The 234,207-nt window shown below is 37.7% G+C and overlaps 2 protein-coding genes across 2 annotated transcripts; one reads left to right on the top strand and one right to left on the bottom strand.

Annotated features, from left to right (window-relative positions):
• The first annotated feature begins 18,651 nt into the window (after positions 1-18,651).
• GREM2 (gremlin 2, DAN family BMP antagonist) lies at positions 18,652-19,158 on the top strand. The gene has a single exon (XM_074169047.1). It carries the CDS (start codon positions 18,652-18,654, stop codon positions 19,156-19,158), a length of 507 nt encoding a protein of 168 aa, XP_074025148.1.
• Positions 19,159-26,945: 7,787 nt separating this feature from the next.
• Positions 26,946-190,971, bottom strand: FMN2 (formin 2). Its single transcript, XM_074161579.1, has 20 exons — positions 189,411-190,971; positions 170,535-170,701; positions 154,854-155,001; positions 149,105-149,166; positions 132,746-133,322; positions 132,625-132,652; positions 131,461-132,489; positions 130,272-130,416; positions 119,101-119,188; positions 97,614-97,675; positions 89,842-89,933; positions 89,562-89,691; positions 88,463-88,609; positions 86,533-86,592; positions 86,231-86,351; positions 76,237-76,329; positions 59,727-59,778; positions 42,657-42,806; positions 28,419-28,500; positions 26,946-26,972 (listed from the first exon to the last, which is right to left on the bottom strand). Exons 1-20 carry the CDS (start codon positions 190,969-190,971, stop codon positions 26,946-26,948), a joined length of 4,821 nt encoding a protein of 1,606 aa, XP_074017680.1.
• Between the last annotated feature and the right edge of the window lie 43,236 nt (positions 190,972-234,207).

Raw genomic sequence — 234,207 nt, 5'->3', positions numbered from 1 at the left:
TCGTTCAGTAACAAGGGAGAATCTTAATGCACAGGTTCTGAGAGTAAGCCTGTGCCCTTTGGATGGCTGTTCACTGTGGTATTTGTACCCTTTGGCTGGGTGGCAGAGATTTGAGCTGGTGCTCTTTGGCATTGAAGGCTTCACCTTAGACCCTGACAGGTCAGATGCTGTTTCAGCCTTCTGCTGAATGAATGCTCCTGGATAACTTGTCTCCTGTTTTTCTCATTCATGTATTAGGATCATCGCTCCATTTCTTACCATGTCATGTACATGCAAAACTTGTGCTTTTGCCTACTGCGGGCCAAAATCCATGTGAATAGAAAACAGACAGAACAAGTGAACAACTTTTGTTATGGTTCTGGTGCTCCATTCTGGTAGGGATCTTGGACAAATGTTTGCATTCAAATTGTGTTATAACTTCTCTTAGATTTCTTTTTTCAGGTTATTAACCAGCAGATTGATTCTGTCTCATGAGCATTTTTGTCCCATCTGTTACCTGGAAAGACAGTGGAAAACTATTTCCCTCCAACTTCTTTCACCAAACCACATTACTTGTTTGTTTGTTTGCCCTTAAATTCAGGTTTTCTTAATTTTGCAGTGCACGAATTAGTGTACTGCTTTAGTGGGAGGTGTCCCTGCCCATGGCAGGGGGGTTGGAACTAGATGATCTTTACGGTCCCTTCCAACTATAACCATTCCATGATTCTAATTGCATGGGTATGCAGCATCTTCACAAAAAGGAATAAGAGCCACCTTGCCACAGTCTTCAATGCCAGATTCAGATATGGAGAATCCAGCAAGGGTAGGTGTTAGGGCAGGGAGGGTGAGAGGGGCATATGACTAATGGAGAAAGATTGAAGGATAAGGCATCAGTGCCTCAAATATCATGTAGATTATTCCTATGCAGTCTAACCAATGGTTTTATTAAATCACTTAAAACCCCAGGCCTTGGCAGAAGAAACCTTTGAAATTACAAGACAAGACACTCAAAAGTCAAACAGTAGGATTGCAGCAGTTAGACTGTATTTTCATACTTCCTTTTCCATCTTTAATATTTTGTTTTGCACTCCAGTTGCAAAGTACGTTTTCAAGATAAGATAAAAGATCCTCAATTTAAGTACCCCATATCCATTCAGGACTTGAGATAAATGGTGCATACCTCTTTTGGAAATCTAGTTTAAGAGCTGCAATATTTAAGACACTTGCAAAGATCGATGCCTGTTTGAATATCCCACATCTCTCGCCAGGCTTGCAGCTGCCACTGTGGAGGAGTATGCATCTCCCATAGGGTCTGTCTCTGATATGCCAGCCTGTACAAACATCTTGGATGCCCTTGGCCATCTGAAATGGTACTACTCATCATATTCTATTATTATTATTATTATTCCTCGCACTGCTGTGGTACAGTCTGTAGTCCTAGCAGCAAGCTGTTTAGATACAAGGACCATGCATCTCATCTAGGAAGCAAAAGCATGCAGTCCTGTCAGTCAGCGCCGCCTTTATCAGCCACACCCTTCCAGTTACATTAGCCTCCTCCACCCTGAAACAGGTAAGTTGGGTGACAGCGTTCCCAGGCCCCAGTTTGGAAGGAGTATCAGGGTGCGGCTTCTCAGCTGGCTGCAGGCAGCCTGCCCGTAGGCTGGCACTGGCAGGGCAGAGCTGCCCAGCGCTGGCATGGAGGCCCCGGCGGCGCTACTGATCCTGCAGGCAGCTGGAAAGTTGGCCAGCAAAAGAAAAAAAAAAAACTAAAACAAAAACAACAAAAAAAAAAGCTTTTCAGCTGGATCAGAAAACTGGTCTTGCTGACTGTGTGGCTGCATGGTTGTTAGTACTGGCACAGGGTGACCGAGGAGTGAGTGTGCGCGTGTGTGTGTGTGTGTACACATGCTGGTGTGCTGGGTGCAGGAAAGGTGGTGCCAGTGGGGACCAGGAGCTATGAGACTATGGCTCATCGTTTAAATGAATCAAATTGCACCCTGCACTGGGTGAGAGCGAGAGATGATTTAAACTTTAGTTCAGAGGGGCATGGGTTGCAATCAGAAATATATCCAGCTGACATTAATTGCTGGTTTGGTTATTTCTCAAGGTCAGGTACAGGGTTTTCTCTCTGCCATTACTTTACCTGAAAGTGAAATTGCACTATTCTAGAGTAAATATATATAACCGGAATACACGTCCTGCAGTATTATTATCAGAATGTAAATTTGAGAGAAAAAGGCACAGGTTTTAATTCTTTTGGTCTGTGATTATTTTTGCTTGATTCAAAAACCTAGGACAAATGACCTTCTTAATGTGTTGGGGAGAATGACAAAATTCAGGGAGTTTAAATCGGGACCTCACTGTCCACAGCACAAAGCCCAAGGACAGAAAAATAATGTTGGCTATGGTATTATAATTCCCTTTAGGTCCAGGAATTTTATGTTTATTCCCTATCTAATAACTCAGCTTTAACAGAAAGTACGGCTAATGCCTCTTTGTACTTTCCTTTTTCCTGCTACTCCTTTCTGCAGATTTTAGTAGGGTTTTTTCAGTGTGGGAAATGTGAATTCTCTCCAATTCATGTGGGTACTGAAACTCTAAGCTTATGTTCATCAATGGGGAAGATCTTGCTTAAGCTGGTTGTGAGAAAGGTAAGTAGTGTGCCCCATTGGCTAAATTTTTGGATGACTGGTAGTAGTTAATGCTGTTCATATTCTACTTAGTGGTGTTGGTTGGGTTTGTGTGAAACAGACAAAGCAGGACAGTCAGCAAGCTGCTGAGTGGCTCCCAAGCTTTTCCTGCCTTCCATGTGAATGGCAGCAGACGGCAATTCCACCTACCCAGTTGCACATCTGGGCGCCCTGCAGAGGTACTGGTATATAAACACATAAGCAATGTTGCAGTCCAAAATGACACTGGAGGCTTTGTAGGTGTGGGAACAGGAATTTTCTGGATTGCTTACATTGATTCATGTGTGTCCTTGTCACGTATTTCTAAAGCATCTCTAAATCTCATCTCTGGTTTCTGTTAGATGCTTTGCCATGGATTTGGCAAGCAGCTTTAAACAAATAATATTTTTTTTGAGATGGGTGGAGAATAGTCATAGAGAGGACCTTGTTAAACCATGGTATCTAGATGAGCTCTTTATGTCTTTTGTACATTTATGCTGTAAATCCACTCAGTAGCTTGCCTCCTTATGTCTGTTTCTATTAATTCAAATGTGCCTCTCTTGCACCCGTTCCTGTTCAAGTCTTCAGTGCTATTGCATATTCTGCTTAAACCATACAGTTTAATCATTTAATTCTCACTCCTTTTTTTCTTTTTAGATAAGCTTGAGTCCTCCCCTTCAGCCTTATAACAAATATGTAGATATGAAATTGTGCACTTGCTCTGATGTAGCCTTTTATGTCATTCATATTGTAAGACAAGACTTTGATTTTGGGGGCAGGAAGGAAGGAAAAAAAACCACAAATGCGCCCTGTGTTTTTAATGAGCAGAGTTTTGCCAAGTGGCAATTAGTATTCCTCAGTCTTTGTGCTAATTTGGAGCTTCTTAGGGTCCTCTAAGGAAGATCAACTTTGCCAGATTAGCAGATTTCAGACAGGTGAGCTACTTTTAGCTTTGCCTTTGTTAGGTGCGTTTTTAGTAATGTTTTCTCTAATTGCAATTCCATTTCTCTTTGATGCTCTGACATTGTCCATGTTCTTATGTTGTCCGAATCACTGCTCTGATCTTTATGGAGCTTCTCTACAATTAAGTGCTGGAGAAAAGCTATGGAAGCTGAAATAATCACTCAAAGCAGAAGTTGTTGTTCTGAAACTAAGGGAAGAGAGGAAGTGTAGTCTTGTTTTGCTAAGCCAAATTCTTTACTGAGCCTCCTTTCAAAATACAAGCATAAAAAAATCGCATGAGGCTGTGGCTATCCTTGACCCATCAAGGACTGTCATGTTACATGAATTGTGGTACCTGACCCCAAGGGTTCAGAGTTGAAACTTTTTTTTTTCTGTCTCTCCACACAGTGGGAGTGAAAGTTTTCAGGTGACATGTTGATCAAAACTCTTTTTTCGAATTTGCTTTATCACAGGAAAAGATATCGGCATCTTCAGACTGAAAACACTTGAAGGTCCTAGTTAAATTTGTGTGTATTTTTTAGGGCTTTTCCATTACTGAGACAAAAAAGATATTTCATGGTAACTGTATGGATTTTGAGGGTTTAATAATTTTACATTGAAAGTATCTTAAATCAATTTTTGCTCACTTCACGTCCTTCTTCAAAATGAAAATAAGAACAAATTCAGAATGTAATAGTTTAGGTGCTCTGAAGTGAAAATGTAGGCCAATGCTCAGGACTTAATTTTTCTTCCAATTTGGAGATGAGGCTTTCAATATGTCTAGATCTCATAGTGCCAGAAAATATTTTCCATCTAGCCTTATTTGAGATTCCAGTCCTCTTAACCCCATATTATGCCTAAGTTCTTTAAAAAGTCTACTGTTTAATGAAGACGGAGAAAAAAATCTATAAAGAGCCGCTTTCATGAGTGCTTAATATTGTTTGTATCTGAGGTCTAAATCACTCATAAATGAGTGTGTGATTTGTGTGTATGATCACTGATTATGAACCAAAGCAAACCTATGGATCAGAGCATTTTCCTTGGAATGATCTTATTTGGTCTAATCAACTACAGTGGGCCTTAGCAAGAGGTGCAGATGGCATTCAGTTGCTGAGCCAACTGAATGGCTAATAGGGTGGTATATACAATTTAAACTACTTGTACTAGCACCAACACAAAGCAAACACAAGTAGTTTGCCAAACATTTCACCTGATTGATCTCTCTTGCTGCTTAAGCAAGAGTTATCAGTTGGATTTGATGATCTTAAAGGTCTCTTCCAACCAAAACAATTCTATGATTCTATATAAATGCTTGAAACAGTACTAAGTGGTAGGATTAGTGAAGTGGTGTAAACTGTAGTGCAAAACATGTTCTCTCACTACTTTGAAATAAAAATAAAAAACCCAACAAACTCAAACCCTGAATGAGCAAGCTTTCTGATCACTTGTTCCCCCTTTTCACAATCCATCTTGCATTTACGGGTCAGATATGGAAATGTCAGCTAGTATCCAACATTGTAGTCGTGTCAAAAGGGAAGCTGTGTTGGCCACTTCAGTTGGACAATTCATTACTCTCAATCAAATCAAGCACAGACATGAAATGGAGTCTCAGTATCTTTGTCCTTCTATGTAGTAACATGAGCTCATCAAAGATTACCAAAAGTGTCATCTCTCTCCTCTAGATTCAAGGAAGTGCTGCCTAAGCTAGAGCTGGGGAAGAGGCCTTGAATAGACTTGGAAGAGAAATGGAGTTTGCCATCTCACACTGAAATTTATAGCTAGATACGGCTAACTCTTTCCGAGATACCTCCCTGATGTTTCTGAGAATAGCTTTCTGAAAGAGCCAAAGAGAAAAATCTTTAGATTTCCTTTTACTTATTGCCTACTTCTACTGAGCTTGAAAGCATGAGTAATGGAAAAATATTCAAACCTTAACTGTGGTGACACAGTATGAATGGCTTATGGCCAAGTACTGTAAAAAAAGAAGGTCACATTAAGTTAATAAAGAACTTCTAGGTGCTGTTTATCTTCTGCTTGTGTTTATGTAAAGAGGGTCCCCAGTTACTATCAGCCAAAAAAAATCCCTGAGCCAGTAAAGTCCCAAAGTCGGAATCCTTCCCCTCTTTAGTGCTGCAAAACGATAAATGCAAAGGCTAGAAATGATGCTGAAATTGCCTACAACAAGGGGAGCTCTGGCACTTTTTTATGGGTTTGTGCGCAGAAGAGGTTGGTGATGGCCTCTTTAGGCTTCTTGCCTTCTTTTTCTTCTTCTGTCATAGGGAAAGATCTTCCCTGACATTATTAAGAAATGTGTGGACTCATTCCACTCCACAGTGCACCAATACGATGTGTGATTCCTTGTCACTTTTCTTGCTGGGTATTAAAACTGGATCTGCCCACCATACTCAGAAGGCTGAACTTTCAAATCCAAGTTGGTTCATCTGTTTATCACGCATCACCCCATTTCCCAAGTCTGACTGGTGGCTCAGCTCCGAGACTCTGTTCAGCTCTGCAGTTTCAATCATTGTCAAAACTGCCAAATGAAGGTCTCACCTCCCAAATAGTGAGGAGTTACTTCTTTAACTCCCATTACTAGCCTTGCCTATGATTTACTAGTCCAGTGGCACACTACTGAAAGTGAAGTGAGTCTGAAGAAACCAGCTTGTGTGTGTTTTTAATTACATGTTTGTTCAGCCCTCTGAGGATGTCAAGAGCTGTGAACAGTAAATGCCAAGTGATTGCCAGGAAGAAAGCTGCTGACTGCAGTGCATCATAGGCAGAACCTTTCTGTGTAACTGCCACTGCCTTGCCATGCACATACCGACGATATCTGATTTTGATTATAGTCTCTCCTCTGATGATAGTGCTGTCTCGGCTTCTGGAGACAAAGTCTTGGTCAAGTGAAAACATAAGCAATGGTGTAGTCAAGGACAAAGTCAGTCTCCCCCGGATTCCTCTCCATTGACTCTTCTTTCTTCCTCATTTGGAGTGAACTGAAAGGCTAACGATCCTCCTTTAAATGAGCATAACTTGCAGTATTATGTTAGTCTAGACAAAGGAAATCAAATTAATTAGCAGCAAGACTGCAAATGTGCTGTGTAGGAGGACCTGTCATTAGAGTACCTCATCCAGACTCCTGTGGCTTGGTGTGTATTCAGAATAATAGCTCTGGTCTTCCTCTCAGCAGAAGAGAAATAGAATAATGTTAGGCTTCAATTAGAGGCAGAACTATAATTCAGTCAGGGGCAAAGAAAGGGGGAGGTGAGTAGGAAGATGACTGCTCTGCAAAGCCTAAGTCATAAAACATAAAATCCCAGTTTATGCATGGCAACAGATCCTTCTATGATTGAATTACAGCCTTCATATTCAATAATGGGCCAACTCTGTAAACCAGAATATAGACAGAACAAATATTTACATTCCTCGGGCAATGACGGAGGGAGAATCACTGAGCAGAGCATGAATCAAAGCCACAAGAACATAGATGTGGGACAACCACGTGTTGCCATCAGTGTGAAGTGGGAGGGATGGAGTAAGTTTCCAGTATTTGGATGTGAAAGTTCCTGTAGTACAGGTCATCCTGCAGCATTTCACTTAAAATTAATCTTTTGGTGGTGACACACACTGCCAATATCAGTGAGTAATTTGTAGTTTGTCCATTCATTCTGTGTACTATACATTTTCCCGTATATCTAGAAAGTGATATTGAAATGTTTAGGTATTTACCAATGTTTATGTTGATATTGCATATCTAATTATAATTTTATTTGTATTCTTGACTTTATAGCACCTCATAAGTTCTGTACTTTTGACAGTTGTTGAGGATCAGCTGCTGTGATTTATTTTGGTCCAGCTGACAGCTATGACAGTCATAAACATTACTGTCAATTTGGAAATACCGATAGACATGTAGCGAAATAAATGAAAATTCCTTTTGTTATCTTAAAAAACAACTTGAAAATAAGGGTCAGAATAGTTCTAAACAGAAGAGCTTGCATCAAGACATCAATTGATGCATGTACTGGGGTAGCCAAAAAGCCATATAGCTCTGAAGGTTTTGAACTCCAAATGTCATCTTTGTTTATAGGCTTCCAAATGCATGTATGCAAACAACCATCAGAGCATGCGGTTGCTGTGCTTCTCAGCTCTCACAGATTTGAATTGCATTTCGGTTGCATAGCTGTCTTCTCGTATGAGACCTTGAGTGAACAGGCTTCTTTCAGAGCAAAGCCCACAACTGATTAAACATTTGAAACAAAAGTAATAAAATGGGGATTCTGACGGACCATTACTTAATCCACAAAAAGTGATGGCAAAAGTAAGCCAAGCAAAAACCTGGTGTTCTTAGGAAAAGAAGCAAGCATCTTGTAACTTTCTAAGTAAGTTTGTGAACAAAAGGGAATACAAAATATTACAGGATCAACCCAAGGGTAATACTGTGTATGGTGAGTAGCAGTGACTCATTACTGCCTGGCTTCTGTCTACACGTAGTGCAAATAAGTTTTTCTTAGCTGTTGGGCCAGCTTACACCCTGAGCAAGAGAATGTGTTAAAAACTTTGAGGTCACCCACTGTTGTTTCAAGGTGTCGTGTATTACACGCAAGCATTAGAACTCATGAACTCTGGTTTTTCTATGGATGTATTCAGTGTGCCGGTCCGCCACAGTAACCCTAAAAGTCCTCTTTACTACTTACGCCTCCTGTGATAGCAAACTGTGATATCCTTGACTTGTCCCCCCCTCCCCTCCCCCTTCCCTGAAATACTTTTCATACCTTCCTAGATACCCTAGCAGAAAACACACTAAGTGTAATGCAACAGGAGTTTCAAAATTGCCGTGCTGTCCAACTTGTTTGAAATTTGGTTGGTGGTTTAAAAAAATGTAATTATGAGGAACTGTCAGATGTGTTATTGCGTGTTGCTTATTAACCAAAGAAAAGGCAAAAAGGATGAGAGAATTCCCTAGATCTAGCCTCGCTGAGGAGAAAAATGGTCTTCTGCGAAACTAATAATTCTGGTAAGGTGCTTAATTCCATGTTTGCGTGGCATAGACGTGGTTGTGACTAACAAGCTGAATTAGCTTAATACTTGTTTTGTTTGTTCATTAGCGTAGGTCTTCTGCAGTCTGTCCCCAAAACTACTGTAGGTTTCAGTCAGGAGGACTGATGCTTTGTCAGTCAAATTTAAGTAGAAACAAAATGTAAATTAAAAACACTTGAAGCAATAAATCTATGCCATTTTTAGGACAACTTCATGAAAATACAGCTGCAATGGTTCTTGCAAGTGGCGTATTGGAAAGTAGTGGGATACATAGCTGAAATTTTGTCTGTATGGGAATTTGCATGCTACCTAATAGAAAGACTAGCCTGTAGGATATTGAGATAAGAGCAATTCTTACTTGAACCATCTGTGTTTCAGCTTTATAAATAGGACGTTGGCTTACAAAAATTCATAATATAAACACTAGACTATAAATAACTTCTTAAATTTTTCAAACAGGCTACTTAAGACTCATAATGTAGTAAATGAGGATAGTGTCTTGAATAGAGACCCTGAAAGAATACAAGTATCTGAATCTACCAGAAAATCTGGAAAATTTAAATGTTACTTCTCTGTCGATTAATCTCGTGTTTCTCATATACAAGATTACATGCCACCTTTTGATTTTTAGAAGTAATTGCATTCTTTTGACCATTAAGAGAAGCAAGCAGAAATTCTTTGGAGCACTTTTATGATGCTTTAATGTACAGGCCTCAGTTTTCTTGTAGAACAGATCTCATCCAAGTGTCCTCTTCTGGGAATAGTGCAAGTACAGTAATGCACATATATTGAAGACTAATCTTCTCCCTTATTGTGAGCTAGAAAAAGAGCCATGTGCTCTGGAAGTAGTGCTTTGTTTGAAGCTACAAAGCAATAAAGCTCCTAAATCCATCTCTGTCCTATCAAAACTCAGGGAAACTGTATTGGAAATTTTCATACAGAACCATTTTCATATACAAAAGTGTAACATTTTAAAAGAAAAGCTTGCCTAAGTGTAACAAATCTGGATTGATCAGCAAAAACAAGAGCATTGCTGCCATGCGGTGCAATTGAAAGATGTTGGAAAAGGTCCATTCTCAGTTAATTTGTGACCTCCAGTAACTCACTTCCCCTCTGTGCTCAGTTCTGGTCCCACCATATGTTGCTCACCAAGTTAGTCTACAAATATTTGAAGTTCTATTGCTTAGTCAGGCACTGGTCTTGGATGAGATTTCTATGTTCTGTTGTAATGCAAACAACAAAAATATAATGGAGACCGCTCGTTGCAAAATAGTCTTTTGTAGTATCGATTCTCCAGTGAGGAAGCAATGAAATGAGCTATTGTATTTAAATGCTGAACTTTCCCCATTCTTGTGTTGACTATCTTCCTTTCCAACAGGCTGAGGGATGGTCACAAATGAAGACATTTGCTCAAGCCACCGCTTCCCTTCTGATTTAGTTTTTAGTTTCCCAAGGGCAGAAGTCTGCTGTTTTCTCCTGAACGAAATGCTGCCAAATGGGAGTATACCAGCTGCCTTCTGCATAGAAGAATAAAGTTAAATGCAGGCTTTTACTGCTCGATGGCCAAAGTGTTCATATGCAAACAGAACTGACTTGCCTATTTGGATCTCTTTATCACATGCTGAAAAGCTGAGGAGCACTGAGAAGGCAAACAAGTATCTTTTCAACCTGATTCACTCTTGTAAAGAGATGTTTTTTAGATCCCTAGGAGAGCTAGCTTTCAGTCCTTTCCAAAAAGCTATTCTCCTTGTATCCAAGGAGTTTTCTTTTATTAATTCCTCCCACCCCCTGACTGTAGCATTCTCCAAAACCAGGTTGGGAGAAAGAAAATCAACCTCATGGACGGCTAGCAGAAATCTGTTTTTATTTTGTGGGTTTTTCCCTCCTCCTACTCCCCCTTTTTTCCCCAGTGTTGCATGTGCTGCCAGTACTGATGACTACCCAGACACTTCTGAGTAGGACATCTCACTCTGCTTGGGACAATTCACATGTGCTCACCAGGCAGACATTTGTCTGTGGTTGGCTCTAAAACCACAAGTTCCTGAAGCTGAAATTGCAACAAAATTTAGTTTTAATCATAACAATATTCGAAAAGACTTTGTCCAGTTACCTGTTAGTATGCAATCTGAGTTCTGTGTATTCATGTTCCCCTAAAAATGGCATTGCTACCATCTGAGCTACTGTAGGATGACTTAGGTTTTACATTTGTTGCAGCTTTTCTTCCTCTTTATTTTACCTTTCCTGTGTTAAAATGATAAGTGCTGACATAGTTGTGGAATCAAATCTTTGCTGCTGATAAATACAGAGCAGTATGAAGTTGATAGTGTTTTGCTTCACTGTATTACCTGGCTAACATTTAGCCTTAAAAAAACCAAACTTGCAGCATGGTTTCTTCCACTATTTTCTTCTACTTGAGTGATTGCCTTAGTAATTGCATTTATTATATGTGTATGTGTTTTTTGGGATGCATTGGTATATGTCATGAATATAAGTGTTATTGAATGTATCTCAAAGAAAAATACTGGGGGTTGGCTTCACTAACACTTCCCCCCTCCTCCCTCCAGACTTCTGGAACTCTAGTTCATGTCTTGGATATAATAGGTAAAAACTGATATCTCAGCTAATGAAATCTTGAGTGACTCTCCTCACAAACTCCTTGTCCTGGCTTTGAAAAATGAGAAACTTCTCTCGATGCCTCCAATACTAATACTACTTAAAAAAAATAAGGTGAAGCACAGGTTTAGAAGCTATGCAAGATAAGAAGGATTCAGCCTGTGGAGAATCTAATACCGTATATCAGTAATACAGTATTTAAATCAATATAGTTCCTGGCAGGATGTCAGTGCAAAAAGGAGCACTGGAGTAATGTGATCTCTTAACTCTGATGAAGTGGGCAGCTGCATTCAAACCTGTTTCAAATGAGCTTGTCTGAAGTTCCTGAGAGAAGGAATGGTTCAATGGTTATAAACATTCAGTTCTGGAGGCAGTAAAGGTAGATTAAAAAGAAGGAGGACAAAATGTGAAGGAAAAACCCAACATTTGAGCTGGTTAGGTTTAGTGCCAAGGGTGAGTTCAAAACCTTCAAGTTTTCTTCATAATTGTTCCTGTCCTAAAAAGAACATATCTGACACATTACACATTGCTGAATATGGCAGGAGTAATTGGCTGAGTCCTTGATTCTTCTTATATTTTTGTGCATGGACCAAGAATTCTTCTAAACTCCCAGCCTCTTCAGGGAAAGTTTCAGATAAAGCTCTCGGTTGTAGAAAATCTATAGTGAGAGCTGAAATTAGTAGGAAGCAACATCCTCTGAGTTGCTTTCAACTAGCTTTATCTTGGGATAGACTGTCCCCACCAGTATCTTTGTCCTATGTACTTTGGTTTTCTGGATGATGTACTCTATTTTTCAATATTTTCAATTCAGTGTCTTCAGGAACTCTTTTGATAAGGAGAATTTCTAAGTTCTGGCATTATGGTGGAAATACTGTCCTCTCCTGAAGAACATGGGCTGGCATCAGTGAAATCCAACCCCATCTTGCCCTTTCAAAAACAGAACAAGAGCCTGGACAGGACAATATGGTTCCTGTGTGTCCCGGTTTGAAGTAAAACCGAACCAATTTTCTGTTCTGTAACTTTACATCCTAGCTAGGCCTCCTCTAACTCTCTGAAATTAACGGCATATTGTGGAGAAAACTGCTCGTTCTCAGAATGACAAGACCAATGTTTGTGCTCCATGCCAAAGAATGGTACGCAGAGAGGCCCTTGCTTATAGTTATTGCCATAACAACCAAGGTCAGCCAATTTCGTTATTTGCCCCCTTAGAGGGTCGGAAACGGAAAAAACGTAGAGGGGTCACATCGGTGGGGAGGAGTGGACAGGACAGGTGACCCAAACCTGACCAACTGGGGTATTCCATCCCATCTGCCCCATGCTCAGTATAAAAGCTGAGGGATCAAAGGGTCAGCCGGCTTCCTGCGATGGCCGACGTCCAGAGAGGACTCTGTCTGTTCATCTGCCTTTGATCCCGATCCGTGTGTTCCTGACTCCAGAGCTGAATCCAGTTCCCATTCGTCACTGAGTCCAGTCTGGGACTTCCCTAGTGCCTGCTGGTGATGTGACTGTCATCCTGGGAGCTTGATACGGTTTTGTATATATTGTATCTATTTCATTATTTTCTTCTTTATTTTTATTTTAATATTAATTCTTCATTAAAGTAGTTTAGTTCATTCTAAACTTCTGAATCTCCTTATCTCTTTCTCCTCCTCTCTCCTCTTTTTGGGGGGGGAGAAGGGGGGGGAAGGGCCATCTGTCGGTCCAGTTTTGGTAAATTTGGCCGAAACCACGACACTGTGGCATCCAGACTGCAGGGAGACCTTTCCTGTTTCCTTCAAAGCTTTGTGGTGTTCCCTGGGGGCTTGCTTTGTCCTCTCTCGGGGAGAGGTGTTGGTGCAAGGGAGAGAGAAGGATGGATCTCCTTGGTGGGAGAGAGAGGGAAGGATGAAGAGGGGGAAGGATCTCCATCCAAGGCAGTCAGTGAGGGTACAAACACTTTATGAAGTCTGAAAGAAGTGTTTTCTTCCTCTACCACCTACTGCTAGGGCTGTGATGCAACAAAACAGCTTTCTCTCAAATCACTATAGAAGGTTCTTAGAGGGCAAGAATGCAAAAACTTCTGCTTGTAGTGGCATTACTTATTGTTTTTCAAACAATTACTCCCTTTGGTGTTGCATGCAGTGGTTTTAAAAAGTGATGCTTAGTATTCCTGGTCCATGGTAACTCTTCTTTACTGCTGAAATGCAGAGATTTTTGTATCTGAATAACACATTCTAGCTCCAGTACTAGGTTTTCTGAGGTTTTTTTTTTAAGTTTGGCTCCCCCACCCCCCAGCCTGCTACATTCCTTCTTGTTGTGGCTGACCTCAGTCTTGGCAATTTAATAATGAGAATCTATTAATGATGGAATAATTTACTAAGAGACCCATGGCTCTGTGAAAAGAAGATACAGTACAGTGTTCAGTTATTGCTGACATTGTTGAGACACAGGAGCAATAGTTTCCAAATGATACTTAAAAGGGAGAAGTTAGCACCAAACGCCTCCCTTGCACAAAGATGCCTGATTTGTATAGATTTTATGCAAATGTTGTACCATTAGAATCATGCCTAACTATTAATAAATTAAATAAATAGCATTTTTGGCTTCCTGGTAGAGAATCTGATATTTCCTGGCTTCCCACATCTGTTGCTAAAGCCAAGTTTTAGTTCTTTGAAAAGTTATTGCCTGGCTTGTCTTCAAGGAACACTTCTTGTGTCCCATCGTAAATGCTGAGAACTGACCATGTACACCATGTTCTTACATTAATATATGTAAGGCTGGTTTATACGGAATAGGTCTAGTACGAAAGTAAGTGGGCAGTAGAAAACATTTTGGTGACAGGGATTCCCACAGTCAGCCGAACAGCTGATCCTGAAGGAGAGCTCTCGTGTCTCTGAAGTTTGCAGGATGGAAACTGGAAAAGAGTGATGCAGGTGGTCAAATGTGACTGTGTATGTACTGTGCCACACAATTGTACCTGATTTAATATAACCTATAATGCCTGTCTTTTGCTGGTAGTTGAAGAGAAACTATTTTCCAAGGCAAACTCTTCAGCTGTTAATTAAATTCAAAATTTTCAAAAAGTAAAGTATCTCTGAATGTGTTCATCATCTTCCAAGTCACTGGCTCTTATGGTGCTTTTGATCTGTGTAAGATAGGTCTATAGTACTAAGTCTTCTTCCATGTGCATTTACAGGCTGAATCCATCCTGTGGCTAAGCTACACAGGTAGGCTCTCAAGTAAGACAGGTTTTGCAGATTTCTTTTTTTTTAAACCATTGGCTGTGGCAATCTTCCAGTTACATCTCTCTCTTTCTGTCCACCTGCAACCCTGAAGTGAGCTGATCTATGAAACAGGAATTCCAAGCCAGAAACTGCATCCTGAGCTGAGAAACCGATCATACCGTTGAAAACCAGTGGAAACAGTGGAGCAGTCACTCCACACAGATGGGCACCAGCACTACCTCCTGCCCTGTCTTTCAGACCATAGCACCCACTTCTGCGCTGGGGGACTTCTCCAAAAATGATGCACTTGAATTCTGAGGTCAAATCCAATACTACAATTCCCAGAGAAGTGCACTAACTGCAAAACTATAGGCTATTTTGGGGGTTACACTACTGCCTGTCCTGCTCCAGAGCTGGATTGCTTTCAAGAATGCATGAGTTATAGGGCCAGAAGGTCAGTATGCAAGAGGGAGCCTGCCTTGGTAGATATTTTATGTTACACAGTAATTGGATACAAAGAAGAAATAAAGCTAAGGGCACACATGGGGATCCTAGGTCTTCCCCTCCCAGCTGAGTGCCCTGACCTCTCCGGTTTATAGAGCTGGATCTTGGCGTTCTTGCCTCCTTGGCCAAGGACTTTTTACACTCCTGAGTACCTGAGAGCCCAGCTCCAGCACAGGTTTGATGAGTTTATGAACTCAGACTTGATGCTGATTTCCTTATCTCAAAGAGACAAAAACTTAGCATGTGAAATGTGAAGGTAGCTGGGCCTTGTTTGGTGTCTGGGCTAAGGTTAAGTTATTTTCTGTGGCAGCTCACGTGCTGGAAAAAAGAGGTGGGGGGAACTGGCAGCAGCTGGCAATGACACCTGAAGAAGCTGAAAACTGTCACATGGGAGCTTCTATTGGCTCTGCCATGGGAGCCCCCAGTACAGCGGGAATGGTGAGCCCAGGCTGGCATTTGTGCAAGATTTAGAGGTGTTGGTCTCTTGAGACAGTTCTCACTTGCTTGGTCTCAGCCACGTGCTGTCACATTCTGTGACATCTAAATAGGACAGAACTGCCCCGTTCTTGCCAGACACCAGATTCTTCTCCAGTAGGTTTTGTGTTTCTTCTTATCCCACTTTGCCCGCAGGCAGACAGCATTCACCATTTTGCTTTGCATTCAGACTGAGTTTACCAAAATGATCTCTGAGAATACTGAGGTTTCTCTTCACTTTGCTTGTGAGTACTGAAAATATATGTAGTCCTTGGCATGTTGCTGGCACCAGGTGACCTTGTTTGCACCCTTACTTGCTTGAATAGGGGGTTTGTGTGCCAGGGCTTAGAAAGGGGTGATTTGCAGGCTAGTAAGGGGCAACCCTGTAATTAGAAATTCCACGATCTGACAGGATGCACATTTGACCTGCTAGTGTAAAATAGATTATTATTCTATTATGTAAACATTTTAAGATCCAGGTTTGATAAGGATCAATGGCAGAAATAGAGGGTGCATTCCTACCTGTCTGTAGAATTACTTGCTAACATGTACTGCAGCGGTTGATTTATAACCTTACAATAGTGGCTTTGATTAATAATGCTTTATTAGTTATAAACAAAGACTTACTGAATAAATCCTACTTACTCTGTTGAATGGCTCTCCATGCCTACATAAAACTATTTCAGTAATTAGAAAGCTACTATAATATTTCTCTATATTGTAGACTTTGCGTCGCTAGCTCTCTGTCAACTTTCCTGAATTCCTCCATAGGCTTTCTACTTGACCCCATCCTTGACACGAGAGGGAGATGGGTTCTTCTTACATTTTGTGATGAGAAAGGGCGGATGTGGTAAGACAGGGTTTCCCATAGAAAACAGGAAGGAATGGAGGAAATAGTGTGTCTCTCATCCTGATGTACTTCTGAACCTGTACCGTCCTCTTCCCTTCTCAGAGAAATGAGACTGGAGAGGAGATATCCCTGCTGAAAAGGACCAAACTCGCTCCCTGAAGGACAGTAGAGTTATCACAACTGCTTTGTGGGCTTGCGTTTCAAGAGAACAGTAGAAAAGTACTCCTGAGGAGTGTTAGTGTAAGGCATCTTGTGGAGGGCTCACCTTTTTCTTTTTCTTGAAGATGTAGGCTTGTAGCTCCTAGTTTTTTTCTTCCCCTTTCTATACAAAACACAAAACGGGGGATCAGTTGTTTTATCTACTACTGAAATGTAGCCATCAGTGCCGAATAACATGGAAACAGTTTGAAAGGAAGCGTGGAACACTATATTCAACTGAAACTAATTACCTGATTAGGTTTTGGCCTAGCTGCGTGGGTTGACATCCAATGGTCTTGGCGACAATACCTCTGAGCAAAGCCAAGTCTAGTCTTGCTTCATTTAAAGACTCTGGACAAAACTTCTGGACTTGTGTGCTGAATGCTAAGCAGTGTGAAAATAGGCCACTGATTAAAGTACCCATGGCTACAATCGGTGTCAGTGGGCAGCTGGCACAGTTGCAGATGAATGAGCCAATTCGGGTTTTAGAAATACTTTTTTACATTTAAAGGTGGTTCTGTTTCAATCTGGTGAAATTTAACTGCATCAGAACATCCTCCGTTCACAGCTATAGGATTAGCACTTTCCTTCAGCACTTCAAACTTCTCTCCTTAGAAATTTAGTCAAAGTCTGACACTGAGATCTCATAAACTTAGAAAATCACCTAAAGGGATGTTACCTCACCTAGTCTGAGTCTGTTACAGTAGTTCCTTCTCTTTATCTCCATAGGGGTTAAATGCGTTAGAAGTATTTGTTGTTGTTGTTGTCTTCTCTTGCACCTTTGTCACAAACACTTTTTTGATCTGTTGGTGTCTTTGGAAAATGGCATGGTCTCATGTTAGCAGTACCTATGCAGCATCTCAAGTGTCTATAGTGGTCAGACATATCTATATTTACTAGTGTGATGGTAATATTTTGTCTTGGCATCACTCTAAAGGGCAAAAAAAAATCATTACTTGGAAGGATTTGAGGCTTTACTGGGAAGAGACAGTTGAGTCTTTGATCTATATATAAAAATACAGTCCATTAAGAACAAAGGTGAGCAGAGCACTTTTAGAAAGACTTGACGTGTCCTTGCCTCTGAACGGGAAGCTTCTGGGCTGCACTCACTTCTGGCACCCCAGAGAGCCTCTGTTCTCCCTTGCCAGGGAGAACAACGTGAAATGAAGTGTCAAATGAGTCGTGGCAGTTTACTGGTGAGCACTGACTTTATGAGGAAATTTAGTATGTCTACTCTGATATCCTGGAAGCACATTGAGACACATTACTAAACTGAATTGGACAAGTGGTTGATGAAAATCCAAGATCTGGTAAGAGATGCTCCACAGAACAAGAAATCCTAATAGACAACCATAGGAAAAAAAATTTTTGCCAACTGGCTGACTATTTTTACTTAGCAACTGCCTTATGCTCTACCGTATTCCTTAACATCTAAAATAAATATTGAATTCTCTCCTGTTTGAAAACCTTCATAAACCATTTGCCTAAGAGGTGTTGCAGTAATGAAGTCTTCAAAGTTGTGTTTAAGCATTTCCTCTTACTGCAAGAATAAATCCATCAAGTTTTCGGCCTCCCACAAAGAGAACAAATGCAAGACTGTAGGTGCCATAAAAGCCCCAAGAAACTTCAGAAACAATTTAAAATAATAAAAATACGCTTTTGGACATCTCTCTGTACTTCTACGTGGAACGAGGCTGGGCAGGGACTTGGGGGCTGGAGAAGCAGATAGGAGTTCACCTTGTATAACCTGGTTATTCCCTTCCCTTCTCCACCACCGTCCCCAAATCAGCTGCCACAGTATTGGCAGGAGTGTCCTGAGCCTTCACTAGCCAGGCATTTGCCCAGCTATTTGGCCCAGGATTTCACAGAGAAGGAGGAAACCTTTCTGACTGAAGCTTCTGTAAAAATCACTACTTCAGTGATCAAAGCAGCAGTGTCCCCATGGGGGAAAAGAGAGTAGTTGGAGAGCTTGGGGAGGGCGGGGGAAGAGCGATGTGACTTTCCACAGGGCCTGGCCTCTTCATCACCCTAGAGTAGAGCTAATCTCCTGGGAAAAGTGGTGGGATTACAAAGGCAGTAAGATCTCCACTTGTTTAAAAGCAGGCATAAAGTTCAACTCCATTACAATTTTGTGGTTTGAAAACGTGTCTCTCCTAACAGCTACTTGTGTTGCTGTTGCAGGATGATTTGGAAATTTGCCTTGTCCGTTTTTCTGATGGCAGCGCTGGTTCGAGTAACAGACACCAGGAAAAATCGTCCTGCAGGCGCCATTCCCTCGCCTTACAAAGACAGCAGCAGCAACCACTCGGAGCGGAGGCAGCAGCTGAATAAGGAGGTGCTGGCCTCCAGCCAGGAGGCCCTGGTGGTCACCGAAAGGAAGTACCTCAAGAGCGATTGGTGCAAGACGCAGCCCCTGCGGCAGACTGTCAGTGAGGAAGGCTGCATTAGCCGCACCATCATCAACCGCTTTTGCTATGGGCAGTGCAACTCCTTCTACATACCACGGCACGTGAAAAAGGAGGAGGAGTCCTTCCAGTCCTGTGCTTTCTGCAAGCCGCACAAGGTCACCTCTTCGACTGTGCAGCTGGATTGCCCTGAGCTGGACCCACCTTTCCGACTCAAGAAAATTCAGAAGGTCAAGCAGTGTCGGTGCATGTCTGTGAATCTCAACAACTCAGGCAAACTGTGAGAGCAGGAGTGTAGCAACTGCTTGGTGTTGCCCCTATCAGATTTACTGCTGCCTCTGCTCCCACTGAGCAGACTGTCCATTTTGTTGTTTTTTTTCCCTTTTTTTTTTTTTTTTTTTTTTTTTTTTTTTTTTTGTGTTTTGTTCTTTTTCAGGAGGCATCCCTCCAGCAAGGAAAGGCTCCTTGTCGCTTGCCTACTGGAATAATGCTTTTTAATGGGCTGTTAGGCACTTCACCATAAAGTTTCATTGTATTTCCAATATCATCTGGCGCTTGAATCTTCTGGAGAGGAGCAGGCTCCCAGACGTTGGGATTGATCATCTAAGTGACCAGTTGGCTAAATCCAGCATTAAATGTTTCCACTGTGTGGAGTAAAGCCCTCTGCCCTACACTCCAGTTCGCTCCACAAGATGAGAACGCCTTCCCCGTGCTTTGGTCCAGAGCTTGCCGCTCCCATTTGGAAATGCTGGGGTGCTGCCAAGGACTTGGGGACGCAGATGAGGGAGAATAACGAGGAGTAATGTGCGAAAAGCAAGTGAGACTCTCTGATGAGGCTCATCTCCTTAAGACAACTTTAATTGTGCAATGACAAACAGTTCCGGGCTCGTTGTCTGAATGGCAGATGAGAAGCGAGGGGGAGTGGGCGAGGCGCTGGGTCAGCCCCCGTGACCACAGAGCAGACTGAGGGTGGGTTCGGATGCTGTTGTGGCTAGAGCATATTGAACACGTGGTCTCTGCAGCAGTGTTTATTTTGTAACCTAGCTATAGTAAACAGCTGTTTAAAGTATTATAGACCTAGCCATGTATATTTTTCTTGTGGCAGAATATGCCAGAGATTAAAACGTGTTGAGTAAGAGACTTGGTTGCTAAGTCAGCTGCCTGGCTTGAAATGGACATGGTTTAACTAGGCTTTTGGTAGATTTTTGTGTGTTAGATATGTGTGTGTTTCTTACTCCAAAAAGGACAACATCCATTTATGACCTTATATTTAAGCCTGCTTAGACCGGGAGAGGAGCTGAGAACAATTAAGGGAACGATGTTTCACTTAAGGTATAAAAGCACTGTCACAGAAAGGACAAAATTTGGTCATTGCTGGACTGAATACAAAAGCTGCATCAGTGTCATCAGGTTTTGGGAGTGGTGTGTTTCCCATGATCGGAAACCATGTTAATGTGTTAGTGTTAAAGGACAAACCCATCAGTCAGTGCTGCTGGAATGGGACACAGCTGTAAGCACAGGGAGAGAGTAAGTTGTAATTGCTACAGTACTGGTGGTCCACTCAATTTTTGAGTCCTACATAGTCAGCGTTGATGAACACTTGCAGTTCATTTTAAATCATACTGTGTTGTTATTCAGTTGATGGAGTTTAGCATGTCCTGTATATCCCGTTTGTTCCAGTTCTGGTCTGTATTAGTCCCAGCTGCATTAAAATCCTATGTCTCAAAACAAACCAGCCCCTTCCCCCAAACCAAAGCCCGTGCGTGCTCAATTGTCTGAAGCTTACAAATTAAAAATGACACGCCGACTCCCTGATGCATGTCTCACAGCTCAGCATCTGCATTTAGTGAAACCAGCTTGCTGTGGGAGCCCTTTCCTGCCAGCCTCTTCGCTTGCAGCCACTTCAAGGGGTTAATGTGTTCAGCACTCTCTCCAGCCAGGGCTTCAGTGCCACAGGTCTCTATTATGTGAGGCAGGCTGCTCTAAGAGGCTTTCAGGACTGAGCTCCAGGAGAGCTCACCAAGCGGTTTACGGGGATTGGCACGGGAAGGATGAGGTTGGTTGGGTCCGTTAGCCCTATTACGTGAATGGCCATGGCTTTTCTGCTGTGATCTGTCAGCGTGTCAGAGGTGCAGAGGGAGACTCCTCGGACAGGGATTCCTCGGAGGCTGCCAGCACCGTGCCAGCCACCAAACGGGCACCGTTCAGTCTGGGCTTGAGAGTGTTGATGTGGGGTGGGGGTGGGGGAGGGGCGGGGGAGGAGTGGCAATAGCTATAGTCTACTAAGACTCCAGGGATCTCGGTCTCCACTTGAAAGAAATGGACTGAAAAAGTCAGGCATTTTGGACTAGGGAAAGAAAAGCACCCTAGCAACCTCAGTTAAGAAAAAAGTGCAAGAATCTTTAAGCTATGCCCTGCCTGGGTTTTTCACCAGTTTGCAATATGAATATGCTGCAGCTTAAAGCTCCTTCTAGGAGCTGTGTTTATGTAAAAACTGAGTTGAGCTTGTAATGGTTAAAACTGTATTTAATTCTTGTTTTATAAATGAAAACAAAAATGAAGAAATGCTTTAAGTATAATGTAATTATTTTATAGGTCTACTATTAAATTATAGATTAAATAATAAAGCTACTTTAGGGTTATATGGCATCCAGGTGTACGGGCTTTGCTTCAACACCTTGTGTCCAGCTGCTCTCTAATCAGTATATTCTCTGGCTTCCTTTTGACCCTACCAGATGCAGGTAAATGATGGCTCACCCTGACAGCTTGGGAAAGCCTAGCTACTTCGTTCCTTGTCGCCCACCCCCTCCAAAAGTACCTGCAAGGCAAGGGGTGTGAGGACCCGGGGAAAAAAAAAAAATGCACTAATCCTAGATTCTGAAGTTGATTCTGAATGCACAAATTCTGTCCTTTTGGGCAACTGACAAGATGACAACCAAAGCTCCAATGACTGAACTGCTGGGATCGTTTGAGGTCAGAGAAGTAACTATGACCCTGACCTAAGTGGTTTTGCTTAACATATGGCTAGATCCTTATGTCATAGGCGCCAAACTACTCGCTTAAAAATATAAAAAAAGATTATATCTTAAGATATAGGTGAGCTTTAATTGTTGCTATCAGCTCTTGAATGAGTACACTGTATGTCTCTCAAGAGGTAAGGTAGCGTTTTGTTGGGTGTTTTCTTTTTTCTTCCCAACCCAGAGAAAAGATGGTCGCTAAACAATCTTGAAGGAAAACTTTAGTGAGGAAAGAGAGTTCTTACACTGGAGAATGAACGTCCACATAACCAGAAGAGATGCCTGTCGTGAGTCTTGAAAGAAGCAGGAGCAACTAAACCACAAGTAGCAAGAGAGGGCTATGTCTCTTATGGCGCTACAGCCTGGAGGTGGTCTCTTCCCTATCTCTTGCCCAAAACCTCTTATAGTTCAGCAATTTAATGACTTTGGGGATTATATATATATATATATATATATATATATATATATATTTTTTTTTTAGTAGCTGTTGGTTTTGAGAATTACTGTTTCACTGTGCTTTAACTACCTAAGCATGGTCAGGGCCCTCTGCTCAGAACTTGCAAGTGCCTCTGTCAGCTGAATCAAAAGGAGTTCCGGCAACCATCTCACAGAATCATAGGATCATTCAGGTTGGAAAAGACCCTTGGGATCATTGAGTCCAACCATCAACCCTACTCCACAAAGTTCTCCCCTACACCATATCCCCCAACACTGCATCTAAACGACTCTTAAACACCTTCAGGGATGGTGACTCAACCACCTCCCTGGGCAGCCTATTCCAGTGTCTGACCACTGTCCCCTCCAACACCCCTTTCGCATTCCCGCCTGTCTCTTAGCCACTCTCCTGCTTTGCAGGTAGTATCATCACCCAGCACCCACCTGAACCTCTACTCTTTGTGGTACAGCCTAGACTCCAGCTCTCCCAGCCTCTTGCTGCCCAACTGCTGAACCAAGGTGCCAGAGGCATATGCTGTAATCCAAAAATCTCCTCCTTATGGGAGCAATCCAAGGGTAGATGAAAAAATCTTCAGGTCAGATAGATCCAGTATTTTTTAAGGTAGAGTGGTGTGGTGGGACAGGGGAAGGAGGGGGACAGTAAATGTTAAGCTCTACCTCCATGGAACTGCCAAGTTGGCAGGGCCCCTATTTGGGGTGAGTGACAAATGAAGATTCCCAGTTTCTAACAGCTTAAATTTGAGCTGCAGCTGGGAATAAATGAAAAAACAGTGCTGACTCAACGGGGATCCTTTACCTTCAGTAAGACACCATCTATTTGAGGCAATGGACTTACCACTGGATGCTTCCACAAGCAGGCTAGATGAATGTCAGGTACAGCACAGGTACAGGTGGGACTGTCATAAGCAAGAGAATGGCCTGGAAAACCTGTTCTGTAATGTGACTCTCATTTGATTGATGGGTAGCAGACATGAATGGTGCTGGGCATCATTTTCTCACTTCTCCCTTTGCTGTTGTTTACACTATCTTCAGAAAAACTCAGCTCAATCAGTTTCCACTTATTCTGTCCATACCATCTTAAAATTGGTGTAGCTTAAATAACTGATATAATGAACTTGGCATACACTCAGCTCTGCTTATTAACCTAGAGTATGCAACAAAATAATTGCAATGCAAAGACTTGCTCTATCTTATCTCAGTAAAATTAATAACTGCTTCCAACTTCTTAAGCTGATCACTGAAAAATCAGGCAAGAAAAAATAAATGTCAACCTATGGAAGATACTACACTCCCACTGCCCCTGTTGGTTAATACTTAACTGACTTTTGGAAGTGCTTTGGGATGATGAAAGGTACTACAAAAAAGCTAACCAATACGTCATTACACATGACAAAGTACCATGTGTCTGAAAGGCTTCAATTTGCAAGTGAAACACCATGAATTGTCCTAGCTCCTTATAAAAAACAGATTGTTATTCTCAGTAAGTCACGTCTGCTGCTCAGGTATGAAAGTCCTTATTTAGCTGCTGCATTTATTTAAGTAACCGTGAGCAATATGGGGTCTTTGTGATCAAAAAAGACTCAATTTTCTCTGTGAGAACTCTTGTAGGACTACAAGCCAACTCTAAATGTAGTATGCCTGATGTTGCAGTAAATGGAGGAGGGGGGAACAACAGAGCGTTCAAGTGTCTTTAAAACACACACAAACAAACAAGCAAAATAACATTAGTCTAGAATTCTGTAAAAAGCCGAGTGTGCCACTGAAAAAAAGAGCAGTGGTGAAATTTATGCTGGGAATCCACTCTGGGAGCTAGCTTTGGTGCTACACATATTGGGCTGCTTTACTTTGTATGGACGTTTAAAGACAGGCTGGAGAGAAGCTATGTGAGAGGGACATGTTCAATCAAGTAGGTTAGGCCTGAGTAAAAGGAAGGAGGAAAAATCTATGTAGCAGCTTGCATCTTAAGATCATAACATTGTACCACCAGCTGCAGTCAGCCTTTGATGCTGTTCTTCAGAGAGGTTTGCAAATAACTTTCAGCATCCATTCTGCAGATCCAGTGAAAAGGGTAGTATGTATGTTTGTGACAGCCCTACCAGGTTGCTGGACAACACTTTCATCATGTAAAATATATATATATATAAAAAGACATTATTATATGCAGATAATAGTTTTTAATGCATGTTTTTGTCCTAATAGCAGTTTCTTGAGACTGTTACGTAGGCAGTGTTAGTAGGAAGAGGTTGCAGTAAGGCATGCACAAGCCGCAGAAGTGAGTGGTACATAGTCTGATTGGGTAAAGGACTGCGAAGCTCCTTCCTACCACCACCTTGGGGAAGAGGTAATGTATCCACATAACTGGAAATTACTGTCACTGTGCTTCCAAAAGGCAAGGAAAGAGAAGGCCTCTTTCCACCAATCCCTTCACAAAGGTTTTTCCTGGATCACAGGAGCCTGAACGGGATGTGGTGCTTTGGGATCAAACGGTTGCTAGCAAATTACAGCACAGCCTGACAGTGAAGAGAGAAGGCAGTTATTTAATTATTATTCCATTTATTTTCATATAAATTAACATTCTAAAAAAATTGAAATAGAAACACTAAATACAGTATTGCACATAGTGATCTTTGTTAGATGATCTATTATTTCATTTAGTATAGTAATATACATACTGTAGGTACTGAAGGGAACAGGAAGGCTACAAATGAAAACATGCTACTGTATCCTCGCACTTAGGAGCAAAGTTAAGAGGAAAAGACTATTGTTTACATAAATACAAACATGGATTTGAATCAGTGCCATTAAAATAGCTTTATTTTTTAAAGTTTTTTCTATAAGTTAGTTGTAACAGCAAATAATGTCTTCTTTTCACTTCCCCAAATAGTAATGTTACTCCCATCAAAACAAAATTTTAGAACTCCATTCTTGGTAATTTATATCCCTGCCAGAAATTATTACGAGTACAGATTTTCACATAGGTTTGTCAGCAACAGGAGACTTGCTTTTCACATAGTGAAAAAAACATCTTTTCTAGTGCTTGGTATATGTGAAGAATAACAGATTCCTGAGGTCATATTTCGCACTCCCTTTTACGACACCCTGTATATTAGCCTCTGGACAGCTAGGAATGTCTCTTGATGTGCTAGATTAGGCAGGGAATAACCCAACTGAACAGGTTAGAGCTCATTTGCCTTACCCCAGTGTCTTTCAGGCTCCAAGGTTGTGAGCGCGTGTGTCCAATTCAGTTGCACACACTGCTTTCAGGAAAAGAGCGCTTTGAAAGAAAAATGTTATCAATCGGGCTCATTGGTTTGGGGCTCTTTAATTAGGACTGGAGGAAGGGGGTGTTATTGGTTGAGCAGATCAAAACTGATATAGTAAATTCTGGATTGCATATAGGAATTAAGCCTGTGGTCTAAAATGGAAGCCCTAAGTCATAGGTTTAAATCATTAACCTCTGAGTCAGGGACACTGAAAGCCTGGACGAAAAGTCTGCAGTTGTGTTAAGTGTGAAATTTATGTCAACTAGTTGGTAGTCTATGTTCTGACACTAGAATTGGCTACTGTTTTCCATAAATGTTAATCCCCCTGTGCATCTTTTAATGGCTCTCTAAAGGAGTTTTAAATTAACTGTAAAGCTAATTCCAAAAGGGAAGTCACGTACATGTGGCCAAATGCCTGTCTGACCTAAGTGATCAGCAGTTAAAACTATACTATACCTTCTAGAGTTCATGTAAAAGTATTAGCTGCTTTATATATTAACAAACTATAATAGCCAAATCTCTCACATACTCTTTATCATAGTTCTGTGCTTTTCTGTGTTTTCCTGCATTTCACGTACTCTTTTTCTTTTTTTTTTTTTAATGCTGGATTTTTGACCCCCATACCACCTGGCATTCACTATCTGGCAAAAGATGAAGTAAAAGTATGCTGCCTTATCGATTTTAAAGATAGTTACAGTAAACATCTTGTTCCACAAATATTTAGTCATGGAGGGCAACCAAACAAGTTGGGAAAGCATTGATTATACTGTATAAACAGCACTTAACGATTCAAAATACAAACTACAAATGCCAACATGAAACGGATACAAACAATTCACTAGGAGTAACATTTCTTTCCCTAATCTAAGTGCAGTGCCATGAAGTATTTGTGTTAGACAGATGTTGCCAGTAGGAATGGAAATGTTTTACTGTATCAAGTAGCATTCTTATGAAGTTCAACTTAATGCAATTTTCAGCATGTTCAAAACTGATGCAGATGCCGCTTTTTACGCATGCTGACTTGGCCTATTTTTAATATACCATACACTTTACAAATATATCATTTTTGAGTGGCAAAGGAGATACAGAGTACAGGGAAGGTGTTTCAAGTCCATACCTAGTCTATTGCTGGGCACTCCATTAAAGTGATTACATTCGTGAATGAATGTACAATAACACATCAATTGGTGGAAAACTCTAGAGAACAAAAAGCGAATTCAAAAAGGTCAAGAAAGCAAATGATCAGGATGATGTAGTTTCCTTCCCCCTCACTCCTCACCCACAGGCATGTTGCATTTTGGTAACCAGGTAACAATGGCTTTTGCTTTTCTTCTCTCAGATTTTCATACTTATCTTTGCTTTCTGAAAAATAAAATAAATTAAAAAAAAAGCACAAAATTGAGTATATATAAAACCACATCACACAAATATGAAAAGTGCAAGCTACATAGGCTAATGTTCAATTATACTTACTGTAGAATTGACTGCACAAATAAATTTCCTTTGAAGCTAGAACTGAGCTAGAATATAGCTAACACTGCTTGTGAAATATTTTTGTTTACTTTCCTTTTCACTCTATCAATTTTTCGGTAACACTGAAAGTCCCAGTTTTAGTACAAATGATAATGATTCAGGAATAATTAAACCTATAGTTATTTCTTAAAAAAAAAGTAAAATCTCCCAGTGTCTTTACATATGGCAAGATATAGGTGAGATGGAGAAGTCCAAATCAATGTTGGTGTTTTGGTTTTTTGGTTTTGGGGTTTTTTTTGTTTGGTTTGTTGTTTTTTTTTTCATTTTAAATAACATCTTGATCTGGTTTCAAATAAAAATTGATAAAATAAAATATAGTTTATAATTCCTAATTAAACTGTTACTCCATTTACATTTCTTGTTGCACTAACCATGGCCAACTCTCCCTAAACGTTCAGAATGAGAAAAACAATAAATGCAACATTATTTCTTCCCGTGTCAGATTATGTTAATTAGAATATAGTAAAGTACCACCTGCTTCATTTCAAGGGTGTGTCACAATAACAGCCATAACTACAAAGCACAAAAGACATAAATCGTGTCTGGAAGGGGACGGGCAGGGACACGGACACACGAAAAAAATCTTCTGTTATAATATTTTACAAATAATATTTAATGACCAGTAGCTACAGGTATAATTTTAATGTGAGGTGCCAGATTAATTTTTCTATAGAGGAATATTTATTTTCTGTAAATCAGTCATGATCCTGGCAATGTTTAGGTAATTGTAGTGGAAAAGTTTCACTGAATGACTAGAATTACTTTTCTACTAACATCATTTATCTGTTTTCAGAAGAATGGTCAGAGCACAGTATTATCTTTTTCTAGGGTTGTTATTCCAAACAAATCCAGCTCAGTGGAACAGAAGCCACTAGTATTTGATACAGGTATCCAACTTGAAAAAATGTGTGCCTATCACAATTCTTCCTTATATTTTGTAACTGTAGAAAAGAGACCGAATACAGACTGAATAATCTTGAAGACTGAAACTGCCTTTCTGCGTTCTAGGTGCATCCCACACCAAGAACGGGATACAGTCAGACTGGCAGGGTGAGGCAATAATACGCTGCTCTTGCTTGTGCTACATCTATTATGTGGAGTAACATTCACAATCAGCATTCAAGTTTGTTAATCTGATACCTTTTATGAAAATGTTAATCACTAGGGAAAAAAAAATAGAACAAAGTACTTCAAGAATAACATATCTATAAAATGCAAAGAGAAAAAGGTAGAAGGAGGGATGGGAACAAAAGTATAGCTACAATTGTTACTTACAATTCCAGAGTCATGTTTTGGTCTTATATTGTATAGCGACTTCCCCTTTTTCTGCCTGCAGACTTCCTCTGCTTCTTTAACTCTGAAGTGAGACATAAATTATAAATATTCCTCTAGACCAAAACCATTTCCAAAGACAGTGCAGTATATAACTTACAAATTTAGGCCTGAGGACACAAGTGGATAACTTTATTCCCCATATTTTCATTAGCGCAATCTGCAAAATAAGACTTGCACTCCATAGGTGTTGCCATACCATCAGACTCTGGCAGTTACAAGGACAGGCATAATCAATGGTATAATTGAGCCTAGTTACAAAAGCAACCAGTATTTACTATGGTTGAAGATTCAAATATATCAGGATTTAAAATACACTAGATGACATGAAGATTACCTTTCAGAGCATTCATATCAAACACTGCAAAGAAAACTCCTTTTCTTTTTATGACTGTTTAAAAAATGTTCTTCATCCGTTTCCAACTGCAGTACTTGCAACTAGAGTTTAAACAAAGGTTCCTAATTTTGTTTGTGTCTAAAATGGCAAAAACAGCTTAAACTAAATTTACAGTCTTCACTCTCTAACTTGAAATAAAAATGGAAAATTGCAGAATCGTTATTAAAGAACATGACTTTTACAAGCAAGGTGGTGCACATCACTATGCACATCTCTTTCTTTCCAAAGCTTAGGGTGAGCAGCAAGGCTTACATCACCCCTGGAGATGAAAACACTTTGAGTACTTGGATGTAAAGAGAGGGGCAGATTCCCAGAAGTTAGGGGACACTTCTTAGTGCTTCCTGACTTGGCAAATGGTACCAAATTAGGGCCATGGGAAATACCACCAAATGCCACATTTTTGATGGGATAAATGTCCTTTTTGTCATGCAGATAGGGAACAAACTGTGAAAGGCAGAAGGCTATACTCGGACTAGGATTCTGCCAGAATCAGTCTGGTGGGTTCAATGGCACGCTGTAAAGTGTTTCTTACCATTTTCAATCATTTTGTAATTCAACCTTACAAACACACATGGTTACTGAAACACTGATTATACAGATTAAAGTTACAAATTCTCTGAGCTTCAAAGACTTTCTGTATGATGGCATTAAATGGTGTGAGATGTGTAATTTTTTTTTTATGAGACAAGAATATTATTTATAAGTAAGAAAGTACAAAATAAAAATGTAAATCCTATATTGGCTTGCTATCGCAAGATTTTAGATGGCACTGACTCTGCCTTTTCATCATTATCCAACAGTGAAAAAAAGGAAACAACAGTAAAATGATATTAAAGAAATGATAGATCCTTGGCTGGTTCATCTCCAGACCACTTGCATGTCTACTGTTTCACTGAGGCTACACAGGGCAGTGTGAGAATCAGACTTTATGTTAGTATTATTTTTAAATATTTTTTGTGTGTGTGGTAAGGGCCAGATTTTGAAAATATAACTCCAGCTGGGTCTGCTAAGCACATTAAAAAAACTGCCTTTGCATTCATCTCTCCTTTATCCAACTTCACCAGACACACCTCGTTCTTTTCATAAGTTTCAAATTTATACTTTCAAAAATTAATTTAAATGTCAGATCTTTTCCAGCACTTCCAACAAGCTGCTCTCTTCATTTGCTGGCCTTATATTTTATTAATGTAGGAAGACCTTTAGGTGCACAGGTGGGCGAAAAAAGGCTTTGAAACCTATTATTTTCAAGCTATAACACTTTCTATATGACTGCAAATCAGATAGATTGCTGCAGCATAATATAGAACAAAAATGTCAAACTGCCAAGTAATTCACCTTTAAAACATATTTAAATAGATTCAGTAAAAGTGGCAGCCAAAACGTGGTGATAGCTTTAAATAGAAACTTATGGGAATGATACAGAATGCAGTAAAATTCAAAGACATTTTCTTTTTCCTAAAACGCCACTTTTTCTTCTGCTTCATGTCCTACTTACATACAAAGGAGGAAAAGTATCTGTGACATTGATCTTCCCATGATCTTTTCCAAACAGTCAGACACATTCCAACCCATCAAAAGCCACTCTTACTAAGTCAGGTTTAAAAAAGCCCATCTATCATACAATTTTCTCTTTTTCAAATACAACTATAGCTGGCTCTCTTCATTGGTAGACATCATTTAAATAAGAAAATGAAATGTTACTTTGGAATAAATTAGTATCAAATCCTGGGGACTGTACAAGTACTACTGAGGTTATCGAAATAACTGTTTTATAGAAGCTATGTAATATATGCAGGTATTCAGACTACTCGTCATGCAAATGACAGCATATGTAACATACAAAAATATTTACCAAACCAGTTCACACAGATCTAGATGTTATTCTCAGGAAATGTCAGGGAATCTTTAGTTCCAGTCTTTGTCCCATCTAAATATTGCCCTTCCAGGACAAATTGCCCACTGCTTGCCTAACATACCAGGTCATGAGATAGCAGAGCTCTCTGTGGGTCCCACGTTAATTCAAAACAAAAATCCTCATACGGAATGGAACCATTGATAATGCAGTGATAGAGGTTATTTTCTAAAAAGCAGGTCCCGTTCAGTGTCACTGTCAGCGTAATACGTCTAAATGTTCTGCTTCTGTTAGAGAAATAGCTATTTGGAGAAAGGCTCTCTCCACTTGAAACAGCAAAATGCTGTTTTTTAACAGCAATAGCAATGCCACTCTTTGAGCGAGGAAGTCAAAACTACTCCGTCCCTTAGGTTGTGCTTGAAAAAATGATCCACAAGCTCTAGACTGAAAAATGACAACCTTAAGCTTGTGCTACCCATTTTTCCAGGATTATGTAAGAAGTTCTGGTCTCACTAATATGGTTGTGGTCCTCAAGTTTTTGGGAGCTTTTGTGAAATTCCTTGGAGTTTGAGCCTGTTTATTCATAGCAACAGGAATGCAGAAGATGAGAAGCATTACTCTCTAATGCACTTAAGACAAAGCTGAGAGCTAGCAGCCGCTCAGTTCCAGTTCCAACCATATCACTGACTCACTGTGTGGGTTTGGGACAGCTCGCTGTCTCTTGGCCCCCATCCTGCTCTCTGTGCAGGAAGGTTCAAGCAGTTGGATACAGCCTCACTGAAGCCAATACGACCTATATGTATGCTTCTTCAGCAAGAAACGTCCTTAGAAATGTAAAGATAGCACACCAAAGGCTCATTGTTAGGAGGCTTAGTTTATGACCATGTTAAACCTGGAAGCATGGAGAACTGTGTAAATCTACAGCTGTATCTATAAAAGAAAAGTTGGCAGACTGCTGAAACATAGAGACAAAGGCCTTTAGCTTTCCACAGCGCTAAACCATAAACCAGCGGAAGTTGTATCAATTTCTGTATTGTGCAAGTATATTTTCCGAAGACTGATCATTCAACTACATTAGGATCTTATTAAATGTAAAATTAAAATAACCTAAACCTTCTGGAAGAGCAAAAGGATGTATTTTGATATGAACATCAGTACCATTTAAACTGCAAGATCTAGAAAAGCAGATAAAAGGTTAACTTTGAAGTAAGGGCAATAGTCTTAATTCAGTTGGAAAATAACTTTTAATTGCCACTGGCAACTTTTTGTCAGCTTCTTAGGTTTCTTCACTGGCCCTGAATGATTCTTCATCTCCCCATCCATGAAACTAACAAGATTTAGGCAAAACCACTTTTTTTCTGTCAACTCATGCCTGGTTCAAGTCATATTTCTCACCATGGCAAATTCCTGCATACCTTCCTCTTGCTCAAGCTTTTCCTACACTACTTTCCATTGACTTTGGTGACACCCTGTAAGTGGGTGTAAGATGATAACCTAAGAACAAAATGGTGCAAATATTGTACGAACACTAGTGGTTATATCAAGAAGACTGGGTTAAGTATTCAACTATGGTGGTGGTTAGAGATTCATGAAGAAATTAATGGATCTAATTCAATACTGGGAGGAGCGAAGAGGATATTTGGAGAAAACAACATAAGAACTATGAATCTGTGAGCCTCCCAACAGTCACAAAAGGGGAAGCAATTGCAGACAATGACATACTTCCAGGCTCCAGGCCAAAGTGACATTGCTGCTCTGCCAATACAGAGCACAAAGAACTCAAAGAGCATGAAACAGTTAAAAAGACATTCCTAGGAAAGGAGTGGGGATTCAATTGCCAGGCCCTATGTGGAAAGATAGGCTGCCACAGGGGGAGGCTGTGGAAAAAGAGTCTGAGGAAGGTGGGTGTTCCCTGGTTCCTGAGAATTATGACCCTTAGGCAAAGGCAGGCATGTGTATAGATTGATTTATTGTTCTGAAGATCTGTTTTTACTTAAACTATTTAGTTCTACGCTACTAATACTTTCTGTTGTAGAAGCTCTTCAGTCCCTTTATACAGAGCTATTGCTCTCAAGTGCAACCAAGTACTCAGAAGCAGGACAGATGCTCAAGGCATGATCTGAGAGTAGGCAAGTAAGATGGAGGTGACAAGGAACATGGTGAGTTTCTGAAGAAGCCAGGTGGTACAGTTAACTTGGTAAGTGTGATGGGAATAATTTGCAAGCTTACAGTGTGCTAAGCTTCTTTACTGGACTGATGCTCAAACTATCTCACTTCATACTTTTCAACTTCTCAAATTCACTTTCTTTGAGTAAACTGACTTTGGTTCATTTACTATCAATCCCTGTCCCACCTCATGTCAATTCTGGCTTAAAAGTCAGAGTATTGGTTTGATAGGAAAGATAACATCAGCTGCATTAATTTTAGCAATTTTTGCCAGTTACTTCTTTTCCCAAATAATTTCTTTTCCCAAATGTATCTTCACGAGAACATAATCCTACAAAAACTAGCCTTCTCAGCCTAGACAACCAGAGAGTTGCCTAACTCTCACTGTAGTAATCTGAAGGGCAAAGGTGTTAACAGCAGTGGACCCCAACATCAGCCCCAGGGTGGATTCTATAAATACTTAATAAGAGTCTTCATAACTCCAACCTGGACACGTATATCTCCTTAAATATTAAATTTAGCTAATGCATTGCTTGCTTTATTTCAGAAGGGATATACTTCCAAACAGCCCCAACAATGAGAGAGCATGTAGAGAATGTACAACAGTGGGCGATCCATGGATCGGTTAAAAAAAAAAATAAAATCTGCAAGTGAAGGAACAGTCAGTCCTTACAGAGCGCAAGAATTAAGGTCTCAAAACCTGATACTTAATAAAGAGAGCCTAATAATTGTCACCCGTAACAAAGGAAGGAGTTTCTTATTTCCATCACAATAAAAACCCTTCCGCAGCACTCTCACCTCGTTCTACCTCGTATTTATTGTGAGACAAATGTATACAAACTATGATTAAGTTTAAAGACAGTCTCTAAGATGAATAAGCAAGCTACACTTTGGCATGCATGCAGGAAAAAGAAACCAGACATCCTTACAAACCCAAAAGACAGAGTATCTTTATCTACCTTCTAGACCAAAAGCCAGCCTGGCCACAACCTTATCAAGGCTTAGAGACTTTCTGTCATCATTCAATCCATTGAGGGGGGAGCCACTTTCCTGCCACTAAACATTAATAATTTTGTCTGAAGAATCTGTGGCAGACAGATTCATTTCCTACTGGCTCCATCTAGGCTTGGTAGCCTTACACTTCACTAGCAAGCACTACGGCATGACAAATGTAAGCACAGAGAGAAAGCTGGGAGGTTATGTGTCTTAGATAGTAGAGCTGCTCACAAAAACTTTCACAGTAAACTCAGACAGACATTACTTACTTACTTACACAGTTTGACAGTACAGTTCATTAAACCCAAAAGACATTTTTCTGCAGATATTCTGTATTTTTTAACCTAAAACAAAGGTGAGCCCAATACTCTTTATACTACTAAGTGCTTATTATCAGATAAATAGAAGGGTTGTTGCCAAAATATTTTAGGTAGGTTTGTCTGGGTTGGAGATAACTTGTTTATAATAATAAGAGTACCTTTACAAATAAAAACAAATAAAAAAAATCCTCAACAAAAATATCAGGAGCCAGATGTCTTTAAGACTTCAAGGGCAGAAAAAGATAAAACTCTTTCTTTGAAAACTATTCCAGGGCAATGTGCCTATATTTTATTCTTTGACTAGTTGCTAGAATATTGAAATGATTTTTTGCTAAGGAGTTTTTCTTTAGTGGAAAAAAAAAAACCCAAAAAGGAAAATTACAATTCCCAACATAAAAGTAAAAAATGTAGAGCTTTTACTTTTACACCAATAGGGTTGAAGTGATGACACAGGTATGATTCAGTAACTGACTGCAAAGACTTTATACAGATAAGAAGCACATTGTAATGTACCTGGTCCCATCAAACTGACAGATGAAACCTAACCTCTGCCTACCAACAAAGAGATTATGTATTAGACTATCTTGACATCCCTGCCAGCTCCTTGCATGGTTACTTCAAGGACCAAGAGGCAGACAATGGCTGGCTGAAAGACACAGTGATTAATCATACTTTGTCTCAGAGGACCAAGGACAAATAGATTAAAATGTTTTAATCTGGCCACTTAACACAGAAACTAACCTGTAGCAGGACCCTGTATAAGAACCCTCCTCTGTCAACAGTGTAGAGTAGACTTTGGGGAATACATTTCAGATATTCTTCAGTGTGCATCATGTCAAATGGGCCTTAAATAAGGCTTTAAGGCAAACTGAAATTGAGGCCAACTAAAATGAAAATGAGACCTTCCCTTTTGCAGAGTCTTACTGTAATCCACAACACACTTAAAAATACTCTGAAAGAATTTCAATTCCGAAGTATTCGGTTTCACTGTCTGACAAAGAGGATCTTGGTGATATAGGGATTCTGTTCCTATCTGTGCAGAGATACACAGATGTATGAAAATACAAAAAAAAGGATACTATATTGAAATATGTTTTAAAGATGACAACTTCACCTTGAAAATGTAATGATATAAAAAAATAAACTGTTAAGGATGACGATGATTCTAATAAAATGCAAATACACATATACTCACTTAAATACATTTCCTGACTTCTGACATCAAATGAATATTTTTCTTTCTTATAAAAGTGGACAATATTTCAGACTATACCTGGCTACCTTCAGGCGACATGGAAATCACTTTCCTACAGACTTTGCACATGAAAATTGAAGCTGTTCTAAGAAAAGATAGTCATCACCTTCCATTGATTTTCTTGGAACTGAAGCCAGATTGCTCTCGAAGCTGGCTGCATTCTGGGCTATTTGGTTAGGAAATTCAACAGAAAATGATAAGGGAAGGGAACAAGACTGGAGGTGAGGTAAAACTCGTTACATAATCGGCAAGCAAAAGAAAGGAAACTCATGAGTGAACAGAAATGTGAAGCTATGTGTTTTCTGTAAAACATTTTTAAGCAGCAGATGCAGTAAAAGAAGGAAAAAATGTGATGGGTAAAAATGAATGATGTGGTGAAGAAACTACATGGAGAAGGAGACTATCTTAAAGAGGACGTGGAGACATACCCTGGACAGATGAGTTGCTACATTGGGTGTACTGGGGCTACTACGCTGGAAAATTGAAAGCTACAAGACTGGCAATACAAGTAAAGATAACAATTGAGTGAACAAAAGAGATCACTGGAAAGAAAAGAAAAAAAGTAGTCAGCTGGAGAGCCACAGAATTAGAGATCTCCAGTGAAGGAGATGGAAAAATAAGAGGCCTCCAACTTTGCAGCATCAGGTGAAAATAATTATTTCAAAAGGTGCCCATTCATAATTATGTAATGACTCAAAATGAATGCAGACACAGTGGGGCTTTTCCCAAAAATATAAAAAAATCCCCCTAATGTTAGAGTATCCTCTGTACTCATGCTGTAGAACACGTACACACAGACATGCACTTACACTTAATTTATGTTGTCATTATTATGCCAACTCCATGCACTCATTTGGCAAACTCTCAGTAACTAAGGAATCTAACATCTTCAGCAGCTCAGGATCAGTCTGGGTTACAGAAGATTTTAAGTCTTTGTGAGAGTCTCAAGCTTTTGGGGACTAATTTTAATAAGGAAATGCTGCTCATTTGTAAAATATTGCAATATTTTATTGCAGCTCAAATGCCAATGTAATCACTTTGCCTGGGAATGAAAACACTTCTCAAATATAGAAAGTGTAGCACCTCTTGTCAAAAACTCTGTTTAAAATTTTAAGTGGTATAATATTTTTCACTGATATGCAAATATCTATTGAGCATGTTGGGCTGATTTTTCTCTTAGGCAAATATTCTTTTTTCAAGAAGTGGTGAACACAAAAGGGTTAAAAAACCTGGAAAGATCAATATATGGTAGGAACCATCGTATCCCATCTCACTGTACCCTAAACTGTCACACCCAGTCTGACATTACAGCCATGAAAACAGGCTGCAAACTTCATTATGAGATGATGATTGGTATCTATCTCCTTTTAAGCACAACATACACCACCATCACCAGGTAAATAAAGAAGAAAATCCCTTCTGCTGTTTATGTGGTGGCATTCTGGAATCTGGCCTCATGCAAGTCACAAAAATTAGGAGAGATCACAGATTTGGAATTAGTTTTTTACTAGATCCTTCATTTTGTTCAAGTTTACTATTTGTATGCACCAGCTGGCTTACAGTTGCAAGTGGAGATATTTGTTCCTGCCTTGCAAAACTCAGTGTTACTTAAAAATGTTAAACTAAGGTATTTAAAAGTAATTTCTACACCAAAGATCCAGATTGAGAAACTTATGTCCAAATACTTTTATTTTTCACAAACTTTTCCCTCAAAAGCAATGCTAAAACGGAAAGTTACTGCTCTCCTTCCGTAACCAAAAAATAATGGTGTTCTCATTGAAAAAAGGAATAATTGCTGAAAGTGCACAAGGAAGAAAAAAAAAGTACTGAAACGTTGAGCAACTTCTCTCAGCTGGACAGCAAATTGTCTCTTTGTGAGGCACTGCCTTAAAGGACAGTTCCTAGCTTCTGAATCTTTGGTGTGATTGGGCTTCTTTTAAGTAGATTTTTCCAATGCCTGCACAGTATTTTCTGATCAGAAAGCTATTTTATTCAAGTTAAAATTTTGAAATACTCTCAAAAACTCAAGATCCCTTTAATTATTCAATTCAAAGTCACGTAAGCTGCATTCTGTTTTGAAATATCATTGTAACTATGAGTTGTAAAACCAAGCCTACCAGCATGCAACTTGGTTGATTAGAGAGGAGTAAAGACATTCAGATTAAAGTTCTCAAATCAGAAAATGTATCTACCCAGTAACGACTTACTAACATAACGCTTGGAGCTTTTAGTTAGCGTTACACCACCACACCAAGCAAAATGTGATCCCACTAAACATACTCCACATTTCCATCATTTCCCTCTCATGTTGCCACTCCATGTACATTTTTCTTCTCTTTCCTTCCATCTCCACATTTCTTTGCAAGTGCATATTCCTGTGTCCCCCGATTTCTCACTCTCAAGTCTGACTCACTGTTTCCTATTACAACTGTTAACAAAATATCCCTTAAATTACTCTGAGAGGACATTGCTCGTACTATGGGATTTAATGCCCTCCTCTGCAAGCAGAAGTGGCAGCTTACCAATATGCTCCTCACTGTGCAACATACAGATATCCAACGCCAGACTTTAAATTGCTCAACAGCAAGTTTTAAATCATCCTGCCGAGAAGTCTGTAGGGAGACATACCAGTCTTTCTGCAGAGAGAGATCAATGAGCTGTGGAGACATGCTGGCCAGGAATCTTCCTTTCATCTAGATATAGAGTGTGACACACCAGGTGCCAGCTTAACTGCTATTCTTACGGGAATGGGCAACTTTTACATTTGAGAGATGAATGCATTTTTTTGAGTTTATAGATTATTTTTAATGTGTCAAAGATTTATTGTGGGAGTTAAAGGGTTGAATAAAGTCAGCCAAAAGAAATTCTCAAGCTTAGCGTGATGCAAGATATGAGGGACTTACAGAATTTTACCATCATGTTGATCCTGCTTATGAACTCTCCTCTGCTGGCATCCCTGACACAGCTAGTCTCTGTTCAATGACGTGCTTTTTCATAAAGGCAAGGGCCACACTGAGCTTATGACCAATATATACCTTACGTACACACTTACAGGGCACCTAATATCTGTCCCTTTCTCTCTCTTACGGGTGTGATCTCCTAAGAGTTTTCCTAAGAAGATGAGACTTTTGCATAGCTGCCACTGCAGCTGGGCATTATCTGATGATATGTATTCAGAGAGCAACATGCATTTCAGGGTATGCAGCAACTGAAATACATATGGAGATAATGAGGATGATGAACAGGAAGTTTGCAAGGTTCAAAATCATATTTTTTTCAAACAACATTGAAAAAGAATTAGGGAAAATATGCCAGCTCTTCTTGACTTTCTTGCTCATAACTTTTAAGGTGCAAGCTATACTGACAGATACCTTTCAAGAGTTTTCAAGGTATGAATACAATCACAGACTACCAATGACATATTAAATATACAATGAAAGGACAATGATAACAACAGCATCTAAAACCTCAAAATATGCCCCGTTAAGTTTGGTTGGCTTCCCTTTTTTTTTTTTTTTTAAAGTTGCTTAATCAGAAAACAGTTATATTACTTTGAAAACTTTCACTTAAAAGGATACATCATTAGGACAGACATGGCATCAGAAATTTCAACCTCCATAAAATATTTTTGAGAATTTTATAAATAACCCAGATAAAAATTTCTATTTGAATGCTCCAGTTAGCCTTGCCTGCAGTGTGACTCCCAAAAAATAGCACTATTCAGAAAACCCTTTGGCAGGCCTATGTGTTCACTGTAATTTTCAGGTGCATTTTTCTTTTTATTGCTACTGTGTTTATCATGCATAATTTTTCTATAGCTGGTATTTTCCAGTTCTGCTTTATTTCAAATGAGAGAACTGAGTGAAAGTAGTAGAAAACTTCAGGAAAATTAATTTGTTTTTAAACTTGCCCCATTTTTCTTCTTCTTTTTTTTTTTTTTTTTCCCCTCATCATCTTGTAAGGAAATACAAAGTCTGATGCTTCAATGTTTATCTTTTGCATATAAATGCCTGGCAAACCAATACACAAATTGAAATGCTGAGCAAAAAGTGTTTAAAATAAGAACTGGCTGACAGCTTTCTTTAAAACATACACTTTTAATCTGTCGGTAACAAAAAGTAGTACCACCTTAGGAAATACCATCTATGAAAAGCCTTTGGGTAAATTATTGTAAAACAGTGTGACTTACATTTGCAGAGACTAAATAAGGAACAGCCTGTATTAACAAGTAATTCCTTTCCCTACACAGTCCATATTGAAACTGGGATATATAATATTCTGGAAACATTGCTCACAGCATAAAAGTTTATTAAACTAAAGTGGAGGAAGAAGAGGCAAAAAAATCCTGAAACCAACCAGTGGGTGAGAAAGAGAGATGATAAAACTAAAAAAGAAAAGGGATTGAAGTTACACATTTGGTAATTAATGATCATAATTAAAGTACATTTCATGAGGCAGCAACATAGTAAATAACCCATCAAAGGCGGCATACTGCAATACTTTAAAAAAGGAAGTCTCACCATATCTGTGACTGGACTTAGCTGCCAATGAAAAACTATAACAAGTCACATTGACCATTAATGGTCTAGCCTGTTCTTCAACTTTAGCAGCAGAAAAACTGTCAAGAACATCAGCTAATGAGTAAAATCTAGAAAATCTAGTTTCTTGAAATAATAATTTTTATTTCAGTGGCAATGATGAGATTTCAGTTTTCTGTCGCCTGCATATCTGTCGATCTAGGCTAAGATTTTGAAAACCGTTATGTTGTACATTCTTACACCTTTGGGCAACACTGATTTTTTCCCTGAGGATTTTTCTCCCTTGACTTCTCAATACCAGGAGACTTTTACATCACAACTTCTTGTCTTTCAGTAAGAAAAGTGGAAATGTAAAATCAATTAAAAAAGCCTAAAGAACAACTTCAGATATCAGGTTGAGCAATGATTGGAGGCAAAGTATTTTCCATGTAAAGGCTTTGATAAGACAGTTGTTTTACCAAAGAAGAATCTTCATTTTGGAGAAAATAATTTGTCTTACTTGGCAAATTGTCACTCCTACTGCCAATTTGACCAAAATGTTTTATGGTATGACCAAATGACCAAAAAAGCAACAAAGAGAGCTTGATTTTTCCAGACCTGAAACAGCACAGTGCAAGCTTTCCTCAGAGTGAGCACAAAACAAGACACGAAAGACTTCTGAAGTCTAAACCCTGCCTCAGCTGAGAAAACAAAATCTATAAAGAGGAAGATTTAAACTTGATGAGACGGATCAAAATTAAAATTCAAAACAAAAACCTACCTGCAATTTTCAGGATGGATCATTTTCAGTCTTAATCTCACTGACTTCCTGAACTGCAGTTACACAGCCCTGTCTGTCCCCCTGTGAAAGCCTCCTTCATCCCATCAGCTCTGAGTCTGGGTTTAGGTCTCTTTGTCATCCTTCCTAGAGATCTCCCAGTTTCCTTTCCCACTGCAGGCCCTTTCTCACTGTCCTTTTCCTTCCCTGTTGTATCCTGCACCTTGAGCCATATTGTAGGTTATACATGTTCAATTCCTTTCAGGCTAAAACCACCTCTGCCCTAGAAGGGACCAGCTGGCAGCCACTTTTTTTTCTCTGCTGCTTCAACACATTCCTTTAACATACTCATACATTGAACCGAAAGAGAATTAAACGATTGTATAACAATCGCATTCTTCTCTTAAGCTTTAGATATGTAAGAAAAATAGGACAAAGAGGTTTTGTGCTCATTTACTTTTAAAGAAAAATATTTTGCAGCAAAAACCCTCTGGAGCATGGGGTTTTTTTTTTGTTTTTTTTTTTTTGTTTGTTTTGGTTTTTTTCTGGTTTTGTTTTGTTGGTTTTTTTTGTTTGCTTTTAGAAAAATAGCCTAGTATTTCAGAAAGGAAAGGATATTTTTCTTAAATCCTGTTCTATAAAAAACTACAAGATGAAATTAACCTGTATTCAGTTGGCAGCTAAATCCCTGCATAGGAAACCAAAGATAGTATTTAACTGTCAACTCAATTCCAAAGAGATACACTTAATTACATAAAATTAAGTCAGACAGTCAGTAAAATGAAATAGATCCCCAGAGAGCTGCTGTACTGTGATAACATTTGCACCACACTCTTGCAATAGGAGCAGAATCCAATTTTCTTAGCTGTGACTGCTCCAGAATATCTTCTTACACTAAGCATAAACATGACATTCATCATATAGGTGCCCAAGAAAGTTTTCCGTGACTTCCTAAACCAGTAATCTGATGTCTGTGACAATTACACACGGTGAGTACTCTTGAAAAAGAAGCCTGTTCTTGTCAAATTAGCTAAACATAGACTGATATCAATCATATAATGAACATAAAGCTTCAATCCTGTTAATGTTAAGGCTCAGAAGCAGCTTCATTATCTGTATACCAAGGTCACTCAAGTTGCTAACAAATGCAAGATTATAACGTGTTTACAGTTTTCATGTTTGCATTTGTTTAATTTGCCCTTATACAGCATTTATTACTTTCTAAACAACTGATCAATTCTTGGTATCATAACATAAACAAAAGGTGACCACAATGCAATATCTACATACAGATGAAATCAAAGTTCATAGCTCTTCTAACACATGGCCTAGATAATATGGGTAATTCTTCAAAACTATAATCTCATTACTTTATGCCATATATCACACATGCTCATGTCCGTGGGCTGTGATTTGCAATAAGGATCAGTCTGAGTCTTTTCTTACCATGGGGTCAATTGACATTTTCCTTCTGTCTTCCTACTTCCCTTCCTTTTACCCAGCTTCATTGGACAAACATTTACAACATGTCATGTCTTTATGCGTTAACTTGTTTTCACTAAATATGCTAATAGGAAAACTTTAATCAACTTTCAGACCTGAAACAAGTCTCCCATTGCTTGGATTCATAGTGGCATAAGAGTTACATGCTTTACCAAAATGTTGTTCAGGTAATGGACCTGAAAAACTTTAGCACAAATTGATATTAAGGTCCCATTAAAAAATTAGAACAATTAGGAAAAAAAAAAAAAAAAATCAGTTAAAAAAAAAAAAGACTGAGAAAAATCCAAAAAGGCATTCAATAGGTTGTGTGCTAATGAGGTGAGGCTGACTGGTTTCTGTGTGATTGCTCCCAATAACATTCTCTGAGAAAAGCCTTTGAACAAACAAACAAATGTACCTTTCTTGAAGAAGTAGTTTGTTTTCCTTCTTCCAGAAGTCTTTGAAGTCAGAACTGAATTCATGCCAAATACTGAAGAAAGAATGTGGGGACACCTCTTTCTCTCCCATTTTTGGTTTCATACAGAAATAGGCTGCAGTTTCCAAAAAGCTGTCAAAGAAAGCAAAACCAGCAAATGTTTCAGTACCTACTGATGCAGATTTTATTTTTTTTTTACTTTACATTGGCATGGTATTTAATTATTCTTGTTAGCACACCTAAAATCAAAGAACATTAAAATATGGCAGTTCTGTGCTCTTTTTATAGAGATAGATACACAATATAAAACCTCTCTTCAGCAAAGTTGGAATCCGGCATTTATCATAGGTTCTGGTTTTGACCAGAGTATTTTCCATTTCAAAAGCTAAAATGAACGCAGTGTCCAGAGCCCTGCAAATCCAAACATCCACACCTGCCCATATACTGCTTTTCTGATGTGTTTAAAGCTATTTTCAAAACATAGAGTCAAAGCCTATAAAGGACTGTAAACAAAGGTCTTCAGGTTCTGTTGTCTATACTATGACACAATAAGTAGATGGTTTAGGTTGAAGCCTGCACAGAAGTGTTAAAATCCAAACCTGCTGTGTACTAAACAAGAAATTACACAACAGAAAACTGGGCCAGGAACAACTCTGCTAGAAAACAGCTACCTGTCATGACTCTACCAGAATGTCCCAACAACCTCTTCAGAGAACAGCAAAAGTAAAGTAGCTCAATAAACACAAAAGCTACACCTCAAGTAAGAACTGCTGCTGAAATGCAAAGGTTGTATTTCCAACACTGAATGAGGACTGTAATTGCAATTAAATTCTAAAAATTTCTGACTTTTAATTTCTTCTATTTTATTTCAAATTTTAAAATATGTGCAAATGTTATAGAAAGCTACAGAAGAATTATTTTGAAAATTAATTGCGTGATTAACTATTATTCCATTTTATTTTTTGCCTTAATGTTTTGTAAAAACTGAAGCTTTTAGGAACATTTTTTTCATCTGAAGCTCAACATGGAAGCTGGAGAACTGATTATTTTACTAAAAATTCTATGGAAAGAATCTTGAAAGATAATTATAGATGCTTTGCTCACTGATCTATTACCTCTTATTAACCCCTAAGATAACTTTCTATGAAATAGACATCATGCTTTTAATCACGTTAATTATGGGCAAAAAATGCAGTTCCAGTTAAATGGATGGAAATGCCATTTCAGTCACAGAAGTTGTGTCTTTCATGGACTATTGTAACTGGGGATCGAGTTCTTTCACCGTTGTTATAATGTAAAGTATTTAACGGTGACAATAATATACAAAGATTCAACCATTTAGAAGAGTCAATTCGCAAAGTCTCTGTGAAACTGGTTGTCCTAGTTCTCAAAATTCAATACTCCAGTTGTTTTCCTCAACATAAAAAATAAATGTCTATATAAATTTTCCATTTTCTGAATAAAAAAAGCATGCAGTTTAAAAATTTAACATCAGTTTACCAAATTCTAAACACTTTTCTCCTAATTTGTAATTCATTTTTCCATCTGCTGAAGCAAAATGAAGCTGTTGAGCAACAAAGATGCAGCACAAAAATATAAAAGACAAAAACATCGTCACTTTTTAAGCTATTGCGTTGATACTCAAATATCACCGGTACCAGAGTGTACCATTTCTTCAGCTCTCTGTTAGCCTACCATGGCATTCTGTTCTGTAAATCAGTGCATACTTAATAAATGGAATTTTTTTTTTGTGACTGGGTTTGGTTGTGTTTTTTCAAATGATTTATAGATGAGTGTTACTACCGAGTAAACTAAAAAATTCTATTTTACTTACCTATTTACATTTTCCCACAGTTTTATACCAGGGAAAATATTTATCATCTATCCTGTGGTCACACAGAACCACTCAAAAATAGTATCCCTGACATTCAGCATTCAGCTGCACTATATTTTAAACTTTTTGCCTACTTTCAAATATTTCCAGCTTTCTGCAAGACTGCAAATATATCAGGGAGATCCTTTGGTTTTCCTCCCAGCCCCTTCCCTGAGACTTCCAGCTCTGGACCTGGCTAGTGGGGAAGTAATACATAAGGCTTATTTGATTTTTCAGAATGAACTGGCAACATTTTTGAAAGAATGTGAGGAATACAGGACAAGAGAGAAATCTGGAGGCACCAGCAGAGTCAATGGCTTATTTTTAAGGAAGCTCTTTGAATGAAGGCCGTTAATGATTTACAGAACACAGAAAGATCACAAGTGCAAATAAGAAGCCTTGTTCTGAGAAATGTGTCTTCAAACCATTCTGCAAACGACAATAATGTGAAAAAAAATCGACAGTGAATGGCCATCTTAAGCAACGCTTTTAAATTTGAGGTAAGCTAGAATTCCCTCACAGGAAAAGATCCCAAGAAACAGGAAGCCAAGACAAAATACAATTTATACTGTACAGGAGAACGCTCAAAAAACTTGATAAACAGTACTAACATTTATTGGAGATGCAAAGGCTTCTGTTACTCTTCAATTATTTCAAGTATCCTCTGGGAGTAGGAGTCAGCCAATGTCTTTTTCTCTGGTGACTGAAAATCTCCCTGAGGACTGATCGCTTATATAATCAGCACAACCTTACATGTGCATACAGATGTGTCTAAAAGCTGTAACTTCATTTCTAGGCTTATAGAGAAAAGAGTAATGCTCAGCCAGGTTGCTTGCCTCCCTGGCAGTTACTTTGGGAGCTAAGGGAAATAAGCTGTTTGTGAAATGTGAAACAGCAGCAGAGTACCAGGTTGTCATTGTTAATACATCACACCTTTCTAAAGGCTGGTAACAACGCACAAGACATCAGCTGCAACACAGTAAGACTTCAGGGCACAAATCTCCATGAATCAAATATCGCAGATCAAACAGTCAAGACAGTTACCACATTTTTTTTCAACTAGAGAGATCTCCCCTTATTTAGCAGTTATGTCTCTTAGAGTACATTCAGAAGACATATGGAAACCTGCTTGCTATACATTTGATGCTGTCATTTGTGTAGTACAAGACAAAGTGGCATAATTCATACATGAAATGCAAAGCAAATAAAGTGAATCCAAATGCATCAAATAAAACATGCACAGCAATAAATCCTCTATATTACCATGCTCTTTAAATATCTGATTTGGAAATGTTTACATATGTCAAACTAGACATATGCCAAAGCTGACTCCAGGAGGGGACACATATTTTAAATACAAAGAGAAATTCGGATGACATCTCCATAACCCCAAGACCAGGTATTATCTTTTCAGATTTCAGCCAGGCAACAAATACCTTTTTCTCTGGCGCTTTTCAGTGGGGCAACCCATTCAAGTTTTCCTGTTTTTCCTCCAGCAGACTTTGAAACAAAGTATCTGCCAATACCATTGATACTTTTCCTGACTGTATGTGCAGGCACACAGAAATTTTGAATCAGAAGAGAGACTAGAGTTCAGAAGGCTTTTGTTTCCATACCTAAATTAATTTCTGCTTCACACAACTTTGGGAAACTCATCTGACCTGTCTGGCTTTCATTTCACCTATGAAACATTTATTACCAAACAGGTATTTCAAACCTTGTTCAGTGTCCATTTCTCAAGTGAAAAGATTCTTAGTTTTCTGTACTCTTAGTGAGTGTCTAAAAAAAAAGAATGTGAACTAGAGAAAAGATAACAGTAATGGAAGAGGGAATGAAGGGCACGTGAGTTATTTTCAGGGATTAAAAGAGGTAAAGGAGGTCACTGGTTTTGCTTCAAATAGACTGACTTTTCAAGCATGATTAAAAACAAGGCAGTGATGTTCACACCACTGTTTTATCCTGACATGGCAAAAGCCGGAATTCTTTAAACAGATTTCAGGCTGGGTTTCATATTCCTCATGCTGGCCCTGAAGGAGAATTAAATAATATTCAGTCTTTCAAAACAATGGAAGAGTTGCTCATCCCTGACAAGTAAGTAAGGAAATAAGACCAAGAAAGATGGTTAGTTCCTTTTCTCCTTTTCTCGTCTTCTAATTTCCTTGATTCAAGTGTTTGTGTAATTCAGAAAAATCACTGCAGATTAAGAAGACTGAACTCACTGCTTATTCAAATGTGGCAATCTGATGAATGAATCACTGGACTTTTCTGTGTGCTCCCTTGTCTACAACTGTGAGACTATGTAAATGATTTTTCTATCTGGAGGGAAGGAAGGAACGGATGCACTAACAACCAAACCAAATTTAATCACATGAGAGAGAAAAGAAGCCGTTCACATTGCAAATGGCTCATTGACAGGATTTCTAGTTAATAGATCTGATCCATTAGGAATATTTTAAGAGCAGCTATGGATTATTTTTTTTTTTTTTTTTTCCCCATTCCATTGCAAAGCCAGTTAGCAAGCTGCTGCAGACAATGATTCAGATTCAAGTCTGGTGTGTACAATGCATTAGCCAGTTTATAAAAACGTACAACATATGTTTCCACACATGCATGTACGTATGTGAATGTATGCAGAAGCAAAAAGAGAGGGAAAGGAGACAGAGCAGCTGGGAACTACAAAAATTTTTCTTTTGCTCAAAAAAAAAAAAAAAAAAAAAACCAATAAGGAGACAAATCAACAATACTAAGCAATGGACTGCAGTCATTTCATCAGGCTTCTGTGACCAAACAAATAACAAAGTAACCATAAGTAGAGACATGCCCTGGCTAACCTTTCTGGGAAATATTGAACACACGCACATACACGCACCTGGTTTCCACATACAGCAAATTAAATCACCTGCAAGAGTAAAGATTTGTTTCAATGTGGATTTAAAAGCAGAAAAAAAAAAATATTCTACAATTCTGCAAGAGAGATTCTGTTTAACAGATTATATATTTTGGCTGAAGTCTGAACCTTGACTACTTGGGTTTGGCTTTATAAATTGTTAAGCATCATATACGTATATTTGAGATTAAGAACAGGTAGTCTTAGCGGTGGTACTGTTAGTGTTGTGAAGCAGTTGTGTTTTCAGAAGCAGTTCTGAATTAGGTAAGATCTGCTAAGGTACATTTTAGTTTGATTAAAATCCAAGTAAAATTTAGAACTAAGCACAGTCTACCAAAAGAAATAAGGTAAAAAGGGGAGAAAAGACTCTATGTGCCCCTTTAAATCTGACATGAGCTACATTTAGTACTCGGACCAGTGCTATTTAACATCTTTGTTGGAGACATGGACAGTGGGATAGAGTGCACCCTCAGCAAGTTTGCCGATGACACCAAGCTTGGTGGCGCGGTCGACACACTGGAGGGAAGGGATGCCAGCCAGAGGGACCTGGACAGGCTTGAGAGATGGGCTCGTGCAAATTGCATGAAGTTCAACCAGGCCAAGTGCAGGGTCCTGCACCTGGGACGTGGCAATCCCAGGCACAAATACAGGTTGAGGCAGAGAATGGCTGGAGAACAGCCCTGAGGAGAAGGACTTGGGGGCGTTGGTGGATAAGAAGCTCAACACGAGCCGGCAGTGCACACTGGCAGCCCAGAAACTCAACCGCATCCCGGGCTGCATCAAGGGAAGTATGGCCAGCAGGTCGTGGGAGGTGATTCTACCCCTCTACTCTGCGCTTGTGAGACCCCACCTGGAATACTGTGTCCAGCTTTGGAGTCCTCAACACAAGAAGGACATGGACCTGTTGGAATGGGTCCAGCAGAGGGCCACGAAGATGATCAGAGGGATGGAGCACCTCCCCTATGAAGACAGGCTGAGAGAGCTGGGGTTGTTCAGCCTGGAGAAGAGAAGGCTGCGGGGAGACCTCATAGCAGCCTTCCAATATCTGAAGGGAGCCTACAGGAGAGCTGGAGAGGGACTCTTTGCCAGGAAGTGTAGTGACAGGACAAGGGGTAATGGTTTCAAATTGGAAGAGGGGAGATTTAGATTAGATATAAGGAGGAAATTCTTTACTGTGAGGGTGGTGAAGCACTGGAACAGGTTGCCCAGGGAAATTGTGGATGCCCCATCCCTGGAAGTGTTTAAGGCAAGGGTGGATGGGGCTTTGAGCAACCTGCTCTAGTGGAGGTGTCCCTGCCCATGGCAGGGGGGTTGGAACTCGATGATCTTTAAGGTCACTTCCAACTCTAACCATTCTATGATTTTATGATTTAAAGCCAAACTGGGTTGGCAGGCATATAAGCCTGTTAAGAGTGTTGATCCTGAATTGATGATTTCATAGGGAAGATGAGTACAGTATATAAGTAACAGTACTTGCTTCCTGGAAAAGCTAATCATATGAATTGCCATATTCCCTCTCATTTTATTTTATAAAGAGAAAAAGGCTTTGTACTTATTTTCTTTGTGTTTTCAACATCTGAAAGCATTAATGAGAATTAGTCTTAAGATAGAACACCAAGCAGTTCAAAGTCACAAAAAATTATAAAAATTGAACCATAACCAGCATCCAGGTAATTGAGATAGCACAAAGCTGTGAGGAAACTTAATATGCACTGCAGCCTAAAAAGCCTCTCGTTTTCTATTGACATATTTTGTTGAGGGTCCTCTATTCACTATAACTTTACATGACTTTCTTCACCTGCTTTTTTTTGTTTAAAAACTATCATTGCCTCTCCTCAGTGCTTTCTCTTGTCCCACATAATTGGAAGTGATTAAATATGAAAATAAACATAGATTCATTCAAAATAGCTAGTACTTAAATAATAAGAAATCTCTTGGGGTTCTTTTTTTTTCTCCTTTATTTTTAATGAAGAAAAGTATTTTTCTTACATTAAAAGGAAAATCGAGATAATATGCCAGCTTAAGTTGGCTGCCAGAATCATTAATCTCTTCTTTCATTTGCCAATTTATATTGTGTAACTATGGATTTTGTAATATTGTTCCTTAGAAAACAAAGGTCTCAAGAGATTTTTCCTTTCCTCTAAAAAAAACCTGCCAAACATTTGCAATATTTTGAATCCTATGTCATCTCCCTCATCTCTAGTCCCTTGCTTCCCATAAGTTCATATTAAACAGAAAAGTGTTTTATTGCTCCAACTAGATGAAAATTAACAGCTTCAACAACAACAAAATCACTCTACCTTTGAGGTACCATTTTTTCCCACAGTAAATGTCCAACAAAAAGGATCCAATGTGAAGAACAAGAAATTATTTTTTGACAGGCCAGTCTGCCTTGTTCATGAGAATTTTGATTCCGTCCCCCCCCCCAATACTAGGAATACTTTACAGTTTTAATATTCATCAACAATGATGAATATTATCAGTTGTACACATTGACTAGTAACACAAATGCACAGCTTAAATATTTCATACTTCATGCCATATCTTGAAGGCAGTGGACCCAGTAACTGAAGCAGAGCATACACTGTGATTGTTTAATTCAATAGGTATTATGAATATGATCTTGCACTTAAATATTTTAGGAAAACGAAAATTTTTAGAGGACTGATGAACTCATGGAATTAGCAATGAATAAAACCTTCACATATCAGATTGCTTTTTCAAACTCAGTTCAAACTGCTATTCCAGGCCCTTATATTTACATTATTCAATAGGCGAGTATTTCTTCAGTCCTGTCTTTCAGTAACAAAGTCCCTCATAATAGGGATAGCAAAGTAGCAAAATAGTATGGCCATAACTAATTTAAACTACAGTTTTGTTGGAAGGTAAATTTGAGCACTGAGATTTTCACAATCTGTTTATTTTAGGAATTAATTTTATCACATGCAGATTAAGGTATGATGAAGAAATTTGCCAAATCACTTCTTGTTGCTTATATCTTCTGGAATCATTAGGTTCAGGAATCACAGTTAACATTACATCTTACAAGTGGTATTCTTACTTATAAGTAGTATTGCTCAAGATTTTCCTTTTCTGGTTTTATTACTTTTTTTCTTCCTATTTTTATTCTCATTCTTCTCTAAACCTCTAGTATACAACCTGGTCCCTCTGTATGTTTGGGTTTGTTTTGTTTGGGCCTTTTTTTTTTTTGCATTGCTCTGATGTAAGCAAGTGCTCTGCTGATGCAACAATGCCATCTTTTATCAGAGGTGGCATAGGATGATGACAGAAAATCCAGTGTTTAAAAAAGCCATTCTGCACAGACTGAGTCACTCGTCAGCAATTTGAAAATCAAAGGTCAGGAAACGTAGAAGTATTTTTGCTACCTTTACTATATCATGTACAAAATATTCATCAGCCACAGCTTGCTCAGTAATTGGTGTGTATGTGAACCTAAATTCTGTTATTCATATTTAAAGATTATATCTCTGTTCAAGAATATCATTCAGATTAAAATATGAATTGAGACAATACATTAGAAACAGAGTGAACCTTTGGGTCTTTTTTGTCTCTGAGAATTGTATTCTAACAGTCCACCCAGAGAAAAAGGCAAACACTTTTAGCATGACTCTTCTAATGCATTTTTAATTTGCATGTGCTTTCTCCTGTCATTTTAAAATGACAATTTTAAACAGGTTCAAACTTTCTGTCAAGAACTTGGCTTGAGGTATTTGCAGTTCCCTAGCTGCACTGGTGTTAGGTGCAATCCACCATAATCTGCATACTTTTCAGGAACATGTAGGTTCTCTTTCTCAGAGTTTAATGCTTTTAATTTTATGTTAGTGTGGATATCATGCCCATACATGTCAACTAAGCTGTTATATAGGCACATGGATAGCTCTGTGACAAACTGGGTATATACAATATGAGTATGCATAAAACAACAGCATGTAATAGAGTGCACTGGAAAGTCAGGCCCGGTAGCATATCCAAGAGAAAAGTATTTTTCTCTCCTAAAAAGACTAACGTATCAGCTTCAAACATATTAAATAACCCTTGTTCAGTTGAACTCAAAGAAATAGTAAGGTGCCAGTAGACACAGAATATGGTGGTAGAATGAATTTCAACAGCAGTGATCTGACACACAAGCTGCTAGCCTCAGTGCTGTAAGAAACAGCTAACTGCCTCATGTTAAAGCCCAACATCTCCAGATGTTTCTATTAATGCACCTTGTCTTCACTGTGTAGTTCAATGGAGGCCTTCTGAGTAATAATTATTACTTAAAGAGGTTATAATTACATATGAGGGTAGTGCAACCACTGTGTACTAAATATTGTATTAGAAGTTTTATTATGGTTTTTTTTGATCTATTGATGTCAACCTCAGCCTTGTAATCTGCCTGCTCCCATGGTATGACTCACTTTTATAACCGAAATTCATGCAGAGTCAAGGTCAAAGTTATCTAACAAAACAAGAAGTAATTTGCCTTAAACCTAGAGCAGATTATTTAGAAATCTAGAGAGAAACCACACAGACGCTTTACCAGATTCCATGAACATATAACATTAGCCCACGTTCTAAGAATATAACCCCACATAGATTAAATTTTATACATAGCCATTTGCAAAAACACACTCTAAAAATAACAAGAGAAATAAATCTACAGGTCTGATTGCGAGTATTGTCATGTGCTCTTTCTATTTTGGTTCTCAAGTCAAACTGAGGTTTCAGTTTCTATTCTTTGAAAATTATAGAATAAAAATGCTCTGAAATACTTGTGTATTATGGAACCTCCTAGAATTTTAAATGTTTTGTGATGCAGTTTCATCTTAACCCTTCAGGTTTGCTCTGAAGAGTGTTCTTAATTCAATGCACAAGAGCTCTCTCTTTAAGATGCATGAACACAGCACTCCCTAATATCATCCAAAGCTAGCACAACTGTGAAGGAAAGAAATCCAGCCTTTGGAGAGAACAGAGATGTTCATGGGGGCTCTCATATTTTTAGAGTCAATTACAACAAAATCCCATGAAAGTAAATTGAAAGACTTCAGAATTTGGGTAGTTGAAGTGTCAGACTGAAAAGGTATTTACACACATTTTTAAAACATTAGGCATTTGTGACTGAACTGCTGATTTATCCCAATACACTCTCTTCATAGTAGTGACACTATCTTTGTTTCGATGAGTAGAGAAAAATGGGTAGCATTTTCTGTAAGGATCAAGTTTAAATGAAAAAGTGTCAACCATTGGAATTGATGGAAAGATTGTAACAAATCACTGTATCACTCTGGATATGAGAATCATCAATATTCACACTTCCAAGCAAAACTAAATAAAACATACTCCTTTTTCCTAAGAACAATCTCTCATGTCTGGAGGAGCTGAGGATTCCAAGGATTGAATGAAGGCTTCCGTGGTGTTTCTGGTCTGGGGTGACCATTGCCCTAGCTGTTTCCTTTGGGGCGGAGAAGGAACTTTTACCTCCTCACACTGATTAAGGTAGAACCATCTTTCAAGGCAGCAGTTGAGAAAAGAAGGGAGTGCAAGTTATCCTGTGAGAAGCATTCATTTAAGACACAGTGCAGAAGGGATCTAACTTGTTAAGGAAGACAACAAACAAGGCAACAAGGCAAGGAAGAAACTGAGGAAGAGTAAGGAGGCAACGTTTTTTATAGTCACTTAATCTCCATATATAAGCAGCACAGTGGGGTTTCAGCAGTAGGCTAAGGCAAGCCCTGTGCTGTGGAGGGGCTGATGGCTGCCTTCATCAGCTGGAAGTTATTACGGAAGGAATGACCTATATTGCACAAGTTATTACTGGATAGTTCCCAGATGAGTTAATGCAATTGTGACCTAATTAAACCATATCCCTGACATACTGCTCTTCTATTTGCATATACATGACAACAGCAATATAATATAATAATCCTTAAAGTAAATCTTAACATACGGCAAGAAAGAAAGCAACAACTGTAGTGGCAAATCACTATAAAAGAGTAAAACCAGAAGTGTTATCCACATTTAAGTCACAGTCATGGCAAATGTGAACACTATACCATGAAGGTCTTAGGAAACCATCTAACTAAATGGCTCAGGCAGACAATACAATGAAACAAAGAAACCTACTGAACATAATCAGAAGCTGATGCACAATGGCAAGGCACTGGAGCTAATCACACGTACACATATTTTACTTCAGCTGTAACAGCTCAAGGGAAATATCTTGAATTTTTGAGGACTACTCAGTGAAAACACCTACTGGACATATACTGGAGGTCAAAACAATGTGTCACATTTAAAGATTTTAGTTTCTGTAATTTTTTCATTAATTTTATTAGCTACATGATTCTTCTCTTAGTTTTTTTTTAATCCCAAATTTAATGCTATAGTATTAGTTTTGTGTAGGATCAGACCCTGGTTCTTTTATCTATGTTATCATGAGGGTGTTTTCTTAGCTGTATTGTTATCAATGCTACCTAGCTGTGCCACTGTATTTGCACCTTAAACTAACATCCTTTATCTTTTACTGTAAGATCTAAGAATAGGTCCTTTACATAAAATGTAGAATAAATTGAAAGATAAGTTTATGTTACAGAATATTATACTCTGAATTGTACCCTGGTCTCTTAAAAGTTGTATTACCATTTGTTCATATTAGCACTGAATGTCATTAAATTCAAATTAATTTAAAACCAATAAAATATTAATATTTTTTAAGCAAGCAGGCCAACAACTTTAAAAGAAAATATAATGCTCTTACTGACAAAAATCAATCATGCAAATGGTTAAGGACTTGCAGTCATTTGGGAAATATTTTCAGAAAAGGACAAAGACTTCACCTTTCAGGGAAAGATCAATTACCCATATTTCAGAAGAGACTTTCTGACATAACTAAACTGCCAGCTAAGTTTCCATTACTGCATATTTACAGGCCCTGATATTTTTTCAGAGACAGGATACTAAACTAGAATGATCCAATCTGTTTAACAGTCTGTAAGCTACTTCTATACACATTTCCTTTGCTCACCAAGTATTTACTTTTTGCTGATGCAACTAATGTATACCTACAGTCTGAAATGTATTACTGTGAACAATTCATGTCTGTATGCTGGGAGCCACACAGTGAGAAAAGACACCCAACAGTACAGGAACCAACAAAGGATGAGTGGCTGAAGAGTAGTGAAAGATGTCCAACAGCATATTCTTGCCTTTCAGTTAAAAGTGTTGTGCTGTTTTGTTTTGTTTTTTTTTTTTTTAACCACATACCTCTCTCCATTCTGAGCTTTTCATCACTTTATTTCAATCATTAACTCAATTTTCACTTTAACTTTACAGTTCACTTTTGGAAACAATCCAAACCATTGTGTGGAAGGTAGAAAGGCATGAGGAACATTTACTCTTTTAAAGGATTACCAGACTTAGGTGCTACATTTCTACCTGTTGCTTTTCAGCAGTGCCACTGTACCATACTGTCCACTATTTCTCTAAGTGTCATCAACTTGTCAGCTCTATGCAGGTGTAAAGCTTTGTTCCTCCCCAAGTCTCATGTTCAGTGAAGCCAATGGAAGTCTGCGAAGAGTGTTGTGTCAGGAATATTTTTTTTGCAGGGAATTTAAAATAAACATTTGTCTTCAAAATTAACGTCATTTGTTACTACAGCAAAGAAAGCAACAACACATTGCTAAATGGATTATTAAAAGTCCTGAAAAAGAGAAGAGATGCCTGGGAGGCTGCGCTCAGGAAGCACTTAAAGGCCTAAAAATCACTGGAATGTGCAAGTAATGGGAGCAAATTATAAAATAAACCTAATAAAAATATCCTGACACAGGAAGATGAGTGTTTAATAACCAACCACAAGCATCCTAAATTCCCCAGTTGGTACTTATGTCAGAAGGTAGAAAGTCCTCTGTTTGACTGTTCATAAAGCAAATATGTATTCTCATTATGTATTGAGATTTACTAAAGAACAGATTAAACTCTCAGATTTGCTAATATCAATGACGTACACAAAGCCATGATAGTGAGTGGCATTTCTGTCTATCCAGCCCTTATTAGGCTTATTAGGCATCACAGCAAGAAAAGCAGGTGAACAGTTTCACCCCAAATCAAGCAAGCATTATATGGGACTGTTGCCTTAGTGACCTATGTTGTCACTTCAAGTAGGATTATACTATATGAAATATTAGAAATAAAAGGATCTGTAGTGTTCTTAAGAGGTTTTCAGCATACGTTGTCTCTTACATGAGTGCAGTATGAGAGTAAACATAAACTGAGAAATGTTCAGTGCTATGGCACTGAATTTAGATTCTGATGCTTCATTATTTGACTGAGAGATAGCAGAAAGAATTGAAGATCATCTGACTGTGTCTCAGGTCTAAAGCAAACGTCTCCAGTTCAATTTGTGAATGACTCCTGAGGTGTTATTCCAAGAAGAGACAAATCATTGCAGGTAGAGGGGAAGAAAAAGAAAAAGATCATCCTAACTATTTCAATGGAAGAGAGATAGGTGTTACAGTCTGGATTTATTTTTTTCTAAAAAAAGACCCTAATCTGGAAGCCTTCCAAAGAGATCAGAACTCAATACTGGGTAAGGTATTATAAGAAAATAATAAAGCTACATGCTATTCCTACATAACTATTCAGTTGAATAGAGGTAGCAAGGCCGAGAATTAGGATCTTCAGCTCCACTGAATGCTGTTTCTGGTAATCGTAGTCAGACTGTTTAGCTGTTGCTTCTTCAAGAATGAAGTGCAAGAAGAGTAGTAACTAGCTAATTTCTGACTATAATGCAGCAAGATTATATTGCTGCTGTTGCTATTGCTGTTGCTAATATACTATTAACCATACTTTTACCTAGTATGGTAAAAAAGACATGAGCTATCATATTGTTTTGACAATAACTTCAAATTACTTGCTATGGATACTGTGATCAAAGTCTATCTCATTCTAAAATTGTATTAAACATACCTGGAAACAATAGCGTTTCTAATTTTTTCTCCCTGCTTAAAAAAAAAAAATCACATCTTGAAAGATTAGAGACATTTAAAGCTAAGTAAATGAAAATACAGAAAACAGAGAACATATTTGTTGCTTGATGGAAAGCATGCTGTTTCACCCAGTTTTCAAAGATGTTAAATTTTAATTATATTTTTTTTAAAAATGTTATATACAGCTGTGTGAATTGAGCACATAGCTATGGATCTTGGGTCAGAGAACATAATCTAAAATTAAAAAAAACCAAACAAACAAAAAAAAGGGGCACCAAATTGTGAACTCCTAAAATATAGAAGCATCTCTCTCGCCCTCCTCTCCTCTTCTACTTCTTTCCCCTCCCCCCAAAACAGTGATTTTTACTTTAACTTGTCAAGTATTTCACAGTTTCTCAAGTATTTAGCAATGAGTATCTAATTGGAAAGTCCAGGTTCTTTTTTATTACACTTTATCAATATTGTTAAGGGAATGATGTAATTGTTTGGGGTTTGGTGAAGACATTCCATGTCACTTCAGTGTTAATACCAGGCTGGAGCCTTCCTTGTCTGCCTGCGTAAGCTAGATAAACACAGACCTGTGTGCTTTCTTCTCATCTCAGGATACTTACTCAGAGAGATCTTGGAACATATGCCTGTTGTGAGCTAAACATTTCACTTTTCATTTTATCCATGTGCCAGAAATCCATTCCTTGGATAAACACTTTACATACTGACACTCTTAAAGTCACTAAACACGATAAATAAAGAGAGAATACATCATTTCAGAACTGATTAAACATTTTCTCACTTGTGACAAATGAACAGCTATACAGTGTATGGAGTCCCTGGAGCAGACATTCCATTTTCTCTGTCTTTATTTTGTGTGGAAGATTAACTTTCCATTTCAGCTCATCTATTGCACAACTGAGCTTTTCTAAAATACACATTGTTGCATTTTCCCCAAATCATTATTCATTTTAGAAAGATTTTTGTTATCATTGTTGTAAGAACTTCTCTTTTAGACTTTTGTATTTTTATGGAGATATCAGCTTTAATATTTTGTGCCCAAACTAAGAACAAAAAAAAGAAAACGTAGGTTTTTTTATGGAGTAGACCCGAACTTATACATGGCTGAAATTATCTACTTCAAAAAAGAAAACCCAAGCACATTAATCACATTAATTTTGCTCCATCTAATCCATCACTTTTCCTTGCACTACTTGCTTGTCTAGTCATTCTGTGCATTGCTGTTCTACCTATGATTAGCCAAATGTAACTAATCTTTATTTAGATTTTTAAGCTCTCATCTTCTTTTTCACCCACTTCCCACCAAAAAAGATCCCAAGCTTTTTATTTCCAAGCCCAAATAAAAATCTTAGTGGAACACTAAAACTATACCATTCCTCAGTATTTTAACAAATACCACTAATCTGATTAAGAATTTCAATGGGAAGGTAGAAAGAAGAAAGAAAGAGAAATGCAGCATAGATAATAGTAAAAAAATAACTTTGCCTTAATGTTGTCCTAGCATAATTCCTCATGTGTTCCACAAAAGATTTTGCACTTGACCTTATCCTTGCTAGATATTTGCAGTAAAGAGGAACAACAAAAACTAATTTTCTTTCACAAACTCCTATGTAAAAGGAGCTGTTACATTCAACATAGTGGGAGAAGAAAGAATTAGGACAAATTGGAAGGAGCAGACAAAACTGAATGAGAATCCAGGGAGCCGTTTGCTTTCTTCCCTCATACTGTGGATGCTAGATATACCAATAGGAAGTGTTTCATATGATGGTTCCAGTGCAGTCAAGGAAAAAATAAGAATAGAGAATGAATTAGACACCAGAAGACAGTAACAAGTCACAAGATTTCTGAACAGAACGCAAATTCCCCTTGTCCTTAGATAGCTGTCGGTTTTGGGCATGTAGTCTAATCCATTTTCCACACGGAAAACACTTTCCTTAAAAGAGCAGTCAGAAATGACAAAAATCTCTTCTAACAGCAGTTTCTTCTCTCAAGGTTTTTTATTAAGGAGATTTTTAAGGATAAGAATTATGTAACTCAGCAGTTAAACAAACATAAGAAATGTCAGGAATGCCTTTCATATACTTGAGCAAGAGGTATGATACTAAGCCAAAGGAATACTCCCTTTGTTCCACATTTTCCATGATGATCCTGCATCACCAATGTAGCACTCAAGGACCTACCATCTCCTTACAAGTAAGAAGGGAGCTGCTTCTGGGAGAGGAACATCCACTCTCCCCTTAGTTTCCTATTCAAGTACTATCTTTAGTACATAGCCCAAGGGAATAGAGCGAAAATGTGGTGCTGTACCAGGAAAGATGTCAACCGTTACGCGGCATTGCAGCAGGTAGCAAGTTTGGGCATCAGGCCCATAGTATGGCTAACAAAGTGTAGTAAGAACTAGAACCTTTTATAGTGGTGTATTTTACAGGAATCCTGTTGAGAGACTTCCCAGCTCTTGGAATATATAATGAGTATATTCATTAGCATATAGTCAGTGGCAGCTGTAGCTAGTACAAAAAGATGATATTTTTAGTGAAAGGAAAACAAACACAGACTGTCAGTTTCACTAAACCTGATCTATAAATGATGCGTGTCATATTTGGTCTTTTGCTGGGACAGATAAAAGTCTGTCCCATTTAAATACTGCTTCAGGAGAACACTGAAAAAACACAGCCAAAAAATCAGAAGAAACCACAAGTTGTGCAACGCAGTGAAGTTCCCAATTTTGAAAACTCTCTCAGCTGCACACATCTGTAGTGAAATTTAATGAGGTATTTTGCTTTTTGCCACAAAAAAACCTATTTGAAGATCTATTAGCAATTCTACAAAGGAAGTCAGATTTAATTGTACATATCATTAGTATATTTTAAAACAGATTTCTATTCTTTATTTTAAAGCAGACATTTTATAAGCACAGGAAGTGCTACATAATGAATAATAGTTGTCTGGGGAATGCTACGTGTCTGTCAAATCACCATGATTCTGGTGAAGTATGAACAGTTTTCTCTGAGTACAAACGGTAAATTCTAAATTCTTTATTTTTGCATAAGGTACAGCATTTTCTGAAAGACAGGAGTCTTGTGCAATATTTCTCTAAAGGTAGGCTGGGTGTCTATGTTCCTTCAATTTTTTTTTCCTAATTGTCAAATTAAAATTGACAATAAACAAATATTACTTAGTTTTCTGAATGCATTTCTTTAGCTATTCAAAAATACAATTATGCTAGCTACCACTACAGCAACTTCTACCAAAAAATATTTTTCAAAGAAAGGTTTTACTGCATTCTTCTTTCTTACCTTTTATGTGCTTCTGTCAGTGACTTCTCTTCATTTTCTTGGTCTATTTTAGCTGTAAAAATACAAAGAATTAGCTACAAGGTGGAAAATAAAGATGTTCAGGATAATGTTCGTTGTAAATACATCGTGTATAAAATGTATAGAAACCATGTGAAGATATACTCAGGTACATCAATTCTGTAAGGAAAAAAAAAAAACAAACCACCAAAACCCCACACAAACAAAACTAGATATGAATTTTGATACTCCTATTAAAAAAAAAAACAAACAAACAACAAAAAAACACAACAAAACAACACCACAACCATAAAAAAAACCTCAAAGCAAATTTTGGAAATTTTTTTAAAACAAAGTTTGCAGTAATACAAACAACCACCAAGTCATCAAAGTGACTTAAAAACAGATCTTAAAAATGATTCTGAAAACCTAAAAAATATGGGAACTGGTCTACCATGTGGAAGAAGAGCTGAGTGAAGAGCAGGAAGGATTCAGCCTTGCAGCTTTTCTCAAAGTTGCTTGATAGTTACAAATAAAAACTCTCTTCCCTCTTCCTGCACACACCATCTCCCTGGACACACATCAGTTAGTGAAGTAGAGAGCCATAGTGGGCCCATTTTGAAAACATGACTGTTTTTATATGAAGAAAATTATCATTTGGTGATCAAGTGAAGTAAATTAAATATATGAAAATTTCATTGCAACACATTGATGAAAAAATAATCTATTTTCCGTGTGTTCTCTCATATTTTATTTTATACCAATTTCACTTCACTTAGATGGTATTCTGATACACAAAATCTACAAGAGCATGGATATTAACTCTGGTGTCACCAATGTGCTAAGCAATAGTACAAACTGCTCTGTGCATATGTGCTTAGGTGAGATTTATACTTATATAGTCATTTAGGTAGCACAACTTAAATCCATTTAAGATCTGCATGCTTTAGCCAAAAGCTTTTTAGTTTGGAACTTGATTCAGTCTGCTGGGCTACTGGCCTACTAATTTGCAAGGAGAATTTTAGGATTCCCAAGCATCAGTGGGCTTTGGGACATGAAGAAACTCTGAACTGTCCTGGAAACAAATGTCAAATGTTACAGAAGTCATGTAGAAATCTAAAAAAAAAGGACAAACTTTTAAGCTGTTTTTCATATCAGTTTCCCTAGCAGCTCTACAATTATTGTCATTAAAATTATTTTTATACATTGTAGACACATAACCTTTGAAAGAGGAAATCCTGATTTTAAATTTGGCAAAAAATGAGAAGGGTGATATAATTATTAGGGAACAAAGTTAAATCACTATTTTTCTGTTATAATGTTTCAATCAGCAGCACTTAAAATACATGTGAAACCTGTAGCAAAGATTCACAAATGGAGTTTCCCTATTCTTTCTCCAGTCAGAACAAGGATCAGAGCTATTTCTCATGCTGCAAATGCTTTTTATTAGTAGTAATGTAGTCTGCTGAGTAGGGTGAGCAGCGCCTGGACATTTGCAGCAGCAAACACTGCATTTAGTAATCATTACTTGAAGACTCGGGCTCTATCATTGTTCCGCTGAAAGTGAAAAAAATCCCAGCAAACCACAGAAAACTTGAGGGAGAGCTGGGTAAGTGTTCTCAAGGAAATTCAAGAGCACGTGAAGCCTGCTTGATTACAGGTTTCAATACCGACTTGAAACTCAGCCCAGATTCTTCAAAAGGTTTGTGAGGGCTCACAACCCTTTTGAGTGAACTTGGGCCCCGTGTTGAGTGAATCTGGGCTGACTTCGAGTTTTTCTTGAAAGCCTTGCCTTGCTTTGGATATGAAACCAGGTGAAACCTGGCAGCTTTGACAGAATTTCATTAATATTTTTTTTTCTCTTCATACTTCAGTCCTGAAAGTCAAGGTATGACTTGTAAAACCATATGGTCCAAGAGAGAAGAAACTGCACACTAACTCCCTGGATGAAAGGAGATCCAATATCTAATTCTGCATTAACACTTTCACTAAGTACCTGTAGATACAACTTTTAAAATGAATAATTCTATTACTGAAAGATGTAATTTAGACTCCTCTCAGTTAAACAATGCTTGGAAATGGAGGCTAGCATGTTCCAGCCTACTACAGTCTTTTAGTAGATACATCATATTCATAGGATATTACTCTTTTTATGATTTCCAGGATTGATGGGATATACCATCATCTGAGCTGGATAGTTTTGGTTTGTTTTGGCCTTTTTTTCCCCCCTTATTTCAACTGTTCTGCACATGCTTACAAACAATTATTTACCCACCAACAATGGTGCAAATATTCTACAATTTACTTTTTGAAAGAGTGCAAGGACAACATATTATATTAGGCTCATCAAAGCATGTCAGAATGTCCCCATTCTGGAACAAGCTTTGTTTCAATTAAAAAGGAAAGTTACGATGGTCCAGAGATGGTGGGGGGAAGAATACTTCAGGTATCTGTAACTTGTAATTATTTCATAGAGAATGGGTATTACACAATGAAAAGAATCTTGAGGATCCCTGAATGATGCAGGTGCATTTAACAGCATTTTTTTAAAAAGTAATAAGTACATATGCATAAGGCAGCTACCATACCCACAGAGAGATATTTCATCCTGCATCAGATCACCTCTTGGCATTAAACAGAGTCTTGCAAGGAAAGAATTTTCTATAAAACAGAATTCCCTTGTAGTCTGTTCCAAATACGTGATGACACTTCTAAACCTTTTGCATGTTATCAAAAGGATATTATTCAAGTGTAAATCTGACTCGCATTCCATTTGCTTTCTCATTTTTCTAAACATAAAAAATTAAAAACAGTAAGAAAATAATTCTGCTATCACAAGACAACAGGTGACACCAGTGAAAGAGAAGATAATATGGTACGTACACTCAGGGATCTGGCCAAAGAAAATATCACAGAATCACAGAATATTTTTGGTTGCATGGGACCTTTGAGATCATCGAGTCCAACCAACAAAAAAAAAAACCAAACCAAACCAAAAAACCCACACCAAAACCAAAAAAAAAAAAAAAAAAAAAAAATCCCAGAACACCAAACACCAAAACCAAAACAAACACCCACAACCACACCTCACCCCACCCCCAAACAGACACAAACCAACAATCTCGGGCACTAGAGCATGCCCTGAAGTGCCATGTCTAAACGTTTCTTAAATATCTCCAGGGATGGCGACTCCACCACCTCCCTGGGCAGGCTGTTCCAGTACCTGACCACCCTCTCAGTAAAGTAATTCTTCCTAATATCGAATCTAAACCTTCCCTGCAGCAACTTCAGACCATTTCCTCTGGTCCTGCCATTATTCCCTTGGGAGAAGAGGCCAACAGCCACCTCTCTACAACCTCCTTTCAGGTAGTTGTAGAGGGCAATGAGGTCCCCCCTCAGCCTCCTCTTCTCCAAACTAAACATGCCCAGTTCCCTCAGCCTCTCCTCATATGACTTGTTCTCTAGACCCCTCACCAGCTTGGTGGCTCTCCTCTGGACACGCTCCAGCAGCTCAATGTCCTTCCTGTAGTGAGGGGCCCAGAACTGAACACAGTACTCGAGGTGAGGCCTCACCAGCGCCGAGTACAGAGGCACCATCACTTCCCTACTCCTGCTGGCCACGCTATTCCTGATACAGGCCAGGATGTCGTTGGCTTTCTTGGCCACCTGGGCACACTGCTGGCTCATGTTAAACCGGCTGTCCACCAATACCCCCAGGTCCGTTTCTGCTGGGCAGCTTTCCAGCCACTCTTCCCCAAGCCTGTAGCGTTGCGTGGGATTGTTGTGACCAAAATGCAGGACCCGGCACTTGGCCTTATTAAACCTCATCCCATTGGCCTTGGCCCATTGATCCAATCTGTCCAGGTCCCTCTGTAGAGCCTGCCGACCCTCAAGCAGATCAACACCCCCACCTAGTTTGGTGTCATCTGCAAACTTACTGAGGGTGCACTCAATCCCCTTATCCAGATCATCAATAAAGATGTTAAACAAGACCAGCCCCAAAACTGAGCCCTGAGGGACACCACTGGTGACCGGCCACCAACTGGATTTCACCCCATTAATTACAACTCTCTGGGCACAGCCATCCAGCCAGTTTTTTACCCAGTGAAGAGTATACTTGTCTATGCCATGATTCGCCAGCTTCTCCAGGAGAACGCTGTGGGGGACGGTGTCAAAGGCCTTACCAAAATCCAGGTAGACAACGTCCACAGCCTTCCCCGCATCGAGAAAGCAGGTCGCATGGTCAGAGAAAGAGATCAAGTTGGTTAAGCAGGACCTCCCTTTCATAAAGCCATGCTGGCTGGCCCTGATCCCTCGGCTGCCCTGCACTTGCTGTGAGAGCTCACTCAAGATGATCCTCTCCATGATCTTTCCCAGTACCGAGGTCAGGCTGACAGGCCTATAGTTTCCTGGATCATCCTTCCAGCCCTTCTTGCAGATGGGCGTCACATTGGCCACCCTCCAGTCACCTGGTACCTCTCCAGTTGACCAGGATTGTTGACAGATAATGGAGAGAGGCTTGGTGAGCTCTCCCGCCAGCTCTCTGAGTACCCTTGGGTGAATCCCATCCATCCCCACGGACTTATGCGTGTCCAGGTTCATAAGCAAATCATTAACTACTTCCTCCTGGATTATGAGGGAGTTGTTCTGCTCTCCATCCTTATCTTCCAGCCCAGGAGGCTGAACACCCTGGGGGTAGCTGGTCTGACTATTGAAGACAGAGGCAAAGAAGGCATTAAGTATCTCAGCCTTCTCCTCGTCCTTGGTCGCAACGTTTCCCCCCGCATCCAGTAAGGGATGGAGATTCTCCCTGACTCTCTTTTTGTTGATGGATTTATAATGGCCAGGCTGAGTTCCAGCTGGGCTTTATTCAGATGACTGCTTTTGCACTACTATACAGTAAACATCTAAGAGTTGTGGAAAATGGCTAGTCAAAGAAATGCATTGAGATTTAACCAGAAAGGGAAGAAAGCCTCATGTTATCGAAACCACAAAAGTCTTACTATCACCTGGATACAACAGAATAACTATTAGATGTTGAAGCAACTGCAGATTCCTATAAATGCTGGAACTGGCCTCAAATATGATCACCTGATATTAGCAGTTATTGGTATTTTTCTCTGTACTAATTGCCCCATTGGTAAACTGCTTTTAATTCATTTTTCCTGTTTGAGAAGGGAAGGAAAAAAAATTCAGAGTTATGACAGATTCAGTTGAAGTGTCCCAGAGTACATTAGACTTTACCATTTCATTCAATGTAATGCATCTTTACTGTCACTTCTTCCTGCAAAGCAATTCATGACAACTGTAAAGAGAGTGCCTGAGAGGCACCAGCTTGGCATTCTTCCTTCTTGGCAGCCTATAGCAATTCAGTGCTAAGTACCAGCTGAAAGGTGTCCACTTCGAGAGAACAGTCTTGGGAGAAACATGTATTTCCTTTTACAAAAGAGAACTCCTCCAACAGGTGAAGTTAAAATGACAAAACCCCCTCCTGCTCCACAGTGATCCTACCATGGCAATAGCTGACAGAAAAATTGGTCATTTCCAGGAATACCATGACAGCTGAGCACATCCGAGTGCTCCATTCTGTCACACAAATTTCTCTTTATCTCTACCCTCAAGAAGCAAGATTACTTCAGAAAGACTTACTGATTTTCTTTGAAAAACATTAAAAGAAGTCTTGTAGTCATCCAGTAGCCACATCTGCTTTCAAATATATTCAGAATCCATCAGCTCACCGTAGCAGTGACTGCTTGTAGGCTTTTTGGACAGATGTAGGAATTCACACTCTTGGGTCAGTTATCTTTCCCAAATGAAAATATTCCACATTATATTGACTCATCATCTTTTCTCCAATGCCCTGCTAAGAGTAATTGTCCTGATCCTGGACACTAACTTATTAAACCACCTCTAAATACACTGTTTCAAATCTATTAAAGATTTATCATACCAGGAAATACTAGCCCCTATATTTCATGTAATGTAGCAGTAAGAAGAGGTAAAACTTCGTTTTATATCTCTGCCTGCATACACTCAATATATTGTAGGGCTTTATATGCAGCTGTCATAATACTGAAGGCATATATAGTCTGTAAAATCTACTTAAAAGGATATAGTTGAAAAATAACCTCAGGTCATATTGAAAAACATTGCCATATCAAAAAAATAACATTTTAGAGTGAAAGTGACCTCTCATGGACCAAAGCTGCTTTATCTACTACTTACCACATATACTGAATTCATTATCTTTTCACTTTTTCTTTTGAAAGCATCTTTAATGCCTTCTTGTTGGACTATGTTCCACTGTTTGCCTGCTTTTTCCATTAAGATACCTTGAGATTATTTAAAGATGATCTCCCTGTAGAGCAAGGTCTATACTTCCTAAACACTTTATATATTTGGTCAAAATTCAAGTGCATTCCTTCCTCCCTATGTCATTCCTTACCAAGGATGAGGACTGTACTATATCCAAGATTCTTCAATCAATTCTTTTAACTGTAGGGTATATGTATTTCTTAAAATTTACTCACATCAGATGTTCTAATTTCTATCTTATCATTTTTTGGATTTGCTTAAATTTACTACTTGATGTTTTATAATTGGGGCATAAAACTTGATTTCATGCAACTCCAAATGAGCTTTCCAACAAGGCCTCACAAACAAAGTTTAATTAACTTAATTCACAAAAGATTTGTTGTTATCAGCATATATCCACATTCCAGAATGATACATCCTATTGTTCTGTATGTTTGCTTTTCCAATTCTTTTAGATTAGAGTCCTGCAAAGATTACATATAAACTTTTGCAAAGGCACATATATGAATAGCCATATTAAGTCACTTATGCATTTATGAAAATCTGAAGCATCTCACAAAATTGAATGAGAGAAGTATACACAGGCATTCTAGAAAATAATGGTCTTTAACAGAACAGTATAATTCACTTCAAAAAGTCCTTTTTTCTTGTTTTCTTTTTTTGTCTTTAAGAAGCATAGAAGATTAAATTAAATGAAGAGGGGTTCAAAGGTAAGGGCATAAAAGCCATTTTTTGATCACAAGTTGTCTCCTCTGACCTCAATGGCAAGTGACATTTCAGGCCTATTATGCTAAAATCTCTGCAGGAATCAAGCCACTCTGTGAAATAAGGACATTGCCAAGTATTTTCTCATTTTAGGTCCAAAAAACTTTCTATATTAGTCTTTCCAATTTAACCATTATACCTTCTGCATTAAATGTGATTTGTAAAAAAGTTATTTACGAGTATATCTATTTCTGTATGTACAGACTATTTTCTGTATAGACAGATATTGCATATAACGTCTGTTGTCTCTGTTATCAGTTGGTGCAATTTCTTGTTTGAAAGTACAACATTTCACTCTTCATCATCTCCTCCAGAGGATTTAAAACTCTTAAGAAATATTTGACATAAGACTAACTGGAAGGTCAGACTTACAACAACAGTTTAAACTAGGACTATTATTCCCCTGTCCAATATACATATTACTGAAAAGCAGTGGAATTTTTAGAAATCCTTTTTACTGAAAAAAGAAAACTATTTCTAATGCTTTTACAAACCCTTGCTGCAGGTTTACCAGGATCTTTAAAGAGGACGTATTTTTTTCCACAGTGGTGCTGAGTGAATAGTAGCTGGTACTATTCTATTCTATACTAATATATACTATATATAATTTTTATATATTGAGATAGAATAAATAGCATATATATATAGAACATATAACATATATTATATGCTAATATACCAAATATCTCCTCTAGCAAAGCCATAAAATAATAATAAAAAAAAATCCCAACAAAACCAAACTTAAAAAAGAAAATTAAGGGATAGACTTTCTTAAAAAGTGTATGGAATGTCAGGCAGTTCATCTGTCACCACTGACCCAGCTTCACTAAGATCTGAGGACTTGAGGTGTCTGATAGAGGCCATAAGGATACTTGCTGTAGTTATCTCATGCGTGTGACTAGGACAGAAAAAAAAGCAAAGATAGAAAGAGAAAATACTGGATGAACAACCACCACAAGCAAGGGCATGTAGTTACACTGCTATTATTAGGGTCTAAGGTTCAAGTTTACAAGACCTCTCCCAGAGCTTCTAATAGATTTCCTCCATTCTCCTTGGTAGTACACGTACTTCAAAATGCCCCCAGAAAACACCAAAACAATACTTACAGCTATTTCACTTGGCGGTCAGCATACTATTCAACTGTGTTATGAAATACCTTGAAATACCAAAATAGGATAGCAGAAACACCAGGATCAGTAGAAAGCTATTGAGAAAAACCTATTTCTAACCCCCTTTAGACTTCTGAACATGTTTTGCCTATGTTTTTTTATTTTTTTTTTGTTTGTTCTCTTTGCATGTTTTATTAAATAAGGCTAATATGGTTGGGAATATGAGTGGCATTGGGAAGAATTAAGCTGCCATTTTAGATGGAAACTATCAAAAAGGAAGAGGGTTTGGGGGAAGATTGTAAAGAAAAGTTAGATGATCGTTAAGTTTTAATGATGACAGGGACTTGTGCTTAGTGGCTTTCTAAAAAAAAAAAAAAAGGCATTAAAACTTAAGCTTAAAATCTAATATGCAATAACACCAGGAATTTAATGAGAAAAATAGACTCAAAGCTAAGAGTTAATAAGAATTATCAGTGTCCTTTAAGTGAAAATGTACTAGATAAGCACAGTCAGAAAACAATTTGACCCTTTGGTTCCGATTCTGGAATTATTCCATGTAGATCTTGTAGGTCAACTAATACAGCATTCAAACATCCTCTCAGAGCTTTTGTTCTACAAGAACGTTTTGTTATTGGCTTGTGGTATGATCTTGACCCAGTGATTACCGTCTGTAGTCACCGTCTGGCCCCAAACACTGTTGCAATTTAAGCTATTTCTGCTGAACCAGTTTCAAAGGGCTATGAGTAAGAAGATGCATGAAACTCCCATCCCTTCTGATCTCCTGATCTCTCTTAAGGGAATATCACATCTTCTCAGGTAATTGAATACAGGAATGCATCTGAGTAATCTCAGATGGAAGGCAACAAGAATCCTTTCATCTGCTTGTCTATGTCCTAAATCTTTTTGCTTTTTTCCTCTCTTTTTATTTAAAGTGTTAACTAGTATTTCTTTTATAATTAGCTATGAATGTGCTTTCCAGTAACTTTCAAGTGGAGCCAGTTTTGTTAGGGTTTTTTTTTTTGACAGATACAATGCCTTTTCAATGAGTCATTAGAGCTACGTTGCTATAGTTTTGAGAATTTCTATTTACGGTGAACAAAGATCCAAGTACACTTGGATGGTTTATTATCAGGTACATTCAAGCTAAGAGAGCTTTGCAAAGAGACAACAGCAGAATTTCTTCTAGGAATCCTAGGAAGAATTTTACATCCTTCTATATTTTCTATGACAAATTCATAGAAGGTTGTGAGCATAAAGAATACCTACTCCTCTCACCCATTTTCTAAGATTTTCTTACATACATAATAAAGAACATTTAAATACTTCATTGAGATCCCAGTTTCTTGAAAATAACCGAGGATAGAGCACCTGATATGGTGGACTAATATACCACTATGGTGGTATAATACTTCTAATTATATTGTTCCACTTTTTTCAACACCTATGAAAAGTTAAATGCATAAATATTTATATTGATTCCAACCAACTGCACTTCACAATAACTTTACACTTTCACACAACAGGAAGAACTCAAGTTGTACGCTAGCCCCATAGATGATGACCAAGACGCATGGAACAGTGAATATGGGAGCACTGAAAGTTGATCTTTGTTCAAAGTTAAAAAAATTTAAACTTAACAACAACAGACTCTATAAAAGGAGACTGACTTTTCAGTGAAGACAGACAGAGAGCTGGGGTTGTTCAGCCTGGAGAAGAGAAGGTTGCAGGGAGACCTCATAGCAGCCTACCAATATCTGAAGGGAGCCTACAGGAGAGCTGGAGAGGGACTCTTTGTCAGGAAGTGTAGTGACAGGACAAGGGGTAATGGTTTTAAATTGGAAGAGGGGAGATTTAGATTAGATATTAGGAGGAAATTCTTTACTGTGAGGGTGGTGAGGCGCTGGAACAGGTTGCCCAGGGAAGCTATGGATGCCCCATCCCTGGAAGTGTTTAAGGCCAGGGTGGATAGGGCTTTTGAGCAACCTGGTCTAGTGGGAGGTGTCCCTCCCCATGTCAGGGGGGGGTTGGAACTCGATGATCTTTAAGGTCACTTCCAACACTAACCGTTCTATGATTCTATGATTAATTAATATAACAAAAAAAAAAAAGTCAGCATGAGTCCTATCTACTCCTCATGCACGCTCTGTTTCAAGATGTGAACTCCGCATTTTGCTATTTGTGTCCTCTTTTAATGCATTTCAGGCAGCAGTCTCGTAAGAAGATAGATTATTTGCCACCCTTTGAAAGATGGGACCCAGATCCAATACCTAACACACCCACAACTCCCCCCTCCCTCCCCTCCCAAAAACCTCAAGAAAATCACTCCATCATACTTAGTTATGTGCATTCAGCAACTACTCACTATAATGTTGTCATATATTGCATTCACAGAAGTAAAATACATTGTATTTGATATGCAGCTTTGAGTTCCTCACCCCATGTTCCTTGCTACTGATTCTAAAACCCTACATTGCTCTAAGGTCTTAGTAATGTCAGGACTAGGCACTAAAAAGGCATGCAGTTAACTAGCATACCTAGGACTAAACACATGTTATTAGGTACAGTAAAGATACAGCAAGAGATTTCAAGCGTGATTTAAAAGGAAGGCTGTTAGTTGTGACCTTGAACTCTGCAGTGCTGGAGAACAGGTCACACCATAGGCATTAGGGCCAATGAAGGAGCTAAATGCTATCATGCTATTATGACACTCATGCATTGATCTGTTCCCAAGTGATGCCAAAATACCTTTTTTCCTCTACCACATCTGTGCTGTCTGCAATCATTGTATTGATGTCCTCAAAAACAATTAAATGAGGTCCTGTGCCAAAGGCACAAACAGCTGCCAGCCCATCTAAGGGTTTGGCCTTTCATGGACTTTGAGGCAAGGTGAGACTAATTCAGTGAAGCCTGTTTAGTGCTGCAAATACAACACAATCTGAATTAGGATTATTATGTAATAATGCACACCAATGGCAGTGCTGACATTTGAGGTAGGGACAAGTTTATACAATACTGACATTAAACTATTATTTAGCATTAAGATGTCAGTGTGAGATTAAAAAAAAATACTTTCAGCATTCAAAGAACAAGTTTTAAAAGCTCGTTCAAAATCCAACAAAAATACTAACATAAAAGTGTAAACATTCATGGAACTAATTTGTTTAAGTGTGAATTCCTACATCTTTTGTTCTAGTGACTTTATGTTGCTAGCTTTTCATATCCCTCCAATATTTTCTTCTAAAATGAAAAAAAATGTGGGTTTTTAAATCTTGATAATGAGTATATTTTGATAATAATATTTAAAGTGAATACAAATCTACCAGTATCCAACCCCTTCATGTTCTGTGCAATTTTTAAAAGAAAAACATTTATTTGTATATATTCCTAATGGTGTTTTAGTCATATTTTCTCAAATTATTTTTAGAAAAATTATGAAGTAGTGTTATGTTCTCCCTTAGATTAATCAAATTACAAAAGCAACATTTAAAGAAAATAGAATCTGCAAAATCAATCATTGTGGCGTAGAAAATGCCAGAATTAAGATTACCCTGGCAGCATTCATTTCGCAATCATCTACAGTACTTCTGGAGCCAGGAACTGAACCCAGCCATCCAAGAATCAGTCTGATGCTTTAGTCTCATTCACAATCCATCATTTGATGATGCACAGCCTTTTGCTTCTTGACCTAAAAGAACAAGTCACGGCCAACTATCTGGTTGCAGCTACAGCAATAAATACAACGCACTTTGTGATTTATACATTCATTTACTAATGGTTTGGAAACCAGATTCCTGAATGCTCTTCCTGGCAAAAGAGAGAGATGGTTACAGACCGTTCACCCAAAAGGACAATTTTAACATCTTTATTTTGCAAGATCATGAGGATGTGGCTAGAATTTGAGTCTGGAGAAGAGTCTATATTCTTGGGTCCACACGAATGAAACCTGGAGCTGGCATTCACTAACAAGAGTAGAACTGCAGAATCTTGTAAAATAAGACTAGAAAGAACCAAAGTTTGAATGGTTACCTTGTACCCCCAAACGTACCATAATATTGGAATCGTTCCCAATGATTTTAGATGAACTAGCTAAACATCAGAAATTTATGTTTTTACTTCTACAACGTGTTCTAGTGCTTAAATTTCCTACGCCATAATGCTTTTTCTAAAGTTTAAAACTAATGATATTGGTTTGGCTTCTGAATATGATATTGGATAACTTGCTCAGATTTGAAGCCTGCAACATTTACACAATTTATAGAATCTCAGTGGAAAAGCTATGTTTCCAACACGTTGCCTCTTCCCAGCTCCCAAACCAGACTTACTTTTCCAGGGCAGTAATGGTTGCTGCCTCCTGTCATAAGTTTCCTGCCTTATCACACTGACAAGAATGCACAACGTAGCTGCGGTCCCAACAGCAAACACCCAAAGACTGTTTTTCAATGAAAAGTTAACCACAGTTAAAACCTGAGGACTAAGACTCATTGGTGGTTCACGCACACACAATACTCCAACATGAGCTGGCTGTCTAATCAAGTGGGATTGAGGTTAAAGGATTACTAAATGCTAATGAAATTCCTCTACAAATTGCATGATGATTAGAACCCTCGGAATTTCCCCATCGTCCTGTGTGTCAGACACATTTCCCCTAGGAAAAGATGTGATTTCTGAAGCTTTCTAAACTGGTGGATGTGATCTCTGATGTTTTAGTGTCCCTACCTATCCACAACTATATATAGAACAAAGGAGACAATGTTCCCAAATAGTGTTTTCCTTTGCAATCTCTCTTATTCAAATCGTGGTAACCTGTGGGGAATAACTCAAGGACAGAAAACCTCAGTGAACACGTACCTTGTATTGAGGAGATACAAACAGCACTTCTTAAATTCCTACAGTTTGGTCTGAATAACTTTTCATTGGAAAGGAACCGTTGTTCTACTAAATTTCATGCTTATATTTTATATTACTCAAATATTGGAAACCCTTAAATAAACAGAAATATGTAACAAACAAAACAATATAATTTTTTAAAAGTCTTGTATTTTCTGACAATTTTTCTCCAACCTCCTTTTTTGAAGTAGCTCTTCTTTTTTTTCTCATTTCCTTTTCCCTTTTAAAACCCTGTAGCTATAGAGAATTGCAGGAAAAAAATATTGACATTTGTGAAAACAAAAGCACCACATTCTATACTTTGTGACTGATGATTTGCAGCATGTGGACCCAAAAAGAGGACAGGAAACAGGGAAGAACAGAGAGGACTGCCTTGGAGGTCTTGAGGCACATAGACCCTCAGAAATCAAATGTATAGGATAAAGCACACTTGCAAATATCCACTAAGCCAGTGTAGAGAGGGTAGGACAGGTAGTTTGATCTTCTGTTAAGTAGAATAATCATTTTAAGAATGACCCTTAAAAATGAAAGTCCATCAGAAAAAGGACTGGAATCCTTTCCTTAATTTGCATATTTTAATGAATATACTGACTAGGCTGGCAAGGCAAATGCTGAATGGCCTTAATCATATATACGACTAGCATTTTCATCTAAAACATTACAACTCTGAACATGTTCTTGTCTCTTCCTCATCTTTATCTTTCGTAGGCAATAATCTTTATGAGTAAGCTAGTAATATACAACCTTTTTTGTCTCTGATGAATCTAATAAAAGTGTTAACGTTAAAAAGGAGTTTTTATTAATACATGAATAGTAACAATCAGCTAGACTAGTTACAGTAACTTACTTCAAAGTTATATAACTGTGCCAAACAGTAACAGTTCTTATAAAGCAGTGCCATTCTAACCCCTTGCCAAGGATATTTAATTTGATATTCAAGTTTTCTTGCCTATGGGGAAACCATTTTCCATTTTAGCTGCTAGCAACAAGTACCAGTGAATATGCTGTGAATAACTAGCTATTTGAACTTTTGGGTCCCATTATCTACTCTGAAAAAGCATCATATAAACATGCCAAATTATTCAACCCTATGAAAAATGCTTTTCATCTGAATTATAAGTTAAAACTTTTTGTGACTTTAGAGAAACTGGAACTTGAAAAGATAAAACTTAAAGCTTGGTTTTTCTTTGCCCAGAGCATATGTTATATAAACACAAATCCCCAAAAGGTGCCAAGAATTGTCCCTCTGTTTTTCTAAATGATCATGTGTGCAGTCTAGCTGAAAAGACTCATCGATTATGTCTACATAAACAACAAAAGCCCTTAGAAAAAATATCTAGATCAAAAGCCTGTCAAACACTGAACAGGAAAGAGAAATCCTGCTTTAAACATGGCCTCTTTCAAGTCTGAATTCAATCCCATGAAGTAAAAACAAAGGATTTCATAATGAAAGGTATTTAAAATTACTTTATTTTTGGAACTTAACCAGGGATTCTTTTTTCTTATATGTTAACCTTTGTCTTTCTTACACTGGGACAGAATTCTGCAAACTATGTCTTATAGTTTTAAATATATATAGAAATTGTTTAGTCACAGTCCACTGTGTTCACAATACACATTTCCAGCTATTTTCATTAAAATGTGACGATATTTCTACTGACATTATGGGTTTCTCCTTTTGTCAAGCACCCAACAATATCCACTGCTAACATGGGAACGGAGCAAATTTCTTGATGGATGAGATGCATGTATTTTTCTCCCCTGTCCCTCCTCTCCTCTTTTTCCTCACTTTCCTAAAATACAGACACATAGTCAAGAAAGGGAATTGTGTATCCATGCAAAACCAGAACAGAATACTATACAGCTTATATATAATTATGCTCTGGAAGTCATAGTCAGAAACCATAAAGTAAGCTCAAGCATAGAATCAGATACTTCTGAAAGAATGGTTTCTACAGGAAGGGAAAGAAATTTAACAGATATACGGCTGATGAAACATAATCCTCATGTTTGATTTTCTAGTCTGTTATTAAGGTTAATATGCAAACATATGGCACGATTTACAGTATACCATTAGTGATCTCTTTCAGACCAACTTGTGATTTGATTGTACCCTATCTATATATATAAATAATAATATAAACCTAATGTAAAACACTTGTTACATGTTAAATCATGCCACTAATGTAACATTTATACGTCATGTACATAATCAGAATCCAGCTTTAGAGCAGTTCATACTTACTGTTGCTGGAGACAACATCATGTTTGCCAGGTTTGGCTAATAGACATTTGTCTTAGAAAACATCAGTTCACATTTGATGATTCAAAATAGTGGTTCTGCTGAATTTATTCACTGTAATTAACAATCCTATAGCGTAGATCAGTATATACTAGAATATATGTACTTCACTTATATAAGTTTGGATAGATGGTCATCTTGAATATTCTAACCAAGCAGAGATAAATTCATATCTGACTGGCCTCTCAAACATAATGCACATTCAGTTAATATTTCTATATACGATACCTCATTAACACAGCTCTATGCTAACAAATTACTGACAGCTCCATTAAATCAGCAGTAGAAATTGACTTTTTACATAAGGTACCTGATCAGGAGATAAAAGGTCTGCCTTCTATTATAAAATGCAATATAAAAGCAGAAGTAGCAGCAAAGTGTTCAAGAAAGTTAAAATTTCATTGGTGCACTCATCATGTCATTGTCACCCTAATGCATTGAATTCTAACTTATATCAAGAAGTTAATTGGTCAATACCAAGTATACTCTTTCAGAGTAGTATTTCAAAAGATGCTCTGATATACTGCTAGTCAAAAATTAATGTTGTCCATATCTCCTACATTCTTTCAAAAGAAAGGTCTAGTAAAGCATTGAAAACATAGTCTAGTCATTTTTAAAGTGTTTTCTTTCTATCACTCAGGATGCCAGTCCATCATGGATATTTCTAATATATTTTTGCTTGCAGCGTTTTCCACTAATCACATCCAAGAATTTCATATGGATTTGCCTTATATCTGGAAAACCTTTAACTACTTTTGCTATGCTTATTCCATGGTTTTGGCGCATACAAAAGAATTATCTCTTTGGAAAGAAGTTAATGAAACAGATCCAGCTTCAATAATTTTTCAAGGAACACAGGTTGTAAAATTGTTTTCTACTGGAATGTTGAACTTATCAGAAGATCACACACTCAAGCCAATAGTATTTGTCTTTGCTGTCATGCAGGAGTGAGTCACCTACAGTACAACAGAATCATTTTCTAAATCTTTTAGAACTGTGTGGCATCTGATTAAACTAATCCACATCTTTCTATGACGCCAAAATAAACAGTCCCTTTCCCACAATGTATAAACATTGTTCCCATAACTTTCCTTTGAAATGTCATGAAAAGGTTAAGTGACGTTTCATTATTTACCTTGACTAATGAATTGCTCCATGCTGTCTTTGAAAGGCTGGAGGTGCTCTTCTAGTGATAGCTGATAAACTTTTGCTGCTTCTGTCTCACATACTGAAATTGAAATAACAGATTAGTTTAGGATGATACATCACAGTATGGATCTGCATACTGTGATAAAAGACACATTAATGCATAGCCAGTGAAACTGCTGGAATATGTGCCTCAAACACACTACCTCAAGTACAAACACTATGAAAATAGAGTCAGTAACAGTTATGTGCCTGGTCAAATGTTTTTGACTAAAATATACAGAAAACTTGTGGCCAATGTGTTAGTTTAACTGAATGGTAACAAAAATTAACAAAAACATTCAGTTGTTTTGAAGGAGAAAGACAAATTCAAGGGGCTGAAAAAAGTATGGGAATGAAATAACAAACTCAGATCCCAGGTCATGTTGATATACCTGCCCCTAGGTGACAGCGCTTGAACCAAAACAAAGGTCAGATGCAAAACCCGCACCAAATAGTAGGAAGGACCTTAATTTAATGAGTAAAGCCAGATGAGGGCTTGATACCTGGCTAAAACCACAGAAATAGTGAAGTGCCTTGCATTGTTCAAAAGTAATAGTGCAAAATTATTAAAGCGAAAGAATATAAGAGTATAGTTATCTTGGTTTGAACTCTATGAGAGACCTTGGAGTAGGAGAGCTTGGTTCTTACTGCACTGGAGACCAGGACAGAGAAGCTGGAGCCTGAAGCAGCCCTGACACAGATTATTCATTAGTGAGGTGGTACCATCATCCGTCCACCAACTATTCAAGCTAATTTATGCTGGATATGAAATGTTTCTAAGGTAGGAGAAACCTGTTCCTTCAGAATGGAAGAGACCAGAATCTGTTCCTTTGATAAAAAAGTGCTTACTGTTGGTCAGCTTACAGACTAAATACACAATGATTCAACTTTCCTTTGCTGTGCTGATATTTTTGCTATGTCTAAAAATTATTAAAAAAAAAAATAATAATCAAGATGTGTTGATAAACTTAGCAAAGGAAACTTTAAAATTCCATATGAAAACAGTATGAACAGAACCCTGTTCCAAAAGTTCCCACATTATCTTGCAGATTCTTAAACAAATGTTAATAAACACATGTGAAATAGGGGAGGGGATCCAAACGACTATGAGTTTTCTTATAGCATATGACAGACAAAAAAATAGTGAAGCTATGTACTATCCTGCAAAGGAATGCATTGTGATGGTGATTTACAGGATTTTATTATTCTTTTCTCCTATTCAGAAATAAGTGGCAGAGCTGAAAGATACTATAGAACCTACCATAACATTTAATATCACCCAAATTCCATGTTTTTGCAGAATATGGATTACATATTCTTCACAGAAGTACAACATTATATTCTCTTGAATCAATGTCTGCAGCTCAGGATGAGCCCTTGATCTCTCCGCTGATTTGAGAGAAGTATAGATCTTATGAAGATATGTACCCACCAAAAATCTTAGCCTATACCCATGCCAATAGCCTGAAGGAGTCCCTTTTCAAAGTCTATAAGGAAATGCAGGGATATACTATCCTTTATATTCAACTTGCTATGGAAAAGAAAAACATGTAACATTGTCAGAATTAAATGTCTGTTCTTTAACCATTCAGACAATGAAAGCTCTCAGGGGTTGATTTTTTTGTGCATGTATGTGAGGTGGGGGAAAGGGAACGCCCTTAATGATAGCTTTGTGTCTCCAGTTTTTGGTAGAGGTTTTTTTTTGTTTATTCCCCCCTCCTCCCATTAGAAGACTAAAACCAGTGATGTTCAGAAGAGTCCTTTATTGACCTTATTCCTGAATTGCAAACGATGTCAAAGTCATTTAAAAAGCAAAGAAAACACAGGAAAAAAAATCCCTTTTTCTTGCTTTATAGAAAGTAAGTTATCATATGTAGCACCCAACCTTTAAAAATAGGACAAATGCTGTCATTATTACAATACTAATATGAGTATTATGATGCTTAAAACAAACTAGTTCATCAGATGCTTTCTTCATTACAGAATTAACAGGCCTGTAAGGTCTTCTAAGTTTCCCAGTTTTCCAGAACACCAAGAGCAGAATCGTGGTCTCCCTGCACAACCTGTTAGATATAGCACTCGTTTATGATGTTCTGTAACTTGTCACCAGAGTATAAAAGCCCACTGTTTCGATGAGGTATTGTTATTCCTCACTGTAACTGAAGAAACTAAAGCATCGATCATATGAAAGAAACACAAAACACTAGACAGTTACCAATATTTCTGCCTAAGTGAAGGAATCAGATACTGAATAAATGTTTGTGTCAGAAGTGTATTTCATAACTTCTAAGCAATGTGGATGTGAAACATGCAAAAAGAAAAAAAAAAACACTGAGAGAATACCAACAGTCTTCTATATTTGATTTCTTTTGTTTTTTTCCGCAGCTTCATACACAAATAAATTTCTCTCATAAAACAGCCCCGCTAAACTTCCCAGATATCAAAGGAATAGTTTGGCAAAAGGAATCTGCTCAAAACTGTGCTCTGAGTTTGTAAACGTTTTGTCTGAAACAAAAGCTTGTATCTTATTTGATAACAGGCTCAAAACTTGTTCTGTTATCATCCCAGTTCTCACAGGTTCAGTTATTCTCACATCTCAGGAGATGTGTACACAACTAAGAAACTTAGACAAAGCTGGCATATTCCTAAACTCAGTTTACTTTAAGCAGATTTTAAGCTTTCTTATAATGAAAGAATTGAAAGGCATTTAAGGCACCACAAATGAGAATCATGTAGGCAGTCACAAAAGCCAAGCACTAGACAGAAGCCTATTTCACAACCTGGGATGGCCCAAATAGGAATAAAGGAAAATAAAAACTTCTTCATATTGCTTTGCAGCAGGGTGAAGTTTTCAGATCCCTGTAGTCTTGAATACCCAGTCCCCATGCACTGAGCTTATACCTTCCAAAGATCTCAAATCCTAAGCAGGAGTTGGCATGGGCGGAGACACCTCTTCTCCAACACTCTAAATCAATATTAATATATAAGCAATATCTCAGCAACGGAAAAGACCAAAAGTCCATCTAGTTTTCTCTCCTCTCTAACATCATATGCTGTGGAGGACTGTATGTGATTTTCAAGAGTAGCAATTCAAATGGATTCCTGTGGGAGGACCTTCTAAATTTTGGCGATCCAAACTGATAGTGTTTTGCTCATATGTACACAGATCTCTCAAATGCTCCTGATGTGGAAATTAATGTGAAAATCTGTGTTCAAAACCAGTTTAGAGATTAAAAAAAAAAAGCGCAATTCCAGCTGTATACAGTATCTCAAGAATCTCCTCTCATTCGCTATTTCCATGTTAAAATACAATTAATTGCCATTTTTCAAGTGTTAGCATGCTTGTCTTCTTTTTAAATTTTAGGTCAATATACTAAAACTGTATAAAGTTTCACAACAGCCAACATTCATTAAGAGACATCTATCCAGAAAAGGAAAAGAAGAGTCTCAAAACATTCTGTGCATTGTACTAACACTTTCAGCAAGCAATTCTGGTAAGTGATCTAAAATACACCCAGTCTCAGTATCAAAATTAGTTGCTGTTGTTTTTGAAATTCAGAGTAACTTTTTAGTGCATGTTTTCCAACTAGCTCTGCTGGATACCAAATTTTAGCCCTTGGAAGCACAAGTCTCTTCTAATCCTAAAATATGCCTTTTTGAACAAAAAGTGTGAGCAGATGAGCAGCTGCTCCTCAGTCTTACTGTATTGTCTTTGGTCAGGATAATAACGGGCATCATGATTTTTCTTTCAATACCCTTAACATTAAAAAAAAAAACCAAACCAAACCACCAACAACAAAAACCCACCAAAAAGCACAGTAAGAAAGCAAACAGAACTGTGAATTATCTTGGATAAGTAGTAAACAGGTCCATTAGGATGTTTTGGTTAACGACTTCTGAAACCACATACTTATCTAGAGAAGTCCTATAGAATTTAAGTGGATTTTCGAGATGTTTAAAGATACTTGAATGCACAAGTTGCACTGAGATTTGATACACTATTTCTTTTTTAAGTTTTTAAGGAAGTTTTGAAATGACATCCTTAATTTTCAGAGGTTCTGAATACTCAGACTGCCATAGGAGATGTACCTGTGTCCTACTTGCCTGAAAAGTACATGAGAGCACAACCACTGTTTTCACAACTTCCTCAGTGCTTTTTGGATTCCTTGCAGCTGCAACCTATGACTTTAAAAGAAAGCTTAGACTCTACCAAAAGGAAACAATACTGGCCTCATCAAAAGACAAACTCTGATGAACTCAGTCACAAGTACAGAAAGACCTCTTAATTTTCTTTTATTTATTTTTTTGGAATTGTAAAGACTTACACTAAGAACTGCTGAGTCTTCAAGGGCTTCCATAGACAGCTCCTTGTTTGGAGTTTTAAGGACAGTAAAATATGACTCACAGATTGACTGAAAGCCTGGCTTTAGTTTACATCTGCTTTAGGTTTAGGAGTCTGCATGCTGCATAGCTGCAGCAATTAACCCTTTCAGTGATAGCTGAACAAACAGCTAGAATTTGTGGATGCACAGCTGTTAACAAGTAGGCAAAAGTAAATATTTAATTTGATTAAAATAATAGCTGTTTCTGTAAAGGTAGACTGTATGGATAACTGTAGGATTGACCAGAACTGCTAATGTTGCTATATTAGTTTGTTAATAATTACCTTGAGAGATTTGGCATTTTATTATAAAAGACTGAAGGTATCTTTTCATCAGAATATGGATCTATGGATCATATAAGAAAAATAGAAGATCTATTTCTTAATTGTGAAAAATCTTAATTCCCATTTATATCAGAACTATTGACAGAGAATAACAGAAGCACAGATACTTCAAATTATGTTAAAACATAAAGTTTTGATGAGGCAATGAATTCCTTAGCACTCCACTTTAGGAGCGGACAATCAGTTTTAGATGAGCAATCTCTTCCTTTTCTGTCAGCTATAGTGAGAGCCTAAATGGCTTAGGCTGCTTAACTTTGTTAATTGAAGTTGAAATTAATACTGCCTCTGTTCCTGATCAAGAAGTGGCAGTGATTAAGAAGTTGCCAAAGTCTTAGCCCCATAATCAGAACTGTGATGGAAACAGAGTGTCTTGTGAATATGAAAATATACAAGGATATGTGTGTGTGAGAGAGAGGGGATGATGTGCAAACAGAATGGTGAATTTTTTTTAATTTTAGCCTGCAAACATTAATTTTACCTATGAAAGAACTAACAGTGGACACAATCTTATTTTGCAAACTTACCCATGCACCCCAGACACAGAGTTGGCCATGAAGAGGAAAATTCCATCTCCAACTACGGTTCAACTGAACTTTTAGAGTTGAGGCCTCTTTCTAGGTGTTAGGGGTAACCATTGCAGAGGCAAGAGGAATGATTTGTCAAAAGCTAAAATAGTTATGAGATAACTAAGTGCGAAAGAAATCATAAGGGGTCAAAGCATAACACACCTACTACTATCCCATTTCTCTCAGTCCCACATTGACACCACCCCCAATTCAACTTTTAAAAGTCTTTCTATTGCACAATATGGTACTTCCAATGCTCTGATTTACACAGCAGGTATTAAACCCGAGAGCACATACCAGCTCTAAAACTAGCAGATCCAAGCTGAAGAAATAATTTTAGGTGACTGTAAGCACAGAAAAAATTTGGAATGTGCATTTTTCTAATTTATTGTGGGGCTTTTCTGGGAACATACTTTTTAAAATGCAAAGTGTTCTGCAAATACTTAACACTTTATAAACATTCTCAGTCACATTTATTCCAAATCAGGGAGACATACTGGGCCACACAGCCTAGCTTCTTATTGATGGAGACTTTTCAATGACCTGCAAATGCTCACAGTAGGAAAAGAAAGCATCACTACAAAAATAATATTTAATTATCATAATTATTACTTGGAATCAGTTTTCAAAGATATTTAAGATGACAACATTATGACATATAAGCAAGTACTGACTTCAACTCAATTTTGTAGCAGTCTGCATTATATGGTATTATTCATCTCTTCAAAATTCTACTAGTCAGATTTATTTTCTGCCTGACATTGTTTCTAATTCCCTTTTAGCTGAGCTTCAGTGAAAGTTTTGCAACAAGTGACAACTGATGAATTAGTTTTTGATTTGCAAGAATAAACTTACTATTGTAAAGCTAAAATGTTAATGTGTAGCTAAAGAACAGCTTCTAAACATTTAACTTGCTGTAAGTACTTCATAAATACTGTAACTCTCACTGCCATTTTAGTGACCTAATTCCTAAACTTTCTTTCCTAAACTGAATACATCTTGAAGAATTTCATGGTCCACAAATCCAACATTTTCCTAAACCACAATTGCATCTCCAGAGAATGTCAGAGCAGAGAGGATTAAAACATTAATTATTCAATACACATTTTCCATATCTTTCTGCCGCACCTCTAGCATTTTGAAGTGTCTAGAAAACTATACTTATAATAATAGATATACAACACAAGTGCTAATCAGTGAGACTCATGCACTGCTCTTGTGACCCTGGATACCCAATTTTCTTTACATGGTCAGTTGATTTAAGTCATGTGGCAAGCGCTAAAGTTTCTTCTGTGGAATGACATAGGAACAGAAGTCATTGCTTGGCATGACTGCATCAAGGAACATTGCTGACAGCCAGGAGAGATCAAAAGCAGATCAAGTTGCTTAACAAACTATATGTCACTGAAGTCAAAAAGGCTAAAGTGAGAATCCTGGAGAGCTGTGAAATCTGGGAGCAACAGATGGAGCCAAACTCACTTGGTTTATTAGCAAAAGGTTTTACCTGTTCTTTGGTATATAAACTTTATCTCTGCGGTCTATATTATTTTAAAAAACAAAACGAAAACTGAACAATATGCAAGTTTGATATTACACGGTTAGTGTAGCTTCCACTATAGTCTTAGGGGAGATCTCTTTTTTTTTTTTTTTTTAATAAATAAAGAAAAAGAATTACAAATTTCTGTCTTACTAAACTTGGAACAGGCACACAGCATGTTTTCTGACAGTCTTTTGGGCTTACACTTTTAATCTGAAATCTTAGAAGATACTTTTTTTCCAACATTTACAAACAGCGAGGCATATAGTTCATGAAAACTTAAAAATAGACAAGAGCCTCCACAGTGAAAAAGGATGAAAACATACAAGTTTGAACATCACAAGTGTTTTTTCTTTTTAAGCAGTGTAACAGCTCCTTTAATACAACTATAAGGCCAAACTCAGAACTGTGAAAGAGCATGACAATAAAATTATTTTACAGAACCATAAAGATTATTTATATCTGCACATCTTTGTGAACACTACTGCCCTATTTAGATGGAAAAATACAGCATTGCTAGAATTAACTGCTATTGTTATGATTACAAAACAATTATTTTTTTTGTAATAACCTTCCTCTACTTTGTGTTTCTGTTGTTATTTTTTTAAGCGTCCCCATAATTTTATGAAAGGATCCTTCTTCTCACACTTGAAAAATGGTCATCGAAATTTTCTTAAGACAGAGATAAAACATCTTCAGAAGCTTTCATTTCTGGGTGAACCAATACCCTGCTGCCCCATTGTACTAAGCATGATATCACTGTACATGGTTTGCAGGTTATTTGAAACTAACATGTACAGAATATCCTTAAACTGGTGATACTGTCTCCCATCAATGTTATGTGCAATTTTCAGTTTTTCAGTGATAAAGAACAAAGCAAACACCCCATCCCCACCCCCCAAATGGTGAAATCCTCTCAAGAAATCTTCCATCTAATTACTGATGAAATTTGTCCAATGTTACAGTCCGCATCTCACTATAAAAGTGGAATACTTCATGGGCATCTATTTCTACATCTTTAAAGTCACTGATAATCTGTATTTCCCAGGAATACTCAATACTTTTATTCTCACTGATTTCAAAAGGAGAGGATCATATTTAGGATTTTGTCAGAATGTGCCCAACATCCTACAGCCTTCTTCCTGCTCAGTCATTTAATGAGGCACTTGCTAGCTCTAGTAACTCATAAGGTTCCAGATGCATGTTAGTAAATCTGGTAGTGTACTTAAACTAAATGCAGAGGAAACCCACTTTGAAGTAATTTTATCCATTCAACTAAAACTTGTACTCTATTTAAAAAACTTGGCTATTCTGTCTCACTGAAAGCATTACAACAACTAAGCTATTGGAATACTTAGAATTTTTAGTGAATGCTCGTCATAAAAATTTTTTAACACAAATTATTTTCAATTTAGGGTGACACTTTTCTTTGGAAAAGAGAGCCAACACAAAGCATTTTGCATCACTCAGGGCTGATAAAGTAATGAATGAGATTGCAGACTGGTATTGAAATTGCCGCTTCATATCCAGGAGAGGATGGAGAAGGAGGCCAATGCTGTCCCCAAAAAGTTTGTACTAAAGGCAATAGGGAAAGAGGGATGGTGTCTGCAGTCATTCTTCAGTTTCATTAACTATAGACCAGACTGACAGCAGAGACTCCAGTCTAAGGCCTGGACTGGAAACACAGAAAGAATTCAACTGCAGTCTGATGGCAGAGCAAAGCGTGTAATTTCCATTTTTACAGAATCCTCGCTTTGATCACTGCACAGTGTGGATTTTTTGCCCAATAGATTTATGCCTGTGTGAAAATTTCAACCTTGATCTAAAACTATTTAGCCTTTTGTCCATATAAAAACATTTTTGGTGAACTTGTGAGGAATAGTGTCTGCCCCTGTGGATGTTCGTAAACACGCACCTGAATTGAAGTACCTTTCTTCAATCAAACCTAAGCATCTTTATTCTCTATCTGCAAGCTTGGAGATCAGCCCTCAGATAATCTAAAAGTTGCAAGAAGCATAGAAATAAATGTTCATGGCTGAACTCCGAGATTTTTGCCCCCTAGATTGTTTAGGGCACCAAATGGACAGTGCTGCAGTTCACTACTCGGTATCACACTAAGTGACCTTGATACAACTTTAAATATTACCTCTAAATGTTTAAAATAAATTTTAAAACATCCAAACAGAAAGCTTGAGAGAGGCAAGAAGGGAAGGTCAGATATCATTTGGGAACCATGTTATGGTTTTATTTTAAAAAAGAACCTTCCATTCTAGGTTGTTCAGGGATTAACAGGGTTTACCAAACCATCCCTTGGTGTCTAGATGCATGGCATTCAAAATCAGCAAGGCAACAGAAATATAAAGTTCATTTCACTTTTTGATTTGAATTCTTCTCTCCAAGATTTAGCATAATGATACATACCTGGCCAGTCTGGCAGAGACTTTTAGCAAAAATTTTGAAGATCATGGATATCAGCCAGCATTTGTGCAAATTGTACTCTTACTTATCTTAATAACAGTGGGAAGTAAGGCACTGAAGTTAAGAAATGTTATATATGCAATACATATTCTTTAATTAAGTCTAGCAAATACATCTTACTTTAAGCTTGTTGAGTTCATTTAAAGAAATCATTCCACAAGCTTGAGAAAAAAGTACTTCCTTTGCATATTATTTTTTAGTAAAGTCAGTTGAAATAACCTGTCTTCAAGAACATGCCATATATTATCTGCTAGATAGTATTTGGACCTGATTATCAACCTTTTTTTGTCATGGACATGGTTCAACACTCGGCGGTTCTTTTTATGGTGAAAGACTTGTTGAAATCAGTTTGAAAAAGATAAATGAAATTATTTTTGTTTGGTTTTTGAAAAAAAAGGTTTAACCTAACTGATTTGATGTTGTTTATTTTAATAATCTCTTCCAAATTATCAACAGTAAATAATTATTGCTTAAATGGTCATGAAAAAGCAAATTAAGGAAACGAAATAATAATTGAGGAGTCAAAAATGTGTAACTATTTCTATACTATCATTTAAGTTCTCAAAATGATACAAACACTATCAGCAGGGATATGCTGGTAACATATAGTTAGCACTTAATCTAGCGTCAGTACCTCGCAAATCTTTCTTCATTTTGCGGAGATCTTTTTGAAAGTCTTCAAACTTCATTTGTGAAGCCTGGAAGAGATCTTGTGGGTCTGGAAGAGGAAAGATGCATTGTTCTTTTCCAGCATCCTGACAAAAACACAAATCAACAGTTACATAGTGCTCCTTACTTTTTTATATGCTAAAATATATAATTGAAAGCACAAAGAATGTTTGTGAGCATTTCTTCGTCTTGTACAACAGAAGAGTGAATTTAGTAAGTTGATTTTTTAAACCTGAATTTAAAAGAGCAAAATTAATTCTCACTCACCTCATCAAAATTACGCAAATAGTATGAGACAATGTAAGACAGAAGACTTCTGCTGTTGTCCTGTGTAGTAAAGAATAAAGTTTGCTGTGTTACTGAAACTAACTGAAAAAAATTTCAGAAGTTATAATTCAAGTAAATGAAATATTTAGTGTCAAGTACAGAAAATACTTTGCTGATTTGGTGCCTTCAGTAAAAAAAAAACAAAACAAACCCAAAACCAAACCACCAACAAAAACCCAACCAAACAAAACCCCAACACACAGAAATACCGTTTAATCATAACAGTCATGTAAGCTACTCCTGATTTTTGAAGTTTACCTAATTGTAATCTGTTTCCTTACTTTTTGAAATTTCCCAAGAAAGAAAAGATAAATTGTTTCTGGGTTCATGTGTGCAACTTGTTTGGCAACATTCAGATCTTTTTATTAATCTATAACTATAACCAAAGTAAAGTTTAATTAAACAATGTTATTTTTCTAAATGAAATTTTGGCACTTTGGGGTGTCTTTGGGACAACTTTCTCATTGTTTCCCTTCTGTAATCTCTGTAAGGAAACTTCAGAAGAAAATCTTTGATTTGAAGGGGATTTTTGACAGAATTACACTTTCAGATAGTTTCAGAAAACTATTTTTTAAGAACTTTTCTGACTGATCAGTACCAAATAAACTGGTGTATCTTGCAATAGCAAGGTTAACAGTCATAACATTTCCAGCAAATTATGTACTAAAGACCTGAATCACCAAACCAAATTTAGCATGCCTAAACAATCTACCAAGCCAAGTTCTAAAAGTTGTGATGCATCTGGAGTCAACCAGAAGGTTGAGCTAAAGTAAACTGCCCCAAAACACATTGTACTAAGGATTCATTCACATCATTACTCCCTTGGCTTACCAAAGAAACAAGCATGCCAGAATGAAGTTCCTCCTTCCCTTTAAAGACAAATGGTTGACATGGTCTCTCAACTCAGGGTAAACAATAGTCTGCTCACATTACCTAACCCAGCAGCTAAAGCACATATATTTAGCGAGTGACCAAGCAAGGAAACAAACCCTTCTTTTTCCTGCCTCTTTCAGAGTAGTAGATCTTCACCATGATTCCCTAAGTAGACATAGGGACCAATTTAAAGTCCCATGAATTATTGCTATAACCTTCCCTCATACCATGTGCATATTCAGATGAATCTTTTCATTATAGCCATAGAGACTCAAAGATTATTGTTAACCTGTAAACAAAGCAGATATTTGAATACAACCCCAGTCTGAATAACTGAAGTCAAAAAAGTGCTGGTAAGACACAAGCTGCAGTTTAGCACTATGCAAGAAACATTCTCCTTACTCAGATGACTATACCAGACAAATCTTAAATCGAAAATGTCTTGCTGTGATTTTTCTTTACTCAGGTGGTTCTGTGGTCCAGTGTGAAATACACACTCTGCAATCACGATGTATATAAATGATGAATTTTGGGTTATCCCAAATGCTTAGGATGTCTAGTCAATCATTTTCAGGAGTAACTTTTTTTTTTTTTCCCCTCACAAACATTTTGAATCAGCATCGAATCATAGTTAACTTTTCTTTTAAAACTGCTTCCAGTTCTGTAACAAACCTTTCACAGGTAGGATCATAGTATTGCTTCTGAATACAAGAAAAATTAGAACTATTCGGTGTATCAAAAGTCAAATACATACCAGATTAGGAACTAAGACATAATTTAACATATTTTTGTTTGTACAGCAATAAAAAGAGATGGTTCTTTTTCATATTTCTACATAAATACATCCTACTCTAGAAGTGTGATCAGTTAAGTATAAAGTATAATTCCTCTTGAAATGCCTTCATAATTTTCACACCATTTACTTGGAAATGGAGACAAAGTAATTTTCTGAGAATTTAACATTCTCAGGCCTACAGGAAGTCTAGAATCAACTTACACTGCTCTTGACATCTTTTAATTTTGGCAGGATATCTAGTCCAAACCCATCAGCTTGTCCCCGTGTCCTGTTTCCACCATTCATGTAATTTCCAAAGGCGAGAACCAAACCCAAGACCTGCATAACTCCTGACCCATTTTTCAATGTCTACAAAACAGAAAGAGAAACAATTCCCTGTTCAAACTCATAATATTTACTGTTAACAATGTTACTGACAAGCAGATTTGTTGATACTGTGTTTAGAAATAATACTTATATAGAGGCTCAAATATGGGAAATTTAAAACCTTCTACTGCAACATGTAGAAGTAGAATAATATTAATATGTATTTTGTTGTGAATGAAGAATTTTATCTCCAAAATGGATACTTAGGAAAAAATAATAAGAAATCTATACAATATTATCAGAGGTGACCTGTTAAGAAAAACAAAATAGTAATTCCTTAACTGATGCTGATATGATGAACAGTATATTTAATTTAGGAAGAATTCTGCAGTAAGTTCATAAAAAACCCAACATGGAATAATACAAACATTTAATCAATAAAATTAAACAACCTATTAAAATGGCAAAACAAGTAAATAAAATATTTCAAACAGTTTTCAGTTATGAAAATACTGATGAAACCTGCATTTTAAAGCCAGGTATTTGTTTTGCATAGGACCACAAAATTCCTGTAATCTTCTAGCTACAGACATTGCTATCTAACTGATTTTAGATATCAGAGATATTATTGAGTTGCACACTTCCAAAACCCAAGCAAACACAAGGTGGACTGAACTCACATGCACTTGGAAAAGAGTGATACAGTCACTGTGACGAAGGAAGATTTTGCTTTTACAAAAGGAAAAGGTACTCTATTTTCTAGAGACTGATATACATTGATGGCAAAAAAAAAAATGATACAGTTCAGTACAAAAAGCTAATCTTAAAATTCACTTTGATGTTGAAGTACAATCATGAAACATTCTATTCTACTATCCTTCAGGTTTAATGAGTACTTAAAGTAAATAAAGAGAAAACTTTTGAAATAGGAGTACAACTGAACAAGATTAAATATCAGAAATATAGCTCTACCTTTTCACAGAGCACCACCTACCTCACAGAGTTTCTGTAACAATTCAAGTTTGCGACGGATTGAACAAATGCTTTCTGAAAATGTTGATTGGAACAGGATGCAAAATACACGTTCTGAAAAGTTGGGAATTAGCGAGAGCTCATAGAGGAATCTGTAGGAGTGATTAAAGAAAATTATATGGGTCACTGCCAGTAGGTACAGTATTTTTTTTTTTTATTATATAACATCTCTAAATAGTTTACTATAGCAGGGAAAGTTTTCTGAAGTTGGCAAAACTGTTCTTTCATAAGTATGTTCTTACTGTTCCGGCTTATCCAAAGACTTGGCATTTTCTTTTTCCTTGGATGACTTGCTATGCTTTTCTATTTTTTCTAATTCATCTGATTGTGCTCTCTGGAACAAAGGAAACAAAGTAATTTAAAAGTGTTAATTAATAACCTAGTCAATCAGATAAATATGCTCTTGTAAGAAATCATCTCCATAGTTTTTTCTTTCCCTTCTAGCATCTGTTTATGAAAAAAATACTTTGTCCATAGAGTGATTTGAAGTATAGCTACATCTGATGGAAAACAGAACACCTTCCAGATATTATTGACTACTAGTAATCTGCAAAAGATTTATCCATTCAATCATGCACTGAAACAATAATCTTCATTCCCACTCCCTTTTCTTTGGCTGTTTATAAAGTCTTTGGATCAAGGAACTCTTGTTGAGTTGTATTTCTCCTTCCAAATATGTTTGGTTGCATTTGAATGCAATCTGATCTTCAAATATATATTTAAATAATGTCTTTTTTTAAAACTAAATGAAAATACATTTATATTGTTTACTGCAATTTAAATTTTATTTGGTATTTGGAAAACGCTATGGAACAACAAAAAATAGTTGATTTATAATGGAACTATGTTACATACCATAATACAAGAGAACTACTGCATACTTCTTTGGAGTAAAATGATTTTCATTTTTACCTTAATAAGCCAAAAAAATTACATGTAAACTGCCTAGTTTCTTGGAGAACCCTGTGGTACATTGTGTGGTTTTTTTCTTCAATATTCCAATCAAAAGAAACATAGCTTCACTTCTTTCTGTGCTCCATGCTACAGAGAAAATATTTTTTCCAGTTGCAGTATTGGAAAATGGAATGGCATGGAAAGGAACAAAAGTTGAATGGAAATTTCTCCTTCTGACCCTTCTTTTGACATTCACGGCAGTTTTCAAAACAGATTCAAAACATGAATCTGTGCAAGCATGAAAAAAGCATGAAAAAAATAAAATGGTTAGAGTTGGAAGGGACCTTAAAGATCATCGAATCCCAACTCCCCTGCCATGGGCAGGGTCACCTTCCACTAGACTAGGTTGCTCAAAGCCCCATCCAACCTGGCCTTGAAGTAAATATATCTGCGTTTATTCCTTTAAGAAAACACTACACACATTTTCTAACTTACTCCACCACAGAACTTGAAGACAACAGTGGAAAATTAAATTCCAGCTACTTAAATAACGCCAAAGCAAAAGATAGACTGTATCTGAATTCTTTCCTGCATGCTTTTGTACAATTAGCAGAAGAGGTATGGAACTATCTCAAATCATACTGCCACAGCTCCATCAGGAACCTGAAACCAGAAAGTCAGGTTTGGACAGTTCTTCTGAGGTTGTTGAACATCTTTTCATGTGAAGAGGGAGAAAATACTGATGTGAAACAGAAAGATGAAGAGATTGAAGAGTCACTCAGAGCAAGAGCACTTCAGAGTTTCTCTGATTACTTCAAGAAGTCTGGAAATGACTGCAAGGCATTCTGTCTTGAATACCACACATCCTAATATTTAGCCAGCACTTCTGTGGATGCTCTTCAAGGGTCATCTTCTCTGAAGTAGACTGATCTTATCTATTAAATATTCCAACAGACAGGAAATACTGCAAACATTTTTTTTTTTTCCTCCAAGCAATAAACTTTATTCTCAACACTAAGAAATTATAATGGTAGTAATGTCTGTATCACAGATCAATAGAATAGTTGAGGTTTGAAGGAACCTCTGGAGATGATCTAGTTGAACCCTCTGGAACAAAGCAGAGGCAGCTAGAGCAGGGTTGCTCAATATCATGTCCAGCTAGGTTTTGAATATCTCCAAGGATGGAGACTTTGTGACACTCTCTAGGGAGCCTGTTCTACTGTTTGGACACCCCTGTAGGAAAAAAGGTGCTTCTATTTTTAAATGGAATTTCCAGTATATCAATTTTAAGAGGTCCATTACTTCTTGTCTTTATGCTAGGCACCACTGAGCTTAGCTCTGTGTTCTTTACTCCCCCCTCCCCAATCAGGTGTTTGTACATACTGATAAGATCCCCCTGAGCTTTCTCTTCTCCAGGCCGAACAACCCCAGCTCTCTTAGCCTCTCCTAGTATGATACATTCTCCAAGCCTTTAATTATCATCATGGCCCTTCACTAGACTCTCTCCAATATACCCATGTATCTTGCACTGGGAAGGGCAGAACTGGACACAACACTCTAGATGTGGTCTCAGCAGTACCGAGAAGAAGAGATTAATTAATTCCCTTGACTTGTTTGATCCTTCCTTGACCTGTCTGTGTATACTGTACCATGCCTTTCTCAGTTAACAAGGGCTAGGCTGAGATTGATTTACCAGGTTTTAATTTTAGTATACTGGCAGTGGCCCACCCACAGCACCTAGTTTCCTGAATTCCCTACCCTAGTATCACTTCAGGGTGAGAAAACAAACTTGGGGATTTATCCTTCAAAGGGATTTTTTTTTTTTTACATAAAGTTTCTGTCAAGGCAGGCATGGGACATTTGAATATAATTACAGTAGTAAATTTTGCTCGTATAATTCTATCCTGAGGAAAAGGAAATTGTAAAGATACTAAGATCAGAAAATTGTATCCATTTTCAATTGTAGAAGACTCATCTGCTCACGGGTTGAGAACTAGGAAAGATGCAACTAACTGCAGAAGTTTCCACTTAAGTATGGCAGGCACTGTAGAGGAGAAAGATGCTTTTGGTTTTGTGTCAGGGAACAGGTGTAATCTAGAATATTCTTATCAATGGAGAGTTAAAAGAAAAAGAAATTTTCCATTTCTTTCAAATCAGTAAAAAAAAAACCACGTATCAGCAATGGGTGAAATCGACAGATTTTAGAAATTGGAAGAATGCCAAGAGAGGTAGTGTTGTTCTAGTGGTCATGTCATCACAGCCATGAAGGTCTAGGTATGTAAATGACATGCCTTTGTAGGAAGATCTATTTTACTTATTCAACTTACACTTCAAAAAACTAATGGAGTCAATTTACACTTGTAAATTGTGAAGGAGGTTTTTTTGTAAAAGTAAATGAGTTTTCTCACTGACAGATTTTAAATTAAGTTTTATTATTTCTGACCAATCTCTAAACTATATTCTCTTCTGATAAACCAAAAGGAAATAACTTGAAATTTTTTTCATAATAGTTAAAGAGGAGAAAAATATTTTAGCAAGGAACATAAAGCTAAATGGTTATTTGCAAATTCTTTAGAATAAATAGCGAGAGTACGCTTGCTTCTGGTCGTCTATACAGTGAAGTATTAGAGTGCTTATCACAGCATTCATGTTCAAGCTGTTACTGCCTCTCCACCAAATCCATGGGCAAAGGTTAGGCAGACTCACTATTCCTTATTTAAGTCAATATTCTCAGATTGTGTGTGCAAAGAAGCAACAACTGGCAAAGATGCAATGGCTAAACATGATCCACTCATGGGTAGACCTGAGCAAAATTCAAGAGATACGGTTTACATTCCACCAAAATCACAAGGTCTAAGTATATGGTGCAAGTTCAGAGTCAAAGTTTCAAGTCCCTAATTTTGGTTCTGGTATCCAGAATTCTGATTATGTGTATTTTAAATTATGATAGAAAAGAAATAAGGCTTATGTGCCTTCTGCACAGGTATTATTGAGGTTTATTTTTCAGAATTTTTAACAGCTTTATGGTTAATATTTATCTATTCTCTAATTTGCAGATGGATAATAAGAAAAAGCTATTCTATTATCCTCCAACATTTGTGTCAAGAGAGAAGACATTCAGTAGATGCTTGTAATAAGTCATTAATCTGATTGCATTAGCACCTCTTTGACTGTCACTGCTATTTATTTCCTCTAATTTTAGCTATTACTTAGCATCATAAATAGAACAAAGTAGTATAATATACCAGAATTTGATATAAACTATACCTACAACCAGACAGCATAAATCTGATAGAAATTACTGCAAAAAAATACACTGCTTCAGTTTAACATTTCCCACTTTTGCCAGAGTTTAAACTTATGAACTTTGGTAAGACAAATACAGGGTAAGGACCTTTTTTCCATTTCACAATATAAATCTAATATTTCCTCATTATTTTTTTTTTACCCTTGGAAAAGAACCTTAGCTCTGAGTTTAGATCAGTTTAAATGTATGTAGGTATTTTAATTTTTGGGTGGATTTTTTTCGTCAGCTTGATTTTCAAAGTTAATGTTACATATTTCAAAAACATCGAGTGACTTGTCTACAGAATATTGTCAAAAGTAACAGACACAACAAGGATATACAGAAGTACCCAGATTAATAACAACTTTCATATTTCTTGGAAGCTGGGTCATGCATCAGAAGTCAGGTACAGTCTTTGCAGAAAAAAATTAAGGCATTGCATTGTAATTGCTGGCTTTTACAAAATCACAAGAAATAATTGAGAAGAAGGTTTTAATCCTTGTGGCAGAGCTCAGGCATGCACTTCACAATTCTGGGGGCCTTTTGCCCTTGCAAATGGCATTTTTAGGTTTTTGAAAGCACTAACTTAAGACTTTTAAAGATAGAGACAGTGTGGACAATTTACCAGCAATCAAATTAAGAAAGTATACACATTTCATTTTGAGACGTAAAGAGATTTTAAAAGAACAAATCCATAGAACAAAGATAATCCTTTGATATATTTTTTAGCCCATTTTTATACACTTATTTTCACAATATAGTGAAAACATAAGAAGCAGGAGTAGACTTATCTTGTTTCAGTGATATTTTAGCTACAAATCAGCTGCTAAGAGGCAACCTGTTTTCAAAGTATATATTCAGTTATTTGCAAGTAAGTACATTTCTCATCACAACCAATATGGCCTAACCACATATAGCAAATTGACAACTCCACTGAATTTTATCTACCCTCTCCCTCTCTGATTATAGCTGCCATCAGAAAGCATTACTATTAGGGAGTCCGTAAAAGCACATTAAGTATCTGCTCCACATACAGTTTTATCTATTTAGACTCTCCTATTAAAATTTTCTAGATCTTAATACATAGCTGATTATCAAACACATATTTAAACAACTTTTTATAAAGCAAACTATATAACCACATGTGAGGAATATGTGACTGTACCATACAGTGCTGCAGTAAGAAAATCCTCACTTCATGCAATACCACTTAATACTATTAAATAAATTATTAAGGACTTGGGTCTTTGGTGGGGTGTTGGTTTCTTTGTTTATAAAAAGTCACTAAGATGTATACAGTAACTTTGTGGTTTAACAAGACTTTAATTCCTCAGTAAACAGGAATTGAGCCCTGGGGACTGTGGCTTTTGAAATTAGGGTGTGTTTAGGTTTGGAGACTGCCCAAATTTCATTCACATTTAAGAAGGGAAAGCACCATGCCAGACATATGCAATCAGAAAAAAATGATTACATTTTGAGGGAAGACTGTAAAACAAATGCTCCCATATGTTCCATAGAGATCAAATAGAAAGGCTGAGAACTAGTACAGTGATATTTAAACAACAAGCAAAAAAAAAAATCTCAATCCAATAAATAAACCCTAAGCATTAAAAATTAAGTTAATACCACAAAGTAGCCAAATGAGGCAAAGTTACCCCCTCTTACAACACAGGATGAGGCTGAGAAATAGGTAGGACTCAAACATGCCAGGCTCTCTGGCATGGGGATACCACCCATTGCTTACACTTTTTTTTTTTTTTTTTTTGAACGATTTTGTTATAATTAGTGAAGCTACCAAGGGAGGCAAGTGCAAGGTCTGATGTAACCAAAGAATGAAAGCAAAAGCAAAAACAGAAAATAAAGTTCAATTAAAAAAAAAATGCTTTTTTCAAGACACAACTTTATCAAACAGAGGATGCAGGATTAAAATTCAGTTCCTATTTTGAAACTCTCTCCAAATAAACTGCGGTCGGGTTTTTTGTTGTTGTTGTTTCTTGGGGTTTTTGTTGTTTTTTGTTGGTTTTGGTGTTTTTCTGCTGTCTTGTATCCAAGGAAATATAGTGATGAAGTTGGGCTGATCTGTCTTATATTCAAAGCAAAGAAATATATTATAGTAATTCTAACTTTTTGAGTCTTGCCTGAGATTAACATATGGTATTTTCCTCAATCAGGACAATATTTCCTAGAAATTTTCTGTAGTATGTAGTGAAGGTAATGACAAAAGGAACACAATGGTATTTGATTATTTCAATGAACTGCAAATTTACAGGTAATCCATTATACTTGAACTGAAGTATATTGGAGATGACATTAAGAAAGCATTTGGAATGTATCCTATAAGTACATTAGCCACATAGGAGGGCTATTTTTTTAAACCAAAATAAAAAAGTCTAATGGAATATAAAAGAGGGAAGTATGCAAGAACTGATCATGAGGGCAGTACCCGTTCTTCCCACAACAAAAACTCTCACAATCATGCATATGCAATACATAAAACTACTTCAATTTTTTAAACACTAAAGAATGTATGGAATGGGATATATCTGTGCTGTGTAAGCGAGCAGATTAAAAATAATGCAAAATAAAAATAACACAGGCAAACCAGAAATGCTGTGGCATAAGGATAAGAAGTGTTTAACGATCTGGGAGTAGTTACAATAAGCTTCCCATTTGACCATTATCTTCCTGCGCAATGTTGAGTGAGTTCATTCTTCATGGATGAAATAGGAGTAGAAGTGCTTCCTAGTTCTTGTTAGATTTTTGGGTTTCGTTTTGTTTAGCTTTTTGTTTTTTCTATAAAGTGGACTAGAGCTTACTATCTCTCTCTCTTCAGGCCCTAAAGTGGATTATTTATAATAAATTTCAAAAATCAACAAATCATTTCAAGTAGGCCATAAAAAGCTAGAGTCTAAAACCCAAAAATCTGAAAGGTATAAAAGTAATTAACATATTATCAAAATTATAACCTCAGGGAAACAAAAAATCCAATACAATAGCATACATTGGCCTTCAATGCCATTCTGTGGCTCACAGTTTTATATGTCTGATTTTCAGGTTCTTTGGAGGGTAAATATAGAGCCTCTTTGCTCTTTCTGAAGAAGCCTAGCCAGACCTCCACGTGTTCAGGCAATGTGCTCGGAGAAGGAACTAATGCTCACTGGCCTCAGCTGAAGACAGAAACATGCTTCCGAGATCCAATTTTTTGATTTTTACATGTAACTGACTTTTTAAAGTTTTAGAACATGCCTGAGTATATTCTGAATCCCTGATTTTGCATACCTAGTGGTCAAACACTCTCTGATGATTAGTACCAGACATTTATGAAGACTCTGGCAGTTTATACTACTTTTTATTACATTAACTTAGAGCAAACCTTTTCCTTTCAAAAAGTTAATATTATTTTGGAGGAATCCCACAGTTCCACAAATGAAATGATTGCTGTTATTAAAACTTCCTTTTTTTTAATTGAATAACATTGTTATATTAGTGAAGTTACGAAATTAAACCAAAGACCTGGAATGCAAGGTCTAATATCTATTGACCAAAGACTGTCCCACCCAAGAAGAAAAAAAAGGAGAAAAACCAATTTCTGTTTATTCATTTAGAAGGTGATTGCGTTACTTATATAAAAATGTATGCAATATATGAAACACACAATGGCAGTTAAGACAATTTAAATGTTTATCGTTAATTTGATTGCTTTAGGGAAAATAAAGTCACTTGAAAACAGGACACATTCTACAAGCTTTCTGAATATTACTTAGGCAAACCAAAGATACCTTCACATGGACCTACAGTATTCCTACATTATATGGACTTCCTCTGATTACTCACATTCTCATACAGGGCTTGAAGGGTCTCTAGGTCAACCACAGAGTTATCCAAGTTCACAACAGCTATAGAAAAGACAAAAAACAAAACAAAAAAACAAAACAAAACAAAACCAAAAACCAAGAATTAGTTGTCAGGATGATAATCCAGCTGTGAAAGAAAGACTGAGCACAATACCCAGAAACAGTTTTTACGACCCATTGGTCATACAGCTTAAGGGTTTTAACTTTATTAATGCCTTGACTACTGCCGTTCCTAAGACTATGGGCTAGAAACCTGGTAGAGCCAGGTGTCAACTGTTAAAGAATTCATCTCCCTCCCCCCAAACACACCAACACTATCCCACGAGTATGGCCATAGCCAGAGATCAGAGATAAGCTTTACATCAGACTTTCACGGTCCGACTGAAAGCATTGTAAAAATTTGTAAATCTGTACCACAGCCACACACACACACTCACACAACAAAGCTCATTCCTGTCACTGGTTGGCTTCAGTCTTAAACTGATTTATCCATAAGTCAGCCAGTTAACTTCAAGACACCTGACAAGGGTCAAGTCTTCTATGCACTAAGCCGACAGGTTTAGTACAGATACAAAATATGCCTTTCCTGTTCCCAACCAATTCTGGCGCCACACACATACTGTATTTTTTCAGTGCTAAAAAGCCAGTTCAACAACACAGAGTGATTTCCATCTACCCAGCCTGGACAAAAGAAAAAAAAATCATGAAGAGTGGCACACTTTTAGGAACACAACCCTGGCTCCTCACGCATATTAGGAACATTTCACGAGGCACAGGAAATGTTTGTGCAAACTAGTGAAAAATTATTTTCAGCTAATAAAAAGAATTATTTTTAAAATAGTATTTTTCAGTCTTCCTCTTACATATGTTTTGCAAGCACACCGACCTTTAAATGAAAAGCCAGATAAATCCAGCCTTGCTCATCCAGATTTTAAATCTTGAAAGAAATTCAGAATGTTGGATTAGAATGTATATAATGGTAATAAATTATTTTTATCACACTATAGCAGTATTTTTCCCATTTTGCCCTTCGTTAATTTGTACTCTTTTTTGTAATGGGCTCTCTGCGTGTGTACTTGTACAATATGTAGAAAAAAACCCTTAGGCAAGACTAAGTTAGGAATTGCAATGTTGATCAGGAATAGAAACCCAGCACTAGGTTAGTTTATGTCCTATAAATCCATGTCCCTAACTGTCACAGAGAAATTTTCTGTATATGCCTAAAGACTACAGACAATATAATTCAAGCTCATTTGTTTCCAATCACTCTAAAGCATTTAGAGATACCACTCTGGGTCTGGGACTCATCATGTTTCCCCTTTACAGGCCTGAGACATAGTTTTAGTTACAGTATAAGAAAATTATAAACAAAGAAGTGTTGATCTTGATTGAACTACGCAGGCTACACTATCTCTAAGCAGGGCATAAAGCTAAATTGTAGGATGGAAAAAAAATAATTAGGAAATTATTTAATTTTCAGAAAAAATATTTTAAAAACCCCACAACCTTTAGCAGAAAGCAAGAGAATCTGAAAGATCATGGCAACGTAACAGTTAACAGTTCAGGAAGCAACAGGTTTTTTGTTTTGTTTTGGGGGAGGGGGTGTATGCAAAAATCTGCAACTAATTATTTGGGATATTTTAAAACTCAGGTTTTTTTCTCCCCGCCCACCTCCCCGCCCTGAGTGTAGTAATTGTTGCAACAGAGATTTAAAGATGCCCTCTCAACAAGGTAATGTAGTATGTGTTGTATTTGATAATCCCTGTTGCTCAATAGGACTATTTGCATGCATAAAATATGCAAAATTTGCCTTGTAGAACTGAAGACTAAAATTAACTTGCAAACAGAAAGTGGGTCAAGATTGGTTTGAGAGCTTTACTTTAAGACACATATGTCAAAGCCTATATACAAACAGCTTTATTAAAACCAGGATATATTATGAAACTCAGTTTGTATTATCTCTACATTTCATCATTCTTACGCTTACGCAATGTTTTCATATATGAACACACTCACAACCCTTCAACTGTTTATTTTGAGTTGTGGCTGTCTCCTCCCTGCTGCACCCCCCTCCCCTTCCTTCCAGAGACTGTTCACTCCTGCACTAAGAAATATGACATAAGTTCCTGCTCTGACTTTTGCTCAACATTAAGATCACCCATGGATTACTCAGGGAGCAATAGAACACTTTTGTTTGAATGCTTGCAGGAGATAAGAGAATGCCTGGCAAACAGAATGGTGCCAGGTCTGTGTACTTTCAACAAAACAGGTATGCAGAAGAGTGTACATACTTCAGGGAGCTGCTTAAGACAAATCAGTCTGAGACAAGGACTGGGAGAAATTAGATCCTAGTATGTATGTTTCAAATCTCCCCCTCCAAAGACAAATATATTTCTATATATTTCATCTAAAGATGTATATGTCCATAAATAGCCCTCTAGCATCCCACTAGGATTTTTTGATGTTCACCATAAATTTGGTCCCCCGACTCTTAGGAATCAGGAGATGAACTTCTGTTCTTTTGTGGTACTGCAGCATTGTCATGCAGAGCATGAGAGTTCGCAAAATAAATCATGACTGTTGCATATTTAATTCCATTTATCTAGACCATTTGAACTGATAAAAACAATGATGGTTCCTTATGCAGCCAAGTGTACTAGCTAAACATGCTTCCTCCCTACAATCAGCATGACTACACAAATTTCTAACCATATGTGGTGGCAAAATAATGAAAAATATAGATAAACATTAATTTCCTCATATGAAAATATTCTGAACTATGTTATAATTCCAGTATACTTTGATGAAAACATCTGGAGAAGGGTTTATATTAGTCTTGCAGTCACTGGATATTTTCACCCATGTCTCTATGTTAGAAAGTGATTTTTTTGTTTCAAAGTTGACATTGCCATTTCCTGATCTTGATTACTATGAAGCAACCTTTAATAGCCAGCACGTCATCCAGCCTTTCCAATATGTTTGTAAAGACAGCTGTGAAGAATATCTGTTGGCTTTTACTGTAATAGAAACAACTTTATTTTACTTACATCAGACTCAGGCTTTTAGTTCTTACCTTCAAGATTTCATAGTTCTGCTATTTTCTTTCATCCCTATTGCCACTGCTGCCAATAAAACCAGCAAGCAAGCACCAGTTTCAAGCCCTAGTACTGTAAAATTACTCAATGTACATGTATATAATTGTTTGTATATACACACAGATGTAGAAATGATTAAATCAAATTTGAATCAAGTATGCCCAGATACACACACAAATATGCACAGATAAAAATACCAGGAACTACAAACCAATGACTTTTTTTTAAAGTCAACAGATGTTTACAGAAAATCAACGCAGTAAAAAGAAGGTTTGAAGAGCAATCGCAAAGGGTTGCTTGACACTATAAAGGATAGAGAAGGGGAAAGAAGATTTCAAAGGATTTATAGCCAAAATAAAGGCTTCAGGAATCTCTTGTCTTTCTACAACTTTCCTGATATTCTCATTGTTTTTGTCATTATCTACATGGAAATTTAAACTGGTATCTTTGGGACAGAAATTATATCTTTCCTATGCAAATGCAGAATATAGAGATTTTAGCAGAATGGAAGAGTTTCCATTCCATTCTGTATTTCTACAATATAACTTGAATCAAAAAAAAAAATTACGCAAACTCACAATAACAAATCCAACTTAGATACTAGTTTCAAAATGGAAAGACAATAAAAATATGCAGAGAAACAAAGACTTACTATTCTTACTAATATCAATTAATTTGCAAGTTTGGCTAGGCACCTTAAAAGATACTTGATGTGACAGGAGGATAATCATGTTGCTAAAACACAAGTGAGATTAGTATAAAGCACACAACTATATTCAGAGGCATACTGGAACTCTGGGAACAGATGGACCTTCTCCCATATACACAACAGCCAATTTAGAACATAGACGCAACTTAGGAAAAAAAACAAAAAAACACACCAGCAAAAAAACAAACACCACAAAAAAAACCAAACCCAACAAAATGAATAATCACCACCCGCATGCCTTTGGGGAAACACAGTATGTAACCAAGCCACCAACGAGATCAAAGTTTTTGCCATCAAATATAATCCTGAAGAAGAAATGCATGAGAAAGCACCAACAGGAAGTTGGAGGATGTACAGTGTGTTCTCATGAAGACTATAAAAGGAAGTAGCTGCAATTTTTTAATTGTAGGACAGATCATTACTGTTGATTATTCATATATCTAGGAGCATGCAAACTACCAGCTACCACTAAAACAAAATTGATAGGCAATACAGACATGGCAAACCTACACTTGCCTGAGGCCGTTAATCTAAATCCACCAATAGTACCACTTACAGAAACTGTACAACTTCCTACATCTACCCAGTGCTTGGAAACTCTCTTCTGTTTGCAAGTCCAAAACTCTGGAATTTCCTTTTAAAATGCAAAGGCCAAAATTCAGGATTTCCCACTGGGTAGAATTTCAGGAAGAAGAAAAAGAATTATCAACCTGATCCTTTGAATCCAAATTTTATGTCATAAAACTCATTAGCACAATCTCACTTATGAGTGACTTTCAGAAGAACTGGTTTTCAGTCCAAATCTTGGTCTATGTCTCCCCTTTTCTCAGGGCAAATCACATTCCATCTCTCTGGCCTTTCCAAGTACGCTTCCTAAGCTTTTCTGTCTCTAGACTTCATCTACAAGTGTGTGTGCTCTTCTGGAGCCCTCCTAGAAGCATTGCTGTCTCCCCAGAAACTGACTGAGAAATTTCCAAATCTTACTTTTCTGATAACAGATTACAGTTTAACTCCCCATAAAAAAAGCAGTAGCTGAAGCAAAACCACCTCAAATTTGCAAAAGGAATTTTGAACCAATCCTGCTGTACTCAGATCCATGCTTCAGGGAGACAAACCAGCAAACCACCCATCCAACTTCTTCATGTTGATTTCCACCACAACTGACTTCTCCCATGATTCTCTAAAACCCAAGCAGTATCACTCCAACAGGCCACTCCTTTTTTCCTCTTGCACATCTTTGCCTCTTTGCCTTCACATCTGATCTCTTTCTCCAGAAGACCACCAAGAGTCTTTGCAAGTTTTCACATCTCCTCTGTCAAATGGCAGAAACAGCTACTTCAGCAAATTACAAAGGCAGACTGACTCTTCTTCACTGAATGAAGGATCTCCTACAGCAAATAATCACAGTACATTTATCGCACAGTTCTGTGTGGGGTACAGATCTGGGGGCTTCACAGCTGTTCTGCCCGTCATGTGACTCTAGCACGCAAGACTAGAGGATACTGAGAGGTTATAACTTCCATGGTACCGTTTCCTAACTTCCATCCCCAGATAATTCTGCTCCATATTAACAATTAAACCATCTACACACCAAGAATATTACTCCAACTTGAAGAGTGAAATAAACAGAAAAGGTGTCAACCCGTCTTACAACAAAAATGCACTTTCTTCTAATTAATAACATTATTATTATATAGATACCATAAGCAGTACAGTCTCAAAATTACTACATAATTTTGAAGCAGAACTGTAGCATTAAGTCATTCAACCTTCTAAAATTCTTTCAAGTAATTGTACTTGAAATACTGATTAGACATATTCATTTTCAAATATCTAAAAAGATACTTGGAAGGAAAAAAAAGCACATGAGTAGATGAGTAAGTCAAATGTATCACACTGTATGAACTTCCTTGAATGATCATTTCTGAGCTAATGAAAAAAAATAGCTGCTCCAAGTAGAAGGTACAGGTAGTAAACTTCAAATGCTCAAGACCCAACATCATCAGAAAACTAACATACTGGCAAAACCTTAAGCAATGGGAAATTCTGATGCAAGAAACGCAGACAGTATATAGCTTGATCAACTTATTAAATGTTTCTGACGACAAATTAGAGAAAAAGAACAAATAAACTTGTTTGTTTGGTCAATGAATCCGGAATGGAAGCCTTCACTGACAGATGTCTTTGGAAGAAAACGCAAGAAAACCACACATGAAAATACTAGCAAATCAGAAAAAAAAGTCTCCATGTAGACATTATCATCAGGTTCCTCAGAATGATTGACAGCTGAACTGCTCAAATCATAAGTAGAAGAAAACACATCTGCCTCAACATTGTCATCAACAAAAGAGCCAAGAGAGTCTTAGAAGAAGATGCAAGTGCAGTGGCTTCCTTTGCTGCTATAAAGATTCTGGTATGATCAAGCTACCTGTGAAGTAAACATAGATTTTAATCCAACCTAATATTTATTTTTAAAAATCAACTGAACTTCAAAATTCACAGACCTTTATTGCAGTCTTTTATTAGTTAAACAGGAAATACACAACTTCAAAAATCGCTATCCTTTGGTCTCTCCCCACCCCACCCTGCCGTGTGAGCTTATTGGCATCATTCATCTAACACAGCCTACTGCACAAGGTAATGTTTTTATCTGTGATACTTCCAAACACTTGACAATTACTGCTATTTTGTTGGGATTCTTCTTTATCTCAAATAATAGAAATGTGAATCTCTTCTCTTAATGCAGGAAGTTAAATCCCTAATAGGCCTCTTTGAAATCAATGTTATGTTTATATAAATATGGAAAATACAATGGTAGAATCAAATGTCCCTGTGCTAATGAAAACTGCACCAAAACAGAAAAGAATCATGACTGTGTAAGTTTTAAAGATTCTCAGAAAGTAAGTGAAATAAAAATTTTTAAACAGGACTACCTGGACTTGGACTTACACAACTTGCAGAAAAAACCCTGTTGATAACAGGTCGGTAGGGGAGGTCTGCACTGGGTAAAGTTAGCATAACTGAAAACAATTTTGTATTATTGCCTACCTGCTTGCCCTCAGTACCTTTGTGATATGTTTATCTATTAGCAAATACTCTAACCTTCTCAGGATGGAAACTTTAAAGTGCACAAAGCAAAATGGAGATTGAATCTTCAACACAAGTACATACGGCATAGATCAGAGGCAAGAAACAGCATTTTGAACTGCTTGCACACAGCTTTACTGTGGCAGTAATTCACCTTGATCTAAAGCTTGTGTAAGAATCCAGAACAGTATATAAAATTTCCAAGCAAAAATCATGGATTAAGCTTAGCCGTTGCTTTAGATTCTTTTTAAAAGACTTAAAATTTTTAAATAACTCCAAGGACATGCAGTCACATTTCTGGGAAGCAATAAAATAAGAATCAATTAAGTATGAATATGCATTTGCAAAATTTAACGTAACAGGAATAGAAGATTTCATCAAAAAGAGTGAATCTTTAGGATCGCTTTTTGTACTGATTCTTCTCTTAAAAACACAACTAAATTTTTTAGAGATTTGTCCTTATCATTCCTATTTCCTAATGTTGTGTTTCTAATATATAGTGATAAAATTGTATCATTAGAATTTTTTTACAAACATATAAATACATACATACAATAAAATATATAACTAAATTTTATATATAGCTATACAAAATTAATATAAACAGTTGCATTACATACCTTTCAAACAATTGCCTACTATGTTAAGGACGGCAGTGTCTGATTACGTGAAGTCTAACTTCATACACCTATACAGTTTGTTTATAAAAAGTGTGCAAGTTCAGTTCTTAGAGAACAAATATATTTTGTTTGACTCAGTATGTCGCCTTCTTGTCTAGGCAGGAAAAAAAAGTGGAGACCAATGCTGTAATCCTTTCAGAACAAAATGTTTAAATACAAACATGATTGCCATTGTAGACTGTTTAATTTAGAGAGATTGTATTTCAGTTCTGGTTTTGAGAGGTTTGCTGATTTGACTATAGAGAGTACTTCAATGCTTATCTTAATTGTTTAGATAAGATTTGTTTGAATTTGGCAGGTGAAAAAACCGTGGGTGTGGGATATAGGAAGGTTGAGAAAAGACTGGCATTTTACCAGATTATGCTTATTTTAAACTATAGTGTGTAGAGCAGCAAACAGTCTGAATGAACCTGCCGGAGGTTGGTCTTCAGAGAGTGAATTTGAAGCGCAAGATTGACTGGCAGGACCCAAGATTTTCAACAAACTGGAAAGGATTACCATGATAACTCTCCAAATGCTACTTAAAGCTTAGCATTCTACACAATAAAAATGACACGACACATTTAAATAAGTTTTTTAAAAAAATAAATTGTGCTTTATGCTTATAGTAGGGGGTTGTTGTTCTCTAGGCAAACTTTCTATCCCTTAAATGTGTTTTAAAAGTGTTTCAAGAATAAGATTTTAATATAAAATTAATCACTGACATATGGATATATTTTACATGTAATAAATTCTGTTACATAAAACTACAGCTATAAAAAATCCCAATGCTATTGGCTTTTCCTTCAATATCAGCTTGTCCTAACCTTTTTCACTTTCTGGTTAAGGTGGTATAGCATGCCACAGGCATTCCATTTAGAGGTTCTCAAAATGAAACTTGTCATAGCTATCAACTGTATCACTTTTGGTAGGGAGACTACTACAGTTTTAGTTATAAAAACAAACTACACAAACACATCAGCTGCAAGGCACATATGCAGTAGATCTGACATTGTGTATCAATCGGTCTCCAGACAGATATGATTTATAGCTTTGTATTCATGAGTCAAGTGAAATAAAATTTGGGTTTCCCATGTGTTAGACTTATTTTAGATCCACATAGGCTCTAATGCTTTTCAATATGTATTTCAATGACATCATGTTCGTGAGTTCCACAGGCTAATTGTGGTACCAGCTATGGTGTAACCATGACAGTTAAAGGAATATACAAATCAAACTTTGCAGAACAAGGTAACATCTCTTACTGAGATTCTAACGTCATAATCACTAGTGGGATGCTAACTTTTTCATATGGGATGTCTGAATTACTTGCCTTACTCTGTGATGCTGAGCAGCTCTAAATAGTTCCAAATCTTTTCATGTTCCTTATACACATTCCAGTCTTTAATCATTCCACCATTGAATCTCTTATTTTTTTTGCCGTTATATTTGTTTGAAATGAAGTGACCAGAATTCATCCTTCATAATAACGGCAAGGATATGCCAGTTTTAAACAGTTACATAGCACTCCGCATATTTATTTGATAAAGTTAGCAGGGTAGATACCAAACATAGATTTTTTCCAAAAAACATATTCTCTACATTAAGCAGATTAGTTAGGATCTTTTGTGCTCTCAATTTATCCATAGTTAGTATACAGTTAATGGAGTTCCAGGTGTGTCCAGTTGGCAATTTAGAATATTTACATTAAATTACTTAAGTGTCAATACTAAATAAGTTAACAACTGCCTAACTCATAGATCTGAAAATTTAATGGCTCATGAAACACTATCAGAAGGGAGAGTATCTTAGGCTTCCATAGGAATCTGCTCTCCATTTACTGCAAATAAATATATCTATACCAACACCAAAAAGAAATACATTAAAAAAAGTTACTGATCCTAAGTGAAGTCCATGCAGCAATGCTAATAGGGGAGCTGCTCTTTCTTGAGCAGACTCGACTTACCCAAAGAACTGTCTTGATTACACTCTTAGTAATCATGATCAATAACTAATGTGAGACTCCTTGTCTCGCAAGGACAGACTAGAAGAGTCAAAACAATTTTTGGACTAGAGCTGTAGCTGGTGGAATATGAAAGAGACCAACAAAGAAAATAGCAGAATAACCTCAAGAACTTGTCTTTCTGTTTAATTGCTTGATCTATTTAGCTTATACAGAAAAAAAGTTAAGAGGCAACCTGATTACAGTTCTTACGCATACCTGCATGAGACGATATCTGAAAATAGGTGGCTCTGTAATTTCACAGACCAAACATAGGAAAGAATGAAGGATGTCTGTAAATTAATCTGGCAAACTCACTACACAAAGAATATTTTGAGTGTTAAAAGTGAGTGCAATGAACCTTTTGAACAATGTTTCATGGGATACATTGACTTCATCACTTAAAGTATTTGTATGAAATCCTAGACTCACCAAAATAAATGGCAAAACTATCAGTGACTTCAAAGAAAGCAAAAGGTTGAAGGGTCAGAATTTCAGCTGGAACTCAAGATCATTTATACTGCTAAAATGTTCGTATTTATATAGACTAATAGCTTAAGGCAGAAATTATAAGACAATATTACATGACTTGCCTTATTTAGCAGCCAGACTAAATGCTTAGAATGCTCTTTCTAAAAATCTGGGATTGAACTGTGTGTTTGCCCTTTGCTGTGTCCCTCTGAAGTTCTCTACTAGTCTTCTCTAGTGTCAGCAAGCCTAAATAAATTTACACAGACTACATGGAATGTAGCTACCTTTTGATGATCTACAACAGAAAGTATTCGAAGTTCTTTCAGCCATGAAGACATACACGGTCAGTCAGAAACAAGCTTTCCTTGGTTATGGTTCAAGCTAGCCAGTTGTGTATGATGATATCAGTATCCATAGCAGTAGAGCTAGTTACAGGGATTCAGAAATAAAACAAAGCAAGTCCCTATTTATGTATAAGGGAGGTACAGTCCACTGTTGCAATCACAAGTCAAAATACAGATTTTCTTTCTCAAGAATTACAAACACAAAACATTTGAGAGGTTTCCTTTCAAAAGCAAATTTCCTTTTCTCTCTGTCAGATGGCAGTATCTCACTGAAATAAAATTACATATTCTCAATTTCTTCTCCAAATAAATTTAAATTTTTTTTTGGCACAGTGGAGAGCAGTTTAGATGTAGCTCGATATCCTACATGCCTGCTGAATCTGAAGTATGGATAAACACCAGGGATTTCATCATACTAACGTATGTTAAGTCTTTCATCAAATATTCTGAAGTTACAGTATTAAAGAGCTACAGATGCTAAGAATATGATGTAATGATCTTGTGATATTTAGCCCATGTTCTAAGAGTGGTGGGATTATGAAAATAAGGCAAGAAGATTTTTGGCTAGGTAGATGACAGATGACATATTTATTAATTCAAATCACAATACTGTGATAACTGAGGGCAGAAGGATGTGTGTTTATGGTTTAAGTTCCATCTTTTTTCATGCTCCAAAGTGTTTCTCAAAAGCTGGTATTAATAATTGAAGGAAATAAGGGCTGGGATTGCAACAAAACCAAATGCTGGATATGTGGAAAACCAAAATATATACATTTTAAGAAAACAAATAAGAAATATTACTTGGAATCACCTATGTGTATTTATTTCAGTATCATGACTGGATTCGGCTTACTGCGGACTTTAAGATTACAAGAGACAGTCTATATTGCTTCAGTTCAATGCCACTGACCTATATTTTGTATCAAGGCAGCTAAAGCAACCGCAGCTTCTCTAAAATCAGAAAGCATGTTACACTGAAATAGCGTCTAATACATACTGCATGAGGAGATTTCCTGTGGAACAGCAAAACAACAGAAATAACAGATCTTTCAACATCCAGGGATCACCACAGAACAAGAGAAAAAAAGAGAAAAAAATAGGAGAAACCTCATAAAGCGACAGGTACAGGAACACTGACACAATGGCTCCAAGCATGGGAAACAGCATGCTCTCAGATTAAATGTTCCACAATTTTTGCAGTAGAAAAGGATTTTCTAACATCTAACCATAATTTCGCCCACACCGGTTCCTATACCCTACCATGGATGATGGACGGATACAGCAAACAAATCACTCTCCCATCTTTGCATCATCCTTTCTCTTCCTTACACTCAGAACTACTTTTTCAAGGTGGCTGTCACTGGGTGAGAAGCACGCCGAGAAGCAGCGCCTCAGTCAGAGCTGGAAAGCGGGGCAAAGCCACGGAGGTGGAGCACCCCGCCCGCCCGACGCAACCAGCGCGGCGGGCTCCGCTCTGCCGCCAGCCGGGCCGGCGTCTCCCGGGGCGGGGGCGCCGAGCTCCCCGCGGGCGGCGGCAGCACGGGCCGCTGTTGCCCCCTGCTGCCGGGAGCGGGGACCCGGCGCGTGCGTGGCGGGAGAGGTGTGCGGGAGGGGCTGGCGCGGCCCCGCACACGGCGGGGATGGAGGGGTATAAACCTCCGGGTATGAACGGAGGGAGATCAGTCGGCAAAATGACCCCGATAAGCAGAGCTCAATAGATAAAGTGCAGGCTGCGTATATGGTGCGTTTCCATACAGTTTCCAGGTATATCTAACATTCGCAATGGGGAAATTTATATTTATTGACGGATTTAATGGCTGTTCCAAATGTAACAGAAGGACAATAACCAGTGTGACACTAATAATATAAGGTTGTATATGGTGCCATAATTAGTTATTGCAGAAGAGTGACAAGGAATACAGAAGGAAGCATGAGTCAGTTAAGACAAAGCAATCAATTGTAACAGATCCCTGCTGAGGGAGTTCATGGCTAAATAGAAAAAAAACCCAGTATTTTACCTTACTACAGATCACTCATCAAGCACATTAATAATGACTTCTAAATGTAAAAACTTTAAGATAATAGGCAACATGGAAAACATAATAGCAGGTAGTTTAATCTGTTAAGTATATTTTCAAGACATCTTGCAGAGTTTAAATTTTAGGATATTACAATTATTACTCAAAGCAACTAGGCAGAAATACCAAAAGAGGAGAAGCAACCCTTGATTTACTTCTGCAAAGCGTACAAAACAGTTTGAAGACACAGTAGCAGTCTTAAAAGAAATTTCTTTGTAGGACAGGGGAAAAAAGATTTTTTTAAAATAACACCATAAAATTAGACTTTACAAGGAGAAATTACATTAAAATGAGAAGTCAGTTAAAAGAAAGCTTGGAGCTGAGAAGGAAGTTTACAGACGCTACATTAAAGGTTCAGAGAAAAAAAAAAAATATATAAACCATCAACCTTTTTTTCCCACTGGTCTTTTCATATCCCCAATATTCCTACTCCTCAAACCCATATACATGATTAAACATAAGAGCACAGAGAATACCTGTAAATAAAACATACTCTTCAAAAAGTGGAAATTGGCCAAAGGAAATAGAAAAGCAAAGAGTCTTGTAAGTTCAGTAGAAATTGGACAAGAACAAAAAGGTCTAAACCCAACTTGTCAAATACACACATCAGACATATGAAGCCTGACAGGAAACAGTTGGACATACCAATAATCTGGCTGTGAAAAGAGCACAAAAGAAAGAGAAACAGAAAAAGTTAAACAGAGTGTTTGTGTTAGGACTCACAACCACAGAAAAAGTCAGAAAGGTTCTCAGACAAGTTCTATACTTCTCGAGTGATACATTTTGGGCACCGTCTCAAATTGAGACAAGTTTCAGAACATACTAATGCAAATTTTAAAAGGATTCCCAAGGTGATGCTGGAAACTACAAACCAGTCAGTCTGACTTCTGTGCCTGGAAAATATCTATGTGCTATATGGAATAACAGGTCTTTTAAAGAATGTATAGATAAACCAACATAATGAGAAAGAGAGGTAGCCTGTCATTTTGTAGTAGACACAAGTATCAAATGAAATAGTACTTTGGTGGAGTCAACAAAGGCACAGGTAAGAGTGATCAGACTGATACTGGATTTGCAAAAGGTTCCTGTCAATCTTTACCTAAGTCTTCAGAAAAAAAATCATGCTGTTGTGAGATAAGAGGAAAGGTCTACTCTGATTAAAAATAAAAACTGCTTAAAAAAAAAAAAAAAAAAGGAAATCAATTACAAAAATAAATGATCAGTTTTCAAAGTGTGGAGTTGTAGCAGTGGAGCCTTACTTGGACCTTTGCAGGTTCCTGTGCTGTCTAACGAATGTGAGGTGGTGACGTTGGCAGATAACAAAAGCTAGCCACTTTAAAGTTGACCACAAACATTTACAAAAGGATCTCTTAAACATTCACTGTCAATACATGCAAAGTAGATTGGGGAAAAAAAAAAAAAAAAAAAGAATGAACTCAAACTGTAAAAACACTGTGTTGGATACAAAATTAGCAACTACTGCCCCCCAAAAGACACTGAGATTTTTTTCATAGTTCTCTGAAAACATAAACTAAATAATTAGCCACAGTTAAAGGGCAAATAGAATGTCAGTAACAATACAGGAAAAAAATGGAGCCTGGAATAGGGGATGATACGATACCATGGCATAGGCATATGGCACAGGCATATGGCACACATAAATCTTGAAAATGGCATACAGAGCTAGTCACCTCATTTCCAAAGAGAAAAAAAGAGAACTGTGGATTGTAGACTGGTGACAAGAAAAACTCAGAAGAACAGACAACACGTATGAAAGTCATTCCAAACAACCTTTTCAATTTGGAGAAAGATGACTACTGCAAAAAGATAAAATAGAGAGCTATAAAAATTACATAATGAGCTGTCAGTGTCACTCATTTTTTTAATTTTTTTTTTTCCTTGTTAGCCACACAGGAGATCAGGTACTAAGAATGACAGATCTCTATTTGATCAAATGTATCATATAGTTTTGTTTCCTTAAAAGAGGAAAAATAAGAAAAATATAGTAAAAAAAAGGTACACTGAAGATAAAAAAGGAGAGAAAAAAGGGATTCATCTTGCAAGTTTTACTAAATCCTCATTTTAACTACCTTACATCTAAATTAAAATTTTAACAGCTATATACATGTGGCGTTAATTTTTTGTACATATTTTTTCTGTGTACAAATGTATTAAATGTTTTCAGATCTAACAAACGCATGAACAAATCATAAATGGATTGTTGTGACAAACATCCTTTTCTTCTAAACCTTTCAACTTAATGCAGTCACACATTTTTTCGTTATTGAAAGGTCTTAGAAAATTAATCAGCCCTTCTCAATTTTCATAATGATAAAATGTCTATGTAGTTCAGGAGTGTATAAAAGTATGACCACTGTAAAATATTTCTGCTACGGAAAGGAGACCAGGTGGTCTCTCCCCCCATTTTTGTGCAGTACTAATGCTAATAGCATACGTTTTTGTTGCTTTTATGTTTAGAATTTTGTAATCATCCCTCTTATGAGCGACTACACGGTACATAAATGGGAAATAACAGTACTGCTTTTCTCTCTTTTGGGAGAACAGAACTTTCCTGAAACTTTTCTCTCCAAGTTTCAAAGTTAATCAGACTTCCAAGAAAAAAAATAAACTGTTTCAACTGAAACAACAGACAAACAATGCAGCTACAGTTTCTTACAAAACTTCTCTATTAAATTACATTCGTATGTTCTTAACAACAACAAAAATCTTTAATTATCCAAACTATCCAATGTGGCAGTAATTAGTCTCTGCTGATTCAAATATTGTGAAAACACTCAATATGATTTTCCTTATTTGAAGAAACTAACTTCTTCAAAATGTATTCTGCATTATAGAAAACTAGCTTAATTCTGTACATTCATTTTTAGCTGTAAATTCCAAGAGAATGTGGCACATAAAACATTCAGTTCCTTTCTTGTTGATATGAATATTTCTGTCCTTCATTATCTTGACATGCTGCATGCATACTTAAAGAACACGATAACCGAGGTTGTATTTTTTCCTTAACAACTGCTGCTATTGCTTTATTGGCCTCTGGTGACTGAGCTAAGCCTCAGAAAAGCTTCAGAGGATAGAAAGAGGACTCAAGGGATGCCTTCAACAGTCAGGCCTGGCTTTCAGGGCCTTCACCCACAGGTCACAGGTATACGCCACATCCATTAGAAACCCCACCTGTCTCCAGGACCTTTGTCTTTTCTCACAAGCCGTCTCTGACCAGGGTGGCCAGATAAAGGCTCCGGTATCACTTTGGTCTTCTCAATACAGAACACTGTGGGCTTACTAACAGCATCAAAGCAATAGATACATTTGCAGCAATATGTATGTGTGGCACTCAAATTTAACTCTAGTCTGTCTTTTGTAAAAGTAATTTTACGTATTCCATTGTTTCCCTTCCCAATAATTTCACAATAGGAGGTTGTAAAGTGATTATAAGCAAATAAAATGTGTAAGCTTGCAATCTAACAGCAGGCATACTGTAATAAATATGGTAGCACAAAGCTAAGAAGAAATAGAAGAATAAGACTGAGGATTACGATATGAAGTTTTGAGGAAGTGTTAGTTCACAAGACAAATTCTAAATCAACAAATCTTTCCTTGGTGGTGTCTCAGAAGAATCTGAACACCTGTTGGAAAGGCTATCAAGAAGGGAAGCTTAAACCATAATATTTTAAGTTTTTAGGTGTCTGAATCCACAATACTTGATTAAGAAAATACGTTCAAAGAATTTCAGTTCTCAATTAATAAAGCAGAACTAACAGGTAAAGTTTCAAACTTTGCAAGTAACCCGCACTGACTGCACAATCACTTTATGGATCGTTTCTTTAATAAAGAAATACAGACTTGCCACCTGGCAGAAAAAAAGTTCTATATATCTTCTTACATCCAGGGTTTTTTTCATAACTTAAATGGACAGAAATAATTTTGGGCAGCTGGTTTACCTTACAGTATAACAACATCCAAAGAACTTGGTCCAATCACGTATTGTTTTGTCCCCGTAACTTGTTTAAATAGTAAAATGTCTTTGGGGAACATATCCATTCTTGACAAATATTTCGGTATTATGAGTTTCAAATGATTATGCTATACACATGCGTTGTTATTAGGATAAATAATGCTTAGATCACCTCTGGACCTTCCATAAGGTAAACTAATAATGAGTCTTATTTTCCAGATGTTGAGTCATTCTTTCCTGATTGCTTTCCATTTAGAGCATCTCTTAGACTATGACCACTGAGACTATGTGATACTTCAATTTGTGAAAAAATCCTGCAGAGAACATTTAAATAATGCAGTGTAAGACACATTTTATCCTCCTACTCCAGTGAAATAATTTAGTTAACCTTTGGCTAAGTCTCTCCTAGCTCATATTTTATGTCAGTGTGAACAGTCAAGTAAGAAAACAAAACCAAGATTTTCTGATGTTCCTTTGCTACTGATAGTCAAATACTAAAGAATAAATATTTATTTTGCTTACTAGCATTTAAAGTATGTTCACTTCCTGGACATCTGTCTTGAATTCAAGGCAGAAGATATATCTGTTATTCAAAGCTGTACTTCTGCTAGCAGAGCAAGCTCTGCCACAAATACAACTCAGTAAAATAATCTCAAATCCAGATTAAAAGGTTGGGCTTTATCAGCTGGTAGGTGAATCTGCCTGCCATTTCCATAACTATTTTTCTTGTTACATCCTTTTATACAACCTCCTTTCCTAGTATCACTGACCAACAATGAGTTGAGAGCTGTAATAAAAAGATCCTTGGTCTTTCATATGTTGGCATTTTGTTTTGGTGGTGGGGTTTTTTTTTGTTTCTTTTTGGTTTTGGTTTTTTTTTTTTTTTTCAATTATGTGAATAGGACAGGTAGATCTACCAAATTCTGTAGATTAGCAGTGTCTCAGAAAGGGGTGTGTGAGAATGACTTATTAAATGAGGACATAAGAAAGCTAGTCCAAAATTCAGAAGCAGAAATGTCCAAACTACTTCCAACAGAGCTAGGACAACCACAAGGTGCTATGCAAAACCTTAGAGAAATATAGGAGTATTGCAGCCATGCCAGAAGTAACAGTGCCTGAAATGATAAAACTTGCTAAGAGAAACTTACTGAATGGGGTAAGATTACAGACAACTTCAGAAGACAGAGAAATGCACATGCTTTTTTTTTTTGCCAGACTTCTATGTTCAACATTTACAAGACACGTTTAGACTAAGATGATTTTGGTGAACAAAATATTATTTTCCATTTTGGAAATAAATACTAGATCTAAATCTGAATGAGTAATAGATGTAATATTTATCTGCATGAAATAGAAAATTTGCTTTTCTTCTGCCTTACATCTTCAGTTTATTTTTTTCTTTTTGTTTTTCCATACACACAGATTTTTTTGCTATTCTTACTGCAGTTGTTAACAGCCATAAAAGCTTGAACATAGCAGACAAGAGATTGCATCTTTATGAGGAAGGGGATTGGGGAAGGCACTGACAACCATATTCTCTCCAACATAGTTACAATTTCAAACAGTTGTTATATTTCATGTGATGACAGACAACGTTATTAAAAAGAGATATCTTATTTAAGAGACATGGCCCCTAAACATAGACCCAGGCTTAACATGCAATTGTATATTAACGTATAGGGTATTCGTCATAGATCATCATATGTAGCTAACTGGAATCTTGTTGGATCTCTAATTTAAGTACGCATTGCATCTCTGAAATGTTAAGAAAAAAACCCCAAAAGACTAATGTTAAAACAGAATTCTTTTCTCTAGGAAAAAAATCTCAGCTATAAAGGAAAAATATGTAAGAAGTGCTTGTTTGGCATTTCTCAAGCCTTGACTGTATCATGCAGCCAAATACAGCTACATTTCCAGTGGGAACATAATACTGGATAAAGGGTATTTGCGGTACAGTGAAAATAAAAAAGCAAGCAAAATGCCTGGATAAAGTGCTTTGCATAGTTGATAGATTGTAAAAAACAGGCATCAGTAAAACTTTGTGTGAAACCATGAGAAGAGGACTTATTTTTGTACTAATAACATAGAGAAATGGCACTGCAAATCAAGAAGCCGAAATTTCTTAAAGTTCTAGCCTAGACTCTGTAAAATAGCTGGTAGTTCTGTTAGCAATTAGAATTTACTAAAAAAGAGAAAAAAAACAAACCAACCCATAACAACAACAAAAATCAACCTACCCTCCTTTAAAGCACTGCTAGAAAGATGTACTAGAGTTCAGTACCAATGTGTTCTGCCTATCACAACCACTCCTTCCCCACTGTAAAAATCTTTTTAAAGGAAGCAGGGTTTGGCAGTTTGTCTTAGTAAACTTATTTCAAAGCTGGGAGCAGATAAATGCAATTCTACAAGCAGATACTTACCAAGGATTATCATCATCATCAAAGAAAGCCATTTAGCATATATTACAATATTCTGAGATCTTCCATTAAGTGCCATTTGATCACACATGCATGAAAAAGTAGCTAGGTGCCCAAGATTATTTGATAAAATATCATGAAGGATTCTAATTTTCAAGTTTCCAAAACAATCTTTCACCAAGGATTGTTTCTTTCAGACAATATTCCACCATTGGTTTGTGTCTTAAAAAACAAACAAAAGTACACCAAAAAATCCCAACCAAAAAAAAAAATAAAAAAAAATTGCAAGACGTTAAATACAACAGTTTCCCAGGTTTCAAGTTATTTTAAGCTTTTCAGTTAAACACAATATGAATTAAAACTTGAAATCCTAAATTTCTTTGGTGAATTAATACCCAGTGCAATTGTTTTCCTTTCTGTTCCTGTAACACTTCAAAATTTGTCTAAACTATTAAAAAAATAAAACACAATAGCATGCAAACAAAGAAATAGACTGAATACCACACTGCATTGAAAGTTTCTCTCTTTGGGTGCTTTTCTATGGCCAGTAAAAAAAAAAGAAATAAAAAATAAATTACAATTCTTTGCAATTTGCATGAACACTGCATCCCACAGATACGCTTTATATGTCATATAAGGAACATTTACAAGAAAGTCTATAAAGAAAGTTGCCTAGTACCACAGATTGTCAGAGTGGGGAAAAAAAAAGTTTCATTTCACTGCCTTTCAAATTTACAAAAAAACCTTTGCTTGAGTTGTACTGAGATATGGGTATATGTACATGTTCCTGCACATGAAACATGGCAAAAATTCAAGACCACCACTAAAATCCTGGGGCAGGGTACAAAGAAAGCTGATCACATTTTTTGCTGCAGTTATTGTCAACATCTTAAATCTTAATGTATAAATATGCGAATACATCAATTGCCTATTTTGCTAATGCAGGCATTCTTTAACATTATTTTAGGTTTTGATAGTACCTTCTCATTAGTATATTCAAATTGCAGCAGATAAACCAGTAATCTATAAAACTCAAAAATACCTAAACCCCTTTTTAACAAGCAAGTAAAAAAGGTGCATACAGAAAGGTGAAGATAAATACTTGGGCTTCTGATGTTATAATTTCTCCATGGGCTTCATGGTTAGATCACTCTCAGAACTCCGCATGGAGTGACTGATGCCACAAATACTTCTTGGTGAGATGTCTCCTCTTGCCCCCACCATGCAAATTTCTTTCCTGCTCCTCACCCCTTTTCCTCCATGCCTATTTTATGTTCTTAAAAACCAAAACATTTTCAACACCAGGATCTTCCAACCATTTCTACAATTTCCCCTCTCTCGTGTTTCTTCAATCACTTCTGCACAGCAAGGGAATAAGAGCAGTACTAAATTCCCTTTTGCAAAGACTTTTGGTTTTAGAAAACTATTGAAAGAAGAATATACAAAATCTGCACACAGCCCTTAGACAATCATGTGTGCTTAATATTGTAATAGGATAAAGGTTAAGCATAATATTGTTTGACCCCTTCAACTAATGACATTCATGCCATGTTATTGTTAGTGTTGCATGTTAAGCAAGCAAATTTTCAATGAACTTGTGTTGGTTTTACCACAGACACAGATGTTAGGCGGACTCCTTTATTCATAAGGTTCTCATTATTAACTGAAACCAAGTTGAATATTTGACTGAAGGAAAGGACCATATCATTGTTTTCAGATTTTGCTCTATGACTTAACTGAACTACATCTGCCAGCTTTGGAAATACCAAGTACTTCTTGGCGCCAGTACTGGCGCCTTGCTCTATGACTACCATCTTAAATGCTTCAGCTTGAGGAAGTCTAGTAACCATCAAAACAATTTAATAAAAGCTTAAAACTGTGATTAAGAATTACTCACTAGCTGACAGAGTGCTCTGAAATTTGTTCCATTTATGAATAATTTCACAAAATAAGCAAATCATAGTAAGCTGAATGCATGGCTGTAAATACGTAGCCTAGAAAGTTCACAAGATGTTTTCGTGATTTATGAAGTCTGTGTTATACTTGAAACCACATTTATTTAATAGATAGGTTGGCACTTCACAGGGCAGTTCAATCTGCTTCAAATCTATCCAAAGCCTTTGTGAAACATAAGGGATGCTCTGAATACAAATGCAATTCCACTTTTCACCTTCTTGTACTACTGTCTCTTAGCATAAATGTGAAAAGTATTACAGTCTCCGAGAAGAATTGCACCATTTGTGCTAACCTAAATATAGGAAATGTTTTATATAGCAAATGAATTAGATGTTATAATTCACTTTTCTGGATATGTCCTGACACTATCTGAATTAAAATAAACAACACATCACACTTTCTTCCTCAGAAATACCAAAGTCAAAGTGTCTATATTTTATGCAACTTTGGTATCTGATGGCAATTCCGCAAACAAACAGTTTTATTTTCCTTACAGAACAAGGGAATATGTTACTAGAAAGGGGAAAAAAATGCCAGAACAAGTTATTTTCAGAGAACTAGAGCGTTAAAAAGCACCTCTTATTAATTTTACATATCAAAAGATAGAAATAATTAGCATTTCTAGCTTATTAATGAAGTGATCCAAGCTAGAATCAACAACACTTATTTCACTTACCATGCTGAATGTCCCTCATGTCTAAATGAAGGCTAGACATTAATATTCCAACAGCTTGAGATCTTTTGTTACTTAACAACTTGACAACCTGCCAAAAGAAACCCAACTATTAGTATTAATCTGCAGGAAAACGCACCAGATACTTTGCATTGCTAATGACAAATTCAAGAAGTAGTACCTTGTAGTCTATATGCTCATCTAAAACTGAGTAATTTTATTATATTCTAAGTTTGCTTCTGCTACATAAATTCATCACAAGTGTAACTATGTCACCTAGTTGAATCTTAATGCTAAAAGAGTCACTATAAAGTTCCTCTAGACTTCTTCTTTCATTAAGATGCACACTCCCAAATTCACACTGATGTTACTAAGTGGAAGAAACAAGCTGTCACATAAAAAAAAAATTCCAACTGCGTCTATCTTGGAATTGCTTTGGCTTCCAAAACCACACAATGATTTCCATCTTTGATGTAAGCTAAAACTGTGAGAATTTGTATTTTATTTGAATGTTTGACGTAGTAGGTGCCAATATGCATTTTATTTAAAAAGCAAAATAACCATGTACATATTGGGATTTTCTTTGATCACTTTTAGGGAATATATAAGGTCTCAAAGCTTTTTTGTTTTTAAAATAAACCCAAAACAATAAAATCAAGCCATCAAAACATCTTGCTTTCGGGGGTTAAAATTAGCCACTAAAATACACTGTCATACGTATTTGCTTTGCAAGCATAAAGACAAGAAGTAATTCACAGACTGTCTTCCACAGGGCTCTAAGATGTTTGAATTCAACTTACTGTAAATTTTATATCATTGGTATGAGAAGCAAGTAGTGCCAGGAAAGGACCCTTATCTGTAAATGACGTGATTCTAGATGAAGTATTTTTCAATGCAGGGCTACAACCGTTATGTAGATGAAAGAGGTTAATATTAAATCTAGTCAGGTTGCTGAGTTTTACACTGTATTAAACACACAGTAGAAAAGCTTTGTAAATCACTTAGAAGAAAGAAGAAAAGCCAGATAATTAGAACTGTAAGTTCAAGTTCTTTTTACGTTGCAGTCAGGAAGTATATACAAATTTATTTAGTAACACAGTTCACATCTTAGCACCAAGGTGCTGTATCATTCACAGCCCCACTGGCAAAATTATTTACAAATTAATTTGTATAAATGAAATAAGAAAAAGTAGAATTAATTTAGGAAGAGTAAAGAATGCCGTGAACCAATCCATGTCTTAAATAAACATAAAGGTACCCACAAGATGTTTGCCCTGTGGCCAACTTTGATTCACTTAAGTTTTCAGACACAGGTTTGTATGTTGATGTTTGAGGAGTAGCTGAAGAGAAGTAAAAGCCTGACCCAGAACTCTGGCACTGGGACTGCTTAGGAAAGGAAACTTGAGAAACTCACAGTGCTTGCAGTATAGGTTTTCTGAGGATATGGTTGGCTGTCCAGTTGTTTTATTATATTTTTTTCCTCCCTTAAACTTTCATAACCATCAGTTAAGAAGGTATTTCATACTCCTTTCCTCATAGATTCCTAACTAGCTACAGTGAAGTGAAAATACAACAACCTGCTAGTGAACTGAAAAAGTTTAACATTAAAATCCAAGTATGTCATAACTATCATTTCACAAGGTTAAGGACCTAAATTCAAGGCATAGCTATTGATGTCATCCATCAGAAATTAGCAAGAAATTCCTATGCAATTGTCTAGTCCATGTAATATATTAACAATTTAAAATTGAAGTCAAATGGACTGAAATAGAATGTGATAGTTAGGTTTTCTGAATTCAAAAGGGAAAACAATATAATTCAGAAAAACATAATTAGAATACCCTGCACTCTTCTTCTAATAGGTTATAATCACTCTACGTGGTTTTTAAATGGAATATAAATGTCATTTAAGCCTGGACCTGACATAAAGCTGTCAGACAGTAATATGAGATTTTGATGATGAGATATCTGATATCATCAGATATGAGACAAATAATATGAGATTTTCTTGTTGCAAAAAGAAATTATCTATTTATTTCTTTGCAGCTACAAAAGGTTTACAAAATAAAATAGATCGTGGGTAGCAAGGCATGGATCAAGCCTTTCTAACAACTACATTACAACATACATCTCTAGTAGCAACCAAACAAGTACCTTGCATTCTATCAGAAGAAAAACAAAAAGAAAAACCAAACCAGTTACAAAATGAAAGAGCAGAAACTCTTTGACTGGTGTTGCCACCAACCCATATTTCCAGAAAAGTCAGAGCAACACAAAGAAACAATGCAGTATGTTACATAACAAAGTTCAAAAACTTAAAGCTGTTCACTCCAACAATGCTGACAAGACTTAATTTGGTACGGAAGATGTTGGGGAAACTGTTGATTCCAGCCTCCACCATTATTGCTTTTGCTCAAGTCTGAAACATCTCACAATAATAGAATAACTTAGGCTTTCTGCTGTCATCAACATATGGAGGGAGTCTTTTGTTGTCTTTATTTTGAACAACAAAACTATCCCAAAGCTGAGAAAAAAAAAAAAGTGAATTAAGAATGAATGCAAACCCATTCCAAAAGTCATATAAACAAATAATAATAGTCACATGAAGCAGAAAGAGCTCATCTGGAGTAAATGTGTACCTTTCTTGTCACTCATATTCTGGAAAAATGTAGTAGAAATGGAACTGATGCAGGCTACTATGTTGGCAAAGAGTACGACAAAACAATAGAAGAAAACAGAGAGTAAAATAGCTTTGTTAAATTATCTTCCCCAAAACAATGTTACTACTGCATTAAGCTGCGAATGTAGCTAGGACCAAGGAAGGGTTCACAACTTGACCTTCCCAAAAGAAGAAAACTACACTGTTCTCTCTTGAAGGCCCACAGAGCAAAGATAAGCTGGAGTCTGTTCTTGGGATTCTCCTACTTTTAGTGGTGTCAGCACCCATATACTACTACATTCCCTTCAAATTGTGAAATTGCTGTTTCTACCACCCATTAGCAATTTGAAGCTCACAGAGCTACTGAGATCAGGTCTACAAATACAGCAAGGGGACCAACACTTGAGAAAAAAGAACCAAATAAGTTAACTACGTGGTTATGCTGCAGCTTAAAACATGATTTCTTAGGGTGTGTAATTCCCATGAATGCTATAGAACTAGACTTAGTGACCTAGAAAATCCCTTCAAGTCCTGTCCTCTGAAAGGAATCTGCCTAAAAGAAGGAAAAAGAAGCTTTTTCTGCAAGTGAGCTGATGGACAGGGGAGTCACATTTTGCCAGTGATCAGAGGGGGTAAAAAAGCACTGTCCCCATGAAAAATAAGTTGTCTTTGCTGCCAAAATTCTGGACCACAACGTTGAAAGAGTAACAAAGAGCACGACTATCAGGTGAATGAGTGCAGAACAGGAACGGATAAAGTGTTTTTATGTAGCAGCTACCAGTTTTGTCTGATTTTATTTAAAATGTATGGTTTCTGTCAACTTTTATACTAATCTTTATTATGCATTTCAGTCCATTGCATGAATACTATAGTTTCCTCCAATAGAATGTCTGTAACAATACAACACTAATTCAGAAAATATGAATATTAGCATAAGTCCCTAAAGCAATTCCCACATTTAAAAATAAAACAATAAAATAAATCAGCTGCATAGTCTGGGCCTACAGGCTACAGACGAGTGACGCCATTTCAAGGCGGAATGACAAAAGGTTGATAAACCCAATCTCTACAAGATCTAAAGCCTCAGACACAATACACAGCTCCTTTTCAGTTTGGATTCTGGAACTCTGCTTTAAACAAATCTAAAAAAAAAAATAATAAAAAGGAAGCTAGAGATATTATCTGCAGCCTGAAGTCTAGGACAAACTTTCTAATTGTTGAGTGGTCCTCATTGTTAAGCAGTAAACAAACTACATGCCAAATTTGTTCCTGATTGTTTAACACAAGCAAAAACAGTCAAAAGAGATATTTAGTGGAAAGTAATGGAAGACACATGTTTGATGAGAACCCTGAAGGAAAAATATGAAGATTCCCTTTCCCCAGAATAATATTTAGTTAATGCATGGAATTTTGCAATGAATCTTGCTCTCCGATTCTGACCTTCAGAATTAAGCAAAATTATCCCAAGGCTTTCACCGGTTAAGAAAGATTACTGTACATTACAAAAAGTCACATGCAGAAAACTTCACTGTAGAAAGGCCTATAACTTGCAACTGTTGCAGAGGGGATGCAGAAACCCTAAAGTTCCAAACAAGATGTTAAGAGTCAGGATCAGGGCAGTAGTGTTGTCATCTTCTCACTAGGTGTTGTGACAACAATCTTTTCTGTGGATTCAAGCATATTCCAAATGTAAAATTGGTAATTGCAGAACTGGACCTATCATCTTTCACATCCTTGTCTTCTTACAGATAGAATAATATTATGCTCGTATTAGTGGTGGATTTTGTGTGTGTTTTTTGTTTTGTTTTTTTGAAAGGTAAATCCAAAAGTGACTTCTGGCAAATAATGGCAAATGTGAGAGGGGAAATAGGGACTACTTCAAGTAATAAGGGTGTTGGCACAATAGGAGATCTACTTAATCCTTATAAAAAGAAAACCGAACTCCCAAAACAAACACTCAGTCCTGGCTGTCTAACAGCATATCTGTGCGGATGGCATATAATGATTTAACTGAACTCAGCTTTTACCACAGAACATCAATCATGAAGTGTAATTTTGAGCACCTCTCTGTCTCCTACCCTAATCAAGCTTAGAATCCCCCCTGCAAACTAACTGGTTACTTCCCCCACTGAAGATTCTCATAATCTATAGGGAGATACATGACAAAGAGAATACTGAAACCTTGGGTATTTCTAGATGCAAGTTGTTGACATGTTATACAAATTAGTGCAGCCAAGAAGCCGTGTCTGCCAGCTCGTGGATGCTGTTACTTTATGCTTGAGGGTAAAGATTAAACATAATATTTACTTTTCATTCATTTTATCTAATACCCTACTGTGCTTTCATAAATAAAGCTTTTAATGATACTGATGAGAAACAGTTCATGCCCTTTTACACTGTTTTATCACTAAAATAGTATTGTTTAAAATGAATATCATAGAACTATTACCGCAGATATAATCTTTTACTAAGAGATTGCTACCCCAGTTCATATTCCTCACTTATGACATCAGACAAAAAAAATACTTAGATTGCTCAGATTCAGATATACAATAAAAAGTTAGAAAAGTATTGTGTTCCTCAATAGGACGCTGAACAATACTAAAATGCCTCTTATTAAAAAAATAAAAATATTCTAATTTTAAGGCCTGGAGTAGGGGGTGGAAATATATAGCAAAGTTTAAAGTCTTTTGTTTAAAAATAGGTCACAAGGATTTTATTTTTCCATACCTAAAACTCATTGTTACGTACCACAACTATAGTTATTCCTTCTTTCATCAGCTAAAGGACAAGGGTACCTAAAGTTTAGTTTCTGTATTTTTAGATCTCATGTTTGTTACTGTAAAAATGTCTCTCTGGGTAAGCAATGCAAACACGTCTAGATGCTACAATATAAACTCTTTGAAAAAAACAAACCCCAAAAAGCTAAAATTGCCTTAGAAACTCTGTATAAAAGCCAGAGTTTTCAGGCACGGTCTGCAATGCACTCGGCAGGTAATTTTTACAGGTGATCAGCCCAACTTTTATGAACGACATTGTCATTGTGTACTCAAATTAGGCATGCAATCGTACACATTTTTTGCAGACTCTTGCAAAACATATTGCAAGATTACCAGTTGCCAAGCTCATTTGGTTGTTTTTAACCTTGCAAACACATGATCCAAAGAAAAGAAAGCAAGAAGGAAACGAGAATGCAAAATGCATGTGATTAATAGAGGACATCAACCTGGGAAGCCTGAACAAGTAGCTATATTTGATATAGAGAAGGGCACAGATAAAAATGTGTTTGAAACAAGAGAACTTTGTATCTACAGTTACAAAACATAAAACAACAAAACATGCAACAAGCCATACAAAGAAGAGAATGAGAAGTAAAAAATAGAGATCACATTCATACAGCTTCTCATAAAAGAAGGTATTCTTACAAGCCAAGTAAGTGTGATAATTATTTTCATTAATAACTTCCTGACATTATTATTTGTTTGTATAAATAAAAATGATGCATCAGTCAAGTCCTCTGAAATTCCTCTCTGTGGGGGCAGCAGAATCCCAACTGTATCTCCAGAGAGTACACAAAATCACAGCAAATGGTTGTGCTATTAACACAGGTAATAGATCAATAAGTGTAGATACAAAAAGCTCCTTAAGACAGTGCCTCCACTGCTTGCAGAGGAAATAACCATTCCTTTTCAGAAAATTATTTTTTCCTTTATGCCATTCTGTGTTAATGAATAAACATGAATAAATTTTTATCTATTATCTCAATATGAAATTTACCTTATTTACCAATTTATACTTATTTTATGTGGCATTTTATTTCTAGGGGTATTCTATTACTACAGTTTCTTTCTGTTCTACTTAAAAGTTCAAAAATGCTGAAATCATTAACTAAACAGTTTTATTGATACATCTTGTTTGCATCTAAGGCTTTTGAAACAGAATGAAACTTTAGTAACCTATTATTTATTTTCTGGGGAGATTAAAAACTTAATGCCAATAGATTAATAGTGGACTTTCCATATGAGAATGTCTTTAACATTTTTATTTCATTTACATGATAGATTATAAACATATGGTCTACATCAAAAGGTTCATTGCAGCTAGATGCATATTATTTTTCCAAAAATACAGTTAAAGGATTATCAGTGAGGCTTCTGAGATTACTGTTCAAAAGTTAGGAAAGCAATCTATGCAAGTCAGTTCAGCCCCTTCTGTATACTTAATTATGCTGACAGTGATATCAAGATTTTCTGATTATGTATCATTTTTCCACTGAACCCATTCAGTGCACACTAGCCAATGTACACCATGTAAGTACACTTTCAGTACTGCATTTACTGTCATTCTTGAGTATGTGGCCTCAATCCTTTTCCTTCCTACTTCACAAATTACATGTTTTTTAAGTGCTGCAACAACCGATAAAAGCATTTTTTATTCAGGTAACGGCTTCATTTCCTAAGTAATCATTATGATCTGTGGTTGTTCCACATAGTCCATGCTAGCTAGGGTTCCTATGAAAAATATCATCCAGCCACATAACCAAAACTAGTATTGTAACTACATGGCATGGCTGAACAAGACATTCCAAGAGTGAGTTTTCACCTCTTGGTGAAAAAAAAAAAACAACAAACCCATAGGTTTGATGAGATCCACTATTTGCTGAAAGGATCAACCAGCTCAAGAATACTCTATGCTCACAAGTTTTTGAAAGAAATCACTTTAGACAGAATAAGAGGTGACACGGAACCAGACCTAGTATGCTCTACATTTCCACCTGTTGGATCTTCTCAGTTCTTCACTCCCTCCCCAGTTACTCATCTTAATCTTCCTTTGCCTCTCTCCTCTTGCCCCTGTTTTTCAACCTGCCAGTACAAAGTTAGGAAAAAATCTTCAGAATTACACCTGAAGTCTCTCCTGAGCAACAGGAACAGAGATACAGCCTGTACAGTGGTAAAGTTTAACAAACCCTTTACACAACTAGCAAGACGTATCTGATAAAATTTTTCCATATTTCAAGTCTATGAAACTATGTGGACATGAGCAAAACCAGACTTTGTTTTCTTTCTTCGCACTGGCAAAATGAAGCAGACACCCAATGTGGGGGGGGGGGGAAAAACCCCAACCCAACAAAACTTGCAGCCTAAAGAGCTAAATTTTGGCAAAGTTATAACAACAGGGACTTATAATGAAAGCCAGACCTCTTTAATAGGTAGCAAGGGCAGCCCAACCTACAATATAGCCCATAAAGGACTTTCTTTGAAGATTTAGTAGCCGTTCTAATTGAGTGAGCCTGCACACATTTACAGCGGCTGAGAATTTGACATATATGTATCAACAGAGCAAAACAGATCACAGCTTTTGCCATAGCACCAAATGAGACACGGTAAGAATAAAATCAGCTACATTCAGAAATAAATATCAACACTTCATTTTTTCCTCTTTCTTTAAAGTTCTGGAATGGATTTTAATGTGGCCTTTATTCAGTGTTAGATTTAATACTGATTGATTTGTATTGTATTAAGTTATTTGCAGAAGATCATGCCAAGGAAAAAAACAATTAGAACCAATACTTGGGTACGGTGAAATTAACTCAATCATTAACTCAAAAAAACCCAAAACAACCCACAACACTACAGATATTTTTAACACTTTAAAAGGGGTCACCATTTAGAAATAATTATACATGCATATCTATATACATAAACAAGCAAACACATGATATACTCTATGGCATATAGCATAAAAAGCTCTGTGTGCAGAACAGCAGCATACTCCAAAACAATTAATCTTTCACCCACTAAAACATCCCCAAACTATAAAATATTTCTTCAGATTAGCTAGAACTCTGCCCCCCCTCATGTGACCTCCTCTGCAAATATATTTTTATTTCAGCTTACAGTAAAACCTTTGCTGTATTAAAATCAGATGTTTAGTGTACCAAATATTTTGTGCATTCAGAAGTTATCTAGGCATTTTTTCCTGACTACTATTTCCAGTGTATCTAGCATTTTATATATCTGTATATCTGTATATCAAATCCATTGAAGCAATACATCCACTCAGCACACCCGCACATCAATGCAAGGAGGAAAACTAATTGCCAGACTAGAGCGTTTCTGGAAAGCAGCAGAACTTTGCGGGTCCTGGTTCTGTTCTGTACAACGCTCCTTTGTAGCTCAACAGGTGACAGAACACATCTGCTTTGCATAACATGACCCTGTAAAAATCACTACAGAAACACCATTTGTAAGATCTTTACAACACCCGTAACTATCATAGGAGCCATGTAAGTCAGTAACCACTTAAACAGCACTTGGTTCTTCCTATAAAAACATACTTGTGGAATTACAGCCATGCTTTCTCCAAATAACTGTTTCTTCTGCTAAACATGGATGGACTTCATTATCCAAGTGTTTACTGTGGTATAAATGAAGAGAATTTAAAAAATGAAGCCTACATTCCAAACTGCTGAGAGGGCATACATAGAATATATTTGTGAAGTTGTTCTAGTTAAGTTGTCTCATATCAATACTATGAAAATCCCAAGATGGATTTGCACACATGAACATTTAACTTTGACATCTGCAATAAAAGATCGCTCCAGTCATAGTTCTAATGAATGCCTGCGATCATCTATTTGGTTGATCTTTTACCCCCAGAATACTACATTTCAACAAATCAGACTTCTCCATGAGGAAATTTCTCTCTCTTTTGGAGAGCAGTACATTTGTTTGATCACCAGAGGAAGAGAAACACACGGGGGATTATCTCCTGTCAGTTTAGGTGGCCCACAGGAATGTTCATTCTAGATGACAGCACCTACTTAGATTGCCTTAAACTTCTGTGTGTGGAAATTTTTGTCATAAACAAGTTGTTCTTTCCAAAGAAGTTAAGAACAATCAATCATTGTCATTTAGTTTTATCTACATTTATTTATTGACAACATATCTAACTTTTTGGCATTGCAAGAAATATAAATACTCTTAGTACTGAAATCCACATCTAATGTTTATTCATAATTGCTGTCTGTCTTTAACCATTGTTTACATTACAGAACTAAACAGTCATCGTTTGTACTCTGTTTAGAGATTTGCATCACCAAACCTCATGAAATGTGAGTTGGCCAACAGTTCATAGACAAAGCAGCAGGTATACCTTTGCACTCCTTTCTCTACTTATAGTGATTTCATGCTAATTTAGTTAAGAATAACCATTAAAAGAGGCTTTGTCTAGAAGGAGGGAAGAAGAGAAAGGTGCCCTCACTTTAGAGACTTATTGCAGGACAGTAAGGTAGCAGCAGGACCTCTACATTTCCCCCCATTCCAGTTAGTACAGCCTAGTGCAGCCCACAGGTACGTGACGAGCAGTCACAGGACTGAACTATCTTTCACATCCATCCAGATAATGGTTTTATCCAACACCTTGGGATGATCATCCTAACTTCACTACCAGTTCTGTTGCCTGCAGCACGTTGCCAGCACGGTAAAGAGTGCCCACACATTTCTATTGCTGACCAAAGTGTGTCTGTGGGGGAAAGACCTCCACAACTACTAGTTGGAGAGGTCATACCCAGAGATAAGGTTTACTGCATGGGGATTCTGAAGAGTCTTACTGTACATCCAGTGTGGCAAAACAATCCTGTATAGCGTTAACGTATGTTAAAAGATGACAGAAAGAACAGGCTAGTCTTGAATTGAGCACAGGAATGAACAGAAGATAAAACAAGGATTTATAACTGGTGTTTAGGATTCTACGTAAGAACAATCTCCTCTATAGTCTGAAAGTTTAATTGCAAATTAATTATCATACCACCACAATTCAATTTTTACACAGATACCAAGAAGTTACCAGCTCTCTAGTCACATAAATATTCAGATTCAGTTCTCTTACCCCAGGGTTTAAACTTCTATATTTAGAAGATGATTCCTAATTTCATTTTATTATACACCACTCTATTTCAAGAAACCAGTTTGACTAATGTTGGATTTTTCCAAGTATGCCTGTCATTTTTTGTATGCATAAACTTCATATTCACCATATATAAAAACACAACGCAAACTTACAACTGTTATGACTGGTGTAACATTAGGACTTAAATTCTTAAACACAATTTTTCTCTGAAATCATGGTAATTCATATGCAACTCATTATTTAATTTATAAAATTAATCAGAATAATTTATATACCTCTCATTGAACATATGCTGTCAATTTCATATATGCATCTAATTATTTTAGTTTTATTTTTGTTAATTTTTAAGTGGATAAAGCAAAGATATTTTGAAGAAAACACACACTTGAAAAATAATTTATTAAAAAAGAAATCTTCAGTCTTTAACACATACAGCTTTGAAATCCATCCTATATTCTCTCCTTTTCTTATATTTCTGTATTGTGTGTATATACATATACGGTAACAATTTCACACCAGGCAAAATTCATCTCAGATGCACGCAAAAATCTGTGTTTATGTAAAAAACAGCCTAGAAAGGATCTGAAATTAAATGAGTACTCACTTGTTTAGTCTTTGTTTTTGTAATGGTGTCCGAAATGGGTTTCTTCCTCTCTTTAACAGCTGTTTTAGAAAACAGTTCTTCAAACTCATGATAATCTATGGAAGGCTCTTCAATTTTTTCCCACACAAGTGAAGCACTAGAATCTCTAAAGTTAAGCAAAAGACCTATGTAGGGCAACGTCAAACTAAATAAGGTCATAAATGGAGGAATGAAGAAAATAAAATAGCAGCAATTTAAAAGTAGTTGCCTAATTGTACTAGCAGCATTCTGGTAAGATACACTGTTGATTCTCCCCCATACATCTGTTTGTCTCAGTTCACACACAGTAATGGTCAGGCTCATTTATAGTCACACCCTTTACATACATAGGAATATAAATAGGCTGTATATAGGCTATAAAACATACAGACGTGGACACAAAGAGAAGTAGAAATAGACAGTTATCTGCAGACCACTTGTGTGACAGTGGGAAGAACTTGAAAAGAAAGAAGAAATTAATCATTAAATAACAGCAGAAGGGTTTTACAATCAGCACTCTGAGACATAGAGGAAAGAAAAAGGAAATTTCATGACCAAGAATGATATTTTACACACAAACAAAAAGCACAACAACCAAAACCAAGTATATCAAGGTCATATCAAAGTTAGGGCTACCGCAATAGCTTTATGCTGCCATGCAAATAAATTGCAGTTTGAATCTGCCTGCTGAGTATACAAGGTGAAAGAAAAAGATTTCTAGGTCACTGGAGAAAGGAAAGAGCAGGATAAAATTCATTCAGCATACATTCCTCTAGAAGGAAGACAATACCGAAACTTGCAAGCTGCTCCAGAGAGACCAACACTATCTTGAGACTTAAGGGGAAGCACAAACATGACATTTGAAAATCCACCTCGCACAACACTTAGTGGCCCCAGACCTCTGATCAATGCACAGTACCTAACCCCAAAGGACAGCCGAAAACATTACCCTCAAAGAGCTTTCATGTGCAAATAACTTTAGTCAGAGTTCCTCTGTTTTAAGTGAAATGGGCACCCCATTTACATATCCAACTATAAATAAAATCCTGTTTGCAATAAGGCTGTCTCAAAGACCTGCCTAGCAGTAAATAGACTTTTGCTCATAACATCTGACACAATCAGGACAGCCATAAAGTGAAAACACCACTCTCTTCATAACCCTATGACTTACCTTTTACTGTGGAGCTGAATTCTTGTCCAGTAAAGAGGCTTCATTGGCCGAGAAGGCTCTATTACATGTTTCCTGCTCCCTTTCTCCTGATTCATCCCCATTGCAAATAATCCAGATGGTAATGGAGGAGGAAGAAACCCACAGACCTGTGGGACTGCTGGGTAGGTGCTGCCCTGAGCTGGTGCTGGAAGGGGTGGTGCTTCTCCAGGCAAAGGTGGTGGGGCTGGAGGTGGCATCCCCAACCCAGGCAGAGGTGGTGGTGGAGGGGGGACACCAGCGCCAGGCAGAGGTGGTGGTGGAGGGGGGACACCGGCGCCAGGCAGAGGTGGTGGTGGAGGTGGAGGGGGGACACCAGCACCAGGCAGAGGTGGTGGTGGAGGTGGAGGGGGGACACCAGCACCAGGCAGAGGTGGTGGTGGAGGTGGAGGGGGGACACCAACGCCAGGCAGAGGTGGTGGTGGAGGTGGAGGGGGGACACCAACGCCAGGCAGAGGTGGTGGTGGAGGTGGAGGAGGGACACCAGCGCCAGGCAGAGGTGGTGGTGGAGGTGGAGGGGGGACACCAACGCCAGGCAGAGGTGGTGGTGGAGGGGGGACACCAGCGCCAGGCAGAGGTGGTGGTGGAGGTGGAAGGGGGACACCAGCGCCAGGCAGAGGTGGTGGTGGAGGTGGAGGGGGGACACCAACGCCAGGCAGAGGTGGTGGTGGAGGGGGGACACCTGCGCCAGGCAGAGGTGGTGGTGGAGGCGGGGCCGGGATGCCCGCTCCCAGCAGAGGTGAGGGAGGTGGTGGCACTCCTGCTCCAGGCAGAGGTGGTGCTGGGGGTGGGGGTGGCATTCCCAGGCCAGGCAGAGGAGGAGGTGGGGGAGGGATGTCACCAGGTAAAGGCGGTGGTGGAGGGGGAGGCGGGATGCCCCAACTGGGCAGAAGGGGTGGAACTCCTACCCCCGGCAAAGGTGGTGGTAGAGGTGGTGGTGGTACTGCAGCACATGGGAAAGGAGGGGCTGGAGGCAGCATTGGTATCTCCCCACTTGGCAAAGGTGGAGGAGGAGGGGGTGGTGGCATGCCCGACAAAGAGTGGTCCAGGCATGGCACTGCTGAGCCAGTGGAAGGAGGAAGTCCTGAGCCAGGCAGGGGTGGTAGGGGTGGTATTCCTGCCATGGACATGGGAGTGGAAATGGAAGGGCCATGTGCTCCAGACAGGGGAGCAGCTGGTTCATTGGCTGGCAGTGATGGGGGAATGCTACATGTGGGCTCCAGGGGCAAAGAAGGAGCATGTTCACTACAAGTCACATCTACAGTACTTAGAAGCTGATGAGAATCTGGCATTTCGGCCTCTCCTTCAAATGCAAGGGACAAATTAACTTTGGGTCCTAGAAGAGGTGATTGCGGCATACTCTGTACTGATTGGCTTGCATCCAGTGGCACCGAGATTAGCTTCGGCGACAGAATTAAGGAGATTTCAGAACAAAACGTGGGCTGTAGTTCTAGAGCTGGCAATTTCTGAGTTGGCCTTTCACTTTTGCCCCCTTCTAAGTGAGGTGATGGGAGTGGCTGTGGCAGTGCATTGGCTGAAGGCATTGTGTGTATTAAATAATCCTCTGTTGGTGATGTTTGCACAGATCTTGCTTGTGACACAGTTCTAGGTACAGTCTCCTCTGTGTTCGTTTGAAGAGTCACACTGCTGAGTTCCCCACAGATTGCATGCATGTGCTCATTCTCCTGCTCCCTCCCAGCAGTCTGTACATCTGCAGCAGGGAACTGTTTCTCTAGTTCGGCAATTTTGGTCCTTAGATCCTCAATAGTTTGCTCAAGTTGTTGGATGACACTGGCACGCTCCTCAGATTTCACCTCAAAATCATCCTTTAAAAGAAAATAAATATATAATAAGCACAAAAAACAGATAACATTCATCACTATATATATATAAAAATTAGATTGGGAATATTGGTACTGCAGATGTTCAGATATAAGTCAGTTATGAGAAGTCTTTAAAAGCAGAGGTATCATTTTGGCTAGGTGCACCTTACAGTGGAAGAAGATATCTTAGGAAACTGACTTGCTTCAGTATGAAACTACCTTCATCAGTGTGAGCATGTTTTAGACTGTGATTATATTTGGCAAAACCAAAAATCAGACACAACCTCTCCCTCCCCCAGCATACCCCGACCAAGAAAAAAACAACCACTGACCACAAGTACTGCAAGCATTTGTGCACACCTGGAGATGCAGACATGGCGGTGGGAAGGGCACTGCATTACTTTAACTCTGGTAACTGAATATGTTATGTGTTTCTCCAAAGGGATGCACTGTGCATAACAGACTCAACACACTACTGACCGCTGAGTTTCAATATACACCTTAATGATACAATACAGATTAGGAATGCAGAACATAGCAAATACGCACTTTGGGTTGGATGGAAATTAGATGGAAAGAGCTAATCTCAGAACAGAGTAATTATGCTTTTGTCCAGCCAGCATGCTTGGGAAGGAAAAGCAGACAGACAAAACTAGGGGAGAACTTTCTTCCCACCCAAAATTTGAAACTCGTCTGCCAAGTGACAGAGTGTGAGTAACATTAGAAAAACTTCCTGTCTGGAATGGTTAATCTGTATTTGACAATTTCTACATTTTTAATATCTTGCTCTGAAGCATCTGATCCTGCCTGCTGTAGACTGGGTAAAGGAACCATTAACCTCAAATAGCACAATAATCCTGTGTTTTTAAATAAATATCAGTAACAAACTTTACTAAATTTAACAGGCATGTGCCTTTATCAAGAGGTACCAAAAGGAACAACCTAGTCCAAAAATAGCCAATTGTGCTTATTCAGGAAACAGGAGATAGAACAGACATGACTTTACAACACAAAATATTTTAATAAAGAACTTATAATCTTCTAGTTGCATGTGGTTTTTTTAATTCTCTCTTCAAATATGGAATATTGGTCAGCACTTCAGGGCTTTAGTTGAGTTAAATTTGTCATGCAAGAAGTTTCCCAAGCAGTTGCAGCAAAAGTTTAGTGCCTTTTTGTTCCCTTTTATAAAATCATAAGCTTCATGGATAAGACTGCTTACTTCAGAGGAAATCTTTGAAATATTCAGATTTTACAGGTCTTGTAAAGAAGCCTACAAATAAACATACAATACCTGATAAACTAATTGCCTTGATTTGTTTCAGGAAGGTGATGTTTTTCATCTCGTCCTTTGACACATGAAACATTTAAAAGTCATTTTTCTTTCTGGAAAATGAAGTTGTAACTTCCAGCTGGGGACCATTAATAAAATGAATGTTCATTAACACTTTAAAAAACTGTTTCTGCACAGAATTGGTTTTCAAACATAAAATTTCAATTTCATGTTTATCTTAGAGTTTTTCCCAGCTGTCCTAAAGCAATCCCAGAAGTAAACCAGCAGCTACTAAATTTAAACCAAATAGTGTTTGATTTTGAAACACCCTTATCAAAATTTACAGTTCTCTACATTGTTTGAACTTTCTGGAATGGCAGTTTGAACCAAAAGTTACAGATTGCAACTAGGTGTCCCTACCAAATTTTGAAGAGAAACGTAAAACAGAGAAAGGAACATCCAAAAAAATTTTTTTCTCAATTAATAGTGAAGGAATGTACAAAGAAGACATATTAACAAACGGTATCAGAACAAGGTAACAAGGCTGAAAAAGACACTTTCATTACAGAGTACTCATGGTGCTTCAATCCACTCAGTTTCCTTTAATAGCTCGATACTTTGCAGCTGCAACAATTTTGTTGAAGAACTTAATTATAAAGCAGAAAGAGAATATTTTATTACCCCTTTGTTTCATCTGCTCTTATCCCCCTACCAGTCACCTGCAAATACAATAAGGCCTATCAATTCTTCAAAAGGCAACATTATCAAAGGAAACGTGTTCCTAGGATTATTAAGGCCACACACCAGTTTTCAGTTATTTGAGGACAAATCCAGTTTACCCAGACTGTAACTCTCCTAAGCTCCCATTTTACACTGTAAGAACACTCCACCAAGTGTTTTCTGGTACATACAGCTTTCCAATACTATCTGAATTGGAAAATTCGTTCCTGCCACTAACAAACTGAAGCCAACAGCATTAGACACAATATTAAACGGTTCTGAAGAGATATGCCTTAATGACAGCTGATCTCAGAACAGTTCACTGTTTTAAAAACTTATTTACTCCAGATATTGGATTCAACTTTTCACAAGAAAAAGAAGTTATCCTTGAATCCTGAAATTCTACCTGAACTACAGGAAAAACCTAGAATTCACTGTTTTACAAGAGAATTTACGCAGTAGACCATGAAATTTCTTTCAAGAGAAGAATTAGTTTTTAAAGTTTATAAAGAACAGGAAAGGTGAGATGATTAAGCAATTCAGACAAGAAAAAAAAAAATTAATGTATTGATGAATTACAGTGACTTTTTACCCCATGCCCTAAGAAACAATATTTCTGCTGTCCTTGAGACATGGCATTTCAAACAACCTGGTGATTTGCTATTGTGTTGTTACCTAAGAACCACCAATATATCCAGTTTTTCACAGAAACATTATATAATGAACAAGAGATATTTATCCAGAGGAAATTACAAACTTTGAATTTATTTGGTTTAAAAACCAACGAAACAAAACCCAATACAAAGCCCAAGAATTTATATGATTCAGTAATTATTTTAGATAAATAGAGATACTTTCATTTTGATTTTTAAGATGCCCTCAGACTAGTTTAATTAGATTTCTGCCTTTCCCCTAGCAAGAAGTTTAAAGTCATCCTCTAGATCAGAAAGGGCTGTATCAAACAAACATAAACAACAGCAAGTTTCCATGATCCTCAACAAGGAAGGAAATATGAAATATATAAGTCCAATCAGAAATTAAAATTAGACAGTCTTCTGTCACGTAAAAGATGGTCAAAATCTGTTGACAAGAACCAGAAGACCCAGATAAATAAGTAAGCATAATGAAAAGATGGTTTCTAATCCAAAGGACAATTCCACAGCAGAAACCTACAGGGTTTAAAAGAGATATGAGAAAACTCTGCCTTGCCTAGAGTTTTTGCCCAGGTCCCACATACTGTGGAACAGCCTTCTTTCTGTAAAGAAAGAAAGAAAGGTGGAAGCTTAAGCCTTGCTTTATCCAGGTGACTTCAGCGAGAAAGGCATGAGCAGGAAAAAAATTCCAGAGTTGTATGGTTATAGAATGGTGCCCAGCATTTCTCAAAGAGGTTGAATGTGTTCCATGTGCAATGAATTCAATGCTCAATCTGGGACTGCTGGCCTGTGTTTGTGTTGCACCTATGGACTTGCGTGTGTACAGTATCCAACTGATCTGGGAATACTGGCTTTACTACATAAAGGTTGTACATTTGGATCTGCACATGTACCAAAAGCCCATACATTAAATCCAATTCATTCCAATCTTGTTATGGTTTCCACATATGCATATCAGATGTCCAGTATAAAGCTGATCTATATGGATAGAACGTGCTCAGGATCTTCAAACATGTAAAAGCTCAGATTGCAGCTACCTTCTCTACTGAGTCTGATGTCCTAGTTTCTCAGATGAGTGACTGAAACCTACAGACCCTTTTACAACTAAATTTCCAGGCAGAAAAAAACCCCTCACATATATGTGAAATTTAGTCATAGCCTATGTGTATATATACAAACACGTATGTGTGCGTATTATACATTTATCTATATCTATCTCAACTTGAATTCACTTATGTACTTTATGAACAGCCATAATGTGCCTTTTTTCTGAAAAGAAACATAATGGCAGTTCTTAATGGTAATTTTGGAATATTTGAAAAATAAAGATACATTACAGTTTAGTTTTAGAAGTTAAAACCTTATACTAATACAAGCCAACAAGTTGCATCAGCAGTTTGATCATTTTTAGCAATTAGTCACTTACTGTCATCAAATTTCCTCTCTAGGTAGAATTTATATTTAGATGATAGGATTATACTTCTTGTTTTTTTTCCCAAAACATTAACCTTTTAGTTTCTCTCCATCAGAATTCATGACTCATCAGTCTATGCTGCTACTTGATTGCAAGCACACACAGGGAATAGAAGCATACAGTTAAACAGGACTGAGATGGCAAAGTAAAAGACCCCTCGGGTTTTCCACATACCTGGTGGTACTAGCAGTGTCCAGTTACTTGGAAGCATGCTCTTTCCAACTGCTCTGTTAATAAATGCCTCTTTTCTACGAGATGTGAAAAATTTTTAGTGCACACACTCACCGAATGGCACAAAGTAGTGCCACAGTAAAAACTGAATTCAGATAAATGCAATCTCTATTCAGGTTTTTTTTTTAAAGCTGTCTCATTTTCAAAGCTGCTTCTTGCAACTGCAAATTAACCTTAAGAAAAGGAAATGCAACATTTTAACAGGCATTTTCAGTGCTACAGAGATTGTCAAATGAGAGTCACTTGATTTGCATTCAAACAGAATAGCATCCATCTAATTGATTCTGACATTTTACTTAATCCTCAAGGCCCACTACTCCATTTTAGTTTTACAGTAGTAGAAGTTGAGTCAAAAGCTGGCAAATTTGCCAATGGCATCAGGGGGAACTGCTGACTATGAGATCAAATCTTTTTTGAGAAGCTTTTATTATACTGAAGACACATGTATGGGGACAAGAGAGAGAAATTTTCACAATAGTTTAAGCTACTCTCTATGCTTCTTCCTACAAACACAAGGAAACATGATGCACAGCTCCACAAGACAGCACTGAACAAGCAAGCCCTGGAATAGAAACAGTGTAATGCACTGCCCTGCCTGAAGTGATAAACTTTATTTGGTGGACGTGACCTCCCACACAGTGACACACTTCAACAGATGGATTACACCAGCCAGCACCATGCTGGCATTGGGACTATTTAGCTCTTCCTAAGCTGAAGTGCCAAGACATGTCTGACCAACCAAGAGGTTTTGTCAAAACCTATCACGGATGACCAAATAAACCCCATTACATACAGAAATCAATAATTACTGCAATTAAAATTGTTCAAATAAACAAACAGGATCAGCAGGGAGCATGGACCTTTGAAGAAAGATGCACATATTACAAATGCCAACTTCTAAAGCTGGAAGTCAGAAGAAAACAGTTTTGTTCAGACTCAGTTTCTTGAAGCTTCTGTTCCTGAACAGTTTGGATTCTTTATCCCTGGGCTAAGTGCATTTCAGTGGATAAGATCCCAGTTCTTTACAGTTCCCATTTTAGTAAACAATAAAAAACAGAAACCAAAACCCAACTTGAAATGCATCAAAGATTGAAAGGGTTTTCTCTTTATAAGTTTTAAGACTCTTAACTGAGCTGAAATATAACCTTAGGTTATCCGCAAGTTCTGCTACAATAGGAACCTCAAAAGAATTTTTGTAGACTACAGACATGAGAAGATAAAATACAATCTCACAGAACCACTGACCACCCTAGGAGCTACACAAAAGTCAAGTATAATTACTCTCATCTTACATAATATTACTTTTAGCCTGCACAAATAGCATTTTTCAGCCTGATTGCCCAGAAAGTTTTAGGCCAGCTTTATTTAAAAAAAACCAACCAACCAAAGGAAAAAACAACACCCCCCCCCCCAAGTCTTGAAGGCTTTTCTCCTAGCATATATGAAATATCATGATTAGAGAAGCATGAAACAGTTCACAGTAAACAATAAAGACTTCAAAAGAAGGCTCATCCCTCCATACAGCTTCATTTAGCCCCAAAACTGGTCTAACTGTTCCGTCACTCACCAGTGTAAAACAAATATGCAAATGAGAATGAGAGCAGAACAAAAAGAGGGGGGGGGAACCCTAAAAAAAAGAGGTTCAATTTTATTAATTTTAATACAACCTTATTTTGCCTATTTCTGCTGTCTTTTTAGGTTTTCTGCTGTTGATCACAAAGAGACTTCTAGAGTAGAATTAGCTGCACTTGGGTCTTTCAGCAGATGAAGACATAACTAGAACCTAGCCACCTACGTCAGCAGTCCAATAAGCAACAGGTACCTTAATAGTCATAGATTTCCTTAAATGTTGGGATAAAACTGTCCTGGATTTATTTTCTGCTCAATATTTAGGCTGTTTATTGAAATGAGTATCACGTGATGAACCACTTACTTTCTTCTATTGCCTGCTTTTATCCTAAAGTATTTTAACCATGAATCTAAAAGGTTTGAGTAGTTTTCCCATATATCCAGGCCAAGGCAACCATCCATTTCATTCTGTTAAAACAGAAAAAATCTGGCATACCTTGAACATTACCACATTTCCATACCAGAGAAAGGAGTTGAGCTTTTTCACACCAGGCTGCTTCTTAATTTTCAGTTCAACTTGAGATTGACCGGCAACCTGGGAAGTAGTTCACTGTGTAAACTACCTTATTCTATTATTATTTCTGTGTTCTTTGTATACAGAAACTATACTAGTTTTTATTCTAGAAATAACAGTAAGGATTCTATTGCCCAAGATGTGAACACTAATAAACTAAATTTGAAGGACTCAGAATGTCTTTAATTTCTTCTCCTGATGGTCCAGTACTGGAGATCAAAAAAGACAATGATTTTCCAGGTAAACTTTGACACATTCTGGTAAGCAACTGTCCAGAGTATAATACTTCTACACAGTACTTGCCCTTTCTGTCCAAGAGTTCAGCCAGACCACAAAATGGGAGGTTCACATGTTGCTTTTGTTTCAGACTTCCAGCAGGGAATAAGGAGCAAAAAATATCCACATTAAGAATAAATCTTTGTAGAAAGGGATGAATAGTCTTCACTACCCTGAAATATGAGCCTACTACTCACAACAGAAAAAGTTTGGAGAAATAGAGTAAGAGTCTTCACAATGTATCCACAATCATGCTGGAGGCAGAGGGCTGGAGTTCAGTCAGTTTCTCTAACTCTTTGAAAGTGTGAAGGCTATATTAAAAGCAAAGCTGTATAATTTTGAGTGAGAGAACATTAAATAAAATCAATCACAATCAAAGATAAGCTTTATATTTTGAGAGGTTACGTAAAAGTTTTTTGGTATGATGGACATTAGGAAAAAAAAAATCATTTGTCTCTTCAGGAATAGTTGAATATTGAAAAAAAATAAAGTAATTAAGCATTCAGGAATATGAGAGTTAATTTTTATAAGTAGTTTTGGGCCTTGAATATATCTATTGTCATATTCTCCAAAGAAAAAATAAAAGAAAAATATATATTTAAAAACACAGAAAAGAACGAGAGTGGTCTTACTGGTTTTACTTATACCAACTGAAAATGGATAACCTAAAGATAACCATCTTTTGATCTGATTATAATTTGAAGTTAAACTGGTTAGTCTATTTTGTATCCAAAGAGTAGAAATTCTTCTCAGCTTTACTTTTAAGTTCTCATTCAAGCATGGCAATATTCCATGGTTATGGTTGTTTTTTTGGTTTTGTTTGGTTGGGTTTTTTTAAATAATTTTTTATATTTCTAAGTTAAAGAAATATCCATTTTTACTAAGAAAAACATTTCTTATCTCTTTTCCAGACACAGGATCTTGTGGAAATTCTCAGGCTCTACATCACTGTAAAGTAACACATACAGTGAGCCACTTTTGACTGGATGAAGTCTCTCCAATAGGTTAGGCCAACTTGACAAATGAGATCAGTCTGATCTGCTAGGAATTTCACAAGTAGAAATTTTCTTTGAGTGACCAGATATTCTTTGGAGACACATTTTATGGAACGTGCATCTGTATGTGTGTGCATATGCACACACATACACACAAACATATATACATACTTTTATGTATACATACATATACTTTTTCATGCTGCTGTCTTGTATTTAACATGATTTCTTAATCTGTTCTCTTCAATTTAATTTCTGTGGAGTTCTTTTAAAAGAAGTTTGGAAGGTAGGTAAATACTATAATACCTAAAATATTCTATGTAATCCAAATACAGTATAGTACCATTGAATATACAAAAACTTTGTTTTCATTTCTCTCCAAAAGGTAAGAGGAATTTCATATAGATATAATCAAATGTCCAGTTTAAACCAAATTTTGGGAGAAGGGTGGCTATAGATTTTCATTTGAAATAGGATTTCAGTTTTAGAGAGAGAATTTAAGACAAAAAATGTATTTTAATAATTAATAAATACAGCTCTGCAATAGGTTTTCGTCTGACCGGGAATGCATAGATGGAATGAACACTCTCTCAATTTACCTATTTTCACAAGTAGGAAGAGTGAGGAGTCAGAGGAGAAGACAGAAAACATCTTTAATTTCACATTTTCAATAATTGTATGTCTATCATGCATTTCTATTCATTGCTCCCTCAGAGAAGTGACAGCGATCTTTTACAAGCAGCTCACTGTAAGAGGCAAGAGAAAAAAAAACATACTAGTGCTCAGAGTCACACACAGACAAAAAAGAGGTAATTCTTCCTATCCAAGCCCTATCCCATACAATAATTCATCTGTTGAGAAAGAAGAAAGTCTCTCACATTAATAGCCTAGGATTTACCACCAAGTAATTCTGGTTAAAATAAATAAGTTTCTCAGGTTTACTCTCATTTCTTCTTGTTTGCCCATCAATGACAGAAGAAAGGAAACTCTGTAAATCCTAAGTCAACTTCCATTGCATAGATTTTGCAAGCATACTGTTGAGGCATTATTGCTGCCTGAAACTTAAGGCTGGTGCTACTTTTCAAAGAAGTTGTACCTAAAACGACAAAAAAGTCTGTCTGGTTCTGTTTAAGTGTAAAACATAGTAAAACGGAAAATGCAGAATGCTCATTATAATTACATGATTCAAAATTTGTATTGTGCACTGCCATATTGTCATGAAAGTATGCGATGTAGAAGCTGTGAAACCAGATGAATCTCTTGTACTCAACGAGTATTTTCTCAAGAATTTTAATCAATGCCTCTACATATGCAGTATTTGAATTAGGAGTAACTCATAGGAAATTTATGTGCTTTTAGAGTACACATTTTCATCTTCTAAGCATCTCCTACCTAAACATAGCAAGACTTATCATTTTACCACCAACCAGGCAAAGCACGAGGTATATATTCGCACTATCACATAGCCATCCTCAGAGATGAGCAAAATCCTGAGAAAAACAGCCAAACATCTAAGCTAGCCTTGCTCGAGGGAGGGTGCTGTTGGGGAAGGGATTGGACAGCATGACCTCCTAATGTCTATTCAGCCCTAAATTATTCTGTGGTTATTATTCAGCCCTAAAATATTCTAATATATTCTAGAGCTATAATTGAGATAGCATGCCACCTATCAAAGGGGACAAACAGAATAAAGAGCCTTTCAAACTGAAATGAGCATATAAGTAAAACTCATCTTGACGTTAACATCAAGAGCACAGATCAGAACAAAACAAATTTTAGTCTCACCATGGCCAGGAGAAAGAGTGCAAAAATGTGCTATTGTCACTCCACTGAAAATCATACCAACGTATTGTTCCTTTTAAAGAAGCAAACACTGCCTTCAAGCAAAACAACAGAAGTCAAACCAAGTATTGTGAAGTCTGGATATAATACAAAATACTAACATTTGTTCTGAGAATTAACTGCTTCTATTTTTCTAGCAGACAGGCTTGACATATTATAATTCTTTACTTATTTTTATTTAGAGGTGGAGTCTATGATTTATATTTTATGTATGTCAATTGATTGATAAAAATGATGTCAGATGCACCTTTTTAAAAAAAAAAAAAAAAAAATCTTTCCCCCATCACAACTAAATGGAAAAGATTCAGGATTATGGTTGAAGAAATTAATTTCATGTATAACAGAAAATTGAGGTCTTTATTTAAATTATGGTAATTCAGCAGAAACACTTTTAAATTATTACTACAAAGACAGTCACCCAGAAGTCTTGTAGACCAAATTTAATAATTTAAGGAATAATTTAAATTTTTTTCTGGTTTAAAAAAAAAAAACCACCACCTTAACAGTGACAGGGCAGAATAGAACTTCCTAAACATTTAATGTTTCAGTATTTTTGTTATTATTTTTAGGACATGGTTTTATTATCTTTGCAAGATGCTCCAATTACTAAACCTTGGTCAGATTAAACACAGTGACTGTGCGTACTTTTTACAGGTAACTTATCAACCACCAGAAAGCCACCACTTTCTGACTAAAAGTAAAAATAAAAAGAAATGGACATTCTCACTCTAGCGTATCTGCAGCACCCCCTGGGAATGACTTACCAGGGCCTTGCACAGTCCGTTCAAAAGTACTTAACTGCCATCTAGTGGCTGAGTAGGCCGACTTCTTTATGATGTCTTTTGGGCTCTCTAATTAAACATTTCTTCCCTCATTTCTAATATTTCTATTTGAGTTCTCATCTTTCCTTCAGAGCCTAAGAAATCCCAACATTATCAGAAGACAGTGTTTTAATCCTAAAGTTCAACTAGCAGTCATGTAGGAAGAAGAACAGACTGGAACAGATAACCTCGGTTTAAATTATATTAAGGTCTCATCTCAGAGAACCTCATTTCATATTTTAAAAGGCTTAATTAATTAATCTGCTACAGTTGTAGAACATGAAAAATCTATTAGTGCTTATTAGGCTTTCTAAAAAAAAACTAAAAAGAAACCTGAAAATTACAGCTCGTTTAATCTGAAGAGTAAATTCTAATATTAAGAATCAAAGAAAAATTTCCATCAATAAAATTAGAAACTTCTGCATAAGAACTATATTTCATGAACACAAACATAAAAGAGTATGCCAAATTTGCACTTATCATGTTCTGGATTGAAGTTTGACAGAAGTTAGACTCCCCTTTACCACCTGAGCAAAATGCTCTGCACTTCAGCAGTTCCTATGACCCCAGCAGTAGAGTCTTCTGCCAGGTTCCTATCATCTTGTTTCACATGAACTTTGTTTCCTTTCTGTTCCTTTTTTCATAAAGCACAATTTATTCTCAAGGCTAATGAGAAAACACTATCTACCTACATATGCTTCCTGATATTCACCTGCTTTAAGCTAAAATATCCCAACTCTAACATTACAGATCAGACCTACAGTTAGAACATAACTTCCTGCACACCACATTTACAAGCCTGGCTTTATTTTTTGCAAGATGAGAACAAACCAGATTTATACCTCTGAAATTTTTTAGCTTTTTTTTTTTTTCTCCAAGGTTGGAGCATACCGGCATGATGTTGCAGCAAGTTTACATTGATACAGTTCTACTTAAAACAATATATCCAATTCTGTTTGGTAGGACAGAAACCATCAGTTAGCTATCGTATTTACTTTGAAAAATGCAATAGGTACAGACTTCACTATAACTTGATTCATATGGAAAACTTTCCAAAAAGTTTGCTTCTTTCAGACCCTTTTCTTTCCTCAATGAAACAACCAAATATAGTAGGTCCTTGTGAATGAAGCAGTGAATGGATTCCTTGTTTGGCTTTACTTGAGCACGCAGTTCTTTTGCTTTACCTACCAAACTGGCTTTTTCTCAACCCACGAGGGTTTATTTTTCCTCACTCCTACTCTTCTGATTCTCTCCCCCAACTCAACCCGGGGGGAGTGAGCGAGTGGCTACATGGTCGCAGTTGCTGGCTGGGGTTAAACCACGACAGTTTTATATTTTCTAAATAAACACTATGTATTTATCTTAAAGGATTTCACAACATTTTTTCTTTTATTATGAAGTTTCAAAATTGGAAAAGTTTCAAATGTCACTAAATTATTACTGTAAGGAGTTATAATAATTTGTAGCTAAAGACTAAAGTAAGAAAAAAAAAAAAAGGTCCCCGCTGAAAAGCTGAAAGAAGGGTTACCAGCAAAGTGTGGTAGTTAGGAATACTCTAAAGAGATATTCCAAGAGTCAGACTTGTAAAGTTTTCAAAGTGAAAAGTGTATTCAACATGGTAAACTGTATCCTGTAATTTAAGGTTTTTAACGTTTCCCTCTGATATTGTTGGAAAGTGCACCAATAGGTCATGCAGCAAAAATCTGTCTTCAGTGCCTGAGAATGGCCAAAATTTTGTCTGGTTCTTACTATCAGCTGAAGTACGTGGTGATCCAAAAAGGCATATAATTTTGGTTGGGGGATTATTTGTTGGTTTAAATGGAGTGAACCAAACCAAAGTGAACAACTGAGCCGGAAACATTACAGGCATAAAAATTTTTTTACGACAAGTTTTCTGCTGTAAATATAGTTTAAATACTCAGTGTAAACTATCTCACAACAAAACTGCTAGAAATTGGAAGTGTAGTAAAACCTCATCTCCTGAGATGGGATTAGAGAGACCAGTCATCATTAATGGCACGAAGAAGAATTCATTACTTCTGGTTGCTAACCTTTAAATAAATGTAATGAGGGCTTTCTTTTTAAATTTGCGTGATAGTCAGAATAGGCACTCATCACATATGATGAAAAAAGAAGACATTTAAAATATTTTGATAATAAGGCATATAAGAGAACAAGGAATTTAGGTGACTTTGAAACAACTTCAGCTTTTTGGTTCTGTGATGTGCCACTACTAACCAAAGCCTAGTTTTCATATATTCATTTTACAATTATAACAATTACAAGATGCTTTTGATTTGTTTTGTTTTTTCCCCTTTCTGCTAAGAGTCTGTTTTTTACCTACCATGTAAATGAAGTCAAGCAAATCTGAAAACCGAGTTAAAGTGTTGGGAAAATTGCAAGGGTACCACAAAGGAACAGGGGTGTGAAACAAAGGAATTTGGCTCTTGCACAAAAGTACAGCTGTCACATCTAAACATTAGGTTTGAAGCTGGAGTTTCTAAATTAGGATATTCAATTTTTCTCTTCTTCCTTTACTAAAGCATTTAGGACTAACAAAGCTTTCTCTGGTTTTTTTTTTTTGGTTTTGTTTTGTTGGGTTTTTTTGTTTTTGTTTTTTTGTTTTTTTCCGGGAAGACTAAGCAGTCTTCGTTTCTCCTCTTTGGCATTTCAAAAACAGGACTTGAAACGGCTGCCAATTTTTCTTATTGTTTCACTGCTTACTAATTCCTGCACTAAAAGAAAGCACACCTCCAGGTGCTCTTTTTTTAATTGCAATCTTTAGAAATTATCTATTTTGGACTTTGGACTTAAAAGAACACTCTTAAAAACCTTAGGAAATTATGCTGCAAAATATGAAGGTTATGTCTAACATTGTAAAGGTAAGAAAATGGAGAGGATATATGAAAACGCCCCTTCTGGTGGCAAGAAGTTGTAGAATCCAGGCTCTGCGTGCATGTTACTCGTGCTTTTAATTTTGACTTATTCTGAATCTTTTAGTTAACTTTGTATCATGAATGAGGTAAATTATCAGCATCATTATATTTGCATTTGTTTCTATGTCAATACAGACAATTTCCAATTATTTTAATAACATGTGGAAAATGTCTTTTCCCATGGTAGGGCAAGGGAAGAAGCCTGTAAGTAGACTTAGTTGGTCAGTTTCAAGTTTTACACTAGGGCTCTCTTCCTTTGTCATGTTTCGAAAGAAAAGCAAAAAATCACCTACTTGTCTAACTTCAGCCAATGCTTGTTTTCTTCAGAAAAAAAAACTATGGACAAGCTAGACAAAGAACAAAAGAGGATAGATCTCTAATAAAAATATTTCATAGTATTTCATAATTTTAAAGAAGTACAAATAACACCAAGAGTTATCTGATTGCAGTAAACGATTTATCTACAAACATGATGAAAAAAGGTTAGTGTGACCATTCTGCTTTCTAAATGTTTTATAGATTGATGTAGATAGACATTGATATATAGGTAGAATACACTCAACTGTTTGGGGCTGTACAGAAATAGTTTAAACACATGAAAACAAAGTTCCTCAAGTTAATTAATTTCCACTCTGATTTTCAAAATAAACCAGAATGATGATGACATAATATAGTAAAAACTTGAGATTTTCTGCAAGTGAGGTGATCACGCATTCAAAACAGTTATTTATGTTCTTCATTTATGAATAATAGTACGGAACGGAAGAAGTTCACATTACTGTCATAAGAGATCAACACTGAGCAAGAGGGATGAGGAACTCTAACAACACTGGCATGTGCACTTTAGTAATGAGAACAAAACAGGCTAGTTTTAAAACTAAGGAAAAAAAGACCACCAACCTGGTGTAAGTTTTATTTGTTCAAGAAATCAAACAGTGCTCTAGTCCTCCTGGTGAAACAATTCTCATAGGAAAAGAATCAGTTTCTTTTAGGTAAAGCATCTAAACATTCGTGAACCTATTTCCATTAATGACATTTCCAATAAAAAGTCTTTTTATAGAGGTTGTTTCTTGTAATAAATTAAAATCTTAGAGACAGATTAAATACACTCCTTACATATGATACCTTTCTGGAAGTATATTTTTCACAAGAAATACTAGAAAGCATTGCTACAGAAACTTGGGTGACTTAAATATAAAAATAGCATGTGACAAATACATTTTCTTTAAACTTAACATATTGCAATGTAGAATAATTTTGTTATATTAATTAATATGCTCTAGTTTTTAAATGTTCTTAATTATGCAGGCAGGAGAATGTAGGTAGCTGACTAGAAGAACTCCTTTAATGTTGTTTGGCAAGACAAAACTCATAAAGGTAACATACCTACTCTCTCCACCCATGCTCATAAAATACTTGATTGAACCCGGATTAAATTTGCAGGTCTAATGATCAGTAGCATGCATTTCACTAGCTATTCCTTCATTTCTCCCTCAAAAGCAAATCACTGATCATTTTCACAAATACTGTTCAATGCAGTGATGCTTGAACCATGTAGTTATTAACAAAAAACCCTAACCCAAATCAAAGAAAACCCACAAAAAATAAACTCCATCAAGGAAAAATAAATAAATTAAAAAATAAGAAAAAAACACCACAGACAGACATCAAGAGCTTTTGGCCTCTTCTTGTTCTAAACCAAGATTTAAGGAAACCAGAACTTTGCATCCTCTTCATGGCTTTCAGAACAATTGAATAGTCTTATTCACTAGTAAAATAATTCTGGCACCTGGGATCAGAGTGCTTTCACAGAAAATAAGCAAGTCTCTTGAGGAAACAAAATTTTAAGTTCCTCAACTCTATCAAATTGCACTACACAAAGAATAATATAACATGAATGGTGACATGTTAAAAAAAACATTTAGACTGTGTTTATGTTAAACAAGTACAACCCAGACTAAGTCTCCACTGTAGCAGTATTACATTATCTCCTTCTGAAGTCCAGCATGGCACTCTAAATCTGTTCACCTACTACTGTAAGCTTCAGTGGAGAAACAGAAAAAACTCTCTGCCACTCTTATTCACATGAACTTTTGTAGATTAGCTAATATAACCAGATCTTTTATTGCTATTCCTTAGTAATGCCACCAGACCTCCAGAACCAAGTGTTAATTTACCTCTGAATGAATCAAACAATAACATTTTACAAGGATCACCTTCGGTAGGCATGAACCTCGAATCTTTGTACCTAGATACACTATAGAGCATGTAATTATTTTGAGATAAAAATTTAGAATCAAAACCACACTTCTGAATGTCTGCATTCAGAACATTCAGTACATAAAACTATTGCAAATATATCTGAAGTACTGCTTTTCCAGTCTTTTTACAAAATGGTACACAAAACACTTGTTAGAATCTTACCTGTATCTGCTGAACATCTTCTATGCATTGTTTCTCTGTATCTTGGACAGTAGATCTCAACTCTAAATTTGAAAAGAAGATACAGATTTTAAAATTTTTATATTAAAAAAATTTATTAATCTTTCAAAATATACAATATGAATTTAATGAAAAGAGAGTAGAGTTAAAAAGATGTGTTAATTGTCCCACTTTCCAAATTATCCATCTAAAATTAAATGAACAGATTGTACACATAAATAAAGCCAGCCTGATCTCAATTTGCAATGTATTTCTTATGTTGCAACATTAAATGCTGTCATCTTAAATGTGTAGCACATAAAACTTGAAAGTCCATTTTGATTGTCAAAATTTCTGATTCAAAGAATAGCAGTTATTATTCTTTGTATATTATGTTATGTACATAATATATATATTCTGTTCTATAATATAGAACAGAATATATTCTATATATTGTTATATACATTCCATAGAAGGTCAAGGAAAAGTTCTCATGCTTGTTCTTCCCATCCATTCTCATTAAGAAATATTTCTGTCCTTAAGGTCTGCAGATAGTGTCTGTTCACAAAAGGCCAAAGGAACCCATGAGCAGGATGACGACTGTTGGCAACTCTGTTGTATTTTTCATATCCTCCTCTGGCTCTTCTCTGCCCTTCTGTCAAAATTTGAAATCTCCACAGTAAGATCTGTGTTGGTATCACTCCAAACTCACACTTGAGAAGTGTGCTTGAATGCAATTTGCCTTGCTATTGCAAATACATTTTGAGATATCTCAATTTCATCCTAGCATTATTATTCACTGTATACAACATCTCAGCCTTACAAACAGATGGTTTGGGACTGTGCACTTATTTGTGTAAGTGCACAGTCAGAGCTTCCCAGAACTGGGGACATTCAAGCTAAGGATACAAAACTAATTTTCACCTTTGTACTGAATTCCATACCCTCTCTTTTGGGCATAGAGCAAACATTAATCTGACTTTTTGAATTTTGACCATGTTAGTCATTTACATTGAAAGACGAAATAGCAGTACTATGTTCTAGTAGTACCTTCTTCAATTATTTCCTACTTTGGAAGAACTAATGAGAATCCTAATGAATACCTAAGCATTCCTTCACTTAATTGCTGTTTTTTAATGGAGAAAAAAAAATATTTATCCCAGAATTATGGTTTTAAAGGGAACTACAGATCTCCAACTATCACTGTGACAATAAAAAAAAAAAATAAAATAGCAGTAGGACTAAGAACTTTTATCTACATATTTTACCTGGAAAAAGGGCATCAAAACATAACACCACCCCTCAACTGGTTTCCCTTTCTTATTTTGAAACTTGGACAACAATTATTCTCTCTACAAATACTTGCCTTTGGGATTGCTGTTTTCATAAAAACGTTTGAACTTCAAACAAAACCTAAGTACAAAAGCAATTACATGAAAACCTTGATTTATTTTAATAAGAGACACGTACTGTACATTCCTGCATTGTTTCTACAGTGCTGTATTTTGATTGCCCACTGAATAAAAGAAATAACATATTTTGTGCTGGAAATGACACAAGCATATAACAACCCAATACACATTCAGGACCCTCAAGTCCCTCCGTAAGCCCTCACAGACAATAACAAAGAGTTATTTTTAATTTATTTATGGAAGAGTGAGTGTCTTGCAGTTAAGGCACAGGGCTTGAATTAAAAGGTCTGGTTTCCATTCTGACCTAAGATTTCTTCTCTGACCTTAAAGAACACATCTTTGCCTTAGTTTCCTTGCCCAATAAGTGATAACTAGAAAAAAAAAAAAAAGAAAAAGAAAAAAACCCAACCCAAACCAAAACACCCCAGCAGCCACACAGTGCAAAGATCTCTAACCAGCTTAGCGGCTACTGCTAATGATGGCTCTTTAACTGGTCATAGCCTTGTACACAAGACAAGAATAGAAATATTTTTTATATACCTACCCAGAGTACATGTGCGTCTCACACCCTTATATCTTTTAAGAGTACCACCATACAGCAGACAAATCTGTTTACCATTTGCAGGAAGAGTGAAGCAGTTACGGTCCAGAACGTCTGGATTAATAACTCCTAGTCACCTAGCTTCCTCACAGCTTTCTTACAATCCCAGCTGCTGGGAGGCGAGATATACATGGGGGAAATTTCATTGTCAGTGGTAGTTATGCTGCAAGGTTACCCCTTTAAACTTAACAATCGTCAATCTTTTCTACTTTTTAAATTGTTTATTAAAACAGCATTTCAAGCCTTATCTGACAGAACTGTATCCGGTCATAAAAAGCTGGATGAAGATAGGCTGTCATTAACAGGAAATAACTCATTATCTCTCACTTTGACATGTTTTTAGTACAGATAAATCATACCTTGTTGCTGACTATCTCCCTTACTCAAAAGTTCTTTAAAAAAATAAGAACAGGCTACTCTTATGCATTTGTCAACATTTCACAATTTGACATAATCATCTAGCTTATTTTTACCTTAGGGTTTATTCTAAAAAAGGTTCTAAATATAAGCTTAGTTCAGGTTGATGAGCAATTAATTTTAAGGTTAGTTTGCCAAAATGCACCAAATACAATCTATTTGTGCAAACAGGGTTTTACCTCCTTTAAGCAAAACTGAAAAAAACAAAACAAAACAAAAAACAAACAAACAAAAAAAAACAAAAACAAAAAACAAAAAAACAAAGCCCCAAACCAAACACCACCACCATAAAGACAAACCACAAAAAAACCCTACTAGAAAAAATGTGCTGTATGACACTATATGACAAATGAAACCTTCCCTTTAACCCAAAGAAAACTTTTTTTTTTTCCTCATTTTTCATAATGCAAAAGGAATAAAAGTCCAGACAAACCCAGTTTTGTTGAAGAGACTAACTTACATTTTGAGGTGTAAACCCACACAGAGATGTAGTGTGTTGGGACTGTTATTTTGCAGGACAAGTTGTATAATCCTTGAGTCTCTGCCCAGGTCATTAGGACAGTCACATAGGAGACAGGATGACCTGGCTCTAGTGCCTGCATGCTTGCCTTTTCCTGTATGTTAAGTGAAATAGTGTCATCGGCAAAGCACTAAAATAGTTGAATTTCAATTACCCTGTGGTGCTTGGATTCAGGCAATGTGCTAAAGTATGAGCACGGTAGAGTCAAATACCATAAGAAGCAACAAAAACAGATTTGGGGTATTCAGATGGAAAATTAGTGCACATTGATATTATTGGTGATATTGACTCATTTGTCCAAAAACTTTTCTGAATCCAGAACTGAAATTGTTTTTGGCATAAGTACCTGCTGACTTGCTGACTTGCACACAAATTCATATTAGGTATTTCCAAACTTCAGTTTTTTAATAAATAGGCAACCTAAAAAAAACCCAAAGAACAAAACCAAACCCAAACAAACAAAACCAAAAAACCAACCTTGCAAAAAAAAAACCAAACAACCCCACAAACAAAATCAAACCCTGGCCACTCTAATAGCCCTTTCCTCATACTCAACAACATTCCACATGACACAGAGCACACAGCAAAAGTATTTAATAAATACTATATTAAAGAGATGATTAAGTACTTTGTTAATTTAGGAACAGATTACCTAAGACCTTGCAGAATTTCCTCTTGCCTTACTTAAAACTTGAATGCCTAGCCTCATACTAACATATGTAATGTGTAATAAAAATAGAGACACTACATATAAAAATAGCCTGCTACATTCCTCTCCAGATCAATACTTTTATCAAAAATGGGCATTAAAAAATTCTTGCCCCCTCCACCTGTCAAAGGTGCATAAACATAAAATAGTTAAAAATCTTGGGGAAGATGTTTATCCTTCAGGTTTCACATGAAACATCACTCACCTCCAGGTTCTTTCACATGGCAAGCATGTGAACAATCAAACAAAAAGTTAAATTATTTGTCTACCTGAATTGTATTCAGAAGAATTATAATTTTTCCTTTCTCTCCATGTCCTACGCTGCAAATTCACACCAAAAAACAAAATTGCAGTAATATTTTGAAGACTCAGTACCTCAAATAAATTTTGAGAACTATTTATGTTCCATTTAGAAGTAGTCCAAATACATAAATTTCCATTTTACTTCTATTTTCTTAATATTTTTGCATTTTTTGAGAGGACAGCGGTTGAGTACTGTACATGTTACATCCATGTAGTAGGTATAATCCGAACAACATAGGATGGAAACAAACCACATATAACATGAATACATTTAAAAATTTCTAGTATTATCCTCTGGGTAGAAATACCCTTCAAAATGGTAAAAATCTTTACATTTCAAAATTTTAAATATAATCAATGTTCTAGATTTTAGAGCAACAAAACTGTTGTTAATTTCCACCAGCCTCTGCTGGGCGAAAACCTCAAAGTAGAAGAAATAAAACATTCACCCTTTTGTTTTTACAGTGCACAGCATGTTCATAAACGCTGATCACACATCCATTAGCTAAGTCTCCAAGTTGAGAAACACAACTTGTCCTCTCAGAGTACATGGCAGTGAATTCTACTACCACATATGACAGCACTTTCATCGAGTACAGCATAAAATAGTAGATCATTAGTCAAAAACTGGGCTAGCCCAACTGTCCAGTACCACAGTGTTCTACACTTTGAATTGCATCAGTGAAGTGGATGCAGAAACGTTTCCTTGACCACTAATAGAACTGCTTTGGTAAAAGCCACAGCATAAATAGAATAATATAGCGGTATTGCATTTTTGTTGGCATCACTTATTTTGCTTGTGAGCACTGGAATAAGTGATTCCAGTAAAAGTGAAATGTTGTCATGATAAATGGTGTCCATGAAAGGAATACTTTGCTCGTGTTCCAGAGGAGGTGGTAGAGAAGTCCCAAAGAGAAGCAAATCTGAAATTAACTCCACCCAAAGCCTACAAGCAATACAAAGAGTTCTGTTGAAATAATGAGTTAGTTCTTCAAATCTGAGCTATGAAAAAAAAAAAAAAGGAGTAGTAGGAAATGGAAAATGGCTCTCCATGGAGATCATGGGGAAGAATGCAGTCTAAAAGTGTTGAGAGTCATTGAATACTAACTAATGCAAAGCTAAGCCTCCAAGAAACTGTGGTATTTGCCCATCAACACTCCTAACAGAAAACAGGTTTGAAATTCTCTTCTAAATTTCTGTCAGCTACAAGAGGTTTTATTTTGTTTTGTTTTAATTCTCAGCTTAAAGCTTTTAATGTGTATGCAGAAGATTTCAGAAATGCAGCTGGTAGAGTAACCTCACAAATTTTAAGATAAGATGACTTTGTAAACAAGACCTCAACTTATTTTTCAGATACACTTTTCCTACCTCTCTGTCAGCAGGGGACTGCTGAATCCACAAAGGAATACCTTACACCACACTCTAATAACTCAGTATACCACCAGTGGACTTCTGAAGTTTTCCATATTTTTAAGAAGAGAAAAGTACCCATATTTCATGGCTCTGAAGGTATGTAAACTGGAAAAAAAACAAAGGTCACAACACCTGGTAAAATCCATTAGTCAGCAGATGCCAGGTGAACATCTTGATTGCTAACAAAAAGCATGCATTTTTGCTGAATATTTTTAATTACATTCATACTAGCTAGCATTATTTCTGGTGTTAATCCAAGTTCTTCAAAATCAGCTATTTGTTAGAAGTTAAGATATTAAGTTTATAACTTGGATTCTGAAAGACAGCAGCTCTCCCCCCTGCCTTACATATATCTTGTCTGTGTCCAAGAACTATACCTTCTTCAGTAAGTTTGAGTCTTTGTTCTTCATCTGGAGGTTTGGGTGGGGGCCACACAGATGGAATTCTCCTTGGAAAGCTTCCTTCAATGTAATCTGATGAATGTGTGGGTTGGCTAACTGCAGCCCAAGTATAAAGCTGGTCTTGCTGTGGTTATTAAAAAAAAAAAAAAAAAAAAAAATGTTGAGAAGTTCATATAGAAAAACAAGCTTAAAATATCAAAGCCTTTGTTTCCAACACAAATAACTCAATATCCAACCCTATAGCAAGGCAGACTTGGTTTTATGCTCTTCATCTCCTCACAAAGATTTAACACAAATCTATATTAAAATAATTTAATGTTTCAGTTTTGGAATTACCTCTATTAACAATAGAAAATCAAATCTTTTTGTTATCTACAGCACAATGAGATAATAGAATACAGTTCAGCACTTTTTTTGAGCATGAGGAACTCTTTGCCACTTCTTTTCTTAGAGACATTACAGGTTTTGTCCATCATGACTGTACTTCTTTACATATGGCTAGTTTATAGGTTATAGAAAAATATTTCAGTCCACACACTGTATAATCTTTTTACACCAAATCCATAAACAACAAAAAGAAGCATTTATTCCAGCATAAATTAAATTGAGATATTTATTCTTTGCAACCCTGTTTTTGTCATTTACATTTCCATATTCATAGGAAGACAGCTATAAAAAGGTGGGTTTGCTTTTAGAATAAAATTCTAAAAAAAACCCAACAGCTAAAAGTATTCTCAATCCTCTAGGCTCAAATTAGTTTATATCCTTATTACTTAATAGCTTTGAGCTTGATTCACTTACTAGAAGTAGGAGGCATCCAGACTGTCTGATGACAACTAGGACAAACTTGTGCTTTAAGCCAACAGAAAGATTTTAGCTGACCACAATTAAAGTAGTTATTCTTGTGATTCCTAATATGCATCAACATGCACACCTTGTGATTAAATATTTATAATACTGTAAACATTATAGAGATCAATCACAACAATTGCATGAGTTACCTAGTAATTGATATGGAAATATGCAAATTGTGTAGTACAAAACTGGCCCAAAAAAAAATTAAAATCAAATCACAGGATGAAAATACATTCATATCACACAGTAATATCTTCTTACGAGGATCATATTCATTGCACTTCATTCACACTACTGCCTAAGTAAGATGTTGGTAATATATATTTCTCCTGCAGCATATTTTATTTTTAGAATTTTTTTTTTTTTCATTTTACACAGATACTAACCATTGAAGAAACCTGCAGGGGAAAGAATAAAATAATTTAACACTATTTTTGGGATAATCACTATTCTATGTGACTAAGCTCCAAGTTGCCTAAAAATAAGTTTTGATAAGAGTGACAATTTTCTATTGAGAGCAACTTAGAACAGACAAATGTTGGTTATAAAGTAAAGAGTTTTTATTTACAGATGGTACCTTATACATTCAGGGTCAAATAAAGCTCATTTTTCTGGCATGGAACACTATGGCACAAATCCAGCCCCATACACACGCCTTTGATAAAGGTAAAAATAAATGGATAAAAAGCTTAATACGAAATCATATCAGTTCTTTACATAGCCCTAAACCGTATGTTCCTTGAAAAGTCTATCCTTTTCCTATTACTATGCTACTGCATTTGAATATCCAAACAGGTCCGATTAATGCAGTTCTTTCAGTAACTTAGTACTTTCCCTTCATCTAATTCCAGCTTTTTAGAGGCCATGTATTTTTGGGTTTCTGTCTAATTTCCAGTAATATACATACTGTGTAAAGAAAAAGAAAAGGTTCTGGGTTTTGCTATTTGTCTTGTTTCTGCACCATCCAAATCTCAAAAACACCAGAACATTTTTTTTTTTCCCCACTCTACTACCTTACATTGTTCAAGGAACGCAGGGAAGAACAAGCTTTACAGAGGGTTAAGCTGGGTAAGCACAGCCGACTTTCAATGGGACTACATGCAGGGTTATAGGGCAATAAAACAGAAGACAACAGACTATAGATAATATTGACATAGCATGACTGAAGAAGACAAGGTGTTAAACTGTTCCTGGACATGATATTTCACCATGTCAGTTTTTGAAAGATATAATACAATCATTTAGCAACAAATTTTTGACAAAAGATTAGTCTGCATGAATTAAGGTGTAGTAGAAAAACCATGGTATGTCTCAGAATTATTGTACAGATGGGATACATTATGAGGGTAATAAAATATGAAATACCTATATTCTTGCTGATAGCATTAACAGCATATAAACTATGAACAGTTTTAAATTTAAGACATCACACAAAACTGTAACTGACTTGACATGGGAGATTTGTTTGTGACTATAAAAGACAGTATTTTTTGGTTTGTGTTGGTTTTTGTTTTGGGATTCTTTTCATTCACTATTCAACATAGAGAAGGATGACAGAATAGACTCATCATGTAATAGAAATTTACAGAGGCAAATGTAAACTTGCAAAAAATGACTACAACCAAAATGTATCCACATTCAACATTGAAACAAAGTATTTAACAACAGCTACCTCCAGATTACTTGCAAACTTATAAAAATAATTTAAAACATGAAAACCTCTTATGACAGAAAGGTAGTCTGAAGGTCTGGACTTCAAGTTGATAGTCCATAAACTGCACTTAAAATGGGAAAAGATTAACCCTGTCCATTTTTGTACCCTTCAGAACAGATGAATCATTTGTATGTCCTAATTCCTACTGATTCAAGAAACTGTCCAAAATCTAATCCTTTTTACCTTTTCTTTTTAGGTCCTCATTAGTTAATATACTAATCCATCTCTTTTCCCCTTTTCCAAATCTGATAATGCCATAAATTTGCGTGATTATTAGAACATTTTGAAGAAAGATATATGCAGCCAATTCTATGATGTTCAAGCAAAAAAACCAAATAATCTCAATAAAAAAAAAAATATCCAGATTTGGTTTTATCATTAATAGCTGTAATACAAGAATCCACAAACCTATATTTCCACATTCAACTTATTCTCCTTTAATCTTTTCATTTCAGAGATGATTTTTACTAGATATCATTTTAAGTACAGCCAGTGAATTACTCTTACCGTAGTCAAGCTTTGAATACATCTGGAATTTCCACTTCATCTTGCTCAGACTCCACTATTTAGTTAAAGCACTTCTTTTTTAGGAAAAAAATAAGCATATATGTCCTTGTAATGGATGATCCCAGTCTTACTTATTCAGACTCATTTCTGGGCAGACATTGAAAGCTTAAAGCTGTCCGAGTCCAGTGCACTAAATGTGATGTCAAGAAGAGTTCTCGTTTCCACACATCCTTACACAGCACTTTCCACTGGTTCTTAAAACTGCAGAGCATTCTCACATGGGTGAGGCAAAGTGCCTGCAGGATCTGATGGTACCTAATCAATAGACACTTTACCACTTATAGATGGTAGCATTTAGAATAGAGCCACAGAGTCAGGTCTGTAGTTTAACTCACTCTCTTCCCAGCCAGCTCTCAATAGGCACAAAGAATGGGTTCTCGAGTTCCACGGTGTTACATTTCAGGTACATAACGTATTAAATACTAATTATGTTCCTTCACTGCTTGAGCTAAAGATATGCTTTCTTGCTTTAAAGATGGAAGGCAATACCACAAGCTACTCTGAGTAAAGACCTCTAGCAAATGCCATATGGAAAAAGAGGCTGGTGGACCCAGAGCTAGGGCAATGAGCTAGACCTGCAGCCAACATCAAAAGGCATACTGGTGGACCCTGAGCTTTCAGAAAAGGGGTCACACATTTTTCACACAGACCAGGTTTGTTCCCTGAGCCACAGACTGAATTAGAGATTAGTTAGTATATCCACCCCCGGAAGATTGTATTCCCTGTAGGAATACAATGTACAACTTTGAACCTATGCTTCTGGCAGCTGTACTACATCTGGAAATATACAGGTAATATGACCTCCTGTTCAATGTCACTCCAGTTTTTAATTAACTGTTTAGCTGCTTCCACTTCAAAAGGACAAAGATAGCCATTGTGAGAAATACTTAAAAGAGGTACAATAGATGGAGTTGAAACAGTAAATACATCTGTCCAACCTGGTTACAAAAGCATCAATTAGTAATGTGAGAATCAAGGGGGGGAAAATCTGACCAGAAGTATTTCAACAATTCTCAAGGAGGAAAAAAAAAAAAAAAAAGCAGTCAGATCACGCATGGTGAGATGGGAAAGGTGAGGCACTGCAGAAACACACTGCTACCAGGAGTAGCCTCTGCTCTTCAGCTCAGCACAGCAGTAGATGGGGGAAGCACATTAGCGTTGAGGAACCTCAAGGTGCACAAGTCCATGGGACTTGAGATTCATCTGCGGGTCCTGAGGGAACTGGTCGATGAGGTTGTCAAGCCACTATCCATCATATTTGAGAAGTCATGGCAGTCCAGGAAAGTTCCTGCTGACTGGAAAAGGGGAAATATAATGCTCATTTTTAAAGAGAGGGAAAAAGAAAGACTCGAGCAACTACAGGCTACTCAGTCTCACCTCTGTGTCTGGCAAGATCATGGAGCAGAGCCTCCTGGAAACTCTGCTAAGGCACATGAAAAATAAGGAGGTGACTGGCAACAGCCAGCATGGCTTCACAAAGGGCAAATTGTGCCTGAAAAATTTGGTGGCCTTCTACGATGAGGTTACAGCTTTGGTGGATAAAGAAACAGCAACCGACATCATCTACCTGGACTTGTACAAAGCATTTGACACTGTCCCACATGACTTCCTTGTCTCTAAATTGGAGAGACGTGGATTTGACCAATCAACCACTCAGTGGATAAGGAACTGTCTGGATGGTTGCACTCAAAGAGTTGCAGTCAATGGTCCAAGTGGAAACCAGTGATGAGTAGTGTTCCTCAGCGGTCGGTACTGGGACCAGTGCTGTTTAACATCTTTGTTGGCGACACAGATGTTAGGATTGAGTGCACTCTCAGCAAGTCTGCCAATGACACCAACCTGTGCGGAGTGATCAACATGCTGGAGGGAGTGGATGCCAGTCAGAGGGATCTGGAGAGGCTTGACAGGTGGGCCTGTGAGAACCTCATGAAGTTCAACACGGTCAAGTACAAGGTCCTGCACATGAGTTGAGGCAATCCCAAGCACAAATACAGGCTGGGCGGAAAATGGATTGAGAGCACAACCCTGAGGAGAACTTGGGAATCTTGGTGGATGGGAAGGTCAACATGAGTTGGCAATGTCTGTTCACAGCTCAGAAAGTCAACCATATCCTGGGCTGCATCAAAAGAAGTGTGGCCAGAAGGGCGAGGGAGGTGATTCTGCCCCTCTACTCTGCTCTCATGGGACCCCAGCCAGAGTACTGTGTCCAGCTCTGGGCTCCCAAAATAAGAAGGACATGAAGCTGTTGTAGTGGGTCAAGAGGAGGCCACAAAGATGATCAGGGGGCTGAAGCACCTCTCCTATGACTACAGACTGAGAGCTGGGATTGTTCAGCCTGGAGAAGAGAAAGCTCTGGGGAGACCTTATAGCAACCTGAAGGGGGCCTAAAATAAAGCTGGAGAAGGACATTTTACAAAGGCATGTAGTGATAGGACGAGAGGCAATGTCTTCAAACTGGAAGAGCATAGATTTAGATTGGATATCAGGAAGAAATTTTTCACTATGAGGGTGGTGAAACATTGGAACACATTGCTCAGGGAAGTTGTGGATGGCTCATCCCTGGAAGTGTTCAAGGCCAGGTTGGATGGGGCTTTGAGCAACCTGTTCTAGTGGAGGGTGTCCCTGACCATAGCAGGGCGGGTTTGGAAGTAGATGATCTTTAATGTCCCTTCCAACTCTAACCATTCTATGATTAGCAGTACCTCTAAACTTTCTTACACTAGGGTGAATTGGCACTAACTTTCCTGATGACTGCTGTGTTAAGCCATGATGGAATCAGACCCTTTCTTGCAGGTCATTTATTTTCAAAGTGTAAACTTGAACAATTTTTCACTAGAACCCCAAACATTCAAAGTTAGCCTGAAGAGAGGAAGACAGAAGGGTTGGCATGTCTGCAGACAGGTAGAAATGGGCCAGGAGTAAATACAGAGTGGTAGGTACAAGAAGGTTCCTACTCATCAAATCAGTCTGGATGTGGACAGGCTTCCAATGGGAAGAGGAGAAAGTATAACTGTATTTAAGATGAAACTAGGTAAACTCATAAAGGAATTACATTTTATGGTATTTGGGATAAGCAGGGGCCAGATTCCATGACTTGGGAGACGTATTCCAGGCTAAGAGCTCAAAAGAGCTTGTTCTATGTTTGTATACAACTGCTTGTCATTTGGACTGTTTCAAGTGCATTGAAGGATTATTTTTTTCCATTCAGGAAATTTAATCATTCTGATATACTAAGTGTAAAACCTCTAAAGTGAAAGAAAGCCAGTTGCATGTTCTCACTGCATATCAATAGTTAATTGGACAAGCAAGGTTTTAGTTCAAGAAATTAGAGCCAGACTGCCTCAAAATGCTCTTATCAGCAGGAGACTGCTTTCTTTTAAGCAGCTTTTAAAATAACGAAATCAATACTACCAAGAATGGGAAAGTGGTTTACTTTTTGAGGAGAGGTTCAGTAACAAAGTGGCAGAACCAGAGCAGTGATTAAATGTGGCTCTCAGCCTATACTACCTTTGGCTGTACTAGTAAGTACATATGCCTTTCAAGGCTGAAAAACAGTAAGTCAGTCATAATACTATAATATATGGCTGAAGTAGCCCTTTATCCTCATGAACTGAATTTGATGCATGAGCATTTTACTTAAGTGATTCTTTTCCTTCTGAGAAAACTGATGAACTGATGTGCCTCAGCAATTCCTTTAAAAACACTTCAAGTGTCGAAAGCACATGAAACATTTCTTTCCTGTGAAATGACTTCAACTTCCTCAATGAAACAGAACAAACTTGCTTGCTCCCATCAAATTTTGCTCAGGATTCAAGATCATATCCTGGGAATATAAGAGGCCAACAGAGCCAATACCCTATAGTTAGAACCCTCATGGGGAAAGGAAACCAGAGGGCTGGAGCACCTCTCCTATGAAGACAAACTGAGAGAGTTGGGGTTTTTCAGCCTGGAGAAGAGAAGGCTCCAAGGAGACCTTATAATGGCCTTCCAGTACCCGAAGGGGGCCTACAGGAGAGATAGGGAGGGACTCTTTATCAGGGAATGTAGTGATAGGACATGGGGTAATGGTTTTAAATTGGAAGAGGGGAGATTTAGATTAAATATTAGGAAGAAATTCTTTACTGTGAGGGTGGTGAGGCACTGGAACAGGTTGCCCAGGGAATTTGTGCATGCCCTATTCCTGGAGGTGTTCAAGATGAGGTTGGATGGGGCTTTGAGCAACCTGCTCTAGTGGGAGGTGTCCCTGCCCATGGCAGGGGGTTGGAACAAGATGATCTTTAAGATCCTTTCAAACTCTAACCATTCTATGATTCTATGAAACTAAATTTCAAATTTCTGCCTCTATTCTCATTCAGTTCCAGAGTTATTTTCTTGGTCTTCTTATTCCCCATTAACTTCTCCATTAAATAAAGCTGAATATGCGGAACTGATGAGCTTACGACTTTCCTTTGAAGAGAGAACAGTGCCTAGTCTTTTATGAAGCAGAAGAACCTAAAGATCTAGCCTCTTACACATCTAACTTGAACTCCCACTTGGAAGACCACATCGTTACCAGCTGTTGCTTAGACTGCCTGACACTGTGCCCTTTCTCATTCACTCTCCAGAAATTCTAGGCTGAGGCAAGAAGCTTCTCCATCAGGAGTTGTTTCCGCTTACACTGACACTGTTCTGCAATACATTTGGATTCTGAAAAATTTGAATTTTCCAAAAAAATCTGTTTCATTAGAAAATTTCTTTCACCTCTATTCCATTTACTGCTGTAAAAACTTCCTCTTGAAAACACAGAGATGTGCAATATATACAAACTAAAAGCTCACTGTATTTTCAATTCTAAGCTAGAAAAAACACTTTGTGTTATGACTGTCATTCTTAAACTGAACTAATGTACAGAAAGCCATAAAATATAAAGGTGTCTTCGAGGTAACAGGGTGACCGCCACATTCAACCTATGCATAATGATTTTGCAAATTTTAAACAGGTGGTGTAAACTTAACATCCAGTATGTGCATCTTGAAGCAGTTCTTCAGAATAACAAGTAGGTAAGCAATGTTCTCTGCAAAAAGAAGCATGAAAACCTAGCAATATCCTACGTATAAAATATCTCAGTTGAAGGTGTATACAGTAGCATCACTACAAGTAATTGGAAAGAAGAAAGAAAAAGAAAATATAAAAAGAGATAGTTAGAAGACTGCAGAGCCAGATGTAACAACTATAAAGAAAATACGCAATTAAAATAATAAAGGAAGCAAGGAAACAGAATAACAGGAATACTTCAGCCCAGCGATAATCCAATTCTTTCCATTTTACTACTCTCAGGAATATTCAGAGCTGCTCACCACAAAAGACAAAGTGTCACAAAATATGACTGGGCAATGAAAAAGGAAGAGGAGACATGAGGGCTTTGATTTATCCAAACTCAACTGCCATGGTAACCTACGTGACAAAGATTAAGACAGCAGATTAACGATCTGTTTTCTCTGCTCTAGTCCCCAATTTTCCCTTGTTAACTTCTAGAATCTTATTTACTACTGACCCCCAATATACTGCCATGACAAATTTCATAAAATGGGATTACATTCAGTGTTACACATTTTATTCCTGAGCATTGAAAGTTTGCTTGAAGAAATGCTACATTGTTGCCAGCTTTGTGTTGCAGTTTGGAAGAGAAGTTCTCCTAGCTGAAGTAAACTCTTAGGAGAGTTGCTCTTTGGAAACTGATCACTGGTATTTTGGCTCTCTGACTTCTGAGAAAAGAGTCTGTCTGCAATCTGTTTAACTACTAATTTTCAGACTGGCATAAACAGTGCAAATAAGTTAAAATTAAGCTAAGTCTTCATGTCACTAACTCTTCTTCCAGCTGACCTGTAAGGTCCCACCATCTGCTACTACTCAGCAGAAAGAAAGCAGTGTCTTTGTTTCCTTAAAAAGCATTCGCATCACCATAGGTGGCCAGGAGATAATAGGAAAACAGCCATTTTTATAGCATTTCCCATTTATACTGTCTGGCTCTCTGCTTCCTTGTGGAAGTATTATTTCAGAAACGGATGACAACCTAGTCAGGCATCATGACTACAAATCACACAAGAGGCGGTCCCTATTCTGAACTGACATGCCTGTATATTAAATCACATCATAACACAGTAGACACCCTCCAGTAGATGTCCACTTAGCTCTTCCATTATGCAATATGAAATAATTTATAAATCAAGAAGGCATTAACAGCAGTATTCAACACTGTAACAGCATTGAGTAAAAGCACTGAAGACGACGTAAAGAAAGCTAACCTAATCAAAATGACACCAGAAATAAAGATGAAAGCATAGTGTGCTTTTCAGGCATATATGGAAGAAGATATCTCTGGTTAGTGTCACATGAAAAAAGTAGTTGTTGGACCGTTCAGTGTGCAATAGAGATTAAGTTCCCCACACAAGGAATATAGTATGGATACAAAGGTATGCTCAGTTTTCTTCCCAAAAGCACTTACAAAATAATAGAAAGCCCCTCTCACAAAATCATTTAAGTTTTCACTGAGAATGTAAGTGCTTTAAACCTACTGTTCAGAAACGATATACAAAACTACTTGGAAAGCTTGTCAGAAAAAAACAAACAAAAAAAAAAAGCAAAAAACTGCTATGAAAGGAAAAAAACCAGCCATCACTTAAGACTGTACAGTATGAACTGGAAAATCTGAAATGGGAAGTCATAATTAGGGACTAGACATTGATAACATCTAGTAATTGCAACTACTTGTTAAAATGCGGACACTACATACAGTAAATTTTTCTTAATAGCACGGTGAAGTTAAAAAAAGTTGCCTTGCATTGATAGGAAAATGCCAGCTGCTTTAAAATCCCAAATTCTTAAATTCTAATGCAAATGCATATAATTTATACAAATTACTGATGGCTCTCCAAAGATAGCTATCTTCTAGTTTCTGTGATACTTCATTAACAGAGGAGCTAAGCAGGTGATAAGATCTCTACTTGTTGAAAATTGTGATCCTCCAACAAGTGGCTGCAAAATTTGCCTTTGGTTGTGTTCCTGCCAAAGATGCGTTGTTTAGCCAGCTCAGCCCTGTGTTTCTTTTACTTTAATAGGATAATATAATGAGGTAACATGCTAAAAAGCTTAGGACTACACCTGCACTACAGAAATACATTTATTTAACAGCATGACACAGTCATTTGGGACTGACAGTTTTTCACAAAGCATTTATTTCTTACATATCATTCAGTCAGAGGATATTTTATTTTAATTTGAAACTTTAGAAGCCATCTTGAACAAGTCACACTGTTAAAAATGGAAAAATTTAAAAGGAATTCAGGCAATAGTTACTCAAATGGCAAGCAATTTTTTAGAGAACAGACTTTGAATAGGCTTTTACTAATCCATCTTTCTATAAATTGTGCATTTACTTGCCTGGCCATTTTTATTTTATTTTTTTTTTAATTTATTTTTAAAAAACCTTTTTCCTTTTATAAAATACTAGCAGAAGAATGAAAGTCTGTAAAAATAGCCTGACAAGTAAGAAGTCATGACATCCATGAGGCAATAACTAGCAGTCACTCCAGAAGACAGGAAACTAGCAAAAAGGGCATCATATTTCTAGACAGCAAATCTGCCATTGTACATTTACTTACTCACTCTTTAAAATAGTCTTTACATTATTAAAAGAGTAGGTAGGAAGAACTATAGTGAAAGCTTCCACTGCTTCTCAACAACAAACATCTTAAAAATCCCAACTCTGTTTCATCTGTTACTTTCAAAGCTTTGTTCAACTTTTATTTTTTGAATTAATCTTTTATTCTGGATATCTGCCACAATCTGTTTTGAAAGAAATAATTGATAAAATAGGCCAAGATAGAACATAAAAGTTTTCTCATAAGATCTTAAAACAGTTTTAAAATTTCTATCCTTTGGGCTATGTTTTGAAATTTGACATAAAGGTCAGAGACACTTCAGCAACACGTCATTTCCAATCATCATTAAAATCTATCCAAATCTGACCAAGCTATAAGCCTCTGAAAACTGGATACCATCCTCAGCAAACTTTTGATGACAGCTGCTAGTTCTCTGAAGATTTATGCTTTCATTAGATATCTGTTGTCCTTCATCTTTGCCATATACTAACAAAGGAGTAAGCATCACACAAAGCATACCCAACACCAGAAATACAAGTGCTAAGAATTTAATTTAAACTAGTTTCCACTAGCCATTATAACACTGGCCCAAGAAGCTAAGAGCTGTGATATTTGTCTTTACTCTTAACGCATTGCTTAATTCCAGTCAGAGAGCGTGGAAGAGAAAGAAGTAGGATAGACTGAGAAAGGCAAAAGACTTTGTGTACAATTATTTAATGGAGTGAGGCAGAGGCTCACACTGAAGCCTGGAATATCTTGGGAGAAAGAAAACAGAGAGATCTTGTGTGTTACTAAGAAAATAGATACAAGATTTGGTTACACAGTTGTAAGACAGGAAGAACTAGAGGTGACCACCGGGTAGGAGGAATAAAAAAAGATGAGAATATAATCAGAATGTGCAATTGCAAACATTCCAAGACAGCAGAGAGTTCAGCATTAACTGTGTTAAATTAGATTCACTGGAGGACATCCAGAAAAGGAGTTCAGAGTGAGAGAATAGAACTTTTAAATAATCTGTTTATGTTCATCTCAAGCCATGAGCAATAGATCATAGGGTGTACAAAACTTATTGAATTATTTTCATAAACTGTAATCTAACATCTTCAAAAAACAAAGTCTGTGGGACCACACTTAAGCAAAAGAGGAATCATGGATTTAATTCAACATAAAATAATAGGTTAAAGCTCAGAAATACATGGAATCGGTCACAAAAGGAAAAAAGGAGGGACTCAAGGAAGGATTTCTGTGGAAAAAAAGTTGGCAATTCTGCAAAAAAACATGCTAAAGGAGTGACCTAAGAGACTTTATAAGAACCAGACTAAGATAAAGAGTAACGTTAAGGAACAAGCAAGCACCAGAGTTGGATGTAGCAGGGAGGAAGGACAACGAGGTGGCAGACAAACCTGGCTGGGACCAGGAGAGGGTTACAGGTGCTTTGTTGATGGTAGTTTCAGTTGAGTGAAAAGGACACCAGCCAAACTGGAGGCAATCCAGGATGGAATTGGAGGCACATCTGATGAACTCAGAGATGAAGGAAAAATATGGGACTGGCTGTGCTCCCAATTTTGGAATAAGGTCAAAGATGATGTCTCCTAATTGTAGATGGGTGAAATTTAAGTATTACTTAAGGCTAGTCTAATTCTTCTGTCTTTGAAATCAATGGTTAGAACAACACTAAATACTGCTCTAATGAATTAAAAACAAACAAACAAACAAAAACCTAAATAAGAAAAAAGGAAAGTACAGACTTGGAGAGAGAGATATAAGGGGGGACATGAGTCACAGAACTTATCTGTCCTTTTTTACATAATATACAGCATTGCCATAAGTTTTTTCACACTAATTGTTGCGTTTCATTTCCTTATATAACTATTAGCATTTATTTTCTGTAAAATATTTTATTCACTCACTCTAAACAGCAAAATCAGCTAGAAGCCAAATTTTTAAGGTCTTAGCCAGTAGAATTTATACTGAAAGTTATAAACATTTTTGCCCCTGTAGGGAATGTAATGAATAAACAGGTAGGTGTTGCTATACTGTGGTCACCAAGGCCTGAAGCAGAAACATATTCACAAACTCAGTAGCAGCAGCTCTCACCTGTGTGCCATGTGAAATTCAGCTGTTGAGATCCTAATGTTCAAGACAGATGTACGTTCCTCTGAAGTAGGATGTGCTACTAATTGCATACAGCACTTTACACCACTTTTTTTTTTTTTTTTTTTTTTTTTTACAGGGGCACAATCTATTTAGGCAACTTAACAGAAAAATAGTAACAGGGCATTTGGGGCTTACTGACAGTCCGATTCAAATTAAGATCACTGCTAAACTAGTAACATCTCCATGTCAGAGACATGGACAGTGGGATAGAGTGCACCCTCAGCAAGTTTGCCGACGACACCAAGCTCGGTGGTGCGGTCGACATGCTGGAGGGAAGGGATGCCATCCAGAGGGACCTGGACAGGCTTGAGAGATGGGCTCGTGCAAATCACATGAAGTTCAACCAGGCCAAGTGCAGGGTCCTGCACCTGGGACATGGCAATCCCAGGCACAAATACAGGTTGAGGCAGAGAATGGCTGGAGAGCAGCCCTGAGGAGAAGGACTTGGGGGTGTTGGTGGATAAGAAGCTCAACACGAGCCGGCAATGCGCACTGGCAGCCCAGAAACTCAACTGCATCCTGGGCTGCATCAAGAGAAGTGTGGCCAGCAGGTCGCGGGAGGTGATTCTACCCCTCTACTCTGCGCTTGTGAGACTCCACCAGGAATACTGTGTCCAGCTTTGGAGTCCTCAACACAGGAAGGACATGGACCTGTTGGAACGGGTCCAGCGGAGGGCCACGAAGATGATCAGAGGGATGGAGAACCTCCCCTGTGAAGACAGGCTGAGAGAGCTGGGGTTGTTCAGCCTGGAGAAGAGAAGGCTCCGGGGAGACCTCATAGCATCCTTTCAATATCTGAAGGGAGCCTACAGGAGAGCCAGAGAGGGACTCTTTGCCAGGAGATGTAGTGACAGGACAAGGGGCAATGGTTTCAAATTGGAAGAGGGGAGATTTAGATTAGATATTAGGAGGAAATTCTTTACGGTGAGAGTGGTGAAGCACTGGAACAGGTTGCCCAGGGAAGTTGTGGATGCCCCATCCCTGGAAGTGTTTAAGGCCAGGCTGGATGGGGCTTTGAGCAACCTGCTCTAGTGGAGGTGTCCCTGCCCATGGCAGGGCGGTTGGAACTCGATGATCTTTAAGGTCCCTTCCAACTCTAACCATTCTATGATTCTATGATCTTAAATTGCTGACTTTGATACACTGTTCACATGGCACTAGGCTACTGTTTCTTTTCAGAAAGTCCATCCTGTTAGATATGATCACAGAAAGATAACTAGAATAATTCTCTTACTCAGAGAAACCATGGTATACAAGTTAGCAAAAGAGCCTCTTCTGCTTCTTTCCAAACTTTTAATTTTATAAGATCTGCTTGTAAATGAGGAGAAGCTTTTTAAAAAAGAACATTGTATTCAATACTCTAAAGAAGACATTAGCTGAATATACGGTAAAAGCAGGAGAACTGAAAACATTGCCAGACTGTTTTAAACAACCTGGAAAATAAGAAACATGTTGTTTCCAGTAACTTTATTGAGTATATTTAACCACAAACACTTTCAGATGGTGTGTGATTTTAAGTTGTCTGAATAACCTCCGTTTTACAGTCACACTCCATTTTTCAATTAATTTCAAAAAGCAGTTTGAAAATGTTTTAAATATTGGTTTATTTTTAAAAAAAAAAAAAAAAAAACACCCATAAAGATTAATTATTGTTAGAGGGACCATGGAATGATTTTGTAGATAAACCAGGTTATCTAGGAAAGCTTGTTTTAAGAATCCATTGAACAATTTTTTCTACCCCTTTTCCCTTTGCCAGTTGTGTTAAACTGTTCTTCAGAAAAGGTAAGAAAGATTTAAAGAGTTAAAAAGACCATTCTCTCATATCTATGCCAATTATTTTTTGAGTATTTCTATACCAAGCTTCAGCTTAAATACCCTAGAGTAGGCATGATATTAACTATACCAGTAACATATTAAGTAGATTAGTTAATATTTGTACATTATTTTGAAGCCAATTAGTAAAGAAAAAAATCCCCGATTATCTTCAGTTACATAAACCAGTACAAAGAAGTGTGAAAGACAAAATTTAATGGCAATGTTCATAGAAATAAGATCACTGTAAAACTTCAGGGGGTGTACAGTATCATACAACAGAAAAACAACCTAGTGCTGAATTCATTACCTGAGAGGAAGGAGAAGTACACTAAGCGATGTCTATACCGCAGTTTTGTTACGATACGCAAGCACCACCAATAACAGTACTCTAGCCACATAGCCCAAAGTCACAGATAACACTGTAGCTGGAATGCCAGCAAATTTGCACTGACCTCTGCACTGTTTTGTATCAAAAGTCTTTTCGTGGGGGAAAAATTATCTAGTGTAGACATCCCATTTGGGTTCTGTAAAGTTTTGCCACATATTGTTTTCTGTTGTTCTTTTAATTTATATTTTTGGTGAAGCAGCTATTAAATTGATATGCTGTTAGTCCTATAGAACGCTTTGATTCAAAGAAAAAGACTTCATGAAAACAACAGATAAAGTACAGTACAGCAGACTAAGACATGAGTTAAAAAGTTAGGAAAGCAAGTTATGGGAGAACTTTTAAAAATTTACACTTACTAGAATATAAAAGCGTACGCAACTGAGCTCAGAAAAATAGCTGGCCACTCTCATAAGGGCAATTTGCATTAAAAGGACTAACAGAACTCTCTCAGGACTGATGACAAATGACAAATCGTGTCCCACTTGGTAAAACAGAAAAAAGATAACTTTTTCAGTACTTACATCAAAAGCAGGTGTGCTTTGCTGGGTGCTCTGATTACACGGTTCTCTGAAGCAGTCGGTGAATGGAAGCAAAAGACCCATTGCAATAATGCGAGAACATAGTTTTTCTGCTTCTTCTTGTGGTGCATTTTCCTGCTGGCTGAAGAGCTTTTCCAGCAGAGTTCGTCCTGCCAAGGTGATGGCACAGAACAATTAGTATTTGTAGCTATCTACAGCACACGAAGATTAAGACATTACAACATCTATTGAAAATCTCAACTTTTAGAAGTAAAAATATGAAACTAAAAAGGCATTCTTGAGAAAAGTATCTGATAGAAATATTTTATATGAAAGACTTGTTGTGTCATAATTTGAACTGATCTGTAGCCTGATTAATGAGGGTACTCAAGAAAATATGCATTGCATTGTCTGCACTGCACAACATGAGATGCTATTGCAGCATCAATTTCCTATTTATTTATTATACAATTGTCCTGATGGGAAAACCAAAATATTACCAAGAAATGAAGTAACTTTTTCCAAGGGTATCACAGAAAGTTATTATAGAATCAAGTCTCCCAACTCTTGAAATAAACCCTTGGTTTTTTGAATCATAAAATGATCATATTCTTTAAGATACTGTGCTCTATTTCTTTGGAGAAACTCTCAAAAAAAGAATAACAAAAAACCCCAACCACTGATAACTATTCTGTTTAAAATTATATTTAATATAGCTCCAGAGCAGCAGAGTGCTCCAAACTAAAATGCAGTGCCACAATCAGCAATTCAGAGAAGTAAAACTTTTGAAGAGTGAGAAAAGAGACTTATTCCTATTACAGGGGCAGACTTCATGATCAAAGTGTTTTCTTTGTTACCTCACCAAAACATGAAGGAGGGCATATCTTATAAAGTATATTACAAGAAACAATGTTAGAAGTTTGAAAGACCTTTGTGTTGTGTGCAGTTAGCTAGAAAAAGACCACAAAAATTAGTTATATACACAGGCTGTAGTGAAGTCTACACTGTAAGAATATTAAATTGCTTGATTAAGCTCTAAAATTTCAAAAGATGCCAAAGTTCAGACTTACAGGATACAAATAGATATTAAATAGATCTGTTGGAAGAGAAAAGACATACAGAGCAATAAAGTTAATATTTTAGTATGAACTAACTGTGAATACAATTTGTACCTAAATCAGTTTCTATAGTCTTTTTTTTTCCACCCACTCACTGGAAGACAAAGGTATTTTCCAGAAAAAGCATAGTGCATTAAGAAAGAATTTTAGTGTAATTTAAAGTAACAATAACAACAACATCAATAACAATAATACTGTTTTTTAATACAATGCAAGATTTCTGTTTGAATGTTGATTTTATTCAAAATGTAAAATTTCCAAGGCTTTTTGAATACACTAAAAAGACTTTTTTTTAAACATCTGGATGCAATTTCAAAAGGATTTTGTGATATTTTGCCAGAAGTTTCTGTACTATTTTAACTTCACATGGCAGTACAGCATAAAATACATAATAAATTAAAATGATAGAAGTTATTTCTAAGATTTTCCTTTCCTTATCTAAAGAGCTGATAATTCTGAATTATTAATCCAAGTTTCCTAGCCTTTGGTTAGACATAGCACAGCACATTAAAGGGGATAACCCAGGAGATAAACTTGTAAGATACATAAGATACATGTTTGATAATTAGTTCGCCTCTGTTCCTTGGTTTCACTGCCTATACAGTGATGCTAACATAATTGCTTCTTCAACATACCCCTCTATTTAGCTAAGGGTACACCTCAATTGCTAAATCTTCAAAGTCATTAATTAATTGAAGACAGGCTTTCTTACTGACTGTGATTTTTAACACCACATTTACCCACACTTGCAAAATGCACAGCAATCGCCTACACAGAAGCAAAGCACAAACAGGCAGCTATCTGCTGACAGACATTTTTGTGATTTGTTTTAGTAATTTGTCTTTGGGGCTGTAGTTTTCAGTGCTTTGTGGTGCTGTAAAAGACCACTAAAAAAAAATCCCTAGCTACTACCCTCTTCCTGCAATAAATAGATTGTCCTAGCTATAAATACTGAGGTTAAGCTATACAAGTAAGTTTTAGAAAAAAAATAAGAGCACAAGACTGGCATCACACTGACATCAGAATACCAATAGGTAGCATTTCTGTGGCAAACCAAATCATATTACCGCAGTATCACCTTATATCATTGAGCAAAGTTCAACAACATGGAAAGCTGTCTAGTTAAACAAGAGACTGCAAGTGATGAAGGGGGAAGTCAACGCTTTGCATTTATCTAAAATGCACAGAAGAAAAAATAATAAGAAAATACATCAGAGGAAGAGCACTCTGCACGCACACACACACACAAAATAGACTGTGCAAGAAAACTACATATTCCTTCATGCTATATTAAATATTTAAAGGTTATCCATGACTTCTGAATGTCAGACTTTATACATTAATTTTTTTTTTGTCTGGATGTTTCAACATTTAAATAATCTTGTCATGTCTTCTCCTAGACATCCAGAAACAGAATAGGCCCTCCTCCCCACCTTGTTTGCTTTAACCTAGTTAACAGGACTAATATCTGTAAGTTAAAAACCAGAAAATTAGGCTGCTTTTTTTCATAATCCACCCATTCATTTGCTAATTTTTGTAGCACTTCTTAACAGTCTTGCTAAGGATCAAATACTTTGTTCAGTCTTAGTTGCCATTCAGTTCCAGTTTAATTTGCATAGTGATTATTAACTATTGTTCCTTAGTGATTAACTAATAATGCTAAACATTAATTAATGCTAAACATACTTCAGCATTCAGACAACATATAATAAATATGTGTGTTAAAAAAGTCATTAATGAACTTAATTTTTCTTACTGTACTCTGCATTACTTATGTAATTTCATCCATCTGGGCCTGAAGCGTTCTCTCCAGTGTATTATCAGTCTTGGAATAAATAGGGTAGTAAAAATTATTTAATAATATTAGCTAGTACTTTTTAACCTGAAAGAATCAACCATTTAACTCTAACTTTAGTACAATTAAACTGTCTTTTGCATGAAATATATGTTGAGTCAAAAAAATAAAGGTTCTCAACACGAAGGTAATAACGTTCGGATAAAGCTGTGCTCTAACATAGCTTGCGTGTTCCTTAAAATTGCTATGGAGACCTGGGACAGACACAGAAATTTGAATTACAGAAATACATTTTGCCAGTTCAGCTAACACATTTTACCAAATGCAAGCTGAAAAAAGTTCAAATTTCAATGCATACCGAAATAGCTTCACTGCAAAGAGCTATGAAAAAAAATCTCTGTATCAACAATAAATGGGTTATATGTTTAAAGCACTTACTGGGCAATATATTTAGAACTGACTGTTAAGTCACTGAAGTTGTGTACCTAACCAGCTAGGGCTTATCATCAAATTGAATCATCATTACAAGTGTCAGAACCACCCACCCCTCATCAAACAAAAACCAGCAAAAGCTAGAAAAAGGACAATACATATTTTCCTTAAAGGGGAGTGAGGAGGTAAACCCTTCACATTTATGATTTTGGTTCAGGGCAAGATGAAGGTTATATTTTTCTTTAGGCATAGCAAAATACCTCTTTATGGCCTCCATGGGCTTTTAACTACTTTTGTTTTGAACCAGAAATGGTTTGCCAGCACCCCACCTATCTGCACTATACATGCTTGGAATTAATTAAAATGACTCTGTCTATATGCATGAAACTGATTGTACAATATTAATCCCTGAATCTATGTTAAACAACAGAACTAAAATCACAGCCATATTTAATGCATAGGCTAAATTCCAGTCAGCTTCAACCACAGGATTTTGAGCTACAATTTTTCATCTTTGGTTTATAAACAAAATGTAGCAAGAACAGCCTTTTTTTCCTCAGACATTATTAATCACCTCATGTAAATTACAAATATGAGGTAATACCTGAATCTGTTCTCAATAGGTGAAGATGGTTGCAAGTAACGTGGAATAATTAAATTAGTAATGATTTCATAATTATTAAATGATTTCTGTTCCAGGAACTGAAATGCAACAATAAAGCAATTTCTCTTGTTGCATTTACATGCCATGAAAACAGCAAAGAACAAAGACCTCTCAGCTCTCTCTCTCTTTTTTTCTTTTTTTTTTTTTTTTTTTTTTTTTTTTTATTTCCTAAGAAGTTAAAAAAGGCCGCATTTTTTATATTTTAAACAGTTTTTCTTCCCAGCAATCCCAGGTCATGAAGTTCCTGGAACCTACTGTTACCTTCTCCCCAAGTATTAGTTTGGTGGGGGATGGGAGGCATATCATGTTTTGAATTAGAGAAGAACCACAGTTTAGTTTCAGCCTTGGATCAAATCAGTATTCTGAGGAACTTGCCAAAACCCTCCAGCAAATAAGGTGACTTTAAGTTAATAAGTTATTTTTTAGGAGCCTAGAATGACTCATTAAATCCCAGTAAGGGATTAAAAGACTTTTCCTACAAATGATTACACAATTAATTAACTAAAAGAACGGGAACATGAAATTAAGTTTGGAAGTACCAGGTACTCTATGCCTCCTATGGCTATTTTGTGATAATTCTACTGCTATAGCTCAGCCTAGGTCTGCTGGCTCTGCTTTCAAATTCCATGTTCTCCACCTCCATGTCATCTGCCACTTCCTCCAATTCTCATTAAGATGAAGCACTATGACCTTGTGATCTCCTGTATGACATTATAGGTTTTCATCCTATCACTATGACCAAGACCTGAGTAATGTTGTTCATCAAAACTACCTCTAGCAACAATCATAGAACATGTAAGCTGTTCACTGCAGAATCAAAATTCAGAAGTCTCAGTATGGTTTCCATTCATACTGTCTTTTTGAAAAATGCAGGTAATTGTATTCTTGAATGATCATTTTTAATTTTAGACTTACTGCAACCATATTTATTCAAATGCAAAGTGGAAGGAGAAAAGAAGCCTACCTCACCAAAAGTCATTCTACAAACATTATTTCATATAATGTTCATAGTAATGAAATGTAAAATTTTAACTATTATATATATAATATGCATACAAATATAATAATCCCACTCCCCATGGTCTGGAGAGGTGTCTGTGTGTATGTATTATGCCTCCTTCCATATGGCCCCAGCTGCTACAGACATTGGCTGTCAGTACTAGTGATCTGAACTACCTTGTCTGTCATGACCTGGACTATGAGTCACTTTTGATGGGAGAGTTTGCCTATTCTAGAATGAAGCACGTTTGGTCTTTCTATTAGTTACCTTATATTTCAGGGCAACCTTTCTTTGTCCTCAAGCAGACACTAAAAATAAGGATCTACACTCTTCTGAAATGCAGGCTTGCCTATGGAATTACTGAATGTAGAAAGCACGGTCAGTACTGTCCACAGAAAAATACAGGGAAATCCCAACTCAATGAATTCACATTATAGCTCTTTTCCTGTTCAATCTACTTATAAAACCAACCTTTCAAAGAACAACAAGGAGACAATAAAATCCCTATGAACTAGCAATACCATGAGCTTGTTTGCTGTTGGCTTTGGATTTGCTTAATTATCGAGGGGAGGGAGGGAGAAGTACAAATAGAAAACAGGAGAAAACTATAGTAGTCACAGTCTTACTAAAAACCCATGTGTGCATGCAGTGAGGCCCTGCACTACAGTAGACCTTGCAATATTGTTTCCCTGAGGATCATGCTGTTATAACCTCATATTTATCTTTAAAGATGTGTCTTTTACCCTCCTTACACTGCATTTGCAAAAGCCCAGGAGCACAGCTGTCAGTGAGCTCAAGTTGAGACTGATGATTCAAATGAATTATACTCCAAAAGCTCCCCCTTCTGCCCGTCTCCCACGATTCTCTCTTCTAACAACCAGGCCACTACACCACACTTTCACCATTAACACAGAAGCTGCATCAGCACACCTTAACCTATACAGACTGGAGACAGACTTTCAGTTTAAATTTTTCCCAATGCAGAGTTAATGGCTTCAGTGACAGTTCACCAGTCCTGAACACCCTGCTCAGAGTCATGTCAAGGGTTAACAGTGACTCATGCACGTACTGCTTACATCTTCAAAAACTGAAATCAGCTTGCCCCGCTTTACTCTTCTTTTCTTTTTTTTTCCCCCCACTTCAGTGAGATTATAAATGCTTACACAGCAAAGAGATTTCATAAGCTTTGAAGCCAAAAATACTATGGGCAATGCTCTATTTTGGGGAGTTAGGACAGGAAAAAAAAAAAAAAAAAGGACTGAGATAGACAAAGTGATGTATTTCCATTTAGAATATGTTTTCTATTAGTCTTGCAAAATATAAAGAGGCAATTGCAGTCTTATTATGTTTTTTCAATTCATAAAGAATTATAATTGTGAACACAGTAATATAAATTAAAAAAGAACAGAAAATGGGGAAAAAAAGCTGAAGTCTACAGCATTCAAAAGTTAGGAAATACTATAGTTCAGATATCTGCTGTCACATATATCACTAAAGCATTCCTTCTTTTCAATTTTTTTCTTGTATCCTTTTCTACATATACTACCATCAAGGTCACAGCTAAATCAGGCCTAAATCATCTGGCAAAGCACCTGAACTGAGCAGCACCAAACATTCCATAGAATGTTGGAAGAGGACAAACACGTCTCAGAGACAGAAATACTGCAAAGACTTCCATATATGGTTACTTGTAGATGAGGTAGTAATTGCAACTACATGCCATTTCTTAAATGCTTTACAAGTTTTATTCATTCATTGTATTCCCCCAAACTATACAAAAGCTTTCTGTACCATTTCCTAGGGACAAAGCAATCACACTTCATTTTCACCTTTCTACAGTTTAATATACTTTCCTAATTCTCAAATATACAAAGCACTGACTACTATTCCACATATAAAATTAATACTTCACGAATCAGAAGTATTATATTTCTTTAATACACCCTTTCATTTCATAACCTTTTCCAATTTCAAGTTTTACAGCTAACCTGAACCAGTCAGCCTAAATATAATATGTGACACATGACTGCTGAGAAAGAAGAGGTTTTCAAAGGTGCACATGGAACCTCGGGAAGGAAACAGAATCAGAAATCAGTATTGTAGCCATCTCTCCTTCTCAAATAACGAACCCAAGTCCTGCATAAATACATAAGTAGACATTTGCACTAAAAAAATAACAAATTAATTTAGCCTCTTGCTTGCCTGAAGCCTGACCTGGAAGATTATGCCCAATATTCCAGGATGAGAGACTTCATTTATTGTTCTTTTTCACTGCAGAGTTTCTAATCCTCTATTGATTTAGATTGGGAAACTGTTCCAGATCTCCCATCCTGTGGGGTTGTTTTGCCTGGGTTGTTTTTTCGTTTTTTTTAAAAAAGGGATTGAATTTTCATTGACAGATACTTTCCTAAAACCACATGACAGTTTTCTCACAGCCTGGTTACATAAAACAGGGAAAAAAATCCAAGCAAGAGGCCTGCATACACAACATGGTTTCACAAGAGAAAAAAAAAAAAAAAAAAAGTTGAACCCTTCTGCTATGAATAAACACAAAGTAAAGTATGTCATAAGTCTAATTTCCAAGAAACATAAACCATAAAAATGACAAAACTTGTCAGCATCTAGGGTTAAGGTACAAATTTCTGTAATTCTGTCGTAAAGATATTTCCTTTTGATTTTATTATCAGTGTAATAGCTAATATCTGCATTCACTGTTTGTACACATACATATGTTTCTAAGGGAAAAAACCCCAGAGGTTATATATGGATTTCTTTATATATTTATACTGTATGTTATCATATTATATATAACATGTTACATTCTAATATTATATAATATTAATTCTTTTAATATATTTCTATCTTATATTTTAATATTTAGAACACTACTAAAGTTAGGGATGTGTGGCAACGCCTGAGAGGATTTTCCTTTCTTTTCCGATGTTCTGTCTCCAGATTTCCTGGCTCTGTTCACACGGGTGGCGTGAACTGAACCCACATATCATATTAAATTCAGAAACCAAAAGCAGAAAGTCTGTCTAAACAAGAGAATTAGGAAAAAGACACGTCAACATTATCTCCCCCTGCACTCCCAATTTTCTATGCTTATCTACATACAGTTCAGTGTAATTTCAAAGTCAGAAATACATATTTATTAAATTCCAGTGATTTGGAATTGACTGATGGATTGATTACTTTCATAGACTCCTCAAGCAAGTAGAATAAAACTATCAATTACTGATTTCACATCTGCAGTGCTGTACCTGACTATCACAGTAAACACCAGGCTGTACTTTCGCCAAGCTGTCTGAATCCCGTGGTGGCTCCTTGGACTCCGTCTCTTTATACTGTCCCATCTTTTAGTACCCTCTTGACTTTGACAAATTTTCCGTGAAAACTCTTGACTATGTCCAAGTTAGAAACATAATATGTCAGCCCCTGTGTCACTCAAGAAAGTATTTTTTTCCCCTTATTTTAGCCCCACAATTATCACTAATCATTTAAACAGATTCCAGATTGTGCAAGAGAGCTTGAATAAACCCATCTTTGAGATTTCAATTCACTCAGCTAGAACAAGCAGCCTGCTACACAGTTACAGAAAAAGAATTACAGAATGGTAGCAGCTTCAAGTGTTCGAGACATCCCCAAAAAAGCCAGGGAACACGTGTGTGCACTCCCTTTTGGAAGCAAGGGTACAAGCTGCCACTGGCAAGAGAATCCTGCTTCCACCCCCGGGGCCACCACAGTGCACGCAGGGCAAAAATGGTACCTTGTACAAATGCCACTGAAATTCTTCTGGGAATGTCCTGATGCAAAACGCAGAGGTTCTGGCAAAAATTTGAAAATGGGATTCCCAAAAAATAAATATAACAAGGAAAGACGCCAGATTTAATGAAATAATAAACCCCTCCAGAGTGGATGTTACAATTTTCAAAAAAACCCCATCTCACTCTTTATCCATAGTGTCCCATGATCGAACCAAGCAGCTGTATTTAAAACAGTTTGCTCCATTTGTGCTGGCTACGAGACATGGCAAAACCACCAATTTCAGCATACCCCCAATGGTCTGTGAAAATCTTACTTAACCATATGCTATTCTTGCACAAATCACGCTGGAAAAAGCTGAAGCAGTCAGGTCAAAAACTGATTAACACAAAACCTGGTCCTGATGAATGAATTCATGATGCCAGCCCAGTTCCTAATTTTGAAATTTGCATTATAATACTGAAAGATAAAAGTTTACTGAAAATTTCACTTGGTGACAAAAAGGTTTTGTCCTGCAAACACTAATGTCAGGAAAATGGTCAGGACTCAGCTCTGCTCTTGGATTAGTCATGCAATAAACTTCCACAGCCTGACCAAGTAGCATTAGGTAGAATTAGACTAAAATGAAGCTTTTGCTCTTTGGTGGAAGAAAAGTAACATGACAATGTCCCTTATCAAAACCACAGCATTTTTTTCCCCTTGGGTAAGTGATTTGCAGTGTTGCCATTTTCTACAGAAACCCAGATGAATTCCTTCCAACCACTCTTGCTTTGTCCAAAAAGCAGCTGAACATAAAAAGCCATCAATGTAGTCTTACTGATCTTTGCTAAAACCATGCTGAGTTTTGTTCCATTTTTCTTTACCCTTTTATCATACACCCAATAACTAGTTATATCTCATAAATTCCTCCTTCAAGATTCATTCCAAAACCTTGCTTGTTGCTGCAGTCAAAATAAGACTAAAATTGCCTGGATCATTTGCAATAACAATATAACACCTTTTCTAAAAAGCAGGTATTCTAACTTTGTTGTCTGATATATGACATGTGTACCAGGATAAGCTGACACAAAGTATTAAACTATGCTTTTATCCCTACCTTTCACTATATATATTTATATATATTTTATATATATATAATGAAATGTGAAAATATATCTTATATGTCACTAAATATCTTTAAAAAGCTGAAGTTTTTAAATACCAAACAATTGCCCTACTACGATAGACATTTCATACTATGTACCACTCCTGTTTCTAAAAGCTTAAACAAGATGCACCCTCCCACAACATTATATGACGTCTCCTTTCACCTCAATTTCCCTTCAGGTTCTAATGCAGTATTATTGCAGATTACAGAAGTATGTTACTAAAGCTTTCCTGATTATAGTGGGTTATGCTAAAAGAGAATCTATATGTGTCTGTCTAACAAATCTTTAAGGCACCATATGCATCTTTGGCAACTTTCATATTGTGTTTTCCAGGTGCTTAGGTTCCTCTCAGCAAGTATTTAATTCTGCCCATCTTTACCCTTTTAGTTTCTGTGGTGATTTGTGATGTGAAAGCGGTATTCTGTGCCAGGTTCTCACAGACTGCTGGAAAGCCACAATTTTTTCTGTCTAGCTCTTTAAAGTAAGAAGCTCCTCTGATGTCTTTTTGGGTAGCTATTACTAACAGTGTCTTTTATCAGTCCAAACCGATACATACTGTTCTTTACAACTCAATTTTGTAAAAATTCTTTATTCCCAAGGGTTCTAGACTTCATTTGACAGTTAATGCAGTCTGGCCAATCTCTACCTTAGGAGTAAATCCAAGTATTTCCTCAAGCAGCTACAGGTCACAAAACACAACTGAACTGAACTATCAGGCCTCTGAAGTGGGACACAAATAACAAATTTCTTTCATCCTACTCATTAGAGTCCCATTGTGCCTCAGTTTGCTTTCCTCTCCAGGACCTGTGCACCCGAGGTCTGACAGTCTCCTGCAACTTCAATAACTGATGACGTTTTAATATTTATTATAATGTACAAAAGCTTTTCTTCTTTCTATCCATAAACAAAAATGGGGAAGATTAATAAAGGAAAAGCAACAAATTAGAACTACGTTCCATGAAATAGAAAATTATATACATGGACATTTATATATTTGTGCAGATATGTTCTTCTAGACTTCATCTGAAGAAAAACTTAAGCACGTCTCCCTTCCTCTAACTGGACCTTAATGTTCTCTCATGGATGTAATCAAATATTTCCCTCAGCTATTTTTCAGCATACTGTATTGTCTTGACTCTTTGCACGACAAAATAGTGTTTAGATACACACCCTCTATTATGAAGGCAATGTTGTTTGTTTTTTTTTTTTTAATGAAAACCACATTTTCTTCCATGACTGTTAGCAGATGTTAACGTAGTTAATTACACTGTTACTGCAACACTGACTTCTTTTGTACAGTGACTTTTTCTTTATCAGTGGAAGGAAGAGGAAAGAATAAGAATTACTTTTCCACTGTTACACACTACCTATTATGTGTCTTCATGGGGACATCTGAGTCAGATCTCAGCATCAAATAAAGTCTAGAATGAAAGCTGCCTCCTCTAATTAGTAAAAGTAAAGTTATCTATGCTTCCTCCTGATTCAAATGCACACCAAGTTCAGAGCTCTGGTGCTCCTGATAAATTTCATACAGATCCAGAGACCAAACAATTCATACAATTTCCCCCTCTACTCTGCACTGGTGAGGCCACAACTGGAATACTGCATCCAGTTCTGGGCTCCCCAATTCAAGACGGATAGGGAACTACCGGAAAGAGTCCAGCGAAGGGCAACGAGGATGATTCAAGGATTGGAGCAGCTCCCTTATGAAGAAAGGCTGAGGGAGCTGGGACTCTTTAGCCTGGAGAAGAGAAGGCTGAGGGGAGACCTTATCAATGCTTATAAGTATCTGAAGGGTGGGTTGAAGGAGGAGGGAGCCAGACTCTTTTCAGTGGTTGCCAGTGAGAGGACGAGGGGCAACGGGCACAAGCTGGAACATAGGAAGTTCCACTCAAATATGAGAAGAAACTTCTTTACGGTGAGGGTGACAGAGCACTGGAATGGGCTGCCCAGGGAGGTTGTGGAGTCCCCTTCTCTGGAGATTTTCAAGACCCGCGTGGATGCAGTCCTGAGTAACATGCTCTGACGTGCTCTGGGCAATCCTGCTTCGGCAGGGGAGTTGGACTAGATGATCTTTATGGTCCCTTCCAACTCTAAAAAAATTCAGTGAAATACTTTTACTGACAAATAAGAATGTCTCAACAATAAATTCCATTTGTGACTAGGCTTACCTGCCACTATTTAGCTGCATATGTCAAGACACCAAAGAGATTCTCAAAAAGTTCTCAAGCATTTTTGTACTTCTCCTGTATGTATATATTTCCATTTAGTTTTATGGAATTAAATTTATTAGGATTTACTTTTACACACACAAGCACACAATCTCACAACCACTGCTTCTTACTGTTGCAAAACTTCTGACTTAATGGGTTCTATCATCTGCATATCTGCAGATGAAAGGAATCATGTCCTGTATTTATCTGAGAATAAAGCAAAGTTTTGCATCAGAAAACATAATCCACTTCCTATTCATGGTCAGAAAGCCTAGCTATTTCCATCAATGTGAAGGAAACTTATTCTGGACAACAGCAATATGGAAATAAACTGAAGAATTGTCATTTTTTATTCAAGGTAACACAGACCATCTTGCTGTCCCTAACTTCTTTTACGTGAATTGTGATGAAGGAATGCAGGAAGTTGCTGCTGCTTAAAGGAAATAATAGTGTGATAAAGCCTCTGAACCCACTTTGCTACCTTTTCTAAAGCACTTAATGAAATGCAACTGGTCTTATATTATCACATGAAGAAGCAGGAATGAGGTAACAAAATATAAAGTCCTCACATCCTTCCATCCTGTTCCTTTCACTGCTTCTCACTGCTTCTGCCCTGTTCCCCTTGTATCAACTTACCTCATCCCCCAAAAAATAAATTGTATGCATAAAAGTAAATTTCCAGAAACTGTTGTATTCCACCTAGGTGCTACAGAATGTTGCTTTTAAATGTACCTAAAAATAATCAAAGCCACAGTCTCAGAAACACCTACACATATACGCTTCATCACCACTGTTCCTTATGACACCAAGTTAAGCAGGAGTGTTGATTCCCAGGAGGATAGGGAAGCTCTACAGAGAGACCTAGATAGATTGGATCATTGGGCCAACATCAATGGTATGAGTTTCAACAAGGGCAAGTGCCAGGTCCTGCACTTGGGCCACAATAACCCCAAGCAGCGCTACAGGCTTGGGGAAGTGTGGCTGGAAAGCTGCCTGGAAGAAAGAGACCTGGGGGTTCTAATTGACAAGCGGCTGAATATGAGCCGGCAGTGTGCCCAGGTGGCCAAGAAAGCCAATGGCATCCTGGCTTGTATTAGAAATAGCGTGACCAGCAGAAGTAAGGAGGTGATTGTGCCCCTGTACTCAGCACTGGTGAGGCCACACCTGGAGTATTGTGTCCAGTTTTGGGCACCTCAATACAAGAGAGATATCGAGGTGCTGGAGCGAGTGCAGAGGAGGGCAACAAAGCTGGTGAAGGGCCTGGAAAACAAATCATATGAAGAGCGGTTGAAGGAGCTGGGACTGTTTAGTATGAGGAAGAGGAGGCTGAGGGGAGACCTCGTCACTCTCTACAACTACTTGAAAGGACACTGTAGAGAGGTTGGTGCTGGTCTCTTCGCACAGGTAACTAATGACAGAACAAGAGGGAATGGCTTCAAGCTCCAACAGGGTAGGTTTAGACTGAACATTAGGAAAGAATTTTTCACAGAAAGAGTGGTCGGGCATTGGAATCGGCTGCCCAGGGAGGTGGTTGAGTCACCATCCCTGGATGTGTTTAAGAGCCGTTTAGATGTGGTGTTGGGGGATATGGTATAGGGGAGAACTTTGTAGAGTAGGGTAGATGGTTGGGCTCGATGATCCCAAGGGTCTCTTCCAACCTAGACGATTCTATGATTCTAAGTTCAAATTTTGACAGAAGCAGTTTATAAGGAGTACACTTGGCCACATCCTGAGTTTGGTTAAACTACAGCACAAACAAAATGCCTTGGCTAATTAGTATTTTTGCATTTTCTATCACCATGAGTCACATTGGAACATGATCCCTCATATACAGCCAGCCTAAAATACTCCTAGAGGTACTTTTCAATTCCAAATTTACTTTTCTTTAGACACCGCAGCATGGAGAAAAAAAGTCAGGCCTGCTTCAAGGAATAGAGTTTTTCCTGCAAAGAGGAGGCCTACACAGAGTTTAAAAAAAAAAAAAAGCAAACAAAAACCCCTCAACGGACAACCTCCCCCCTCACTCCAAGCTATTAAATAGTTTAAAAATATTTGAAAAAATAAAGCACAATTATATCCAAGAAAGATTTATACATTTAAATTCTATATAACTATTCCCACTGGAATAATCCACTGCTCTTTTAACAGAAATGAAATCACTTAAGCATGCAATGTCCTTTAATGACCAGCTCTAGCCAGATCCCATGTGTGATGGATATTGTACTGGTACCACGTCTCAGATCCAAGCCGTGATGCATTGACGTCCAGCTACAAACTGTCCCTTTTCCTTTCCCCCTCTGCAACCCAGAAGGGGCCAGCAGGCATCCAAGACCAAACATTTCTACTCCAGACATGAGTCAGGTTACCAGTCAGACCTCAGAAGAGGGTAGCTGCCCAGAAAAAGAGATACAGCCACTCAACCCCATGACCAAAACCTGCTACTCCCAATGAAGTTCCAGATAAAGATCAAAGCATTAATCATGAGACCCCACCAAAACAAGCCTGTGGCAGCACTACATTCCAGTGACATTACTCACGTTGCTCCGATTCCCACATTGCAGTGCTGGCACAGTAACATGAAAGCAACTTACTAGCACTCAGCAGTCTTTCAGTAACATATTACAGCCCATTTTCAAACACATTTTACTGTAGTTGGAGTATTGCAGCTCTGTTCTGCCCCCTCCCCCCCCCCCCCCCCCCCCCTTCCCAATTTGGGTCTACTAGACAAAAAGAGGACGATCTTCCTCCTCAGATGCTTACTAGCAATACTCAGTGTAGTGCATGATCCTGTATCACATGAAAGGTTTCTGCTGGGCAGCAACCTTAGTTAGAGGGGGCTGGACTGCCTCACCATCTGATAAAAGAAATATTTGTATTACTGCTAACAAAAATCATCAGTGTAACAGTAAACCATAAGTACTCTTAAATAACAGTTCCATAATGGTCTCCTCAGGATGCCAATAGATACAAATCCATATTATGTGCATCATCACATGAATCAGAATGAAACAAAACCTTGAAGTATCTAAAAACATCTATGTCTCAGAACATAAAAACTTTATGTCTCAGAAACAAACTTTCATCCTGTTTTTTCAAGTTTTGACATACTTATCTATACAGAGACCTTTGTATATGCCTGCAGACAGTACACTGGAACTGCAAATTGGTGCAGATGACATTAGCACAGGGAGATAAAGTGGCCTTCCTGAGAAGCAGGTGAGCACTCCGTGGAAATTAGAAAGTGGCTGTGAGCACACAAGCATGGGACTGACCTCAGGGTTTGTTTTATGGTAACCAGGACTTTTTGTTTGTCTCCCATTTACAGCTACAACAGGACAAATATAAATCTCTGAAGAGAAATTTAAAGATAAATGATCTGTTTGAAAGAAATTAATGCAGCAAGTGTGTTACAGACAGCCAGCAGAGATTAGAAAGGGCATTGGTTTGCCTGGGTCAGGTTTAATTACCATCTGGGGCAGCTGACAGGACTCATACTCAGTTTATGTAACAGACACCCTTACTAGCTCCTCTGCAATCACTGCACCTCAAATTAATGCCAGGATTAAATCAATCTATTAGCTCTTCTTTATCAGTTATGTCAATGTCTGGAACCATCAATTTCATTTTCCCACTAAGATACTCTCTTACTGTTAGTGCAAATCATTCAGCGCCCCACACCAAAGTGAGAGAGCCAACCCTATTCATTCAGGTTCAGCTCTTGTCCTCCTGGGACCACAAGATAAAAGCTGTGGCTCCACTGCACATCAGGTAATCTAGAACTTGTAATTACTGTCACTGCAATTTCAAATACAGCTGTCTTCATCATAAAAGAAATAGATCCAAAGCCTGAATTACAAAACGCCCGTAAATTTGTCCACACTACATTCTTAGTCAATGCATCAAATTTGAAATATCATACTTATTTCTTATATAAAGCAAAATTAAAATATGCAGAGTCCCTACCATTCCAGTTGTTTGCTTCCATCTACATTTTACATTAAAACAACCTTAGAAGAGTTCATATGGATCATTATGAAAACCAAATGGCACATAGCCAAACCACAACATAGTGCAAAAGTAGGCCAGTCGTCTGCATAGAACCTGCTGTCATTAAAATCGATGACTGAAGCGTTGTGGAATATTTTACTTGATTCTAGTTAGAAATACAGAACAAAACTGCAGTCACTGCACAGCAAGATGGGATTTAATGCTCTAGGCAAGAAGCTGATTATTTTTTTTAAAGATAGAAATGAGGGACTATAAAGAATGTTATCTCTAAAAGGCTGATGGTAATCCCCAAATTGATGCATCTCATGCATGCAATTAAAAACCACATTTTTCAAATGAAGTATGCAAATTATAAGGAAATTATTTCTGTAATTGTTGATGAGAAGACTGGTTTAAATAAAGAGGCTTTTCTGCTCTTATAGCAATGACAGCCAATCTGTGGAAATACTGATGTTAAGTTTAATTTCCCTTTTTCATGTACTCTACTTACTACTTTTATATTCTTATGATTTTTAGCTTGTAAATATATTTTTAAAAATAAGAACAATGATCAAAAAGAGAAGTGTTATCACATCATTTCCAGTTCCCTCATTTCAAGCTTTTCTGCATGAACTGAAAGGTATAATTGTCCTCTGCCTATAAAGACAGCTGGTATGTACATGCAAATGAGGGTCACTGTAATTTCCATAAGAGACAGAACTACTGTTGCATTGGACGTTGGTCCCTTCACAATAACAGTCTAAAGTGTTGGTGGGAAAACAGAATAACCCAAAAATTATTAAGTAAACCAAAACCTTGTGAGGAAATGTGAAGCAGTCTGTTTCCTGGAAAACAGGTCTCAAAAAAGTAATTCCATGTTCTTGAAGTTTGCCAAATAAAATTTATTTCCATCATAGTACCACCATAAAAAAGAAAGTCTAATAGCTGATGATACAATTTAAAGCTTTGGTCTCCAAGTTGATTGTAAGCTGCCAAATGTTGATAGTAAAAAAAAAAAAAAAAAAAAAAATTGTGCTTTTTATATGCTACAAATCTGAAGGTAGTGATTTCTCAAGTTGTAAAACTTTAAAAAGGTATGTCTGAAACTAAAGCTAAGAAAACAGGTGGAAGGGATTTAAAACACACAAAATAGATTCAGCTTACTTCATAGAGGCCTGGTGTCCTTCAGAGGGGACTGGCTTTTTTGTGTTAAAAACTTGAATTCAAATTTTCAAGACTGGAATTGGGGATTTCTATTCAAGGCTACTGAGGAAAGAAAGTTGTCTTGGGATTTAAATCTGGAAAATAATATCAATGTTTTACCTGAGAATTTCAGACTCCTAGAGTTAGTTGCTGTGCAAAAAAAGCCACTAATTTTAATTTCTGTTTCCGGACAGGTTCATTCACCAGTATTATTATGATGTCAAGCAGAGCAGCATATGCACAAAGAAAGCAACTATGAATGCAAATGACTACAAGTTATATAATTTTTAAAATCTACAGTATAAAACAAGATAGTCTTTATGCAAATCAGTTGCTGATGGCTTAACTGTTTCCTTACATGTGATCTTTAAATTATGTCATTGCTCCCTTCATAGATCATACTTTGTTTTGTTTTCATAAAAGCACAAAAGAATTCTGACTGCATTTTTTCCAAATAGCTCCAGCACATATGTGGTTACTGTGCTCGTGCATCTAGAACAGACTTTCATTCAAAACAAACCTGATTACAAGATTAAGAGCTGAATCTATAACGGGCACTAATAGGGCACATTCTCTGTATTCTTTTAGTTCTATAGTTTTCTTAAGTGTAAAATAAATGCACTATGTTGCTGAGTTTCCTCTGCATACATACCTCCTATGCGGCAGAGGCCTTCTCTATTTGTGAATACATTAGCTTCATATAGAAACTTCAGATAAGGGGAAGAGAAAGGGGAAAAAAAACTCAACATGCAGGAAAACATAACCATCTATTCATACTCTTTCATTTGTAAATTCTATATTCCTGTCCCTCTATGAGAAGATGCAAGTTGCCTAACGGGCAAGGTAAAAGAATGATTTCCTGAATGAGTCACCTTATGCAGCCTGAGCAGCTGCCTGCCAGAGCTACCAAATTGTACTACCCAGAGTTTCCCTTCTCTTCTCCATTTTATGCTACCTCTTCAAGTCATTAGCATTTTCTTCTCCTCCTCTTTCCCCTTTCTGAAGGGGAAATTGGTTCCTTTCTGTAGTGCTGTCCATCTGTGCTTGCATGGTTTTTTCCTTTTTGTACTGAGTAAATCCCCATCACTGCCTCGGTCTAACACCAGGTGCAGCTCTTAAATATTTACAGTACATCAGAACAGCGCCTCACACAAGGAAACCCTAAACAGGATCACAGCCACAGAAAGCTTTGCATCTGAAAGATCTATTTATCCAGAGAGCTGGTGTGCCTACAACACTGTAGCTCTTAGCATTTTTCAACAAGAATAATTTCAGGCATCCAGCCTTTTCCTACAGGATTTAGACAAAGGAGAAAAGCAGAAAGGAAAACTTCAAAGAGTTATGCACTTCCTTTACTGGCAGTACTGCCAGGCTGACACTGAATAGAGAGGCTATGCTCGTTAACGAAATGTGACTGTGTTTACAAGATCAGGCCTTCAATTTTAAAACTGTCAGCACAAGTAAAGACAACAGTACATGCAATGCACCGAATTCAAGTATTTTAAATATATTTTCAAAGACTTGCTGGAAAAAACCTTAATACCTGTCACTCACCTGAAAAGACATTGGGAAATGTCTCTGTAGAAGCCTGCACCCCTGAGGACTTTCTTGAAGGAGTCGAAGGCACTCTTTCCGTTTGAAATTTCTCTCTAAACCCCTTGTGCTCCAAGTAGCCCGCAGAGCCCACCTTCTGCGTTATCTCACATTTGTGATTAGACACCTCTTCTGTCCAGTCTGCTGAACGACTAAATAAACCTGCCAAACTAGCAGACCGCTGCTTCTTGATTGAGACTTTTTCTTTTTTGTGGAAGGACTCCTGCCTCCTTGTAAAAAGTGGGCTCTGGGATGGGGAGGGAGATGGTGAATGGTTGGGAGAACTCAATTGCCTAGTTGTGGTTTTGATGTAACAAGGATTAATTAGATAAGGCTTAAAGCATCGGGAACCAAGCATTGGACTGCCTGCCGTCCCCTCGGAGGACAAGATGTCATTTTTAATTTCTGTGGATAAACCATTATGCAGGTCCTCTTGACTGGCTGACAGAGTGTGTTTTTCTTCCTGAGTCTCAGCAGCATGATCACGGCCTGCATCTGAAATACCATCCTCTGTTACTGAGCCCTGCAAATCAACAGCCTGCACTTCAGCAATTTTAGTCTCAGCATCTGCTACTGAGGTTTTAAAAGGTTGTGTGGAGCTGTGAGTGAGAGATCCATTTTCTACCACAGCTGTATTTAAATCTTCTAGTTCACTAGCTACAGCATCCACTCCAGCAACGAGCTGTTCCTGTTCCTCAATCAATAGCTTACGTTCTTGTGTTTCAAATAAGCCGTTACCAGGAGAGCCTATGCCATTTACTGCTTCTTTCAGTTCACATTCAGTCACACAGGAGATGGGAATCTTTTCTGCAATTTCAGATATCGCTGGAAAAGCCCCCTCAGTGTCTGGGCTCCTCTCTTTGTCAGTAGTGGTTACTGAAAGAAACCGTTCAAAATCTAAGGGGGCTGCTTGCGAATTAGCCATGTGTCGGCCCATTGTTTTGGTGACAAGGTCCTCAGTTCCAATGTTAATTGCCCCCTGCTGCTGCTGCTGCAGTCTAATAGCTTGCTGGATATCAGAAAGCAAATCCTCTTGTTCTGTAGCTGAATGGAAACTGTATATATCCGTATCAGAGCCAGAACTCGTCCTTTGTCCATCCTGTGTCTCCACAGCAGCTGGGACAGTTTCATTTCTGATTTCAAAATGTTCAACATCTGTGTCTGAGAGACCCCCTTCATCTGCAGAGATGCTTATATCTGGAGTTTTGGTTACAACTGAATGTGTACTGTCCAGCTCTCCAGCCTGCAAGGCCTGGCTTTCCAAAACATCCTCCCGTGAACTACTATTCCCATCTTTAGCCTTGGACAGATTTTTTCTGATCCTCAGATTTGAAAACACCGAGGCCCTCGAGTCTGACTTACCCTTCTTCTTACTGGATTCACTTCCTTTTGCATGCTTTCCCAGACCTCTTCTGCTTCCCGATACCTTCTTTGTGCCGTCTGTATCCTTGGGCCCAGAGGCATCCTCTCCTTCATGCACATCACCTGTATTTTTCTTTAGCTTCCCATCTTGATTCCCCATGATTTTTCGCAGTGCAACACCTTCAGCAGTCAAGCCATGCTCCTGGATTTCATTCCTTTGGCCTGCCGGCGAGATCCCCTCTAGCGATGCAGATTTGTTTTCAAGCGGTGGTGATGCAAGTGAAGCAAATGCTTGCTGTGCCTCTCTCCCATCTGCTAGAGCTGCCTTTTTGCATAATGTGCTGCTTGCAGTGGGCTCCGCTGGGACATGCTCAGTACAGCACTGAGAGCTGCAGACAGCTCCTTCCAATGGCTGCTGCTGGCGGAGCCGCCTGCTCTCCGGGCTTCTGCTGCGCTCTCGTTTCTTTAGGAAGGATTCTGTGAAAAGTACTTCCTTTATAAAAGTCACTTCTTTTTCCACCGTTTTTATGGCCTGCATTGCAAGCACAGCTCGTCACCAAATCATTTATAATTTCAGGACTTCAGTGTTCAAGTTCCTGGAGGGAAAAGGAAAAAAAAAAAAAAAGTTAAAGCAAGGTACTTTAATAACTCTGCAATTGTTTAAATGAATAAACTATCAGCCTTGGAAAGAGAAACATTATGATTATTTAATAGTTCATACGGTGCTAAAGAATATGCTACTTTGACAGATTACTCAGTCCCTCCGGTGACTTACATGTTTACTTTTTACAGGCCACCAAAACACTATACATAGTTTTAAAATGAGAGTCACTCAAAGTAGATAGAAGAAAGATAATAAACAAAAAGTTCTTTCCACAGTTTTAAAGAGTTGCACTTCACATTCAATGCATTATGGTAATTACACTATAAAAAACCTCCCACAATTTGTATTCTGTGAAGGTTGGTATACTATTATTCCCAGGAGAATCGACTCATCAATATTAAAACACACCACCATTGTTTTCCCTGATAAGAACATCTGGCATGGAACAAGACAAAACAAACAAGAAAAATAACACTATTCAAGTGCTACTAAGGAAAAAGGATATGGTAAAGCATTCTTATATTTCATCTTATATATTTAATAATTGATTTAAACACTGCCACTTGTTAATGATTTTGGACGCTTGTGCAACAGTTTTAGTCAGTTACTACTTCTCTTGAATTTCTGGTTTAAATGTATAAGCATCCATATTTCACAAATATGTTTCCTGAACTTCGAGACATGTACTCCCACCTTTAAAATATAGATTTAAAATAACTGGAATAAGGGCATAAGAATGCCAAATTGCCAAGTTGGATCAGTTCAGCAGTTCAATATCTTGGTGCAACACCAGCCAAGAAGTAATTAGAAAGATTTCTGTCTATGATTTATCATCTCTAAACTGCCTGGTCTATTAGGTTCAGTTTTCGTGAAAAACTTTATGTATTCCTCGCACCTCTGAGCTCCTTTTTTAGCAATTTCCCTTTCATCAGAGATTGCTTAAAACAATACATCATTCCAGGGAAATGCATCCTATTGGTTTATGTAACTCTTAGTTTTGGTATCGTTCTCTTCCTACCAGAGGTTTCACTTGCTTTCCTCTACCTTAACACACATTAAAGAAGAAGAAGAAGAGAAAGAGTATTGTTCACACTTTAAAAACTACACAGGCACCCCCCTCACACACACTGTTTTCTTCAGGGGACACTAAATACCTTTACAAATCTGGGCTGTGCTCATTGTTAAATAATTGCTATTAACTCAGTTTGGAAAGAATAGCACTGTCAATAATACATGCAAGTAAATTATTTTGAACTATCATAATTTTTGCCTTCTGCTTCTTAGTCACTCACTGCTCTGATGTAAGTCCTGTCCTGAGGGCCTGTGGCTCAGACACCAGAAACCTTCTGTCGACAAGAACTCAAATGTTGTAAGCGGATCAGATGACTTTGTACATTCAGTGGGGTTTTGGTTTTTTGGCATTTTTTTTAGTTTTCACTTACCTAATGAAGTGATCCATTTTTTATTTTTTTTTTTTTTCCATTTTTAGCACTCAGCAAGAGTGCTAAAATCTGCGAGAGCATGTTAAGTGATTTTGCTTTTTGACTCCACGCCTGCTTTTGCTTTCTGTTATTCTACGTAGTTTCTAATTTGTTGCAGTATTTTCAATTTTAGGGCATTATTACATACTTGCAAAAGGCTTTTGAAGGCTCAGATAAATTCAGGCCATCTGAAGATACACAGTAAGAATCACTTAAGACACAGTTTGAGGGAAACATAGTAGTAGAATACTACCATAATGGATATTTTCACTGACTAGAAATGACAAGGATTGATTAAAACTGGAGTGCTTGTAGCTTCTGACACCATTTAAGAGATCTTCTCCCACTAAAATCTGCCAGAAATTAACAAAATATGCCAGTAATATAAAGATATTGTGGACTGAACATGTAAGGGAAATGTAGAATTACTGCAATGTTCTGAAACATTCCCTTTCCTTCCTTCTCTGTAAACTTGCATTACAAACTCACCATATTCCCATTACAACTAATAAGAATTCACCAGCAGTAATTAAACTGCAAATTAGGCTGCTACACCAAGACATCAACAAAGATGGCGTTATAATACAGTCAAGTTAAAGACTGATCTTCATTTTTTAATTAGAAACAAGAAACTTACATGATTTAAATTATGTATCCACACTATTTCCTAGAAGTTTTCATACAGCACACCCTGATAAGTTCTTCAAAAAAAAAAGAAAACATATAAAGGTATAGCCATAGATATTAACTGAGTTTAAATATATTACACTAAAAAATATTCATTTTTTTTCAATCTGTGGCTGTAATCCTAAAAGCAAAAAAAACTACAAGAAAAAAAGCCAAACCATTTTCTGGATAGTCCTGAGTGTGGTATCCTAACCATCATGGATTCTGACTAGGATTTGTGACCTGTACAGGGAAAGATCATCACTAAAATGGGCACACTTATATGAATAGAGGTATGCACGTGAACTTCAAAGAATTTACTCTAGTTATTCCACATAAGGAACAGAAAATATGCTTACAAAAAAAAAAAAAGAAAAGGTGGGGGCAGAACACAAATTACCCCAAAGCGGCAGCGATAGATACAACTCTCAATCAGCATTTGCAGTAAAGTACGAAAAGTTAACATCAGCCAAACATAAAAATAAATGTTAGTGTTTTGAGTTTTGTTTATTCTCAGGAGTATCTAAACTTCTGAAGAAAAACAATATTATTATTAAAAGTCAGCAAGAAACCAGAACATTTTGGCATCAGATAAGCTATACTATAAAAGCTAAGAATGTAGTCAATATTCTACACCAAAAAAAAAGACCTTCCACAGAAAGTAAATGGGGCAAAGTGGGGGTTTTAGGTATTCAAGAAGGATATTTCATTTTTAAGAGTAACTATAACTCACTCTTAGCTTGCTATAAATTGTCAACAAAAAATCTGAGGCTAGTCCTTGAGCCTCCCTGCCTGCCCACCTCATTTAATATTTGTCAGTGCTCAGTCAAAAATACCAAGGGGTGAGATTGCAGCCATCTCCCGAGTTCCCCCTCACCTCTCATTCTCCTCCAAATCTCAGGAGATGGGAATAACAACACACAGAAGAGAGTCAAAACTTACAGCTCAAGATGCATTGTCCTTACGCTCCTGGAGACTTCCACATTAAGATGTTCCTGTTAGAAAAGTAAGCCCCTGATATGAGAATGTGTTAATTTTCAAGAAAACAGTTACCATTTACTACAACCTCTCTGGAGAAGTGGCCATATCCCCCCAGCCCTGCCCACCCACCTTCCCTGCTGGGAGGGGAAGGGCTGCCAGCAGCACCAATTGCCCACACCTGGATGCAGGCCTTGGCTTCCTGCAGCACAGCCAAGGCAGAGCACTTCCTCCCTGGTGGGTCCAGGACTGTGGGGGGAGAGCTCCCCCTCAGTTCCTCACAAAAAGACTGGGCAACCAGTTGACATCCTTGGCATTTCGGGCCCATTGCAAACATGGGCTGCCTAGGTGGAGAGAGGCTGGCCAGGGGAGCCTGCCCTGGGGAGACACAGCTTTCTTGGGGTCCATGAGTTTTCACCATGATTTATTTACTGTGATATTTCATTCTGCTCTCAGTAGTGGTCATGAAGCAAGTCCTTATAGAGTGAAGGTAATAACACCCTGTTACTGCTACTGACGGGTGCACTGCTGCTGCTGCCGTGCCTGTCAGGAGCGGAGCCTTTGGGCAGTGTTAGGCTTCACCAGTATGATCCCAGGGGAGGCTTTAAAACTGCAGGAGTGCTGGCAACACACAAAGTGCCCAAAACAGCACCTCAGCAGTAACACTGTGGCTGTCTGCACAGAAGCACCATCACCGCTGTGCAGTAAAGAGTGGGGGGGTGAAGCAAATGAACCTACAGGATGAGCCATGCCATGTGCCCAGCACGTACCACCCTACATGGTGACTGAGGGGTAGGCTCTGTAAGTGCGCCCATGGCCAGCTCTTCCAGAAGCCCAAAGCAGCTGGCCAGGCCACATGCACATGTATATATGGGCTCTGTGCCCCCTCCCCAGCTGGGGAGACTCAGCAGCTGGGGTGGAGGGAGGCTGCTGCGGCAGCCCATGCCAGGTAATCTCCTGGGGGTAAACCACAACAAGGCAGCCCAGGGTGGAGGCCTGCTGGAGAAGGCAGAACTTCATTCTCCGAGGCCACAGGCAAGGCCTTGGCTGCCACTAGCAGACATTCTGTCCAGCCTCCACACAGAGAAGGGCTGAGGGTGAGGTGGCAGCATGGTACTACAGGGCCCAGGTGCCATGGCGGCACTTTGGGAGCTGGGCTCTGTACTCCCCAGCACCATGGCTCCTTTGGCCTCCCCTCACCCCGTACCTGTGAGGACAGGGCTCCTTCTTGGAGAGGGAGCATAGGGATAGCCCAGGGGATCCTCACCTCTGCCATACACACTCTGCAGAGATTTATTTTTTTAATTTTAATGCTCAATGTGCATGGGTATGGGTTGGAGATAAAGGCACAGCGACTAACAGAATTGTTTTAAAGTACTCTGGTATCACATTACTGATTGGAATATGGTAATGCAGATGGTATGAAGAAAGGTTTGTTCAAGCAGACCAGAATATTCCCAGCCATCTATATGTTACTTAAAGCTTGAATTTTCATAAGCAAGCAGAGGGCTCATTCTCGTTCACTCCAGCGCTGGAGCCAGGTCCCTGTTCCTGCTCTCCTGTGGCAGTGGGGCAGCCTCCCCCGGCTGCCACTTTGAGTGTGCTGGAAAAGTTATCTCCTCAGAAGGCATCAACTACCATTAAATACTCCCTTATACTGCCAAAGCTCAGAGCAGTTGAAAATCTTTTCCTGGCCCCATACACCCATCTGTTTCAGCTATAAGGAGAATTGTCTTTTATGACTTGACAAGCTCTAGCAGACTCACTTCCCTTCTTCAACTGGAAAGGACCAAGTCAGAAGATCCGAAAATGTAATGTGGGTTCAGAGACCAGAGTGGCAAGGGATGAAGTTGGTCCTTTCCTTGCGCCATTTACTTTCTAGTGGATATGAGATTCTGCTTTTTCTTTACTACTTGTCTAAGCAGCATGAAATCATGCCTTAGGCATTGTATTTATATAAAGTTAAGGTGATCCAGCTAATGAGAAACCTGTTTTACCTATTAATTGAAAGTTTCCTTTTATAAGGAGCCTGAACCTAGCAAGCAATGATCCTAGGCAAGCGCTTAGCTTGCTCAGGAGCTTTTATTAGGTGCATGAGAAAATTATTACTAGGATTTTCAAATGCCTGCTGCATAGCGCTGAACTTTCTGCCACATGATTTCTGGCTATTGAGAGCTAACATTTAAAATTAATGTATCTGAAGAAGCAGGGTCTCCAGCAGGGCAACGTTTGCCAGCTACTATGCTGAAGAATGCCCGCTGGTTAGGAGCCAAAATCTTTGTGAATGATTTAACCTTCTGGATTTCTCACCTAAATGTAATAATACATTTATGCATTGTGAAACAGAGGCTTCTTTTGTTTAAAAATACAATCAGTTTAACATAGCAAAAGCCATACACATTCCAACAAGCCATTTTATTGTTTTCCCCTAATATTTCCATATTCTTACTGCTGCTTTATTGTAAAATATACTTTTCAGCATAAAAGCTATCCAGAACCTTTCATATTTATATAGGAAGGGTTGGCTGAACAGCTGCACACAAAACCCTGCCAGCATTCCAGAGATGTATGCATTGCAGGTCAGGGTCAGGTCACTGAAACAGTCTCTGAAAATCCAGGCCACTACAAGTATTGCAGCCAGGGGCTCCTGTATTTGGAACATAAGATGTTACACTAGTATTTTAGCCAAACCTGAGCAATAGGGAAGTGTGAAGGTCTGTTTTATTTCCTATCCCAGATTGAAAATTGAGGTATCTTGTGGCACAGCTCCCACTTCCCCTTGCATAAAGTTCATTTCAGACAAATTTTATTTCAAATGCAGATAGCCAGCAGCTGTTTGGTAATACATGCAAAGCAAATTCAATGCAACACAGTGTGGGCTGCATCATGAAAAAATTAATTAGCAAAATATCTGCTGACCAGGCTATCAAAGAAGCACAGATAAGAAATTTTTGACCATTTAAGCCACTGGAAATTACAGTAAAAAACAGAATAAGAGTCCAAGTTGTAAATGTTATTTTCTAAGGAAGTGAAATTTATGCAATAAGTGTTTCTTCAGACTTCATAATAGCTTTTGAACACAGTAGGAAACAACCAAGCTTTTAAGATGAAGATCATTAAACCCCTGCAAAACTCACACACATGCAGAATCAGTATTTGGGTAGAGGGAGGGAAAGATAAGCAGAACTTACTCTGTCAGTCAATCAAACAGGATTCACATAGTTTAGGACTACCCACCACAAGTAAGCATTTCATAGGGAAAAATGAGAGCTGAAGAGATTTATTGTACTAGAGGATGGAGAAAGGAACAAAGAATACAAATCTGTAGGAAACTGGGCCTCCTCATTTTCATTCCTTAGAGAAGAATATATTCTGTTAAATCAAGCAGAAAATTATGTATTGTCTTTTTGGTTTTCTTGGACAACTCCCAGAGTACTTAATGACAGGGCTGAAAAATGTGGACTTTGATCGTATCAGTGGACCTTTTTTGCCTGCAGAGAGTCCAAAGTGCCATGAAACAATAGCAGATTTTTGAGCCTAGTCCTTTTCTGTAGGAGACAAGGGATTCACTTAAGTATGTTGGGCTCTAATTTTATCTTTTCTACTGCAACAAGTATCTGCTTATCTGAAGGGAAAGTTGACAAAGATATAGTTTTTCCTAAGATTCTTCTCTCAGTTTTTAAAAATCCCAACCAGTGACATAGTTTGTTTTTAATAATATGTGGAGAGAAAAAAATAATTCATCATTTTTTACACCCTTCTTTTAGGCATGGGTTTCTGTTCTATTGCAGACATTCACACACACACACACGGATGTGCAGAGCTTGGGTCAAATAAGAAAGAAAGCTATAGATCAGCTTTCAGTTCTTTTTAAAACAGCAGGCATCCTCCTATCAATTGCCATAAATATGTTCCCTCTGAGAGAACAACCCTGGGGCAAGCTCATTTTGTAAACCACCTGGGAAAGTTTACAAAATGGGATGGTTTTGAACATAACCCAATAGTTTTTTAAAAATTTGTTGCATTGTCTCAAATACTTTTAGTAAGTAGAATGCATTTTTTTATAGTATTTCCATAATTAAATTTGGTATTAAACAGATCCAACCTGGTAAGATGGGGAAGAACATACCTTACCTAGCCTTTGGTTTACTTCAGTCTAGAACATTAGCAAGGTGAACAGTACTTAAACTAATGAACAAATGTGAATGTCCTCATCTGTAAGAGTTCATAGGATTCATCATAGAATTCATAGAGGTCATAAAGTTCATCTGCCTTTGCAGATGGAGTGAATAAAACATACTGAAACTAAAATTAGAAACCAGCATTCAATGCAGAGAAAGATAAGCATCAAGAAGCCAGAAAAGAAAGGAGACCTGAGGAAACCAAAGGAAAGCTGAAATAGTATGTATCACGTATTATTAATGTCTTATGGGTTTACTTCCTATTACTGTGATCCTTTGCTGTTGTCGCATAATGATTAGCAAGAGTCATCCAGACTGGGGTTCATAAGTGTTGTGTTCAGACTTCTACTTTTATTTTTCTCCACAATACAGCTCAAACTAAAATTGCTCTAGCAATTGTAACCATTCAAGTTCATGCCTTAAATAGAGATCAGAGGAAGCTGCTGCAGCAAATAATCTGGATAGATGCAGTCTCTAGCACATATACTTCTAAGAGCTGCTGATATACAACAAATAATACTCTCCACTTCAAGGAGTGGTTGGTTGAGTTGTGGCACCTCTTCAGTAAAGTCATAGAATCATAGAATCGTCTAGGTTGGAAGAGACCCTTGGGATCATCGAGCCCAACCATCTACCCTACTCTACAAAGTTCTCCCCTATACCATATCCCCCAACACCACATCTAAACGGCTCTTAAACACATCCAGGGATGGTGACTCAACCACCTCCCTGGGCAGCCGATTCCAATGCCCGACCACTCTTTCTGTGAAAAATTCTTTCCTAATGTTCAGTCTAAACCTACCCTGTTGGAGCTTGAAGCCATTCCCTCTTGTTCTGTCATTAGTTACCTGTGCGAAGAGACCAGCACCAACCTCTCTACAGTGTCCTTTCAAGTAGTTGTAGAGAGTGACGAGGTCTCCCCTCAGCCTCCTCTTCCTCATACTAAACAGTCCCAGCTCCTTCAACCACTCTTCATATGATTTGTTTTCCAGGCCCTTCACCAGCTTTGTTGCCCTCCTCTGCACTCGCTCCAGCACCTCGATATCTCTCTTGTATTGAGGTGCCCAAAACTGGACACAATACTCCAGGTGTGGCCTCACCAGTGCTGAGTACAGGGGCACAATCACCTCCTTACTTCTGCTGGTCACGCTATTTCTAATACAAGCCAGGATGCCATTGGCTTTCTTGGCCACCTGGGCACACTGCCGGCTCATATTCAGCCGCTTGTCAATTAGAACCCCCAGGTCTCTTTCTTCCAGGCAGCTTTCCAGCCACACTTCCCCAAGCCTGTAGCGCTGCTTGGGGTTATTGTGGCCCAAATGCAGGACCTGGCACTTGCCCTTGTTGAAACTCATACCATTGATGTTGGCCCAATGATCCAATCTATCTAGGTCTCTCTGTAGAGCTTCCCTATCCTCCTGGGAATCAACACTCCTGCTTAACTTGGTGTCATCTGTGAACTTGCTGATGATACACCCTATGTCCTTGTCGAGATCATCAATAAAGACATTAAACAGAAATGGTCCTAACACTGAGCCTTGAGGCACACCACTTGTGACCGGCTGCCAGCTGGATTTAAATCCATTGAGCACCACTCTTTGGGACCTTCCAGTCAGCCATTGCTTGACCCAGCGGATCGTATGCTCATCCAGGCCGTGTGAAGCCAGTTTTTCCACAAGAATTGTATGGGGGACAGTATCAAATGCTTTTCGAAAGTCCAGGTATACAATATCAACAGCCTTGGTTGTGTCCTTGGCCAGGCCTTAGCATGAGGGATTCAAAGCCTAATTAGCAGAGTGAATTCCTACTGTTTTTGTAGCTAAAATGGCTTCTCTTTTGTCAGCTGAATAGTTATCATAATAAACCGAGTTCTGGTGCTGATTGTCTTTCTAAAGCAAATACATTGCAGATGAACTGCTGGCAATCTATTTGACTAGAGTGAGACAAAAGAATCATGGTGCAGATGAATAACCCAGATGCCCAGATAAAGGTCAGGAAATTCAATTAGGATGATGATATTTTCATATCAAAAGGATTATGCCATGCATAGAGGCCACCATTGAACTGCAAATTTTGTAGGGCTAAAAACATAGGGCACCCAGTGTGATCCAGTTAGGGAATGAAAAGCCCCTTCCGTGAGGAACAGCAAGTTAAAATTTTGCCAGATCACTGTTTCTGCTCACTTTACCCACTCCTAATCTCTCATATTCTTATGACTTTCTTCCTCAACTTCAACATCTTCTTCTGACCAAGTATCTGATGTAAACTGTCCTACTGAATTTCTTGTCCTGAGCAACTCTCCTTTGACTTCATCTCCACCACTGTATCCAAGAACTTTTTATATGATGTCTCATCTTGTTGCATGATTTCTCTAAGGTCATCCACAGACCAAGAATGTTCTCAATATGGAGGGTGATCTGCTTCTGGCTACAAAATGGTATCTCTTCTCCTGTACTTGTTTGTCTTAATTAATTTCTTTGTCTGATACTGTTGATCACTTCAAAGACCTACCTTAGTTTGCCAGATTCTAATGCACCTTCTCTTTCAGTGCCATTTTTTCCTTCTGCTAACCATTCCCATTCTATCATATATGTGTTAACTGTTCTGTCCTTAAATGCTATATCACCACATCACTCTTGTTTTATCTTTTAATCCAAGATCTTTTTCATTGTACCTAGATTCACACCTGTGGCTATGATGGAAGGAGTTACTCCCATCTCTTGATAGATAACCAGTAATGAGCAGAAGCATGTAGGACTAAACATCACCTTCTTTCACCCATTACCATGGGTAAGGAGTACAATTAAATTACCTCACAGGTTTACAGCTTGGATATTAGCATTGTTTTTATTTGCTCTCCCATATCCTGGCTCTCAGTTAACACTATTAAACTTTAATGTCTATTTAAAGGACATTCTGTATTCATCATCTATTTTATCTATAATTCCTATAAAATTTCCTTTAGCTTTATGCAGCAGATTCATTGCACCTTTATGGTGACCCTGAGTTGGGTTCCAGTCTTCTTGTGTGTCACAATCCAAACAAAACTGGTCAGAAACAGAAAGAATTAAATATTTGCCTCTCTATATTTTTCTAGACAGTTTCCACTGAGAAAACATGCAGAAAAGAGATAAGAATAATTACATTTAACTACTACAAATTTCAATTCTGAGAAAGAATGGCAAGCAGTGAGGAGAGTTATAATTCAGACAATGCTTGCATCACATCTCAAGGTCTTAATTTCTCCTAAAATGTCTTAGTTTAAAATGTCACAGCCTAGAGTGCTTTAGGAAATTAGTTATGGAACCTGAAGCAATACCAAAGCATTGATTTATGCAACAGTTGGCAAGAAAAATTTCCAGCAATGTTTTATTATGCTCTGTCTCCACCCTTGCCAATGTCATCATATTAAGAGCTTACAAAAAATTATTTAGAAAATGTAGTCCTTCCTAATATCCAAGCTGGTCAGCTTCACTCATCAAATTGCACGATATGCATCATTCCTATTTCACTTACGTTCAGGGAAGATGTTGAAGTAAACCATATTGAAAAGTTCAGCAGCAGTTCTAAATTTAACCTAAAGAGGCTTTGTGTGAACTGTCAATATAGCAGCTCATCTTCTTGTATATGTGTACAATGAGAAGGATGAATTATGCCCTAAGAGGGGTTATCTTTCTATTTTTTTACATAATGTCCTCAGCGCTGAGGAAAACAACAATACCTGGGGGAAAAAGATTAAAGGTTCAATTAAAAAAAATCTGATGGTCTTTTCTAAGCTAGCTTAGTCTTACCTGGGGTGTTATTACAGGAGGTGTTTGCTTTATTAAATTAGGATTAGGATACTTTAGTGTAGCCTAAAGAAAGAGGAAAAAAATAGTAATGGGAAGACTCATGACTTTTAAGTAGGGTATTCACATTGTCATCTGGCACTTTATTTATTTGCCTTTGTGCCAGAAATCTTCCCAATATCCACAGATACTGAAATATTTCAGGATATATAATCTTAAAAAAATAAAAAGATTGGAATTTGGACTGATGGTACATCTGATTCATTATCATGCCTCTAGCAGTGATCAGTACAGGCAATGTCACAGGAGACACCTTAGAGGTAAACAGTGGGAAATTTTATTCCCCAAGTCTATCATCCAGGTTAATGTACATCCTTAGATTTGTTAATTTGTTTGTTTTAATTGAGTCTTACAACTACAAACAATCTTTTGCTGCAATTCAGGGTGTTCTCTCTGTCTTGTTAGCTGCATTTTGCTCTCATAGACACATCAGTCAAACCTGGGACCAGCTGTACAAAACACTAAGCAAAATGCTACAAGTGTACTGCTCCTACCCCTGAAAGCTTACAGTCTAAGTAGACTCACATGGATAACCTCATTAATTCAATTACATTTGGTCACTTCCCCCTGCCTTTCACTGCTCTTGTTTTTGCACCACAGCGCAGTGAAGAGACATTTGATGGACAAATATCAGTAGCCTTCCAGAAATTATGAACTTGAGAAAGATTCTTGATGTGGAAAGGATAGATATCACGGCTTAGTAAAATTAAGTGGTCATTTCATGCCTACAGCACCACACAAGTAAGTGTAAAGGTGGGAAAGAAAAAGTACTAAATCTGTCAGCACTTTCAAAGCAAAGGGCAATAAGCTACAGAAAGGCTGAGGACAGTATAGAGCATAAGTGTCACTGACATGGGATGAATATGACATGAAAAGCTCAATCACAATGTAATGTTATAAGGAAGTGAAGGAAGGTGAAGGAAGATTTGTAGAAGGAAAACTGAAGACAGATGGAAGATCAATCTTTTCTGTAATCACAGAATCATAGAATCATCTAGGTTGGAAGAGACCCTTGGGATCATCAAGTCCAACCATCTACCCTACTCTACAAAGTTCTCCCCTATACCATATCCCCCAACACCACATCTAAACGGCTCTTAAACACATCCAGGGATGGTAACTCAACCACCTCCCTGGGTCGCCGATTCCAATACATCATACAAGAGCATTGCCTTGAGATCTCTGGTTCTGGGGTAGCTTGTCTGTGGGCCTGGACATTAGCCTCCTGTTTTCATTTCATCCAAACACATGAGTCCTCAAGCACTGAAAGAGTGAAGGACATCTTTTCTGCCTCACAGGTACCAAAGTGCTGGACTTTTCCTGCCCTGCTGCAGGAACACATAATTATTCACAATGACGTACTAAGCTTTATTTTCAACTCTTACTGTTAGCATTGCTGCTTTTGTGGCAAGCTACTGTAGCCAAATATGAGATTCAAATATGAAGACAACTCTTGTCACAGGATCTATATTGGCATTAAACCCTAAGCTAGAACAAGGGCTCACTGTGCACTAAATACTCTGTAAGCACAGCAGAAGATAAGGTTTGGGTTTTGGTGTGTTGCTTTTGGTTTTGGTTTTTTTTGGAGGGTGGGGTGAGTGTTGTTATTTTGTTTTGTTGTTTTGGTTTTTTTTGTAATCTGAGGCATAGAAAGATTACAGATGAAGTGGTATTGAGCAGCATTAGAAAATACTTATCTGACAAGATGAAAATAAGTGTATATTATCAGTCTAAGAAACAAGGAAGAAAAACTTTGATAGAATATATGCAGACAATTCATCCTGGTTTTTTCTGTTCCACTCCACTGAATTTACTGTTGTTCACTCCCATTAAGGGCTATTCATGATGGTGGTGGTTTTTTTCCAGCATCATGTCAGTATTTGATTAGACACAAATAAGCTTCTTCTATCCCCTCTAACTCAATACTAATCTGAAACATCTCAAATGCCATAACAGGGTTCTGAGCAGTCCAATGTTTCTATGTGAAATTTTGCATTATTGGCAGCCTGACATTTCTTCTTCTGATATGAAAGTCCAGCTGTGCTCCAGAGAGGAAGGCAGATGGCTTTGCACTAAACCACAGATCTCAAGGCCATCCATACAGGCAAGAATAAGTCAATTGGAAATTACTGTGAATAAACATCTGTTTAGTAGCATGCAGGATCTAAGATTTTTCTGAAAAATAGAAATCAAATTATTTCCATATACATATATATAATTTATTTTTTTTTAATTTTATTTTTAATTCAACTCCTATAGTCCTCGGCAAAGTTACAGTTCCTTGAACTGGCATCAGCCCAAATCTTTTATTAATAAGGCTGCTTTTGTTGCCAACTGAAGCCCTAACTGCACAGATTTCAGAGAGACCTTAAGGCAAAACCCCCACAAAAGTCTTCTTTGTTTATAAATATACATGTATCTTGACACAGCTGCCTTGTTCCTTCATTCAGGGTCCCAGAACCCTTGATACTCCAGTTGTTGTATCTTGAAATGAATAGATCTTTCCTGCTGCTTCCTGAGCAAACCATACAGAGAAAAGACAGAAATACTTTGTTCATGACCTACAAAACTATTCTTTACACAAATATTAACATGTAGTATAGTTTATGTTTCAAAGAGATAGAATGTCAAGTCACTTAAAAATTCCTTTAATTATAATGTCTGCTGTGAGATATTAATATTCTTTGTTGATTATGTTTCATTCCACATTCTCTTCTGGTTCTATTGTGAAAATAAGTGCAGAGAAGAGAGCCTTGAAATCTTTATAATGAGTATATGTAAAGGCAGCTTTAGAGAGCATAATTTTAGACTCTCCATTAAAAAGATAGCCTGTGTGTAAACTGCTGTGCTACAGAGTAGAACACTGAGGAGATACTCATAAAGTTCTGATGGAAAAGGTAGTAAAGACTCAGGCTGTTGCATCAAGCAGCCAAACCTCCAGATCACAATGTAATGATTAAAGTATTGGAGGGAAATTCATTCAACACAAAGAAACAGAGTTTTCATATGTTCAGATGTGAAGAAATCATCACAGGCTATTTAGCATCAGTAAGGACTAAAATTTTGAACATATTAACATTTGTTGACTCCAGATGGAACAAAACATTTCTTTTCTTATGCTGAAAAATGCAAAAAAATGTTTGATCCAGGTCAGGGGTGTCTATGCAAACTGTCTGCAAAAATCATTGTACATGTTCTGTATGATGAACTTTGAAAACTGCTGGGTTTTTGGGTATTTTTGAGTTGTTGTCATATGATGACTGACTGAGATACATCACAGACATTATGTAGACATCAAGAATTTACAAAAATGGAATTGATTACAAGATTATTTCAGAGCTATCTAAAATAAGTTCTTACTACTTAAATGTCCCTTTTACCTAGCACATCTTGATTTTTGTTTTATAGAACCATTTGTCTAATGACTACATGAAAGTCAACCTCACTTTCCTCTGTTAAACCGATTTTTTAATAAAACCTCAAATACAGAATTCTTCTGAATTCTTCTGCATTCTTGAGCACAACCAGTTTCTACAGGCCCACAGATGTAACTGGACTAGGTGGTATTAGTTATCTCAACAGTTTGTGGCTTTTGCACATATTTCAGACTGTTTCTGCTGCTCAAAGAAATATCCACAGAAACTGGGTTTATGTTGTTGCTTCATTTATCATCCCAAACCTGATAAAACCTGTCTGATGTACTAAGCCACCTACTTGGTTGGTTATTTTTAAACAATAAGGGTATAACTTCTTGTCTTTCATAAGATTACCCCCCTGACACCTCTAGACAGCTCATAACTTTGTACCAGTTAGAAACGATAAGGATCTGGCTTAGGGAGATCACTTGCAGATCTTGGAAGATTGAAACTGAGCTGCTGTAACACCTCATTATCTGCTGTTTATTTATTTAATGCGCTCATCATGTTTTTCTTGGAGGATTTGGGCTGAAGTCAAAATAGATAGGGCGAGTACAAATTGTTTGACACTACACCAAGGCTATTTTGGAAACATGATATAAGCCTCTGACGAACTGGTTGAGCACCTATTTTTCTTCGTTTACCCCTACCATATCCCCTTTTGACAGCACTCAGGAAAGAAAAGGAAAAAAAACAATCCATCTGTTCAAGCAGGTAGCCTGCGTCCCCTAAATAAAAGTTAGTCAAGTGTTACATGGGCAGTCTGATGACCCTGCCCTGTAGTTACACAGGAACACAAGCGTGCTGCCCAAGCACCAAACCCCCTGTGACTGTGGTGGAGCTATGGCACAGCTACTTCTCCTACTTCTCTCTCTTGTTCCCCTCTTCCAAATAAGCACACAATGTAAGCAGGCTAGGGAAGAAAGAGGAGGGAAATAAAAGTACAAAGGACTACAGCTGTCATATTCTGTAGTTACTGCTTGCTTTGAGAGATCTTCTCAGAGCATTAGGACTCAAAGCCACCATAGAGGAGAGGAAGGGGGCTATGCAGCCACACACATTTCTTCCACATAGGCAGGAGCCTGCAAACAGCATGGGTAACAATAAGTGAAAATAGATGGAGTTTGGGGAGAAGGAGCTAAACACTGTCTCTTGTTCTTTCAGTAAAGTAGTATCTTAACAACACATGCACCCTAACAACCCAGCATAGGCCATCCAGTACTTGGTCTTAAAAAAAAGACTTATTCTTAAATGACAGATGAAGTTTAGAGTACTTGTCTGAGCCTGTAAGTACGACCAACTTTTTTAAAACAACAAAAAAGCTTTTTTAATTCTGGACTGGGAGCTTCATAGGCAGTTAAGGATTCAATTACATATTTTCTGCTAAGTTTTTAGACCTTCCAATTTCTCTGAAAATGTGTCAATGTATTGTATCTGACATATATTTAGCTACACTAACACCTTTGGACATAAAATGCAAGTGTATGTCTGCAGACGCTCCTAGTCCAGCCATCTCTGACTGGCAACTTTTCTGTCTTTGACGCCACCCCTGTGATATACCAAACAAGTCTCATTCACATGTGCATAAAGTTTGATCCATCTCTTTTGTTCTTCGTGGCTATAAACACCCTTTACCCTTATGCACAGCTGGTCACCGCATGGCATTCCCTCTACTTAGAAGGTAGAAAACCTCTTAAGAACATAAGGCCATTCAGAACTGCCCCCTGGGGTGGCTATAAGCTAAAACCCCATATTCAGCCTTCTTTCCTGTGAGATAATTCCAATATAATGCCAGGAGAGTTCCAGATACTACCAGCAATGCATGAGCCAGTTAGCCTTGTGTCTAGCCAGAATCCTTATTTAGCAGCTCATCATGTTTTTCCTCAGCTCTTAGACCATTTCTAAAACATACCTTTAATAAAAGTAATAATAATAAAATGGTCATTATGCAACCTTACCTTATTTCCTGCCAAAATCTATTCTGATGTAGATTCAGCGACTTCTACTTGTGTTCAGTAGTAACTTTTCCACACAGGCTGTACTTATACGAGAGTCAGAGTGTCTGGCTTTTTTGCTCTGGGCACCATTTCCAGTCACATGAACTGGGAACAGCTTGATTCAGATGTTAACAGCCACTGACATTTGCAGGAATGTTGTTTAAAAAAAATAATTATAAATGCCTTGAGAAATTTCATGGCTTAAAAGGCTTATCACAAAAGTTATTGAAAATTCTGTATGCATGTTTTTTTGTGAGGAACAGTAGCATAATATAAGTGTTCATGGTAACATGATACATAGCTATATAGTATGTTAAAGAGCAAACCATATTGAATAAAGTTCTGTCTTGTCTTTCATGTCTTTACAAGTTCACTGAAGTAGGACTTGTTTGAAATCAGGGAAGAATCTGACATTTTGATTTTAAAAGGATGTCAGAGTTTGAGAAATTAATGGGGATTAATTCCACCTCTGGATGACGAAAGTAATTAATTAGAATAAATCTGTGATTGGCACCTAAGCTTCTATTAAACTCCCTTCCCTCTCTTCATTTATTTTAAGTGCATTTTCCAATTTTGTAAGGGGAATTATTTTTATTGTCTTAGATTTGAAGGAGCTCTCCATCAGGTTTTTGACATTCGGGGGGGGGAACAGGGAGGAAGAGAGGGGGAGACAGATTTGTGGTTTACATTTCACAGGACTGCAGTAATGGAGACACTCAGAGTTTAGCTCTTATTTGTTCCAAATCATTTCAGTCTCCAAGGAAGTCTCATGTTCAGAAGGTGACCTCAAGGGGCATAGCTGTGTCCCTGAACCATTGTATTACAGTATCAGAGGTAGCTGGGTCTGAGCATCTGACACAGATTATTTTTAGCCTTCCTTCCACCTGAGATGGTTCCTCTCTGCTCTCCTTTCTCACTCTTTTAAAATGAACCAAAAAATTGAAGTCCTCATGCAGCCCATGAGTGTTCAGAAGTGTCTAAATTTTTGGCCTTTTGAGATGAGTGAGAGAGAAAAAAAAAAAAATAACTTAAACCCAGTTAAATCTAGACAGACGAAAGCAATACATGCACACTGTCCCTTTATAACCTTTGCGCTGTTCTGGGAGAATAATATTGATATTTTTCTAAGGGGAAACAGAGATAAAAGAGGGTAATATCGTTCTTTCTTCTTTCCCCATTGGCATGGTTCACATGGCTCTTGCACCTTCAGCCAAAAAGATGATCAAATGACTGGCAAACCAAATTTCCGTGCTATGTGCAGGAGAGAGAAGAAATTGATAGGTGCACAGTGGTGCAGAGCAGTTGTTCTAACACTGCTAGTAAATACCTGGTGTCTAGTGCATGCTTTGCAGGAGAAGCCTAGACCATCATTCTGTGGATGACTGACTTCTTAACTATGGGCACATCACCTGTATCATGCTCACACATTTTGTCCATCCAACATTTGCCAGAAATGGGCTGATTTTGTGTGTATGGTATGGGCAATCAAGGGAGAGAGGTGAAGCTATTTACTAAAGGATACTCTTAGCTGGATTTTTTTGGTTCAGAAGCTAATGTCAATCTCATTTAATGATCATGTCCCTCAAAAATTAATTTATGTCAGGAAACTCCCCCTTCATATGCATTTCTGATACAATAGGCGTGTTAGACTGAATGAGCATGAGCTACACAGTCAGTGCTTGTGTTCCACAGAATGCCTGGGGTAAGCAGTAGGTACCATTTCAGTAAGAGCCACTACCCACGTGGTGTAGCATCCACACTGGCAGATCTGTCTGATGCCTGAAAGATATGTAATGGCTTGGGAAAAACTAGATCCATCATAACTCTGTACACATAGCCCAAAAGCTGGATATAATGAGGCATTAAGTAGAACAGTTGTTTCATTTAGTTTGAAAGCATAAGATGTTAGTTTCTTTGTCATCTTTTCAGTCTGGATTACAGTTAAAGAATTAAGTGTTCCTATATATAAATAGAGAGAGAGAGAGAAAGAGAGAGAGAGTTTTAGCGAAAATTGTGTGAAATGTTGATACTCCAGAAGGAAAAATTCCAGCAGCCTTTAAATGCAGTGCAGCCATAGGAACATCACAGTATTTCTGCTTCATGAGGTTTCTTTCCCAACCCAAGATTTAAAGGAATAGACCTAAAGAAGATTAGGCAGCTCACCATTTTCTCCTCCCCTACATTGACTGCATCATCATTATTAAGACACTGAATTAGACAGAACAAAGACATCATAACCATCTGAAAACTCCACAGTCCAAAAGAGAGTGATTTATCCTGCCTGAGTATCTTCTCCCAAGTCACAGGCGGCAGGACTAGAGGAAACGGCCTCAAGTTGCATCATGGGAGGTTCAGGTTGGATATTAGGAAGAATTTTTACACTGAAAGGGTTATCAAGCATTGGAATGGACTGCCCAGGGAAGTGGTTGAGGCACCATCCCTGGAGGTGTTCAAAAGACGGGTTGACACGGTGCTGGGGGACATGGTTTGGTGATGGTGGTTTTTTTGTCAGAGTTAGGTTGATGGTTGGACTAGATGATCTTGAAGGTCCCTTCCAACCTAGATGATTCTATGAGTGGGTTAGCAAGATTACCATGAAGACATCATTTGAGATTATTCCATGAAATCAACTCATGAAGTAATAAATGATGCGAAGATATTTGGAGGAAGATAGCTTCTTATCTTACTTGATCTACAGGAGGGCCAGAAAATATCTTTTGTTAAAAAAAAAACAAAACAAAACAAAACACCAAAACAAAAACCCCAAACAACCAAAAAACCCACCACCACATAGAAACCCCCCTGGTAAGATTCCTTTAAAAACCGAATAGGAAATCTTTCTTTTGAATTAATTTTGTCTGTAGAACAGTTACAGCAGTAACTTAAACAGAACGTGCTCCAGCTCACCAGCCTCCAGAGCTCCCTTCACTTCAGTTACCAGACTGTGTGTGGGATCCCCTGAACTTATGATCCAGGTTTGAATGCCCCAAGGAGGGCTATGCAGTTATAATTTACTGAGTCACACACGTGCGTGGATTTTGTGTCTTTAGCACTACATGAGTTAATTTAACTGCAGGTGAAAGTCAGAGAGATTGCTCCTGAACCCGTTTGCCTCCAATCATCATTCTGTCTTAATATTAAGACAAGGTCAATCAAAACTGATGCCCTCCAAGGAAAGTGCCTGTATGGAGAAGTTTAGCTACAACACATCTCCCAGGGTTTGAGTCAGTCAAGAAGAGAAAGTGGGTTTTAATTTTTTGTTTCTACCTGTCAGGGGGGAAAAAAAAAAAAAAATAAAAAATACTGTATTTAGTAGCCGTGTCCAGGAAATTGCAGCAGTGGAAGAGCCAGTGGAAAATGGGGTTGGTTTGCTTTCTTGGGTGGGGTGTTTTGTTTTTGGTTTGTAGAAGATAGTATGTATTAAGGTCATTGTCAAGAGTCATGCCTAGGGTAGAAATATAAGAATGTTTTTTCCACTGTCCAAAGTAAAATCTAGAATGAGATTAAATGAGGGTAGTTGCTTTCCCACCCTCCCCACCCCACCCGCCTCCAAGCTATTGAAGGCAGGCTAAAAATGTTATTTCTTGGAAATCAAGTCACCAGGTACAAAAATTTTTGTGAAAAAGAATCTTTCAGAGGTTCTTGATATTAATAAGTCAGAACACTGCTTTCTTTATGGAGCATAGTCTCCTCAGAGGAGGTGATTGTTACAGCTAAGTGCCCTATAATAGGTTTGCTATTGGCCCTCTGTATACCAGAAATGAAAAGTTACATATAGATTTTGTAGGAACCATTAAGTGCCCACCAAGTTCTAATCCTACTCCCGTTACCAAAATGGGACTTTAGGGCTGAAAGCCACACAACATGAAACTTAAGAACTGTAACTCGGAGAACATTGTGGGGGTCTTTTGTGTGTGTATGGTTGGACTTGGTGATCTCAGAGGTCCTTTCCAACGATTAAGATTCTGTGATTTTGTAAAGACCACTGTTTCAGAAATGCAAAGCGGTGAACAGAATTGTTTCAATACAAGGAAACGTGTTCAGTAATTACATAGTCCTTTGCATGAAAGTTCAGCACAAAATAGCTCTTTCGCTGCTTTCAAATCCTGTGGTATAATATTTAATCTGATTTCTCAGTTCTGCTAGATGTGTGATGTGCCAGGCACTGAAATTGTGATGAACCAGGCACTGAAATTCTTGCATATAGAAAAATTAAGCGTTTTAGAAGAGGATGACACCTCAGTGGAGGCACTCAAAGGACACAAGAAAAAGCCAAATTATGGAGCAACATGAAGGTCTGCACTTCCGTTATTACTGCTCAGAAGTGTATCTTACTTTACACACACACGGAGAGAAAAAGAAAATCTCCTAATATCCCTTTTCTTGGTGGGCATTTTGTCAGGTGAATCACCTCTTGGGCACAGAAACCCACAGGAAATTATGTGATAAATCGCTATAAATTTGTTTTGACCCTTTATTTTACTTTCTGATTATTATTTCAAGCCTGCTCACTGAAATACTGCTGATCATAGTGCTTTGTCAGAGTTCCTGCAAAGTAAGTTAAGGTAACTGTTTTGCATAAGCAAAGGGGGTTTTTTATGTGATATAAAGCATCCTCAGAACCCTGGGTGGATGTTATTAAATTTTATGGTATCCTGTACAGAGATAGCACTCATTTTGTGGAGACAGAGAGAGTCATAAAGCAATTAAAGTATCACTGTGGCCTTTACATCATATTTTGCATTTCAAAGGCTGAGGCAGAATTCCCAGAAAAGTCCTGCATTTTTGACTACTGTTGAAAGGGTACATTATTACCTTAAAAAGAAATAAAAATCCCATCAGACAGCAGAAATGGCCCAAAATAGTACAGAATGTGTCTACCCTAACTATACTACTGGGAAACATGCAATTCTTGCACTCAATATTAGCCTGAAACAGCAACTTCATTGCTCCATGAGCTGCCGTCAGCTGCAAGAAAAAGCACCAGGCAGGATTTCCCTGTGGCTTTTCCACATCTGTGGGCCTGAGGAGAACCATAATCCCAGTTTGTAGGATATAGTATATTACCTCAGAAATTAGGTGCATGCCAGTGGACATACTCTCAGTTTTAACACTCTGCCTACTGGGTCTGTCATGCAGCCTCTAAAAGAGAAGAATCTGTGTGATGAGAGAAAGGTACCAGGAAGATAAAGAGAAAAAAGCTACAATGATCATTAAGAAAATAAAGTTGTTAACTTTGTTTACAAGAGTTATTTTCTAAGAATTACAAAGAGTTACAAAGTTATTTTCTAAGAATTGCAAGGAGTGGGAAAGTGCTTCACAGTTTGAATTGAAAATGAATTCTAGCATCTGTCATCATTGCCCAGATCCTGGATAATACACAAGTTCAGCTGCATAAGTAACACTTTGCGTGCTCAGCAAACACATGAATCAGGAGGGGTCCAGCATCAGCAGCAGAAATCTCACAGAAGTCTTGGTATTGTGTCCCTTTTACAAGCACGGAAGCATGGACAGACAAGGTACCTTGCCAAAAGCTGTCCAGCAATTAGGTGACAGAACTTCCTCAAACCCAAGGTCTGTGCCCAAGTCACTGAAGACTGTAGTCCTTAAAAGAAGCCCATCACTTTAACTAAAGCTGTGTCCCTCTTCTGGGGTCCTCAGCTAGTCCTCAGACTCTACTTCATTTCTCAAGGTCTAAAGCTCTACCTGCTTGGTAGCGCAAGTTGCACTAAATAAGATAGACACTTCTGTTTAAGGATAAAGAGAGGAAGATCTGGCTGTAGATAAAACCATCTCCTTTTAACATTCCTCACATAAGAGATGGAAAGAAAACTCCATGTGCATGTGGCCACATAGAGAGATATTCTCTAACATTTGGTTACAAAAACATACCCTGCCTAAAGCTGAAGCTACATGTGCTGTGAGAGAGTTACTCAAATTACGTTTTAAAGCAACTCACTGACTTAAATGTTTGCTACTGAGAAAAGCACATTGTTTTGCTCTACAGTTTGTATGCTTCCATGCCACTCCCTGCCTATTCTGTTCTTTTTCTTCATTCAGTGCTCAGTTTCTTATGAAAAACCACAAAGTTTCTTATGAATGTTTTCCTCCTTCCTCAGCAGCCTATGAATATTTTAAGACACATGCATGAAAGAAGTGTTTCCATAAATATTCCCAGTCTTGTACTTGGTAACCCCTTTGTATTTCAGTTGCAAACAAAGCAAGTTACATTTTGCTTCCAGTTAAAAGGTTCCTATCCTTAAGATGCAAAACATTAGCTGTATAAGCAACGTGCTTAAAAAAACTCAATTACTTCTGTTTGCAGAAGGCTTCTTGCTAGACACTTTTATGGTTTAACTATAACTTGTAACAGAGATAATACTGGCTTACATTGGAGTAGCTCACAAAATCCCCAAACACTTAAAAAATTCTGATTTAAATGAATATATAAAGATACATTTCTTAAAACTATCGCTTAGCCCACGTAGAAGTCTGAGGTATTCAGTAAAATGGCAGAAGACTTACCTTCAGAGGAATCAGCGTGGAGGCTCTTGTTTCTCTTTAACCTTATACCTGATCAAATGCTTGTAGCAAGACAATGCTGACTCCCTCCACCTCTGTAGCGGTCAAAAAAAATGATGGCCGAACTCTAAGCACTCGTATAGGTTTGGCAAACTGAAGAGCAGTAACATCTGGCTTTTTGCCTGAAATTAATTGGAGAAATGTATTACAGGCTGTGCTCTTATCATCAGCTGCCAAGAAGCATTTGGATAATACTTCTTTACAAGAGAAAAAAGGAGGATGTTGCTTTTTCTTTCCAGAGCTTTGCATGCACCAGACAACACTGTCAAGTATCTAACAGCTAAGAACTGACAGAAAAAAAAAGTTATACTGTTAAGTTTTTCCTTTAAAAAATGTAATTCCAAATGTAAAGGGATACAATTACCTTTTCCTGTGGATTTCAGGGGGAAGAACTCAGTTGATAAAGTTTCAGCTTTAAGATATGTTGCCCACGTATCTTCTTTGAGCACTAAAAGTCAGACCTACTTTTTCCTCTTTTTATAGATCATCACTAGAAACTAACACTTCTGCAGGGCTGTGAAACCGCACCTGTGCCTCTTTACCATCCCTCCTGGCTCTGCCACAGGTGTCCCAGTGCCTGTGTCAGCGCTGCATTCAGGCTGTCAGCAAAGGATTTATATGTTGCCTCCCCTGTGGGCTGTGTTAAGACTCTGTCGGGAGGAACTAGAAAACGGTGAAGGCTTAAAAATATGGGAAAAGGGGAAAAGAAAAAGCTCCCTGAAGAGCATAAGTTGAAAGCCTCTATTCTGCTAATGGCTATTAGTATAACAACTTACATGCTGCGCAGTCACCAGGATAATCTCTGTTTATACCCTTAAGTGAGCATACATGCCTCTTACATTTGAATGGTGGCAGAGAATAGAACAGGACAAAGGAGAAAATAGTCAAAATAAAATAAGATGAAAATGAAGGTAAGCAGGCAAGAAAGAAACTAGAATAGGAGACAAAAAAGAGATTAGGTAGAAAGAATATGGCACAAACATTTTTTCCCTCCCCTTACTTCTTGCATCACATCAGCTGGCAGCAACAGCCTGGAGTGGCAGGCATTCACTAAGCGCGCAACCATCAGCCTGGCTCCCTTGAAGAGGAGGGTCCCACGGGGCTGTTTTGGGCAATGGCAGCAGGGGTTTCTCCCCAGCCCTGCACCAGCCATTTGGCCACTGTGGCTGGTGGGGGATCAGGGCTTAGCCTGCCCAACAGGACTGGAGAGATGTCTCAGAGCACATTGCTAAAAGAAGGGGCTGTGGGAAGCAACCAGACTCTTTCAAGCAGAGCAAGCTGTTGAATGCCTTCCCATAAGATTAGCAGTCATGCTGGCAGAGCAGAAGGGTTTTTTGCCTCCTCGCTAGCAGCAGATCCTCTCTGCTCTGCCTGCATGGTGACACATGAAACTATCAGGGCTGGCACTGAGCTCTTCTGGACCTGTTTTAGGCAGAGCAGATGTAACATGGCTTCACAATCCAGAGCCGTACGCTGTAGGCTGGGAAGCCAACTAGGATGGTAGATGTACGAGCCCCCAGTCTTTTGGCATTAACATTGATAAGCAACACCAGTTTTCCCCTTGCTTACTAAGTCTTTTAAATCATCGCTGCAGAATTTACCTTGGGCTGGTCTGGCTCCACTGGGCTGATAAAAGCTTGTCTCGTACATCGTAACGTCTGGTGCATGTTCTGCAGTGCTAGAGCTACACTCGGAGAGGTTCAGTAAACTCACAGCTATGAACCAGAGGAGGTGCTGCCCAGACAGAAAGCTGGAGGCTGGCAGAGTAATGAAGACAGGAAACACCTGTGACACAGCACAGTAATTAGAGCCTAAACTGAGATTAATCCCCAGGAATATCTTTCTATTTAAGCATGGATAAATACTTCATTTCAATCAAAAGCAGTGTTACAGATTTTTCAACTATTCCCATATTCATTTTTGCAAACATTTTACTATATACTAGGAATCTAATAACTTCTGATTTTTGTCCCAAAATGCGATATAAATGGGCACACACATAGCAGGCTTTTCCACCTGCACAGAGTCCATTTTTGTATCAGTTAACCAAAATCATTACAAAACTTTTATCTTAGCCATGAGAGTAAGGGTGATGGCCCCAGTATGAGAATATACATCAAATCCTAGACTTATCTTTTAAACAAATAAGGTTTAAGTATTTGTATAAAGGCAAGCATGTGGCTGGTTGGTTGAACAGGAAAAAAAGTTGTAGGGTGGATACTACTGGTTATGTCTCTATCACATACAATTTCATAAGGAAAAGAAACAACAGTTAAGTTGTGAAAAACTTTGTGCAGGTTTGTGCATTTTTGATCATAAAATGCATACCTGTTTTGGTTTGTTTTCACATGTGTTTGTTAGGCTTGTTTTCTGAATAGTTTGAATAGCAAAATAGTATCTTGGGAAAACAAACAGTCCCCAGGCACTGGTTTTCATTCACATTTATTGGTAGAGCAAACTAATTAAGTGGAGCTAGGCTTAGATAACAAATTAAAAACCTAATGCTGAAATTGGGAATCAATCTCTTTTAACGTTGCCAATGATGTCAGCAGGACAGCATTTACAAATGGGTGTACAGGCCTGGCTTATTGCTCAGCATTATATTCTTCTGCATCTAAATAAATAAGTATAGCTAAGTTAGCTATTTCTTTAGAATAGTTGCTATTATTCAAATATACCTTACAGATTTTGAATCAAGCTTTTCCTCTAAACCATGGAAATCTGAAACTGCATATTACCATCAAACACCAAAAAGTAGAGCATTAAGAAAAACACCACAGCATAACACCAAACTCACAGAAGCTGGCAGTCTGCAGCTTCTAAAAATCACCATATTTCTGTCCCTGTTCCCAAGTTTTCTCTTCCTAGTCTCCTTCTCTGCTCTCTTCCCCCAGACTCCAGTTATTTGTTCTTCCACTTCTTGGCTCTTGCTCTTACTTTAAAAGGGTCATCTTTTTCTGTTAAATTTATATGAAAATATTCATACCTGGAAATGAATGTGAAAAACCCCAGGGTGCAGTGGTGGGATTGTTGCAAAGTTATGGTGTTGTCATCTGTTATTTGGGTTTAACAGGGGAAGAAACTGAAAAAATGATGATCCTTTACTGTCAGGGCAGAAAGAAACAGACTACATAGGCTAGAGGTTAATGGTTTTTGGATGAGTGGAACCTGAAGGACAGCAATGTATTAAGATAAATATTTTTTAAATGAAAGCATTTTTACAAGGGGGAAAAACAGCTTTCTTGAGTGGCCCATATAAATGATGCAAAGCCTTCACAGGCCCAGCAGTGTGTTTCAGGGAACCCAGTTTAGTTACTCACAGAATCTGCAGCAAGGTGAAGGCTCCTGCAAGTGGTAATACCTTGTCCTCTAATGTTGAACAAAACCTGCCTACACCCAACAAGCAGAAAACCCAAACCTTGAGACAATATCTGAACGGTTTCCAGTTTCTGAGATAGGTGTATCCATGTGCTTGGGATTCCCAGTACTACGTCCCCTCCCTGGAAAGCAGCTTTCTAACCAAGGAGTGCATGCCCTTGTGTAAACACTAGAGTTAGCAGTGCTACAGTGCTTTTGCAGAGCAGGAATCGGTTAAAGATGCAGGAAACCTGGTGAGGACTTTTTCCCTCAGCTAGAGAAGGGCATGAGCCAGGGGAGGTGGTAGGCAGCCCCTGGCTACTGGCTGAGCCTGGGGCATGACCCCATCAGCACTGTGAGGTGCTCTGGGGGGGAAGGAAAGCCAGGACAGGGGACTCTAACTCTCTCAATAGCATAGCTGCAAAGCTGTACCTTGCCTTCCAGCCCTTACTTCCAGCACTCTGTACGCATGGTCTTTGGAAAGAGGGATATTCTGTGCAGCAGATATTCAGACATCACCCTCCTCAGGTGCATGCCTTGACTATTTGCCTGCATAGGCACCCTGAGAGTTGGCAATATGGTATAGGAGGATTTAATAAGATGAATGTATTTGCTTAGAGTGAAAAACCCTGAAATGACACCAACCCCTCCTGATTAGCTCTTAGATGTTCTGCCTTTGAAGAAAACACCAGACAAACAATCTTAAGTATTTCTATTACAGGCTTTCTTTTTCCTTGTGACATGTAATGTTCAGTTAAACATCAAGAACCATGATCAAGAACTGTCTTACCAAAGGGGTACTTTCTTGGGTTTTGCTTGTCCAGAAAGTAGAATTTAGGAATAAATACCATCTAACATCATGTACACTTTTATTTTATTTGGATGGTGTGCATGGTGTAGGTATATATAGATCTATAGATGCAGATACTCATATAGCTGTATTTTTAATGTAAAAGACTACAAGTAAACTTAACAGGAAAATGTATTTAATCCATTTTTAACAATCTTTTTTTAATTGAGATATCAACTATCTTGATATATTTTCATACTTTAAAAAAAAAAAAAAAAAAGATCTTTTTTAGTTAGACTACACCCAAGGACTGGACAACACAACATCCTCACAACTCCGTGAGGATGTTCTGGGGAGTGAGCCCAAGCTCTGCTTGTCACACTGCAGTCTCTCAAATGATCATGTAGTGCCACCTACTTGTTGCTGCTGAGGTTTGCAGAAAACCAACTGCTTATTAGAGGTTATTAGAGAAGTGACTCCCCTGGTTTGTTGGGAAGGAGGGGGGGGTCATGTTGTTCCCTCCCCACTCCACCAACAATATGTTACTCCAACATCATTTTTTAAATAGAATATTTTGAATTTTAACTGTTGTATTTCAAATTTAGGAGGCTCACATTTATTACTATGCCATACAAAACATGTTTATTTGAACAACACAGTTGCCAAACTTCTAACAGGCAATTAAGAAGTGATGCTTGAGAAGAGCAGCTACTACAAATGTAACTAACTAGAGAAAAAAAAATTCCCTCTACACACGAGAAGATCTCATGGAAATAAGAGCAAGAGGTAGCTTACATCACAGCTCCAGGAAAATATGAGAGTGTAAACATGCACATGAGAGCCTGCGGCAATAATACGGTGCTATTCATTGGGTCTGCTCCCTCAGTTAATAGAAGGACACCCTTCAGTTCATAACCAGATTGCAGAGCAACAGTAGCAGTATGGTCAGCCCCAATGTAACTATGCAGGTATAATATAACCATGAAAGTAGCTTGAATTGCTGTGTTTTGATTCTTAAAATTATGGTGTGGCTTCTCACAGTTTTATGAAAAGTTTTCTGTCTTTCCATAGATTTGTATCTCAGGTACTTACGTTGTAATCTGCTCTTGCACTTAATCAAGCCAAAGACAAACCAAACAAAAATAAATATGATTCTAGCACTTAGAGCTACAGAACACAATTTAAAATCACAAACTTTAAAGGCTTAAAAAACCCAAATATTAATTAAATAATTCCTCCTACCTCATGTATCCTTTAAAAATAAATAAATATGTAAATAAACAAACAGCCTTAATTCCGGGAATGCTAATGCATGACCCTTGTAGGTTTTCCATTTGCAGTGTGGAAACTGATTTTACATCCTGGATCAAAACACTTTCCCTTCAGAGAGAGAGAGGGTGTATTTACAGCCTTTGTCAGAGTCATTCTGTACAGGTGTCTGGGTGCCCTTTAAAGCATGTCACAGGTTGAAACAGTGATGCATGATACCAGCGCAAATTCAGGCCCTTTGATAAATGAATAAGGGTTAATATTTTATAACCAGAATCTTCACTTCCATCTGATCATTAGATTTTTGTTTGACATTGGAATTTTTGGCAGATGAGGATGAGAAAGTGTCTAACTAATACAGGTCAGCTTCCTGCACAAGCGGAGAAGCACTCTGCAGATATGAGGATCAAAACCATTAAAATCCCCACCAGACTATGGAATTGACTTTTTTTTCTTTATTATTTGTTGGTCTGTTCAAAAGGATTCTTTTCTCTTAAACAACATACAGGCATCCTTAAAAGTGCTTATGGGATCACCTGTTGTTTTAGAACACTTTGAAGAATATCTGTGTGAACACATACAAAAATCAGTGGATGGCACTGTTGGCTTGCAGGTAGAGAATCATCTCCTAAATTATAAAATATACTCAGATTTCAGGGTTAGCTGTGTATTGACTCATGTTTGCCTGTCACTTAGAAGAATTTGCTTTATTTGCAAATCTATCTTTCTTAAAGCCTATTTTCATGCTGAAACCATCAAGACTAGTAATTATTTAATTCTGACATTTTGTGCCTTACTTGCAATAGAAAGTGTTTGGACACAAATATTAAACTGAAAAAAATCATCCCTATAATCACTGCAAGGAACATACTAGGTCTTGAAACACTGACAAATGTCTGATTTCACCTCTTTAGTTCATAAATTCATAGCATGAAGAATTGGTTTCCTGAAATCTAGTACAAACGACACATTTTTCCATCTATAGGGTACTTTAGAGACCTACTCTCTGATGACCTTGTCTCAGCTAATCACAAGTTCCCCAAGAGCCCTTGAACACTCCAAGCATCTTTGAAATAAGAAAGAGGAAATGTTACTGGAAAAGCGTAATGCAGTAGGGTATGTAGAGAGGTAATGCAAACCCAGTGACAAGGCAATCATCTTCACTGGAGCGCAGCACACCCAGCTAGTTTAATGCTTGGCATCATTTATTCTGTGCTGCAGCTCAACCTTTACACGCAGTAGGGAGGGGGGATCCTGCAGTTCTTTCTTCTGCAGATCATATGCTTGGGCATAGGGATAAGGAATTGCCAGGCACATTTGCTGTGGGTGCACAGGCTGAGGCTTGCACCCCTCACAAGGGGGTTAATTCTATTAAAAATAAGTGCACTTTAAGGTCATACGTATGTTTTGAACACAAACCAAACCCCAATCTCAATGTCAAACTTTAAGTGAACCTACACTGCGGATGCAGTCCTGCCGGCTGCATTCATAAGCTTGCTCAAAGGGGAAAGATGAGGAGTATCATCTCTGTGTGATGCTGGAGCAGGCACACAGTACACTGAGGTATGTCGTGCCTAAGCTGTGTGCTTTACAGCGCGATTTGCAACTTAGTCAGATAAGGGATCCTCTCCTGGGTGAGACCCCACATAGCACGGCAATGGCATCAGAAGTTTGTAAGTAGACCAAAACTTAGCTCATCATTCTGGCACTGTGGCACTCGCCTCCTACCCCAACATACATGTGAGGCTACATGGAGCTAAATCAGGAATAAGGCTCCCAGGGAAATACAACCTGAAGGACTGAGCAAGTATGTGCTGAATACAAGAGAAATATCGCCACTGAATTTGACGGGGTGCCTTTGTCCCCCATCCTAAATTCCAGCTGGGATGGAAGGGGATCCAAGTCTGCAGATATCTGACCAGGAGCAGAGGGAACAGACCTTCTTTCCTTCAGTTCTTCACATTAACATTTCTGCAAATACGTTCATGTTGCTACACTTTTGGAAATTTTAAAACTATTTGCCATTTTAAGACAAAAGGAAAGAAAAAAACCACTATTTTTTAAACTGAACACTATAATATACTAGTCAAACTCCTAGAAAGTGGAATGCAGACAAGGACTGAGTAAAGGTGAGGGTTTTTTTGTTCACGTGCCTTGCTGAGGAGACCACCCTGCCTTTCTTAGATGAAAAATAATATGAGTTAAAATACCCTGTAGAGGACTTTGGTTTTGTGACTCAAAGATCTTGAAGCAATCTTTTATCCTGACAGATAATATATTTCTGGCATGTCTGTTGCATCTCCACACTTTTCTTCTAGGCACCCACCGTTGTCATGGTTACAGTATCCATATTCTGAAAATAAATAAATAAACCCCCTCTTTCAGAGTAAAGGAAAATCATATTTGTTCTATATGTGAAAGGTAGTTTTCTGCACCACACATATTTTAATATTACAAACAATTTAAAATTACTAGAATTATGTTTAAAAGTCCAGTTTTATTCCCACAATTTTTAAGCTGTAATACAGTGAGTCTGTCTAGTCAAGAACTGAGCTCACTGCCAGCTGGACACTGCTGGCATAATAAGCAGCACTGAAACCTTGAAATATGCCATGAATCAGTGTTTGTCCTCACTACCCCATGAAGGGAAATCTCCCCCAGAAATTTGATACTTTTTTCCTGCAGAGTGGGCTGAGATTCCTTAATCCGTGAAGATGAAATATTTCAAGATAGAGATAGCAAAAGATTTCTTTAATGCAAGTAACATGGGCAGTGGGGACACAGTCTATGGTGTAAGTCCATTATGTGTGGAAAGATCCAGCTTCAGGAATACAATTAAAATGATGTGTTTCTAAATGTAACCTCAGAATAATCACACCAACCAGTAGATGACTCTGCTTTGAGCCAACACTTCTTGCCTCAAGGACTGAAAATAAATAGCACAGATTTTTAATTCTTTCACTACTGAGCTCTATAAAGCTAGTGCAGCTGTAGAGCAGCAAGAACATAATTTTTTATTTGTTTACATAAGGCATCGTGGTTTATAATGGAAGGCAGACAGTCCCCACCACCTCGCTCATGGCCACTGGGAAGCCTTTGCAAAGTTCAGCACATTCTGTGTCACACTATCCTTCCCCTGTGACTGCTTACAGAGGTCTTCACTTGACTCCTGCAGCCAAATTCTCATCTCAGTTGTGTTGTCACTAAAAAAAAAAAAAATAGCTTCACTGTGGTGCACAGGCACAACTGCATGTAGGGTGGGCAATTTGCACAGCTTCCTGTCACTTGCTACCTTTCTTCCCCAAAATGTTCAGAGGAAGCCTGCTTACTTTACTGCCTGGCAGAGTGTTTCTGTAAGGTCACACCTTGGCTTCAACGACACTTGCATATATTTCTTCCCTTTGGAAATGCAATAGCTCCTCTGCCCGGTCACATATAAGCACTGTTGCTCTGGTTATTGTCATAGGTGTCTGACTCCAAAAGAGATTTAATTTCTTTTTGGCAATAGCAAACCTACTTGCTAATACAATTTAGTGGAGTTTTAATCAGTGCCACCAGGCTGCTCACAGAGCAGCTCCCGGACATCTGCCATACATTTCCCACATCTGACAAGTCTTTTCCCAAGGCGCATACCATTTATCAAGGAAGCCGTGTGATGTTGCCTGTTACCAAAACCTGTTCTCTTAATGCATGTGTAATGAGGTGGCTAATGCTTTGTGAGTAGCACTGCCTTGCCTTAATAGGCACAGATATGCATTAAATGATACCACAGCTTTTTCAGTCATCCTGTACAAAAAAATGCATATATTTGCATACAGTAATAATTTTCAAATATGATTAAAAATGAAATACAAGATTTTTCTTTTAAATTTTACTTTGCAGCTCTCTTAATCAGAAGAAAAATAAAACAGAAAAATGCACTATCACTGTTGCGGTAATCTTAACACTGAGAAGTCCACAATACCTAATCCCAAAGAACTCATTATAACCAAACATTAGGAAGCTGAAAATAAAAATTCATAGAGAGGACAGAATTGTTAGAAGTGATGTATAAATTCAGGGGGAAGACTGCACTGATCTGCCCCGTAGCCTTTCCGAACACAATACTACAGGCAGTACTTCTAACAGTTACGACTTTTGTTTTTTCTGGGCAAACTACAAGTTCTTGCCTTCTGGTATAAGCAAGAGTCCAAGATGTACAGCTTTTTTACATGCAGTCTTTCACCTACTCTGTTATAATCAATATGCATTCTCCCTTGCTATCTCTTTTTTCAGAAGGTCAAAGCACTTTCTTTGACTTTGCTATGCAGCATTTCTGTAGGCTGAAGCTGCTGTTGGGACCACACTGTCCTCCAAGCCCAGAACCCCAGGATGCAGAGCACTGCCTTCTCCAGTTGCAGAGTTACTCAGCCCCATATTTCTCCAAAACTATGCCCTTGATTTCTGTCATGGTTTAACCCCAGCTGGCAACTAAGTGCTACACAGCTGCTCACTCATTCCCCATCAGGTGGGATGATGGAGAGAATCAGAAGAGTAAAAGTGAGAAAACTTGTGGGTTCAGATAAAGACAGTTTAATACGTAAAGCAAAAGCCGCACACACAATCAAAACTAAACAAGGAATTCACTCACTACATCCCATGGGCAGGCAGGTGTTCAGCCATCTCCAGGAAAGCAGAGCTCCATCACACATAACGGTTACTTGGGAAGACAAACGCTGTTAACTCTCAACATTCCTCCCTTCCTTCTTCTGGTCCCAGCTTTATATTGCTGAGCAAGACATCATATGTTATGGAATATCCCTTTGGTCAGTTGGGGTCATCTGTCCCGGCTGTGTCCCCTCCCAGCCTCTTGTGCACCCCCAGCCTACTTGCTGGTGGGATGATGCGAGAAGTGGAAAAGGCCTTGACTCTGTGTAAGCACTGCTCAGCAATAACAAAAACATCCCTGTATTATCAACACTGTTTTGAGCAAAAGTGCAAAACATAGCTCCATACCAGCTACTACAAAGAAAATAATCGCTACCCCAGCCAAAACCAGCACAATTCCCTATTTCTTTCTGGAGTTTTCCTCTAGCTATTCACTACAGACTGCTTGGTACAAACAGCTAGATGCCTGTTCAGTGATTTTAATAGCAGGAACCCCAAAAATAGTTTTGCTCAGTACGTTTCTTACTGGGAAAACTTCCCCATCCACGCACATTTATCCCCAGTCAGGCTCTCATTTCTTTCCTCAAAAAAACACCTATTGCACAACCCCCAAAGAGCCACGGTGTGTGCCTCATTGGGTTCCCACTGACCTGCTGTGTAGGGCTACAGCCACCTCCTTGGTTTGTGACTCTGGGCAAGCCACTTCACTTCTGTGAGATGTGATCTATTGAACCGGAACAGCCTTTGAGACTAAGTAACCCTCTGCCACCCCCCATATAAGAACTACTGCTTCACTATTTAACTGATCGGTATGTTTACGGGATTAAAGGATCTGGTTTCTCTGACTAGGTCTGTTTACTCTGTTGTAATTAGCCTTATCCTCATCTTAGTCTCACACTAAATCCCCAGAGCTTATTACGGCCTGAAGTTTGGAAGCGTTCAGGTCTGTATCCCACTGGTGTAATTGTAAACATAGTTTATAAACTTGTACAACTCCGTATGTTCTACTTGCATATATACAAAACACTTCGAGCTAGTAATTTAAACTTGAACATAAGCATTTCTCTTAACACAAACAACTTCAAGTATCTGCAACAGAGATACTAATCTGAGTTAGTTGTAGAGATGCCTCTTACTGTCAACTGAGATAAATAGATTCTTTCATGAGGACCTCTATTAGATGGCCACATTAGATGAGTCATTCTGCAGCAATTCAGATAAAGCTCACCTAAAGTGTAAAACAACTTCTACTTTTATCACCAAATACATAATACATCACTGAACATCACATCACTACTCAGTCCTTTGAACATCCTAGTGGATTTTAGTTGGAATTGAATGGCATGCACTCAATGTAATCAAAGGCTACATCATAATCCCAAACAGCACCGTTTCTACTGCCAGCTAAGTTGTTTGGTTCAGTGATCTTCAAGCTTTGCTCATTAGTAACAGAAGAAATCAATGTTACTAACACCCATTGCTACCGATGCTCTCTCCAGTAGCAGTTAGAGCTCTAAAACACTTGCTGCAATCCTTAAGATTGTCTTGAATGATTTATTACATACCTCCTCTCTTTGGATAATTCTTGACTCTGGTATTACATCTCCCCCAGAAGTTAAGCCACAAGCAACAAGTTTTTCACCAGTGATAATCTTTCTAGAGCATGCAAGAAGAATTGCAACTGCTGTGCTACACAGAATAAGGGAGTGCTAATATAGTATGCTCTACGGCCAGGAGTTGCACACAGATTTACCAGATGTGATAAACACTCTGCAAGTACTGTACCTTATAAGAGAATAATAGCCTGTGTAGTCTATATACATAGTTAGAGATGGTGCCCTCTTATAGCATCTAATCCTTTTCCAATCTGATACACTTGTTGCTGACATTAACAAATTCCAACCTAAACCAGTCCCCTTCTTGCGAGGGAACAGGCACAGCAGAAGAACCAGGTCTTTCTGTGTACCGTGTGCCTCCTGAGCTGGCATGTGTCCCCGTGTAGCAACACATCACACTTTCCGATTCTTGGGCTTTAATTTTACCTTGCCATTTGGAGCCACTGTTCTAGCCAGAAAGAAGTTTTATATTCCATCAAGAGTGACCCCAGGCATCTTCAGAAAGCAAGAAAGAAGTCAAAACTTTTCAGGATTAATCCATTTCAGCAAAGTTTCAGTCACCCCCTTCCCTTGACTGTCCTGCCTTTGGCTCAGTCAGCTCATAACATCCCAGGTTTATAAAAGAGTTTTGTCCTTTTTCTGCTACTTCACAAAAATAGTAGATGAACTGATAGCAAATTTACCTTGCCCATAATTTGTCTAATCCATTGGTTTATCCATTCTATGGTAGCATTGGGCTGTTGTGTAACTGTTACAATAGCTGTAAACCAGGTTTTGGGGGGTTTGGGTTTCTTTGTTTGTTTGTTTTCAATTTTATTAACGTGGTGAACAACTGCAATATGAAGGAATTGAGGAATACAGAGAAACTGCCTGGGTGGCCAGGAACCAGATTAGGCAAGGTAAAGCCCAGACAGAATTAAATCTGGCCAGGGACATCAAAGGTAACAAGAAAAACTTCCATAAGTATGTCACGGATAAAGGCACAACTAGGGAATATGTGTGTCCTCTCCAGAAGGAAACAGGAGACCTGGTCACCCAGGATATAGAGAAGGTTGAGGTACCAAACGACTTTCTCACCTCAGTCTTTACTGGCAAGGGCTCTAACCACACTGCCCAAGTTGCAGAAAGTAAAACCAGGGGCAATAAGAATGAAGAACCACCCACTGCAGGAGAAGATCAGGTTCAAGAACACCCAAGGAAGCTGAAGGTACATAAGTCCATGGGACCTGATGAAATCCATCCACGGGTCCTGAGGGAGCTGGTGGATGAAGTTGCTAAGTCGCTTTCCATTACATTTGAAAAGTCATGGCAGTCTGGTGAAGTTCCCACTGACTGGAAAAGGGGAAACACAACCTCATTCTCAAAAAGGGAAAAAAGGAAGACCCAGGGAACTACAGGCTAGTCAGTCTGTGTCCAGCAAGATCATGGAGCAGATCCTCCTCAATACTCTGCTAAGGCACATGAAAAATAAGGAATTGATTGGTGACAGCCAACACCAGCTTCACCAAGTGCAAATCATGCCTGGCAAATTTAGTGGATGATGCTACAGCATTGGTAGATAAGGGGAGCGCAACAGACACCATCTACCTAGACTTATGCAAAGTGTTTGACACTGTCCTACATGGCATCCTAGTCTCTAAATTGGAAAGGCATAGATTTGATGGATGGATCACTTGGTGGATCAGGAACTGGCTGGATGGCTGCACTCAGAAGGTCAACAGCTTCAATGTTCAAGTGGAAGCCAGTGACGAGTGGTGTTCCTCAGGGGTCAGTACTGGGACCAGTGCTGTTTAACATCTTTGTTGGAGACAAGGACAGTGGGATTGAGTGCACCCTCAGGAAGTCTGCCAATGGCACCAAGCTGTGTGGCACAGTCAACACACTGGAGGGAAGGGACACCATTCAGAGGGACCTGGACTTGAAAGGTGGGCCTGAGAGAACCTCATGAAGTTCAACAGGGTCAAGTACAAGGTCCTGCACGAGTTGAGGCAATCCCAAGCACAAATACAGGCTGGGCGGAAAATGGATTGAGAGCACAACCCTGAGGAGAAGGACTTGGGGGTCTTGGTGGATGGGAAGGTGAACATGAGCTGGCAATGTCTGTTCGCAGCCCAGAAAATCAACCATATCCTGAGCTGCATCAAAAGAAGCACGGCCAGAAGGGCGAGGGAGGTGATTCAGTCCCTCTACTCTGCTCTTGCGGGACCCCACCTGGAGTACTGTACCCAGCTCTGGGCCCCCAACATAAGAAGGGGCCTGTTGACCTGTTGGAATGGGTCCAGAGGAGTGACATGGAGATGATCAGAGGGCTGGAGCACATCTCCTATGAAGACAAACTGAGAGAGTTGGGGTTGTTCAGCCTGGAGAAGAGAAGGCTCTGGGGAGACCTTATAGGAGCCTTCCAGTACTCAAACGCAGCCTGAAGGAAAGATGGGGACTCTTTATCAGTGAGTGTAGTGATAGGACGAGGGCTAACAGTTGTAAACTGAAAGAGGGGAGATTTAGATTAGATATTAGGAAGAAATTCTTTACTGTGAGGGTAGTGAGGCACTGGAACAGGTTGCCCAGAGAAGCTGTAGAGGCTCTATCCCTGGAAGTGTTCAAGACGAGGCTGGATGGGGCTTTGAGCAACCTGATCTAGCAGGAGGTGGCCCTGCCTATGGCATGGGGGTTGGAACTTGATGATCTATGAATTCCTGAAGAAAGCAATCATGCATATTAGATGATCTGGCAGTCAGGTAACTCTAAATCTTCTGATAGTAACACTCAGTTACTGCTAATTAACTGTTGTTGGACCTGGTCACTGAGCCTGGGTGGTTTTCTTGGCACTACTCAGCAGCAGCTGAGAAATTGGCTTACAAAGACAGACCTGTTCTCTGCAGGGAAGAAGGGATAGCTCTAATGTCTTTTGCAGCTCCTTTCTTCTTTGGTCTGCTCTGGAAAAGGCATTCACAACAAGGTTAACAACACCCTACACTGATAGATAGAGGATCGAAACCACTCAAATAGAAAATTATGAGAAGGTTCAGAAAACTGATGACAAGATGTTATTCTCTCTTTCTTTCTCTAACAGCATTAGACCGATCTCTATGTAGGCTTCATATATTTTTTCAGCCACCTTTGCAGTTCATTTATTACATTTTAATAGTTCTTGCCACTGGAGATATTCCATCTCACCTAACCATCTCCTGTCTAGTCATTCTCCTTATTTTCCTACAAACAACATATAGAGGAAGGGCTGGACATCCTACGTGTCCTGCTACTGTTGCAAGTCACTCGGGCAAAATATATCCTTATTCAGGACAGACAGAGAGAGATCGAACTTATGCTTGAGAATTAAAACGACTTGGTTTCATCACATATCAAGTCAAAGAACAGCTGCTGAATGTAATGCTAATTCTTAAAACGAAATATGTGGAAATCCCAGATTATTTGCTTGCATGCAAGGTCCTTCCCCCCCCCCCCCCCCCCGCCATTTCAACAAAACACTGATATTTATTCTCAGAAGGGACAATGTTGGCAAAAAGTGCATAGCTTCCAAATCCAGACAGCATGCTCAGCCATATTTATGTATTACATATGAATATTCATAATTATTGTGGATAATAAAACCATAATTATGCATAAACCCATAGTTCTTCCACATCATCCTTCTCCGCTCAGTAGATCTCTCCTGTTAACAGTTATATCCACTTCTCTTTCTCCTGTCTTTCTGCTGCTAAGTTTCTACAGGGAACACTGCTGTGGTCAGAGTTGCATACAAAGTTTTTTGCATGTATAGATTGGACCTGTGTCCAGGGGCTCCTGTCCTGCTCCCCATCCCCACGTATGTCACGAGGAACAGATATGCGGCAAAGCACTTCATAATCTTCACAGCCTGGCAGCCACGAAAAGAAAAAACCCACCATAAAAACTGTTTCCATGATGCCTGTAGCCTTTTATTGTTACAGGCAGGAGAGGCAAGAGGCAAATATTTCCTCATTTATAAAATCTGTTGATAACAATTATTACATCCAAGGGAGTCTTGCAACTGTTCTCATACTCTGTTAAAATAAACCAAAGGCAAGACACATTCATTCTGTGCAAGATCCCTTCTGGTTTGTTTTGAGTGGAACAACCAGCTTTAAGGTAACTACCTTCCAGACTAGCTACACCTGGGATGATAAATTCTTAAAACTGCAAAAAGCACCTAAAGGAAAGTTGAGTTTTTTGATTGCATCATATTAGTTGGAGACTGTGATGCTGCTTTTGCCCTGTATCCCCAATGGATGCTTTGGAGAAGAAAAAAAAAATCTCATCTTTTCTTCTCTGAGATAAACATGTTATAATTCAAGCCATGTAAAAGTCTGCCAAACAGCCATATTTCTTAGCTAGAAAAAGATACTTATAGACCATATTTCAGAGTCACAGGTCTGTGTATTTAAGTCATAGTACAATCCTCGGTGAAATAACTGCAAGAAAGTAGGCGGAAGATTTGAGGAACAGACTGAGTAATATATCCTCAGGTTTTGTTTGAGCAGCATTAGGAGTTGCATTACTTTTTCTTTCACCCCAACTGAATGGAAGAAACACAAAAATTGCTGGGAAGCATTTTCAGTAAGCTAACAGTTTCCCATGCTTCCTCACTGACATTACCTCACAGCAGAATAAATGGCTTCAGAGGAGATACAAACTACTCACTGGAATCCACATGTAGTTGCATTAAGTAGCACGCCCAAAACCCTGTGAAGGGTTGTATCAGCTGGCTGACAGAAATGCTGAAAAATGCACGATATGGATATTTGTACAATGAAGCAGAAGTAAATTTCCATTTTGAAATCCTCATCAGGAAACAGCTTGCTGGCCAGAGAAAAGGATTTGCGCTTTTACATTTTCTTCTTGGATCAGGCAGATGTAGTCAGCTGCAAAAGTGGCAGACATTCTGGTTAAAAGTCAGGGGGGTAGCTTATTGTTTTATTTAATAAAGCAGCCTGAATTATACTTATAAGTGCAGCACAGAGCCATTCACATTAAAGAAAAGGTTGAAGGTTTTCAGAGAATTAGGAATGAGTAGTTTTTAAGAAATTACATTAGGGCTTCTGAGCTGGACCATGCAGTTTGAAGGTGCCTGCGTCAGGAATTTGCTTTAGTCCCAATCCAAGGTTACTTTGAAATTGCTTAAAAGCATCTTTAAAACCTTAAACCAGGATTTTAATCTATATCTGTCACTGTCTTAGCCTTACTTGAAGCAACTGATGTTTGAATGCAGCACCAATAGCTCTCCACAGTTTTCAAGAGATGGGGCTGTTGCTGCTGGCATCCCAGTAGCCAGATCTTGCCTAAGACTATGCTACACACTCAGGCCAAGCAAACCTCCCAGTCCATTTCAGCCACACAAACTACTGTGAGAGGGTCCCAGACTTACCAGAAACAGAACCAGCGGCAGCCTCCACCTCTCAGCTGGCATTTGTTAGCTGTATCAGCCTTCCTCTTCCTTTCCCTTTCCCTTTTCTTTTCTCTCTTACAGTGTAAATAGGTTAATTTATATCAGCTGAGAAGGCATTCCCAAGCTGAGTGGAGAGTTACTCCTTTCAGGTGACCAGCAGTAATTGCTAGTGCGTGAGGTCTCCCTCCCCAGCCTGGCACAAGCATCTCAGCTGGCTGGGGCTGGAGGAGTGGCACCCTCAGCCACTTGCTGCTTCCAGCTGTGCTCCAGCTGCTTGAGTTACTCTGTGATCCACAGTTTGCATTTATTCCTGGAAGGGTGACAATGACAATAAATCTATTCCATTGTGGAATAAAAGGAAGGAAGATGGACAGGTAAAGTTTGATATCTATCGAAAAGAATGGCTCATGACACAAAGAGATAATGAAGGACATCCAGAAAGAAAATAGTCCACCTTTGTAGTAACTATACAAAGTAAACAAACCCACTTCATGACATAGATTTGTTTTCCTTTTAAGTTATCTGTGGTCCATGTCCAGGGTCTTCCCTTTGTTTTTTATTATTTTGTGTATTTCTTCTAGAACTTTACTGCAGGGACCATCATATAAAGCAAAATTTATTGTTTCTAGCTCCCTTTACTATCAGTGTTATCTTTACATTTATGTTCCCCAGATCAGCAATGAGGAAAAGAAATTGCATCACTGAAGGAAACTCCTCTGGTTACGCCCATTCTCACAGGCCGCCTGCTTGACAGCGGCTGTAGATGTGACACTCAGAAGCCTGTGGATGGTTGCATTTCATAGCAACAAGTGGTCCTTGATCTATGGAAAACACATTTGCTCTCTGTAACACATTTAGCCTTTGGGTTGGACTGAGGGAAAAGCAGGACACGTGCAAGCACTCCATCCGGCTGGGAATTCGCTGGTACCTCCCGTCAGGCACAAGGGGCAGGAAATACTTCAGCCCCTCCCAGTTTGTGTTTCTGGAGGCAGGTGTTGTTACAGTATTTCCTGCAAGATGATGGGAAACTGGAGAAGAGCTTTTTTACTGAATCAAATCTCAACGTCCAGACTGATTTTCTAAGGTACTCTGCAACTTCTACTCACGCTCATTTTCATAAGAGGTCTGAATGCCCAGCACTTCACAAAGCCTGAAAGGACTCGTGATATGATGTGGAAAGCTTTCAACCAAAAAGTAAACCCAAAACTTGTAGGAAAAGAGAAAAAGTTTTGACTTTTTGTTCCCATTCACTTTCTGATGTCCTCTTGGGGTGATGCACTGAAGTGGTAACTTCTTCCTAGGGCTTCTGAACCCCATCTGCATCCCCAAATTCTCGTAGCTGCACAGGCAAGAATAGCCCATGTATTGACTGAGAACTGGAAGACATAGAGTTAAAAACTCAGTACGCTATCTCTTTTAGTAAGGAACAGAATTAAAAGTATTAAAACAAAGTAAAAAAAATATACAAGATATAAAGGACAGACAGCTGTGACAGGAGAATGAGAACAACTTTTATGTTTTTATTGCTGCCTTAGAAGCAATTGATAAACAGTACACTTCATATATAAATGAGCATGTGTCAATATATGACAACCAAAATAAATTACAGTGACATAGTATTTAACTTTACAAGGTTGTACAAAATTTCCAAATATGAATAGATTTCAACTTAAAAATTTGAAATAAGTTAAAACTTCAACTATTCTGAAGACTTGAAAAATATACATACAATTTCACTCAATCACATCATTTACAGTATGATTTTTTTAAGCTGTTTAGTCTTATACACCCATATATTTTTGACAGTATTAGTGGAATATATGCTGCCATATGCAGCTTTACTGCGCTGGGATAGTGAAAGGGGTTCCCTGAGGGCACAGAACAGGCTTTGAGTGTTTATACTTTAAGTAATTTGACTACATTTATTAACTAGAAGTAAAAAAAAACCAAAAAAACAAACACGCATTATCTATCTGTCCTATATAGAGAGACTGATTTATCTGCTCTTGCTAGAATTTCCATTGATGATAATGAGAATTTTGAAGAAGGCTTAACAGCAGGATTGAGCTAAAATAAGTCTGTTCAGCCAGGATGAATTAGGTCACATTATTTAATGAAATATTTGAAGAATATCTGTTTTGTATTAGATCTCATTATAGGCTACATAACTAGTCATGGCTATGCACTGAGATATTTCCTTCCACAACTAATAGGAAAATATATTTCATGTGGTATTATAAAGAAATAGGATGGATTATGGATTTTTTTTTTTTAACACCTCAATTTTTTGCACTTGATTATTTTATTAAATTTTATGGAGATTAAAAACACTGGACAAAACCCCCTGTGTGCCTGTGATGATTGAGAATGCTGAGGGTCTAATTCAAGCTGTAAAATAAGGTAAGGTAGAGGAGATTCGTACTGCAGCTGCCGATACTTAAGATAACATAATTAATCTAAAGCTGGTGCAAACGGACTCTGTGCACCGTCAGAAGGGCAAAAGCTCAGTAATTCAGAAACCATTAGTAAGGAAACAGAT

The sequence above is a fragment of the Numenius arquata genome, chromosome 2, assembly GCF_964106895.1.
Source record: "Numenius arquata chromosome 2, bNumArq3.hap1.1, whole genome shotgun sequence".
Classification (NCBI taxonomy): domain Eukaryota; kingdom Metazoa; phylum Chordata; class Aves; order Charadriiformes; family Scolopacidae; genus Numenius; species Numenius arquata.
Note: the sequence above shows the minus strand (reverse complement) of the source record. Positions and strands in the feature narration are given on the sequence as shown.

Coding starts and splice junctions, on each gene's coding strand:
- FMN2 (XM_074161579.1), bottom strand. CDS start 190,971: ATGGGGAATCAAGATGGGAAGCTAAAGAAAAATACAGGTGATGTGCAT. Junction 132,653..132,745: donor AAGTACTGTAGATGTGACTT/GTAGTGAACATG, acceptor CCCTGTCTGGAG/CACATGGCCCTTCCATTTCC. Junction 86,352..86,532: donor ATTTGCGTAATTTTGATGAG/GTGAGTGAGAAT, acceptor TGTTTTTGTCAG/GATGCTGGAAAAGAACAATG.
- GREM2 (XM_074169047.1), top strand. CDS start 18,652: ATGATTTGGAAATTTGCCTTGTCCGTTTTTCTGATGGCAGCGCTGGTT.